The sequence below is a fragment of the Agelaius phoeniceus genome, chromosome 23 (genome assembly GCF_051311805.1).
Source record: "Agelaius phoeniceus isolate bAgePho1 chromosome 23, bAgePho1.hap1, whole genome shotgun sequence".
In the NCBI taxonomy this organism is placed as follows: Eukaryota; Metazoa; Chordata; class Aves; order Passeriformes; family Icteridae; genus Agelaius; species Agelaius phoeniceus.
This window is the reverse complement of record NC_135287.1, coordinates 548,025-796,812: the sequence shown is the minus strand read 5'-3', so window position 1 is coordinate 796,812 and position 248,788 is coordinate 548,025. Positions and strand designations below refer to the sequence as shown.

Here is a 248,788-nt window from a genome sequence, read left to right as displayed (position 1 = left end):
CAAAGAGTCCAGCAAAAGCCACTCCATCATCTCTTCCCACTAAGATTCTTCTCTATTCTTCCAACATCTCTCACTTGCCCAGACCTCTCTCACACTTGCCCATTTCCTTCTTCATCTTCCAATCTATCTCTCTTCTAGGAAAGGTCAATGTTCTGTAAAGTTCTCATTCTCCGAAAAGGTGTTAGAAGCTCCTGAAGCTCCTACAAGCGGCCGGCTGCACCCCCCGCTTCTTCTCCTTCTCAGCCATGCTGCCGGCAGGTTACAGTCTCGGGCACTGGCTCTCTCTCTCTCTCTCTGTCTCCCGGCGGGGGAGCGCTTGCCCGATGGCTCCCGGTGTCTCTCTCTCTCTCTTCCACCCTTCCAGCCCCGGGCTCAGGCCTACCTCTCCCGGCCACATGGCTTTTCCCCTCCGCCCGCCCAGCCAGCAGCTGGGCCGGGGCAGAGACCCGAACTCTTTCCCGCCGGAAACCCAAGAGAACTTCCCCCGCGAGTGCTCTGCTTTTAACCCCGTGTTCTCAGAGGCGGATCCAATGTCCCAGTGGCCACATTAGGTGCCAGTATTAAAATCTGAACACTAATTGGCCTGACCACAACATCCCAGAAAACATATTTCCTGTCAAACCAACACAAAAGGGCTGCACACAAATAAGTTTGCCTGGAGTAGGAAAAAAGGATGATATTTCTCTGTGACCTGCTCTCAATGTAAAGATCTCCCTTTAGATTTCCCTGGCCTCAGAGAATCACATAGTTTTTCCTGCCCCAAAACCCATGGATACGGGCAGGAGAGCTGCCTCTGAAAAAGGCAGTGTTATATTTGACCACCCAGAGACCTGCTCTGACCCAAGCTGGGAATTCAGTGAGATACCCTCCAGAAGTTCCTTCCAGCCTTCATTTCTGCATGAGCCTGCTCCAGCTGCAGGATTATTCCCTGCTGGAGCACCACACAGAGAAAACAATTATTCCTCACTCTGCATTCGGTGAGGCAGTAGAGAACCAGCCCCACTCTGTTCTCCACTGCAGGAAGCAGAGGTTCTGGTGAGCCCACAGGAGAACGGTCCATCCTCCCCCTTTCACACATGCACCCTGCAAACCCAGGCAGCAACACCAAAAGCCCAATCTGTAGGACCTCTATAAGGTTGCTCTAAGAACAGGTCCTCTGCCAGATGTTTGCAAACACACCCTGGGAGCACCAAGCCCAGCTCCAGGATGGCAGTCCCCAAGTCCCCATTCTAGCAGCCACCCAGGGAGCAGCTGAGGGAGCCAGTCCCTCTGCTCAGAAGCCTTTACACCACTTTCTCCCTGCAGGTGTTTTCTCTGAAGTGCCTGTGCTTTCAGCTAAAAAAATAAATCCACCCTGGCACCATCCAAGAGACCAGAGTTTCCCTCTTTCTTGAGCTTGCCATAGACAGAGTCCTTCCTCTCATAGACCTTGCAGGAGGATACACCAAACAGCTGCTATGATAGCATCCAGAAGGGATATTAAATCCCAATCAACCATCTGCATCTCCCTTACCCTTCACTGACAACTTTCTAGAGCACCAGAATGGAAGTACTCTCAGCCTCTTCAACATCAGAGCAATATGTTTTACAGGGAGAGTTTCTTCACAGCCACACACACATGGGATGGGATGAGCAGAAAGTTCAAAGCCAGGAGTGAATACATTCTCAGGGATTTCACTTCCTGCTGCACAGTCAGGCAGAGAAAAGCCCCTGGTGTGCAGGCAGGGACACAGAGGAGAGAATTGATGTTCTCCCTGACAGGGAATGTTCCCAGGGAGCAGGTGAGGAGGAGGAAGGAGATCCCTGCTCTCACAAGGAACAGGTGAGACACTCCTGAGAAGTTCCTGCCTCCAGAGTGGCCTCCAGCCCAGGTCCAGAGGACCGATGTTGCTGTGGAGACTGTAAGGATATTGAGGATGTCAGGAGGATCATTTGCAGGTAAACTGACTCCCCTTGCTCTTTCTGCTCTCACATTCAGGGCTTATATGGGGGAATCTAAGGTATGGAAACAGAACTTTGGCTAAGGCTCCTACCTTTCCACAGCACAGCCAGGCTGTGGGACCCAGAGCTCCATGAAGCTTTAACATGGGAGGATGAGGGAGCATTCAGAAAACTGTGATATCCCCAAGCTGTTTCACAGCAGACACAGCAATTCATGTATTAAGTTCCACAGACTCTGTCCCATCACCTCACCCCCTTAAGGGTCTTTACCTCCTCCCACTGACACACATCATGGCAAGGTTTTGGGGAGATGGGACCACTTCCCTCAGGCCCAGTCCCTCCCACCACCTTCAGCCCCACACTCCAAGCACCAGAGTCTGTTCAGATTCTGAACCTCCCTGATGCCATCCAGAGACTGATGGTATTAAACAACCAGCTTGTTCAGCCCACAGCCTGTTCTCAAATTGCTCTCAGGAACCCAGTGCTGCTGGAAATAAATTTTTTTATTAACTCATCCTGGCAGCACACACAGAAAGCCTCCGGTCCAGGGGTTAAGTGCTCCTGCTACAAAGCACAGTCTCCACACAGGTCACTGGTAAACATAGCAAAACGCTCCTGAGTTTAACCCACTCGCTCCTGCGGAACCACATATACACGAATTAAACCCTCACCTCTATGAGGTGCTGTGCTCAGCAGAATCTTCTCCCCACCTCTGCAGCAAAGCTACCAGTGCCTGCTGAGATCAAACTGTGAATTTATGGAGAGGCACCCAGAAGGTTAAGAATGCTCTGACTTCTGCACTGGAGAAACAGCTTTTGAGCCTGCTGCTTTCCAATTCCTTGAGACTTCCATCCCACAGTGCTGCTAAGGATCACAGCCAGGTGATCTGCATGTGGTCCCACTGAGACCTGAAAGCAGGAGCAGCTCACTCACCCTTGCTTTCCCTACCTTACTCTACTATGTCCTATAAAAACTGTCTTTTTCTGGCTCATCACTGTTGCCCCTCGCTGTGCATATCTGGCAGCCTTTTTCACCACAACAAAGCCACTGATGCCACTGACTTGAGTTGCACCCGCTCTGGAGACCACCCAAATTCCTGTGTGGTGGCACAACTTTAAGCACCACTCAGGCTGGACCAAAAGGACACCTCACCTTGAGACTTGCAGCTCTCAAACATCTACCTGACACACCCCAGGTCAAAGGATTAGGAGGGTTTATGTGCTCCATCAGATGAACGTCACCTTTTGATGGGGCAACAGGGAAAGGCTCCAGGCACTGCATCACCACCTGCTTGAGCTCATCGTGGGCACCTTTTAATCTCTTCTGTGGGCCAGGGCTGAATGATCAAAACCACACTTCACACAAGTGTTGCACTGCACATCAGAGACAAGTAAGGCTGATAAAATCAATCCACCCACGTTCCATCCGCTTGTTCCTATGCACATCACTGTCCCAATGCACTGACGTTCATCACTCTACCCTTGCAGGAATGCTACAAACAGCTTCAGGAGAAGGGAGACAAACTGACCCAGCACTTCCTCTGCTCAGCATTCCCAAAGACCCTTCTCAAACATCCTGTTTCCCCACCAGAGAGTGAGGGGGAAAAAGTGCTTCCTCTTGAAGCACTTTTTCTTTAAAATCAGTTTTTCTATTGAAATGCAGCTCTCCACATGTTACAAGTCTTCCCCCAGCCAACTGCTCCACTGTGGTCTGAATAATTTAAGCATCTCATTGCCATGAAACTGCTGATATTTTCCCAAACTACCTCATTGCCTCTTTGTTGGGATCAGCCCCTCTTCTTGCACAGCTTATACCAGGAACACTTGGGACATGCCTTAGCACCCATCTTCAAGCAGCTAAGTTTCAGCATGACTTTTCAGAAACTGTGGTCAAAATTCATCCTAAAGAATTGATCCCAAGTGCTTGGCAGTCTGTGCCAAAGCATGGAACTAACAGACTTTGATTCCAGCCTGATGTATTTATTTTGCAGGACTAATAGTATTTATCAAAGGAAAAATCTGATACCCAAATTCAATTCTGGAACTCAGTCTGCAGCCTCTGTAAATTGTTTCACTTGCAGGTCACCCTACCTGAGGGTGCAGTTCAAGAATGGCACTGGGCTGCAGATATGCTTTGGCATAATTTAAATTAAATTTAGTTTAAAATCAAAACTCTTTCCCAAGTAGTTGTGACAAGCCAACAGAAGGCATTTTCTAGGACAGCATCTGCTCTTTCCTCGGTGTCTGAATAATTTAACCAGAATATGGAAGTTTCAGTGGAACCAAGGAGCCCATGTTTAAGGAGAAACAAGACAAGCAAGTGCTTCCTGTTCAAAATTGTTAAAACTTCTTGTTTCCTCCTCTCCCTCTCTTCCTTCAGACCTATTGGCAACTGCATTGATCAATATGGAGGAAAATTAATTCTGTCTATTGACCTCTAAAATGACATTCAGGTGACAGTGACTCTTAGAACATTTCACTGAGATGAGAGAGTAAGAATATGTGCTTGAGGTCACACCTCAAAGGAGAATAGAGAGGAATGACACATGGGACCAGAAATAGCTTTGAGCTTTACAGGCTGTTAGATTTAGGTGTCCTGGAAGAGAGAATTAAATCAAACAGTTATTCCCCCTCATAAAACAGCAGCAGCAATTCAGTAAGTGCTAACCTTAATTAGCTGATTCCTGCCCTGGGCTCTATGACTTCAATTATTTCAGATCTGGCCATCCACCAGAAACAACCACACAAACAGTGTCACTGTGAGGTCTTTATCCATGCCCTCATATCTAGGAATTCTAAGGTTTCCTGCTGTCCTTCTGCCCAGTCCCATACCTGAGGCCTATGGATGTCACAGGCTTTGAGCACACAGCCAGCACAGAGTCCCTGTGGCTCTCAAGGAAGTGCAGGGGGATGGCCAGGGACAGAACAGCTTGTCACCGCAGAGAGCCTTGGCTCTGCTTGCTCCCACAGAGTGTGCCAGCAGCCACCTGCATCCTGGGAATGGGGAGAACCATCCACAGGATCTTCCAAAAGCAGCCAGAGGAAGCCCCAGCCCAGCTCTCCCCAACCTGCACTCCAGCAGCTGCTTTAACGCTACTCAGGATCCAGCTGTTTGTTTAGCAGCCTGCCTCCTCCACTCCACAAAGGTTATCAGGATCTGGAAATACCACAAAAGACTCCAGGCATGGTTATACACCAGAATCTGTACAGTCTTTCTCCCCGTCAGGGAAAGGTTTTGTGAGTTTGGCAGGACAGGGTGGGAGGACAGGGAATTAGAGCGAGCACATGAATAAAGAGAAGAAGCAATCTGGAAGTTAAAGTGTTTATTGATGTGTTTAAACTTTGTACATTCCCCACAGACCACACTAAGGAGTTTGCAGGTAAATCTGTGCATAGTGGGAAGAAACACGGGAAGGGGAAGAAAAAATAAAGTCACAAGAAAAATAGAAAAAATACACCACAGGTTACCAGAACCCCCAGATTAAAAAAAGCCGTGAGCATTAACATCAACTATACAAGCATTACAAAGACATGATGATGGTGAGTGGAACAATGCCCCTTTTGTTCTTCTTGGGGCCTATGTATCCTATTTCCCTTAAAGTAGGCAGCATCCCTTTCCCAACATGTCACTCTCTTCCATCCCCAGCTAAGAGACCTCTCTGTGTTTGTCAGCTCCCAAGGTCCCAGTTATTGCAGTGATTTGTCATTTCTGGCCCAACATCACCCAGGGAGATGCAAAGGCTCAAAAACCTGTGGCTCTTAACTACTTACCATGTTGGTGAGGCAGGAGAGCTGGGGAAATTAGAAAGTAGTAGCAAGAGGGGGCTGTTAATGCCAGGTGAGTACTGAAGGAAACTGGCTGAGAACAGAGATTTCAATTCAATACCAGAACTTCCAACTCTAGAGCAGAACTGAATCTCGAAGGAGAATGTGCAGACCCAAGTATGCACAAACCATGTTCTAACATTCTACTGGAATAACTATAAACAGAGATGCCAGAAGCCTTTTAACTCCTTGCCTCCATGGAGTCTTGATTCCTAGAGCCCAAGCTGCTAAGCAGCAGGGTGCACACCACTGGCATATGAAGATGGGGGTTTTTTCCTTTTTTTCTTTTTTTTGTCTCATTATAGGGAATTTTGTTAGTTACTGTTCCCAATTGCTTCTTTGCTTATGCTGTAATAGCTTCTATCCCTAAATTAATCTCTTTGCAAGTCCCAGTGAAATTCACTTAAAAAAAAAAAGGAAAAGAATAATGCTTTATATACAAAAGCCAAAATGACCAAAGAGCCACAACTGTCTCCTTTTTTGAAGGTGGGCTGGTACAAACGACCCTCAATATACAGGTGGTCTATCAGAAATAAAAATCAACATTTCCCATTTTTATATATATAGAGCTTGTATCAGACAACAGTACAACAGAACTGGTATTTTTCAGATTATTTAAAAAAAAAAGAAAACTACATCTCATTCGAATATCTGCAATAGATCAATTTTTCCCATTTAAGGAGATTTATATATCATATTGTTATATTATCATTTCTTCACCCATTTTAAAGAATGGAAATTGCAACTCTACAGTAGTAATTATAGTCTTAATGATCCAGGAGTTCTGAATGTAAGATGAAGTCCTCTTGAAGCAACTGTTGGTCAGTAGTTGATCCAAAACACTGGACCACTTTGGCCCTTCTCCCCGCACCTTTTCCCATCGGGGCTATTCCATCTTCATCTCTTTTATATCTGCATCTGCTCCAGGTATTTGTAAGTGGGATTCTCATAGCCATGGTTTTGCATCTTGCTCAGATGCCGCTCCTCAGGGGTGAGCATCGGGTCAACCTTTGAAAAAACACATGATACTGGTCAAGGAGACACTTCTAGGATTGATTCCACAAAACAAGAGGCAACAGACAAACACGGAGTGAATACCATGGTGAGCAGTAAATGGAAAAAAAGGTAAACTGCAAAAGGTAATTTGAATAGAATTGCTTGTTCAAGAGCTGACGCCTCCTGCCCACCCAATCCCCTGTGGGGATGTTCTCTCAAATCTGTCATTGCTCAGTCAACACTGCAAATCAGGGACCCACTTCTCTCATTGAAGAGGTTGTTACGATCTCCTGCATGGGTGGGGCAAAGGGAAAAGCAGCTTTCTCTGGGCTCCATTAAGTTGTCATAGAAATGTGCAAGGAAGAAGGAGCTGCTCTTCAACATTTCGCCAATCACAACATCTTAATTGTCAATTAGCCAGGAGGACAAATTGCTGTGGATTGACTGACTGACTACTCTGCTAAAGATATTGCCTGAAAAGCTCATTTACTGATAAATCCTACCCTGAGCCAGCCAGGAAAGCCTAAGTAAATCCTAGTGATAAGCAAATGCAACTCTGGAGTGGCAGGTGTCAGCACAGCATACCTGGGACTGGCACCTGCACACTGAGGAACGAGCAATGATGGTGTCAGCAGGGACAGAGTTAATTCCTACCCAGCCAGAAGCAGAACTCTCCATGGCTTGGCAGCTCCTGCCAATTCTCTACCCCCACACACATGTGATTCAACACTGACTATTTTCATCCTCAGTTATGGAGCTGTTTCTCACCTCCACAATTCCATGGCTGATGGTCCCATACTGCCTCTTCCTCAGCATCACCAAGCTGATGACTATAACAGTAGCTATGGCAACAGCAATCACCAACAGCCCAATAAGGGCACTGCTGCTGAAGCCAAAGTCATCACGGAGGGAGTTGTCATTATCCTGGAGGGAAGAAAACAGAGCAGATTGAGGAAGAGAAATAAGGGAGATGCACTGCTGAACACAAACCTAAACCATGGACACTAGTAAGGTCTTTGACCATCTGTGGTATCGAGATATGACTGATCATACACTAGACAGTGTATATGTATCATCCCTAAGTATTCCACCCCTACATATTTCACCTCTAAATATTCCATCAAAAGGATAACCAATGCAAAATTCTTTCCCCACTTAGTAGCTCTGGACAGACACTGGCCCACATCACTTCCCTATTCCACAAAACACTTTTGCAGTAGGAGTCAAGTTAATATCTAATGTGTGTTCATTGTTTACGTCCTTATGCAGAAGGGGTGTACTGTGTTTCACTCTGCATGAGCCCCTAGGCATCCAGGCACCAAAATCCTGAATTCAGTAAAAATGGTCATCAAAATCCAGCATTAGGAATTTGCCAATCCCTGGATTCAGCAGCCACAAACGTACCGGCTCATCCACCAGCCCTCCGACACGCTCTGCGTTGAAAATCATCTCCTTCACATCAAGGGTTTCATCAATTACCTAAAAACGGCCACAAAAGTGTTTTATGGAAGGATCCACACAAAACAAGGAGGAGAAGGAAGAGGAAGACAAACAAGAGACCTTTAATGAACACTAGCAAAGGCTCAGGACCACTTACCATCTCCCCTTTGCTCTCAACAGCATGGAATGTTCTCCAACTCTTATACAGCCACCAGAGACAGTATTGAGATAGTATTACAGCTAGTTAGCTCCAGACTATCTCAAACTAAAGCCCCAATGAAAAAAAAGCAACTTTTATTGTTTTTTTAACTTTGGACCTAGCATTTCTGTTATGTAAGATCTAACCTATGGCTTTAAAACAGTATTGAAAGGAAATTCAAAAAGGTGACTTTTAAATCTTTTTAAACCCATGGAACTGAGGCAAAGGGCTGTCACTAGAACTTAGAGAATTCTTGACACTATAGAGACAACTCCTGCTGGGTTGCTCAGCTTCAGAGGAAGGTGAGGCCTCCCTTGCCATGAAAAAAAATGGGAGACACAGATGGAACACACCAGCATTCAGTGTGTTCAGACAGTGAACCTAGTGAAAATAAAGGGACATCAAAAGGTCTCTGCTTGGGAAAAGCATTCCTAAATCAAAGAGTTCTCAGAATCAGACTGCCAAAGATCTGAAGCTCTCTCCTTCCCTTCCCCTCCCACCCTTCTGATACTAATCAGTATTAAGAGCCTACAATAGTCACCAAACTGACTCCCCTTCACCATATGGATAATGAACACACTGACATTCTGTGAGCTGGAACAAGACACTGAAACAAGCCACTGCTATTAATTAGTGTCCACAGCAGGTTTAGCTTCACAAAATAAAGGTGGAGAGCTCACCACGTTTTCATCCACCTTGTTCTTGCTATTAATCACTTTTTCTTCAGCACCAATCAGCCCATCCAGCTCAGTCATGCCAGAACCTGCAGCAAAAGAGCAAGGAGAGCCGATCAGCCCTTAGGAACATTTTGGAAGGGTCACCTACTCTGTATAGAGCTGCCTTGGATCGTGTGTTTAACTGCACAGACTGCTGAGTATTAACCTGTCCTCATGCTGCTGTGTCAGATGGCAGCTCACAAACTACAGTGACAAGTGATTAGGAGGGCTGTTAATGAGGGGAAATGAGGCGGCAATGAGAGGAGCAGACAGGACTCATCACCAAAATCAGGCTGAGGTGTCAATTCAGACAAACCGTACAGTTAAGTGCTTCTGTTAGATAGCTCCAGACAAGACATAACACACAGTAAGTGCAGTAACTGCTGCAGGTGTCACCCCAGGTCACCAACACCCCTCTGTGACCCTGAACAGGAGTGGATACACATCCATCTGCCAAGAGCCAGCACACAGGGAATGCTTTCAGCATTGCCCATTCTGCTGGAATCAGGCACATCAGCAAGTGCCTCAGGAATGGGAATTTGAATTCCAAGGTCACCCAGCATGGCTCTGTAATGAGCTGCTGTCCCATACCTGGCACAAGCCCAAAAAAATTAAATCCCAGGACAAGGAAGGAGCAGAGAACTACACCAGCCTTTGTAACAGAACACTACTACCGCATTTCCAGGCTGGAACCAGCACTGGCTCAAGAGAAGAATATCAATTAACAGAAGGCTCTGCATAAACTGTTTTGATCCAAACCATTTATAAATAGATCAGATCAGTAAGAGAGTCTGATGCAAACTGCCCTGACATAACACAGCATGTTAGAACACCAGTGTTCCAGTCGTGGTGGGGACAATGTAATGACCTGTGACGCACTAGTGCAAGAGCAGGACAGTGAAGCCTCAAACCTGCAGTGGATCTTTCCAATGACATGGGGGAAATTCTACTACAGCACTTCAGGCTTTGTTGGTGGCTGCAAACCCCCCACTCTGCACAAATTGCTGAGCTTGCAAGGTGCCCAAGACATGTCAACTGCTGCTGGAATTGGCAACATTTTCTTTGATGAGATGCAAGGACAGGCTACTTGGCTTCAAGGCAAGTTTTTACAGTGACAAGTTTGTATTGCCTGAAAATGCCACAGAAATAACATTTCACTATGAAGTTTTAGTGCATCACGTTTTTCTTTAGAGGCAGTAATCAGATTCCAAGCACGGCCAAGACTGCCAGTCTGACTTCCCTCAACTGTCAAAGCAGGTTATGTTATTATGGAATCAATGATTGGGATTTTCAGGAGAAACCAGCCACAAATAGTTTGTACAGAACTACTGTATCAGCTTTTGGCCTATGCTTGCTTTATTCCAGTTTCAGGAGCCAACCCAGCACAGTCTCCAGGGCTGAGAGTTCAGCTGCTGCAATGAGCTCTGCAATTTATCTCAGTGTGCAGTACCAAGTAACAGACCCAGTACTATGTAGCTCAAAGGCACAGTTTATATTATATACCTTACAGGGAAAAAAATCCGAAAACACACACCTGCACAAAATCCACCCCCTACCCCACCAACCCAATACTCCCTCAAAGCCCTTGAGCAATTCAGTGAAAAGGGATGGGAGAGGAGAAACAAGTGTAGGACTTTGCTGTCCCCAGGTCATCAGAGACTCTTATATTTACCCAGACAGGGAGAACTAGTACAAATATATCATCCTCAAGGCAACACAGCAATTGTCCAAAAATTTAATAAATAAAATATCTAACTAAAGTCTGTTCCAATTCCTGCCAGAGCAGTCAGCACACTGTACACTGTTCCACACCAGGGATGAAGGTGACTTACATTTGCAGAGAAATGTCAATAACGAGAAGAATTTCAAGCTATTTGGTCTTCACTGAGTTACAAAACCACATGTGCTCACATGAAATGGTTATTAGCAAAATCTTTTGCTCTCCTTTGAGATCTACACAATATATTTGGAACCAAAGGCAGATTAAAACACCGGGTTTACTCCACACAGAGCTCATGCAGCACTACTCTGCAAGAGCCTCCCTTTTCTACTAATCCTTCCCTGACTCCATATCACTAATAGAGACATTATTTAATGCTAATATTTCTATGCTGCTCTTAAACTGCTTTTTAGCCAGGCACTGAGCTACTGCAGAATTAATCCTGAGTTAAGGGAGAAATGTAAAACCACACACAGTTTGCTCGTATGGAGAGATGCTACGTGTGGGAAGGTGATGCCAAGGAAAGCACAAACATGGAGGAGGAATCTCCTGATTTATCTGTCCCATACTAGCTGCACTCCCCTAAGGACATTTAGATTGGAAACAGCCTGTGTCCTGAAGTGTTTTGTGGTGTCATGGGGCATCAAGGACAGGTTCCACAGGAGGCAGAAGAGCCTCTGGACCTATTCCCCACCAGCACAGTAGGGTTTAATCTGAGAAGTGTCACAAATGGAGGGATGCAAAGCACCACTGCAGACACTGGCTAAGGCCACCTTCCCCAAGGGCTAAGAGCCACTCCAGGCATTCTGAGACCCTTGTGAGCCCATCAGGGAGGATCACACACACAATTGGATGTTCAGACTACCTGGCTTCTTTAACACTAGGCCTAAACAAGCAAAAGTGAACATGACTGATCTAAGTGAAAGCAAGGAAATGAAAATCAAGGTGAATATGGAACTAAAATGAAGCTATCAGACACATGGAGGAGGTAGGAGAGTGATCAAAAGCACTGTGAGGGAGCAGCTTAGAACCAACCTTTTTTCATTGGATGGTACAAATCCGGCTGAGGATCTAGCATGAGGGAAAACAAAAACAAAAATAGCAGAGAAAGGAGATTAAGAGAGAAAGGAAAAAAGGTTTGTGCATGATTTCTGACTCAGACCCTGGGAAAAGCTTTTAGCCTACAGCTTTATGCTCAGGACTCTGTTCAAGCGTTTTTAAAATAAATACACGCACACACACCAGCTGTCAACATCCAATGATACAAAAAAATAGATATACATATTTAAAAAAAAGAATTCCTTCAGCCCTTCAACAGGTCACAGCACAAAGATTTAACATTACATGAGAACTCTTTTGTTAAAGACTGAAAATTAATTCCAGAGTCAAGTCAAAACGCACTGTAAAAACTTAACATTCACTGCAAAATGAAAAGAGAGGAGACAATTTTGCAAAGAGAAGAATAAGAAAATCATTAGAACAGCTCAGCAGACATGTCTCGCAGCATTGCTTGTCCAGTGAATGAGGGGTCCTGTCAGGGTGACTGCTTTACCCTACATCACCCAAAGAGGTTAGAGTTTTTTCTGTTCCAGCTGAGCCTACTGTCTAAGGAAAACCACCAGTAAACCCAGTGTTCAGTTCCACATACCTTCACTTTCAGGCAAGGCTGGGAAGGTTTTCACCTGGAATGGGTGGAAAGGTTTGCCATCCAGGGGAATTTCTTCACTCTCCTCAGAGCTCACTCTGACATCCACCTGGGACTCAGAAATGGAGGATGTGAACTGATCCATGTCTGCACGCTGCTCCTGAAGCAGCTCATCTGAAAGGAATAAAAGGAATTATTACACAGACTGCATGAAACCTGGCAGTGACAGAGAGAGGCAGATGGTTTGAAGCAGGCTGAGGCAGGACTGCAGGGGAACACTGCTCTCAGGGCTGCCAGGTTATTTTATCTTGTGCATTTCATCTGGAATTCTCAGTAAAGGCATTGGTTAGAAATGCATTCAAATAAGGGCCAAGAGGTTTGATGTGGCAAGAGGATTTGGCAAGATGAGACTAACTAACCTATAAGGGGAGAACGCATTTGGGTTTTTTTAATGGATCTTTTAAATCTCCCTTAGAGAGACAGCTTTGCTATTCTGAACATTGTTGACTTTTTCTTAAACGGACAGTGAAAATTCTTGGAACAAGCTATTCTGCCTGGCTATTTTGTAACATCCAGACAGTATCTTCCCTGAGCCTGAGCCCAAGCACTTGTTGTTGAGGGCACCCCCTCAAAGGAGAGAGCAATCTTTTGGGAGCTCATTGGATATAAAAACTTGGGAGTCTTAACACAGGAGCATAGGGGCTGGCATACACACTCACCAATCTCATCCTGGATTTCTTCAGCCACATATGGCACCTTGTAGAGCAGAGACAAGCTTTGATTCATCCGTTCCTCAATCACATGAAGATGTGTCATCACCTGCAGATGTAAAAGAATGCGTTGGAGTAAGCAAAAACTGTCAGTCACTTCACAGAACCAGTTCTTTCCTTGCTCAATAAAATATCTATTACTGGTGGATCTGCCATGGCAGGCAATAGGGGACACAGATTCATCCAGTCCAATTCTGTGACCAATGCTCTCACACTTCACTGGAACTGGCCATCTGCAGACAGTGCTCTCAGGAGTTTGGCAAATTCTGGGAGTAAGAGAGGATTCAGCTGACTCTCACTGTAACCAACTCTCCACTGCAAACACTAAAATGCCACCGAAGCTGGTATTTCTCATATGCCCAACATAGTCATAATTCATCTCCTGTAGCAGCTTTATTAAATGGATTATCATTCCTGACTGCTAGAAAAGATATAGGCAAAAGGAGCAGACAGGATATTTTATCAGCTCTTGTTTCAGAACAAAGGTGCCTTTCAAACCAACTGTGGCATTACATTTGTCCTACACCCACTCGTTGGCAGCAGTATTCTCCCTTCCTTTGAGCAATACATTCAAGCTCTGGGCAAGCTCAAATCACTCCTCCCAAGCACATTAAATCCAGCGGTGAGGTCAGGCCTGACCTGAAGAGGGTGCTGCATAATCGGGGATCAAGGAGAGCAAGGAAAACATTTATATAGATGGCCAAACATTGCAAAAAGCTAGAGTCAGATGGACCTGTTTCACAGTCTGATGTGTGCCTGACCTTTAAGAGCAAGGATGAAAATTTAATTTTGCATGTAGCAGCTTGTCAATCCAAGAAATCAACCAAGGAGCTTAAAAGTGCATGTGAAAAGTAAAGTGAATGGAAATTGAACTGTACCACCCACATCCCTCGCATGTCGATTTGTTGACACTGCAGCCTTCGGAATGAATTAAGAACTGTTTAGGGTTTAGCTTAAGAACACAGTTCACACACTCTCTCCTGGGCTGTGGCGGCAGCAGCAGAACAAAGTGCTGGGCTGGGCTGTGCTTGACATGTCTGAAAATGTGACCATGAATTCCACATGGAGAGCCAAGCACAATCATAACCACCACAGTTGCCACCACTCCTCCTGGATGTGCAGCTTAAGAAGAAACCCATAGGCAGTGGAAGACCAGGAGACACAAGGTGAATGTGCACTGCCAAGACCCAGAAAACAAGGTGGAATCCATGGAATCTGCCACCTCCCAGTGTGAGGTTTGCTTCTGGAAAATCATTCTGACACCACTCTGCCCCTCACCAGAAGTGGCAGCAACAAGCTCCAGACTTCCTCCTACCCATAACCCAGGATATTTCCACATCCTGGTTATACAGTTTTTTTATGCATTTTTTCCTCAGTGCCTACTTCTTCCTCTTGGCAGCACTAAATGTGCTCCATTGTACTGTCTCCCTGCAGCTCTCCATTCTTTCTTCTTGTTTATCTTTTGTGCACTGCAGAATTCAAAGATACTCCAAAGCAGCATACCAGCCACAAACTGAGACTAGGAAAACATTCCTAAAGCTGCAAAAGGACAGTGAGTTCTCTCTGAACCTAAGAAAGGGCACATCCTTCCAAACAGATCTTTCAGGGGTAACAGACCATTCTTGATCTGAATTTTGAACTGGCCTTCCAGCACAGCTTTCACTATTTTAAAACAAGTGAAAACAAGTATCAACATAATTCCAAAGACTTATAGAGTATCTGCAAGTATTCGTACAAATACAAAAGCCAGATTTGAAGTAACATTCACATACACTACCCAGGAGAAGGAAAAGGATTTTCTGGTTGTTCAGAAGTAAAACACAGTGCAGTGGTGTAGTGGGTCTAGTGCAGGTCAAATGCCAGCACACCCACTAGAATTATTCATTTTCTGCTTTGAAAATAGGGATTAGGAGGAGAGCAAAGCAGGCTCAGAACTTTAAAAGAAACTTTATTAACAGAATTAAAAGAAAAAATAATAGAAAAACCAAAATAAACCTTCAGAACACTTCTCTGCCCCCACAACTTTTCTTTTCCCCACTGACAACATAAAGAGGTAAGTTTGGTATTTTCAGTCAGTTTACCACTTTTAAAATCATCTTTCTTTAGTCTACTTAGGGAGAAGAGTCTCTCCTGCCATGCCATGGAGACTTTTCCACAAGAAACAGTTTTCTTGTGGTTTTAATTTTCACGATTGGCCCCTTCCCAGAAATCTGCAATTGTGAAGTCCCTACCACATTTTGGTAGTTTTCCCACAACTACCACCATGGGTCATTTCAGCTTGCTGGGGTGCAATTTTAGGCATGAGCTGTTCTAGTACAGAAACAAAAGTTCTCTTCTTTTATCTCTGGGAACAGAGGTTTTCTTCTTCCATCCCTGGGGCGAGGTTTTTCACCTCTCTCATTTCTCTCTGTTCAAGCTCCTCATTGGATCACAGCTACTTCAACATCTGCTTGCTTCAACACAGGTGCCTCTGCTCATAGTCGTGGTTAGAATGCTACCCAGAACGCCCCAGTGCATTCCATGAGTTACAGGGGGGGAAAAAACCCAAAAAACCTCTGGTGTATCAATTATATCTTCACCATAGCCTTACAAGAGAATTTTAGCCCAAGACTAAGGCATCTCCTCATTCTCCTCCCATCTGGGATTTGACTCTTTCTTCACTGATCTTGGTGTCTCCATGTTGTTTCCTTTACCTGTCTTCACCCTTTCCTTTTCTCTCACTCAAGAGAGGATTGATGTCTGCAAGTTTCACCTGTGCACTAAAAAGAGTTAATATCTCGTCCGGGCCTGTGGATGGCCATGTGATCTCTGTGGGGCAGCGGCCGCTCTGGCTGCACACCTGGTTTCTGGCCCCTACGCGGTCAATTCCAGCCACGGGGCTGCTTTCTGTGCGGGGCTGCAGGGCCGCCTCTGCTCTCAGCCGTGAGATTTTCCACAGTGCCAGCGGAATGGCTCGGCAGCCCACAGCCGGAGCCAAACGGAGCCAGCCTGGCCCGTCAGCCGTGGCTGAACTCAGCACGGCAGAATCTCAGCCGAGCCTCAGGCTGAGCCACCCAGGCTGCGCAGCAGAGCAAGCCCAGCTAGCGTCTAGTTACCTGTTCAAAAACCAGAAGCAAGTGTGTTTTTTCCAGGGTTTGTTCATTTTTAAGTGTCATTTCACAGAGGTGTGTTTAGTTTTAAACTAAACACAGGTGCCTATATTCAAAATTAGCCAGTTGATTGGTTCTGTTGGGTCTGGAGGAAGCTGTTACCTCCACACAGAGAATCACTTCAATAACTAATGGATTTCCTCTTACAAATGGTACAACATAAACCCATCAAAACCAGACTTTCTGATAAAGCTAACAACATTGATCGAATACTTGGAAAGGGTTATGATTTATGTGTTGGAAACCAGGCAATAATGCTGCAGAGGCATGAGAGAATTCCCACAAACCCTAAACACAGTGAAGATCAAGCCTAAGGAAAGAAACACAGACACTTGGAAGAAGTGAGGAAGCCTGTTCAAGAAAACCAAGTCCCCAGCAAATACATGTCAGGGGCGCTTGATAAAAGGAAATATAAAACTGATACTGACCTAGGTCTAAACCCCTCAACTTGCCACTGTGACCAACAATGTATAAAACAGAGCTTCAATTTTTAACACTATCAGGCACCAAGGAAAACCATGCAGTGAGCACATCTGGTGACAGGAAGTAAGCACAGGAGAGAGGGAGAGCTCCACAAGGATGAAGTTGCAACTCACAGCTTCCAGAGCCTCCGACAGCCCCAGGGCTGGACAATAATGGCTCCCTTGACAGAAACCCTCTCATACCTGGGATTTCATCTGCGCAGCCTTCTCCGGATCCACTGCCAGGACATGCTGGTAGTGGCGGATGGTGTGCAGCCTATCCTTGTTCTCAGCACGGACGTAGCGCTTCAGGGCCTGCAGGATGCGGTGGGGCTGCAGGACAGGAGCAGGGAATAGGTCAAACCACTGGTGTCAACTCCAAATCCACAGCTGAAAACAGCACTTCATGTGTGAGCCTACTTTGGTGCTGGACAGTCCTATCACCTGCACTCACCCCCCGGATTTTCTATTTTCATTTTAATTAAGCCGTTTTGATTCAGAACACTTAATTTTAAGTCAGTATGATTCAGAGCACCACATCTTATGAACTGTGCTTTATGGACACCAAACAAAGCAGAGGTTTTTCTCCCCAGGCAGGAAGGAGTGGAAGTCAATTACAGACCCACTGCTAAGTCTGCAGCACCAACTTCCACAATGAAGAAGCTTTCCTAGGAACCAATTCCCAGTTTCTGCAAGTCACAGGCAATCTTCTCACCAAGACATTCCCACCTGCCATCCTACCCAATGCTATCCTACTGGAAAAATATGTAGGGAAGAAACTCACACGTGGTGGGTCAGCCTGCAGGGCAGCCAGGTAGTTCTCCAGGGCGATGCGACGGCGATCGTTCAGCATGGCTTCCACACGAGCCAGGTGAGTCTCCACCAGCTGCTGCTTCTCACTCGCTGCTTCTTTCTCCAGAGATTTTACCATGGCCTGGAAGTGCTAGAACAAAGAAAATAATCTGTGTGAAATGCACTGCGTGATCAACACCATCTGAAACTCCTCAGAACTAACAAAGACAGTAAAACTCCACATCCAACCCATTTACAGTTAGGAGAGAAAGGCATGGAAAAATGCTGATGCAGATTTCATCTCTGCAAATACAGTAGTGATAATTTGCCTTCCAAACTTCCTTCACAAGCCATTTCAAAGGTCTGAAGAGTGAAAAGGACCTTGCACATAAAGATTATGCTGGGGATGGGAGATCCAGGCTGTGCTGAAGAACTGACACAATATTAATTCTTTCCCCCAACCCTGCAATACAAAAACAGGATTGATCCCTTCAGCCTGAAGCCATTAATTTGAATTTGCAAAAGTTTACAAAGGTATTGCATAGCAAACTTTCCATCAGCATGCCTTCAGATCAAATCTCTCTGTATTCTTTTAGAAAGGTCATAACCCTCATTTCCAAACCAACCAGAATAGTCCACTAAGTGTTACGTTTCAACAGAGATAATGACAAACTTCTGCATTTGCGCATAGTTCCAAATAGTGACTTATATTAAAAATGCAGAGAGAAAACTGTGTTCCAAGATAAAATCCGAAGTGGGCTTAAAAGCTGGAGTCAACCACTTCATTGCATACTGGTTTGAGACAAATTCACGGAGTTGTCACTGCGAGAAGAGCCTTGCCCTAATGATCCCACACTTCAATCTCTCATTAACTTCACAGTCCAACGGAACTCTCCTTGTAAGGCACAAGATTAGCATTTTGGCAGCAAATCAGCTTCATCTGCTGTCTAAGGTGTTTTCACTAAGTCTGGCCGAGCAGGAAATGTGTGCCCAGAGAGCCAGAGCTGATTCTGAACCAGGCTCTGAGGCCAGTGTTAGTGCAAAACAGGCCAAAGGTCTGAAATTACAATTTGGCTCCACTGATGCTACGCCTGAGGTGCGAGATCACTTTCTACTAGTGTATGTAGGAAGGGACTTGGCATAGTATCAGATCATCTCCAGTTTAACGAACAAAGCTAACAATTGAATCAAACCTCCTCTAAAAGGCAGCTGTTGATAGAGCAGGAAGGCTGTTCTTGCATCTCAGTTGTCTTTTAGCTCTGAATATTGCCCTCTCTCTCAGTAACTTTCCCCTTAGGATCCTTCCACTCTTACCTGGATCAGAGTCTGCCTTTCTGCCTTGGGGAGATTAACAGCCTGGTGCTCTGCTTCCTCCCACTCTTTTTTCACCTGGACAGGAAAAGGACAGAACACATGAACAAGACACAAATTTACATCTTATCTTTATGAGCTGCTTTGCCTTCACAGGCAGAGCTGGGTTTTGAAGGCACAAAAGAGCTGTTGTGGGGTTTAAGCCTAGCACTTAATCCCTCTGAGTAACAAGCCAAGCTTCACAGAATCCTGTGAGGGTTTAGGCTGGAAGGGACATCCAAGATGAGCTGGAAGGCTCATCTTGTTCCACCCCCTGCCATGGGCAGGGACATCTTCTACTAGACTGGATGGCTCCAAGCTCTGTCCAACCTGGCCTTAAACACTTCCAGGTATGGGGAATCCACAACCTCTCCAGACAACCTGTGCCAGGGCTTCAGCACCATCTGAATAAAGAATTTCTTCCCAGCATCAATGTAATTTCTCTCTCTCTCAACACTGGAGAAATAAAAATCTGACTCCCATGGTGTGGTCATACTGAAAGAAACACACAGAAGGCTGGAAACTGGAAAGCAAGTCACTTCACCACCAATTCTTCCAGTAAAACGGGCAGCAGCCAACACACAAAAAGCCGCACAGCACAAAGCCTGAAGGCTGACACTCACCCGGTCCATGCGGTTGTGATGCCTGACCTCCAGCTGCTCCTTGGCCTTCTGGAAGCGGGCATGCTCATTGTCATCAGCAGGGGTTTCAAAATAGACATCCACATCATCAGTTGGCACTGCATGAAGAGGGAAGGGTAAGCACGGTCAAAAACCCGCAATCCTGGATTGTGGAGTGCAAGGAAAGGACTCTCCATGCCTGCCTAATTAATAGTCTGGCAAGCTGAGCCTACTGAACCACCAACTTCTAGAGTCAGTCTTAGAATCTTTACGGTGCCAATTTTCTGTCCAACATCAGCTCAAATGGCAGTGATGACCACAGCTCCCAGCACTGCTTGGCCTGCGCAGTGCTGAGGTGAGCAGCTCTCAGCTCCAGAAACACAGTGCCTGGCATGACAGGATAAAGAACTACTTTTCCCTTCACTTCCACATTGGCCTTGGATGGTTTAAGTGACATTCTGTGCATTAGCTGTTCATTGACAAGCTGGCTCCAGATGTCATTAACATGATTAGGGAGTTTGACAATATATCTGCACAAAAACAGTATTTTACACTTCAAACCTACCTTCCCCTACCAGATGCACCATGCAGGACTTACAGGCAACGATATTAGACAAGACAGCAACAGAAGGAGACTCAGTGTGACAAAGTGACTTGTCCAATATACTGGATGGTTTGTAACTTCAAGACATCCAAATTTGACAAGGGGAAAAACAAAGTTTCCTGATAAACTTCCTGATAAAAAGAACTGATAAACTTCAAGCATCTACAGAATCCACACCAGGGGTTCTGTATTTCTTATACTGCAGTTCAGGAAGTGCTGAAAGTGCTCCTGTGCTATGGTTTTAGGAACTACACATCCCAGAGCCTTTCTGAAAGATCTATGGCAAACATGATGCACTCTGTTGTTACCCTTCACCTGAGGGAAGGCACAAAGGGACAGTTAAGGCAACCTGTCATCCATATTAGTTATTTGGGTGGAAAAACCTCCAACACGTCATTAAAGACAGCATGCTTCAGAAAAAAATTACCTGGCACTTCAGCATGAGCACTGAATAAGAGTTCAGCATGCACTGCACCCTTCCCTCTAACTAGGGGGAAATAATGACAACATACATCACAGGCACTATTGTTGCGTGCAAGGGACAATGTCATATCTGTCCCATATTCTGGCCCTGCTCCTGGCATTTCTGAACCAGGCTTGGACACAGAGAACTCTCTTCCCAGCCCCAAATCCTTCTGTAACAGGACAATCTTTTGTACTAAAAGCTCCTGACATCTGCATCTCTTCTTTCACTGCCTCAGTTAGATCAGCCCAATCTAAAGCACTTGCATGAAGCACATTTTGTAAACAGGATTATGGCTGTATAGTCAGGCTGCCAAGCCCCAGATAACACAAAAAGCCTTTCAAAAGCTTTAATGGTAGCTGAAGTGGAAGTGCTGGAGTTCAATAATAAGATTAATAAAGAGGTTAAAATGTTTTTAGTAGTTTTATCATCTGACATAAAAGCCAGTTGAAACTGGTGCCAAAAACCTTAAGCACTCAAAAACACAGGCACTGAGATGTGATTTGTATTTCATACCAAGCTGAAAATGGGAATCTGAATTCTATACTACTGGTCTGATATTTTCCAAAATTAAAGTAGCAAGAAAATGCCTACTACCAGGAGAACAGTAGCCTGCTTTTCAGGACCTACTGTCAAACATATGCACGGTAACACGACTGGGGAAAGCAAGGGCTTCCTTACATATATTTTGATTAAAAAGCCAGTTAAGCAAGAGGTCAGATACAGCACCTGGTCCCTGTTACAGATCTGGAAGAGGACAGCTGAGCCCTCAGCAAGAGCTGCAAGTCACCAGGGAGCACAGACAGCATATGGTGAGGGGCACTTTCCCAAGGAACAATCACCCTACAGACCTAGGGAAGCAGAGACAGGAGGAGACTGCTGCGAAGGGACAGACACCAGAACCAAAGGAATACGCTACAGACGGGTCCTCTATTGCCCAAGGGAAGGAGGAGACACCACACGCCAGACAGACAGTGGCCAGCTGCAAAAGGCCAGTGGGAGGCAGGACTTACTCATCTTTTTACACACAGCCATACAATACTCCTCTGACTCAAAATTGTTCCTGTTGCCTCCGCAGCCTCCATATATAAAGCGAATGCATTTTCTCTTGTTAGGATCGAAGTACCAACGAGGCATCACAGCCCGGCAGGGCCCTGTCATGGCCTCCTGGGAGCAGACAGCTGTGTGGAGATGGGTGAGAACATGAGCTAGCGAGGAGCGCAGGCCTTGCCGAGCGATTTACATGATGCAGAGGTGGCTCTACTTCACCCCTTCCTCTGAGGCACTGGCCTCAACATTGCTGCTGCACCAACCCAAGGGCTTCTGTCAGTTTTGGGGGGCTTAACATTCCAATGGATCCATTACAAGCTGGTCAGGGAGATGCCTGCACGTGGTGCTTTGGAGATAGCCAAGCAGCTCACTCTGTCCCTAAATTGAGCTCTCATCTGTGAGAGATTTCTCCAGAGCCAGGGGCTGGGACAACAGGAATCTGTTCTGCTGATGCCACAGAATTATGCCCCAGCTACCCCAGTAGGAGACCCTCCACTCTATAAGACCAGAAGCATGAAAAGCCAGTCAATTAGGGCTGCTTTAAAGCATCAAAGGATGTTCAGTTCACTGCATTCTGCCGGACAGACACTCTACATCTTACAGGGCAAGTGTAGGAGTAAGTGAAAAAGCAGGCTAAACAAAGGGATTGATCTCCATACCAGCCTCAGACACTGAGGTTTTAAGGTTTGAAACATCTATGCACCAAATATTAAAACTCCATGTAGCCATGGCATGTGGAATGCTTCATGGTGAGCCAGCAATAGCAGCTGGGCTGTTTTGAGGCAAGAGAGCAGATATAGTGTATAAATTAGCAACTGTTCATAGTACTTCAGGGAAAAAAAGACTGCATACCCCCAAAACAGACACCCCAATCATATTCCTCCAAGCCTCTTACAAAACCTGCAGATAGATCTGCCACAGCCCTGTACACATATGAGCTAAGCCTTGTTTCAGCAAGGAAAATTATCTGCAGCATGCTGGCATTTTACCAAAAAGATGCGAGATCTGCTGGCAATGATTCAGTGATCTGTAGCTAATTGAATTTCTTTCCCTCTCCGCTCCTCCCTCCTCTGCAGACACTTCTACATGCAAAGTGTAAGACATCACATAATGCTAAGGCATCACACCATGAGCCCTCTGCAAAGGCACCTACCACTCAACAAAAGCTGCCACCAGCACAGTAGATTATACTATTGCAGAAAGTCTATCTTAACATATAATAAAGTTGGGGCAGTTGTGCTGGCTTTCTTTTGTGGAAGAGAAGTGTTTTGCAAAGGCAGCACCAAGGATGCTCCTCACCCTTAAATGACCAGATGGCACATCTGCAGAGTATGGCCCATCACTTTCAGCTTCCTCATTTTAAGCTGGTATAAACCACCAGATGTTAAATTTACAGTGTACCCCAAATGTCCCTTTAAGATTTTCCAAAATTTGCAGATATGGCTTTTCTGACTCAACACTGCACCTTCACAAGGTGCTTGTTCAACATGCCACACACTGGGCTTTCTGCCAGCAGAACTGCTGTTTATCTGGAAACATATGGCCCACGCTCTAGAGAGTTAATTTCAACACTTGAAACAAGCATCATCAGCTTTCCTCTGTTTGCTAACTTATCTGGCAAATAAAACTTCCAAGTGGCACTTATCGACTTGATCAAAACCCCATCACTAACAGACAGCCAACAGGAATGATCTCAAGGGAGCAGGAGGCCTGTGGACTGGAATGTGTCTTACATTTCATGTCACTGCTCACTTCTTTTTCAGACATAGCCTTGTCACTGCTGGGCTCTGTAGGTGTCTCTTCATTGTAGTCATCAACCTTGTAGCTGTCATAGTAGTAATCACGGTCTTCCACCACATCGTCCTCCTCTTCCCCTTCATCATCCTCATCCTCATCTTCCTCCACAGCTGTTCCTGTGAAGTCTTCTACACCTGCCTCTGTAGGGAACTCACTGGAGGGACACAGATAAATTAGGGAGTAAGGTTAAGGCTAATCACTTGGAGGTACCTGAACAATGATTCTTTCCATCTGCTCTAGAAACACTGGAAATGGGAAAAATAAGTGTACTAACTATTAATTAGCCCATCACTCACAGCAAGGGGACATCCCTTATTACGGACACTCCTGCTGCTGCAAGCAGAGATTCTCCATGGCTCTGCCTTCATGTGGCCTCTTTCCATTTTTCAGTAAGTGAAAGTCTAACCTTTTTGAGTCAGGCTCCTACTATAGAATCCCAGAATGGTTTGGGTTGGGAAAGACGTTTAAGCCCATCTTGGTCCACCCTTTCCCCTGGGCAGGGACACCTTTCACTATCCCAGGTTGCTCCAAGACCCATCCAACCTGGCCTTGGACACCTCCAGGGATCCAGGGGCAGCCACAGCATCTCTAGGCAGCCTGTGCAAGGGCATCACCATCCTCACAGGGAAGAATTCCTTTCCAATATCCCATCTAACACTCCCTTCTGGCAGGGTGAACCCATGCCCCTGCAGGCCCTTGTCCAAAGACCCTCTCCAACTCTCTTGGAGATTGTTTAGGCATTGGAAGGGGCTCTAAGGTCTCCCTGGAGCCTTCTCTTCTCGAGGCTGAATGACCCCAACTCTCCGCAGGTATGAAGGGAGAGGGGGTATTTAGCTCCTCCCATAAAAGGGGGACTGCAAAGTCATTTGTCCTCTTCAGGCTTAGGACACTTCTTTTGGAAACTCAGAAGCACAGAAATTTGCTCAATCCTCACTACAAGGGAGTTGCTGTGTGAAATATTCCCAAGCAGCAGCTTCATGTGCCAAGCTTTCAATATCTACATCAGTAAGAACTCTACCTCTTGTAGAGGTCATAGTCTTCATCCTCATCCTCATCCTCTTCCTCTTTGGACAGAGCCTCATCCACAACCTTAGTCTGAGGACAGCACACATATTCTGTTCCATGGAACTGGTCCACTCCGCAGGGCAGCAGCATCCCGTAGCTGTGCAGGATCATCCCTTCTGTCAGACAGGCCTGAAAGGAGAGCCCATTCACGTCAGTCCAGCATCATGCTCTTCCTTTGGATAAAGCTCAAGTTTGCCTATCAGAGATCTCAAGAATGGTTTAAGTTTTACAGCAAAAACAACAGCAACACGTGACCTAAATCTGAACATCAAAGGAGAGTGGAAACTTGTAGCGTTAAAAAAAAAAAAAAACAACACAAATGTCCCAGATTCAGAAACACCCAGTACTTCCTGGTGCTAACATTTTACACCCTGGCCCCAACAACTGATGGTTTGTCAACCTGGCAAAGTTCAGGAAAAAAAACCTAAACATTTTGCACCAACTCAAGGGAGAACACTTGAAAGAGCCAGAAAGGGTGTTTTCTTTTCTGGGCTGGCCATTTCAGTAAACTTTATCAATTAAACTTTACATTGTAGCAAGTGAATAATTACTCAAATGGACTTTGTGTCAAGATATTTTTACCAACTGTAAGATTAAAATCAATCAGATAATTCAAGAAAAAGTCAACTGTAAAGTACACTTAGACATTATGTCTATATACTTGTCTTAAGCAAAGGAAATACTTGGCTTAGAGGTGCCCAGAAAAGAATGAAGGAAAACTTTATTATGCCCATCAGAACCCTTTTGTGCTTTGCTTTGTTACAACACTGATTTTAAATGTGCCAAGTATTGCTGGAAAAGTTCTCCAATCACATTTAAAGTAAATGATTTTTCAATTTTCTAGACATTAACAAGTTTACCCTCAATTAAAAGACATTTCCTCTAGTACAGCTATTTAGACAAATTTTTGCTCACATGATTTTAAAGAACAAGGAATTTTAAGTGGAGCATCCTTAACTGGTCTTTGTGTTGCTGTTTCTACAATTGCTGCTTCTACAAAATGGAAAACAAGCACATACTGTCATGATCTTGTTTTTATTAGCCCAGCTTCAAATGGGAGTGCAGAGTTTTTACAACAGTTTAGCTAGCCAGATAGAAAAAACACAAACCCACCCCCCCTCCAAAACCATGGGCTAGATTTATTTTGAGAATATAATCCATCCCTTATGTAAAACCTCTACTAATCAGTCCCAACAAAACTCAGATTGCTCCCAGGCAAGCCCTCCCAACCAAATCCCCAGCAGCAGAAGGTACATTAAAGCAAAATGTTCAAGAAAAATATGAACTATCCTATGCTCACTGTATCTCCCTGGGAGAAAAAAATAAAACTAAAGAGGGATGAACCATTGGTTAAAGCAGTATTGCAGAGAGCTGATTTCAATTCCTACCTCTGTGATATGGATAAGCTATTTAGGAGAGTTTTTAATGAAGAATAATTCAATTGCTAGACAGGTTTTTTAAGTCACTTGAGTACTTTTAAATTTTTATTTCCTTGCTGTCAGCCTCAGTTCATTGACTAGAACACGGGAACAGCGATACAGAGAGAAACACTGCTATGCTCCAACACTGCCAACATCCAAGTGGACAGATCCAGAATAAACACTCCTGTCCCAGTGGCTCCATTACCTCCTTTGCCACAGTGTGCCAGTGCTGGTGGCTTTCACAGACATCCATGCGCTCCTTGTGGAAGAACCGGCACTTCTCGGGCACCAACAGGACATCACTTACAAACTCACCCACTGAAAAACACAATGGTTACAGTTCACATGCGTCAGCAAATAAAGCCTCCCAGAACTCCCGCAAAGTGCACTGTGTGCATGTGTTAGCAGTTTCAGTTGAATCAGGCAGAAATACCAGTTTAAGTGAAGCCATTTTTGTTCGCCAAGCCAAGTTTCTTGGCCAATGCACCTTTTAATGGGGTCTAGTGCAGGTCAAATGCCAGTACACCCACTAGAATTATTCATTTTCTGCTTTGAAAATAGGGATTAGGAGGAGAGCAAAGCAGGCTCAGAACTTTAAAAGAAACTTTATTAACAGAATTAAAAGAAAAAATAATAGAAAAACCAAAATAAACCTTCAGAACACTTCTCTGCCCCCACAACTTTTCTTTTCCCCACTGACAACATAAAGAGGTAAGTTTGGTATTTTCAGTCAGTTTACCACTTTTAAAATCATCTTTCTTTAGTCTACTTAGGGAGAAGAGTCTCTCCTGCCATGCCATGGAGACTTTTCCACAAGAAACAGTTTTCTTGTGGTTTTAATTTTCACGATTGGCCCCTTCCCAGAAATCTGCAATTGTGAAGTCCCTACCACATTTTGGTAGTTTTCCCACAACTACCACCATGGGTCATTTCAGCTTGCTGGGGTGCAATTTTAGGCATGAGCTGTTCTAGTACAGAAACAAAAGTTCTCTTCTTTTATCTCTGGGAACAGAGGTTTTCTTCTTCCATCCCTGGGGCGAGGTTTTTCACCTCTCTCATTTCTCTCTGTTCAAGCTCCTCATTGGATCACAGCTACTTCAACATCTGCTTGCTTCAACACAGGTGCCTCTGCTCATAGTCGTGGTTAGAATGCTACCCAGAATGCCCCAGTGCATTCCATGAGTTACAGGGGGGGAAAAAACCCAAAAAACCTCTGGTGTATCAATTATATCTTCACCATAGCCTTACAAGAGAATTTTAGCCCAAGACTAAGGCATCTCCTCATTCTCCTCCCATCTGGGATTTGACTCTTTCTTCACTGATCTTGGTGTCTCCATGTTGTTTCCTTTACCTGTCTTCACCCTTTCCTTTTCTCTCACTCAAGAGAGGATTGATGTCTGCAAGTTTCACCTGTGCACTAAAAAGAGTTAATATCTCGTCCGGGCCTGTGGATGGCCATGTGATCTCTGTGGGGCAGCGGCCGCTCTGGCTGCACACCTGGTTTCTGGCCCCTACGCGGTCAATTCCAGCCACGGGGCTGCTTTCTGTGCGGGGCTGCAGGGCCGCCTCTGCTCTCAGCCGTGAGATTTTCCACAGTGCCAGCGGAATGGCTCGGCAGCCCACAGCCGGAGCCAAACGGAGCCAGCCTGGCCCGTCAGCCGTGGCTGAACTCAGCACGGCAGAATCTCAGCCGAGCCTCAGGCTGAGCCACCCAGGCTGCGCAGCAGAGCAAGCCCAGCCAGCGCTGCAGCGGAGCAGGGTCAAGCCTGGCCCCACGGCGGGGCAGGACCTGGCCTGGTGCAGGTCCAGTTACCTGTTCAAAAGCCAGAAAAAAGAGTTTTTCCCAGGGTTTTTTCATTTTTAAATGTGATTTCGCAGAGGCACGTTTAGCTCTCTTAAGTGGTTTGACAGGGTGTCAATATTCAAAACCAGCCAGCTGACTGGTTCCGTCAGGTCTGAAGGAAGCTGCCAAGGTCTTTACAGGGAATCACTTCCATAGGTCATGGATTTTCCCTTAACTACGTTAAACCACAACAGTGTGCCTTGAGGGTTTGGTATATTCTTAAAGGAGACAAGTCACACCAGCTGTAAAAATTATTTCTGAGAATTTAAAGAAAAATAAAGCCTCAGAGAATCCAATGTCAAACGATGAGCATGGGGTGATTCTGCTGACCCCGAAAGCTGAATGCAGAGTTTACAGTGCAACTTAATAAATAGTTGTTTTTCCATGAAAGGATTGACTGAAGAGATTTCACTCAAATCTTTGAGAAGACTGTGTCTGCACTAAGAAGTTTCAAACTACTGAATCACCTATTTTCAAATGAGCTGCATCATACCAAAGTTCCTTCATGCTGTCTGCTGCTGTAACAGCCTAGAAATTTTTATATGCTGAGAGTGTTATCTGTGTTTTCAGTATTTGAGCAAGTCTTGTTTGGTTTTCGTTTTTTTTTTCCAGATGGTTTAATTCAAGATCAACCGCAGCACATTCACTGCCCTAACCAAAACACAGAGAGCTGGAAAATAAAAACTATACTGCCTAAATATCAGAGTACAACCAGAGTCAGCAGATACACTGCATTCCAGTATCTAGATAACCTCAACCTCACTAGCACGAGGAAGCTTTGGTACAATCCTTGTGCCAAACCCAGAATTTTGCTTTTGGGGAAGATGGGAGAGAGAGAATCTCTCTGCTGTACAAACTGTACTTTTTGGACTTAAAAGCTATTTAGCCTAAATTTCTATCATTATTCAGCCTGGTACCAACACATATGAATTACGGATCAGAAGCAAATGAGGATCACGTCCAGTTCTTACCCAAGAAGTCCCGGCAAACACTGCCACTGGAATCCAAACATGAAATTTTCTCCAAGCTAAGATTTTTCTTTCTTGCAGATTCAAATGCTGCGTTCATTAATTTTAAAATAAGGAGAGAGCTAGATACTCTGAGAAGAACAGGAAAAGATCTTCAGCTCAAGTGTTTTAAAGCAGCATTCCCTGCACACGTGACCAGTAGCATTAGGAGCAGCAGCGTTTGTTAAAATTGGAGAAAAGCTTTTAAGTCAAAGACTTTTGCTCACAGGAAAAGACTTTTGGAGAAGACTTTTCCACAAAGCAGAATTCTTTGTCAAACCAATCTTTCACACCATCTTTTCAAAATACATTTTAAATATTGTTTGCATGACCAATTTTTTTGCAGCTTCTTACTGTTGATACTAAATGATCAGGGATACATCTACAAAGTACAGAGAAGTTGAATAGTTTAGAGTTAGATTACCTGATAATTGAAGACAGTGAAATCAAATGACCTTCACCATCCCTTTGCAATTACTTACATTTTAAACTAAAAGAGATTGTATTTTCCCCATTTTCTCACCTCAAAACAGGCCAGTTAGATTTTTTTAGTTAATAATCTTTCATCTTACTCTATCAGGAAAAGTTGAATTGCTTCTGGTAAGAAAAGTAAAACTGAGCTAACTTTAAAACCAAGGGACTCTGGTTCTGGGTTCTTCACTTTTCAAATACAAAGGAGTTTTCCTTTTTGGGGTAGGGGCAGGGAAGATTAAACAGGGTATGGTGACAGGATCCTACCTCAAGGTCCCCTGTGTATTAATGCATCAAGGAAAACACAACTAAAAGGGAACAAAATCCCACAGTTTGATTATAATTGCAGAGAAATGCATCATCCATTTACAAGAAGCAATTTGTGGAGTGCTGAAGACAGAGATTTTATAGACATATGGCCTCCAGACTTGCAACTCAGATCTGAAAACCAAGGCTGCCTCACAGGCTGGAGCCTGCAAATCATGAACACTGTGAAATATACTAATGAAAAACCTGAATAGTTTAATGCTAATCAAATTTTAGGGCAGTGTCAGTAAAATCAGCTTATTTTTTAGCTGGAGAATAGCCTAGGGGAATGATTATTTCTAAAAGAGATGACTCCTTATAAATCCAGGGATCTTGCTTTCATCCTTATTTCCATCAGAAATTATTCTCCTTATGATCAGGAGATGATCATAAGGAGATCCTCATGATCCAGTTGGGCTTGGTTGTTTCCCAAACCTGAATTTCCACATCTATAAAGGCAAGCACCTTTCTCCCAGGATGTGTCCACAATAAATTTTTTGTTTAATGAAGTGCTTTATGATTGTCTCATGGAAGGCATTACATAAAGGACAAAGCACACACATGGTTCTGCTGCTTTGCTGGTATTATCCCATGTCAAATCACATGGTAACCTGAGATACAGACACAAATGATGAAAACTGGTTCCTACTCAATGCTCCCAGCAATCAGTTGGGAGCATTCAGTAGGAGGTCTCTCCCAAGACCTCTTACAAGTCTTTTCCAGTGGATAACTGAAAAGAAAGCCAGCTGAGCTCACTCCTAAGAACACGCAGTGCAGTGGGGCAGTGCGGTGTCACCCACAACCCACAGGTCAAAAGTCACAAGTTAACCAGTTAAAGTATGCTGCCTGATTCCAGTGGGTGGGAACATTCTGGAAAGCACCATGAAATCCATCACAGTTTATCTCATATTCTTTCACAGTTCAAAATGGGGAAAGGAGATACAGCTGTAAGAAAAAGAGCCTCTTTGAAACAGCAAAGTTTAAATATAGCCATTGAAATAAAATAGAGATCTCTTGCCAAGACCAAGCAGGAAGCCTGAGCACACAGAGCATTTAAGTCTCCAAGGCAACAAAATATTAAAGCTTCACAAAAATAGGATCAAAGTATTAAATCCCAGTGTTTTTGTGGTACTCAGATACAACAGTCTTCAGGTTTTTATGGCATTTGCAGAGAGAATGGGGATTTGTTTCTCATGCCAGGCACCATTATTCTACCACAGCTGTTACCAAGCTGTCGATCTGCTCCAAAAAGGCAGAGTTCCATCTTGTGGAAAGAAAAACATGTCAAAGAAAAACAGTGAAAGTTGTCTTGTATCAGGTTGTCATTTCCACAAGTCTAACAAACTGAGCTGCTCTCTCTGTAAGAATCCAGGAGGCAACCCCTTGCTTCTCTCACAGGAACGCACAGCACACCCACAAGCACACACTCACCCAGGCACTTGTACGGCACAACGATGTGAGTATGGTCCTTGCACTGCTTCTTCCCACGCTTGCACCAGCTGTCAATGCTGACGGGCTGGTTGGCTTCTACCACGTTGGTGATCTGAAGGTCTGGGTACATCTGGGGAACAGCACAGACAGAGAGGTTTCTCTCCAGAAAGGACAGAGAATGTGCAGAGCAGCTCCCACCAGAGTAGTAAGGCTGATTCTCTACACAAGAACAACTCCAACTTAGGAACAAGTTGGAGTTTGCACGTGGACACACAACTCTGCTCTGGATCAAGCTCAGGACAGCTAGAGACATAAAAAAGCTCCAGCTGTCTGTCATACAGGGCTTCAGAAATAGATATGCCACTGCCTTGAGGCAGGAGAAAGCCAGGTCAGGGCAAGAGTCCTCACTGGCACTAAGCTGAGAAGTCTGGATTGGCACAGCAGTGGAGGAGGAGCATTTGGGTATTTGGGTTTGGAGGAGATGTAGCTGTTTAATTCTTTCTGGAGCAGTACAATACTCCCGGAACAGCAATCACCAACAAATAAGGTTTAGTACCATCTTCAGACTCTCTCATCACTTGTCAAAATATGCACCCACCTCCTCAGGTTTCCTCATGCCTGGTCCATTTATGATGTATTAATTTGATCCTTACGCCCTGGTCAAGTTCTCAAGTCCAGACACTGACTTATATATAGGCTTCTACCACATGAAAAAAAATGCAGCCCCAGTTATATCAGCCTTGTAAAACAGTTTTAAAAGTTTTCCAGTCCAGACACCGTACAGTCTGTTGCTTTCCCATTAAAAAAAAACACATTCCTTGTGGTATTTTATGTGCCTGTCACCTCAGAGGAGCAATTAAAGACACTGGACAAGACCAATATGTTACAGTATATCTGGAACACACTAGAAGATGATTACATATTTTTCAATAAAGTCTAAAGAGCTTAAAAATACTGACAAAATTTGATTAAAATATTTTTCTAACATTCTGCCTGATCTGAGCATGTCACTAAGAACAGCATAGCTGCATTCTAACTAAAATAGGTGTCGGGTTCCATTTTATGCAACAGAGAGCAGATACTGGTTAACAAGCTCAGGGGAAGAACACTAGGATAAAGCCCTGCAAACACATGAAGATACCTCTGACTGACAGACCAAGGACTTTCTGTGGCAGTAGAAGCTGATGTGAGGTAGCTTCTAAATCCCACTGCAGTGTCCTCCCTGCTCTTCCTGGACAACAACACAGCAGGACAGTGCAGAGAATTGGACTAGCCAAAAGCAAGCACATCTCCTGCAGGGTTAATTTGCTACTGAGCAGCTAAATTGGAATCCAATTCCTTCACAGCAGTGAAGACTCAGGATTATACAGAAAGTCTCACCTCCTGGCAGTATTGCAGGATCTCCTCCTTTCTTCCAAAGCAGCTCTTGGTCCCAGAAGTGTCAGGTTCCCATTTCCCAGTCTGGATGTTCACATGCATATTTAGCTTCCCACAGAACATGGCAATTTGAGGTTCTGCCACTGCAAACCCCGTCCCAGCATTGGCTGCAAGGGCCTGTGAAGACAAACCAAAACAGAACACCTTGATTGCATTATCTGATCAACAACTCAAAGAACCAGAAACCCTCTTGCATCTTCTTAGACAGTTCCTACTTGATCCAGAATATCAGTGGAGTCTTGCAAACTATTTTGTAACAACATTCCTTGAGATGGTGAGTCCATCACAAGTTTTCACAAGCAAAGCCTTTGTTTCCCCAAATCCTGTTTTTTATAATTGAAACAACAACTTACCAAAACAAAGAGTAATTCCCCCTAAAAGGCTGCAGCCACACGGACTAAAACAGATGTCTGAAAAACTTACCAAATAACTAATACTAATAACTTCTGGCAGAAGGACCTCTGTGAAGTTACACACAAGCAGGTATTACTACCATTAATGAAATAACTGCGTCTCACTGCAAGAATCTTGCTTTTTTGACTTTTTGCTCAAACATACAAATAAAGATTTTTTCTGATTCAGTAGAAATTAACAGCTGTGACAACCAGCTTCTCAAAGCCTTGTATCCCATTCAGCGCACTTTTATGGGGAGCTGTTTCACATGTGTACTCTGTGCACTTCCCAGACTGCACCAACGGACATGAACCTTACAGTCCAGGCCCACATTTGGGTCAAACTGCAGACTGATAATGAAAACAAGGTCAGACCCCTTTCTCTGAAATCCTGCTGGCTGATTGAAAGAGGAGAAGAAGAGTAAATTAAATTGCAGACTTTTTTTTTTTTTTCTGAGAAGACCAAGTGGATGCTGGGAGCTGAACATGCTCTCCTTAAATAACTACTAGCTGTTGTAAAACAGAAAGAGGCATAAGGCAAAAAAACAGATGGGAATGGAATCCATTTCAACTTCTCCAGATAGAAACAGCAATGCACAGTCTGCTGGCCTTAAGCTGCTTTTCCTGGCAGGTAACACAACCCCAGGCTACCAGTCCTGCCTTCATATTGAACTTCTTGTGAACAGAAAAATGTATGAATTACTGTGGGCACTGTTCACTCCCTACAGCCTGCAGACCTCCATCAACTCATTTTAATAGCTGTATGTTTAAAAGAAATAAAGGAGTAAAGAGTAGAATTCAACTGGACAACTTCTTTTTGAAGCTCTTAGTTACAGAATATTAGGAAAAAGAATAACTCTTTTTATAACTATTATATTTTTTCCCCCTCCCCTTATCTCTCTGCCTAGAGATAAGACAACACTCAGAAAGTCAAGGATTGTTTAGTGCTGAACAGAAGATTAGTGCTTGGGGGAGAAAACCAATCTGAGGCACAAAAGCATAAATTCAAGTATTAACTGAAGAAAAATGACCCCCTGAGTTTTAAGTACTATTCACCCATGCCTCATCTAAGAGAAACAGTCTTATACAAGTGGTTTCTACTTACTCTGACCCTTCCAACCAACAGATGCTCATGACAGCATGTTTTAGCACAGACCACAAAGTAATAAAATACCAAACTACATGTAAGAGATAGCAGCATTGATGTCTCAGTATCAAAATGCTGCCAAATTCACATATATTTTCAAGTTTACTATGGGTACGTTTGTTATACTCTCTGTCCTAAAGAAAAAAGAGTCACATAGTCCTGTACCTCCAGGTACAGGAGGAACTCTGAGGAATAGACTGAGGTTGGGAATATGGTGCAGTAACTTGGTTCTTGCAGAAATCAAGTCTTTAATAAACATCTTACAAGTGCACACACCAGAACCTGCAACAGGTCTTGCACCATCCTCCTCCCTGATGTCTTTTCAGAAGAAAGAAGCAAATGTAGAACGATCCTTCAGAACTCCCTAAACACACACAAATATTTTAAGAGGCCATTTTTATCTCTCTCCAAACAAACAACACTTTGGTACCAACAATCATTTTCCAGAGACCACAGGACCTAACATGCAGGAAACAATCCCCAAAACAATTTTGTTTGATGGCAACATCGCAAGCACATCCAAGTTCCACCCCCGGAAAAAAGTGAAAAGAAATGCAAGATCAAGAACCCAGGAAGCATTAACCCTTGTGAGAATACAGGGCATCAAAAGAGAATAAATGTATATGCTGTGATGGCACTGCTGATGCCTGAAATCTGACTCCTTCAAAGCAAACTTAACAAGTCGGCAGCAATAAAGGAACTTTGTGAGCAGGAGAGGTGCAAGATCCATTGAGGCAGAAACAGTCCATAAGTAATCCACTCATCACACTTCTTGCATGAGCAAAACTCCTGTTCAAACACATACCAACCTCCTGAAATCATGACCACCCGCTATTTACATACTGATTCGAGCCAGTGTTTGTTTTTGCTGCCTCTCCAGCTCGCTCCCTGCAAAGGTATCATTACTCCTTCTTGGATTGCTCACATAGCTTGCATATCAGTCGAGTGCTGTTGCCATAGCTACCAGAACATGCCAAGCCCCAATTCACAGCTGACCAAACTACACTAATTACTTGCTTGATTTCATCACTTTTAATCAACTGGCAGAAATCTTCTCTTGAATTGTGCTGTTGGGTGAGGTAATGAAGTTTGAAATACATGAGTTGATTTTTTAACCCCAGGACTTGCAAGGCAAGATTTTTGAGCAATGGGCTTCAATTTTTCCTCCACTGGCAATCCACTCCAGGCCTCAATCATATAAGTTTTTTAATTTAGTACTTTAATCTCATTTTAGCTGTAATGACAGAATACAGCACCTCCAAGCTTCACGGAGGCCACACCTTTAACACTGACACTTAAATAGGGAAAAAGATCACCTTTTGGAACCAAATAACTTTCTGATGTTTCCCACAATTGCCTTCAGTGTATGAAAACTGGATGCGGATCCCTCAGGTTACACTCAAGCATCACTCTGTAAAAGGAAGGCTGCAAAACATGTAAACAGGCATGGAGCTTGGGATAAAGCCATGTCCTTAGTTAAGCTCTTTAGTACTTCAGAGAATTCACCCATTCCACATTGCAAAGGGATGAACAAACCGACAGCACATTTTTCTCTGGGAATTTCCCAGCCATAAATGGAAGCAGCTGCTTCTTTTAGTGCGGGGAAGCAACTATTCAGTCCCTTAAATAAGCAGCCTGACAGAGCAGGAGGGGCAACACACACAGGATGGAAGAAAGTTCACCCAGTTGTATACGTCCTTGCTGAGCATTATTTTAGTAGCTATTATCCTATTAATACATATACGTAACATGAGAGCAAGACAAATGTTACTTGGGAAAAGACTGTTCCATAAGCCATTACTTTCCTCACTGGAACTTGCATTTACAAGATGTTTTGGGAGAAATTGGGCTCTGCCTTTTGGCATAATTCTGTAATCCAGTTTGCTTTCCAAGACCAAATACGTTTTTCATTCCATAAACACATAAATCTCTGGCCAGTTAATGTCAGTTAAATTCCTCACCCTGCCAGCCAGTGCCCAATTTATGGCCCTGAAATACTGGAATTCAAGCCACTAAATCTTCCTTTTCTCTCATGGAAGCATCTGTCTGAGTATCCTGGCTTTTATTTACTAGTGGCCTCTTCAGCTTGTGACAACAGTTTGATGCGTGAGCTTACCCACCTGGAGGCCTGGGCTCCAGGTGCTAAAAAGGGTCATATCTGCTCTTCCTGCAAGTATCCCCCATCCCAAAGGAGGGACACAAGGTTAGAGACTTTAGTAAGATAATTTTACATCTACCCCTGAAACACAAGCAGGACATGGCAGTTCTGGTTTTTAAAGACAAACATGAAAACAACATCCATGTCCCTTGCCTTTTATTGCCAGGATCTGTTAAACATCATCACAACATAACTTATTTCCTATGCTGTCCATACAGCTGCCTATGGAATACTATTCTGGAAAACCTTCTGGCATGCTGATGGGGACTTGAGGATTGAAGGGTGATTGGAACTTTTCTCGTGTGAAGAGAAGCTGATAATTATAATTCACAGAAATGAGTTCTGGAGAGCTTTCCTGAACAGCACAAAGCTATCTGCAAAATGTCATATTTAACTGAATTCTGCATTTTCAGTGGGGTCAAACATGACCGGAACCTCGTCCATCTGATCAGATTAGCCAGAATGAACCTTTATTCCAACAAAACCACAGTGGATGGGAGATTGAGAAGCATGGAGAGCCTGTGAGGAGAACCCACACCACACATGCTTTCCATCAGGCTACCTCTGCAGCAACACAAGAGTAGCTCTCTGCATAAAACTGTGGAAGATTAAGCTGTTTTAAGACTGAAATTCCAGCTGCTAGAACTTATGAGCTGCTGAAGAAAGCTCCAATAGAGAATTGCATTGACTTGGTGGGTAGAGAACAGATTACTGGCTGCTGAGGGCATACGCTGCCTTAACTGACAAGGCAGGCCCTTTGTAGGATTCTCTACAGGTCAGATCAGAATTCCTGCTCCTGAGAGTTACATGTATTCCACAACCAGTTGTTGCTACACTGACCAAAAAAAAAAAGCAGGGCAGCACTTGGAAAGATTACTTGCGCTGTTTATTTTTAATTAAGCTAAGGCCCTCAAAAGCAACACTGGTTATTAAATCATGGTCCACATGAACCACAACCTGAGGGACTTTGGAACACGAACACGGTGCTCAGCACTGTCCTTATTCAGAAAAATCACACTGCCCACCTTAAATTGAAGAAAGAGTTCTTTCTGTTGTTTTTTTTTAATTTACATTTCCTACGCTATCTGAGCAACTCTGCAAATCTCCCTATATCAGTGCAATACTCAGAGATATTGAGTATCTAAATTGAACACTTTCAAGACCACTGAGGAATTCTAACGGTTCCTTTGACACAAAAATGAGCCCTGTTACCTTACCAGCCTTCCTGTGAACAAAACCCTCCACAGCTGCTGCTTTTGAATGTGTGAGGATTCTAACGTTTTGCCTGACTGAAAAATTGGTGTGAATGTTTGTGCAGGGACTCAAACTGCTTCAATTGCTTCCCCCATATTAGTGTTGCCTCCAGCTGATGTCCATAGGCCTTTTACTTTCCACAAGAAGAGGCCAGCCCTTGAAAATGAATTAAGAAGAGCCACAGTCACAAACTGAAGCTACTGGAAGAACAGCTGGGCTGGCATTGTAAAGCCCAGCCCTCCTGGATTACAACGTGCCACAGAGCCCTTAAATCTAACATTCATTGCCATGAATCTCACCTGGGAATTAATGGTAAGTCAGTATTCAGGAAACCAACACTTCAACTAAAAAGCGAGGGAAGTTGGCAGAAGAACTTTACACACCAGAACTTCTGGACAGAATACTTAAAATTCCCCTGGTTTTGGATTCATAACTTGTAAATGCAAGCAGAGCTCTCAATTCATGCTTCAAATGGTGTTTCATGCATTGTTTTCCTCAGCTCCTCTTCCTGCTTTTATTCAGCAGATAGGTGGCTTGAACCCAGGAAGGCTAATGAATGCCTGACACAGCAGGAAGTAAATCTACAGACTAGCAGCTCATCCTAGCTTTATTGCTTTATTTTTTTTTAAATTGCTGATAATTACAATAATGCACATGGGCAGGGGTCCAAGACAGGAAGAATTACTGTCTGCAGGCAGATCTGGTGTGAGCTGATAATACCAGCCTGGGTTTGCTTTTGAATTTAAATGGCAGAAATCTCACTAAAGCAGTCTTTGGCTTGCTTTAACTTGCTGGAAAGGGTGGAGTTGTCATCTGCTTGTCCTTTATTGACACTTGGGGTGGAGGAGTCTGCACCAGCAGAGAACTGGGAGCCAAGGCAGGAGCTGCAGTGGTAGCTGGGGTGCAGTTTATATTTAGATGCCTGTGTTTAAGGCCAACATGAAGTTCAGTGACAATAATCCACGTACTTCCATGTGTGCCGACAGCAACTATAGGATTAAAAGCCTACTGCAGCCTGAAGCATTCCTTACTGCTTTGCACATTTCACTGCCTTTCCACAAGGAAAATGGGAGATTTCCAAGTACCTTTAACTCATGGGCAGCCATTTTGCCCTTGGAATTTGTGATTAGGAGGTATCAGGTTATTTCCCCCTCCCCCTCTGGTTTATCATGCTCCATAAGGGCCTACATGAGTCAAAGAGCACATAATCTGCATGTGAGACATTTGCACTGTGAACCACTGTATTCAATAGGGAGTGCCACACTGCAGGCAGTGCTAGCTGGGGAAGAGGTGACCAAATCCAGGAAAGCCACAACTCAGCACTGCCTCAGCTTCCTGAAGTTACTTGTGTAACACAGTTGCCTTTGGCATCCTCTTTTCTATCCCTGGAGAGACAAAGTTCATAACAACTGCACTGGAACATTTCCTGAACAAATGTTACTGTACCCAAATGTTACTGTACCACAGGGCCTCAAGCTTGAAAAGTACAGCTTGGGGGTAATGGCTGGGACTAGAACAGTTTAACACAAAGCCTCCTTAAAAATAAGGGCAAGAGAACAGGAAAGCACAAACACTGATAATCCTCACACTGTTCACAGGTAGGTCTAAATAGGTTTAATCAGCCTAGGTCATCTTCCACGTGTCACAAGGATGTCAGGGACAATTTCCAAGCTGTGTCAGACAGACACACTCATGGCCACTTCCCTCCCCTCACAGCAGAACACTGCCACAGCACTATTTTGAAGTCCCCTTTTTACGGCACCACCCCAAGTCCTATCCCAGCACAGAGAGCCAGGCCTATTTATCACTGGGCTAAACTGAGGCACAAAGTCAAGTGACTTGCCTAAGGTCACCCAGCAGCAGGGTCAGCTCTGTTTAATGCTGTCTCCTAGCTCCAATCTGTGTCATCACTCTGTCTTGCATGGCCCGACTAATTACTGCTTTCCCACATTAATTATTTGGGCATCTGAGGCACAGAGATTCAAGATGTCTTGTTTGTTAGTCAGTCAGCAAGCGAAAACTTGAGTGCAAGTTAATGTTTTCACATTCACTAATATTCTAGCAAAAAAATGGCCACAGGGCAGTTTTGCCTTCCTGGACTATCAGAACAGAGATCCAAACTGAAGCCTAAGGACAGCAGCTATGGCTTAATAGTGTTTGAAAAGTTTAACTCTCAGGTCTTTCATTTCTGAACTGATTATTAATATGAACCATACTGCTGATACCACAAAGGCATCACTGAGAGCAGCACATGTGGAGGAGTACTGAGAGATGCTTTTTTGTAACTTCTCCATGATTTGATAGGACAGTTTGAGCCATCTTAAGGCACTTGAGCTACGCAAGAGTTAGGGAATATAATCACTGTAGTTACCAGGATACAGATTCCATAATACACACAAAAGTACATTCAGAAAATCTTTCATCACTTCAAAGCAATTTGTTCAAGGCAAAAGTAACTCCTGGACTAAAACTCATCACAAGTCACACACCCACACGAGTTCTCCACTAACTTCCCTAGCGGCCAAATCTGGCAGAAAGGAGACAGAATAATTTGTTAACATCAGGCAGAGAAAAATCCTTTATTACTGACTCAAAGTGATTTAGCATTCCAGGAAGGAACAAACCAAAATTCCTTCCTCAAAACAGCACAAACATTTGTTTTACAGATCTTGTGAAGCTCACTGGAGTTGTGCAAAAGAGCCACTGCATGAACCTGTGGCTTCTCATTCCATCTACTTATCTAACCACTTGGCTGACTCCAGATAAAAAGGCTGCACAGATTGCATTTCTGTCTAAAACACAATGATCCAAAAGGCAAGCAGGAAACTGAAGGGTGTATTTTAACAGAGAATTTGAAGTGGCAAGGAAAAATTCCTGAGGGAAAAAAAAAAGCAAGATAAAAGAAGGATAACAAGCAGGAATGCAGTTTGCAGTGCAGTCTGAGTTTGGTTCAAGTATCCACCCCCTAACAGATGTTTTTCAGCATCACAGATTGATTATTTATGTGCATAGACTGCATGTGGTTTTGAACATGATAAAATACTTCGAATTTTCAAGTCCTGCAATTAGGCTACAAAGCAACTTCCCAACAGCACACAGGAATGATTCAACAGGCCCTGCTCTGACCACGCTGGAGCTCCGCGGGTCATGCCTATTGCTTTCCACTTCTAAATTCACAATCTTCTGTTAAAAAAACCCAGAACTCAACACAATTAATTGGTAATTCTGTCCTCCAAACAATTCAGATGAAACTTCAAATCTGTAGAGGAAACCATGAGGTTTTTAAGTCTTGGCTTTCCAAACCATGCTAATGACCATCTTTCGAAAACTGGAAACCACTAAAATATACGGCTGCTTTTATCCTTGCTGCTGCTCCTTGAGCTCTGCCAAGCTTATGCTGATCCCGAACAAAATTAAGTTAGCAAAAAATTATGGAATACCCTTGTTGTTTCCAGAATAAAAACTTAGGATACTTTAAACTTTAAGTCCACCCAAAAGCACAGGTTACTTCTACAAATTTCAAGCCTATGAAAACAGTCAGTAGTAAGTATCTGTTACTGAGAACAGGTAGCAACTCTGGCTCTTAGTAAATCTATTTAAAAATATTGGAAATCGGAATTTTAAACCAAAACCATTTTCCCATACACCTCCTCCTATTATTTATTCAGAGTTGTTATGGAGCATCTTTCAGGCAGCAGCTTACATGACTGCTCACATACAAAACAAAATATTTTAAGAACCTTTAATGTCTAGGTATGCAGAAATCAGTGCTTTAAAGAGATTCCTATATTGGTTCTGTAAGTTTGTTCAGGTCTGGTAAACAACATCTTTTTCCTTAAAGAAAACTTCAATGTGAACACTGTGCCAAGAAAGTTTAGTTTACAGTTAGCTGCTGATTAGGAACAGTTCCTAACACTCCACTAAAAAATATTAAAAAAAAAAAAGGCAAGAGAATTAATTTAGCAAAACCATCTCAAATTGTCACCAAAAGAGTCTTTCATTTTCCTCACTGCAGCTATTTCTTATCCCAGCAATAAGAGTGGTGAAAGGCTGCCAGCTGCCTTCCACTACTGCCAGCAAACTGAAGGTGAGGGAGCAAGCCCTCAAGCAAGGCTAGAATGAAGAATGGCAAGCACCACCCTGGTTAAGTATGGAAGAGGCTGGAGTGCTGGAAGAAGGCTCAGAGCAACACTTCTTACTTCCAAGTCTGAGAGGAAAAGCTTTATTTGCTCATTTTTAAGCTTACACACACAGCCAACCAGTCCTCAAAAGATCCTGTGACTATCAGCAGAATTCAGGCTTGAATCTTCCAATTCACCTTCTTCCAAAGCAGAGGATGAAAAGTAGACTTCCATCCCTTCTCTAGAACTCAGACACCTGGATTGAGCAGTCTGACAGATGAGAAGTCAAATGACGAAAAGCTTTTTGAAGTACCCCCAAAATTTGTCAGGAGCAGGGTCACAGAAAGTAAAGGACCTCAGCAATGGCTTAATGTATTTCCATTTTTTCCACTCTTTAAAAGCAATCCTTAGTAATTTAGCAGCATTTTATTTCTAAAGCATTAATTCATCAGCCGGGGTTTAACAGTCACAGCACCACCCCACAGCTAACCTTGCACATAAGCTCTAATGGACATATTAACCAGCTCCTTCACAGGAAGCAGCAGAGCTCTACTTACAACAGCTGCCTAATGCTATTAGAAAATTAAGTGGTAATTTATAGAACGGACTCAAGCTGGCTGAAATGCCCATTACTGATTTTGCTGATCCAGAAAGTAAAACTAACTCCACAGAAGCAAGCCTAGAAGCTCTAATATTTCACGGCTATCACTGCAGAATATTTACCTGGCTTTGCATGTTGAACACCTGAATTTCTTATGCTGAATTTTATACCTCTTCACCCTATTGAGCTGTATCAGATTGTATAGCATTGCATGGAAATAAACAAAATGGGAAAGGTGATTTTTATCTTTGATAAAATGAGATTTTAACTTATTAATAATCTCTCCCAGGTTTCTGTGGGAAGCATGAACTCTCTGTACACTGATAATTATTTCCTTGACGTTTCTTTATTCATTTTTTGAAAAATTTCAAGGTAGGGAAGAGAACACTATTCTTTTCTGTCGGCTTAGCTGAAATACAATTGACCATAAGATTAGTCAAAGAATTCACATGCTGCAGCTGCACCCACCTGATGGGCAGGTTCTTGATGAGTTTTAAGTAATTTGACACTTCACTGAGGGCTTCTAAGCACAAAACAATCAGGTGCTGAAAGCTTTACTCCAAAGGTGAAAGCAAAAACTGCCTGTTCTGCAACAGCAAGGGAAATCACTCCCTGAAAAAGAGCAGGCAGAACAGTTTTAGACCATCTTGTTAAAGAGGCACTATCCACCGAGAATTTCCATTACTTCAACTGATATTCCTCTGCAGGGTCTCTGAATGTACTAGTATTTTCCCAGGCTGTCCATCACAGCAGCTTTTTTTTTTTTTTTTTTTTTTGGTATAAAGACCAGCTGGAGGAACTGTAAAGAAAACTGTCAAGATATTTTATTTTGAACAGATGCATTCCAAACAATTCTTTATCTTCCTGCTTGGAAAAGGCTATTAGGCAGGGAAAGAAGTGACTATTGACTTAGAGATGCTTTTCTTTCCCCTGCTCAGATGCTCTTGGAAGACACGCTTGAATGAGAAAGAAATAAATGGTCAGCCTTCTAAACAAGTTTTGCTTTCCTTGACCCCACAAGCAGATAAGGACAGTGATGGAAATGTTGACTTAGCATGCAAATCTTATCACGGTGGTTGGAGGGTAGATTGATCTGCCTATTGATGCAATTGGCCACTCACCATTTTCCTAGCCATGGGCGGAGTCATTTCAATTGCACTTTCTCAAAGTCAAAGGATGAAAATGTTGCATACAGTTCTAACCCTGGGGAATGGTGGTTTTATGTTTCACTGGTAGACTTCAGACATGGCCCACTAAGGTGTTTTTTAAATTCAGAAACCCAACTATGCACACATCTCAGCTGCAAATATTAACTCTGCCAGAATCTGGCAAATTCCTGATGTTGATTAGCCCCACAGAATCTACTCAGATGTCTCAAATCGTAAGAGAGCAGCACACAAGAAAGCTATACTAAAATTATAGCCTGATATGCAATAGCATGAGACAGCCAGAAGCATACCTCATTCTAATATTATTACTTTGGATATCTTACAAAAAAAAAAAAAATCATTGAGAGCCCAAATGAGTTCCATGCTTTAATTATCTTGGAGGCTGCCTCTCCCTGCACAATTCCCAGCCAGCCTGGACAGCAGTGGGACCAGTACTACATTGATTTGTGTTATGAGGCTGGGAACATTCTGAGAATATTGCACTGAGAACTTTTGTATGTCACTGTAGTACCTGTTAGAGGGGGAAAACAGGTTTGGTAACCAGCACAAAATGAATTTGTGGGTGCCAAGGCTGCATTGGAAACTCTACAGCCTGGACAACAAAGGCAAATAGATCAACTATTCAGTCACAGTCATACAATTGTGTTAGAGGCTGTCTGTATTTTCAAAGTTATACCTGTCAATTAAAGGCTCTGAATATTAACCCAGAGAGGTGGAAATAAATAAGAACAGTCCTCTGCTTTGGGTTGTTCCCAAAGTTAATTCACTGCAGGAAGCATCCTAACAATAGTGCCAAGCACACCATTTTAAGTGGCACTCAGGAGTCAAGGTGGGGCAGACAGGACCAACTATCCACTTAAACACAGCAGAGAAAAATGAGAGCAAGAAAGTGTCTCTACAGAGAGCACTAGGCCAAGAGTTTCCATATGCAAACTAAGCCCTGGTTTCATCTTTCTGTGATATAAGCATTTCAAGTCTGGCTCAAGTTAAAGATGTTCCCATCCTGATGCATCCCAACAGACTGTATCACTCCAGCATGTTCACTATCTTTATTTTGTACTTAACAGGACATTTGGTGTATTCAGCAGCTTAATGACTACTTTAATCCCCTTCACCAGTGAAGGGCATCATCCTGGACATGTTGTAGGTAGAGACTGAGATGGATGCTGCTCAGAGGCCTATCTGAAGAGCGACTTCAAGGCAGAGCAGTCATTCCAAGGCAAATACTATGAACCAAAAAGAAATCTCTGCTTTGCTTGATCTGGTGTATCTAAAGCTTGCTGTTATAAACAGCAAAAATCAGCCCTCTTTTATGAACTGAGAAACAGCTTAGAGCAGGTCAGCAGCATCCTCTTAAAAAAAGACAAAGGACTTTCAGAGGCAATGCATCTCCAAGTCAACACCAGGGGAAGAGCTGCTGAAAGTTTAGCACATTAAACCTATCTTAGTTAATGTTGCTGCCAGCTGTGGCTAAATGTTTGTTATGCCCCCAGTTATAAGAAAAAAATAAATGTAAGAATCATAGCCTAATAAATAAAACAACAGAAGATTATGAGTAATGCTATCAGCCACTTAGATAATGAGGAATAATGATTCAGATTTTTTGCAAAAATCTTTAAAGACAATGGCAAAAAGTTCAAAAAGCCAAATTGAAATCAAGGACAGCAAAGCAAATGAAGTAAAATCATCTTTGCTTTTGCCTGGAGCAAAAGGCCATTTAGGGTCTTGGAAAACAGTGCTCCTCATGTCTCTGCTACACAGGAAGCATGCAGCCCAAAGTTTTCCTGGGTGTCTCCATAATATTCTTCCTTGGAGTACCAGTTTTGCAGTTTGCACACACACCACTAAAAGTATGACAGTGGCCATTTTAGAACAGCACCGCTCCTGAAATCCATCAGCATCTATTACAAAAGGACTACAATGCTGCATTCTACTCAGGGCCCTGCAGTGAAAGAGGGAATTAACATGCTGTAGATGCTCTGTGGAAAGCCTCTCATAGTTATATTTTGAAAAATATTCTCCTCATCACACTAAGTCCCATGCGAAGCAAGTTGCAAAAGCTTGCTCAGTAGAATTGAGCGCAACAAATCTATCCAAACCCAGAAATTTCAGTCTCAACTGCAAAATCCCTTTTGTCTGTACTGTGGATTTTACATTTTAGCAAATTTGAAAAAAGATTTCCTGCCATTAAAAGCCCTACTATGTGAGGAATCCAGCTCTTCTAGTTCCTCTTCCTGGCAGCCAGGATGCAAAGGGAAGGACCTGTTGTGCAGGGAGAGATCAGCTGGTTTATGTTTATTTCTTGGTCTCCTAACCTGAGAAACAAAGATATACTCTGCAGCAAGACACAAGGATTTAAAATTAAGGATAATTTAAAAACACTACACATAAAACATAGCACTATGGATTCAAACACAGGGAATAGGTTTCAGCTCTTGTGATTAGTGCAAGTTCTTATTCACAAACTCAAATGTGTATACCATGAAAAAAAGACAAAAAGTGCATAAGCACATAGGCAGGAGGAGAGGGACAGAACAGGTGACAAGCTGTGATCCAGCCCACAAAGACAAGGTGGGCATAAAGCAGTGCAAATCCTTCCACCCCATCTAGCCTTTGCTCTGGGAGGTCATCCATCTCTGCCTCAGCTATTGGAAAATTGCTTCCGAGAAAGTGGTTATACCCTTAACAGGACATCCACATACTGACTGGCTTTGTTGCAGGGCAAGTATTGATGCAATTTGAACAAGACAGCATTTATCAGGAGTGACAGGGGCAGGAACATGTTTTTGTCCCCCGTTCTTTCCCCAGTGTCTCTTGCAGTGACACAATGCTCTGTCTCAAGCCCAAACTTCGCACACTCAAAGGAGCACCACAACTTCATTTGTGACCCCCTCAAGAATTCCCTCAGCAACTCCTGGGATCTGGGTCTTGCCCAGATAAGCCACAGCATCATGTCCATCCATGCCCAAAGGCTGAGTTCTAATACATCAATACACTGCAAATGCAAAATCTCCATTTTTTTGGCAGGTTACCAAGGGAAAACCTTCTCCACTGCCTGACATTTCCAGCACTGAGGCTTTACTTAAAGCCTCTGGAAATGAAGTGGTTATTGAAACCTTGCAACTCAAACTACTTGGAGGCACTTAAATCTTATCCCAAGTCCAAATGGGAGTTGAGAGCAGCCTGCTCCATTCAAGAGTAATAACTGGTTTCCACAATAACATGCACCCTCAACAATTTCTCAGTTTCCTTTTTTCCTGGCAGGCAGCACATTTCAGTTCATGCACAAGCACTGCTGTACCCTGCGTTTCAGAATTCATCTTTGACCAAGGCTGCTAAGGCAGGCTCCGTGCTCTGCTTGGATCCTGACACCATTTCATACTTCTTTAGCCTTTCTAAACATGTTTGTGATCTTGCAGCATAAAATAAAACACCTATCAAATTCAATTTCTTCAGTGAGGGCTTTGATAAATGATGCAGGGAAAGACACATGCAAATGCCAATACACTCTCGGGGAGCACTAACCACAGGTTTGAATCAACATTCTGCATTTAATCTTTGAGAAGAATACTTATGAGATTAAAGCAAATCTGCCCCTCTCTATTTCAGGCCACAATTACTGTAAGATGACCACTGTAAGAAGTCAACCAATGCTTGGTATTAGTGAATTATCCTAATTCATGCAGATTCCTCTAGGACCATTTCTGGCAAGTTACTAGGCCTGATATGAATGACAGAAGATTAAACACTGATAAAAAAACCAACTAAACTTAGACCTGGCAATGTGTCATGTCAAATCCAAAACCATATAGAGAATTTGGTGATTAAAGGCTTTATGCTAGAGGGTACCATACGTCTAAGCAGAGACCAGCTTCTCTTGTAAATATGCAGTCCAAATCCGCTTGGAATCAAATGGGACTGCATAATATTTACTGTAACAGATGGTATGGGTTAAGATTTTTCTTTTTGTTGCTGTCATTTCACACCATGCAATGACATCATAACTAGTGGGATTCATCAACACAAAATCTAAAATAAAAGGAACAAAGCTTTTGGCAGGAAGCTGGAGCTAAAAATAATATAAGAGCCTTTAAAGAAACCCCCAAAGATCAAAAATGCAAATGTTTGGCTTTTGATTTAAGCATCTCAGTACTGAAGTTAGCATAAGGCAACTCCTGGAAAATACCAAGTAGTTTGCTAAACCTCTGTTTCATCTCTGCAACATCATCACCAGATGAAGATTTTTGAGTTCACCTCACTGGCTCCATTTAGAGGTTTGTAGTGATGGGTTCAAGAACCCAAACACAACATCTTCATGAGAAAACACAAGCTCTACTATAGTAGAGCATGAATAAAATAATAAAATTCTCACTAATGCAAGAATTGAAAGAAGCCAACCCCCTGACCCTCACCTCAGAACAGCTCACACGTTTGAAAACATAACATAACCAGAAAACATTTGTTGGAGGAAAAGAGACCTAAATGAGAACAGGAAATTTCAACGTTAAGCACTGCATTTATTTAAACATGAAGTTATCTGTAAGGAGATGACAATTAGCTACTTTTAAATGGAAATTTCATTGAATATCAACCTGCTGTTATAGTCAAGTAAAGCATGGCCTCAGCCAGCTCGGTGTGCCTGTGAGTGTCTGCCTGTCCCTGTCCTTGACCTGGATCAAAATACACTTTGCACTGCTATAATTTTGTTAGAGAGAAGCTTACTGTATGAAATTACCTAAATGCATCCCTGTCACAGAGCCAGAGCCTGGGATCTGACTGTTGAGGCACGTTTATCATCTGCTGCACCTCGGCATGGTACCACAGGTCGGTGACACTGCCAACAGCTGTAACACACCAATGACTCAGTGCCTTACCCCAAAGCTTCTCCAGCACAACTGGGAACCAAGGCACAGCTCCCACCTTCTGTGGATTTCGTTGGGGTTTTTTTCAGGCTGCATCTAAGTTATACTGACAATTTTAATACCCTTCGTACTTGATAGTTTGAAAAACTTGAGCTCAAAGACATCATTTGATAATGATCTTCCGTTAGTCTCAAAGCACAGTGAAGCCATCCAAGCCAAACAATTATTGACTTGTCTCTTCCATAAGCTTCTCTGAAGTTCACATACTGCATGGAAAAACTTCAGACCCTGCTTCATCAACTGAAGGCCTTGTCTAGCCACAGCATTCTACCCCACAGCTCACCTGTGCAGGAAATCCTAGCACTAGAAATAACTGGAGAGACTTTTGAAGGTCCAGAGGAGGAACCCCCCAAGAAAGCACTGGCAAAGAAGATTAGACTGAACTCTCTAAGCAGCCACTGATCTGCAGGTTGAGAACTAAGAATTCCCTCAAACCACTGCCAACAGATGTTACTGCATAGCCCAACAGAGTCATTTTGAGAAACAAATCATCAGGAAAAAAACAGCTCAAGCGGTTTCAAAACCACTATCCTTGCAGTAAACACTCCAACATCATGATAGTCTAGCTGCACCAGTCCTCACAGACTACTGGAGACTACTGGGCCAGTCTCGCCAAGAGAAACCTCTAAATCAGATGAAATGCACATGAACCAGGCTTGCCTATAGTCCAGAAAGCCTTTTGTTCTCTACTATGCCTCACCCAGCAGTGAGTTTCCCTCAGGAAACAGAGTGCCAACATGTGATTTGACTTACCATTATCACCAGCGAAAATGGAAAGTGAAATAAATCACCAAATGCCACAGAGATCAGCAGCATTTGACTGTGCACACTAGTTAAGAGTGACTACGAGGCTATTGAAAAAATAAACTAAAATGAAGATCTGCAATACATTCATTTGTACAAGAGCATTACCACAGCAGGCAAACATGACAACATGGAGTTAGAACTCAATTTAGTACATCTACAGGTTGATCTTTCAAGAATAAGGAGTACATCCTTTTCCCTGCTGGCTGTATACAAAACATCCCTGTAATACCTCCAAATGAAAAGCTGGTAAGCAGCTTAGCCACATGTGCTCCTGATCAGGTGGACAGCTGATTACATAAAGCCAAGCAGGCTAGGTTTGGCTGCCAGGGAGATTAATTTAACATCATTTGCAGAACATTGGTGTTTTGATCATTCATCTTAGGTTGTAACTTAAAGCTCCTACAAATGCACATAAAGACAGAATTTTGCATTTTAAACATCAATCCTTCAGAGCAAGCATTAGAACCAATGGACACTTAAAAGCCAGGCTAAAAGGTGGATTGTACTTCTGTATTCTTTGGTACGTAGGTTTTCCATGTCCTCCCATAAGATAGAATAGCTTAGAGAACACTCAATCACAAATATATATTTAACTCCAACTGAGAAACTGAGAAGACAGATGGAGGTGGAAGTAGTAAATCTAGTGCTGAACAAGTTAAAAAAAAAAAGACTGTCATTCACAAGCTAGATCTCCATGTGAAATGTGTGTGCATGCATGTATATGCTTACAGCTGCAGAAATTCATAAATTAAAAAAAGTCAAATCTCATGTTAAGAAACTAGTCTCAAAGAAAACCCCAGCCAAATTATGCGTCCCAAAATGCACTTTTCCCTGTGCACTGCCCCTCAGGAGCTAGAGCGCTGCTCCTACAGCACCAGCCACTTGCCCTATACAAGTAACAGTATTAACAGGCTAAAGTTACTTCTATCCTATTGTATCTGAGGAGGAGCCATCAACCCTTCCAAACCAGAAAAAACATGTCATTTTGGATAATTCACAATAAAAAGAACCTGACAATTTACTGACATCTTTCTTCTTACTACTTTGTAACTCACACTAGTAAGCACATAATAAGTATATATCTACATATGGAAAAATCGTAAATTTTTATGCACAATGTTGTCAACCCATTTCTCCCTACAAACCTGAGACTTATTGGCACCTATAGGAAAAATCCTTTTCCAAAAAAAGGAAAATACCCAAAAGCAAATGATAACATTAATATACTTAATGCATAGTCACAAAGCCCTAAATACTCCATTTAAGATACCCAGCAAGTAAAACCTGTGGTAGGAGATGCCATTTCACTGTGATAAACACACTGTAAGTAGAGAAAGCAGAACATGCCCATAATGGGTGCAGACAACAGTTTGGAGGGGAAAAAAAAAAAAAAAGTGGGTCAATCTTGCAATTTCAAGTACAATTCTGAATTAAGAGCCTCACCAGAAGGGTTTCTAGGCCATTGTGAATATTGAAAGGCTTCCAATTAAGAGCAAGTATCATCTTAAATTAACACCGTGTTTCAGAGGTGCTGACTGCCTGAACTTAAAAACAATGACACCAAATTTTACTGCACAGAAGAAGCACAAGAGCAAGAGCCCGAGGGATTGCATCAATTTTGAAAGCCTGAGGAGTTAAAGAGCAGAGTGCAAAATGCCAAAGTGTAAAAAAAGAAAGGGAAAAGCTTTGCCTTCTAACAAGAAATAGATGGGGATGGTGTAATTCTCTTGAATTTTCAGCTGAGGAACAAGGCTTTGGTTTAAGTACATGTGTAGAAGCAGAGGCTGCAATCAAGTGACTTATTCTTCCAAGATTGAGCCCATACACCTCCAAGACACACACAGGGAAAAGCAATGGCAGAAGTTTTACAAGGCACATCTAGAGAGAAGCACAACTGGAGCAGAGCACAGGGAACTGCACTAATCCTTCCCTGGACTCCCAGGAGCTGGAGGAGAAGCAGTGTGTAATTATAATACAGCTAAAGCCACCTACAGAACAGTTTTTGAGTTACTGGCAGGTGATGACACGACCACTTTAACAAAAAAGTCATTCAATCCCTGGTAGAGCTATTAATGCCTAAATAACATTTAATAGAGGTGATAATTATTTCACAGGTGAAACAAGGAGAGCTGAAGGCATCCTCCAAAAAGAAGCACTTATCATCATGTGCCATCCTACAATGCAGCAGAAAATCCAGAGCCTTCCCACAGTATCAGATTTGCTTTATTTCCATATCTTTGTTTCAGAGGAGCTTTTACTGAAGCTTAGAAGAAGCATTGCATATTATCACCTTCATAGGAAGCTGTATTTCCTAACACCAGGAAGCAAAGTTTTAGGAACTGAGAGCAAACTAAAGGCCACAGGCTCAAGACTGGAATTTTCCTGAGCTGTTTCTGCTCAGGACTCAAACACCGAAGTGGAAATTTCCCTAGGTGGAGTTCTTTGTTCGATGCCGCAGGCAATTAGAAGTCCCCAAGGTCTGCAGAAATGGCACAAGGCTGATATTTTTGTCAGGGAGAATTTAAGCAATACGAGACAAAAATAATAGCATGAAATTCTGCTGCAAAACACACCCTTTTTTTCCCCTCTCCCCCAAATCCTGGTGACTTGAGCAGGCAGCTAAGAGATGCAAGCATACAAGAGAGCTTTGGAAAAATATCAAACATTATTAAAAATAAAGCCGTATCAAGTCTGCATTGCCTTCAATTTGATTACACAAAAAGGTCAAGTAATAAAAAAAATCTTTGCACCTTCAAAGGTCTTGAGGGCACAGCAGAAGTAGTTTATCATTGGAATACAGATCTAATTAGCATAGATTTATTTTCTTTTTCCAGTTGGCATCAGTGTCCTGTTTGAATTTCTTGGGGACTTCACAATCAAAACAAGCAAAATTTAGACACATACGGCTATGGAAAGAAACACATTAATTGCTGGGATCCATGATTTCTCTAAACTCTTCTATTCATATTCATTTGGAAGAGAGACTGTCAGAGGTTATCAGCCATCCCCACACTGTGATCTGAAAGGGAGAACGACTGTCACCAGCACCAACCCTTGGGAACGCCCTAGTCAAGAGTTCAGATACAATAATTTAAGAGAAAAAAATAACCTGCCACTCCCCTTGCTCTGTCCTGCACAGAAAGAAAAACAGATTGTAGTTCATAAGAAGATTACTGGGTGTTCCAGGGACAGGGAATGGGAGCTAAGATAATCAAGAGACAGAAAATCCACCTAATGGGACCATGCCAATCTAGCTGAACTAATAACTGCAGACATGGTTACATGTTCTCCATAACTTTCAAATGGCATCTTGATTATTTAAAAAAACCAATTGCTTGCATATTTTTCATCACATTAGCTGGTAAAATCCAGTAATGACCTCAGTGTAAACCCAGAACAAAACCATTTACTTCCTAAAGTAGGAAGTAAATCTCCACTCTCTCTGCATCAAGAGTGGTTCTTGAGCAAATCTGACAGCAATAAAGACTTGAGAGCTGCAGTCCCCCACCGACAAGACAATGGGAAAGAATGCAGCAAAAATAAGGATTAAAATGCCACAGTTGACATTTTATGCCAGCAGACGAAGGCGGCTATCATGCCTTCAGAGGAAGCAAATTGAATTGCAGGAAGATTTTCATTTTAATCCTTCTCTAAAAGGTCAGTGACCCCCTCTCTGGGGCCGCTGGCCCCTCCTGGCGTGTCAACACGTGACACAGCCACTCTCCCTCTCTGCCAGTCCTGGGACGGGCAAAACTTGGGATCTGTTTCATCACACAGACACCACCAGGCCTTGGAATAAAGTGACAGCTAGATTTGTTTTCCAAGCAGATTTTTCATGGCACATGTCCCTAAGCAGCAGATTCCAGAAGGGATATGCATAGCAGCCAAATTTGTCTCGGATGTAAGAGAGGAAGTGACCTACAGCTGGAGGAGTTGCCAAACAGGTGCAAGAGATTGGATGTAGCATCAGACAGTCCCCTGCCACCAAGGCAATGCCAAGGAACCTGATCTGGGCATTAGCTCCATGCCCTCAGAGCAGCTCCACCATCCTTCCTGCAAGATAACCTCCCCACGAGTTGTTCCACAAATAGTTATCAACCACGTCCCATTGATTTACAGAAATTTAACAGAAAGATTGGTACAAAGTATGTGGAATAGTATTCCTCAATAGCAACCAAACAAGCAGAAATCACGGACCAGACCAATTTCATACAACATCTATTAAAAATATCCAAGTTCACTGCCAGTTAGGAATTGCCACCAGCTTAGAGCAATAGATTTTTGCATCACCCTAAGGTAGATACTCTGCTTAACCAAGCTTGCTAAAATTTACTGTACACTCTCAAATCGAGCCATTAACAAACAGCCACCAGCCTTTTCTTTATCCAGCCCTAAATAACCCAGAACCTCCACAAGACTGATGCAGCTGTTTTGCATTTCCAAACAACATTCAGGCGTAGATTATTAAACTCTGTTTACGTGCCATTTCTCAAACTCAGCACATACTTAGATCCTTGTTTTGCTCCTTCCCTCTACTAAGACAAGTTATAGTAACAAGTTTTTAAACTCACAAGATTTTCTCCTACTCATCTTGTTGTCTGGAGAGCTAGATTACACTGAGCTTTTAGATTTAGGAAAAAGCTGGAATTTCCTCTGTCCAGTTATTTTCATATATGCAAATACAATACGCGTTTCGTACATACAAAAGTAATATATACTCGTTTATGTGTGCGCACGTGTGTATTTATGTATACACACACATACAAACACAGACTCCTATGGGCATCTAAGCCATTTCTATTTGAAATGCATAGCCTTTACACTTGGCTGAAGCATCTTCCCCGAATGCCGAGGTACCAGTTCCAACGCAAAGATTTATTTTGGATCCATCATCAACCAAATGGATTCGTTCAATCGAGATTCTTCTCGAGGGAATAGCCTTCTAACAGTCTTCAATGCTTCTGGACCCATCTGAAGCTGGCCGCTCCTGTTCCCGTGCCAAGAATGCCGAGGTCACGTCCCCAAAAAAACAGCCCCAAGCATCCCGGTGAGACGGAGCTTCCCGTCCAGATGAGCGGCCTGAGGGATACGGCTTTCGCGAAAACACCGGTATAATACGAACTCACCACCCCGGGAAGGTCTCAAAGACGCTGGACCATCTCCAGGCGGCTCCACACCAGCCGAGACACCCCGAATCCCGATTACCTCCCGCCTATGCGTCGGGTACCCCGGGGGAGCCCTCCCCCGCACCCCTCACACACCTCGATGTATCCGGCGAGCGCGGCCGCGGGCCCGAGAAGCGCCAGGAGGGGCAACATCGCGGAGCCCATCGCCGCCGCCATCACCCGCCGCCGCCCGAGCGCAACTGCGGCCGCAGCGCCCCTGCGGGGACCCGCCTCGCCAGGCCACGCCTCCGCCTAGAGTGACAGCCGCACGCGCCAATCGAGAGGCGGCAGCTAGCCTCACCTCCGCAACGCTAGCAGCCAATGGGACGAGGGGCACGGCGGGTGGAGCCGCCCCCCGGCGGAAAATGGCTGCCGGGGCTGACGGGAACCGTGGGGGGACAGTCAGGGTTGGGTGTGGCGTGGTCGGGCCTTGCCACATCAGGCTGCTACAGAAGCCAGGCCCGAGGAAAAACTCCGTATAGCGAGCACCGGAAAAGGCCGTGGCTTGTATGGCCATTTGTACGCTAAACGCTTCACCTCACCACTGCGGTGAGCAGGAACATTCTGGGGTAATAAAAGCCTAATGAGGCGTTTTCCTCATCTAAAAATAAAAACAATGATGTTTCCCACTCAAAAAACCGTCTCTACATCTATCCCCAATTTCTCAAAGCTCTCGACCCATGTGCAAGCATCAAGTTCCCAGCCATTTGGGTTTCATAATAAAACTCAATACATAGGTCCTTCTTTTTATTCTTATTTATTCTTTTTATTTTTTTTTTCTTAAAATACAGCTGTTGAACGATAAGAACGATAATCTTGATGGCTTCATCCTGCTGCCAACACCAGGTGCTCACCAGACACTACCTGGAAGACATCACATGTGCTGCTACACAAGCTGCTCAGTAAACACAGCACAGCTCTCCATAAACTTTAAATAACATGCATGTGTTTAAGCAAAAAACAGACACATCACCATCACCACCTTCAGTTTGTGTTTCTTTTGAATCAGAGCACAGCAGCAGTTTCTTCCAGTGCAGATGTTCTGCCACTGCTCGTGCTGCTATTTCAGGACATATTTCTGGCTTTAAAACCAGGTTTTTGTGCCAAATTGCATCGAGGGTATTTTAATTTCACCATGTTACTTTAAAAATGCAAATTTAAAATAATTAGAATTTTCAAATAAGCAAAACCTTCAGGAAAAAAGCAGATCTACCAAGTGTAGTTGCTGATACCACAGACCTTCCATATGTGTGCAGAGCATTTATTAGTCCCTTTTTAGTACTTTCCTTGGTTTTCCCAATGGAAATGTGGGTCAGTCAGCTCAGGGATGACAAATGACCACGCTGAAGATGCAACCGCTAAAGATCCCACTTGTTTCAAGAACATGAGATCTTTAAAAATACCAATATATTTTAGACTTGATGGATTTTTTTTCACACTGATGTGCAGTCAACCCATTGGCATTAAGTTAGAAAAGCAGTATCATGGAATCACAGAATGGTTTGGGTTGGAAAAGCTCATCTCGTTCCTGGCCCCTGCCATGGGCAGGGACACCTTCCACTAGACGAGGATAGACTATCGTATAGATTCCATATATTTGCTTTCATTTTTGTGTGAAGATATGCAAGGTGTTTAAATGGGATGGAAAAAGATCTTCGCACAGAATGTCCCAGTTACAAAACATTTCCATTCTTAACTTCCATATTCTTTACTGGCTCTTACAAGTGCTGTTTTCTGAAATAGGAACATTGCTGAAATGTTGCAGATGGGGTAAATCTGTATGACAGATCAATAAGCAGTCCTGTTTTAATTAAAATTGCTGACTGTTCCACTGGTCACTTACTACAGTCTCTTTCTTACACTATTTGAAAACCCTTAAATCTCTTTTACTGCAGTCCTCTGGCATATATAATTTTCCTTTTAGTCTGGCCAAGTTCAGTTGAAAAACAGAGTAACAAGTTGCTTTTGAAAACTGATACATTTTATGTAAGTATTTTAATGTGCAATATGAATACAGAAGTAAATAACAAGACAATTCTGAGTTAGACTTTTCCCTTTACTTAAAAAGGAGGGATGGTTTTTTTCCCCAGTCTAAAATGTACAAGTTCTTTATAAATCTTTGGGATGGGACTTTCATTCAAGGTTGAATTTATATAGTATTTAAAGTGCTATATAAAATTATTTACTTTTAATATTTACATAGTGCTTGGTGAGAATTTATGTTCACAGCACTGACTCCAACAGTGTGATCCTTGTTTTTCTGAAGAACTTTAAATCTGGTGACTCTTGGAGAAGTCTCTCTGATAAGTATGAGGTACAAACTTACCTGCATCCTCACCTGCTCCTAGTCCTGAACTGTAGATACACCAGGGTGTTAGAGCTGAAGTCCTGCGGTGAGGCTGCAACACAGGATATTCCTCTTCAAGAGCCAAGGCCATCAGTGCTCAGTTCACTGCCTAAAAAGCAAGTGAGAAATGAAAGTTTGAAGAATAACACATTTCCTTTCATACAGAGAGATCAGTCTTACCAGGACAAAAAGTCCCCAGAAAAAAAGGTTTTATCTCCAAGACCTTGGTCATTCCTTGGTGATGATCAGGAGCTCTACATGCAACTAAATTCATATGACTGCAGGATGGCAGGGAGAGAGATTGAGATAAGAGCCTCCAGCGAGATGCAAATGGAATTCCATCAGTTGGAAAAAACACAAAGGCTTTTAGCATGGAAAGGATTTGGAGATGGCTTTTTTCAGCCACCTGTCCACACAGGTCACTGCAGACATAGTGACATGATGGCCGTGTTTAATTCAGTGCAGAGGTCTGTTTCACATGAGCACTGGTACTTGTCTGTTGCCTGTGACAACAGCACCAATTTGAATCAATGCTCCAAGGCTGCAGCATTCCCTAAGACACCTCTGCTGCTGTTAAACCTGTTAGGTAGGCGACAGCTTACATTTACTTCCAAGAATCCTGTTTTACCCAAGTTCTGGAGCTCTTAGTGCCTTTTCCAGGACATCTGGGCTAATGAAGCACTGAGAATCTCATCCTCACCTTTGGCTGCCAATGTTTATTCTGTAAGAAATGTTTCAAGTGATCATCTCTGCCCCTTTTCACTTGCAAGACCATGATTGTGTAAACAAAAAGAGCATATTTGTGATTGCAAAAATGTGCTCTGAAAGAGTAATGTTAAATTCATGATAAAAAGAGCAAACAGAAGTCATCAAGGAATGCACCTGGTACCATTAAATTCTCTCATTAAAGCAGCAACTTTACAAAACTTACAAATTGAGATCCTTTCAGTACCTGGAGAATGAGTTCAGGAGAAGTGAGGAAATCTTTGAAGATTCCCACCATTCTCTTGAATTCCTGAAATTAAAGTGTAATATTAGTCTAACCAGTGAATTGTAATCCTATACAGCTAAATTTGATTGAAGATTTAAAAGGGGGATCGCATCATTCGTACTAGTTCTGTGTGACAGGTATGTGCAAGGTAGAGCTTGCAGAGGTAGAATTGAGTCAATCTGCATTTTAGGAGGTAGAATGCAAACTGAAGTTAGAAACAACTTAAGAATGTGGTGGGATTAAGTAAAGAACTCCCTATTGCTTATTACTGGAGTATCATAATCATACTCCAATTGTACTACTGCTGAATACAATTCAGCAATATAAGAAATACTAAGCAGTGCTTCTAGGAAAAATATAGTGCACAAATGATGCCCACCTAACTGCCCCAACTCATCTGGAGCCATCCTGCCCTTCAGGCAAGACCTCTACCTATCATCAAGGCTGTGTAACGGGCAGAAAGCAATGCAAAACTGTTACTAGCCAACTCAAACTTGATCCAACATCCAGCTATTTAAGTGCCTGTGGGACATAAATTTTCTCCAGACTCAAAAATAACATTAGAAGGTTGCCAGCCTCGTCTGGGATTGGACATCTGTATTTGGCTCCAGCACTTCTGTATGGAAGTCCAGGGTTCTTGCAGCCTTGCAGCTCAGCCTTCCATTTGTGACTCAAAATGACACAGTGGGGACAAGATGTAGGAAGTCCAGCAGCAGTGAGATGAAGGAAACTGCTGAAGAAACTGGGCTTAAGATATACAGTGAGAACAAAGATGCTCCATAGAAAGATGGTAACAAAAAATGCAGAAACATTGAGAGGCAGACAGGAGCTTAAAAACAAAAAGGTGATTTCTAGAGGAATACAGTGAGGTTTAGAAGAGTGAAAGGATGGAGAATAACTAAGAACAGATGCATAGCAAGTGGGGTCATACCATAAAAACAGGGATAAATGGAAAAACTGCAGACGTGAGAAAACCAGCACAGAAATCTGTGAAAAGAAGTTACACAGTAAATGGTGGTGGACAGTAAGCCTTTGTTTCTGCTCAGACTTCTTTAAAAGGGATTGGCAAAGAAGGGAGAAAATCTACCCTTCATTATACCAATAAACCCTTAACTCTTGCTAGCCATTTTCCCACTGCTCTGGTCCACGCCTGAAACAGTGTCATTCATCTGGCTTCCACTGACACATCTGAAGTGGGCAGATCTGCACAGCAGTTTGTGCTGTATTCACCTCAAACAGCACAGTCCTTGCCTACAGCATATAACAGACTGTTGAGGAAACAAGCCTGGCATTAATACTCCTGTAACTGAAAACTTCAAAATAACCCTTCTGTTAGGTTTGGAGATATTACAGCTTTGCTGAAGCACCAGCACAGAAAGGTTCAATTGCATTGGAAAATGAAAAATGCTGCCCTTAAGCATTAATCCAGGATGCTTAAGGGCAGCACAAGAGAGTGGCTGCTAAGGAAAGCTGCTGCTCCTTCAACACTCTGCATATGAATCTCAGCATCCAGAAAATGTGCTAAATCTATGATCTCCTGTCATTTCTAGATGGGGGGCAAAACCATTGGTGAACTTAATCGGACAATTTGTTTTTCTGAAGACTATCCAAGGCAAAAGCAACATCTGAGCGACAGGAGGAATTCGTTTTGGAATAGATTTGCACGTATGTAGGATTCACTTCCAGGAAAAGAAATTACTTCTGATATATAATTCAATAGAGTAATGAGCCCACATTCAGACTGAGGATCCCAAAAACAGAAATAGCAGACACTAGCCACCTTTTCAGCTAATAAACAAACTGGGAATTTATGCTGCTCATTTTCTCTCTACAGATGGATCCGAGGCTTTGAGCACTGGCAGGATCTCAAGGCAGAGCAATGCCTGATGTTTCTCCAAGGAACTGAACCCAAACATCGAACGTGACACTTCAAGAGAGAACTCAAAAAATTGAGGTTCTAGAGGTCTACAAGTAAAGGCACAGAGAAGACGCGGTGGGGAGAGAGGAAGGAGAGGCTGCTTTGCAGAAAATATTTAGTGAACTCTCATCCTCTTGCTTGATGAGACATATCATCCTGCAATGGCATCCTGTCTCCTTTATCTCTTCTAGTCCACCTGTGAAGACAAGCAATGTTTAACCTCTGAAGATGGCAGAGTCAGTCGTTCATGAATCAAAGCAACCAAACCATTCCAGCCTAAATAAGCTGAGTCCCACAGCTGTGGTAGAGAAGACGTCTGAAAGAGAAAAAGCCCACAATTAAAAAGAATCTATCAACAACTGATATTGGCTCATTACGGTGCTGAGATTTCTCCTGTTGTCCTTGGATGTTTCTTCCCTCGCCCCTCCTCTGCTTTCCTGTCTCAGTCATTTCAGCAGTGTGAAAGGTTGTTCATTTTACAGAGGTCTTTAATGAAAGATGAAAATTCAAATATGTTATAATTAGCTGCAGTTCCACATAAGTCAGTATTATTGCAGCTTTTATATTAGATCCTCATTTGTCCCACAAATGATTGTGTCAAATATTACAGTAGAATGATTAATGACATCAGACATAATGGAAGGATTAAGCATTGATACAGGAGACTTGCTTGAGAAGAATAATTTTAACTTCTTTTCACTCATAATTTATTTCTGTCCTCTACTGTAAAAGAAACCTGAAATTGAAAATAAAAATGGCTTGTGTTACTGGCAAGTAACAGAAGAGATCTGATTCATGATTTAATTCTTCATTCAGTATTCATTGGTAGATTAAAAGCCAAATCATCGTAACAAATGGCACAGCAATGAACAACATGGAATATAAAAACCTCAGGACTTGTCCTGCTGAATAAATGTGGAATCATTTGCATCTTTGAAGATAAGTGTAATTCAACAGCAAAAAACTGATTCCTCCCTCTGCAATCAGGTCTGATTCAGCATCTGTTCCATCAGGCCTCATGGAATTGCCTGTGCTAACAAGCTGTTTCACGGCACACCAAAGTCACCTTTTATTTCACCCCCAATCACTTGTTTGAGCAGTTACTCAGTTTGCAAGAACAAGGTGCATGAGGAATTTATGACACAGGAACAGGCAATAAGGAATTTAAAATGTCTAGGAGACACATCATGTCTGATAATACAAATTACTGGGAACTGTAGTTTTCCATCAGCTGCATGGTACCTTTAAGTGGTTTTTTTTTCCCTGTTGCACTTAAAAGCAGAATAGCTTCAAAAATCCCCTCCTTACTTTAATTTGGTATCAGCCCAGAAGGCTGCAGTTTGAATCATTCTATTTAAACAAATATTAAGACATTTCCTGTTACAATCACTGGGGCCTCACAGTTCTCAATCACCGAGTCATCCTTCTTATTTCAACACATGAATATTGATTTTAGGTGCTCGAAATGCACACCTGGAGACACAGGACCTGCAGCTTTGCCTCCAGCACTATTACCAGACCCAACATTGGGAAGGAGCTGTAGGGTCTTTTCTGAGCAGCAGCCTGGTCTTCCACTGATAGTCGGAGGAAAATCAGTAGGATACAGGAATTCCCAGTCACAGGAATTCATATTTGCAGACCTTGCTCTACAAGTTCTTTATTTCAATGCTCCAAATACACCCAGGGCTCTACAGCACTATTGACTTACAAACTCATTCAAGAGAAATGCTTCATATTGGCTCCAGGGTTTTTATAACCTTTGAAACAGAGTTCTTTGGAGGGCCACAAGAAGTGAGATGCAGCAGTGCTTTGGCAGGTTTTAAACTCCCAAAGCAGCAAGAAGTTTGAATATAGGTTCTCTTGGTGATAAGAAATACAGAAATACATGTATTTGAAGTCAGTGTCAGTTGAATAAAGGCAAAGAGCAGGACACAGCTGAAAAGAACTAGGACATGTAAGTAGAAGTGAATCCCAGTGTCTCCAAGGGGGTGGAGAGGGCCGCCTACACCTTTCACCCCAAACACTTGGCCTGAGGGGGAAAACAGCCTCTTTCTGAATCACATTTTCACAGAAGTTGAGTCAGCTCCTGAGAGATCTTTAACTAAGTCTCTGTTCTGCAACTTTCCAATAGTCTTTTCCCATATCTTGCAAAAGGCTGAATTTGAACTTGCTCCTTTTATTTTACCATGATTTTCCCTCATAGGAAGAGAGAACAGCCTGCATCTTTCGCCACTCAAAGCTTGCCAGGGCTTGAAGATCCCTTTTCTCCCCCAAAATTAAAGACATTTTGCCCCACAATAATGAAAAACACCATTTTGAAGGAGAGCTTCACACTGATATCAGTGTATTCAGTGTTTTTGGAAGCAAATTACTAGGCTTCCTCCAACTCTAGGCATTCCTGCCTTGTCCCAGTCACTTGGTTGACTCCCCAAGATTTCCACCAAAATGTAGCTCATTGGCTAAGTTATAGAAAAGGAGTCTTAAGTAGAGCACTCTATTGAGGTTTGAGTTTTCACTTTAAAATGCAAACGGATGGTAGTTAATTCCCCTTTGGGATTTAAGAGCTTAATTTAAAATGGGAAATGATGATACAAAAATATCTATCAGAAAGCATTGCAGTGTGAGAATGAATCCTTTGCCACATGAATGCAGATTCTTAGGGTCAGCAGATATCTTCATTTACCTGTATTTTAATAGTTTCCCTCAAAACTCCTTTTGGCTAAATTCTTCCTCAGTGTACTACTTGGTACAGTCTCAGTGGACAACAATAAAGGCAAAATTTGACCATGTTTTCTATTTTCTAAAATCTTATAGATCAGCATATTTAAACACATCAATATTTTGCTGGGTATATAAATAACACCCTCATTTCTGTTAAGATGTCTAACAAGACCTTTTCCATACTTACTGAAAATACAGCTGGATGGCAAGCCCATTTGCCAATTCTTTGTCAACTGAGAAGGCTAAAAAGCAATCAAAAAAAAAAAAAGCTGCTTAGCAAAGATGTTAAATCAATGTTCGCTAATCAATTGCACAAGTCTTCCATCTCCCTTTCTTTTTCACAGCTACTATTTTACTTCTAACAGGGGAGAAAATAAGTATATATAATTATGTCTTTAGATCAATTTATGCTTAAACACATACACACACAGATACACCTCTGCAACCTTACAGGGACCTGGTGATGCAAGTACTCTAATCTGTAGTTAAAATTCAGAATGCTCCAATCCTTGCATGATCAGAACTTAAGTAACTCAACCAGATTCCTTCCATTTGTTCTGTCTTCTAGAACATATATCTGTACATAACCCTTCAAAAGAATCACTTGTATGCACACAGACACTGGCAAAAACACATCCACCAGTTTTCATAAACCTTATCCCAGCAAAGGATGGAAGTGCATCAGCATGAGATAAAAAATACAGATCACAGCAGGCAACTGCAAAGTTCCTTGTCTATATTTAGAAAGGTGTAAACCTGGGATCAGGGTGATAATTTGTAGAAATAGAATAGAAATTAGAAATAGAAATAGACTAGAATAGAATAGAAAATAGAAATAGAATAGAAATTATTTGTATTTGGATACACTTTCTTTGGCACCTGGGTGCAGAGCTCTGGCCAGGAAGCACATGTGGGGTGGTAAAATGGGAGCAGCCCCCAAGCCAGGTGTTCCCCTGGCCAGCACCATGTACTGATCCAGCATCAGCTGGATCATCTAGAAAAAGCACATGGGTAGATCTCTTGGCAGGGTCAGTAATTAAATATTTGTACCACCTCAAAACCTAAAAAACAATGACTTACACAAGACTTATTTCAAGCTTTCCCTCTGTCAGTACAAGAATGTATCAAAGAGTCAAACTTTTTGGTTTTGCCCTTCTTTTTGTTTCCATGTTTTTCTTGCATATTGCAAACTGTCCAATTTCTCCAGGCTCTGTTCTCTTTTTGTTGTTGTTGTTGTTGTTGTTGTTGTTGTTGTTGTTAGACTGACTTCAGTCAAACCCTAGATCTGAAAGTCCCCAAACAATCAACAAAGAACATATTTCAGTGTGGTAAGTTTGAGAAGTCACAATAAGGACTGTGGTATAGTACTATGATATCACTCACAGAGGACTGTTACTTCATTGTGAATGGAAACAGCATCTGGCATGGGGCAGGAAATAATTTACCAAAGGAGAATCCAAGAAGTACAGCAATGAAAAATAAGATTCAAATGAGTTTATGGCTAGGTAAGTTGTTGTCTTTGTTGGGAAGATGTTTCTTTAAAGTCAGGGAAGGAAAAATATGGCACATTATGTCTTTTTGCCACCTTCAACTCCAATGTTTGTCAATAGCTTTTTAACAATTGCATGATTCACTATTGAGTGTTCCATGCCAAGAGAAGTCAGTATTCTGTACAGCAGAGGGCTCTTTCATTCCTTTTTATTTCATATTTCTGTTATCCACCAACATGTCAGCTGTGAAATAAAACCTGGAGAAAAACTTTGAAAGGAGATAAATTCCCAGCAGGTGTCACAAAAATATTGAATTGACATTTAGTCTTCATTACACCTTCTGTGTGGTTTTGCTATGTTACAGTTGCTCTATACTAAATTAAATAAGAGTTTTTAAATACTTTTTTCTACACTAAAAGAGAAAGTGAGCAGGTAAAAATAAAACTAGGTAAGTGATGGGAAAAAAAGAGAAACAGCATCACCAGCACAGTTCCTAAAAGTTCTGCAGGGAATTAATGAGGAAAGAGCAGAAAAGGGGAGCCAGGATGTGGAATTCAGTGCAAAGAAGAATACAGGAAATCACAGAATCCCAGAATGTTTTGGATTGAAAGGGGACCTCAAAGCCCATCTCATTCCACCCCTTCCATGGGCAGGGGAGACCTTCCACTAGACCAGGTTGCTCCAACATGGAGCATCCAACATGGCCATAAACACTTCCAGGGATGGGGCAGCCACAGCTTCTCTGTGCATTTACAACCTTTTGAGGTTGAGGAGAACCACTAAGATGTGAAGCAGCTCATTCAACTTTTAGGGTATTCTTGAGTGAAACAGAACTTGCCAGAGAGATTGATTCAGCCCATACTAAACTGATCCAAGTAGTGAAAAATGACCTTGTCATCTTAGGCCTATTCCTGTTCTTTGACTTCCTGAATACCTCAGCAATTATAAGAATAACTTTCAAGATAATCTTACTACAGTGGCAACAACATTTCAGTGTAAAAATCAGCTTCTGAGGGACTGGGCCTGCAGCTGCCAAGTTTTTTGATTAAAAATACTCAACATTTGCCTTGAGAAGTGCCATTGCTATTACCATGCTCTATTATTCAGGCAAATGTACTAAGCAGCACATTTTGGAAATTAGGGATCAATGTCTGGGCTCTTTTGATAAACTTGAAGAGTCCAGATCCTACCTGAGCTCCCAGTGGGGTATACTGGCTTTAGAGACAGTCTTCCCAAGTAAACAGATTTAAGAGCCCTGTGAAATACCAGTTGTATTCTAACAGCAAAACTCTGGAAACAAGTCTCCAGGGGGATCCCTGCAAAATGAAGGCAGAGCAGGCAGAGCAAACCCAACATGATGCAGGACACACCGCGCTATCGGCTGGAACTGCAGCAAATCTTCTATTGTGAACTGCAGCCTCATGCTCAGGCAAGCAAATCTGGAATTTTTCCACTATGTGCAGGCTGGAGTTACAGGAATTCAAAGCAACAGTTTAACAATTCCATAATAACAGAGAAATGCAAAGTCCTGTCCTAACTTAACCATGTAAATCTGCTGCTTTGAAAAAAAGCACCTTTGTTTTGGGTCAGGTTTGCCAGGTGCCTGGGCACACCTGGAATACATAACATTTGGGTGCACCTGGATAACATCACCTGAACTTTGACAATGAAGATTATTTCCTGAAAAAAGACTAGCTCAAAAGGTTATGCTCTGTTCACTAAAAGATTTTGGGGAAGCAAATTTGTTATTTCTTCCCAGGCTATGATATCTGCATCCTTCCTCCAGTGTTTGACTGAAGCACAGCAGAAGCCCTGACAGCATTCCCTGCTCTGGGCAGGTCTGTGCTTTCCCCTTGAACAGCACAATCTTATGTTTTTCCTGTCTGTGTGACTACAGAAGTTTCTTATTTGTAGCCATCTTCACCGAGGCAGAGGCCGCAGCTTCAATCTTAATGGCTGTCTGGAATGATATCATTTGGTTTTTATCAGCTTCAGAGATAAGGCAGCCTTAACTCCCTGGCAAAATCCTGGCACTTGCTCCATTTGATTACTCCTGTTCTCCTAAACCAGGTGTTTTCAAAGGTATTCATATACCTGTCTACAGTGTGGGTGGAATATACTTAACTTCCAACTCAGTTAAGTTGGAAAACATTCCCTCCTTTTAAGCTAATCACTCACTAAACAAACATGTCTCTTCTACCCAGACAACTACCCTCTTGAAGGACACATCCGACTGCAAAGAACCATGCTGCAAAAATACTTTGAATGTAGTCCAAAATGACACCAGTCCTAGGGTCTGCTCAGACAGCACCTGCTGCACAGTCAGAACTCACACAGGAAACCCCAGTCCCCAAGTGGTGACAACACAACCCCACCCACAGGCCGCCCATAAGGGGGGTTTCTTAAAATCTCAGAATGCTGTAAGATAATGTCAGCAGTGTTTTTCTTTCCAAAGACCTAATTTTTAAAATGTTATGATAAAAAATTAAAGAATAACCTAAGACCATGGTAAGTAAAGGCTTGAAATTAAGGGAAAAAAAATCCAACCACAACTGTATTTTCTTTTTTGTGCACCAGTCCTATAAGCTGTTAACAAATAGGGTAATAATACAAATATTAGATTTAAGACCGACTCGATTTATACCTTTATGAAAAAAAAAGCCAAAACCAACTTCTCCAAGAACCCATGGCTAAATCAGGCCTAAGATCTACCTTTAACACCTGAGCAGCAGTACACCACTAAGTAAGACTTCAGAGGCCACTAATAAATCCTCCTGATCCTAAACAGCTTCACTTGGGACTATCCCCCCTGACCCAAGCCCAGGAGTCCTACTTAAGCCAAGTTTAGGGCCATTGCTTCTTGTCTGAGTAATTCTAGAGGAGTCTTGGGTTTTAGCTTAGTATCAACTGTAACTGGCTATGGATCTTGAATCTGTGCTATTGCTGTAGATTAGGTAAGTTACTAATGGATTTTGTCTTACTTTCATTACCAGCCTCCATCATGACATGCAAATTTGATTCTAATTTTGGACTCAGGTCTGCCTTGTCCTCTTGAACTTGCCTGCTGATCTGTATTTTTGAATGCTCTCTGGATGTCATCTCTAGATGAACCTTAGTTATCTTCTATAGGTGCTGAAGGATGGAATGGGAACTGGTGAGTATTTCCACAAGCTTGGACATCCAGACATTTAGATAAGAGCTGGAGCTATCCCAGGGGATGTTTTTTGCCCTTAAAAATCAATCACTTTCTAGAACTGCATCATCTGTAATGAAATCTTCTCTGTAAAAGCCCTGTTGCCCCACTAGAGCAGAAGGGCTCGGTAGACAGCTGGGAATGAGGAATGTGCTAGACAGCAGGAAACAAAAGAAACATGGTTTGTGTAGTCTGACAAAACAAACCTCAGTAAGGATGTGATTGCTGTCTATAAACACATCAGGAGAGTAAACACTGCGGGTAAGGATAAAGACCCTACTTAAAAGGCATGAAATAAGTAGAAATAGACTTTAGAAAAAAGAAGCAACTTGTCTTCAATGATGTTTTTAGTTTCTTGTTCAAAACTGCAAGAATAAACATCTCAGTTTCTCACCAGGGAAAGCCTGCTCAAGTTATGTACTGAGGTGTCTGTGACAGAGAGGATTTGGTAGCTTGGAAACCCTCTGCGAGCTCCTACATCCATCAGGTCAGACTTCTAATTTCTAATTTCTGCAGAAGGAGAAAGACTGACCATCTGACAGAAAAATATTTTTATCTTTATACATCCTGAAAAAGGATACAGAGTTTTCCCAGCTAGGAGACTTACTTTTAGCTCTTCTATAAAAAGCCAAGATAAACAAGAGTCTAGAGTTAGTACATGTACTAAATTAAATATCAAAATACAATTTTTTAAAAGAAAATGTGGCTGTTGTCTAAACATCTACCATAAGTTATCACTGAATGTGGTTTTATGTTGCCCCTTTTATTCATCTACCAAATGTATGCAGAAGCAGGAGGAAGATCTCTGAAGGTCCCTTCTTTCCTGACAGAGGTGGAGGAAAGCTGACTGTCATCACCACATTTTGAAAAAGGCTGTCAAAGGCTGAATCAAATCCTTTCCCAGTGCTGGAGACAAATCTTCTGGAAAAATTAAAAATCTTGTATAATGCGCTATAATTTTAATAATTTTATAATTTTAAATAGAGTAATAATTTTAATAGAGACTATTAAACCTTTATTTAGCTTTCTAGTGAACTCATAAATATCAAAAAGCATGGAGAGTTTCCTGAGTCATTCTGGCCTGATTAATGGAAAGGAAACCCAAACACCCTCTGTGTTTACTTTGCAGTTGATGCACAAATTATTTCTTACTAATGACAATGCTTCTACACAACCGGGGCTGGGTCATGGAGACATCTGAACTCCAGTGGGAAATCAGCTGGTAGTGTTGGGTGCTGGCAGTTTAGGGCTGTCAGGATCATGGTAGCTGAGATCCTTCCCAGAGAAGAAATGTGTGCACTAAATTAACGGTAATCCAGCTAAAGAAGTAGCTGACCTGGATTTGAAAGTGAACTACATCTGTCCAGCACAGATTTCTGGGAAATGCTCCAAGAATGAACAAGTCTGGCAATGCAGAGAAGAACTGGGTTGCACTGGAGTTACTGTTCTTGCCTAAACTGGACTGACTGGAACCACGACATGCTACCTGAGGACAGGCTGGGGCTCCACAGGAGCAGCTGAGCACAAGAAGGAAAAATCCCTTTCTAACCCTGCAGAATCTTGCAAAGAGACAGTTTGCAGCAAAAGCTATGATATGCCAAGCTCCCAGTTGATTTGTCTCCTTAAAACCATGGGATGTCAAGGCATCATCAGGAGCAGCAGCTGCCTTTATAAATATTGTTCTAATGGAGTCAGGGAGATGTTGGTGTGTGAGGGGCAAAATATTTTCTCTGCAGGCATTTTGGCATCAGGACTTACTTTTCCTATCCCAACACCCCAGCAGAGCTTTGCTAAATAGATTTTCAGTGAACTGAAAAGCTGCCTTTTCCTAAAACTTGCTGTATCTTTTACCAAATGACCAGTGAATATTAGGGGGATTGGGGGGCGGGGTGATTATGCAAGTTGTTTCCTGACTTATTTTTGTGCCTCTTTGGAGGCACAATTTCTCATTGGAAGAGAAATGCCACTTGGTTGGGTACAAACGAGGCAAAAAGAGAGCCAATAGTGAATGCATGAGGTGAATGCTTCAGCTATGGTATGTTTTTCATTTAAAATAAAATTTAAATTTTTGAGTTGATGTAGATACTATTACAACACCCTCAAACTTGTTTTAGTCATTTTTTTTCTTGCAGTTAAAGGGGTTAATTCAGCATGTTTAAAAAAAACAGACTAATTTTTGGGGGGAGGAGTGATCCTGAGAACCAAAATAAAATAACTTTATTGTACTTGTATGTGTTTTACATGAGGCCATTTTAATTAAATTTATTGTGGCTTACTCTAAACTAGTGAATTTATATTTTGTATTCTCTGTGCGGGATGGAAAAGTAATTACATTTCAGTTGCATTATAATTTAGCAGGTTGTAACAGACACAGGGACAGAGCTAAAGTTCTTCCATCTTCTCAATTGGAGTTTTAAATCACAGCCAGCTGCTGACTTGCATGAGGGTGGGAAGTGGGCGCCACAAAGCATAGCCCAATTCCATGTGCAGTTTAATTTAGGAATCTAGACCTAAGTACCTACTTGTCATGCACAGAATGAGACTGGGAGGTCACCAGGACCAGGAAGGCAGTGGCTGCTTCTATAACTCAAATGAGTTTAGAGCACTTGAGCATTTTTCTTTGTCATATTTCATCTATATGTTCCTCAAAATGGGATTATGTCATGGAGAAAAACCCAATAACCCAAACAAAACCTGAAATGTCCATATGGATGGGAAAAAACAGAAAATCTGTCTAGGGGTCTGAGAGAGGCTTGGGGAGCAGCTTTAGGGAGTAGGGTCCAGGTATGGGAGGCTTCTTTTTATGGCAGAGACTTAGGAGTGGTTTTTCTGGGTGAAAGGAAGGGGTGAGGAGGTCCAAGGAAAAGAGGGCAGAAAGATATTCATGAGTAAATTAAATGGGGTGGAGTTCCAGTGTGCTTTTCTACCTGGAATCTGAAAAGGGGGGAGAAGCCAGTCAGTACACTTGCTTCCATCTGGGAACTAGTGGAGAAATTAACGTTCGAGTCACCAGAGGGAAGAGGCAGAACTGGTTTCTGTCAGATGAGAGAAATTGCTGCAGCAGCAGCATCCAAATGAGATGATGCAGGGATGGAGACATGGATCTGATGGCCTGGGAGCTGAGCAGGGAAAGGAGGATTTTCAGGAGGGTTACAGCACCTTCCAGACTGGAGGTGAAGAGGGGTATTTCATGTAGTACCCTTGAACTATGCAGATTAGAAATAAATAAATTAACCTCACGTGAAGGCCTCCCTCTCTGCCAGCACAAGGCTGTGGGGGAAACAAAGCCTGTGCTGGAACATCAGAAACAACACATCAAATGTGGGAATTACAATAGGCATTACATCAGATGCCGGATACTGCAGGGTATGAATCAGACCAGCATCTGGCAGCTTTGGTGCATCCACAGCAAACTTGCACTAATTTGACTACAAAGGGAAAAAAAATTACCTGTGGAATGACTTTCAATGTGAGCCCTGTTTCAGGAAAGGGCACTGTTCTGTATTCCACCATGGGGCTACAGCTCTTGTGGTAGAGCCACCAAGTCTTCAAAAATGTTAGGGAGACTTTTGGAAAACGTAAATAAAAATACACTTTGATTTTTTAAAAAAAAGTAACGCATGCAGGTTTTAAAATTTATAAGAAATAAAGCAGTTTTGATTGCTTTTATGTGTTTCCTTGCTGTCCTGAAGTTTCAGTACAGTATAATGAAATTGAAGCTGTTTCTATGGGACAGAGAAATAAACTGGCTCCATGACTCCCACAATTTAAATTAAGATAACTGCCCAGAGATGTAAAGAAGTATAGTTAGGGGGAAAAAAATGAACAAACTTCTAAATTAAACTATTTCTGCTGACTTGAGGTTTAAAACCCATATCTAACATTTTAATATCAAGTTCATAAACACAATTTAGAAAATTTGTATCTCTGGGCTGTTTTTGAAATTTTGATTGCTCATGGAAGGGGGTCATTACAACAGGGGATGATTTCAATTTACAACAGCAGCTCTTAATTTAAAAGACTAGTCCAGGTTTTAAAAAGACAGACCTAATGGAGAGTTACATTTAATGGCACCAAGATCTGACCCTCTCACTGGTCTCCCAGCACAGAGACTGAGCAAAACCAGTTCTGTAAAAGTAATGATTAATATTTAACCCAAATTTCCCCTATCTGTCCTCCTGGGCTTTGGTCAGTTGGCCACAATGGCCCATTGAGGGATCTGTAGCTGCCCACACTGCAGTGAACAGTGGTATACACACAGTCCATGAAGCCATTTAGAATAAAACGAAAAGGCCCTAAACACAGGGATTGTCTGGCTTAAGTATCTACTGTGCTACTTGATTAAAGAGCTACCCGAGTGTGCGCTAATGGCAAATGAGTGATAAGAAATGGATGTTTTTCCTTGCCACCATAATACAAATAGATAAATACTAAACACAAATATGGCAGTAACCACACTGGAATGACCAATTAGTTACATTTTTGAACAAGAGTATTATCCTTCTTTGAGCAGACATTTAGGACTCACACACATGTACCATGAAAAAAATTGTTAGAGCACTATTTAGGGACGTTTTAGGCAGAAGGAGCCCTTTAGTGGGCATTTTCTCATGGGTTGACCTTCAACAGATATTAATAGCTCACATTTCAGCTTTAAGTAAAATTCCAGTGGAATCCACTGGTTTTGACACAATTTTAGGTAACTATGCTCCAAGGGCCTGCCAGATAGCGCTGAAGGGGCTGCAGAGCATTGCGGATGGGATTTCACGAGAAGTTTGGGAGTCACCTCCTTATCCAGAAGGGAGCGGGGAATGGGCCCGGTCCTATCTGTCCGGGAAAATTCGGAGTGTAGGACGTCGGAGGTGTCGCCGCCCTGCCCCTTCCTGCCACCAGGGGGCGCGCGGCGCCCCCCCCCGCCACCCCACAGCAGGGGGCACTGCTGGCGGCGCCCACACCCTCAGTGCGGGGGCGGAGCGCCGCGATGAAAAGCGCGCTCTGATTGGCGAAGATATCCCTGGCGGGGATGAGAGAGGGGCTCTGATTGGCGGCCAGCAGCCGAAGGTGAGAGTAAAAACCTGGGCAGAAGACATTCCCCCCCCCCCCCCCCCCCCCCGCTCCCCTCCCCTCCCCTCCCCTGCGGATCGGGGTGTGTGTCGTCCCAGCCCCCCCCCCTCCCCCCGGCGCCTCAGCCCCCTGACCTGGGCGCTCTAAGCCTTTCCTTGGGGAATTCTGTGCCCCACCGTGGCTGGCGGAGGAGTTTCAGCCAATCAGCGCGCGACGCCGCGGCCTGTTGCCAGGCAGATTATGGTAATGAGGCCTGGGCCACCACCCACACCCCCCCCCCTCCCGCTCTGCAGCTACCATTGTGAGGTGAGGACAGGTGGGGGGGTTCGGGGCCGCCGCAGGGCCGGCGGCAGCGGCCGGGGCTCGGCGCCCACACGGGACCCCCTCAGGTAACGCGATGGGACGGTCCGGGAGGGCAGCGCGGCCCGGGGACGCCGCGGGGACCCGCCGGGGGTTTTAGACTTGTTGTTTTAGTCGCATCCAAGATGGCGCCCAGAGCTGGCGGTGCAGGGCCGGGATAAACCGTTCGCTCCCGCCAGTGGGGGGGGGAAGAGGAAGTAGGGCGTACTCATTCCCTTCCCCCCACACCCCGCGGGAGAGGTACAGTCCGCTTTCCCCCCACCCTAGCCGGGATCCCCCACCCGCCCCGGACACGGGAAGAAGGGGGTGTCCCCACCCTTGTTCCCCCCTCCCTACGTAGTACGGTCCGGACCCCGGCACCTGAGCGGCGGGGGGGGGAGGGTGCCGGAGCCATGTTTTGCCTCCCCAGCGCTGCCGGGGGGAGGGGGGTCTCATCTCTCCACCATAATTCTGGGCCGCTCGCACCGCGCTCTGCCCAGCTCCCCCTCCTTCGGCGACTGGCCCGGCCCGGCCCGTCCCGTCCACTCAGCGACTGCCCTGGCGGCCCGCCCGTGTCCCTCGTCGGCGCTCAGTGGTTGGGACCGGCTGGCCGCCGGGCGCTCTCACACGAGGGGCTGATGGCACCGCTGCCCTTAGGCGGGGGAGGATGGGGGGGGCGCGGCGGCGGGAAGCGGGCGGTATGAGGGAGGGGGGGGCACTCACGCCTGCCGATTGGCCACATGCCTCGCGCCCCTGCCTCCTATTGGCCTAGTTAGGGGAGGGGGCGTCTCACCCCGTCTTCGGATTGGCTGTTGGTGGCCGTGGCGACTGTATCAGAGGGTGTGGGTGCAGGTACTCCAGTGTACCCTGTAAGGCGCAGTGGTGCGCTGTGTTCTGCGCGTTCCACCCTCATAAGGGTCCCTTGCCCCAGGGGGCCTGTTGGGCATTTGTGTGGCCCCAATAGGGCAAGGCTCCTGGCTGGGTAGCCCTGAGGCTTGGTGGCCCTGAGGCTTCGTGTTGAGGGAAGTTAGGCCCTTCCCCACTGCCCTGAGGTAGTTTCATTCATGAAGGTCCTGGTGCGAATAGCAGCAGTTGCGGCAGGTGGAAGCTGTGGAGTTCAAGGGTCTCCTGACAGTGGTCTTGGTGCCAAAAACCCTGTTCCTGTGGTCTTGGTATGGTTGTAGCAAGTGGATGCTTGATCTCGAGGCTCTCTTGCTTTGTGGGTGTTGGTGTTGAGTTGTCCTGTTTCCCCTCCTGTGCGCCAGTTCCATTAAAAGTGAGTTTATGTGAGTTTGTTAAATAGTTGAGTTGGAATGGAAGAACGAGGTCCTGATGCTGTGCATTTCAGAATTACTCATCCTAAAGGGATAATTCACATTTTTTAGGGTTATTTCCCTGTACAAGAGCTATGTGTGGTCACCTTTTACCTCTCAGCTGGACATTGCAGAGCCTCAGGAGAGCTCTTACAGGATTCCTAAATTATAATTTAAACTTGCTTTAGGCTACTGACAATAGTCATAATCCTGACAGTGAAATGAAGGTTCAGTATTTGTGATGCACTTTTTGGTACCTCAGCATCCTGTCTAGTGTATCGCTATATGGTTATATATTTATGGTTCTTACAGGCCTTTAAAGAATGATCAAGTGCAAAGCTGGGTATGTGAAATGCCTATCAATGTTTCCCCGTGAGTTTCAATGGGAATAGAGACTATACTGAACTTTTGCTTTCTTCTGTCAGATTTTTAATAATTTAGGTTTTTTTTTCTTATAGTTCAGTTAGAAGATGAGATGCTAATGAATCACCAACTGATTTTACAAGAGGATTCTTTGATCTTTTGTGGACACAATAAAATAATTGGCAGTCTTGAGCCTTCTAATGCCTTCATTTATAGGAAAACTAATACAGAAGTGTGTATTGCTCTAGTCCGTCCTTAAATGGAAAACTTCTCTCTGAAATTGTGATGGCTTTTGACATTTTGCTTCATGGATACTTCTCTTGTGCAAAAAGAGACAGCTTTATTATCTTTTTTATAAGATAAAATATCGGAGTAGTTGTTATTATTGTTATCTGATAGAATAATTGACAATTTGATTTTAGAGAGAAATGGGTCTGTAGTATTGTCTGCTTTCCTCTGGCACCCTTAGTCCTATCCTTTGCAGAAAATCTTTGGATGAGCACTTGTGGGGTGAATTGCTCTGCAGTGAGCAGCTGTTTCCAGTGTGTTCCTGGCCACCTGCAGCTGCTGGCAGCTGTGTACACTTGAATTCTAATGGACTTCTAAGTGTATCTGATTAAGTGGGTTGGTTTTGTATGCTGAATTTTGTTTGAACCTGACTGTGAGATTGGGTCTGTTTGTCACTTTTATCTCCTGCTAGTAAAACATGCGGTTGTTGTATTGTAGCCCTGAAATGGCTCTATATGTCAGTGCCCACCTGTTTGAAGGTGCAGATAGTCCATAGGTTCTCTAGGGTAGTGCAGAGCAGCAGCTATTCTGAAGGAGCTATCTCAGGTATCTGTTTTTATGTACAGAAACAAGGTAGTTTTATTTTTTTGAATTTTATGACAGGTGTTTTAAATTTAGAGGAGAGGTGCAGGGGGGCGGGAGAAGGAGAGAGGAAGCAGCACCCACTTGTAGGAAGGGAAAGAATCCCCTTCAACTGACAGCTCTTTTGGAAAGAGTTTACTGGAGGAGGAGAAGGGATGGGAGACAAAAAATTGTCAGGAAGAAGCTGGTAGGGAATGGTTCATTTTCTTTCAGTAACCCCTAATAGAGCCATCTTGAAGGTTGTGTGGGCAGAACTATAGAAGACACTGATACAGACATTTGTCTTCCTTTTGTGTCATCCTATACTTTAAATGTATGTATTCCCTGTTTCCTTGCTTTATCAGACTTCTCTCTTTGTGATTTATAATCCAAATCCTTTAGGAAGGCACAGTCATTGTCTCGAGCAGTTGGAGCCCAAAAACTGTAGTATGTGATTCAACAGCCATGATATCACAGGGACCTCAGAGGATGAAACATTGGGAAGACAAGAACATGAGGAACATGGCCAGAGATTCAGGAAGCTGAGGGTGGGAGGAAGAAATCAGTTGCTGGAGTGGCTATGTAGATGTTGAGCAAGTGGGAAGAGAGGTGACTAAAGAAGAGATTTGCATATGTAGAAGGTAATGAAGTTGAGTCTTTGCCCACTGAGAGAGAGGACAGTGTGAGAAATACTTTATTATACAAAAATTAGGACTCAGGAGAGATGTCCTTGGAGCATCTCTGAGTAGGTTTCTAAACACAGCCTAAGTAGTTCCCAGGAGGATATTAACCTGTGCTCAGACTGGATTCTCTCCTGTATTCTCTGTTAGAAATGGATCTTCAGCTACTTACCTGATAAGTTGTGAGAGAATAGTTACATCAGGCTGTTGTGCTGTCACCTTCAATGCCTGGGCACTGTCCCTTTAGGAAAAGGACTGTAACGTGTGATGTCTAGCAGAGGACTGGCCTTGGTCTAAGAGATCTTTTCCAGCTCATTGTTGCTTTGATGATGGATGTGCCATAAGGAGATAGATTCATTATGTACAATGGCAGCAAAGAGTAAGTTGGTGTTTGGCTGAGCTCTTCTATTTATTATATGACAAAATAAATTTAAGCCAGTTTTCCCTTTGTGGAGATAAATAATTCTTGCCGTCCCAGCCCTAGTATGATTTCCATTTTTAATTCACCAGTAAAACATAAATAATGTCGTTTTACGTGACCTGATTGATACCATTTACACAAAATGCACCAGGACCAGAGCTCCTTGAAACAGTATGTGCCTGTGATGGATGGGAATGCAGAAGAGGTGACAGCAGTCCTCAATGAGGTTAGAAACCTTCTTGCAGCAGTGAAAGCATGTTCCTGCTAAAGAATCTCAGGAAATGCACTGGCTCTGCCTTCTAGGCAAACTAGGATAATTAAGTGTGGTAAAGCTTTTTGCTGGCAAATGTGATGTTCCTTTTTAGCATAATAAATCATTTTCATATTAAAAGCTGGAGGAAGACTCAGAATCCTAAAGCTCCTTTTGTACCGATCTTGGTGCCCTTGCATATGGCTGGGGTGAGCTCACAGTTGTCAGTGAGCTCAGTCATGGGAGGATTAAGCCAATAGTTCCTGCTGTTATTGCTGCAGGGAACCTCAGGCTATGGCAAGGCTCTTTTACACTGGGGAGTAAATCACATTGGCTGGTTTATGCACCATTATTGTAAAGTGGATTCTCATTTGAGATACTGAGTGGCTTTATTCCTCCCTGAGCAGGGAGGTGGTCTTTTCCCCTTGCTCTGCTTTAATATTCCCCCTTTCTCATTCCAGAGAAGGGGCAAAAATGAGTGTTTGGCAGCCACTGGCTTGGATTTTTCAGTAGAATGCCCTTAGTGAACTTCACAGAGGTTGCTGCAGATGAAGTCCCCAGAAATTTTGTCTCTGTATATTCTTGTGTAGTCATAGCATTGAAAGAAATTGTCATTCTTTAATAGTAAGTTTCCCAAGAAAATACGGTTATTGTTGATTCTAATTTTTTTTGTGGTGTTTTTTTCTGGCTTTCAGAGCTTACATTTGAAGCCCTAGATGAGTTCACTGAGCTTAACTTGTGTTTAAAACACTTGGATACCAAACACAAACCAGCAGTGACTTTGGTGTTAGTGGTTTTCTGTTACAGCACTATTCACTCTTGAGTGTTTGTAGGGGGATCGTGCATGCACCTGTAAGGGGACACATGTGGGGCTGTGGTGGCTCAGGGTGTCTAATGCTGAGGCAGCAAAGCTAACAAAGACATTGCTGTTGGATAGGCAAATGAGGTGCTTTGCCCCTCTGAGCAATGCTTTCCCATCCTCTGGAACTGAATGCAGTTCACAGGGAAGCTGCTGATTTAATAATACAGTACCAGAGAAAACACCGTCCCACAGGAGCAGGAGGGAGGAGCTGGAGAGTGTTGCCAAGGTCAAAAGGAGGTTTTAAGCATGATTTCCAAAAAAAATGAAGAACTGTCAGACAATGACACCAAGATGCTTTTGAGGCATCAGGAGCAGCAGAGGAGAAATTTTGTCATTAATGACATTTTCTGGATTGGATGTAAAGTGCAACACCTAAAGAGAGATGGCTGTAGGTCTGTGACAGCAACAGGTCCCAGAAGGTGTTGAGAAAAGAAAGGTAAATGTGAATGGTGTTCTGAGACAAACCTGTGTTGTCCTGAAGGGATGGTTAATTTACTTGAACACTCAGAATGAGCTAATGTTCCACTAGAGGAGATATTTCAAAGTCACAGGAGCTGTGCTGGTTCTTCAATCGTGTTGTGTCGTGATTCACACAATATATAGTGACACAGGACTGTCACTGCCTCACCACTGCCATACTGGAGTGGTACTGGACTATATTTGTACCCTTTAGTTATGCCTGTTACTGTTTCTGCTTGTGTCATCACCTCGCACAGACAGGGTGAGGCATGCCTGTTATTTGGGGAGGAAAATGCTGCATCTGCAGTTACTGCAAACGCTTTAACAGCTCCCACTGGCATTGCTTCTTGCTCATGTTTGTGATGCTCACTGGATTGTATGAAAACATTGGGGTGCTGGTGGAATTTTGAGTGATTATTGGGTGATGTTTCATAATTGACTAATCTTTCTACTTCCAGAAAAGTAAGAACTTACAAAAAAAAAATTGAATTGTATTTGAGCCAGGCCTCTTACAGTGGAGAGAATATAGTTGTGACGTACATAACATGTAAATGTAACATGAGTTTAAGCAAGCTGTTTGGATTACTGTTTTACTAAACTTCTATATGGATTTTTATTACAAAATGTAGCCTACTTTCTGAATACTGAGAAAAAACTGAGTTTATCCTATTACAATGCCTTTTATCTTTAATTATCTTTTTTTCTTTTAGGATTTCTGCAATTGAGTTTCAATTTCTGTTACACAGATTCTTATGGTTATCCCTTTGACGCAGCAGAGCTTCCCATTGAGGTGCATGTCTTGGTGTTTATTTAGCTTGTCCGAAAATGTCTGATGTGTGAAAAATCAACAATTGCAAAAGATAATCCATGGGCGAACAGTGTGGAGAGCAAGCAGAGAGCGCTCCCTGCATACCAGTGATTTGGCAATGCTTATGTCCAAAGTTTCACATTTATTTCTGCTAAAAAACTACCAAAGCTGAGAGAAGACCACAGGGAAATGGTTAACATTTCAAGACACTGTGGGCTATCAGTGTCAGGGCTGTAATGGGTATTGAGGGAGTGTATCTAGGGTAGGAAATAAGATTGTGCAGGATTCATGAAGAGGAGCATCCTATGAAAGATCAGTGAGCAAAGTTAGTTTGGTCTCTTCTTGTCATCGGTGTCAGAAAACTTGCTCAGGTGTTGGTGTTTTGTGGCAGTTCTATTGTCAGTGACTTGGGTAAGATTTTCCCAGCTCCTGGCCTTGACTGCAGGTCTTGTTTCGCAGCTGAGTTTCAACACTTGCTCCTGCCTCCTGCCCCTCTGGGTCCCTGTGACCTCTCTGGGTCCCTGTGACCTCTCTGGGACACAGCCTGTCTCTTCCTGCATTTTCTTCTTTCTCAGCACATCCATGTTTCCAGGGAAATGTGCTTTTCAGTGTGTTTTCATGATTACAGACATACTGAGGGAACGCATACCAGAGGTCAATCCTAGGATGTATTTGGAAGTACAGAAGTTGAAAGCATCAGCAAATCCTGCAGTTCCTACTATTGTTCTTTATTGCTGCACAATTGGCTGGGCTGAGCTGTTTATTATTTTCATTTCTGTCAAGAACAGCAATAACTGGACTGTTTATAGAATCTGCAGCACTGGGGCACTGAATTTGGTTCAGCCTTGCTTTATTTTCCCCCGAGATTATAAGTTAGTGCTAACTTTCAGAACCATGAAATGACTGTCTTCTGCTTTCCTTTGCAACTTTTTGGGTACTTCTTTTTTCAGAGATGATTCTTAATTCCCAGTTTTGTCTTTTAAAGACCCTGCCTGAGCCCTTCAGTCTCCTTTGTACTCAAGTTGTAAGTTATCTGTGCCAAAATGACTCTGCAGGAGTGAGTCAGCATCTTCCTTCAGACCTTCATTGTCTGCTGGTGGGGAAGGTCAGCCAAAAATTCTGCTACAGGTTGCACCATGTGGAATTAGCCAGAACTGAGCCTTTCTCTTAATTCAATTAGTAGGTGATGCAATTGCTTTCTTTTTAACGGGATAATTATATTTGTTTTAAAAAGTCAAACTACTCCGAATTGAAACCTCTAATGTTTGTTTTTTATTTTTAGTTTTCTAAGCAGTTAGGTAATTGATTAAACTACCGACTACTGTTAGTGCAATTACCTGAATTGGCTCTTGATTAATATTGGCCGTCTAGGAAAAGAGCTGTTGTGGATAAACCAGCTGAAAAATATCAACAGCATAGGTGTTAAATTTTGCAAAGAAGTTGTTCACAGTGTGTTACTGACATAAATGCTGTCAGGTTTCGCATGGGTAGAGGCCATCATATACCTGATATATGTATATATTTATATATTCTGAATAAAGAACCTATACCTGATAAAATGAGTGAAGGAGATCAGTGAATGAGGTAGGATTAGATATGGGAAATTCCCAACTTTAATCCTTAATAACATAACAAGTAGCTAGGAGAAAGGTTCTGTGTAGGGATGGATGGTATTTATTTATAGATCAGAGCATGTGTGCACTTGGATATATAAATAAGTAATATTTATCTGTAAATTGCCCTGACCTTCCACACTTTGAAGACAAGGCTGGTCTTTATCACTCATGTTTGCTGCAGTTAATTTGTTTATACTAAGCTCAGGCATTGAATGCTGGTACGTAGATTTTATTTTAATTTTTCTCCTAAGTACTTTTTGGTGATGTTTTGTATCAAGCAATATTAATGGAGATGAAGTTTCTGTCCCTGTATTCCCATAACTGGAGATGTTCAGATATAAGAGAAAGTCAGAACATTTCCTCACTGTCTGCTTTTGTGGGGCTCACATGTGCTGGGTTGCTCAGCGTGAGACAGCAAGTGTTAACTCCAGTCACCAGTAACAGCAAGACTTGGTGTCTAGCAGTGCCCAGAAATGTCTTTCCCACTGTTTTTCTTTGTGTATATGTAAGTAATATGATTTTTTTGCTCCACCGCACAGTTCAGTGACATTAGCCTGAGATTTCCCTGCCGTGATGATTTATCCATGCTGGCCAGGCCCAGTGGAACAGTCAGTGCTCAGGTCTGTACAGCTTAATCCTTGCTGGCAGAATTAGGAGGATTTATAAAGTGCCTGCTGCTTTTTTTACCTCTCCTTATCTATTTTTCAGTTTGTCAATGACAAGCCGAATGCTAGCATTTATGGGGATAAATTATGACTAAAATAATTTGCATTTAAAATGCAAATGAATGAAAGCATCAGCAAGGAGCCTTCTGCTTCCTTCCTGGTGTACAGATGGGTACTGGCGTTGGATCAGCCCAGCGAGGCACTGGATATAAAATAAAGTTAATTGGAGTAGCTGAGAAATGAAATGGGCTCAGCCTCATGCTAATTCCTGGCCTATGATTTAATACAACATTAGAGACGAAGGATTGGGAAGGTGCTGAACCACTGACTCAAACAATCACAAGAGCTGTAAACTACCCTTCTGGGATCACAATGGCAGATTGGAAGGCCCCAGTAAAATTGCAAGAAATTAATAAAACCAAGCTTGGAAGCAGTTTGTCGGGATCTTTGAGAGTTTAAGTTTCATTGTTCCCTTTTAGTAGTTGGCTATTGTAACACTCTGCTAACCTGGGACTGGGATTTTGTCCAAGGTCAAATCTGTCTGTACATGGAAAACCAGGTGGTGATCAAACAAAACCTCATTCAGGCAAACTGAGGAACTGGTGATGCATCTCTGAACATAGTGTTTTCTTGATGGAAGCCTCAGGTCCATTTTTTGCGTTATTTATTAATTTCTAGGCCTGTAGGTGCCAGAAGGACAATGAGGAGAAGGTGGTGCGGATGGCCTGTGGCCAAGGAAAGAAATGAAGAAAGAATTCAGTGTAATCTTTCAGTGCAATTGGTGCAATGGTTGATTTGTTTCCTCCTTAATGGGATATGGAAAGCGGCAAACAGTAGGACTTGACCATGCTCAGTGAGATCAGATTTCTGTTCCTTTGTTCTCATAACTTAAGGTATTTGGGTCTTATAGGAGGTGTTTATAAAGCCAAAAATGCTTTACTCTGTGTTACTGAAGTGTGGTAGTGGATAATAATAAATCCCTCATAGTTCCATGCCATGTGTCATGCTGGTTTTAATGTCTCTGTTCTCTGGTTTTTTACAGCCATGTTGCTGAAGATCACCCTGTCTTCTGGAAGCAGAAGCACAATGAACAGATGAATCCCTTCAGCCAGATATTACTCCAGTAGGTCTCCTTCTCCTCATGGAGCACACAGCCAGGGAGGAGATGGACTTGAAAGAGGAAAGTCCTCAGGTGTGGACTGAGTCTGTAGGACAGGAACAGAACACTGCTCAGGTGATTAGCCAGAGCTCCACCTCTGCTTGGGCTGGATTGGGATTAGTGGGGAGGGTTAGTTCCCATTCAGCCCTGATTTAGAGTCTAGAAGCTCAGCTTTCATTTGAGCAGAAATACAAACATTTCTGTGGTGATTTAGGGTTAAAGCTTCAGAAACTGAACTGTGTAAACCGCAGCAGTGAAGACACAGAGCTTTGAAATGAGCTGAACAGAACTAAGCAGTGGCTATAGAAGTTTGTGTCCAAATACATTTATTACCATATGGGAGAGTAAAGGGTGTTCAGAGTAATGAGCAAAATCTGTGCTCTATGGCAGCTGCTTTTGGTGGCATCATTTGAATCAGATGGAACTGTGGGTGGACCCTGGGGAAAGTAATATGAGTAATTTTTTCCAGACAGACATCTGGGTAGTGAGGAAGGGAGAAATATTAATTGTAAGTGACTAATGCAGTTTTAATTCTGCAGTTTTAATTTTTTCAGGTTCTGCGGTATACAGCTTGTCCCTCTGCCTCTGAGACAACACAGCTGGGAATTTCTAGAATTCTGTAAATTGATTTACTCTTTTAAGTATGGTAGGAAAAGGGTGCTGCATGGTATTTGACCCACAAGCTGAGAAATTTGGCCTCTCAGTAATTTCCAGCTTTGAAATTTGCAAAGAAAGGCAGTTTTCAATGGCCTGTGTTCCCTTCTCTCTGCAATGGGATAACCATGCTGCTGTTTGCACATGGCAGTTTTAAGGCTTAATGAGTATTTGCAGAGGGCTTTCCAAATGTGAAATTACAGTGTTTGTGAGAAGATCTATTGTACACAATCCGCACTGAGCATCCACGGAAGAGTACTAGGTGTCTTCTGAAGCATAAGCTAAAAACTGAAACAAAATAAAATATGTAACTGTGGTATCATTTTATGTGAAAGAATTTTATGTGACTATTCAAACTAGATTTCCTGCTCACTGTCCTGTTTTTCCCATGCACTGAAAATGCTTTTCAGCATGTAAATGATGGCAAGAGCCTGTTTTCACTGGAATCCAGTATTCTGGCTCATTTTATATATAAATATATATATATATATATATATATATATAATTTTATATGATCATCAGTTAGGATCATAATGTTCTGGTAAAATTGACTTGTTTAGATTTAAAGTTCAGCCCCAGACATAACTTGTTCTAGTAGTCCTTGGAATCTGTGCTTAATGTTTTTAGGTATAGGTTTGTCTGTTTAAATAGTTGAATTTTCTACTGATGCTACACATACATACTACAGAGAAGCAGTTTAATATGCCCTACTGCTGACTCTGAGAATTGCAATACTATATCTTGAGGAGTATCAGAGTTAATAAATTCCGTTAGCCTCTCATCAGACAGCAAAAATTACCTCCAGCTACAGAACTAGCTGAATGAAATAATTATCATAAATCCTGAAAGGGATATGAGCATAAAGGGAAACAATAGCCCAATACATTTAATAGATACATCAGTTCAAAGATGAACTTGTTCCCTTACAAATTTCTGAAGCATCATGCAAGAACTAAGTATGGGTGGGTGCCCTTTGTAGCAGTTATGTCTTGAGTTGCAATGTAAAGTAAAACTAGACACTGATGGGAGTTGTGTCCAGATTTCTACTGATAGAATAATTGAGTGAGATTTGAAATATGTGTTTTTCACTGCATTCAGATTAGTTGGGACACAAGTTCTCTCTGCTTTCCAAGGCACCCTGTGACTCTGGTGCTGTGTCCCAGCTGGCCTGTGTTGGTGCGAGTCCAGGATCTGTTTGTTCCCCAGGTGCACTTTGTCCCCGAGGGGGGGGCAGTGGCCCAGATCATGTACAGTGACGAGCAGGAGCGCGGCCCTGCACAGCAGGTGGTTTACACGGCTGATGGCACCTCCTACACCTCTGTGGACACCTCGGAGCACACCCTCGTTTACATCCACCCCGTGGAAGCTACGCAGGCACGTGTGGTTCTGAGCCCACCCTCGTTTTGGCACCTAGAAAACACAACAATCTTGTTTGGGATGAAGGCCAGTTACCAGCCAAGTGGTATGACTGGAAAATAGCAGGCAGTCACTCCCAGCAGTTTTCTCTGCCCACTGCTGAGCAGGGACTTCATGCTGTTCATTTGTCTGATGTGCAAATCTGCTTATCAAAGGATGGTGAGGCTATGAATAATGAAATGCTTCACTGAAGGTGGATGAGATTATAATTTACTCAAAGGTGTTTTCCAGAACAGAATCTCACCAGAAGTTCTGCCTCTTGTATCCAGTAAAAAGCTAAGAGTCATCTATATTCCTTCTGGAAGAGTCTTTGTTTTGTGTAGTACAGTTGTCATAATTGATAGTTACAATAACAGTCATGTCTTTTTGCAGAGCATCTCTGTTTTTTCAACGTAATTTTGTGGTCTCTGCAGAGTTGCTGATTTTATAGACCTTTTATATTAATTTCCTTCTGCATAATCATATCAAATAGCCTTTATTCCTTGCAGCACATGTTTATATGGGGTCAATATGCTATGCATCTCTGCCTCTGTATGGACAGATTAAAAAGGAACAGGCTCGCTTTGTCCAGAGTGTTTTATAATATCTTTGCTGACAGGGCAGATTAGCTGTGCTGCAAATGCATGTCCCTGGCACCCCTGTTGTGCTGGCAGGGCCTCATGTGGCACATTGTGTCTTGTGCACCTGTCAGCTGTCCCAGAAAACCAGCTTCTGTGTGAAGGGATGTCCTGAGAGGATATCTACCAGGAAGTTACTGGCCAACTAACTCCAAAACTCTAAATACAGCCATTGTCTCAAAAGATGTGTAGTATTCAGACACTCTTCTGCATCTAAGATGAAATTATCACAATGCTAAAGGAATTTGTTTATTTTATTGCTGCTTTATTTTATTGTAGCCAGGCTGCTGCAAGCTCAGATATTTCAAGTTTTGGCTAAGTAAGGCTGGCCTCAGTCAATCCTTAGTCTTGCTTTTCCTGGGATTCTGTCAGGGCTGTTCTTGCAGAATACTGAAGTTGGCATGGCTTCTCTGAAATTAAACAGCATCCTGGCCATATCAAATTCCTATATAGGATGTGCATGATAGTTCCTCAAAAGAAAGCATGCAGCAGTCTTGTAAATTTTCAGGAAGAAAAAGCTGACAGTTACCTTCTATCCTGCTTTTAAGTGTTACACATTAAGGGCATAGATAGAGCTATTGAATTTCATCCTACGGATTTTATCAAATCAACAACTGACAAAGTGATTTTGGTAAATAAAAAAAATAAAATCCGTGAAACACTTTAGCTGTACAGATGCAAAGTGCCACATAAATATATTAACTCTTTATGGAGCATTACCTAATTTTTAATTTCCATGTATATAGGTCTACTTGGATAAGTTGAAGTAGTTTGCGGTGGTAACAGGCAGGTTAGAAGCTGTTGACAAAGGCTCAAATGTGGGTTGTTTCATAATGACAGGGTAACTTGTGTGAGTTGGGAGTAAAAACCCCCATGGCAGGTTTGATAAGCCTTTTTCACTCTGTCTAGACTCTGTTTACAGATCCGTCCCAAGTGGCTTACGTCCAACAGGATGCTACCACCCAGCAGGTAAGGAAGAGATATTATTCATTTTGGGCCTAAAATTGTGAGGGAACAGTTAGGGAAGGTAAAGGGACATTCATGTGATGCAGTAGGGTAATGAGCTGTTTTTGAAGTTGTCCAGTGGCAATCTTAGTCTTGTGCTATTATCCTAATCAAGGCCAATGACCACCTTGAGCATGAATGACAGTAAAAGTTAAGAATTATTTTGAGTTTATTCTCTTTAATTCATATTCAGCAAAAATTCTGATTTACTGCCCCAGATAGCATGAAAAAATCTTTCAGCAGTGTCCCTGCAGCAGATGTGACTGATGTCATCTGAATGAGCCATTTTGGAAAGATGGGGTTTTCAGTTGTCCTCATACAGGTTCTGATCCAAATGCCTTGGAGTCCACAGAAGGCTTTTGAGGGCTAGAAAAATTAGATTAAATTCTAGATTTACTAGAAATGTCACAGGAAATTAAGTGTGAAACCTGAAGAAGTTCAGTGACTGGCTCCCCTATCAGGTGTGCTGGGCTTGCCAGTGTCAGGTGGGCTGAGAAAAAAATAAAACTGCAGCCTGTGTTTGTAAGGTTATGATGATTTTTCTTATTCTTTTTACATCCATCATGGATGAGGAAGTTGCTATTGACTCTTACTGGTATCTTTGGGGACTGTGCTGTGATAATCAGCTGTAGACAGGTGCTTTCAGATCTCTGGTTGGAATTCTCTGCTTGTCATAGACTTAAAATCATTACTGGTTGGTGGGTCTTTAATGACGTGTGTGAATGGATGTACTAGTTCTGAATCATCACCAAAGCCATCATTAAAATGTGTGTTTATTGACAGTCTTGGGGCAGAGTGAGGGATTGAATCTGTGCTGAAAACAAATTTTCTTGCTAAAAAACCTTCTAAATGGTTGAGGCACAGATGGGAAGCAATGACTAACACAATAAAGGTGTTGCCTGTCTTCTCATTCTTCATATTCTCTGGAGTTTTGTTCTTGAATTTTTCGCTCCATCAATTTCCTTGCATTAAAAAGCCAGAAATTCTTATTTGTCTTAAAGCTCATTTAACAAATATATGATTAATTAGAGATTATTCGTACACAGTGCAGATGGGAGTTCCAACAGAGGTGATCTGCTGTTACTATTCCAGAAGCACTTGCCTTGTCCTCAGCCTGTCCTCCATTCCAACACAGTCTGATAGCAGTCCTAACATAGATATTAATTTTTTGGTGTACGGTTAATCCCTCATTATATCAACTCCTGCCTGTGCAGCTGTTTTTACATCAGCATTTCATGTGGGACATCCCTGAACTGACAACTAATGATAAAATAATAATTAAAGCTCCTCTTGTCTTTCAGAAGAAACTTTATTGTAGAAAGAAAGTGAGAGGTTTATAAAAATAATGCCCATAATCCATGCAGTGCCTGACATGGAAGTGCAAGTAAGGGTATGTTTGGTGTGATTAGTAATAGGCAATGCTAATAGGGGGTACAAATAGATCCAGATCTGTATGACCCTATCCTTGCTGGCACACTGGAGGAATAATGCCTCTTTGTTGCCACTTGGCTTCAGAAGTGTCAATACCAGACTGTCATGGTGGTTTCGTCCTCACCATTGCACCATTCCCTGAAGTCTTTTTGCTGTTGTTTTTCAGGAGTTTCATAAATTACTCTTAATACCTCTTTAAACAAAGCAACTAGTTTGGAGTACTAGGACTGAGTGCTTACATTATGGATTTTGTTGTCTGCTCCCTTGCTACTGGCCCAATGCACTGTTCTCAGTTTTATCTGATATTTATTAAGCACTCTACAGAGAGCCAAGAGCTTGGATTTTAGCAAAAAAGCTGCTTAACAGTCAGAGACACAGACTAGAAGCCACCTGATATCAGCTGTAGAGAAGGATGAAAAGTCACGTGAAATAATGGTGCAAATTCCTGTATAGATAAGCAGGAAACAAAAGGCAGGAAAAGTGATTCCTAGGGGTTCAGCAATAAAACAAAGCACAACTAAGGTGATTCCTTAGTTGTGCTTTGTTTTATTGCTGAATGGATGAGAACAATGTAATATGCATTAATTTGGTTGTTACAGCACCAAAAAAAAGTATGTAAACAAAAATATATAGTGTGACCAAATGTAAAGAAAAATAATTGTTGGGTACCTCTTTTTTGAGAGGTTGGTCTTCTCATGAGGTCAATACACCATCTTGGTTTTTATGGATCCTGGATCATAGAATCACCGAATGATTTGGATTGGAAGGGATCTTAAAGCTTATCTACTTCTAAACCCCTCAGCCATTAGCAAGGTTTGGTTGAGGAAAGAAAAAGTCAAAAAATGAGGAAATGTTTTTTAGTCCTTCTTTACCTTTTCCCTTGAAAATGAAAGTAAATTTGGGTATAGAGGAAAAGAGACCCCAAATCACTGGTTTTACCAAGAGCTAAAGAGCTCCTAACATCTGTTTTTAGTGCAGTTGAACCCAGGACCTTAAAAATATGTAATAGGTAATTCAGAATTTGCAAAGTCTATAGATTTTAAGTCTTTCCCTTTGTCCCAGGAGCTACAGGTTCTGTCCAAGCCCATTATCCCTATTTGAACCCCAAAAATCCTGGGAATGCAGCAGTTTTTGAGTAGAGTGCAGGGCTCAAGGGAGCTGTGCATGCCGGGCCCTGCCCACATGTTAAGTGACTGATGGAAATGCTGCAGTGCTAAAATGAGTGCCTGTGATTTTAGGTAACGGTGCTCTTGCCTGCTGCTGCTCAGAGCATGAATCCCACCAACCTGTCTGTGCTCGGCAGCGTTGCTGACCCCCCCCAGCCAGTGGCTCTGGAGCAGGGGCCACAAGCAGATAGAGTAAGTTGCCAGGCACCCTTTCCTTTTCATGTACGAGCGCACTGATTCCATTGCTCCATCATCTCTGGGGATGAAATGCGGCTAAGTGATAGGGGAGGAGATTTGAGAAAGGTGTAGTGCAGATTTTACTGTCTTCCCTAGTCTCACCATGGAATGCATGGGGGTTTAGGATATCATATATTTAATATACAGAGAAACCTGTTTCAATGATGGTTCTGTGAGCAGCCACTCTAAAAGTCTGTCAGTGCTGAAAAGTGAACTTAACAGAAGGTGTAGTGCTGACTGTCACAGTAACATCCACTGGGTTTCCTTGCCAGTGTTTTCAGGCAGCTCTGCTGCCTGTACTATTTCTTGTTCTCTACCTGAGAAGCCTGTGTGGGTGATGAAATATGCGCCAAACTTCAAATGTTGCAGTTCTTTTAAGGAAGGAAAGGGCTAAACTTGAAAATTAGTGGAAGTATGCAATGGCCTCAACTGTTCTTCATGTCCTGTGCTTTATATCCAGTCTCCACATTACCTCACCCTTTCTTGACCTCTACCTTTGTACTCTGGAGATTGGTTTTGTTGGATTGTCAAGAGAAGATTGTGTGCCAAAGTGCAGGATTCTCTCACTTGTACAGAAGAAATTAAAATACAGCTTTAGGCTCTAGGTAATATCCACAGAGCCTGGACTTGGTTTTAAACTTTCTGCAAGGATCAAGAACTTCTCTGAGTTCTGTTTCTTCTGAGAACTGAGTCCTTGGCAGGGTATAGCCAGGGAGTAATACAGGTGTTTTCAGTGAGGCCATCAGCAGCAGCCAGCCATGCAAAACATCCCTTGGCAGTCATTTAGCACCTTCCCTTGTCCTCCTCTCCATTGCCATAGGCAGCAGGAAGGGTAGGCTAGCAAGGACCTTCATTACTTGTCCTTGTGGTTTGTTTATTGAATCAGCTTGAATTGTTTGTGAATTCTCTCCTCAGGCATCATTACCGGTGCATAACCAAGTGTTACCTCCTATGGAGGCTGTGGATGGTTCTGATTCTTTAGCACCTCTGCAGAATCAAATGGAAAGGATAGAAACAAAAGAGGAAGATGATGAGGATGAAGATGAGGATGAAGATGGGGAAGACACTGACATGGATGAGTGGGATCCAGATCCACCTCGACCCTTTGATCCCAATGATTTGTGTAAGCATGTGCAGTCATATGTAGTGTACTTCCTGCCCCCCCCCTCTTTTCTTCCCTCTCCATTAGACCTTTAGTAAAGAGAGGCAAAAACCATTCAGATTTTAGCGGTAATGAGTAAATGTGAGTCTTGATTCACAGAGAAATGTGAATTCAAATTGGGCTGCTTGACTGAAAAGGCCAAATTCTGTCTCTAGTCAAGTCTCTGAGCTGATTTGTTCCTATTTTGCTGGACACTGGCCTGTCTAATATTTTGAAATATAGACAGATTATTGGCATAAGTGTTCCCACAGCTGAGCCAAAGAAGTTTAGAGAGAGATAAGGCTGTCTCTGAGCTGGTATGTAAGTGTCTGCCTAAAAGTCATGTCCTCTCTGCCTTTGTGTTGCAGGGTGTGAAGAGTGTAATAACGCACATCCCTCAGTGTGTCCAAAACATGGACCTTTGCATCCCATCCCAAACCGGCCTGTGCTGACCAGGGCGAGGGCGAGCCTTCCCCTGGTGCTCTACATAGACAGGTTTTTGGGAGGTGTGTTCTCCAAAAGGCGCATCCCAAAGCGTACACAGTTTGGGCCTGTGGAAGGGCCTCTGGTCAGACAGACTGAGCTCAAAGACTGCTATATCCATTTGAAGGTAAGGGTGAGAAAAGGGGAAATCAATTTGTGCCTAAGCTTTGATTTTCATTAATTTGTCACTCTACTTTCATCAATTCACTACAGATATTTTTTACTTCCATCTCTGAATGTAACTAAGAAATACCCAGATTGTTTTGGCTTCAAAATTGCTTTGTTATTCAGGGTGACACACTAATCCCTGTGAATGTTCTGGCATTATGGTGATAGGCTATATATATGTGTATATAGGGTGCATAACATGGAAGGCTGTGAATCACTCTCACGTGAGCTGAAGCAGCATCTGGACATAAAAATAGCAGCCCCTTCTGAGGAAATTCTGCAGCCATTCTTTTATGTCATGTTGTAACCTCAGTTCAAAATATGTTTCTTACCTTTCTATTCATAAGATGTAGGGGTGAGGAGATATTTTTATGCCTTTCCTCTTGCCAAGTAATTGGTATGGGGTAAAATGTATTTGAGTGACTTTTATCCATTTATCCATACTGGTTTCACTAGGAAAAATTGGTCCTTTATTTGTTGGAGTTTAGATCCACAGTCTTAGGAGGGCTCTGATGGTCAGTGTCTGACAAGCATAGTCAGATTCAGCAACCAAGAGAAGTTCAGCTAAAAAAATGCTGTTTCCTGCTTGAGGCAGTGTCATGACTCAAGAAATGAAAGGAAAAGTGGGTCTGCCAGTTCGAAACTTCTGACTGATGTTTCTGGAGCCTACTAAAGCTACAGCTACCTGTGTGTCATTTGTTATAGACACTTGATCATACTATGCCTGACCCCTTTAATGAATGATTCTTGTCCCTGAAAACCTTGGAAGGATCCATTGTGCCTCCCTAGTTAATCTTTACCTGTTGCTAAGTATGTCTCTGCTTGTTTCTGGGTCTCTGTTGGTAAAGAGAAAATGAGCTATGTCTTCATTGCTCCCCTAATGTAACAGTTGCATGGGCGCTGTAGTTTTCTTAGTCAAATTCTTTTGAATGTGCTGCTAGGCAGTTACAGTCACATGTGATTGGATTTTGCTACAGGTTTCTCTTGATAAGGGTGACAGAAAAGACAGAGACTTGCAAGAGGACTTGTGGTTTGAGCTGTCCAGTGAGGCTTTGTGTAACTGGATGATGTTTGTGCGTCCAGCTCAAAATCACCTGGAGCAGAACCTAGTGGCCTATCAGTACGGCCACCACATTTATTACACCACCATTAAAAATGTGGAACCCAAGCAGGAACTCAAGGTATGGCATTGTTGTGTGTCAGGATTCTCTTTTTCTACTGGTTAAATAGTACTTTAAAAGTTGATGCCTATTAAGTGCCAAAAACTACTACTGATGTGAATAGTTTTAGAACTTTTTTCCTCTGAAAGAAGCCTGGCCTGAATTGAATATCACTGAAGTCAGTAAGTAGTTAGTCACCAACATATGCATTTTAATGAGCTTTGGTTCATGAGGAAGTTTAAAATAAAACTAGGTAAATTATTTGTCTCTCCCTGTCATGCTTTACACAGCATATATTTTGCTCATACAATCTAATTTTTATTGCAGCAATTGTATTTTTTTAATTCTGGATGCCCTTTCAGTTAGCCCTGTGTGTTCCTGGCTTGTTTTCTGGTGCCTTAAGTGAATGTGGTCTCTCCTTCTACCTGGCTTTCCTGAAGTTTTTGAAACTTTGCATGTGAAAAATGATAAAGGATATTGTGATTTCCCAGTAGTTTGCTTTTTGTTCCCTCTGAAAATTTATTGATTATGTTGAGCTCAAAGTAGTGTAGCTGGCTGAGATGGCCTTAATTTTCAACATTTTTTGGGCACTGGGGGGGAGACCAAAAAAATTTGCTATCAGGAAATTTTGTTGTTCTTCAAATCTCTTCTTGAATGTAGAATTCAACAATTTGTGAAAAAACAATTGTTTAGTAAGTGCACTTACTGAATCAGGGCAAAAGCCTACTTATACCCTTTAAGAGCAGGACTATCTGAAATCAGTCCTTAATGTTTTAAGCTGAATTTCTAGAAATCTTACAAATCCATTTTAGGTGTATTCAAATACCATTTTCTCAACAGTTTTTTAAAACAATTTGAAATAAGACTTTAAATCTGTACAGACCTCCATGTGGGAGCATCATTTTTCTTACTTTATGTGTTAGTAGTGTCTTTTGGGGTAAAATGGCTTGCTAACTGAAAGGCTTGGTGACCTGATTTCTTCCCCAAGTGGATGTAGGGCATTCATTCACATTTTGTTCAGAGATTAAAGTAGTTGAAGCTGGGAAGTTTTGATTTGCCTGCCAGGTGTGTAGTCCAGGAGCTCCAGGTTTTTGTCTTTGTCCAGCTAGTGAGATTCCTGCAGAGTGACGCACCTGCTGGAGAGTCCTTGAAATCCTACTCACCTCTGCCTGTGGCCCACTGCAAGTTCAAACTTGTTTGAGTTTTTCCTGATGAAAATCTGTTGATGCCTTCTTTGAGAAATCTTTTCTAAAATCCACTCTTTTTCATCAAACAATTGAAATGATGGAAGAATTCTCATCTAAATGTGAGCATCTGCTTTTAGGGTTTTGTAAACTTTATCTTCCTGCCTCTTGTGGTTGCCTTTGCTGAAGGCTGAAATTCCTTGTATGACAAAAGTGGGTCCATCATGCTAGCCTGGCAGATCTTTGTTTTGGGAAGCAGGACCATATTGTTCCAATCCTTCAGAAGCTCAGAAGCATTTTAAATGAGTCTATGTGGATGTTGCTGCCTATTGTCTAAGTAAGGAGAGCAGGAAAGAAATGGGAAATCCCCCAAGTTAATAATATTTCCATTCCTCTTGGTACAAGTATCAGTACTCTGATGACATCCATCCTTTACAGTCATATAGCTGGGTTTGAAGAGATATTAATCTTACTTCCTTAAGAACAACTGGAAGCCATGTGCGAGATAAACATTCGTGTTAGGAAGCTAGACCTTAAAATTAAATGGATGTACTTCCTGAGCAAAGCTCTAACATTCCTCAGTGGGGCCACATTGATCTTACCAGACTTTATTATTGAGGGTGGAAGGAGAAAGAAGAGTTAGTGGTTGAGGCAAGTGAAGTAAATGTGTTGCTTAAAACCCATTTTAAAATAAATTTCCATTAGTTTTGGCTCCACTTCAGTGTCCTGTTACCTTGTGCTCCTGCTGCAGGTGTGGTATGCTGCCTCCTATGCCGAGTTTGTGAACCAGAAGATCCATGACATAACTCAGGAGGAAAGGAAGGGTAACTTGAGATCTTCTTCTGCTTTCAGTGTGGTGGTGGTTGAGAGTTGCACTCCTTACTTTCAAGTATATGGCCTGTATAGTGCTCCCAAATTTCTGCTAGGTTAGGAAAAGTTAAGCCAGATCTTGATTGTGTTTTTGGGGCTTGTTTCCAATAACTATTCTCATGAGAATATTACTTTAATTTAAGCCTTTGCTTCAGTTTCTGGGAAGCTTTAGGTTACTTCCTCTGAGGAAGAGGTCTGTTTCTGTACTCACTGTCTGCTGTGCAACTGCTTTAGATTTAGAAATTTCCCTTGATCTCCCTTAACTTACACCAGAGGCACAATCCTGTAGATGCTCTTCCACACAAGCATGAATTTCAGAATCCCGCTGAATATCTAACAGTGTTGATATGCCATGAGAATTGTCTCCAGTGATCTTTGTGTCTCTGTAATGAGCTATGGTCTTGGCACAGTGCAGAGGATATAAAAGCAAAGACCAGCAGAGCAGGGCTGGGTATTCTGCAGCCTGTCTAACCTTCAGGGGAGAAATCTGACCCACAGAGGATAGAGAGGCTGGGGGCAAAAATATTAGGTGATGAGTGAAATGGTGTTACTGACATTTCTGACAGTGCTCAGGGAGCAGGAAAAGAACTGGCCATGTTACGAGTGCAATCGGCGTTTCGTGAGCTCGGAGCAGCTCCAGCAGCACCTCAATTCCCACGACGAGAAGCTGGACTTCTTCAGCAGGTACTGACAGCCTTAGCTTTGCTTGTGGATCACTGTGGTGCTTCCCCAAACATGCAGAAAGGAGGAGCTTTGTCCTGCAAATCTTAGTGACCAACTCAGGAGAGATCAGCTCAGCACCAGAATGGAAAATCATGGCAGCAGGAGGCTGACTGGTCTAAGACTCGGTGAAACAAGTAGCTTGAGAGAAATAAGCTACTGTTGAAATTAGTAAAGTTTTTTTGGTTTGTTTTTCTTTTGACAATGACTTTAAATATTTGTAATGTTTCATTATCACAGTATTGAAAAACTATGTTTCTCAGAGATACAGAAATAACAGAGCTTGGAAGACAAGGCTTCTGTAGTGTCTCATTGTGCCACTGGCAAGATAGTTTATCCTGACTTATTAAAAACTGAATCTACAAACACCTGTCACAGAGCAGAAGATATTGGTGCCTTCTTTCTCCTGAAATGTAGCAAGTGACTCTGTTTTGTTTAGTTTTTTTGACGCAAAATTGTTCCCTTCTGTTTAGTGCCTGACATCAACAGCTGAGTGCTTTTTGGGGAGGAATGTTATGGCTTCAGATTTTAAATGGGTGTCCTTGTGAACTTGTTCCAGCATGCTGAAAATGCTTCTCAGCACAACATAAACTGGGGTGTTAGAAGAAGTCTGCCATGGCAGAGGGCTGGATGGAAGCAAGTAGTCCTCTTGGTCCCATGATTCCTGATAGAAATTTTAATGTGTTCTGAACATTGGCTTCTCATAAAGCACAAAAGAAATAGATACCAGGCAGAAACCCATTGTTTTTGCTGCCAGAATTTATTCTGTTTTTATTATTTACTGCATCATTGTTGCTGAGTTGAATGGGTGAGTAGGAATGCTGAAAAAGAAAGCATAAAATCAGTGGAGAATCCAAATTAGTCTTTTTTTGTATCTAACCTGGAGCACTCCTGTATTCTGCAGAACCAGAGGCCGAGGTCGTGGGCGAGGAAAGAGGAGATTCGGACCAGGCAGACGCCCTGGGCGCCCTCCCAAATTTATGCGCATAGAAGTAACCAGTGAAAATGGTGAAAAGTGTGAAGAAGGAACACAGGTATATTTTTGGAAATGGAGGGAAAAAAATAGACTAAATAGACTCTTGACTAAAAGAATTTGGGGCATCAGTGCAAACTGAAGGTGTGCTTTGGACTTACACATGAGTAATTCTTGGTTTCTAGCTGTAATTCTCTGCCAGGAGAGCCCACTACTTCCCTACTATAAAACCTGTAAAATCACTTGGATTTCTGCAGCAAGTTTCACTCCAAAGCACTCAGCAGTGAGGTTGGGTTATTGTGACAGTTTAGCAGCCTCGCAGAAGTAATTTAGACAGTAAAACTGTAATAGGAGTTTAGGCTCCTATTTGTCCTTTCTGGAATGTGAGATCAGCCTGCTCTTAAAACTGTTGCTGGTAGAATTAAATCAGTTTGAGATATGATTCTCCATGATGTTTTAATAATAACAGAAGGGCCTCCTGTAGGCAGGCTTATTGCAAAATGTTCTTTTGCTTGTAGCTGTTGGTTATATCCTGCAGAGATGTAATATGATGCATTTAAGTAAAAAACTAAATTCTCTGATGGTGACCATGCTTAGGTTACCACTAAGTCCTTTTATGAGCAGTGACAGAAGGAATCAGTGCTCTGGTTTATCACTTAGCTGAAAGCTGATATTTGGAGTGGTAATTTTCCTCTGGCTCCTCACTGGGTCATGGCTGACTCAGATGGAGGAATGTATACTCTGCCTGTGAATTCTGCTGCAATGCCCTAAATGCTGCATTAGGTGAAGGCAGTTATGAGCTCACCCTCTCTACAGGCTGACATGACACATGCCAGCCTCATTTAGACAAATAAACCTAATGCTGGTTCCAAACCCTTCGCTCTGGGGAGATGGCACTTGCTGGGCACAGTCCAGTGTGTGGGTGGCCTCTGGACTGGAGGTAGCTTGTGTCCTGCCAGCTTGGAGCATGGCGCAGAGCTGGCTCACACATGTCTGTGCAGTGGGATAGGATGATGCCCTAAGCCCTTGGAGGTCTGCTCACCTCGCTAAAGCTGGGCACGAGTTCTGCCTGGGAACTGGAGAGTCAGGATGCTGAGAACACAGCTGAGTGTCAGCAAGGTGGAAACTTGCCACCCAAGTTGGGCTGGACACTGAGATTGTGTATTGTTTACTAAGGGTCTCTTTCTGGTAAGCACTCACAGTCTTTAAGGGCCTCATTCCTTGGTTTTCTTCTCCCACACCCGCTTTTGTGTTTTGACAACACCAGCCTTCAACTGACAAAATTCAAAATTAATTCTGGTGTTCTGTTTCTTAGCTTGTGCTTTTAAGTTTCTTCAGTTGCATTATGTGGTGTCAAATAAGGATCTGTGTGGTTTTTTTTATGTAATAGAAGATAATTCCACTCCAGAAGAGTTATTGGAACTCACAGGGAAAGAATGTAGACTTTTGGCATGTGCTTCCTGCTCACAACACCTCCCTATTATGCTAATGCAAAAGGGGAGGAAAAACCGCTTTGTGTGATATATGGAAGTGATGCGTGCAGAGCTTGAAACTGGATAAAAAAATCACATAGTGCCCAGTGTGATCACCTTGTTTGTCACTCTCCAGTTTCGCACTCCAGATAGTTCTTTAGAAAGGAGAAGACACTGCAAAATGACACACCGTGTTTCAAAGTGACAACAGTTTCCATGAGACAGAAATTCTTTCCTGGGTCTGCACTAGTCGCCTTGGTTAAAGCAGAACTAGTCCTGAGTGCAGAACAGCCTTGTTGGCTATTATCCGGCTAATCAGCCAGATAATGCTGATTGGTTTTGCTGCCAGAATTTATTCTGTTTTTATTATTTATTGCATTTTATTATTTACTGCATCATTGTTGCTGAGTTGAATGGGTGAGTAGGAATGCTGAGAAAGAAAGCATAATGACCGTGGCTGGTCAGGCAGAGGGATGGCCCATGGAGAGTCACCCACCTGCAGCACTGCCTCCCTGGTGCTCTGGGTGACACTGCTGTAGGTGAAAGTGATTATGCCAAAAGCAGCAGTGGACACAGTAGGAGAACTGTAGGAGTTAGTGTAGACACTACACTATGCTGTTTTGTTTATAGTTTCTGATTAAATATGTACAAATCTTGTTGTCTGCTGAGTACTATCAAAAGTGTTTTTCAGTGGGTGGGGGGAATAATCACTGGTTGTATGATTTGCGATTTCAGGACTTGCTGCATTTTTCCAGCAAGGGACAGTTTGATGAGGCCGGACAAGCCCCACTGAATGGGCTGGAGCAGCAGGAACAGACTCCAGTGCCAACAGAGCCACAGGGAGCACTGGAGCAGCAGGAAAACCACGTGCTCCATGTACAGCCACAGCATGAGGGGAACACGGTGTCCACACAGAGCTCCGTGACAGCAGATGACATGAGGCGAGCAAAGCGCATCAGGGTAAGCACAGAGGATGAGGGATCATGTCCACTGTAACCCAGGGAATGCCAGGCCTGCCTGCCAGGGCCAGCTGGTCCTCCTTTCACTGTCAGATCCATTTCCAAATCCCAAATAAAGCATCTCATTCATAGCAGTTTTCTTTGCACTGAGAGGAAGACAAAATAAAGGACCAGTATCTCATAGGTGTTAATGAGAACTGGTCAGGAGCTGGAGCTGATTGAATTCTATCACAGTAATTCTTGCATGGAAACACAGTCCATCCAAACTGGCAGGCAGGGGTGCTTCAAACTGACAGAATCCTGGTGCTGTGGCACATACTAATGACTTGCTCACAGCACCATCTGTGTCTCTCAGAACTCTCTTGCAAATAGTTGCCGAAGAGGAACCACAACCTCAGTTTGGATCCACTTAGATGATGATGATACTTAGTGATAAACTCCTTTTTTGGGGTAGAAAACCCTGCCTTTGAGAGCAAAACCTGTGTTAAAAGCAAACACTTTGAGCCTGAGCTCTATGTCAACTGGCTGAGCTGGTTTTTCTCTACTCTGTGTGGGTGGGAAATGATTCAAGCACAAATTCAAATCCTTGAATATTTGTAACTAGGAGATCAGTTTATTTAGCTTAAAATCTTTTTCTTCCATGTGTTAGCTTTGGATTAAGGAAAGAAACAACTGCAGTGGGGCAAGGGTTCATTTTTAGGGGATGTCATTTTTAGGGGATGAGGAAGGATTAGAAAAATGTTGAGTATTCTGTGTAGGAAGATGTTGAACCAAATTTTGCTTGCAGTTTACAGTAATATATATATATGCAAGACTGATGGTGGTGTTACCCCAAAAATGTTGTGGCATGTCTTGAAGGAAGAGTTCGGCTTGGGCACATTAAGACTGCACAGTCTTTAACCACACAAAATGCTTGCAGTCTCTGAATGACAAGTTTCTACCAGTGATTTCATTTTCATATGTTAAAATCTTGTGGGATTTTTTTATTGAATGTATTTTGAAGGGTGTATAATAGAGTACAGAGAGAGATGCTGAAGTTTTGACAGAGCATGAGGATGTACTCCTTATAGTGTGCTACAGCATCCTCAAGAAAGAAAAGAAAGCATTGCCCATTTCCCTGAACTTTTGAACCCAAGATGTGAACTTAGGATCCTCTCAAATAATTAATGTAGGAAGAAAAGGACAGAAATTTTGAAGTTACTTCTTTGTCTTGTGACTTTGCTTTTGTTCTCTGTAAATTCATCACAAATGGATGAAAGCTTAGAGGAGTGCAGTGGTGGTTCAGTGATCTGTTTGTATCTCAAGTCTTCCGAACTTTCCCTTTATCTGGCAGCTCATGTTCAGCAGAGTCCTGGAGATGTTTCAAGCCAGTAGCACTGGCAGAATGGCAGATGGATGATTGCACAGATCTTTCCATATTGCATCAGACTGTGAGCAATGAGCACTTGAGATAAGACTAAACCAGCAAGTATAATAAAGCCTCGATCTTGACCTTATCATCGAGCAATGCAAGGTAGTCTGGATAGCTCAATCCCTCTGGGGACAGAGTGCCCGAATACCCAGTCAGCTCGCAGCCGCCGCAGGCTACGCTAAGCAAGCTTGGTGATTGCCAGCTCTTTAGTGATTATCAGCTCTCTTAAGATTTCAGCTCTTTGCTTGCTCACTGGGGCACCTTTGGCTGAGGCAGAAGCAGACGCGAGAGCAGAGAAGGAGAGGTCCTGGTGTTCCACAGCAATGGTTTATTGGGGAGTCTGTGAAGGGTTCCAGCGACAGCTCTTCTTCTGTCGAATGGGCTAAAACAGCCCCTTTTTATAGGGCATAGGGGGATCCAAACTTGTCCAATAGTAAGGGTCAGGGAGAATGACCTATGAGGTTATAGAGATAAGGCTATGGGGCGGAGGGTCAGAGACAGGAGCTTATTTTGCTGTGTCATCATGACTCAGCAGCTCCTACTGTTAAGTCTCAATCCTCATGGAGCTCTTGCCAGCTGCATGGGGTCTGCTACAAGCAAGCATCATGTTTTAAAAAATCATCCTTTGAACATTCACACAGCACCTGCCTACAATAACATGCACTTCATAATAAAAGCAAGCAAACATTTGGTTTTTAGATATGTGGTACATTATTCACTTCCAAAGAACAAGTAAAAAGTCCTGACTTCTGATTATGATTCTGAAACCTGTGCATCTCTTATTCTTCCTTATTAATTAGATAGGATTTAGTTTTCAAAACCAGTCATTCTTTGTGAATTACTTCAGCTTTTCTAAGGCTTAGGACAGTGGTGCTCTGAGAGTGTTTTCATGCTAGGTGGAAACACTGATTTGTCCTGCCCCAGGGTTCAAGTCCTGATAGGATCAGTTCACTTTTTAGAGTCTGCTTTAGAGTCTGTGGGGTTTCCTTGGAGATCAGACCTTAACTATGGCAGTTGGGGGGTTCCCTAGTATTGAAAAGAGATACACGCATCCTTGAAGAACTCTTGTAGAAAATTAGAAGAACACTGTAGTCCACAGTCAAAATGAATCTTTGTTTTTAGTTCAGTTCTGGGCAGTATGTAGGGTGTCTGTGTGCTAATGCCAGAAACAGGAGGGATAGGAATACGATTTGGAAAGCACAGTCACTTCCTTCATGGTGAATGAAATGCAAGTAGTTGTGTAAAATGGAGCACGGCCAGTAAAATGAGGTTAGAAAAAGTCCCTTCTCCTTAACTTTTTTACTCTCCTTCTCCCTATCCTGTTGTCATCCTGACCTAATTATTCCCTTCTGCTGAAAGCATTCTGTTCTCACTGTGGTTCTACAGTGCACATTGCATCCCTGTTAATGAGCCCTAGGAAAACAGGAAAGGTCACAAAACATCTTCAAGATTAACTGTGGTTTTTATCTTTGCCCTTTTAACTCCCCTTGAGCAGTTACTAACTACAGACTAAACCTGGAAGATCGGTTTAGTGTTCCCTGAGGCAAAAACCTCAAAGCAGTAAACTCTATTTGGAAGAGCCCTTGTAGTCACCTGCAGAAGTCAAGGCTTCTGTTTTCTCAAGTCCATTGCATAACATAAGTATTTTTTTCTCTCTCAATGCTGCCTGCTCAGCTGGAGCTGCAGGTAGGTTTGGGTTTTTGTTTCATTGGGTTTCTCCTGTATCTAATCCAATGGTACGTATCAGCACTGCCTTCCATGTTGTTTGGTCCAACTCCTGTTTAGTGTTTCCCTGATTGACCCTGCACCATAAATCGTCACATTCATTCTTCTTTAGGTAACCAGTGTCCAGAACTAAGTGTTACCTGAATAACAATTTGCATTTTTCCAGTTCTTTTCATGCCAGTTCTTTGTAGATTTAAGGTGGATTTTATAGGAGTAAATTACTTGGATGAAGAGCCATAATATCAGTGTTAAAGTTTTGGAAGATTTGTTTGCAGAATTGTTTGTGCCAGATCAATACTACAAGTTAATGAGACAACACTTAGTTCTTTGGTTCTGTTTTAATAGTTGATAGATTATCTAGGCAAAAAGCAGTAAAACACTTCACATTCTGTAGCCCTTGAGATAACAACAGGGCTATGTTGAGTCTGGCCTGCTGTATTAGCAGTCAGCTCCCTGCTAAGGTACCGGTGATTCAATAGTGCAATTCAGGACTTGAAATACATCTTTTCACCTATGTTTTATTAGCATCTCCCTGTGGTTAAGGGGACAATTATATCTTTTGAACTCCAAGCAGCACATCAGATTTTGCACAGTGCATGGCTGTCTTTCCAATTCCCAGTATGACTTAGAGCAGATCCCTGTTTCCCATTGTCTCCACTTGTAAAATGGAGAATAGTGATGATGACAACTCCTGGGAAGCCCTATTTGGAGCTCCTGTATTAAAGTGTTAATATTTTTTTTGGTAGCAAAACACTTGCTCTCTTGTTCTTTTCTGGAATGAAAGTCTAGGTTTCCCTCTGCATTTCAGATGGTGAAAAAGGATCTTTGAGGTTCATAAATTTAATTCTTAGCACAGCATTCACAGTATTCCCAAGTTGTTCCCTCATTCCAGCAGAAGACCTGATACCTTTACTTAATCAGTGTCAGCTGTTGGTGTGTACTTAAGAGACACAGCAAATGTCAGTTGTGTCACCTGCCACATTCCCACAAGCAAAGGAGACAGGAAACCAAGGAAATTTGTTTGCAGAAGTCATGAATGGGTCTCATGGAGAAGTGGGTCATATGGAACACCTGTGTGCAGAAGTGTCAGCAATATTCTAGTGGAATCTGAGTGGTTTGGGCTGGGAGGAACCTTAAAACTCATCCAGTCCCACCCCCCTGCTATAGGGAGGACACCTTCCACTATGACAGGTTGCTCCAAGCCCCATCCAATCTGGCCTTGTTTGCTTCCAGGGATGGGGCATCCACAGCTCCTCTGGGCAGCCAGTGAGAGGGCCTCGACACCCTCACAGCTGAAAATTTCTTCCTAATATGCAACTTAAACTTATGCTCTTCCACATTATTTCTCTAACTATCATGATGTAGATTCTGTGTTTAATGTGAAAAAAGACATCAATAAATAATGGTTTATAGAAGTATTTGAGAGAAGAGTGGATATTGCTTAGACTTCTTGCAGAGGAATGGAGCATTGCAGTATACTTGGAGTGCAGTATGGGTGACAATGTGCTGGGGGATTTCATAGGACTCAATTCCAGCTTTGCAACTATCCAACATGAAAGTTCTCATCCAATATTGAAATGCAGGTGCAGGACCTCCTTCCCTCTTTCTATAGGCAGTGCATCCAGCAGCATCTGTTCCTCCAGCAGAGAGTACTGGGTCAGGACTGGGATGGCTCTATAACATTTATCTGAAGGGTAAGGAGAGAAAACAGAGAACAATCATGAAATGTTACAGAAAAGGCAGAGTGAAGGCAAACACACACCAAAAAAATAGGGGCTGAGAAGAGACATTGTGCACAGTAGAAGCGGAGAATTGCTCACAAGGTCTTATGTGCTGCTGATAAGGCTGCCATTCTGCCTTTGTCATCATATTTTGAAACTCTGTTCTTCTTTGTGGCAATAGTAAAAAAGTTCAGACCAGCATTTCTTGAATGTATGTTCCACTGGAAGTTCTCCAGACAATGCTAAACCACTGCTGCACATCTCTGTGGTGATCTTTGATGCAAAAGGTGATCTTGTAAAGGGCTGTGGAATTTCATAAGCCCTGCTTCTGAGGGAAACACACAGTGCTGGCTCACCATTCCTTTGTGTGGTGGCTGAACTTATGATGTGATGCCAAATAATCAGCTGGAATTGCAGCTTTTCTCAGGCTCGGGTCTGTGCTTCAGAGAGGACTTAGTTTTATTTTACAGAAAAATTGCATGCTTAAAGAAAGTCAGCTAAATCAGAAGAAATCAGGGATGTAGAGGAAACTCCTGTACTGTGTTCCACTAACTCAGGGTGTAGCTGCAGATGTTTCCCCTGACTTCTGCCTGTCACAGCCTCCCCTGCTGTAAATTGGAGGCCAAATATGATGGAAAATAATTTCTTGAAGTTTAGGTTCACTAATTATCTGGTATATTTAATCCTGAATATATATGGATGTGGAATCTATACATGGTAATGAAAGCTAATGGTCTCTTGGATGCTTCTTTCAGAATGCAGCTCTGCAACACCTGTTCATCCGGAAATCATTCCGCCCGTTCAAATGCCTGCAGTGTGGGAAGGCCTTCCGGGAGAAGGACAAGCTGGACCAGCACTTGCGGTTCCATGGGCGGGAAGGGAACTGCCCTTTGACCTGTGACATCTGCAACAAGGGCTTCATCAACAGCGGTGCCCTCGAGAGCCACATGAAGTTCCACATGGACCAGAAAACATACTCCTGCATTTTCTGCCCTGAGTCCTTTGACCGCTTGGATCTCCTTAAGGATCACGTGGCCATCCATGTCAATGATGGCTATTTCACCTGCCCCACCTGCAAGAAACGCTTCCCAGATTTTATCCAGGTGAGATGCTGTACTGATCTGAAGCACTACTTTGGGGGTCTCTCAGAAAGGCTGTGGGTTTCTCAGTGCTCTCCATGTGTAACTGCACAGCAGTTCATTCTCACAAGGTGCAGGGGTCCACCTCAGAAATTGACAAGGAAGAGTGACACACCACTGCTAGACACTGTCTTATGACACTGAAGTGCTCTGTCCACTAAGTCATCAGATGTGACGCTTCAATCTGTCATTAGAAGGCACTGTAGTGCAGAAGGGTGGGTGCCTTATTCCTAAGAAATTCCTGAAGCAGAGGTCCTGACTACTACATCTCCGTGGCACAAAAAGGAATTGTCTTTTGTTGTATTCAGCTTGTACTTGAACAGACCTTGCCCTTCTTCATTAAAACTCTGAACAAAAAATTGAGGGGTTTTACATCTTTAATCCCTTGCCTGCTTTCTGTCAGGATAATTCATTTGAACAGCTCGAAGAAAGGCCAGAACACATCAGGATACTCTGCTTCCTGACTTCCCCCCTGAGCTTCAGCTGGGCACTTTATTCTCCTTCTCTGCACACTGCACTGGAGCAGTGAGTAATGCAGCTACTCTGCACTATGCTGAGCACTTGGACAAGGTCATTAGTAGAATTTAAAGATTCTATTTCCATGTTCAGTAAGAAAAAACTGAGATGGACCGTGCACATATTCATTATCCTTCCTAGGGACAAAGAAATTGATGTGTCTTACTGAGCTGCCTGAGTGAAACTGAAATGTAGATATCCAGTTTAGATCAGGAATAAGAACAGATAGACTACCCACTAGACTAAAGAGGAAAGGATGGGGGAAAGTGATTTCACTAATATAATTCCATCCTGGAAGAAGTCCTTTATCTTCTGTAAATCTTCAGCAAGGAAGAATGTCGATGATTCAGAAATGCTGTACTGCAACTTAATTCCCTGTAAACTTTCCCAATGCAAATGACTGAAAGTCCCATGGCTTTTTTTTCCAGCTATTCGGTTGTATTTTTGACATTTAACAATAATTTTTTTCTCTTCTTGCTGTGTGGATAATTAAGACTAGTCAGCTGCTGCCTACTGAAATCCTTCTATGTGGAACAGGTAGAGATGCCAAGTTGTTCTGTGTATGATCAGTATTAGAAGATGATAAGGATTTAATTAATGATCCATTTCTTGAACAGTGCTTTCATTTCAGATGTCAAACTTCATTAGTTCCTTTATTGGGGGGAGGAAAAAAATACCCCTCTAGATGTCTGAAGAGGTGAAGGATAGTCCCAGAGTATGGAGAAGTAATTGCCATTCAGTAATGGTGTGCAAATGCTGTTCTGAATATTTTTTTTTTCTTTGCCAATTATAATTACAAGCTCATTGTGTCTGATTGAAAGGAATTATTCCCTATGTTTTGGTTTCTTATAAATAAAAGGAAGATAATGAACCTCAGATGATTTTATTTACTCAAGGGCGATTCTGTGCAAATGGTACATTTTGGACTTTCACTGCCCATTAAGTTCAACTGTGCAATAGCTGATGCCTTCAAGATTCAGTCTTGAGGAAATCAAATCACTCACCCAGATGAGTAATAAAGATGTTACAGCTTCATAGAAACTATTGCTGAGATATCAACTGTTCTGATCAAATACTTTTTAAACCAAAGTATATTACATACCTTCAAAACCTTTTCCTTCTCTTTCATATTGCGAAGAGTTTCCTAGTGTGTTACAACTCGCTTCTCTCTTGAGTAAACTTCATTTTTCTGTGATCTGCCATTTTAGGTCAAGAAACATGTGCGCAGTTTCCATTCTGAGAAGATTTACCAGTGTACAGAGTGTGACAAGGCTTTCTGCCGCCCCGACAAGCTGCGACTCCACATGCTGCGGCACTCAGACCGCAAAGACTTCCTGTGCTCCACCTGTGGCAAGCAGTTTAAGGTGAGGTGGCTCTTGGCTGGATCATTACTAGTATAAAAAAAATTATTGCTTATCCTCCTTCAAGGGAATAAGTTCACGTTCTCAAAGGTGAAAGAAAATAGCACGTGTAAACACACTAGACTTGCCTGTGAGTTGCATGCATTGCTTGGTGTCCTGTGTGAGCTATGACATCCATTTCTGAAGGTCAAGGGGCAAAGTCACCTCAGCATCTTATTTCAAACAGATCTTATTCCTAATAATTTAATAGCAAAGGAACTTTCTATCTGCTCATTAAGAACTGGGACATCATACATCTCCATTGACAGGTGTTTGGGTAACATTGTTTATAACAGTTGAGTTAACTTGCTGGTGCCAGTGGATTAATAATGTTCCTGGCCAAGATGCCTGTGTCTATGGCATCCATCTTGTCAGCACATGTCATCCAGATGCCTTTTCAAATCCCATTGGAACAGATAGAGCAGACTGTGAGCCAGGTAAACTGTGGTGGCAGCAGCCTGCTTCCTGTCACTGAGTTTGTGATGGGACACTGAGAGACTAGATACTTCCGGGTGAAGGAACACATTTTTCTGAGAGGAAAATTTTCCTCTCTGGAGAGAGATCCCTGAACAGCTCAAACTGTGGCTCTTATGCATAACAGGCAGTATGGCAGTTTCTGTGATGTTGCTGACATTTTTCTCCTCAATTTCACCTTCCCAGAGGAAGGACAAGCTGCGAGAGCACATGCAGAGGATGCACAACCCAGAGAGGGAGGCCAAGAAGGCTGATCGGATCAGCCGCTCCAAAACCTTCAAGCCCCGGATCGCGTCCACTGACTATGAGAGCTTCATGTTCAAGTGCCGCCTCTGTATGATGGGCTTCCGCCGCAGGGGCATGTTGGTGAGTGCCTGGGTGCTGTTACAGCCTCTCTACTCTATTCTGATGAATAGGTAAGGAATAAAGATGGAATTCCAGTGTTGGAACACAAGAATCATAAAATGGTTTGGGCTGGAAGGGACCTTAAATCTCATCTCATTCCACCTACCGGCCATGGGCACGGACACTTTCCACTAGACCAGCATGCTCCAAGCCCCATCCAATCTGGTCTTATCCAGCCAGGATGCTATGAAACAAATTTTGGCAAATTTTGTAGCTGAGTTGAGGTGATCAATCTTTTTTTAAACCTGTGTGTTTTACCTCTTCAGCAAATTTGCACATGTTTACTGCCTGCAGTGTACATCAGGTTGTCAGTACCATATTTCAACACTAAGTAATGCTGTCTGATGTGTACTGTATTTAACAGGACATGAGCTGAAAATACTGCCTTGTTCAGCCTTACTGCCTCTGTTTTCCTGGCGGTCTTTCTTGTTTTTTGTTTCTCCCCCTTCTCCAGGTCCTCTTCTGGCCATGTCTTGGCACTGCCTCTGGATAAAGGCTGTTCTGCAGCAAGAGATTGTTTGCTAAGGTTTCATGAGGGTTCTGATTTGGGCAGAGGCCCTTCACACTACCTCACTCTCAGATATCACCTACAAGACAGTTCTGGCAAACTATTTCACCCCTTCCTATTTAATTTTGGTTAGAGAAACTGTAAATGAGACCTAGCAAGACCGCATTTACCTTCAGCAGTTAAATATGAGTGCACAATAACCCTTGCAGCAGCAAATGCTTCCAGTGCTGCTGGCTTGCATCGTTCAGTTTTGGTTTGGCTGTTACCCATGTCTGGAAGAAGCACCAATCGTTTGGCTTTCAGCTGTAATATGTTCTTGTCCTCTGTTTCTCCTAAGGTGAATCATTTATCAAAGAGACATCCAGACATGAAAATAGAAGAGGTGCCAGAGCTCACGTTGCCCATCATAAAACCCAACAGAGATTACTTCTGTCAATACTGCGATAAGGTGTGTGGGAAGTCACCCGTCGGAGGATAGCTCAGTCCCAGTCCTGGATGCAACCAATTTGTCTCTGCGTAGAAATCTCTGGCGGGGTTTGTAGCTTTTCTGAGGTGCTTGCCAGCAACATTCCTGCAGTACTGTAAAAAGAAAAAGACAATAAAATGCACTTAGGTCAAGGCAGTGGAATGCTAATTGAAAGCTGTAGTTTTCCCCTTTCTGCTGTGCTTGGCATTGGAAAACTTGAGTACTGTTATCCAGTAGACAGTCACTGACTCTTAGGCTTGTGTTAGCACAGGACTAAGTATGCTTCTGTGTATAATTCCTGGCCAGTAAGTACTCTTGCATTTCTAAAAGTTAGTCTTTAGCATCTTTTATTGTAGCTGCTTACTAGGTCATGTTCCAGTGGTCAGTGGAGCCTGAAGCTGCTTCTGCAGTACCTTTGGGTTCTTGCTCTTATTCTCCTTTGCCTTTTATGCCTGGGGACCTTTATTTACTAGGGAGTGTATTTTTGACTGTCTTTATCCTCAGTATGTCTTTCTGTGATGCCTCTTTTCCTTTTGTTTGAGGGGAGAAAAAATAGTTTTAATTATTAGATAGTATTTGTTTGTTGATGTGCCTAAAAAGAACTAAATCAAAAAAAGAACTATATCAACTATGTTGATCACTAAACTAAAACAGTTTGATGCTCTGTGTCAAGTAGAGATATCAACTGTCATAACAAATTAACATTGGGCATATGATCTTCAAATATGGCAAGAAGAATTTTCTCTTACCTCCTTGTCCTGCTTTGGTGTTTGGTTATGGCATACAATACGTTCTCAAAAGGCTTCTCTGCTACACAAGGAGTCAGTTGCTTTTACAGGTTGGTGAAACACTGGAAGGTGTATGTTCATGCCTTTTTTTGTAATTGTTTGGGAATTTAACTAAATGTATTTTCTAAAGCAACATGCAGACCTTCCAGATCAAGATAACTGGGATCTGTTTCCTGTGCAGACACCAGGGTTGCACCATTTTAATCCAAATCTTTGCCCTGCAGGTGTACAAGAGTGCCAGCAAACGCAAAGCACACATCCTGAAAAACCATCCTGGTGCTGAGCTACCTCCAAGCATCCGGAAACTGCGTCCTGCAGGACCGGGAGAGCCAGATCCTATGCTAAGCACCCACACACAGCTGACAGGCACAATTGCCACCCCTCCAGTGTGCTGCCCTCACTGTTCCAAGCAATACAGCAGTAAGGTATGGGGGTTTCCGGCCTCAGACAGCCTCTCCCTGGGGATGCTGTTTCACCATGGTCTCCGTCACCTGTCTGTCCGCAAGCAGACCTCTCTTCTTCTCAGTCAAGGTGCTGTTTTGTCTGTGTGCTGACAGTGCAGGCACAGTCTGGTTGTTTTAGGGCCAAAAGATTCCATGAATAGAGGGTTTGTGCTGAAAAGCTACCAGAGCATGAGCATGAATGGAAAGGCTTGAAAACTGCTCTCTGATAGTTACAGGGGAGATGAGCAGGGAAACAAAACACAGAAAAGATGACGTTTGGAAAAAGTCATAAAACATTTGGCAATATTGGGGTAAAAACCTGCTGAGGACAATACTTCAGTGTCACCTCTAATCAGCAGTAGGTTTGTGTTCCTTGTTTTCAACTTTGTTGACCAGAGGATCTCATAGTATGAATCTTGAGGCTGTTTTGCTGAGAGAAACATAAAAGCTATGTTTGGCCAGGCTGTTGTATTTCACGTGGCCCTGAGCAGAGTTACTGACTGTCCTTCCAACGCTCCTTTGCTTCTCTCTGCAGACAAAGATGGTGCAGCACATCCGCAAGAAGCACCCAGAGTTTGCTCAGCTCCCAAACACGATCCATGCGCCACTGGCGACGGCTGTCATCAGTTCCACGCCAGCTGTTCTCACCGCTGACAACACAACTGGAGAAACTGTTGTGGTAAGGACTGGAGGCACACAAGGGTAGTGCAGGGAAACGCACAGAACAGGAGCCTTCTGGTATTAGTAACCCTGGTTTATTTGGCAGACACCACTTTTAAACCTGTATTAGGACATTATTTGAGATCACTTCTGGTTTTAAGCCTGTGTGGTCCAGTTTTGCACTGTCAGGAGCTGTTCATTTCATTCTGGAGCTTTAGGGATTTGTCTTTTATCCCCAAATCCATTTTCTTCTTTCATTCAGACTTACAAACACCACATAATGAACTCAGGGATACACATCTCCTGGATTTTCACTGGGAATTTTCTCCTGAAGTGAGAGATGCAGTTCCTGGCGTCAAGAGGACAAGCTTAACAGTGACTGAGGACTGGATCAAACTGTGTTCAGGGAGTCAGATCTTTTTGTAATCCTTTGGATAGCACAGCTCTGAGCATGATGAATCTCCAGTGGCTGATCTCTCCACTGTTAATACATCAGCTGCCACTGAAGTGAAGCTGAGACTAGAAAAAGTGCCCTTCAGTGCTGTGGGATACTATGTAGTTTTAAAAGTCCTATTGATCACGGTTTAAAACTGCTTATCTAAAGACTGACTGGGTAAAAGACTGTTTTGCTTGAAAATTGAGAGATTTAATCAGGATGCTGTTGGCTTCATAAACCTGATTAAGTTATGTACTAAATGACTTTCACATTAGAAATACAGTTGTGACTCTGACAGGGGAGGAAGAAAGGTGGAATATATCAGCAAATTACTTTTTGACTTGGAAACCAAGTCAGCTCTTCACAAATACAGGACTTCCATTGTTTAACAGACCACTGGTATGTCACAAGATGAAAAGAATTATTTTTATTATGACATGTTAAGTTAGCCATTACTGGTCCGGAGTAGGATTTAGACAGAAGACAGCAATTCTAGTTGATGATCCCTGGTGACTACTTATGACCCCAACCTCTGGACATGAAGCTCTTGTGAAAAAATGACCAGATCCACCATAAGTGTAGATAAAAGAGCTACAGCCCTGAAGAAGTACATCAGTATGATGATGATCTGTATCTCTCTCTCCCTGCTCAGACAACAGATTTACTGACTCAAGCAATGACAGAGATATCGCAGACCCTCACTACGGATTACCGGACTCCCCAGGGAGATTACCAGCGCATCCAGTATATCCCTGTGTCTCAATCCACAACTGGCTTGCAGCAGCCTCAGCACATACAGCTGCAGGTTGTTCAAGTGGCCCAGGTGAGTAACCTGGTGGGGATCTTGCTGTGCTTTTGATCTCTTCTCTTTTGATCTCTTCCCAAGCCTGTGTGTTCCTGGGGCTCTAGCACACAAAAGTGTGGTAAGGAGTAGTTACAAAAAGTGCTGTAGCTACTTTTTACAGATAAATCCACTGATAAGGCATAGAGTTCCCTTCATAAGCACTTGCAATGGGCATAAATAGTCCTGCCAGCCTTGGTCAGCTTGCTGGAGACACATCAACACTGTCCAGACATAGTTCTACCTATCTGAGCAGCTTTGCTCAAGTCTGCTCTAGGAATGTTTTCCAGCTACTGGAAATGTGGGTCAGTGGGTGACCCATTTTCTGCAGTTCAAGAGTGATTTGTACTTCCTTGTCCTCAGTGAGTCAGAGCCAAAATTTGGGAGTACAGAGAGTGGTTGCTTGTTCCCTTCATAGCATCTATTAGCATATTCATTCTGTTAATGCTCATCAACCTCCTAAAAATGAAACCAGAGTGTAACTAGAGTAACTGGTGTCCTGGTTTAGGGCAAATTTGGTAGAGAATCTCCAAACCCACATGGCCCCTCCCCCCAACCGGTTCGGGAAGGATTCCTCAGAGAGAAGTGGAAAGAACCTGTTTATTTAACAGGCACAGCACCACCCAGCACACAGAATGAACAACACCAGATGACACCACTCTGAAAAAGATGACAAATTCAGAAAGTCTCTCTCAGGGGTGGTCGTTCTGTTATCAGTCCCTCCAGTGCTGGGGCAGCTGCTGAAGGCCACAAGGTGCAAACTCTCAGTGTTCCAAGGTCCCAGTCTGGAGCAGGTTCGAGTTGGTCGAAAAAAAGGAAAGGAGAAACAGTCCAGGAAGAAATTTGGACTGTTTAGCTAAACTAACTAATGAGCAGAAGCAAAAGCAAGCAGAAGCAAGAGCCAGAGAGCAAAGTGAAAAGCAAAAGCAAAAGCCGCACTAGCTATGCCCTGTCTCTGTGTCTTGCCAGGCTGATAAGAAAACCCAAACAAAACTTTCACTCTTCAGAGCCAGTCTTAAAGGCACAGAACATAATATCCAGCATAAACCGAACACATGAATGGGGATACAAGCATCATAACGTCACCTTAGGACAACTGGTCTGAGGAACATATCTCAGGCAGTTGTAAGAAATCTGTTACCCACTGGAGGAAGCTGAAACTACCATGTGTTTATATTTTAATCTGAAATTCCATATTATCAAATCAGATTATGAATTTGGTTAATAAAGGCCTAAACAATGGCCCCAGTTGATAGTGACTGTGGCTGTTGTAACAATACAAGAGCATGACCACTGATTCCTGCAGGTAATATTAGCAAGATCTTAATTTTATAAATATCCAAAATTTGTAATTCAATTACTGCAATTGGTATCATTAGCAAGTGCTGTTCAGAAAAACCTTTAAAAACCTCTGAGCACTTGTCTTGATGCAGAGCTGTGTGGAACTACAGAATTGGATATGCAAATCTCGAGTAGGTATACGTTGTACAGAGAGGTGATTACAGAGAAGGGGTTAATACTAATCCTGGCTTTTGAGCCCTTTGGTTTGGTCCAGCCACTGCCACAAACAGCTTGAATGATGTTAGGCAAGTCTTTTCCATTAGTATCACTGAGATAGAACATCTCTGTGCCATTACATCTATTAAATGTACCTTATCTCCCGGGGTGCAAAGAAACTCAACAAGGCTCAACAGGTGTGCTCCACTAAGGCTCCTACTTCATTATTCCAGACTTTGTGCCCCAGAAGAGGTTTACGTGGCTGCTTTTGTAAAGAATTTGAGGTAAAGAACTCTGCTTAATTTTTTCCCCAGGCTACCTCACCTCACCAGTCCCACCACTCCACAGTGGATGTTGGGCAGCTCCATGACCCCCAGACATACACCCAACATGCCATCCAGGTGCAGCACATCCAGGTCACAGAGCCATCACCAGCAACTCAGTCATCATCACAGGTATTTCCCTCTTCTCATCAGAAAATGCTTTCCCTACCAGCCTACTCAGCTGGCATTTTGCATGTGCTGATGCAGGGCATAGTGTTTTCTTTTTCATTTAAAGGACCACACATGAAATTACTCTTGCATTGAGATCATCAAGCAGTGCCCAGATGTCTCAAGGTGTATGGGGGTGTTTTGCTGTGGGTTTGTTTTGGTATTTGTTGTATGGGTTTTTTGGTGTGGGGTGTTTTTTCCTCTCAACAATATGTACAAAGGAGAGATAAATGATTGGAAACAGACATATTTGCAGCTAAATGAAGTTTGTCAGTTGGAAGATGTAAGTGGAAACTGGCATTCCTCAAAGATTTGAAGTGCAGCTCTTCATGCTCTTGGGTAGAATTTAGCCTCTAATCTCAGGTCTCTGCCACAGACTCACTTTGGCAAGCAACAATATCACTATTTCAGTTTCCTGGTCTGGGCTTATTTACCATAGAGTGAAGAAAGTTGGAGGAGAGAGAGTTCAGTTCTTGTGTTTGATATGCTCTGGAACCCATCCTGTGTTTTCCTTTAATGAGAAGGCCGTGTTTGTGACAGCATAGAGCTGTGCAATCCTCACTACAGCAAGAACACTTGCACTTTTTTTTCCCTGTAGGCTGGGGGTCAGCCTTTGAGTCCCTCCTCGCAACAACCTCAGCAGGAGCTCAGCCCCTCACAGATACAGACAACTACATCGACACCAAACCAAGCCCTCCAGCAGCAGCAAGGCTCCTCAGTCCAGCACACATATCTTCCCAGCAACTGGAACTCATTTCGGAGCTACTGTAAGTGTCAGCAGTCGCTCTAACTACTTGTCTGGCAAGTGTGTCTGACTAACAAGTGCCCCATGTCTCCAGCTACCAAATGGGACAGTGTTTTCAGAGTTCATTCAGCTTTGTGGTAAATATTCATAGATATCAAGAAGATGATAATGCTTCAGACAAATGTAAATGGTTGTACCAGCTCTTCCACTATCATCCATACTGATCCAGTACATACTTTGGGCAGGCACACTGGGTTCCTTTATTCCAAGAAACTTGCATACAGCAAGAATCCATGTGTTGGATAGCTACTTGTTCAAATTTGGACGCATGCTTGAAAGAATTGTGTGGAAAAGGAGTGTGACATGAAGATGATTTCTCATGCTCATGCAGTTCTGGATGGTAATTCTGTGATGATTTGAGTGAGAACAGGATGTGTTTTCTCTGCATGAATTGCCAAATCTCTATCTGGTATTAACTGGCAAAATTCTGCTGAGGCCCATCACCTGAATTCTATTCAATACCCACAGACTTTAAATCTTTCTGACATAAGACATGATCTTTGAAGGTTGTCTTTGAGTTTGACTAAAGGTCTTGATTATCCAATTTGCAACTTTTTAGCATCAGAGATTCAGATGATGACCATCCCCCAAGGGCAGTATGTGATCACAGAGACTGCTGTGGGTACCCCAGTCACCACTGTCAACACAGGGCAAGTAAAAGCAGTTACTCAGGTAAGGAAAATCATCATGGCCTTTTTTTCATCCAGAATATTACCAAGCATAAAGCTCTTCAGCTTGAAGGTTTAAAGAATGCCAAAATCATGACTGGGACACAGAGTGGAGGTACCTAAAGAGATGCAGACCGCACAGTATAGTCTGCATTGTAACCATTTACAAGGCTCATGCTATCTGGTTCTTGTATGTGTGACTCCTTTCAGTTTAACATCTTTACTTAATCACATTTGCAGAACAAAATTATTTAGTGGTACTGCTTAGTCTTAAAATTATTTATGATTAAGCTGTATCCATTAAACCAAATTTGAGAACAGCTTCTGGAAACACTTCAGTAGCTTTCTGTTATATGTAAGATTAGAAAATAAGAAGAGTTCCTGCTATTCCTTGTAAGCAATCCAGCATAAGGAGACAGGTCATTGGCTTGTGTTGATCTTAGTCACTGGGAATGCAACCTCTGCTAGAACATGTGGAATACAGGAAAAAAACCTTTCAGAATAGTGCAATTGAAAATTGCTATTATATTCTATAGTGACTGTCTAATTGGTAATGAGTTTAACCATTTGTAAATTACCCAAAAGCCAAGTAAGTCCAATGTCCTTAGAATCAAAAGACAGGCGTTATGTTGCTGTCAAATACATTTAAATGAAATAGAGCTTATTAAGTAAGTTCCTTGCTCACACCAAAATGTCTGGCAGCAGACCATTAGAGAAGTTACAAAAGATACGGTGTTTATTAGTTATTTTCTGTATTCCCCATGCAGACTCACTACGTGATATCTGAAGGTCAGCCTGATCTGGATGGTAAACAAAGCTCTTCACTCTCCAGTGAGGTTCAGGTGGGCATTTCCCAGCCCACAGCCCATACAGATCCCTTGGAATCCCAGACGAGCAACCAGCAGCAAACCACCCAGTACATCATCACAACCACCACCAACGGGAGTGGCGGGAGTGAAGTGCACATCTCCAAACCCAGGACTTTCTCAGCAGAGCATGAGTGAAAGAGCCTCATGGTGCCATTTGCTTGTCCTTGTCACCTCCCTGACAGCCCAGATGTGGGGGTACCCTGGGGCTCTATATGTTTTAATGTATATGCTCACTTACCTTCTACTAAAATCTTGGAGCTCTTGTTAATGCTTTAAGAGGGTTTACTTCACAGTGACCACGAAATACCCTCAGAATCCTTCTGGGATGCTTTTGATGCAGCTTTTAAGAAAAAGGACAAGAGAAGTGAAACCTCTGCTGCCCCTGGACTTTATTTTTGGCATGTCTGCTGACCCTTATTTTTCCTTTTTGGAAGTGTGTCCAGCAAACAATATTATTTCCGCTGTATGGCAAAAAGCCTGCCTAACTGAAGGCTTCCTGGCAGATTGTTGTATGTATATTTTAACAGGAGCCATTAAACAGGAGAGCATCATGTAAGTTGTTAGAATATGGCAGAACTGCTTCCTGTGGCTTCTAGCAGCCAAGGTGATGGGGAATGTCCCTGGGCCACATGAGCAGACTGCCTGCAGAAAGGAGCAGCAGCAGCCAAGCAGTGGTTCGTGGTGTCCCTTTATGGGGACGGATTGAACAATGAAGCTGTGAAGATGTGCCGAAGCAGTCCATTAAATTATTATTTTTCCAGCCCTCCCAGAACTGTTCACGTGCTGTCTGCCCTGCCCTGTTTTACCCAGCAGTTTCAGAAAGCAAGAAAAGCACAGTCTTAAACCCATGTTGTTTGGAACAAACTGACTGAAGTCCTAGGAGCACCTAAGGGTAGTACAGAGCCACTGTTACTTCTTTTCCCTCCAGTGTTTGCAGGGAAAATTGCTTTTTTGCCTATAAACAAAACAAAACAAAACAAAAAAAGCAGCTCAGCTAAACCTGCACAGTAGCTTCTGCTGTGATCTAAGATAGTTGTACAAGGAGAAAATGAGGATACAGAGCACTCCTCAGAAGGCACAGGGTTGCTATCTCTGTGGCCACCTCAAAGTAAATATATTTCTCCTCTTCAAGACTGGATGGAGAGTTGGTTTCTTTTTTTTTTTTTTTTTCCAAATAACCTTGTTAACAATGTACTGTAATTCCTTTCGACAGTTCCAAAATACAACCAACCATGGACTCGGGAAACATACAAGAAACATGCTAGTGGACCACTATTTATGGGACATGGAAAGCCATCCATGAGGGTTGCCAGATGTGATGCGCCTGGTCTACATACAGAATTCATGTTGCATTTAGGGACCAGGAGAAAGGGAAAGAGGTTTATCTTTAAGGCCATGTAATGTGTTTTTCCTTACCTAGTTCTTCACAGGTTGTCTTGGTTGTTTAAGGCATTCTGGTGGTTGCAAAAACATGACTAGAACTCCATTGACTCCTGGTGGGATATGCTGTGTATGTCTGAATTTCCATTCAATGCTGGAAAACTCATCTGTGCATATCAGGATACATTTATTTATAAAACAGACACAAAGAAGGATGCTGTGTCTTAGAGGTCCTTGAGACAGAAGAACTTGAGAAGTTTTTTTGATTTGTTTTCTCTTGTACTGCACTGAGTGTGATTATGGGACTCTTCCATAGATATTCCCATGGATTCAGATGTGCATTACCCATGTCAGTAAGCACTACACATTGTGGTATCAGGTTTTATGGAGGTAAAGCTCTTTGACATGAGGGAACTCCACACTCAGGCTGCACAAGAGCAAATCTGGTTCCTTGTAGGCAAAGCCTTGTAGCAGGCATGGCTTTGGTAATTAATATATCTGTTAATGTGGCATGGAAATAGTATTGAGATAAATCAGTTGGCCAATACTGGCCAGCTGAGAAGTGTTCTGAGGTAACTCTGAAGTGACCAAAATGTGGATTACTTTTTTTCCTAGGATTTATCTTCTCTTGCTGTACCACCATACTGAGGCACTAATGAGCCGGGTAGAATTAACATGAACCAGAGCTCCCATTTGGTCAAGTGCAGTGATGAGTGAGTGACCTTACGTTCTGTGGATTTGGCAGCCCAGCCACTGTGGCAATGTGGAGAAACAACCACAATGCCCAGTAACTTGAATTCGTGTTGCTGAGGACTTTGGAATTACAATGTTGAGCCTTGCAATGTTGTTTATGTGGGAAGAGAGTAGGGAGAATTTCAGGCTGCTGCTAAATTAATAACAAGCCAGAAATGCTACAAGTAGTAGGAAAATAGCAGACTTGGAAATGGAAGACTGGGATACTAGAGGATTGCAGGAGCAATTTTAAGAATCTTAAAAGTTTGACAATAGATGAACATCAGGTATGTTCCCATTATTGATCTTGCACATGTGGGGTTTAAAAACTACTTTGCTCTATTCACCTTTGTTGGAACGGTCCATGAATGAGGACAGTTTTACCAGTTATTTAAAAGTGAAAACTATTTAAAACAGAAAACCATTTTAAAACAGCCTTTTTGAACTCAAATCTTTCCTCATCAAAGTTTCTCTGCCCTGCAGCAGCAGCAGCACCCTCGGGCTATTGGCCTGACTCCAGGTGAAGTAATTCCTAGTGTCACAAGTTGAATGAATTGCCTGTGAAAGAAGCAAGTCTGAAAATGGAAGTACCACAGAATTTCCTTCCAAAATAAGGAACTGCAGTGATTGCACAGATGGCAAAGGTTGCACGGATTTTTTTCTCCATTTCTGCAGTGCAGAAGGAATGGGATGTATTATTATTGTTTGTAAACCAGAGCAACCCAAAGATCTCTCTAAGTTGTATCCCACAGAAGTGTAAATCCAGAGTCCTCTCAGTTGCCTGGAAGGGTCTGTGTTTTGTTTGGAGATGCTGTCCCTTGGAGGCATTCTGGGTCAGATTCTATATTTTCCTGGAGGAAAAAGAAAACAATCCCAGCCTGCGCACCCTGATCTTGCACCTCTTGGACTGCTCAGGCCCCATCTCTTATTTAACTGTGTATGTTTATTGTACATTTGGTGACTGTTGTTGTGTTCAGAGTCTTGTGCAGCCTGGCAGGTGTAAAAAAAAAAAAAAACCAAACCAACCTGAAAATAATAAATCTGTTTGTTTCTCTTTTTTTTTTTTTAATTACTCACGATGGCTAATCTGTTCATTGGGCTAAAGTGTTCAGTGGAGGGTGAGTGAGGTGGAATGTGGATAGATGGGATGATAACAGTATAGCGGTTACAGGGAAAAATACATTTGCTGCTCTCTGGATGGATCACAGAATTTCTGACCTCCCACAACACAGTCCAAGGGAGGATAAGTGGAGAGTGGACTGGAGTGGAGCCCCTGTGTCTCCACTGAAACCCTTGCAAAGTATGGAATTTTAAAAACTATTTTTAAATTTAAAAGGTAAAGTTTAAAAGTTCTTTCTAGCTGATCAGCTGCATAGCCTTTGAAAACTGAGGGAGTTGAGAATGATGTCCATTGAATCAGCAAACCATGACAAAATCCCTCTAGGAGCAACTCCTGTCCCCATCCCAGGGTGATTTCAGGTACTATCCTGATATACTCCAATCACTCACTAAGATGTGACTCGAGTGACTCAAGCTCCACCTAAATGTAAAGAAAGAACAAGTTAAAAACAGGGAGAAGTTAGGGAAGAGTCCATTGTAACTTCTGCACTGAATCTGTCTTTTGCTCATTGGGTAAGACCTGCACTCTGATTTCTCGTGTGCCAAGTTGTGGCACAGATTAGAGCTTGTCAGCACATTGCCTTACTGTCACGTGCAATCCTGCGCCTTAATCAGTCGAGATTTTATTAAATGAGTGTTATTCTGGAAACTGTTAATGTGCGTCCTTGGAGGGGGCTGGCAGTGGGTAAAGGCGCGGAGAGACAGGAAGAACCTCCGTTTGCTGTATGAAAATTGGCATTAAAATTCAAAATATTCAGCCTTTCAACACTTCATTGTAATATTACCACAGCATCTCAATGACTAATCCACTGCACAGGACTGCAGCCAAGCCGTATAACTCTGCCACTGATAGGTGGCTTCAGCATTCCACCGTATTTTTAGGGGAACTTACACATTTGTCCTCTTGTAGGCCACTGCACTATCGCCGCCTGTCGTGACTCCGCGGCCGTGCGCATGCGCACTTCGGCAGGGCGGGGCGTTTGCGCAGGCGCGGCAGCGCCGCCGCCTTCCGCCTTCAGCCGGGCCGCGTGAGGGGTATGAAATAAACCTGTTTTCCTGTTTTCTTCGCTGTCCCACCCGGTTTATTGCGTGTTTTTATTGCCCTTTTCTTTATTTCGCGTGTTTTATGCGTTTCTTCGCAGCTCAGAGCGGTCCGGCTGTGTCGCGCCGGAGGGGACGGGGCTCCTGGCCCTGTCACACCTTCAACCTGAGACAAACCCCACCTTAGACCTGACCTTCGCTTCTGCACCCTAAAACCGCCTTTTGGATTTAAATGTAGTCTGTCCTGGTGTTTAACAGTGTTGAAAAGAGTTCCTGCAGGTGGGAAGGAAAGTGTGATGGGTCAGCTGTACTTCCCAACCTACCTGTCTAAAAGCACTTCTCCATTGGCATGGCCATGCTTCTCCATGTGTATTTTTTATATATATATGTGTGTGTATGTATGGGTTTGATATGTATACATATATATGTGTGTGTATACATAATACACACACATATATATATACACATACAGATATTGAAGGCCCACTCCATAGCTACCATTTAAACAACCACCCATCAAAGGTGGGTCCTCCATCATTCCTCACATCAGGATGGATGTATCTGGGTTTGGGATTTTTGTTTTTTGAGGGTTTTGCTGTCGTTTTCCAGGAGCAGGAGGGCTTGAGGATGGATTCCCTGGATCACATGCTCACAGACCCCCTGGAGCTGGAGGGCAGTTGCACACGGATTATGGAGGACTGCATGCTGGGCACCACCCGGGTCAGTCTGCCTGAGGACCTCCTGGAGGATGTGAGTAGTGCTGAGACACTTCACCTTATCATAGTCTCTATATAAACAATGTGTTTAACTCCCTCTTTGGGGCTTACAGAGCAAACTGGAAAGGGAAGGTGTTTTTGACTGCCTTGGGAAAAGTGTCAAGTGTTTGATTAATCTCAGGACAATATCTTTTAAATCAATTCTGTTATGTTCTTATTATTTTAAAATTGCCTTTAAGAAGATTGTTGCAAGCTTTGAATTTGTTTTTTTCTTGTTAGTAGTATCAATTTCTTGACCTTTCATTTTTATGCTCTATTGTTTCCTGTGTCTTATAAAACAGTGTCTCATGACTGGTGTTACTTGAAAAGCATCAAGGGCTAGAAAATTGTCAAAAACACGGCTGCATTTTCTTCACTGTTGTTTCTTGCTTTCTTTAGCCTGAGATCTTCTTTGAGGTTGTCAGCTTGTCAACATGGCAGGAGGTCCTGACAGATGAGCAGCAAGAGCACCTAAAAAAATTCCTGCCTCACTTCCCTGAGAACAACCGAGAGCATCAGAACAAACTCATCTCAGCGCTGTTCAGTGGGGAGAACTTTCGGTTTGGGAATCCACTGCACATCGCCCAGAAACTCTTCCGGGGTCAGTCAGCCTCGTGAGCTTCCCTGCAGGTTTGGGGCAAGATCTCAGCTAGCAGTTGAAAACCCAGTTTGTGTTTTGTCTTTGTTACAGATGGACACTTCAATCCCGAGGTGGTGAAGTACCGGCAGCTCTGTTACAAGTCGCAGTACAAGCGCTACTTGAGTGCCCAGCAGCAGTACTTCTACAGGCTGCTCAAGCAGATCCTCGCTTCCCGCAATGTGAGTGTGTTCTGGGATGAATAACTTGTCTTTATTAAAAGTGTCTTGGTGCAGTCACAGTTCTCTGAGGCCTTTCCTCTGATGAACTGAATGAGTAATGCTCCTGGATTTTCCAGTGGGCCAGATAGACCCGTTGCTATATTTCAGGCTGTGTAACTCTCATAGCTCTCACCTTGTTCCCACTTCCTGCATTTGCACCTTTGCAACTTATTATTTTCTTAGCAAGTCATTCTACCTTTGTTTGTTTACCATTTCTGAAGCAACTACAGTTAGAAAATATGTGGATCTAAACCTCTGATTCTCATTCCTCCAAATCCCTGGTAAAGTCTTCCTCTGTGGATACTTCTGTGAGCAAATTTTTACCAACTGAAATGTGTTTATTGCTCATTTATTTTCATTACACTTAGACATTGAAACATTTGGTATGTAGGGATGAAGAAGAAAATCTGTCTTTGTAAAATGGCCTACAATGTTGTGAGAAATAGAGAATCCCAGAATGATTTGGGTTGGAAGAAACCTTAAAGCTCATCTCATTCCTATCCCCTGCCATGGGCAAGGACACCTTTCATTAGACCAGGTTGCTCCTGGCCTTGAACACTTCCAGGGATGGGGCATCCACAACTTAATTGGGCAACAATATAGAATACATGGGAAGTTATTTCCTCTGTAGCCATGAGAAGTAAAATGTTTTTTTCAAAGGACACGTTACATATTTGTGTGGAAACAACACCTCACACCAATGATTTTAGTTCTTCTCAACAGTTCACATAAAATGGCACATAGTGTTACGTGTGGAGAAGAAGGTGCAGAAATTTCACCTGTTTTTTTCCTCCCCTTTAAACGATGGTCTAAAATGCTAGGTTTAAAATCCTGTGTGTGGCAGATACTGAGTCTTCCTAAGGTTCCCCTTGTACAGATCTGAGACGCTGATGGCACCTCATGGTAACCTTGCTGGAAGTTATCTGAGCTGGGCTTACCTGTCCTGGCTTACAGCACTGTAGCTGCCATAGCTAATGTCACATGAATCTCTCCTTTCAGCACTTGCTGGAATTAGCTAGGAAAGGAGGCCCTGACATGACCGTAAGGAGAAAGCACTTCCCACCAACATACGACTCAGAAGAACGAGACAGACGGACACATCGGCGCTACTTGAAGATCCTGAGGGAAGTGAAAGAAGAGTGTGGAGACACTGCCTTGTCTTCTGATGAAGAAGGTAATGCCCTGTGCTGAACTGAAGACTCCATGTGTGAATGGAAAAAGACACATTTTTGATTCTGGGCTCTACTTCCACTGGCTGGGATCTAATGAACACATGGTAATAGTTAAGCAGATTGGTGATGGGTCTTGCAGAAGTAAATCTATACCTCTGTTTTAGATCTAATCTCTTGGCCTCCACGTTCTCCAGCACGTTGTTCAAGTCCACCAGTTCCCCTGAGAGTGATCCCCACGTTGTCAACCTTGGACATGAAAACTGCAGGTGAGAACCAAACAAAGGGTCAGTATGGCTAGAGGGGGGAGAACTCCCTTGAGACCTTGCAGGAAATCATCTGTAATATCTATTGCTTGATGGGAAATCATGTGATGCTTCATTTTTGCAGTCTTCAAAATAGTTGACTCTTTTCCCAGTTTAATCTTTTTCTTCTTGCAATGCCAGTATTTGAACACAAGAATCATAGTTCTGTAATATTACTGATTCCTCTGTTATATTTTAGTGGTTGAAGCATTAGCATAGTCCAGGTTCAAAATACTTGAGAATTCCTCCTATGGTGACTGTAATAAATTTTGCAAACTCTTTAAGCTGGTTCTGGCTTCTTTTCCATGCTTGCATCAGCAGTGAAGTCTGATGACTGAATGAAGCACTGAAATGAATGGATGAATGAATGAAGGAAATTCATATATGGAGAAATTTGTTACTGAAATTTGGAGATTGCTGGAAGTGTAAATGGATAGAAAATGGCATTCTAAGAAGTGTGGAAGGTAACAATAGAGGAAAAATCTGCAAATAATTATTTTCATTGCAGACAAGATAGAACTTGGAGAAAGTGATTTAAAGATGATGTTGAAGAAGCACCACGAGAAACGAAAACGTCAGCCTGTAAGATGTCAAAAAGTCTTGGGGGGTGGGACCACATTTTAACTTTGATGTTTTTATCTCTTAGCCATAAAGATCAGGGTACTTCTGTGTGACTAAATGATTGCTATTTTTTGTGTGCACTTACCCATTAGCTCATTATTGTAAGTTGGGTTCAATTGTCAGTGTATAGATGCAGCTTCTGGCCATGTTCATCTCGATAGAAGGATTTTATAATTTTAGTTATGTGTTTTGGAGGGACAAAATTTTGGCTTTCAGGGTTAGAAGACTTCCCAACTTTTATTGCAGTAAATAATTTAATAAGCTGATCCTGGCTGAGTTTGGTGCATTATAGTACTTGGGTACTTCTTCACTTTGTGGCTGTCTTAAAACCTTGTCCTTTCTCAGTTTAATTTCTCTACTATTTTCCTGTGTAGGATCACCCAGATCTAGTCACGACAGACCTGACCCTTGAGGACATCATGACTCGAGTGAATGCTGGCAGGAAAGGTTCCTTAGCAAGTCAGTGGATCCTTTGCTTTTTTATTTCATATATGTTGATTTAAAAACTAGAGGTTTTCTGTTGAGGGGAAAAGTGAAGATTTATGACAGCAGCTGGAAAGGTGGAATGGTTGATGTGTGAACGAGTGCACACAACATACATTTCTAGATACAGACTTAAATAGTTTATGACTTTCATTAAGGTATAGTAAGAAGCTAAGTATTCTTTTTAACTTTTTATCATATCTGAAGCCTTATTTGACCTCGCAACCCTCAAGAAAAAGGTGAAGGACAAGGAAGATAGGAAAAAAAAGAAGCCAAAGATTATTAAATCTGAGGTGGAAGATTTGGCTGACTCTCTTGGCAATGCAGATGGACTCCCGTCAATGTCTCAGGATTTTTCCCCCCTCCCTCTGTCATCTGTCAAAGAGGAGTAAGTGTTCCAGAGGGCCCTGAACACCTAACATGGATGGAAAAAGCAACATGTTTCAGCTCACGTTTTTGTGGGACTGTTGCAGGCTGCGTTTTCATGCAGTTTGGGATGTGTGAAATACGTGATGTTCATCTTTGAATATGGAGGTGATATTTACTCAGTGGATTTACTCTGCATTCTCTTTCTTTTGAAGACCTCTTGAAGATATGAAGCCATGCCTTGAAGTAAATGAAATATCATCCAGCTTCTTTTTCCTTCTTTTGGAGATACTGTTTCTGGAAGGACCTGCTATTCTCTCTGTGGTAAGGAACCACCCACTTACTAGGAAGCAAAGAATACAGGAGCCTACAGCTTTGTATAGTGACTTTTCTCCAGACTTACTTTGCTGTAAATTATAATAAGATTTAGATTACATATTAAAGAAATTAAACCTTGTGGGAGTGCTACCACATTCTGGTTTTAACGTGTTTCATGAGTTTAGTCAATTGAATCTGGGAGTTTTTCTATACCCATGCTATAGAACATGGTTAGATATATTTTCTATATTAAGGGCAGAGATCGGGAAGTGTTTTCCCCTTCTTTGGTGCTGTGTTACTTGAAAAAGTCAGGTGATTATTTCACGTACATAAAAACCTTTTTGTCCCCTGCATATGTTCAGCTGGTTTGTTTTCTGTGAAGACAGTCATAGTTTAAACTTGTGAGATCATTACTAAAATAATTATCTTTCCTTTTCAGCTTGAAGATAAAGTTCTCGATTGGCAATCTTCTCATGCCAGTGCACTAAATAACTGGTTCTCCTTTGCCCCTAATTGGTCTGAATTGGTTTTACCTGCCTTGCAGTATTTGGCAGGTGATAGCAGAGGTAAGAAGAGATGTTAAAAATACTAATTGTGCTTGCTCCTCTGTTCTAGTCAGTCCTGGTTTGCATTATAGCTCTAATCAACTTCTCATTCACCACTACTGCTTGCAGTATTTCTGTGATAGGCTGTTTGGTTGACATGCCTTGGTTGTGGTCGACTTATTTTGCATGTGGATAGTAGATAAGACCCAGCATGATTCCCAAGTATGTGAAAATGTCTGTGAAATTGCCTCTAGACAGACAGTTTCTCATGTTCTGATCGTGGCTTCAGGCAGGGTATTTGAAGCAGGAAGGAATTAGTCTCTTCCCCCACAGTGTGAAGTTGTAGTTGTGTTTGGAGATAATAAAAATTAAACTAGATGATGCCCTGAGCAATCCACTGAAACATGAGGTTGGCCTATCTTGGGCTTGGGCCAGTTGAGTTTCAGCCATTCCTTTCAAACTGAATTATTCTGTGGTTCTGATTTGCTTAGTGAGAAGTTTTAAAGGCAGAGACAGAGTAGATTGTGGTGGCATTGCAGCGTATTGTCCATAATGCTGGTGAATACTGTAAATCTCAAGTTCTCTTCCCATGAGCCCATGAATTTTCACTGTACAATAACAGTCCCTGGGGCCTCATATTTCTTTTTCCTCTTCAGCTTGAAGATAAAGTTCTCAGCTGGCATTTTCTCATCCCAGTGCACTAAATAACTGGTCTGAACATGGTGAACAGCAGGAAGAGGCTCTTAGCTGACAGCCTGTTGTTGGAAGGCTCATTATCCTGTTCTGTTCTTTCCTTGTGCTTGCCCTTATACTCTTGAGATGCTCACCTTCCCAAGGTGATAAAGGGATCCTATACCTTTCCCAAGGGCAAGGATGAATTTAGAGATGCACTTACATAATCATTTAAAATGCTCTGTCTGTCAGTGTGAGTCTTTAACTTGACAGTTTGCATAACCACAGTATGATTTTGAGGTTGGATAATGGTATAATGTCCCTGACATGTACATTTGTCATTGTAGATGCTCCTTCCAGCTTCTCACCTTTTGTTGAATTCAAGGAGAAAACTCAGCAGTGGAAATTGGTTGGTGAGTACCTTGTGTTCTTCTATGATATGTACTATAGTAAAGGTTTGTTGTTTTCCCCCGGACTTTACTTTTCATCTTTCTGCAGCCTGGAGAGAAACACAAACAGAGCTGTTAATTTCATGGTTAGGCATTTTCTTTTCTTTTAGCTGAGCTAATACATGTTTTGGTTTTGAGGTGTTCACAAGACGTCAGTATCAGCAGCAGACAGAGCATAAATGAACAAAGGCACTGGGCTGTATTTCTTTCTGTTGCTGACTTAACCATGTTTGTCAGCCTTCAAATTTGTCTGAACACCTTCCTATTTTCCCTTCTGTAGAGCATGCCTTCTGATGATTCAGAGTAATTAGTAATTATCACAACTGCAAAGGAATTAAGCTTCTCTGTAGAGCAAACTGATACTATTCTCATTTTTAAAATTTGGAACCAAAGAGCAACTTAATGATCAGTGTGCTCAGGCTCATACTGATTGAATTACAGATGTTCTGTGTTTATGTTCATTCCTTTAGTTACTACACAGAATTTTTCATTCTTAACTATGGTGATTCTAGTGATCACATTTGCAGGCTTAAACTGGCAGAGATTTGGAGTCAGGAAGCTTTTCCTCTGATCCCTTTCGCAGTTTTTGGTGGAGGTTATGTAGGCCAGTGTTTCTGCTCATGGATTCAGTAACTGGGATTACTTTGGAGAGTGGGAACAGGGGACTGTGTCCCAAACAGCATCTTGCCTTCTGTGCTAGGAGTTGAAGCACCATCTTTTTTTGTACCAGCAGAATCACTGGGGACTTAGCATTTCCTGGGAATCACTGGGATTTAGCATTTCCTAAGCCTGGAGGTGTTCAAATATTGCACTTTGAACATCTGTGACTGGTGATGCATTGAGGAGAGAAGGGAACAGGAGAGGACTGGGAATTACAAGCATCTGGCTTCCTAACAATTACAAGAGTTCTATTTTTACATTTTCATTATTTCTTACTAGGCAGTTACCAAGATCATGAGAAGGAACTGGCAGCACTGTTTCATCTCTGGTTGGAGACCAAAGACCAGACTTTTTTCAAAGTGAGTGAGACAAAAGTCACCTTCTAGGAGCATAAAACCTGACTGTGTTCTACCCAACACTGACATTTCTTTCTCAATAGGAAAATGAAGAAAGCTCAGATGCCATGCCACTGCCCAGAGTGTAAGTGTGCAATACTGCTTGAAAGCCTTTGTAGTGCTGCTGAATCTGTGAGATTTGGGCCTTGTGCCTCTGGATCTTAAAATAAAACAATTTTACATCATGGGGCAGGAGAAAATTTGATAGTTTGATTTTATAATTGCAGTAACTGGACTTCATGAAATCAACTGATTTTATCCAAGTTCACATATATTATCAGAGCAAAGCTGCAGTCTAGCTTAGGTTCTGCTAATGAGATAATTTATAGTCCTTGCTTGCCTTCAGGTACTGCACATAGGATACTTTAAGATTTCTGCAGGGCTTGCTTTTGTTACCATAAATATTTTCAGGATTTGTTCAGAAGAATTTGCAGAAGGATGAGGGAATTCGTCGTTTGGGACTGTTGTGGGCTTCTTGTGCTCAGAACTGATGGTGCCCTTTGTTTCAGAAGGACTGACTATGTAGTCCGGCCTAGCACTGGAGAGGAGAAACGGGTGTTTCAAGAGCAAGTAAGAAGAGACTCTTTATTTTAAAGGCACTTGTTAAAACAGTTGGCCACTACATCAGGAGAATTTGTGTAGGACCGCAGTTTTATACTCTACACAAATGTAGTTAATGTGAAGAATTGATATGTTGCTTCTGCCTTGAAGTCAGTATCTTGGCCTTGCATAAAACTTGCTAATGACATAGCCTTGTTTCAAAACCATCAGTATTTCCAGTGGAAAAAATTAATTTTGTAAAAACTAATTGGATAAAATTAACGGAATTGATAGTGTCAGTTGGTTGTGCCAACCCTGCTGTCTCCTTTGCCATCCCCCACCATCCCCCACTTACCTCTTTATTTTTTGGCCATGTATGTGTGCAAGCAAAAAATAAGTGTCAGTGAGGGCAACCATCCACTTAGTTATCTTATCTGTAGTAGATGCAAGTGGGAATTAGAGGGCAAACACATTATAGGGATTCTTCTCCCTTCTCTCCATGTGCTGTCTACAGGATAGAATTTATAAGTTAAATTTTGGAAATCTCTCTTTAGCCAGATAAAGGAAGGAAGGGGAAGGGGACAGAAGGTGTATCTCTTGTATTTCTGGCACCTCTCTAGTCTGTGCAGCTGCTTGACAGTGAATGCGTTGCACCTGCACACCTTGCTGAGGTGGAGCATTGTAGTTTGCATGGAATAGTTTGTGATTTTCTTGATCCAAAATATGTCTATATAGCAGTATTTGAGCCTTTCGTTTAAAAAGGCTTTCTCTAGAGAATGATAACAACTCACTTGGTAATATGACGTGAGGCTTTGCTGTATATTTCCTGGTAAAGTCAGTGCTCTTGTGTTCACCTCCAGGAGCGTTACCGTTACAGCCAGCCCCACAAAGCCTTCACCTTCCGGATGCATGGCTTTGAGTCGGTTGTTGGTCCTGTGAAGGGAGTGTTTGACAAGGAAACTTCCTTAAACAAAGCCCGGGAACATTCTCTCCTGCGCTCAGACAGACCAGCATATGTCACCATTTTATCTCTTGGTAAGGTCATGGCCAGAAAAACTTCTGTAAAGAAGAAAAACATTCCTCTAACCCCTAAAACAATGATTTCAGGAACCTACATTAGGGTTGAATGCTGGTACCCAAGTTCATCGCTATTAGCACAAAGTTGGCACAGTTGATGTACTTTAAAATGATCCTTTATAATCTCTCCTTGTATTTTTGAGGGATTTTTGGGGCTAGATTTTAGTAAGCAAGTAGACACTGTGAGAGCAGTCCCAAAATTTATCTCATGGAGTACCTGAGTACTGCTGTCCAGTTACAGCTGGAAGTTTAAGCTCTGGTTTTTTGTTTCAGTTCGTGATGCTGCTGCTCGCCTTCCTAATGGAGAGGGAACTCGAGCTGAAATCTGTGAGCTGCTCAAAGATTCCCAGTTCCTAGCCCCAGATGTTACAAGTGCTCAGGTAAGTTGGATGTCTTGTCTGGCCTCAGATTCTCATAAAAATACACTGCATGTTGCCAGGCAGTATTCAGTGGCAAAGGCCCAATAGTTTTTATGCTGCTGTGATGAGCAAAAGGGAGCTGTGTACTACTATGATGAGCTGCTGCAAATCTGCACCAACTTTGGATGATGAAAAACCAGCTAGAAAAGCCATAGAGTTAACACTGTGATGGAGCTGGTCACATTTTAGATTGAGGAACAGTCAATTTTCAGAGCTTTGGTGGAAGCTCCATGTAACCCAAGGTGGCAAATACCATCCTGTGATGCCATATCTGCCCTCAGTCACTTCTCCCTCAGATGGAGATTGCTCGCAGCTAACTCAGGTTTTATACCAAATAGTATCATATTGCTATTAATCAGTTTTGGCTAGTCCAGCAAAGGATATCTTGTAATCTCTGAATTCTGAACTTCAGGTTAACACGGTTGTTAGTGGTGCTCTGGACCGACTGCATTATGAGAAAGATCCCTGTGTGAAATACGATATTGGGCGGAAGTTGTGGATCTACCTGCACCGGGACAGGACTGAGGAAGAGTTTGGTAAGCCTGAGTTGGTGATCTTAAGAATTAAAAATGTTTATAAAGATGGATAATGAACATTGATTTGTCAGTCTAGCTTTTTTCCCTAGTCAAATTGCTTATGTTAGTCCTTCAGCACTTAATCCCAGTCTTAGAGAGCAGTGTGTCACTTTGAAGCATTTGTTTGAAAAATACCATCCCATGTGCAATAACTGCAGATACATGTTTTTGTGTGTCTTATTTTTAACCTTTTTGGCTAATTTTCTAGATGTTTTTCTTTGCACCGTTACATGACTGTGTGTTAAATTCCTTGTCTGAAGAAGAATCTGCACCTTTTACTTAGCCCCTTCCTTAAATCAGTCTGCTTGTGTTCAGGAGCTCTAACCATTAATTTGTCCTTGCAGAACGGATCCATCATGCTCAAGCTGCTGCAGCAAAGGCCAAGAAAGCTCTTCAGAAGCCAAAACCTCCAGCTAAAATGGTAGATTTCTTTGCTCAGGGTTGCACAGCTGCTTTTGGGATTGAGAAGGAGATTAGTCTTAATTTAATCCATAAATTCTGCATCCATAGCAGGTGATGAAAATTACCATGTTTGAGTTAGTAATTCATGATGTATATGAATGTCAGTGCACAAAATGAACAGGGAGAGAGGGAATTTTTCCTCCACACAGCTTCCACTGTTATCCTCTCATTTGTGCTCCCTATCAAAGGGATGGTCTTTCAGATCTAGTTTTGAGGTTAATTTTTAACAGAGTGCGTGGAACATGTCTGTTCTCCCCCTTGCTCTGCTGAAGCCCTCAGGGTTTGGATGTCTGATATTAAATATTTCTGAAGTACTTGTCTATTGGCACATTAACCAAGGTGGAAATCTGCATGTTCTGAACGTTTGTCACAACTGAGGTGCACTTTTCCTTGAGAGCAGGAGCAGCCAAACACACCAATTCATCCAAGGTTACAGCTGGGGAAAGGCAGACAGTCAGTCACGTTGGATTTCAGGATTTAACAGCAGAGTGTCATTCACCACCATATAGAAATCAGGTTGAAGTGCTCAGCCTACTGTAAGGTGCAGCAATTAACCCTAGATTTTGTGATGCTGAATGTGGTTTCTTTGTAGAAGTCGAGTAGTAAGGAGGGTACTGTGAAAGCCCTCCCCACCAGCACAGCAGATCCTAGTCAGCTGAGCCTCAGTGACTCCAGCATGCCACCAACTCCTGTGACTCCCGTGACACCAACTGCCCCTGCATTGCCAGCAACACCCATCTCGCCCCCACCGGTGTCTGCAGTCAGCAAGAGTGTATCTGGTGCTGGGTCAGAGCCAGCAAAACCCAGCCAGAGGTACTGCTTCTGTCCCCTATGTCACTTGGGAATGCTGCTGGCTGTTTTTCAATAATTTGTATAACTCAGTAGTGAGGGAGTTGGGGTTATTTAGCCTGGAGAAGAGGAGGCTCAGGGGTGACCTTACCACTCTCTGCAACTCCCTGAAAGGGGGTTGGAGGCTGGTGAGAGTTGGACTCTTCACCCAGGAAACAGCAGCATGGCAAGAGGGCATAGTCTCAAGCTGTGCCAGGGGAAGTTCAGGTTGGGCATCAGGAGGAATTTCTTCACAAAGCATAATTAGACATTGAAAGAGGTTGCTCAGGGAGGTGGTAGAGGTAGAGGTAGAGGTCTCCATCTCTGGAGGAGACCAAGGAACAAGTGGACATGGCACTCAGTGTTCTGGCCTTGGTGACAAGGTGGGGATCAGTCACAGGTTGGACTCGATGATCTCAAAGGTCTTTTCCAACCTCAGTGATTCTGTGATTGTGTGAATTTCCTACATCTTTGCTGACCTATTGGCTCTGTCTTTCTGTAGTGTTCTCCTGGTGTCTTCTCCCACCACGCCCCAGCTGGGGACGTTGCTGTCCCCAGCTCAGAGCTCACAGGCACAGCCAGGGCCAGCGCCCACCCCACGTGTGGTCAGTCACAGCAGCTCCTCAGGCCTGCCACAGGTCCGTGTGGTCACTGCCCAATCCAGCCTCCCAGCTATGTCCCAGCAAGCCCCAGTGGTCACCCAGCAGCAGCAGCAGCCCACGTCAGTGCCTCAAATCCGTGTTCCAGCTACAGCCACGCAAACCAAAGTGCTCCCTCAGGTGAGTTGGAAGGGGTAGAGTATCTGACATCTGATCTGACTTCCAGTGTTTTTGTGTGATGCACAGGCATTCTGTGCTCATTTGAAGCATGCGCTAACTGCAGTCAAGAGCACAGAAACAGTTTTACGTATGCAATACTGTTCAGTGCTCTGTTTTTCACATATTTACCTGGCATCATTAAATTGTGCATTACATAAAAAGTCCATAGAACTTAGAATCACAGAATCATTAAGCTTAGAAAACGCTGTCAAGATCATCAATTCCAGCCAAGAACACAGCAGCAACACTGCCATGTTCACTACTAAACCATATCCTTAAGTGCATCATCCACACATTTTTTTGAATGCTTCCAGGGATGTTGACTCCACCACTGCCCTGGGCAGTCCATTCTCATGCTTTACAACCCTTTCTGGGAAAAGAAATTTCCTAATATTCAACTTAACCTCCCTGGTGCAACTCTGGGCCAATTCCTCTTGTCCTGTCATTTCTTACCTGGAAAAAGAGACCGACACCCATGTCACTACAATTCCAAGCAGTTGGAATCCTTGCAAGGGAATTCTTGTGAACTTCCCTGAACTCGCAAGCTAACACAATACAAAGAAGAATCACTAGACCGTTCCTACTGTGGTAGTCTGCTCATAGTCTTCCTCCTCTCTTCTGTAGGCTGTGATGACTCTGCCTGTAAAAGCTCAGAGTAGCCCTGTGCAGGTGCCAAGAGCAGGAAGCTCCATGGCCAGCCAGGCAGGTATCACTGTGACAGGGCTGCCTGCAGTGCCCAGCCCTGCTGTGAAGCCAGTGACCAGCTCTCCAGGCAGTTCTGCTGCCAGCACCTCCTCCACCACTATCATTCAGAACGTGGCTGGCCAGAACATCATCAAGCAGGTGAGAGGGAGGGAGAGACTTGGAACTGGGCTCCACAACCTGATTGTTCCCTGTTGTGCAGATGTAAACATCTGAGAGCTGTAATGCTGTGTAAGATGATGGACTGTGCAGGCTGACACAGTTGCTAGTTTTGTGTGTTTGAGCCCTGTTTTCATGTACAGGTGAAAGATGTGTTTGTGCAGGTTCTTTAGTGATCTCTCCTTCATTTTGTTTGGAAAAGAAACTAACCCCACAAGTATTTCCTATTTCAGATGGGATTGGGAATGCCATCTGATAAACAACCAGAACTATTTCAGTAGTGTACTGAGTGCTAGTCTTATTCCACTTGCATTCTAGTGGGAGCAAACATCATCCTGTTGGGAAGTTCTGCTTTGAGTGTGCTTTGGACCTTGTCCCAGTTTGACAGAACCATTTCTCTGATCTCTCCCAGGTGGCTATTACAGGACAGCTCGGCGTGAAGACCCAGGCTGGAAGTGGCATTCCACTCACAGCAACCAATTTTCGGATCCAAGGGAAGGATGTGTTGCGCCTGCCCCCATCCTCCATCACCACAGACGCGAAGGGACAAACAGTGCTGCGCATCACTCCAGATATGATGGCCACCCTGGCCAAGTCTCAAGTCACTACTGTCAAACTGACTCAGGACCTCTTCACAGCAGCTGCGGGAAGCAGTGCTGGTGGGAAAGGCATCTCTGCAACTTTGCACGTGACATCCAACCCTGTCCAGACTGCTGAGTCTCCAGCCAAGACAAGCACGGTGTCTCCTGCCTCTTCCAGCCCAGCCGGAGGCACCGTGGTTAAAGTGACTCCTGACTTAAAGACTGCAGAGCCAACAAGTTCTGCTTTCCGCCTGATGCCTGCTCTGGGCATGACTGTGGCAGATCAGAAGAGCAAAGCCATAACCACAGTGGCATCCACGGAGGCCAAGCCAGCTGCCACTATCAGAATTGTGCAGGGGCTGGGGATGATACCCCCCAAAGCTGGGCAGACCATAACGGTAGCCACTCATGCTAAGCAGGTGCCCTCGTCCTCGGCGGTGAGCATTGCTGGCACAGGCCACACCTCCCTACCCACCATGAGTGCCACAGTGTCCAAAGCAGTTGCCGTGGCCTCAGGAACTGCAGGAACCCCCATAACCATTGGTACAGGAGCCACAGCTGTGCGGCAGGTGCCCGTCAGCACCACAGTGGTATCAACATCCCAGGCAGTGAGTAATGCTGAGCTCTCACTGGGGGTGGGGAAAGAAGGGGGGTGCCAAATACACTGATGTTTTATGGCTGAAAACTGCTCTTTGCATCCACAGAGACTCAAATTACTGTGGCAGTCATGCAATGGTTGTATTTAGGTTCTAAATTTTAGGTTGTAAAGGACATTAAAGTTCATTCAGTCCCATCCCCTGCCATGGGCAGGGACACCTTCCACTAGATCAGGTTGCTCCAAGCCTCATCCAACCTGGCCTTAAACAGTTCCAAGGATGAGGAAGCCACAATGTATGCTGGGTATGGGTCTGCAACTCATTTCATGGTGTTCCAATTGCAGATAAATGCCCCCAAAAAGTCAGATACTTCCCTTATGTCCTTTTGCAAGTGAATGAAATAAACTTTGCATATCTGAAGTCCTGCCTTATGCAGCTCTGTGTCTTGCCCCACACCTTGGCAATAATTTCCCTTGGAATGGTGTCATAGAACATTCAGAACTAGAAGTGCTTATTACTTGTACTAACTTTTTTACTGATTTCATCCTTGAATGCTATTTTAATGCCCTCATCTGAAGGCACCATAAACTGTATTGTGGTTACGTAAGCTAAATGACACTATGGTTGTTTCCTAAGGATAAAAATCATGGATCCTGTGGTGCAAAGATGATGTGGATTTTCAGGGTTCAGACAGTTGTGTAGTGAATGAGAAGGATGTGAATTTTAAGGAGCCTGAACTGGAGCACAAATTTCATCAGCAAAGCTGCTGCTGGTTTCTGCTCACAGGACTCTCACAAAGCAGATGTTGTCAACCAGTTTCTCTGCTGAGCTCCCCATGGCTCCTCATGTGTTCTTCCCATTCCCCAGGGCAAACTTCCAGCACGGATCACAGTACCCCTGTCAGTGATCAGCCAGCCAGTGAAGGGCAAGAGCGTGGTCAGTGCCCCCATCATCAAGGGCAACATTGGCGCCAAGTGAGTGCTTTGCATCTCATAGTTCTGCTTTAGAAATTGGCTGAGGAAGGTCTGTGTTCAGTGGGTTTCTGGGGAGCAAGCAGACAGAGACTGGAATAGGATTGCAGTCTGTTAACAGGTCCATCAGCTGCAAGAAACTGAGTGGATATGGTGTCTGCAATGAGATTGTAACTTTTAGTTATTTATTTTGAGATGCAGGTTCTAGCAAATACACCAAAGAAAAAACATTCTGTGCCTTGAAACCAGCTGTTCAATTAGTTCTGTGTGTTTGAGCAAGAATTAACACACTGAAAAAATATCTGTAATCTGAGGCTATCTCTCCATTCAAGAGAAGATAACTCCCTTAGTGAGAATTCTTCTGGCATTCAGATATTGAAGGCTTTTTGTTTATTCTTCCATAAATTCTGATAGTGTCTCCCTTAGTTAATATTTCAAGTGCTCAGCTATTTTCTGCATTGTGAAGTGTTCAGGTCTGATCAGGCTAACCCAGTGTGTGCATGGTCCAGAGTTAATGGTGTGATTTGTGTGTTAAATTAATTCTCTGTCATATTTATAAATACTGGCATAAACTTGTCACTAGTATATTTGCCTGTTCTATGGAGGGGAAAAAACCCCACTACTTAAAAAGGTTAGTCCATGTGGTAGAACTATTGTCTACTAGCAATTGAAGAATGGTTTGGAGTTGGAAAGCTTGAACCTGCTGTGCTGTTTACTAACCTTTCAACAATTATTATTCCTTAGCATCAGTGGATTAGGCAGAAATATCATTCTGACTACAATGCCAGCAGGGACTAAACTAATTGCTGGGAACAAGCCTGTGAGTTTTCTGACTGCACAGCAACTACAGCAGCTGCAGCAGCAAGGCCAAGCCACACAGGTGAGGGCACCTGGAATGATCATTCTATTTGCTTTTTAATGACTTAACATCTCCATTAGGACATTACACTGGATACATGGGATTGCGGAAAAAAACCCAGGCACACAGCTTGGTTGTAGTGTCTGCATTAAGCACATGGAATCCATCATCACCTTTATGTTCTCTCCATCCAAATAAAGTTTTTAAATGTTTTTGAAGCACTGCCAGTGTAATGAATGTAAAACCAAAGGTCCTGTCAGGATTTTTCTATACATGCAGCAGTCTTTGTAGTGCTTTGTACTTCAGCTTTTGTGGGTCATTTTTTCCTGAAGAAATCACATAACTGATTTGCATATCCATCTTTCTGTCTGGAAATTTAGTGTTCCATAATTCCAAATCATTAATCTGCATCGACAGCTGATGTTAACAAGTCTGTAGAAGTGAGGTATCCAATGGATCCAAGTCCTTCTTCTGAAAATGTGTAAAAGCAGCTGACATACAGGTTTTTATTCAAACTAGTTTTCAGGCCTTCTTCTCTCATCTGGAAATCTCCTGTCACCATCTCTCATGGGCAGTAGATGGAATGATCTTCTTATGACATATTCTGTTCTGGCAGTGTTTTTGGTGCTTGGTGTTGTTCTAATCACTGAGTTTTTGTTGGCAGCAGAAGCAGGTACTTCACCAGAGCACAGTGCAGGTGCAGTCATTGTGTCACCAGGTTGTTCTTGAGATGAGTTTTATTTCTTTCCATTTCACACAGGTGCGAATTCAAACAGTTCCAGCCTCCCATCTCCAGCAGGGAACAGTCTCTGGCTCAACTAAAGCAGTGTCCACTGTGGTTGTGACAACAGCTCCATCTCCAAAGCAGACTCAGGATCAGCTGTGACCACTGGTTTTAACATGGATCACTTTCTGAGAACTTCCCTGAGCCTGTTGTCATCCTCCATCCAACCAAACACCTGAGGCTGCCTAACGCCAGCCATGGCTTGGAATTGGACTGGGTTCTGCCCTTGTTTTTCCAGGGTCAGCACTGCCATGTCTGGGTAGAAATTCCACAGAAAAAAACCATGCTGTACTGCAAAACAAAATGTTTCAATTCAGACGTGAAAATCCGGGTTCTGTGAAATTGTTGTTTTAAGAAACGTCTTGCTGTTTTTTGTTCTTTTTTCATCCTAAGGACTTTTTGCAAATACAGTTCCTGTGCATTTTCAGTTGTAGACAAAGCAGTTATCCTGGATCTTCATTAAGCAGGGAAGGTTGCTTGGAAAGGGTTATTGAGTGGCTTTTCAAAGTCATGGAGAAGATGTCTGCTTTTACTGGAGTCTGGCTGTCACTACTGTTACCTAGTGACTCAGGATGGTGTCTTTGGCACCAGAGTTACTGTAACTTACATCCATGTCATGTTACTGTCAAAGACAGGGTGAGAGTCAAAGTGGTTTTTTTTGCTGTAACAGAGTGAGCATGGGGGAGAGGGAGATGAGATACAGAGATACTTGTTCACTGTGTGAACAAGTCTGTCAGCAAATTGGACTGTAGTGGAAAGGAAAAAGTTGGTGTTCACAAGAACAATCCTCTTTTAGTTTTCTTCAACATAGAAACCTTTTTATCAGTGGAAACAAACTGTACCTTGATTTAAAAGGTTGGAATATGTTTTCAACTACACCCAAACTGTTGTCTCTTGGGTTCTGAAGAAATACTTTAACCCGTGACCCTGGCCATTAGTTTTGGTTTTACTTTTGTAGTTTTATCTGTCTATGTAAATATTTTTGAATTTTGCACATACTGGAGATGAATTTGTGACTGTTCTGACATGACCTTGAAGCTGAATGAGGTCAAAAGATGTGCTGGACCAGGAGAAGAATAAAAGTGTAGAAAGCCTTATAGATCTCTGCCATATCCTTTTGGTTCTCTACAGTGTGTTTTGTGTACAGTCATTGTCCAGAGCTAATATCCTGGTCTTCTTGATAGGATGGATGGTTCTTTTTAACCTGGTCTTTTTTTGTAGGCTTTTTTTTTAAGATGTGGTCTGCTCCAAGTTATATATTATAGAATATAATATGCTTAAAGAACCAAATTGTACAGTTCAGGACTGTTGTGGTTGGAGCTCTGTGTGTGTTACTGTTTTGCTGGGCTTCAGGCTGGGGCTGTGGATCTTTCACAACATCTGCTTTGTGAGAGTCCTGTAAGCAGAAACCAGTTAGTGCATCTAACCCACTTCCCACTTTGAAGGAAAACAGCTATTTCAGTAAGAAAAGAAGTAACTGGATATAAATGCTGAGTTAGCAGGACACATCAGTTCAGCATTTTAAAGCAAGTGCTTTAATTACAGTCTATATGCTTCACAGTTTGGAGTGATAAAGGTTTTCTGTCCTGCTTTGCCATGTTTGGTACATGTTTTGCACATTTATCAATCAGGAGCATGTTTTGCACATTTATCAATCAGGAGCCAGCAGAAAGACTGTGGTGTGGGAGGGAGGTGAGACATTCCAAAGTCCTTTTAGTTGTGAAGTTAAAAGACTAAGCAGGCAACAAGCAAGTTCCTGCTATTGCTTATGTGAAAGAGCCTTTAAATTCAAAACATAATCAAGATAATCCTGCTATGTTCTGTTCATAATTAATAAATTATTAAATAACCTACAATCAAGTGCTGAAAGACGGTTACATTGTGAAGACCTTTTAATTTCTGTCAGTCCTCATGACTTTCTTGCTGGACATAGGAAGCTTTGGCAGTATTAAGCTTAAGAAAACAAGAAACCTTCATCTAATCCCAGAAGTTTAGTGTGTCTCAGGTGGTTGCTGCTGGTTTTAAGTGTCTTGCTGTTAAACACCATCCTACTTTTGAGCAACCTTTGCATCCCTGTTGCTTCTCTCAGATTCGTGCTCTTTTATTTTGAAGTCTGGTTTTGGGGGAAAAGAGCATCAGACACTGGATGAGCTTCTGATTTTGAATGGCCATGTGCTGGCTTGGGTAGGAAGTGTTTATCCTAGCTTTCACAAACAAAGTACAGCCTGTTGTGATTCAGCTACCACCTGTCTGATGAGTTGCTCCACTCTGGTTGAAAATTAACCCCTAAGCTACTGCAAGTCAAGAGCCCTTGTTTTTAATAAATAACTTTGAACTAGATGAGGCAGAAGGGCTCCTGTGGTTTTGTGGGGCATGCTGGGACTGGGGGAGGGTATCTATAAACTAGACTGTGTTCCAGGTGGTGTATGCTCCCACATCCTCTTGCTCTGCAGCCTGAAAGCTGTTCTGGGTGAGTCCTGCAGTAAGAGCTGCAAGGGCAGCATGTAGGGGAAGAGGGCCTAGAGAAAGTATTTATACTGACATTACCCATTTTCCACCTGTCCTGCCTGGAACTAAAGGGCCATTCAGCCTGATGAATCTTTATCAATACCTTTTCTAGTTTAAAAACTAAGTTCAGCCTGTTTTTGTCACAGTGAGATGCTCACTAGTTATCAAAGAGCCTTGTTTATCTCCTAAAAGCTGTGGATTAGGAGTTTATTTCCACAAAGAGAATATTGTGTAAAACCTGCTTTAAAAAACTGAGCAGGCTACACAAACAGCCACTAGCCATTTAAAACCTTTCTAAACTTTATTTTAATGACTGTTTTGTTTTATTTAAATCATGGGGGAAATCTGTATTTATATAACTCGGTAGGATGCCCTCATAACCCTGTGAGCTCACCTCAGGTGTTCCTTTCAAAAGAGTCATTAACTGGACATGTTTTAACAGTTGATCTTCATTTTGCCAATACCTTGGAAATCCTAGCATTGTTTTTAGTAAATGCAAAAACCTTGTTACTTGTTTGTCACATGGCAAACCTGAACCACCTCACAATAGACCCAATTCTTGTGCGTGCCACAAGTTGGGGACGTGGTGCCCGAACTCAGGACCTTTCTGACTGGGTGCTGTTCATCCTGTAGGACGGCATTCTGGAATTCAGACTTTGCCCCATAGCCTAAACACTAAACACAGCAGTTTCAGAGCTGTGGGGAAGGGAGAATGTGCTTGCTGGGTCCATGCTGGAAACATGCTTTGAGAGAAAAATTGTTTAATCCTGTACTTAACCCCTTTGCAACTGACTCATCTCAATCTGAGATTTATTGGACCCTAGTTATGTGGATAGACCAGATGTGTGTAGATCCAGAGGTGGAAGGCTGGAATCATCTTTCTTATGCTTTGAATTTCTCAATAAATAAATCTGAATTTCTCACCACAAGACTGCATTTGCAGCTGCTGATCCCTCCAGAGGGACAATTTATTTGACCTCTCTCCTGTTCCTGTACAGTGAATTACCCTCTGGATAGAGCCATTTGGTTTTGTGGGCTATTAAAGAAATTCTGCATGAGTAGTGCAAATTTGAGCTATTGAGGATTTAATTTAGGGATGACACAAGTGATGACACAGGTTATGCCAAGTGACCCATTCAATGTGGATTAGTTCATTCGGGCCTGGATTAATCTTGTACACGGCATCCTGCGTTGAGGCCTGAATACTGAAACTCAATCAGAGGTCTGTATTTTAAGAAGCAATTTGTTTCTTTATGTCTGGAAGCGTTCACCAAGCCAATTTGGTGAGCCTTGCACCCATACCTCCTAAGGTTACTTTTTCTCACTGTCCTCCAGTTTGCACCTGGAGCAGAATAAGTCACCTGCCAAATGCAAGATCCTTGAAGCAGAAACAGGCTGGTCCTTCAGAGCTCCAGAACCACGTGGTTTTGCAATGACACTTACAGAAGGTGCCAACCAAATCCCAGAGGAGCATCAGTAAGTGGTTGTGCTGACCCACAGCAAGGCCGTCAGGGCCTGGAAAGTAGAGAGCAAAGAAAGAAAAGAAGAGCAAACCTGCTGCAGGTCAGGGTGCTCTCCCTGCACGCTGACACTGCTTGAAGAGTTAACAGGGACCTGCAAGGTGCTGGCATTTTTTGGAATGTGGTAAGTGGCTTTAATGTTTCTATTTGTTATTCTGAAGCAATTTATGGAAACAATGGAAAATTTTTTGGTTTGTGCTTGGGGAAGCAATGGCTGCTTGATATTTACAAGACATGCATACAAAAATATGCTTATATATATACAAAAATATGCTTTATTACTCAAAAAAAAACCCCAAAAACCAAAACAAAACCAAAAAGGAATTTGCACTGAGGGCTTTTAAAATGCCTAAGCAAAGTGCTTGTAAGTCAGCCTGTGGTGAGAATTATTCTTGTGTACTCAGTTACACAGTGAAATTATGGATATGAGACAGTCACAAGCCTTCTAGTCACTGCGGCTTTATGAATGACTGACCTCCCTTTGCACTCCCTTTGTTTGTGTAAGGAAGTAAGTTCTGTTTCACTGGCTAGGAATGTCCTGAGTACCTTAATGACAATCAGTAACTTGGTAAGCTGAGCTTTTGGGTCTGTCAGTGCTCCTGTACTGAGAGTGTCTTCAAGTGGCTTCCAACTGAGGATGGCCCCTGAAATGGCTGTGAAGGTGCTGGTGCAAAGGTTGTTATCTGTCCTGTCACTTTTATAATTGCAATGTCATATGCAGCCTCTGTACTTTACCAAAAATCCTAAACGTAGCTGGTCTGTTGTTCCAGCCTCTGCTAGGACAGCTGAGAGTAGGGAACGTGTTAATGTGCAAAGCTGAGTATTTCCCAAAAAGCCCCAAGTACTTTTTTGGCAGAAAATTAGCACCCTGTTCCTTTGAAGGGCAAGGGGAAAGTTGAGTCTGTTTTCAGGCAGTTGTGACCAGGAGAGCCCCCAGTCAGAGGGATGAGTCCTTTGTAATTATAATTACAAAGCTGAATTAGGCTGGTTGACAGGATTTATTGTATTCTTATTTTTTCAACTTGTGTTGAGGTGAGTCAAAGAGATCTGGGGAGGGTGAAAGGGCACCTCTCTGCTTTAAGCTAAGTCGTCAAGGCCTCAGTTTACACATTTGCAGCTCGTTAGAAGACAAACTTTACCTGACTTGGAGCCTTGGGCGTGCCCAGTGGTTTCAAAACACACGGTGCCAGAAACCAGGCGGTCAGGCCTGTCCACTCTTGCATTTACAGTTTGGCTGGCAAATACTGCTGCTGCTGATTCAGAGCTCACAAAAGAGGTTCTCTGCTTTCTAGCGTTGAAGAGCTCAAGAAGGAGACCTGGCTCTCTTTATGGTCCCGGCAGCAAGGTTACATCCTAGTGTTTCCTAGTGCTTTGTATTCCTTTGGGAGCCCCATGATTGACAGGTGGCTGGCACCAGAAGCAGAGGCACGGGATCCTCCAGGATCCTCCTGGATTTTGGAAGCGATTCTAGGAGCTGTCTGGGGTGTGTTGGAGGCTGCCCTTATGCCCATGACATCCCTGAGATGGAGCAGGGCACTAGACCCCTTAGTTCTGGCCAGCTTTCACGATCTCAGGAGGACAAAGCTACTTCTGATCTCTGCCAAAATCATGTTTTGGGAGCAGGGCTCTCATTCCCGAGCTCGTGAGAGAAGCATTTGAGATCAAAGGAGAAGTTCCCATCCTAATGACACAGTAATCCTTGAACAGCTTTGGGAAGGGGAGTGCCACCTCCCTGTTCTGCCCCAGAGCAGTATGTAGCTAGTTGAGGGCAACTCACTACACTTTTCCAGCTCCCATTCTCCACAGTCAGTAATTATTCTCTTGCGTTGCAGATAGAGAGGCTGGATTAGCCCAAGGTGGCTGTGCCCATCCCCAGCGGTCCCCAGCCTTTGCTCTGGGGGCTGCCTGTTCAGCCGGAAAGCACAGCGCTGCTGGATGACGTTCTCCTCTCCTCCCACTGAATCAGCCTTTTATTTACTCTTTGGAATGCAAAGTAACAGGACACCCTGTGAGTTTTATCTCTCTCCCAGTCTTTTGTAATGCTTTAGAAGTTGCCGGACCGGATTGAGCTGTGAGATGGGGTGGTTTCAGGGTTGCCTGGCAGGAATCTGGGTGGGAGGGCACTGTCGCTGAAATTTGAATTTTGGAGTCGCGCTGAGAGTACAATCCTAGAGCCATACTACGGGAAGGAAAAGCCTTTGTCCCTGACTGAATCCGGCCCGTCGCTGGTGTGGATGGATGGTGCTCCTTTGCTAGAATTCCTGGCAACTGCCTTCACCAGAAGACTCCTCCCCCGCAGGCAGCCGGCCTTCATTCCTTCTGTAAGCAGTTCTTCCCTTCTTTCACGTGCATGGTGTTCCCAGGGCTGGGAGCTGATGCAGAAGGATCCTGCCTGCCCCGACAGTGTTTGCTGCTCCTGCAGCTGATCCTTATCTGGGGTTCGAGCTCAGGGTGATTTAGCTCCTGCAACTCGCACAGATTCTGACCAAGCCGGACTTGGTTCTCAGATTTCAGGGCTCGCCTTCCTCCCAAAACTCGGCTCTGTTCTCAAGATGCTGTTGTGGCTACACTGAGACAACGCGAGGAGGAGGAGGTGACAGCTTTTATTGGATAAACTGGTTCTAGCGGGAGCAAACAGAAGCTTTGCGGGTGGCTGCTGCCACTGCATGCAGGTGAGTGCCTTGAACTTTATGCTTTATTGCGTTTTCACCGTGCTTCGGCTGGGCTCAGCATCTTTCAGTCCTACATGGAAGTCTCTCACCAAAAAAAGCACGTGGCAGACAGGTTGGGAATTGTTATTGTATGTTTGGGGCTGTACACTGCCCAGGAGGGGACCTGCTCCCTCCACGGTGACTCGGTAATGGCTGCAGCATAGCCACGACGGAAATCCCTGTGCTCCAGCAACAGAAAAACGGGAATCCTGGTATTGAGGCCTCGAACTAGCCACCTCCCAGCTATATAATATTTACATTTTGCACATATATTGCTTGCTGGCTTTCCCCACGGTGACTGTGTCCCCTTGTTCAAAGAGGGCTCGTGAATTAGTTTGTAAAATGTCAGTGGCTTGAATGGCAGGAAACAGTGAGCATTCACAGCTCTGTGTCGAACCAGGGATTGCGGATCTCCACATTTTGCCCTCATCATCTACATCCCTGATGCACGGGTGTTTGCCTGCCATCAGCCTGGAGGAGATCAGTGGATGCGCCAAACAGGAAGAATGTGTAGAATGTAGGAGCAGTAGTTCAGCTGGGAGCAGCTGCTTTGTACCCAAAATATGCTGTTTCACGGGGGTGTTAAGACAGGCTGCAGCCAGGCAGGTAAGGGAGTGGCTGTAAAAACAGGGCTGGGCAGGGCTGGGCATCAGCGGGAGCGCTGAGAGCTCCTGACATCAGCAGCCTGACTAACACGGCACCTTTTCAAAAGGAGTACCTTAAATTCGGGGATGCTGCCTCCTGTGCCGTGTTCTGCGGTGGGTGGAATTCTGGCAGCTGCTGAGGGGGCAGGGAAGGCAGTGGTTTATGTGTTTCTACATCATAGCAGGCTCGGAGACCTCACTCCGTCTCTATTTTTTCCCAAAAAAAAAAAAACATCTGCAAAAAGCCTGCAAAACTTCTCCTCCGCAGGTGACCATGTAGAGCAAGGGGAAACAAAGGAGACTCAGCAAGGTATTTTCTGCGTGTGATCAGCAACTCTTGTTGTACCAGAACAAGAGTTCTGGGCAGTTTTAAGTGTTCAAGTGTTTAAAAAATTCAGTTTCAGGGCAGGATGCAATTGGTGTAAAAAGGTGTGGCTCAGCGGTGGGGTGGCCAGTTCAACTTCGAATGGGCATATTGCATATTCATACGGATTGGCACACGTAAGATGGAGAAAGGAAGAACTTTTATGTGAAAGAGTGAGTTTGATCTAGCTGTTTTAATCCTGACTTGCTCTTGAATGTGAGAAACCTAAATATTGGAATGTGTGTGTATGAATCATCGTTTCAAGAAAGGGTAAATGGTGAAGTAAGACTGAATGCAGCTTTCAGTGTTACAAATTCTTTTAAACCTGCATTAGAGTGTTCTCAGAACCCCAGTTCCTCCCTTCTCTCTCTGTTTAATATTAAACCACACAGGCCCCAAGGGCTGTTGCTATGTGAGCATCCCCTGAGTACCACATTTGGGTGCACACGCAGTTTCTGCAGCACTGCTGTGTTGTTCCTGTTGCATCTGGTCTCTGTTAGCCAAGAGAAAGCTCATTCCTACAGTGATGTAGTCTTGCTGAGGGCAGATTTCAGGCTGAGGAAAGGTAATATTTTGCTTATGAGTGTACCAAATGTTTTTGGGAGCATGAGGCTTGTCCCTGGGGTAAACTGTCTGTTCGTGCTGAGTGCCCTCTTTGCAGCAGGGTTTCATAGCATGATAATGTTGTCACCTGAGGAGGGATGAGACCCTGGATACACAAAGCTTTTCTTTAGAAACTGTGCATCTCTGCATGCCAGCCAGCCCTCCTACCGAGTGCAGGGCAGCTTCTCTTAGAAGACAAGATTTTTCTGGTTTCATTTGCTAAAGCAAAGCTTGTAGCTGAAGGATCTCTTGGATGTTGCAGAGCTGATGGGGCTTTTGGGCACGGTGTTTTCCCGTATTTCTGTGGAGAGGAGAGGCGGGAGCGGCACAGCACCTGCGGGGTGTTTCCGGCTGCCCGCACCTGCCAGGAGCGCAGGGAGGAGGAGCTGGGCGCGGTGCCCAGGCCGGAGCCACCGCGCCGTGGCGGCCTGAGCCGCGCGGCACTGCCCTGGCCATGGAGCGAGGCCCCCCGGCCAACGGTGCCGGCGTGCGGTACAGCACCCAGCTGCAGGTGAGGGCACACCTGGGCAGGGGAGCTCCCAGAACACCTGCCAGCCTTTGGCCGAGATGGCTCGTCCTCTGCTCGTCTGGTTCCTTCGAGCCTGGTGGGTTCAGGGCTGCTCTGGATCCCTCAGGAAGGGGGGATTCCAGCTCACCCTTGGGTAAGGTCAGGAGAATTTGTTTGGGGAACGTTGCTGAGCTCAGCTGAGCAGAAAAAAACCAGCTTTGGGGGAGTGGAGATCACCTGTCAGTGCCGGCTTTGGATCTCCTCGGTGTTGGTGCTGCCGTTGCTCCAGGGGTTTTGGTTTCAGCTTAAGCTAAGGGCAGTGGGGTTGTGAGTAAAGGTAAAGTCCATGCTAGCAAGCTATGTGCAGAGCCTGGCTCTGGGTTGTTTAGCAACAGATCCAACTAAACCTGTTCAAGCGTCGTAAAGGGAGGGCTGTGGGGCTTCATTAATTAACCACTGCATAATCCGCGTGTTCTGAGACCTGAGTGAGCTTCTTTTGTAGATCTTCCTGGCTGAGGGTCGGGCAGGGATGGCTGAGTTTGGGTTGCACCTCCAGAGCCTGTTCTGTGCCACAGAGCTGTTCCAAACCCAGGGCTTCGGGTTAAAGCAGGACAGCAGCATTTCCCACCCTACCTGCAGGCTGTGTGGTGTCTGTCTCTGAGGCCTGGTTTTAGTAGTTATTATCTCACAGCAACATAGGAGCTGCTGGTTCTGGCACTGATCAAAAAGCTGGCCTGCAGCAAGAAATTTTCCCTTGCCTCCTATCCCACTGTCCGGTTGTGTGCCATGACTGGGAGTGGGAAGGAGATGCTCTCACTGAAGCAGTTCAGCTCAAGCTCCTTGTCCCTGGCCAGGCTGGGGTGGCACCTGTGGGACACGATCTTCCCTGCCTGTCTTGTTCTCCTGGCAGAAGGTAGCTTTGTGCTCTGATTTGTCTTTATGCAGGACTGAGGGCTCAAGCGGGTCCCTTCCCTGGTTCTGGATCAGTTTTCCCCCTGTGTCAGTTTAAGAGGGACTGATCTGATCCAGAGCAGCTTCCCTGAAGACAGTACTTGCCCTCCTGGCAGGAAACAACCCAAGGATTTTGTCACACATGGACTGTTGTTGGACTTGGCCCCTTATAAACATGAGAGTGGAGGAAATTAGTGGTTTTGCAACATCTTGTGTCTCCTCCTGTGCTGGTAAAGGAGCTGCTGTAGTTCTTGGGCTGAGGAGAAGCTGCTGCTCTTCCTTGGAAAGGTGCAGAGTGTTTCCTTGGGGTAGTGGCTGGCAGGTGAGCTGCTGCTTGGGCCAGTTTGGCTGCTGTTGGTGCCAAAAGCAAACAGGGATAAGGAAGACACAGTGAGAAAAGGGCTGAGGCCAGACCTTTGCTCAGCAAACGAAAGATCACTCTGTAAAACCCTTGAGGGAGCAGCGAGAGTGTTTTTAGGGCCTGGCTGTGGGGAAGGTATCAGGACAAAGGTTCTCCCCTTGCCCAGGGTAGAATGTATCATTTCCATCCAAAGGCCGCTGGGGACAGACTGGGAAATAATATGCCCTGCAATATCTGGGTCATGGGCTGGGATGGGGAGGGAGCAGCCAACAGGGATGGGTTTGGCAGACAGAGGATTTCCTGGTTGGAGGTGCTCATGTTTTCCTTGCTGTTGGCTTCAAACATCGGAGACCCATGATCCTGATCCACCTCAGAACTTCAGGAATGAGTAAAGTGTCACAAGGATTGTGGAGGTTGAGGTCTGGGGCTCGGCTGCTTTGGTTAAGCTGCTGGAGGCAGTTCTGTTTTCCAGACAGTTCTGTCTGTACCAGGAAAGACATACAAGTGATTTAAATGAGCTGTTTGCATCTGTGGCATGTTTCTCTGCTGCTCTTGGGACATCAGTGTGTTGCAAGGAGGAATTTCATGGCCCCTAGGTACACAGATCAGGGCTGTAGAGTACCTTTATTCCCAGCTTCTCCCCAAGAGTTGCTAAGATTTAAGCGTAAAACCACAGAAAAACAGAAGCATGGTAGCTTTTTCTGAGCTGCTGTGATGCAGGACAGAGCTGCACCGATCAGCCTGGATGGCACAGCAAGCCAAGCCTTTGCTATCTCTGCAAACATTAACATTAGTTTCTTCTATAATAAACCTAAAGGAATTTGTTTTCTCATATGACTCAGGGTGGTGACAGGACAATCTGCTGTAGAGGGTTAAGCTCAAACTTGGTATGTGAAATAGGTGTGTGTGACTTGTATCTTTCACTATTGCACCTGCCCTCTGCGCCTGGAAGGTGCACAGTCTGGAGGACTCTGTCCTTGAGCTCTTGCCCCATATTCCCTTTCTAGTTTTGATGTCATAATTTTATAGCTTCATTGCCCTTAATACAGAACTGAAGACAAAAACTAATGCACTGGCAAAGTTTCTTCAGTGCTTTGCTGCCTGTGGTGGGGCAGCACAGCATGAATACACCTTATGTAAACTTCACTTCCCATGTGTGCTGTTTCTATATATTTCTTATCAAGAGTGAGAAGTGAGAAGATGATTCTTATCAGATCTTTTTCCAGAGGAGTTATTTGGGTTTGCAGCAAGAGTTGGTGCAGGAGTTGATTTAAGGATGGTGTAGCTGTACTTGAGCTACTTGGGAGAAGTGAGTTGCACATGCTGTTTACATTTGTTTTACTTTTTCCGATGGGTAACAGACTGTTTTCCCTCATACCAGCCCCACAAAGCTGGTGTGAGCTTTCAACATGATCCAGGAATTTTCAGCTTTTGAAAATACAACTTTTCTGGCTCTTTTTGCTGCACAAGCCCACCGTGTTGGTCTCCTGAGCTCTGAACTGGCTTGCTGGCTATGTCCTGAGACTGTGGCCCAGTCGACAGGTTTCATTCCTCTGGTTTCTCATGTGGTATTTGTTTTAGTTTTTATTGAACACCACCCGAGGCAGGTGTGGCTAAAAAAGGGGAGGTGGGAATTGCCTCTTGGATACACAGGCTGGGATCTGCAAGTTGTAATTACCCTCAAGAGTCTAACCATGCTGTCCAATGACTCTGCTTCATCTCTGACCTCCCTATGCCTCCTCCAGCCTGGCATTTTATGGGTTCCTTTTCTTGGTTGTGTACATGGTGTCAGACAGTGATCTTTTTTTGCTGTGAGATTTTATTTGGTTGCACACCTGCTCTTCTTACCTTCTATGATCTGGGCAGATTTGGCCCTGAGCAGTCCTGTGGCAGACCTGCAGAGTCTGGAGTTGGGAAAGTTGAGAGAAGTAGGTAAATCTCATGTCTGGTGCTGGATGAACAAAATTATCTGGTGTTCATAAAGGACGGGTGAAACTAATGGCCAGGAGCCCAGTCCTTCTGTGGGTCAGAATCCTGTAAACAGATGCAGAAACTCAGGGAGAGATTGAACAGCTGTTTATGAGGAGAGAGGAACAGTAAGGGGTTTGGTGCCTGGGACACATCACCATCTGGGAGTGCCAAAAAGGCAGAAACCAGCCTCTACGGGGGATGCTGATTCCAGTGGGACCCCTGCTTTGCACACATCATGCTGGAGAGCCATATTCCATAGCATATCCCAGCCTTTCCATGATCCCCCACTGCAGGAGAATCTCTCTGCTTTCCCGTAAGATCTCCAGTGCAGAGCTGGTTCCCACCACCCCCTTGTGCCTGCTGAATTTCCTGCTGACAGAATTAGTCACTTCTGCATCTGGTTTGTCCAGTTGGACAGAGCACAGTCACTGTCTAAAAATACATTGTGTGGCTTAGAGAAGGAGGAGTGGGAGGTCTGCTCTCCCCAGGACTGAGCTCAAATGCTGTGCAGAGGAGCAGGAGCCCTCCAAGTGCTCTATAAATTCATCTATGTGCACTTCTTTTCGAAGTTTCTTCATGGAGTTGGTACTCCAGGGGAAACTGAGTCATGAGAGAGCTGGGGCAGTGCCTGTCTGAACTTTTCCCTGGATTGGTTTTGCTGCCACAGCTGATGCTGTGACCAGTGTGGGTCACACTCCCTGTGTGGGGAGCCTGGCCATACTGGCAAGGACTGAGTGAGGAGGAGCAGAAGGAAGTAACTGCTGCAGTGACTAAGGCAGAGAGAATATCAAGGGAGGTTTTCTGTTAATAATGTTTATTGGAGCAGTTTCCTTGAGAAGGGTGAGACAGTGAGACAGTCAGACCTTGAGTCACTTGGGGCTAGAGATGGTTTCTGGAGGGACCATGGACAAGGTGAGGCCAGTACGTGTTCAGCTCCTCTCTACCCTCCTATCTGCTTGTAGTCGCGGCATAACTTCTGGCAAGTAACAGTGTCAGTGGCTGCTTGTGCACCTTGTACTGGAGGAAAAACAAAAGTAACCTTCCCAGAAGTCCCTGCACTCCTATCACTTCTCCTGTGTTGCTGCTGGCTCAGCTTTGGCGCAAGAAAAAACGGACGAGGGCACACTGTAAACTCACATGTTTAGCTTTTTCATACTATTTTTTTTTCCAAGGAAAGCAGAGAAATTGCCTAAAGAAAGAGCGCATGGTGAGTTTTCCTGTCTAATTTCCTTGCTCCCAGGAGCAGTGCATTTGCCTGTATGTGCTGGAGGCAGAGGAGGGCTCTGTTTGCCTTCTGATTTAATCACAGCAATGATTTTCTCACTGAGAGAGTTTTCTGTCTGCAAGGACACAATCTTTAGCTTAAAGGGGATGTTAAAATGCATCAGCCACATTGTTGTGCAGTGTCATACAGCAGGAGCTTCTGCTTGCTGCTGATTCTTATTTTTTCCCGGCAGTTTGGTGAAACGGAAGTGTATGAATTCTGCAGAGGGCTGAAGTCCCCGCAGCTGAAGAGTTTTCTTGTGGAAAATTGGTTTTCTTTGCAGTTCTTCCTCGCTGGCTCCAGGAAGTCTGCGGAAACTGATAGATCATTTAAGTGCCTGAGAATGTCTTCTTGCCATAGACTCCTGCAGATGTTAATAAAGAGTGAAATGCTTTGTTTCCTGCCAACAGCAGCAATGTTTTGAAGTCCTGAGAAGGCTCTGCATCGTGAGCAGCCCTGTGGAGGGAGAGAGGATGTGTTTGCATGTTTTGTGGCCAGTTTCTTCTCTTTACCAGGTTTTGGGGGGATTTATTTCATGATTGGAAAACTGGTAGGAGCTAGTTTGGAAGACAGTGTGTCAAATTCCAGGCAGTCTTGACTTTGAAGAATTTCTTGATTTAGGATGTCTCTGTGTGTTTAAGCTTTATTTTGTGTGCCATCTGTTTCAAAGTTTCCTTGGGTTATATTTTCAAGCTTTTCCTGTATGATCAGAAGCCAAACAGAATTCAGAGCATTCCCCATGGGATTGTCCTCTGCAGCCCTGCTAGGGCTCTTTATTTTGGAGGTGGGTGGATTTTGGGGATGGAAACAGTTCTTTCTGTCTAGCCTTAGGCAGTAAAACTCAAAAATGAACAAAGGCTCCTTCCCTGAACCGCCAAATGATAAACTGAGAGGATTCTGAGAGCAGGTGATATAAAAACTGGTGAGTTGCTCTGGTCTTGGTGGTCTTCTGGTGTTTGCAGAGGATTAAACTTACAGAGTCCTTGACAAAAACTCGGAGTAAGGTGCCTGCCACTTCCCTTTCTGTTCTGAAGGGCCCTGGGCAAATACCGCAAGGAGGAGAGGCTGTAGTGGGGTGTGGAGGGTGGGAGGAGAGCACAGGCATTGGGTGAAGAAAAGGGCAAAAGAAGTGGGGGAATGGGAGCTGGGCTTTCCTGTCAGGCAAGGCTGAGGAAAGATAAGATGAAGTACCTACTGGAAGTTCAGTGAGGAAATGCAGTAAAGATGGCTTTTTCCTTTTGTCTGTACAGCAGGCTCAGAGATCCCTATGTTAGCAGGATCCCCTTTGCTAGTTGTTTTTCATAGAATCCCAGAGTGGTTTGGATTGGAAGGGACCTTAAAGCCCATCCAGACCCACCCCCCTGCCATGGGCAGGGACACCTTCCACTAGACCAGGCTGCTCCAAGCCCTGTCCAGTCTGGCCTTGGACATTGCCAGGGATGAGGCAGCCACAGGTTCTCTGGGCAACCTATGCCAAGGCCTCACCACCCTCAGAGGGAAGAATTTTTTTTTCAGTATCCTGTCAAACCCTGCTATCTTTTCATTTCAAAGCCATTCCCTTGTGTTCTATCAAGCTATATCCCCCTTGTACATATTTTTCCTTAATTTAGGGGCTTGTGACATTTGCTTCATATTAACCCAAGCTGTTGGAGTGGGTTTGTGTGAGCCCTGGGCTGAGAGAGGACAGGCAGAGTCTGACCCTGTGTTTGTGGAGACAGCTTTACCCTTCTGGAGCACGGGGCACGTGGAAATGCCGCGGATTTGTGTGAGTCGGCACTTTGTGCTGTGGTGTCCATGCTGAGGTTCCAGAGCCCAGGAAGCTGCTGAATGCCTACTAAGGAGAAAATGGGAAGGTGGTGAGCAGAAAGGTGAAGGATCCTCCTGTTTTGGGCCATTGCAGCACGTGCAGAGCCCTTCCTTCCCAAGGGAGGCACAGATCGGAAGCAGATGTGGTGAGCTCTGGCCACACCACTGCCAGTACTGGCAGGAGAGGAGGTGCCAGGGTAGGCGTGGATCTGGGTCCCCATGATGTCCAACAGTACCAAGGATGCTGTGTGGGATCCTTGGAAAACATCTGAGTCTGCAGCTGTCCAAACCTTCCCCCCCCCCCTCCCCCCCACGTGAGAGGTACAGAAGCAGGGCAAGGATGGAGGAACAGAACAGAAGGTGTGAGAAACTGAAACCTTAGGATACCAATGGTTTTACAGCTGATATAGAGCTTGATGCTTCAACACATCTTCCACTTCCTCACTCAGCCCATTATGATGACAGCAAGAGCTGTGTCATTCCTCGTTCCTCTCTTCCACGTCTTGTCCCAGGAGCATGGCTGCTTGTGGGTTGTGGGGATGTTTTGTGTGTTCTTTTAATTTTTTGGTTTATTTCTTTTAACAAGTATTTGTGCTGGATGAGAGATTCTAAGCAGAAACACAGGAGTGCTGCTGGCTCAGGAGGCATGACAGAGAGCTGTGAAAAAGCTGTAAAGGAAGGAAGCAGCTTGATTTCTTCTATTAGGGAAATGCTATTTATAGCATGCTGTGCCCCATGAGCTCTGGGTGACACACCTGCACACAGCGAGCACTTTGTGGGGGTGAATTTTTCTCTGCAGTTTCATCTGCTGAGGCAGATCTTGGAGCTTGTGGGCTTGTGACCTGCCATGGTCACAGGAGGGTGTGTGGACTTGCCCCTAAGTGTGCTTGAAGTCATGACCTTATATTAGGCGCAGAAAGGAATTAGGTGTGTGCAGAAAAGCAAAGAAAAAACCTTCAGGGTTTGTCCTGCCATGGCTGTGGAGCTGCCAGCACTGAGGTTTGCCCTCAGTGCTGCTGCATTCCTTGTCTCCAAACCTGCTTCAGGCTGCTCTGTGGCTGAACCTCCCCAAGCCAGGCTTTGAGAACAGCTTTCTCACTGTCCTGCCTTCCCTCCTCTCCCAGGACATGAACAACCTGGATGAAGGGGTGGAGTTCCTCCCTGCCATGAACTCCAAGAAGATGGAAAAGCGCGGCCCAAGGCGGCAGGTGGTCATCACTGTCCTGATCATTGTTTTTCTGCTTGTCTCCCTCACCACTGGCCTCCTGTTTTGGCACTTCAAATGTGAGTGTGACGTCTGGTGGGTGGTGACATGTAGGGTAACACCCTGGGAGCGTATCCGTCCGCATGGAAAAGCTTTGTTACCTGGTGTTGCTCACATGTGCCCTCTCAAGCTCTGGAGACACCATTTCCACCTCCCTGCCCCAATTGCTGTCACTGGGGATCTGCTGTGACACCAGTCCCAGCTCTGACTGCCCTTCCTGACCCTGAGCTGTTCTCTTCCAGATAGGAACACACCTGTCCAGAAGGTTTTCAATGGCCACTTGCGGGTTCTGAACTGGGAATTCCTGGATGCCTATGAGAACTCCAGCTCTCCAGAGTTCAGTATGCTGGCCAAGAAGGTGAAGAGCACGGTAAGAGATTTCTTGCCTCCCTCCTTCTACAAGCAAGGAATTTTCCTCTTGCCCCATGGCCATGGGGATATGCCATGTAAGATTCCTTGGAGCTTTACCTGCTCACTGTGTCACACTGGCTGGGAGCGGGGACCTTCTTTGGAGCTGGATCTTGACATCCCAGCTCCAGCCCAGTGCCATGGCATCTCCCAGTGCCATAGGAGCTGCCAGGGCACGTCCCAGAATCACTGGATGAGTCAGGGCCAGGACCTGAGGTAAAAGGGTGTCTAAAAGAGGCTGAAGCTGTGCCTCTTCCCTCAGACTTGGGGATTCATTTTCCCCAGGGAAGAGTGGGTGAGCTGAGTCAGAACAGGCTGTGATGGGCATCTCTGTGCTCTTCTGGGGCTCTCAACTCTCCTTCTTTCTTTCTTTGGCTCTGCAGATTCCTGCACACAGGGATGCCAGGTATGTGCCCTGGTTTTCCTTTGCAGGCTTGAAGCTCTGTCTATCTTCAGCCTTTCCCTTTTCCTCACTTCTAGACACGCTGAACACCTCTTTTTAACCCTTTCAGGTGGAGGAGATCTACAAGAATCATGCTGATATTGGTCCTTACCACAAGGAGACAGTAATCACTGCCTTCAGGTGAGTGTTAGGCACTGCCTGAGCCCCATCTAGGATGCCAGGATATCACATCAGCCATTTACCGTCCTTCCCAGGATGCTGGGATAGAAGTACCCCAGTAATCACCCTGAATGACACAGGAAAGGGTGAGCAGTAAAAAGTGACCTGAAAATGCATTTTGTTTTCTGCCAGATGTCTTGGGAAAAATCAAGGTGTGGTGCAGTGAACTGTAGTGGGTGGTGCCTGGCAGCATTGAGAGAGACTGCTCAGGCTGGCAGGAGCCTTTGCTGTTTGCTTAACTTGTCATAAAACTCTCCCTTCCCTGTGGCCAGGCTCCAAAACTGGCTAATCAAGTAGTCTGGCCCCTTCTTCTAGTGGTATTTGAGTCCTCCTATGTCTGTCCTTGCCCTTATCCCACAATTACCCTTTCCACAGTGAAGGCAGTGTCATTGCCTACTACTGGTCAGAATTCCTTGTGCCCAAATACCGGGAAGAGAGCCTGGACAGGGCGATGGCTGACAAGCAGAGCCTGGTGCAGAGGTGGAACCCCCGCCTGAGAAACCCCATGCTGAAGGTGGAGTCAGTCATTGCTTTCCGTGAGTATTGGTCTCGCTGTCCCTGGGCCTCTGCATGGGATCAGGTGGGATATTTCTCTGGAAGGAGAAGGTGCTGGTCACAGCCCTCTCATGAGAAAGCCAGCCCTGAGGGTGGTGTAAGGACCTGGATGTCACAGCACAGCTTAACGGGATGTACAGCCTAAAGGGGGCTGCACAGACCTGTATCCCCTTTGCTGAAATGCTCTGTGTTCTCCTCTGAGCCCAGGGAAGAGAGACAAGGATGAGTTCTCCCTCTGCAGAGGGAAAGTTTGCTCCCTCAGCTCCCAGAGGCCAGGAAAGAGCTCTCCTGCCAGTTTGCAGGGAGAAGTTCCACAAGTGAGGCCAGATCAATGACAGTCTGAGGAACAACCTCGGCTTTGTGACCAGGGATTTCCCATAGCCCAAAGGGTGATGTCAGCTCTGTTTTTTCCTGCAGCTGTGGACCCCAGCATAGCTCACTCTGCCCGAGACAGTAAGTACAGTTCTTCCATCTAAGTGGTCTCTTTAGGGTGGTGTTTCTCTTGCAGGATGGGGAAGGGTCTGGAGAGAGGTTCTCTGCATGCAAGGCAGACCCCAGTGTGATTCTTAGAGCTGGTTTGGGGTTGGACAGACTGTGGCATAGGCCTTGCTGTTATCCAGGAAGAGCCATCTGCCCTGGGATAGCCTGCCGGAATTATTCTGTGCATCCCAGGGAAAGGCAGGGCAAGGCTTCTTTGCCTTGTTAACTGTTCTCTACTCTCTGGGCAGACAGCTGCATGTTCTCCCTTCATGCCAAGGAAGGGGAGGTCACCAGTTTCACCACGCCAGGCTTCCCCAACAGCCCATACCCTAACAATGCCCTCTGCTACTGGGCATTGAGGGCAGATGCCAGTTCCAGCATCAGTCTCACCTTCAAGACCTTGGAGCTGGAGCCATGTAGAGATGACAGTGACTACATCAAGGTGTACGACTCTCTGAGCCCCGTGGAGCCCCACGCCTTGGTCAGGTGGGTGTTCCTGTATGGCACCAAGTCCAGGGTGATCCTGAGATCTCCTGCTCCTGCTCAGAGCTGAGATGTGCTGCTTGAGGCTCCCTGTGCAGTAGTGCCTTACGAATTCTGTCCTTTGCTTCCTAGGCTTTGTGGGAATTATGCCCCATCCTACAACCTGACCTTCCTCTCCTCCCAGAACGTCATGCTAGTCACATTGGTTACCAACAAGGAGGGACGATTCCCTGGCTTTAAGGCTGAGTTCTTCCAGCTCCCAAAGATGAAAGGTGAGCAGAGGCCTTGGCCTGTTTCCCCATGTCTCCCTGCCATGGGCAGCTGAACAGGGAGGTGGCTGTGGCTGGGGTCAGTTTGTCAGGGATGTTTCCAGGGCTGGAGCACCTGGAAGCAGGTGCTTGCCTTGCCTACGGTGTTCTTGACTGCAGTAAGGATGTTCCCCAAGGAGGCAAAAATGAGAATTATATTGGATTAGATGTGCAGATTGATGGAAGCACCTAATTGATCTCCTGGGTTCTCTCAAGCCTTGGAGCAAAGCTGCTCTCTCCAGAGAGTGACTTAACCATGTTAGAGACTGTTGCCACTGCCTCCAATGACAGCCTGCTGAGGCTTGGAAAAGCCACATCTAAATCTCTAATTTGTTATTACCTTCCTGTTTGTTTTTAGCCTGTGGTGAGACCCTGAAGGGAGACAGTGGCACCTTCACAACTCCCTATTACCCAGCACACTACCCCCCAGACATGGACTGTGTCTGGAACATTGAGGTGAGATGGGCCCTCTCTTTCCCTTAACAAGTCTGTCAAATGACCCTGGTCATACAGGACACGGTGCAAGGGAGCTCACAGCATCTGGGGCCCAGAGGCTCCAAGTCTGGCATGACTGAGGGAGCCTTTAGGAACTGGAGGCAAAGGCAGAAGAAGGTTGCAAGAGGCCTGAACCCCACAGAAGACCATGAAAAATCCTGTAACTTCACACAAGAAGTATGAGAATGTGGGCTTTGGGACATGCCAGTTACTGGCTGTTGACCACCCCTCTGTATGCCTGTTCCACTGGGGATTCTGGAGCCAGGGTGACTCTGACTTTTATGAAGCTGTTTCTTATCCTGCTGGAAAACTGATTTCCCCTTTTTAGTTATCTTCTGTCCTCCCCCAAGCACAACCTTCTTCCTGTGAAACTATTCCTTTTTTCTTGCTCTAGAAAGGAACAGCCCAGTGATGTGCATACTTTTGTAGGTTCCCTCTATAAAGAATGTGAAGGTGCGTTTCAACATGTTCTTTGTGCTGGAGCCTGGGATCCCAGTCACCTCCTGCACCAAAGACTATGTGCAGATCAACGGCACAAGGTGGGTGTTGGGTGGCTGAACCCATGGAGTGGCTTCATTTAGTTACACACTAGCTTGTGCTTTCCTTAATCTGCTGTGGAAACAAGTGTGCTGGTGCTCTGAGGGCTGGGAGGAGGCAGGAGGGTGCCCAGTGTAGCAGGCACAGGACCTGCAAGGCCTCCCTGGCGGTCAGCAGCCTAAGATAGGAAATGCTTAGTCATGATGACTGGACCAAAAGAAGCCCCTCTTCCTCCTTCAGACCCTTGTTATCTCTCTGTAAGACTATAGGTCACTTTTGCCTCAACCCTTACTATTGGACTGTTTCCTAAAACTCCTGTACCCTATATAAACCCCTACTTTTGCCCAATTCGGCAGAAGAGCTGTCACTGAGACCCTTTGCAGAAGATGCCAACAAAGACATCTCTGTGGAATCTCACACAGAGCTTCTTCTCTCTCTCCCTGCATCTGCCAAAGGCACTTAGCAAGCAAAAGAGCTGAAAATCACTAAAGAGCTGATCTCACTTAAGAGCTGAGCTTGCTAAGATTGCCTGCAGCCCTGGAGCCTGCCTGAGGGGCCCGGACAGGTTGTGCTTAACTGGACTTCTCTGTTTGGGACACCCACGGCAGTCATTTTCGGAGGAAACCCTGAAAACCCCACAGCTGCGTCAGCCCAGGACTGCCCCATGATGAGTGGGGAGTCCCACACTTGGTTCTGTGGTGTGCTGCAGCTGAACCACCCCTCAGATGCTGTGGAGCATCACAGCACATAGCTCATGTGTGGGAAGGCAGGAACATCTGGGGTGGGTTTGCTTGAACGAGCAGCTCTCCATTCTCAGGGCACTCATATCCTGTGATGCATTTCTAGATGCATTCCCCAGCCTGATATAAGCTGGGCCAGAGAGAAAACTTAGGATCTCAGAGGCAGGTGATTAATCTTGTTTCACAGTGTTTTGGACAAGAGAGCTGACCCTGCCTCGGAGAGAGGGTTTCAAAGTCAGCACTTGCCTCTGCAGTGCTGTTCACGTACGTGATCCATGGTGAGATGGGATCCTGCATGAGTCCAGTGTATTGAGATCAGACACATCATGGGGCAGGCAAGGATGTGGAAGAACTTGTTCCCAGTCATTCCTAAAGTCATAAGTTGGTGTTTACAACTGGCCCAAAACTTCTGCCAGCAGCAGCAGAATTTGGATCCTGAGTCCCAGCAGTCTGTGCTGGGATCAGACCTGCTCCCTGCTCTCCTGCCCTCTCAGCTTCCCGAGTGTGGAGGGAGACCAGGCATAGAAGAAGGTTTCCTTGGTGCTGACCTCCACCCCTTTGACTCCTCTTTGCTCTCTCCCCGCAGATACTGTGGGGAGCGCTCCCAGTTCGTGGTGGCCAGTACCACCAACAAAATCGAGCTCCGGTTCCACTCAGACCAATCCTACACAGACACAGGCTTCTCTGCAGAGTTCCTGTCCTACGACTCCAATGACCGTGAGTTGAAACCCTGGGGCTCGGGGGGGGAAGTGATTTGCCTGAGATGCAGAGCTGTCCCTCCTCTGTGTTTACACTGCCCTGTAAACTGGGAAGCAGCCTTTTCCAGGGGCATAGCAGCATGCCTTGCTTTCCTGAAAATCTCCTGGTCTTCCTGTTGTGTTCTGCAGGCATAGGAAACTCTGCAGAAGGGATGTAGAGGGGACACCAAGAGGGCTCATGTGTGGTTTTGTCCCTTTCTCCCTCTCAGCCTGCCCTGGCAAGTTCACTTGCAATACTGGCCGCTGCATCGACAGGAGCATGCGCTGCGATGGGTGGCTCGACTGCGTGGATGGCAGTGATGAGAGGTCCTGCAGTAAGTCCAGCCTTTGGTTTCTCTTTGGCACAGCAAGGAAAGGCCATGGTGCCCTGGGGTGGTTAGGCTTGTTCTGGGTAATGTGACTCAGTGCTGGCTGGAACCAGCACTGCCGCCCTCCTCCAGACTGGTGCACAATTTGGGATCCCTTCTCAGCCTAAGAGCTGTGGGCTCCTGCTTAATTCAGCCCTCTCCCAGTGGCATCGCCCTCTCTTTCCAGTTCCTTCCAGCTGGGAATGTGTTTTTCTCTGTAATCCTGCTGGTTGTGGGTTTGGCTGAGCTGAGTGGAGGGACACATTTCATTACCCAACCGTGCAGGCTTTGCAGAGCTCATCTGGAAAACCCATGGGACACACAGGAGTTGCTTTATGTAACAGGTTTTCCTCTTGGATTAGCAGAGCTGTCCTATAGTTAATGTTATTGTCCTGGGTCTGCAGTATATTAGAGAGGATGGGGTGCCCTGGTTTGGGAGGGGCAGTTTTGTGGGGAAGGATGTGCTGCTGGCCCATGATCCTGGTTTCTCAGGTGCTTTCCCACTGCTTGCAGCAATTGCTTTCCTTCAGTATTGCCTCTGGCTGTCCTGCTGTTGTGATGTCAGCTTCAGCCTCCACTACCTCAGACGCAACAGCTCCAAATGGCTTTGTTCTTCAGAGAAGTGGAAATACTGTGATGTACTGAGTGTATAGTGTATTTATGTACACATGCACGGTCCCGAGCTGGTTTCTGGGGTTCCCAAGTGCTTGCACACCCACTGGGAGAGCTGCCACGGTGGGTGGGTTGCTGGTGACTCCGCAGGTGCCTTTGCAGGCCTCTCCCCTAATTTCTAGCATTAGAACAGCCTTCCCAGGGGAGTCCCCATCCCTAGAGGTGTCCAGGGAATGACTGAACATGGCACTCAGTGCTCTGGTCTGGTTGACAAAGGTGGTGATTGGTCTCAGGTAGGACTTGATGGTCTTGGAGGTCTTTTCCAACCTAAATGATCATGTGATTCTTACTCTGCTCTTTCAGCCTGTACCGAGCAGCAGTTCAAGTGCCAGAATGGCTGGTGCAAGCCCAGGTTCTGGGTCTGTGACAATGTGAACGACTGTGGCGACAACAGCGATGAGCTACAGTGCAGTGAGTGACTCACCCTGCAGGCTGTTCCTGCGGGCACAAAGGGCTGAGGGCTGAAGCAGGCACAAAGGGGGTGACTAGGGTAATGGAGGCTCGTGGGGTGGAGGGAAGTGCCGTGCTGGAAATTAGCAGGCAAAAAAGCCCAGGCATGATGAGTGCTCACCTGATAAAGATGAATGAGAGCTCAGAGGAAAGAAGGATGAGCAGAGGTGTAGGAATAGAAAGGGCTGAATAACTGAGTAGTGGTGTGCAGTTTGGAGAAGAGATTGGAGACACAGTATTTTGGAGCTGCAGAGGCTTTACTTGTCTCGGGGAGGGGAGCTGGGCACAGCCGTGTGCTGAGGTGCTGCAGGATTCATGCCCAGCCCTCAGGAGCTGCTCTCTGTCCCCAGGCTGTTCAGCTGACAGCTTCAAGTGCGACAACGGGAAGTGTGTCCCCAGCACACAGAAATGTGATGGCAAGGACAACTGTGGGGACGGGAGCGATGAGGGCAGCTGCAGCACAGGTGAGGGTCGGCTGGAGGGTGACTGCCAGCAAACGCAGCCTCTGATGGAATTCCTTGGGGCTGGACACCCTCATGTGTGTGTTTGCATAGGGTGTAAATGCTCTGGGGTTGATCAGAAGAGGTGGACTTGATGTGACCTCCCCAGAACTGGGGCTAACCCCTGTGCCTCCATCCTGCCTGCAGCAGGCCAGACCACTGTCCCCTGCAAGGAGTACACGTACAAGTGCCGCAGTGGACACTGCATCAGCAAACAGAACCCCGAGTGCGACGGGGAGCAGGACTGTGAGGACCATTCTGATGAGGACAACTGCAGTGAGTGCCTCAGGAATGGGGGAGACATGGGACTCTGGGCTGGCTCTCTCAGAGAAACACCCCAGTGTGGCAGAGAGAGCCCCTGTGTATTTCTGTGCAGGAGCTTGATCTGGAAATATCCAAGCCACATTCTTTAATGGCCTGTGGGGTGTCTGTGTTATTCAGGAAGGCTTAGATGGGTAATACAGGGGCTTATCTCCCCTTTACATAGTTAGCCAGTAAAGGTTGTAGCTAATTTAGCATCTGTGCAGAGAACATCAGCCCTTCCTGACATGTGTAAACAGGGTATTTGTGCTGTCAGATGTCCTGGAGGGAACAGAGGGGAAGCGTTGGATGGGAACAGGAGAAACCAAGAACCCGTTCTCCTTCTCTGCCCTAGACTGTGGTCTCCGCTCCTATGTCAGGAAGTCGCGGATCGTTGGTGGGCAGAACTCGGACGTGGGAGAGTGGCCGTGGCAGGTCAGCCTGCACGTCAAGAGCCAGGGCCACATCTGTGGGGCCTCGCTGGTGTCAGCAAGCTGGCTGGTGTCAGCAGCACACTGCTTCCTGCCACTGCAAGGCATCAGGTATCGGCCTTATATCCCTGTGCTTCCAGGTATTTCACAGAATCACAGAATAAGCTGAGTTAGAAGAAACCCTCAAGGATCACCGAGTCCAGCTCCTGTCCCTGCACAGCACCATCCCCAAGAGTCACACCATGTGCCCGAGAGTATCATCCAAATGCTTCTTGAGCTCAGTCAGTCTTCATGCTGTGGCCACTGCTCTGGGGAGTCTGTTCCAGTACCTGACCACTCTCTAGAGAAAAGAGCCTTTTCCTGATACCCAACTTAAACCTCCCCTGACACAGTTTCAGGCTGTTCCCTCTGGTACTGTCACTAGGCACCACAGAACAGATATCAGAGTTTACCCCTCTTCTCTCCCTCACACAGGAAGTTTTAACTGCAATGACATCTCCCCTCAGTCTCCAGGCTGAACAGACCAAGTGCTCTCAGCTGCTCCTTATACGGCTTCCCCTCAAGGCCCTTCACCATCTTCGTTGCCCTTCTTTGGAAACTCTCTAATAGTTTAATATTCTTATATTGTGGCGACCAAAATCACAATATTCCAACACTGGCTCTGAGAGGCATTCCTCAAGGAAATTGTTTAAGGTAGTGAGCAGTGCTGTCTCCAAGATGAGGTCTCACCCTGTGTTTCATGGCCCCCATGCAGGTATTCAGACCCCAGCCTATGGACAGCCTACCTGGGGCTGACTGACCAAGGTGACCGGAGTGGCCCCAATGTGCAAACCCGCAAAATCAAGCGCATCATCTCCCACCCCTTCTTCAATGACTACACCTATGACTATGACATTGCTGTGCTGGAGCTGCAGAGCCCTGTCACCTTCACGGCTGTCGTCCAGCCCATTTGCCTGCCCGATGCCACCCACAACTTCCCTGTGGGCAAGGACCTGTGGGTGACTGGATGGGGAGCAACTGCAGAAGGAGGTGAGCACTGGCATGTGATTTGGTGCTGCACTGATGTATTTTAAACAGGTTGCCAGGAGAAGCTGTGGCTGCCACATCCCTGGAAGCATTCCGGGCCATATTGGACAGGGCTTGGAGCAACCTGGTGTAGTGGAAAGTGTCCCTACCTGTGGCACAGGATGGAACAAGACAGGCTTTAGTTCTCTTCAAATTCAAACCATTCTGAGATTCTACAAGTCTATGATTTCTGTGTTTCTTGAGGGAAAAACGGGGAGCTGTTTAAAAATGTGTATTTTTACTTAGGATGCTCTTCCATCTTGGCAGGCACAGGAGCCTCCATCCTGCAGAAGGCAGAGATCCGGCTCATCAACCAGACTGTGTGTAACCAGCTCCTGACAGACCAGCTGACGCCACGCATGATGTGCGTAGGGATCCTGACCGGTGGTGTGGATGCCTGCCAGGTAAGGCAGCACCTGGATTTAGTGCTGGTTATTGGTTATTAGGCAGGGAGACAGTCCTTTGCTCAGCCTTGCTCATCTGCTTCCACTTGTATTTACATTTTTAACATAAAACAAATCTGTGGGAATTCTCCTGGATTCAGAAAATGAACAGATTACAATGGGCACCAGCAGCAAGTTATGTCGATGCATGACTTACAACTCAAAAACTACAGCCCAAAACCACAGGATTTAGACTTCTTCTCACCAGATACGATATACAGCCATACTCCAACTTCTGGCTTTTATTCAGAGTCTTAGTTAGCAAGCCAGGCTGCTTGACTGGTATTTTATAGCTCTTTGTTCTGGCACTGTGGCTCTTACTGCCATGCTTAAATATTTGTTTCAGGGAATGGCCAATAAGTTGTAATGACAGCTGACTTAGACAGGGATTTACTGATCATTTCTTGCTCAGTTTTTGTGAGTGACTTTACCACTGTGCACGAGAGTGATCTATGGGGTTGGTGCTTATGGGACTGTGTGGTTCTGTGCAGGGAGACTCTGGGGGGCCCCTGGTCAGTGTGGAGCCCAGTAGTCGGATGTTCCTGGCTGGCGTGGTGAGCTGGGGCGACGGCTGTGCCCAGAGGAACAAACCTGGGGTGTACAGCCGGCTCACGAGCCTGCGAGACTGGATCCAGGAGCACACAGGCCTCTAAGGATGGATCCATGCCTGGACACCTCTTGGACAGCGCTGGCTGAAGACACTTGGCAGTGCCAGCCATGCACAGCCTCTACTGTGAACTTCAACCCTCCCTCTACCTCGCTGTGAGCGCCTGGGACTCCATGTGCAACCAGAGCTGATGGTTGGGTTTAGCCCTTAGTCTGAGAAATCTGTGTTTGGAGAAGTTTCCCTTGAGGGGGTAAGCTAGTTCAGCTCCCATGAACAATCTGAATGAGCCATCATTCAAGATTGCATATAGTAATAAATTTTTAAAAAATCTAATTAAAAAAAGACAAACAGTTTGTGTTTAGAGGCAAACTTTATTGGACAAGTTCAAAAACAAGGTTTCAGCATATATTCTAAGTCGTGCATTTGTTTTCAAACAGCCATCCATATCCTTTCTCTGGTGTTCAGCCGTAATGGATGTCTTACCATAGTTTTGGGGAGATTCCCTTTGGAATCCCTCCCTTGTCCCACACCATGGTCTCCTCCTTCTGTCCTCTGTCCAGCTCTGCTTCTGGCTTGGCCAAGTCCAGGATTGGGGGCCTGAAAGACAGATGTTGGGCTGAAACACCACTGCTCACCCTGAGGGAAGCCACAGGCAGAGCTCAAAGCCATCACTCATCCCAAAGAAATCCATGGGCAGGGCTCAAACACTATCACTTGCTATGAGAGAAGCCACAGGCAGAGCTGCTGGCACATGTGGAGACCCAGAGTGATTGGCATCACTGCATTGTGCCTTAACGTCATACTGAGCTGAGCTGATACAGCTTCTGCTGAGCCCCAGGTGCCTCTGGAATCACTGTGAAGAGCACAAGGGCTGCACTGAATTCTTCTTGGAGTGCTCCCTACAAGGACAACACCAGTCAGCTGTGCACACCAGCCTTACACCTATCTTATTTTTGTAAAGAAAAATGTGACTCGTGAATGTGCTGATTTTCTTTCTTTTTCCTCTGTAGTCTGTTCCTGCCCCAGCAAAGCACACTCCAGCTAAGTTAGTCCCTTCCTTACCTGTAAATACATTATTTTGTAAAACTCTCAGAACTGAGATGCTGCAATAAACTGGGATATTTTCTAATACTGTGGCTGTGTGGTTCTTCCTGAGCTTCTGTGCAAGTGTTCCTGAAACAGAAACCTACAGCACAGACCCCTAGCACTAAGGGGGAAGCTGAGCCTCTCCCAGTAAAACACTTCACTACTGTTCTGCACAGCAGCGCCACTGTGTGGAGAGAGATGCGGAGTCTGGGGAGAAATCTTAAGAAACAGCTGTGAGGGCTCATAGGAGGATGGTTTGTGCCTCAGCCCTCCCTGCAGAGTTAAGGAACATTCTGAGATCTGTGCTTACACAATGCTACAGCAACACAAAAGGAAGCATTTATTGTGGTCATTCTCTTGCCCAGGGAGCATCAGCAGCACTTTTGCAGCACTGAGCAAATAAAAGTACAAATGTTTGCATTCCAGTGTCCCACAGTTTGCAGTTAAGCTCCCCAGACACATGGCCCACTAAAAGCTTCCCTAAACAGGAGTTGTTATGGATGATGGTCCCCAGAAGATGCCTGGAATTACAGGATGCTAAAGGATGAAACAGTTAATGAGAAGAGCCCAGCAGCTGGGCCCCAGCACCTGCACCCACAGGAACTGCAGTGGGCTGTTCCATCACTTGAACACCAGATCCAGTGTCTACTCTCTCTCCCTTGTGCCCACATGCAGTCTGGGGCTCCTGCCACAACCAGCAGGATCATGGCCAAGCAAGAAGAGAGCAGAAGATGATTTTCCAAGTCAAAGTTGGAACCTTGTGCAACCAAATCCACCGAGAAGTGTGTTCAGACAGGTTTTGTTTTACTGAGCACAGTGACACCTACCACAGCACCTTTCTTCCCATAAAAGCCCCATTCCACAGTCACTTCCCTATGTGCAAGTAAGAAGAGAGAAACAGCCCATGAACTGGCCACCAAAGGTCCACCTTGCCAGCATGCCACCAGGACCATGTAAAACCTCAGTTCCTGCTCCTTCATAATGATTACAAATTAATAAATAAAAATGCAAGAAATATTGACAAACCCCAGGTCCCTGAGCTCCAACCCCACTAGATGTCCCTCTTGGCTAAAGCACAAGGACTCCTGAAACAGCACTGCCAGGAAGGAGGTATGGGAAGTGGGAAGGGACAGGCTGCAAATCCCAGATCCCTCTGCTGAAGTCCAGAGGAAATGGAGCCAACGGGAGAAAGCAAGAATGAGAGGGAAGGGAAACAAGTGTAGGCAAGATGGAGAACTTACCCAGGCAGCTCAGAGCAACTGGCCTTGCCTGCGAGGTGCCCAAGAGGGGTTCTGTGGGGGAAGAGCAGTTTTGAATCACCCTGAAAACTTCTATCCCTTAGGAAAAGGTTCACGAGTTTGCTGAGAGCCACCAGTCCACTTGAGTTTTATTCCCTCATCAGTCTATCAGCAACTCCCTGGATTTCCCCCCTGTGCCTCAACATTCAGGCATCAGAGAAAACTTCTTGTTTCATGTGAAAAAAAAAACCCTTAGACTCCAAAAACTGCATTTCATGTTGATGCAGCACATTTCTGACAGTTCAGGATTCTGGAAAAACAAACCAGCCCCAATTTGTGCTCAGTTCTGGTCAGGGCAAAATACCACTGAACTGGGAATGGGAAACTCAAGAGTCCCATCAAATGATGGCAATGCCAGAGGTTTGTGTAGTCCAGCAACAGCTCAGGCTTATCCCCCTGCACAAAATACAAGGGGTTGACATTTTCGTCTCATTGTACCCATCTCCTTAGAAACTGTGAGAAAAGTAAAGAGATCAGGGAGCCAAATAAATTCATCAGGGGAAACCTCAGCCTGGGAACACAAAGAACAGGGTCAGGGAAGAGAGAGACCAGAGTGTTATGTGCACTGGAATACTTGGGTGAAAGGAAAGGCTGCATTCCTTGAAAAGGAACCCAGGCAAGGCTGCCCAGAGTTCAGCTCCTGAGTGGGAACAGCTGACTTACAGGAGGCAAGCCATGAGAAAAGCATGTCTCCAGGAGGAATTACAGATGATGAATCAAAGGAAAACATTTCACATGATTGCTTGGAGAGCCCTTCACAACCCCTAGCTGGGGCAGCCCAGATGCTTCCATGGGTGTGGGCAGTGACAAGTCCAGGCTGGGGGGTTGCCCCTGCACCCTGAGCTGCACAGACTGTCCTGCTTCACCCTTCTCTTTTGGATGTCACAGGCTACTCCTGGCAGCTCCACACCCACAGCAATCTTGGGTGCTTAAAAGGTCCTCTTGGCATCAAAGAGGATTGGCTCTCTTCCTGCTTGTTTAATTCCCATTTCCCTGCCTCCTGGCATTTTTGGCTGACCCCAAGCATTGATTCTCACTGTGAGTCCCTAGTTCCTCCATTCTCTTGCGGCCCTTACACCAGCAGATCTCCTTAGTGCTCCCAAGACCAGCACTCACTCACTACCATCCTGGATTGTGTTATCCTCACATCCATCAGCAGGTCTTGCTCACTCATGCAGCTGAGCACAGCAAGGTTTAGGGGAGCTTTCACTTCCTTATCCAGCACAGGCCTCCAGCCAGTCCAGTGGGGATGGGGAGCCTCCATGTTGCCTGAGAAATGCTAAAGAGGGGGGAAAACCTCTACAGGCATTTTGGGACCTGTATTATCTGGGAGACCAGAGCCTTTTACACAGACACCTGTGCCTGCTCACGAGTACAGCAGCAGGTCACACCAGTAACAGCAGCCTGTCCCCTCTACTCATGAGTTCTGAAGAAATCAAGTACATAAAACCCAAACCAGCTGTACAGTATCCAACATCCCTCACAAACCAGCTGGCTCAGGTTCTCACCTCCTTCCTCCAAACCGTTTTAGGGCTTGCAAGCAAGAAAGCAACACATTACCTTTGGACTTTAAATCACCACAGGTGTTATTGCCCACAGTCCCACTCATGCCAGCAGAAGAATCACTTCACATGCTACTATCTGCTGCTGATTTGTTTTCCATGCATATTCCCCAGCTTGTTGGTGGGGAGATGAGCAGGGGAAAAAAAAGGAAATGTTAAACCCAGAACAGCAGCCAGAACTCCAGAACTGTAAGTAAGTGGACTGTCTCCATGACATCCTTCAATAGCAATCACTAGGCAGACTCTGCCTCTCAGTTACTCAGATTCTTACCAGGGCTAAAGGCTCACTAATTGCTAAATGACTCAGCCCCGCTTCATTTTTCTGCCCAATGACTCCAGTCTGCTTCTAAACTGGGGCTACACGGCCTGCAAGGGCAGGTCCCCCTAGGCCCAGATCCTGGAGTCACAGGGCAAACCTGCTGCCACCTCTCAAGTGCTACAGCATCACCCCAATAGTCAGTGGGAAACACATTTTCTCCCCTGCAGCCCTTGGGAAACATCAGCTAGCCACTATTTACAGCCATGGCAGCTACCAGAGTTCCTGTAAAGCACCTGATCCAATACATGCCAGCAATTATCTGGTGCAGTTGACAGATAACTTGGCAGAAACCCAAGCCAGAGGGAGCAGAGGGGAGAGTCTACCCAGGTTTGGGAGCACAGACAAAATTGCAGCAAGAGAACTCCAGGGGAGCAAGTTTGCAGAAGCTTCCACTCAATGTGGAGCAGACAAACAAACCATTTCCATGATGAAGCTGAGTTTGCACCTAATACAGCACTTTCCCTCACAGGGCTCACAGCAAGGGATAGGTGCGACTGTAGCAACTCCTATAAATCAGCAGCACACTGTTACCCACAGGGTGTTGTGTTGTGAGGTTCCCAGGATGAAGTGAGAGATGAGAATTTGACTCCAAGTTCTCAGAAGGCTGATTTATTATATTATGATATTATACTAAAAGAAAATGATATACTAAAACTCTATTAAAGAAAGAGAAAGGATACAGACAAAAGGCTGGAAAAAGAATGAATAATAAAACCCTGTGACTGACCAGAGTCCTGACACAGCTGGACTGGGATTGGTCATTAATTAAAAACAATTCACATGGAACCAATCAAAGATGCACCTGTTGGTAAGCAACCTCCAGACCACATTCCAAGCAATCAGATAATTATTGTTTACATTTCTTTTCTGAGGCTTCTCAGGAGAAAAATCCTGGTGAAGGGATTTTTCAGAAAATATCATGGCGGCAACAGGGAACATTAAATGCTTGGGCTGAGACAGCTCTTACTATCACTCCAGCTGTCAGATGGCTCAGCTGTGCCAGAAGAGCAATTCTGGCTTTCTTCCAGGTGATGGGAGTCCCTCACTGTACATCAGTGACCCCACAATCACGAATGTTCAGTAAATTCCTGTTTTCAAGCACACTTGTGTTCAAGTACACAAACCCTGTTAGGTTTTACCTGGTCTTAGGTCCAGGTAAAACCTAACGGGGGATTCTTCTACATAAACAGCATAAAGAGTTTTCCTCTGACATTGCCCCAAAATACAACCACATTAGCAAGAAAATGCCAACTGCTCAAGAGAAGCCCACAGAAACATCTCTGGGGCACTGCTAAATTGTTTGCTTACTGTGAGCATTTTAGTGCTACAAAGTGCTTCAGGGCTGGCAAGTACCTCCTCTGGAATTAATTCTTCCTGAATACCTCACCTCAGCAGAGATCTCCAGTGATCCCCCTGGCAGAACAGCTGGCTACAGACACGGCACACAGGGATAGGAACAAGCAGGAGACGCTTTGTGACATGAGGAATGGACTGGCAGCATATCTTCAGCAGGAAATCCAAGGAGCAGGCAGCACTGCTCCTTGGAGCAGCAGCCACCCAATCTAGAGCTCGTTAGCACAGATAAAGCCTTTCACACCTGCTGCATTTACATCAAGAAGGACGACAGCTTCTTTAGGAACACACAGAGCTTCCAAAGAGCAAGGAGAAATTGTTGCCTTGGAGACTATAAGTGGGCGCAATGGTGCCAGATGTCTGGTCTCACACCACAGCAGACACTTGCCAGAAGGGTGATCTCAGCTGCGTGTGCTGCATTATTAAACATTCTTGGAAGACAGAGGGAAGCTGTGCAGGGATGGCGTGAGTCAGGCTGCAGAGGCTGGTTCTCTGTTACCCTTTGTTGCGCTCTTGGGCTTTTCTCGCCCCCTGCCACAGCCAGTCAGAGCACTGAAAACTTCTCCCCAAGGAAGCAGCAGTTCCTCCTTGTGCACACAGCAGTTGGCAGAACAGGTGTGTGGTGTGAGGTTGTGAGGAAGCATCAAGTAACCTCCCTCCACTCCCCTGGCAGAGGTGCAAGGGCAACACCCTTCCCTGTGCCTGCTCAGTCCTTGTTCTCTACCCAAGTTTGAAGAGCCCACTGCTCATTTCATATAGTCCATGAACCAGCTTACCAAGCAATTAAAAAAAAACACCAGAGCTTCCCATCCCACGATGTATCACTGTTGGGGGTTGAGTTTTTTGGTTTTTTTTTCCTTTTCTTTCCTTGTTGTATTTTTTTTCCCTCTGAGTTGCTAAGTGCTGATGGCTGGGTGCTGAGAGGGAGGGCGAACTCCTCTGGTTTTTTGGGAGTTTCTCTCGGGGGAGGACAGAGATACCATGAGAATGGGAGGCAGGTAAAAAAGACGGGGCTGGGGGGGCAGCCTCGCTCTCTCTTGCTCTTTGGCATTGGAGGAGGACAGCCAGGCTGTCACATACTGTGAAGAGATTTCATCAGCACTGCTGGAGCTCAGCCCTGAGGGACTGATCACCATCTGCTCATGTGCCCTGGGAATCCTGAACTTTGCCTCTCCCTGCCCTGCTCAGAGCCAGGCCCCCGCTGCCCCACCCCTGCTGTTTTGTTTGGTACTGCTCTGGCTTTCTCCATGCTGTAACCCGCAGCCGGCTGCTTTGCTGGCATGTCCCCACAGTTCCAGCTACCGTGAAACTTCTGATACACCTTGCCCATGAGCCCGGGATTTTTGTTTATTCCTGCCAGCTGTGATGGTAACTGCACCAAAGGGGGAAGTGCCTGCAATCAAGAAGACTGTTACCGGGTCCCTGGTTCTGTTTGTTGTTAATGCCATAGTTGTTGTTGTTTCGTTTGCCTTGTTATACATACTAGTAAAGAACTGTAATTCCTATTCCATATCTTTGTCTGAGAGCCCCTTAATTTCAAACTTACAGTAATTTGGAGGGAGGGGATTTACATTCTCCATTCCAAGGGAGTCTTCTACCTTCCTTAGCAGACACCTGTCTTTCAAATTGAGACAATTACCCTACCACATACTTCTTAACCTCTACCACCTTTCCATCCTGTCGTAAATATTTCCAGAATTCTCAGTGGTGTACATTGGATTTGCTTCTAGTTTTGTCCCCTGCATGGACACACTTTGGAATTTAATTCTCCCTTCTTGTCTTGAGTCATTAAAGCCAAAGATCATGGACAAAGATTATCTAACTAGTCTAAGTTAGAAAGTTTATTAACACTGGTGGGTGGCAGGGGAGTCATCCCAAAAGGCGTGACCACACTGTACAAGGTTCTTTGTCCTCTATTTATTTCCCAAGATCTTACATACAATACATACGCTTAACCCCAGCACCTCCCATCCTCTGTATTAAAATGATGTTATTAGTCCTTCACGCATGTGCAATTCTTCTCTTGAATTGGGTCAGTGGTCTTGAATTGGGTTAGTGGTCCCAGGGATGAAGTCAACAACATCTTCGTCAGATCTCTGTGAGCCTCTGGCATGATCCAAGGTCCCCTGAAATTGAGGTTTTGGGGGTTCACTTAAGTTAGCAATATGAATTAAGCATTTAAATTTTAGCTTGTAGAATTGTGTGTTGAATTTTAACCTTTTACTTAAGAAACCTCTGCCATGGTACAAAGGGCATAGGAAAATGCAAATTTCTGAAGCTTCCTGTGATAAAGAACAATACCGGGAGAAGACCAAGGAATGCAAGAAACCCAGATAAAGGGGCTCCTCTGGCTCCAAGCTGATCAAAATCGACAGACATACTCAGATAAGCACCAAGGGACCAAAGCATATGCACAAAGGAGAAGAGTTCAAAAGTTCAGTCGTGAGGAAGACCACAGCCTTCAGCCTCAGAGACCACTGAAAGACCCCCGTGCGACCACCACAGCACACAATGCATGTTCGGAAGGGCATGGATCTAATTACCATGCGAGGTGAGGACAGGAGGGGCCAGGGGTTGAATATGCATGGAAAGGTTGTGCTATGTAATGTATATGGAACACCTTTGTGAATAAAGATGTGGCTCAGACCAGGGCTGTCGGGTCCGGCTGTCTGTCTCTGCCCCGACACGGGTAGAGTGGTTCTTGGGTGGCACGCGATTCAAAGGACGAGTCTGGACTCTTCAGCTTTTCGGTCTTCAGATTGTTTATTATTTCTTATCTACAAAATTTTCTGTCTGCCCAACAGAGGTCTGATCTGCAAGCAGTCACAGGCACTCTCTGACCACCCACGGGGCGGTCATGTCTTTTTATACTAAAATCTACGTACATAATATTTACCTTTATTTCCCAATACTTTTCATCCATGGTGGCAAGTGCACCTTCACCATAAACCAATCCCCAAGTGCCAACATCACCACAGGAGATGGAGGACAAGAAGAAGAAAGAAGAAGGATGAGACACGCCCTGATCCCTCCATCTTGTCTCCATAACCCCCCTGTACCAAAAACCTTAAAGTCTATATTTCACCCTCTAAATGTGTCTCTTTTACACCTCTCACTCTAAAGTGATTCTCATGTCCTCAAACTCTTGTTACTTCTGTGGATGGGTCAAAATCAAGCCACCAAACACTCTTGGCAACATTCCAGGATTTCCGAGACCCCCAAGGGTTCTCCTGGCATCTCTGGACATCGGGAACGATGTGCTGAGATCCCACACAGGGCTCAGGGCACAAGTTTTCATGAGAGCTATCCGCTTGTGCTGGGCGCTGACATACATACCCACTTCATAACTACATCAAGTTGTGGAGTCCATTTATTCTGCATATCACTTCACTGCTTCATGATTGATTGACATCAAGCCCAGGTGCTAACTATTGTTCTCCTGGTTTCAATATGTTCTTATAACAGTTCGCTTACTCCACTTCCTTCTACAAAGAAGTTCATAATAGCAAACAATATAACAATCAGCTCTAGCTTAAGCATCTAATAATCATTAACCTATCGTCTACCTATCTAATTTACATCCTGATCAGTATGAATTGCTTCTAACCCTCAGCTGAAATCTTAACTTTTTGAAATCATGCTTCAGTGCGGGATACATTTGAGAGTATCCAGGGTCTGATCCCACTCATCTTTCATGGAAAATGGCTTTATCCTGTCATGACTGATCTATTTTTCAGATGATATTTTAATAATTACTTCAGCATTACAGTCAAGCTACTGGTTATGCAGCATTGGCAGCACAGACAGGATAACAGAGAAAGCAATCCTTGGGAAAATCTTCAGCTTTTTAAGAAAAATCAAGCTTCTTGACTCAGTTCTAGGCACAAGCAAAACCTAAAATAAAACCAGCAATTGCCACATCTAGTTGCCCATGTAGTTCAGCATTTCAGCTGAAAAGGTCATCACTGAAGGAATGTTTATATTCTACAGGTTAAAACCTTCCCCTGTCCTTTAAGTCCTAGGACCTCAGTGCTCACACTTGTCAGCCTTCAAGTGACTATGACATTCTCCTTTCAAGCCTTTTTATTCAGAACATGAACCAAAGTAACCCAGAAAGGGTTAACCAGTACTCAAGTACTTCATTTGATTAGCATTAACCCCCTGCAGCTTTTTGCTGACCATTCTTCCAGGTCTGTCTCTGTCTCTCTGGGAGCCCCTCAGGAACCCCAGCCAGTTCTGACTCGGCAGACAGTGTGGAGACAGTCTCCCATGCCCCGAGGGTACTGAGGGCACCTAGGCTGGTCGCCTTTGCAGCAGAAGAGACACCAGAGACGTCGGTAGAGGATAAAGGGCCGACTCTTAGCAGGGGTTAATCCAAGGTTTTATTCAGGGGCTCTGGGGAGCTCCTGCACCTTAGGGGGCATCCTGCTGGAGCAGAACACATCAGGCAGAGGCTTAGGAAAGCATCTCATGGTGAGCAGTCTGACAGTCTCCCAAGAGAAACAATGAAAACCCTGTGCTTGAGTCACTGAATACTGGAGCCAGTATAGGAAAATTTAGTGAAGGGAGCAAGCTTTCCCCCAAAAGAGGGAAATGGAGAATTGGAAAGAGCTGAGGTCATCCCATCTCCAAATTTTGTTGTTCCAGAAGTTTGCAGAGCTGATGGCTTACGCAGCACAGAACAGGTAAGACAGACAACTAACAGTTGCTATCAAACATGCCAGAGTGAGTCAACCCCACCAACACAGCTCATATAACAGCCTTTGGGCCCTGGGCTGCTAGGTCTGCACTGAGGTGAGGTGAGAAACAGCTTCCAACAAGAAAAGCATTATGAGTATCTTCAGGAAAACTCACAGCCCATGGAGCAGCCAGGACAGCACAGGACCACAAGGTTGCAACAGCCACCTTGGTGGCCTTTAGCCTTGGCTTGTTAAATCTCCAAGCTCAAACACTTCAGACAGAAGTAATATGACAAGAAATTTACACTTCACATAATGAAAGTGTGATGTTTATGTGTTCTCAGGCAAGCTCTTCCAGTTATTTACTAAGTCTGAAACCTCAAAACCTCCTAATAGTATAGGAAACTGCCCCAGTACCTCTGTACTGGTGGTCTGGTTGTTGTTTGGGAGCCACTTTCTTTAGAAACACCCTTACCTGAGCTGGGATGAGGAAGAAAAGTTACAAAAAGTCATTCCTTGAGTAATGTCAGCCTTGGTGCTTTCTTTAGGAGACAACCGCTGCTAATGCCTGTAAAAAGTCAGACAGATCATTAGTTTCCTCACAAATCCCAGTACACACAAGATAACTTGAACACACGGTTCATCCATTAGAGACCCACCCTGGCTGCTGCATTCTCCAGCATGCTGGAAGATAAATACAAAGCAAAACCAACCTTCTGAGCCCTTCTGGATGTCTGGAAGGCAGCAACTGTCCATGCATGGACACCTAGCCTGAATAGAGGCTTGGTAGATAAGACAGGAGGTCTGTTACTCTTGTCAGAAGAGAAGAGAGCCCACTTGCCTGTTAAAACAAGCTATTGGCATAATGAAGAATTCTCATTTCAAGAAAATTTACATCCTTTCTGGGGGTTTAAGATGTGGTTTAGGGGTGTGTATTCTATTTCCCATCTATTAGAGGTGGGGCATTTATCTTCTTTTAATTGGGCAGTTTACCTCTTCCACAACCAATTCTCCCTCTGGGGAGATATCTTCTTTTAGTGGGCCATTGAGTCTCACTGCATGACTGATAAAATTACAGCATCATATTGTGAAATGCTTCGCCCAGGGGGAGGAGCCAAGTATTCCTACCTGGATACACTCTGAGATTTGGAACACCAGAAGCAGCCTTTTCCCACTGGATTCCCAGAGGAAGACCAGGCCCATCTACACCACCACTGGATCTCCAGAGGAAAACTACACCCTTTTACAGGATCAACGCTTCAACAGAACCACATCTGTCACTCCAGAAGGACTGCAGCCACCATTTAATGGGACTGCTACCAACACCCTGACTCACAGGGTGTCAGGTCATATTCTGACTCTGTCGGTCTTTTGTATTACTGCATTTTTAAAATATTTTTATTTTCTTCCCTAATAAGGAACTGCTATCCCTACTCCCATACCTTTGCCTGAAAGCCCCTTAATTTCAAAATTATAATAATATGTAGGGACGGAGTTTACATTTCCCATTTCAGGGGACACTTCTGCCTTCCCTAACAGACACCTGTCTTTTCAAACCAAGACACTGCCTTAGTAAATAAACAGGCTTAGGGCTGTTTGAACAGTCAAATATGACAGCTCTGTGTGGGAATCCATAAAATCAGAGGGTTTTGGGAAAGCTGCAAAAGGCTGGCCCTAGAGACAGCAGAACTGTGATTAGAGCTAAGCACTAGCCATAAAATAAGTCAGCAGAAAAATTATCTAAGAAGTAGAAAAGTAAGGACAACTAGAACAATGGTCTGTGTATTAATGCTTGGCTAGAATAACTCCCTAAGCTGCAGAAAAGTTTATCTAGCAAGATATTAGTAAGTTTTAAGCTTAATAATGGAGCTCTGTGCATTGTGTTTTAAGGCTTACAAGCAGATATTGTATTCAAAATAAGGAAGCATTGTTTAAACTGAAGGTACATGTGCTTATAGTGACTGGATGCAACTACTGTCAATGTGCTTTTGCTTTGTGTGATTGGTCAAAAAACTTATAAAGTAAGGTGTAACATTAAGTTCTTGGTCTGCTGCCTGGGATGTGAGCTGATGGCATCTTCCCATCGTTGTAACCATGTAATGAGACTGATGCTGGAAAATAAAACAGCTCAAGGCACATTCCTAGCAGTCCTGTCCCGTTTGTTATTTGTACAGAGACCCCAGACCCCCCTGGGCAAGCACATCCAATCCCACAGAGGAGTGGGAACAGATAGCAGAAGACATCAAATACAATTCAAAAAACTTTCCATCAGTAATGGAGAAGTTCTTCTATGGGAAGAGATAGGATGGAGTTGAGCTGCAGGCTATGGCATGACCAGAACGACCTTTTCCCACCTGCTTAGTGGGGGTACCCTTGAATGGCACACAAAGTATACACAAAGAAACACAAAATGTTGTCAAAATGCAACACTCTTCCCAGAACAATTGTAATACCACAGCCCGTATGGAACCATGGGATCTTTGAAATGATAATTTACCTGTTGCTTCCTTTGAACCCCAAGACAGAGATTTTAGGGACATTATCAGCAGAAGGATGCGTCTTTTTTAATTATACACTGGGACATGATATGTGGGGCTGAATTGGAACAGGAAAGCAAAATGTTACCCCCTGATAGTTTCTGAATTAAATAGATTGGCTTGCTTTGTAGTAAAAAGAGTAAATAACATTTCCCTAATTTTGAGTGCTTTAGCTATAGTTGTAGATAGTGTGCGGCATGCTACCTTGCAAAATCCTGCTGCCATTGATTTTCTTTTGTTAGCTCATGGACATCTTTGTGAAGAGTTTGATGGCATGTGTTGTATGGTGGATTTTCTGGGATAGATCACTGGCTGGAAGGGTTAGGTTTATCAAGCTGGGAGAAGAGCCTCATTCAAACTGGGCTTATTATTTTTTGTATTATAATTATTTCACTCATTGTACCATGTTTTTTATCCTATCTGCAAGGGGCCCTGCAGAGGAGGATAAAGATTGCCTTTGTAGTTGAAAAACAAAAAGGTGCATCTGTGACGGCTAACAGCTGACCTGAAGGCATCACAGACACAAGTAACTTTGACCTTGACTTAATCAGCCTGTACCCATGAGGAAAGGAAGTAAACATCTTTAAGGAAGAAAGCTTTGAGGAGCGGAAAGGCTTAACTGCAAGGAACAGATGCTGGCCAATTTTTGGCAAACATGTACATAGGCAGCTATTGGACAGTGAACTGGGTGGCAACAAGTTACTAGCCAATTGGGATCAAACATGTGACTTTTGAAAACCACATAAATATGAGCTGTGAACAATAAAGATTGCTATTACACCTCATTCCAATCCCCCAAACAAAGCTCTCATTCACCCTTCTACCCACGTATCCATGCCAGAAATCCAGGACTTTGATATGAAAGGGTTATCACATCACCTTTCACCTCTCAATCCAACTTTCTGCAGATGAGTTCACTCCAATTTCACACCAATCTCACCCCAACTGTTAAAGTAAAAACTAATCGAGCCAGCTCTGGACCCAGAAGGACAGGAGAACAAACAGCAAATCCACTGCAGGTAAAGCTGCAATGGAACCAGAGAGTCTAAAATGAGGGGCACTAAATGGCTTATTTGTATGCATTTTCAGAACAATGTTTCCAGTATTGCAACATGGTTATTTGTGCCTAGATTTGTCAACCAGCACAGCAAGACCTTGCTACTAAGAGTCATAACAAGTATAGCTACAAGCGCCCAAGGGGTGAGTGGGCAAGAAGGGAAAGAGAGTGATGTCCTAACTGCCAGTGAGATGACACCCTTTGATACTAAACAGATAGCGAAGCTGCTTTGTACCCCAGTTCAATATATGATGTTCGAGTCCACCTGGTTGCAATATGCAGATGATCAAGGGCTACGCCACCTAGAAGTACTGCGGCAAGATCCATGCTTTGGGGCTGGGGTTTTTCATCTTATGGGACTGCATCCCACTGACAACCCACAGTTGCAGGCACATTTGCATCCTTTAATTTTAAGGCAAGCAAGACACTTGGGAATGCAGGCCCTCCTTAAAGTGGCAGACATGGTAACACCAACCCAGAGATATTCCACAATCAAACAGGGTCCCAATGAGCCGTACCTCCAGTTTATAGAACGATTATGAGATGCCATGGAAAAACAAATAGTAAACAATGATCCAAGAAATCAATATTGCAATTAGCTTGAGATAATACAAATGAGGACTGCAAAAGGGCTATAGATTTGTTACCAAAAGAAAATCCATCCTTAAATGAACTAATTGATGCGTGTGCTAAAGTTAGGACCGAATCATATAGTATAGCTTTGTTAGCTGATTCTTTTAAGTTAATGCTCTGGTGTTATTGCTGTGGGCAACAAGGTCATGTGAAAGCAAACTGTCCCCATATGTCTAACCACAGAGGACATATCAAAAGCAGAGAATTGGAACTATAATGGGAAGCTGTAACCAATGTGGGAAGCCTGGTCATCTGGCCAAGCAATGCAGGTCCAAGTTTCATCTTCATGGACAGCTTCTTGATGAGCAGGGAAACGGGAGCAGGAGAGCAGTGCAAGCCTATGCAGCCAGTTCACAGGAAGAACGAGAAAGGCAGCAGGTACGGATGTTTCCATCACCATCACAATAATCATAAGCTCATTGCAGGTGCATAAAGTTCCTCTCGAGACCTGTGGACCTATAGGGAGGGGATTAAGTACTCTGTTATTAGGACAATCAAGTGCAACATTATAAGGTGTTTTTGTTCACCTCTGTGTTATAGACACTGATTACACGGGACAGATATGTGCTATGGTAATAACCTCTCATTATGGCGTTATTATAAAGCAGAGCAATAGGACTCAGGAGCTCAGTCCCTGGGCAGGGACCGGGTGCCCGAAGCTAGCTCGCTCATGCCAAGGCCGCAGGGCTACCATCTAGCAAGCATGGTGATTATCAGCTCTGTAGTGATTAGCAAGCTCTCAGGATTTCAGCTCTGCTTGCTTGGTAGTGGTGCCCCAGGCTTGAGGCCGCAGCAGACGGAGAGAGAGGAGAAGGAGAAGGCGCAGGCTGTTCCACGGAGATGGCTTTATTTGGGGAGGTCCGTGAAGGGTCTCTGCTCTTCTTCTTTCTCCCCTAATGGGGTACAGTATGCTTCTTTTATAGGGTTGGAAAGGATCCAAGCTTGACCAATGGGTAAGGGGTTAACATGACATTGCCTTATAGGGTTACAGAGATAGGTTAAGGGGTGGAGGACAGGAAAACAGGAATTTTCTTTTGCTGTTTCAGCATTCCTGTTGTTCATATCCTCCATGGTGCTTTTCCTAAATCTATGGGGTTTACTACACAGTGTGACACTGCAGGGCCTTGTGGGACCAAGGAAACATGGAACAGGTCTGGCTGGCTTTACCTCCTGGGGGCCACCTCTCATCTGCCTTTGAAACCCTGGGGCTCTGTGCTTTTCTTCCTATGGAAAAAACTGTCTTTCACATCCAGGCACCCATAGCTGAAATTGAGAGTCTGTCTCTGGAACTCCCTATGTCCAAGGATACTCCCAGAGAGAAGCTGCCATGACTGCAAAGCTTTGGCTGCTCTTGGCTTCCCAAGGGCTGGCTCTCATCTGCCTTTGAAACACTGGGGCTCCATGCTTTTCTGACTATGGAACTATTGTTCTTGTTCAGATACCCATGGCAGAAATTGGGATTCCAGTGCCAAAATTCCATCTATCCAAGGGTTGCTTCCAGACAAAAGCTGCCAGGATAGGCAGGTTGGGCTGGCTGTGGCCTCATGGCAATCTCTCTTCTTCCCCTTAAACACTAGGATGTTTTGCTTTTCTTTCCCATGGAAAAGAACTGTCATTCTCCTCCCGGTGTCCATGGCCAAAACTGGGATTCTAGATCCAAAGTTTTGTATATCCGAAGATTGCTTCCTGATGAATGCTGACATAAAGACAAGTCTGGCTGGCTTTGGTCCTTTGAGGGCCAGCACTCATCTGCCCCTGAAACACTGGGGCTCTGTGCTTTCCTTCCTGTGGACAAGACTTGTCCTTCTCATCCAGGCATCCTTGGCTGTAATTGGAACCCCACTTTCAAAATTCCATACATGCAAGGGTTCTTCCAAGATGAATGCTGCCAGGATGGATGGGTCCTGCTGTCCTTGGTCACCTGTGATTCAGTGACATAAATCTTTAAAAATGAGGAAACCTGCTAGAGTGGGGCAGGAGGACTAAGCCAGGGCCTCTCTGATGCTCACAGTGAGTCCACCATGGTCCCTTCTTTCCCATAACCTATGTTATGAGCACCCTGCTGGGACTGCCAAAACCATTTCAGGCCTCCGTACCCAGAATCATTCTACAGCAGTTCTCTTGCCACCCATAAAACTGAATGAACTCCAGAAGGACAAAACAGGGCTACAGGAATGATCGGATGGTGGAACACATCTTCTATGAGGGACAGTTGAGGGAGCTGGGCTTGTTCAGTGTGAGAAGGCTCCAGGGAGAGCTTATTGCAATCTGTAAACACTTCAAGGGGGCTTCTCAGAAACTTGGGCACAAAGCTTTTGTAACAGGTCCTGTTGCAATGGGACAAGGGGAAATGGCTTTAAACTCAAAAAGGGGAGATTCACACTGGGTCTAAGGAAGAGACTGTTTACAAGGGGACTGGGGAAATATGGGTACTTCCCCAAGACATGGTGAATGCCCCATCCCTGGACACATCTGAACTCAGGTCGGAAGAAGCTCGGAGTAACCAGATCTACTTGAAGATTTTCCTGCTCACTGTGGGGCTGTTGGTCTAGATGACCTTTAGAGGTCCCTTCCTGTTCCTGTTCTAGGAATTCTACTTAGTGTTTATCTGAAAAGAACCAGGACTGGAGATTCATAAGAGGGGGGCACCCAATGAATTCAACTGAGAAGACACTCAGGTGCATTAATCACAGCCCCATCATCCTGCAAACATCCTACAAACTGCCAGGCAAGAAATGGGATGTTTGGATTGCTGAAAGCTCAAGCTTGGTGACATGGAGAAAGTGGCTTGAACTAGGAAAGAAATGTGTTTGACCACGTGGACTTTAGAAAATAATTTTCATGATTTGGACAAGTTTCCCAATTAGAAGAATTGGGAGGTTCATGACACCTGTTTTCAAAACTCTTTCAGAAATGTTGTTGGGTTTGGGTGTTGATTTAGGGGTTGGGTTTTTTGCAAGATTGGATTAGATCTGATATGCTGGCTTCATGTTTTCAGGTTGTCCCCACAGACAGAAGAGCTGCAACAACTTAAAACCCAAAGCAAATGGTTGCTGGAGAATGGGAAGTATTAATCTGTGTCAAGGCCTGAGTCTTTGGGGATTCCCTTCAATGATGTGCATAAACATCCAGCTGCTCGTCTCAAGGCACAATCCCTCTGTGCACTCGGGCCTATGCAAGCACTCTGAAATTTTCTTCTTGTTGTGGCCCGAGTTCCCTTAAAGTAAGGAGGTTCTCCTCTAGCTTCTATACTGCCACCATCCCAAGTGACCAGATGTCCACCTTGGGGCTATGAGTACCACTCCTCCCAGCTGGGGCCATCCTGTGAGCAGTCCCCACCATCGAGTTCTGTTCATCCTGCTCAGGGCTGAGCTGGGCACAGAGGCCAAAATCAGCTGAGGAGAAAATCAAATCCTGCTAAAGGCAGCTGGAATGAGGAAACCAAGCACAAGAATTCCTCACTCTCAGGCTGACAATGTGCTGTGGAATGCTGCTGGAAAAGTGGCTGTGCTCTCTTTCCTCACAGCTGTAGCCAAGGAAAGATGGAAGTGGGAAGTGGCCCCTTAAAGAAACCCTCAAGTTTCATGCAGTGGCTTTCATTTATTCACTGGAAGTTTTCAATTAGAGCTCTGTCCCCCTGGAAGGGACACACACAAACCAAAGTCCCTCCTGACATCCTGTTCCTCTCTGGCCCTCTCAACATGGGGCAAATGCTCTCAGCCCTCAGCAGGGCTCCGTGCACTCCCACAAGCACCACTCCTCGGGAACTGGCACCACGCAGCAGCAGCCCCAGACCCCAGAGCCCAGGAAAGCTGCCCCCAACCAAAACCACCCACCCAACCTGACAGATCCATCCATGCCCAGAAGGATGCTGGAGCTTTTGACATCCCTGCGGATGACCTGGGAAGTCCAGGGCCTGCAGGCTCTAATAGAGGAACAAGAAATATGAGGGTGAAAACTAAGGATCTGAATTCATCACACAAAGAAAGGAAATGGCTCCAAGAGATTTCCTGTCTTGGGGAATGGTAAGTATAACAGAACATGGTGTGGCCAAGAGGAAGAGGTGCTAATCCAAAACAATTAGAGCAGCATCTTTCTACATGTTAAGGCAGATTAGGTTTTTGGGTTTTTTTTTTGTTCTTATCACGTGTTTAACAGGACCACTTTGTCCAGGGCATGGGAAGCACCAGAGGGATCCCTCACCACCCGACTGACAGCTGCCATCTCTCCTTCATCCACAACATTCTCTAAAAGTGCCTCCGTCCATGTGTTCCATAACCAGCTACAGTTCCTCAAGGACAAGGTAGCTCAAAGAAGAAAACAATGGCATGGAGATCAATGTGCACAGCTAAATCACCTCATTGAAAAGACTACAGCTGAGTCTTGCTCCCAGGTTACTTGTAAATGAAAACAGAATCAAATGGAGAGACATTCCTTCGAGGTCAAACAGTCCTTGGAATCTACACAGTTTGAACAAGAAATGCACATCGCTGAAAAAGGAGATGTCTTATATGGAAAGCAAGGGAAAAAGGCAGTTTAGCAACAGCAGAGATAAATCTGGAAGCAGGACACAGCCCATCAGCTGATTCACCATTCTAACTCATCAATCCCATGTGGGAACTCCAGGAACAAGGCACCACAACTTTCACAGTTATCCATGGGAGGGAGTGAGGGGCAGGCAAGGCCAAGGCAAGGCATGGTGAGGGAGGGGCAGGCAAGGCATGGTGAGGGAGGGGCAGGCAAGGCAAGGAAAAGTGAGCAAGGGGCAGGCAGGGCCAGGCAAAGAAATCAAGGCAAGGGAGGTGTGTACAAAGCACAACAAGGCAGGGGAGAGGAAGGCAAGGCCAGGCCAAGTATGGGTAGACCAGGCAAGGAGAGAAAGGGGTAGGCTGTTGGCAATGGAGAGAGACGGGGATACTGACTCGGTGATCAGAATCTGATTTCATTGTGGGATACAAACACTTATATACTATTTCAGGGAGACTAGTAATGTGTACTACAATGATTAGGTTAAAATCACATACACAACTTTGTGCATATAACAACATCTCTTGCTTGCAGAGATTATTGAGATTTTCTTTTTCCGGTAAACCTGTCTGATTTAATCTTCTTGCAATCTAGGTCTAATTTTCAAAGTTCTTTTTGCTTTTGCCAAGGCATCCTGTTATCAAATTTCTTATGTTAACCAGGTCCAAAGTCCATAGTCTGTCTTGAATCTCCCAACATCCTAAAAATAGGCAAGACGAGAAAGTCAGTGGGGATAAAGCAAGTGAGGTAGGCATGGCAGGGGAGGGGAGTGGAAGGGATAGGCAAGGCAATGGATTGGTCTGCAAGGTGAAGTAAGGGGGAGGGGAGGTGGGCAGTGAAAGGCAACGCAGAGCAAGGTGGGTGTAACATCTCAAGGGATAGGATGGGATGGGATGGGATGGGATGGGATGGGATGGGATGGGATGGGATGGGATGGGATGGGATGACAAGGAAATGCAGGGGTTGCAGTACATGGTGCAGGGGAGGAGCTCTGGGAATTCCCACTGACACACCAGCTATCCTGGGTGACATGAAAATTCCTGGAACCACAAAGGAGCTCCAGCTTGCTTTAGGATTATTGGTGTTTTGAAGGAGGCACACTACTGATTTTTCCATCATAGCCCAACCCTTATATGGCTTAACCAAGAAAAGAGCTTCTTGGGACTAGACATTGGTCCCTGAAGAGGCCCTAAATCTGTTGGGTTTTGAGGCAGGAGTGTATCAAGCTCTTGGTCCCATTCATCCACAGGACCCTGTCACAGTGAATAGAGTTTTGCTATCCATGGACTGTCAATTCATGGGTGGCACTGGGACCAGAAGACCCCACTCATCCAACCCAAATTCACTCACCCAGCTTTAAGGATGCTGAAAAGCCATATGCTGTATGGAAAAGGGTTTGTTCATGCTGTGTTCAAAAGCTCTTAAACAGAAAAGGAGAAAACAGCCAGGGATCCCTTTGCTTCTACTGCTGCAATGACACTGACGGAACTTTCTCTCAGCCTCTCAGGCAGGCCCTCTGCTGCAACAGGCCAAGCTCAAAACTTGCTGCACAACTCTGAACACCAAAGGTTCCTTTCCTGCTCACTGAAGAAGGAGCTTCTCAGTATCCATGAGGGAGGTGGCCTGCAACAAGAGAGGGAACATGAATCAGATGCTGTTAGGAAAAAAACTTGCCTGTGGTGGAAAATCCGATAGAACAAGTCAACATGAAGAGAGAGCATTTTGCTTTCACAATATCCCTCCTGGAGCCACAGTCCTTTTTGATCACACCACAAGCAAGAGAACAGCACAAAACACTAGGCTGTGTCCAGTTTTTGGTTGGACCAGCAAACGGAGGGAGTTTCAGGCTCCACTACCACTCGCTGCTTGGGGAACAGAACCTCTCCAGGCTACATTCCAAATGCTGCGCACACCCTGCTGGCTAGAAACAACCCCTTGTTTAAGAAGCTGTTGGCAGGAGCTCTACCAAAAGAGCGGCATCTTAATGGCAACTTTGTTTCAAAATCAACTTCATTCCAAAGGAAGAACAGAAAGCACCCAGCAACTCCAAACCCAGGTATGGTGCACCTGGGGAAAACTTCGACTTAGGTGCCAAGTGGGTTAAAAAATACCCATAAGAAGCCACAGAGTGCAGAGTGCAAACTGCAGCAACCACTTGCTGTATAATTTTGGCTGTGCTGCACATGTCTTCAGACTGTACCCTTGCAAGGACACCCATCAGGGCTGGGCTGGCTGCTGAAAATGCCTCGGGCAGGTGGATCCTCTGGCAATGAGCAGGTGCCCCAGAGCCACTCTGGATACTGAGGCTTCTGTGCCCCACAGCCATGGGAACCCAACAAGGACACGCCAATGTTCCCATGACATCACAGCAGCAGCTCACCCAAAAACTGCCTGGAAGCTTCCCCTGTCTCACCAAGGAGAACAAAGAATCCTCAGAGGGCATAATCTATTGCTCAAAAGCTCCAAGAGGAACTCAGAAAATGCAGCAAACGAGGACACCCCACAACCCAGCCTGAACACTGAGAAGAAAAAAAGATGTGACCAAACCAAGGGAAACATTACCTTTGGTCATTGATGTTTCTGACTAAAACCAGCAAGACTTGTTCCATCTGGGATCTTTGTTCTAGTTCTAAAATCAAGCAAGGTTCTCTACTGTAAATGTACAGAAAGCAGGAACTTGGGGAAAAGTAGGCTAAGAGTGCCAAAGCCAATGGACTCACAAGGGGATCCCTGCCCTCCTGACACTCAACTGCCATCTCTCATTTAGCCCCACAACCTCCTGCGAAGGGCCTCCATCCACACATTCCATCACCAGACAGAGCTCCTCATTGACTAGGTTATCCAGCATCACTAAGGCTACAGCAGGGAGTGCTGCCGGGATATGGTAGAGCACTGTGGGTTTCCTGGGGTCCTTTTAGTATCTGGCTGAGAGGAATGGCATGGATGGAATCAGGACAGTACACAGATCACCAGCCCCGCTCTGAGCAATGCTTTCTCCTGCTGTGTGGGAACCATGTGATGACTGATACTGGGACTCCTCTGGGTTTGGCTCCCACAGTGAGTTAGACACTGGGCTGAGGGAAGGGGTCCCATGTAACCCAGCACAGGCATTTCTCTTTGAAGAGGGGGTTCTGGAGGGAGAAAGGAGAAGAAGAGACTTTCCTGTCTCCCAAGATTCCCCCTCCTCATTCAGCAGGCATACCCCAATCAATCAGTACAAGAGTTCATATGATCGCTTACATGCCAGGGAGCACAAGCCACTGAAAACTGAACCCTCCCAGAGCCCAGCCCTACCTGCCCATTTTGAAGGTGTGGGGTAATGGAATTTCAGTAGGAGTTGACCCAGAATGATACTTTGCCCCTTCTGGATTTCTCACAGCCTTAGAATTTGTGTGAGATCTCTGTCCCCAACACCCACTCACCCTTCAAATGCACACACATGCCTGGCAACAATTGAGGTTCACTGGAGTGGTAGCTGTTACCCTTTGAAACAGGAGCTGTTGCCTTTTGCTGAGTGCTTAACTCCCTTCTAACTATTAGAAAGTGAGTGAGTAAAGGAAATTACCCTGGAGGAAGAGGACCAGAACCTTGGAAAAGGATGAAATACATCTGGATTACAAATGAAATCTATTTAATTTATTTATTTATTTAGTACTAATCTATTATTATAAACAAAAACATGTTTCTGAACTGAAGCTGCTCACAATACTGGAAAGATTTTTCAGTTGCTGTATTATTTAAAGGATGTCCACAGCCTGTGGAGCAGCTCAGCTCTCTGCCCACAGGGGTGCAGCACTCCGAGCTCCCCCAGAAGCCACAAGAGGACTAGGGAGAAGGGCAGACATCCTCAGTAGTGACACCATCACTCCACTATTCTCCCTCCTCTGCTCCTGTGGAGACTTGGGATGGCCAAATTCCCCCCGGTTGTGTGTTTCTTAGCAGGGCCACAATTCCCCTCCGGAGCAACCTACGCCCAGTTTGGCTGGGGGATGGGGTGATGAGTCCTGTCCCAGGAAGAAGCACCAAGGCCGGGCTGCCACTTCTTGCTCCAAGTGCCTCCTTTCTGCCAGGCTCTGTGGGTGTTGAGGCTGCTCTGGGCTCTGCCAGGGCTCTGTTGGGGCTCAGCTCTCAGCCAGGCTGGGACCGCTCCCCCTCACATTGCTCCAGGCATCAGAATCACACCAGGAGAAAAGGGAAACTTGCAAGGGAGTTGAGGTTTAATAGAGTTTTTATTCAAAAAGTCCTAACTAGCACAACAAAAAGCTGTCCTCAAGTGCTGCATCTCCTCTGCACCCATGTGTCCTGCCTCCTCCATGCCAGCTCTTGCTCTTCAGTTGCTGCTTGCAGGCTACGAGGAGCTGGCAAAGACCCATGGCAGGCACCATGGACAGGTTTTAAATGCCAAGTTCAATATATCTTCAACTACTTAATTTGGTAGTAGAATTAACCTTTCTTCTGTGGATACTGACAGCCTGGTCAGAGAGAGAAAGCCAGATAAACTTTCCCAGGAATTGTTCTGGGGAGTTTTGAGAAGGCTGAGAGTAAGGATTGAAACAATCTTGCAGCTGGTGTTTTAAACAACAGTTGTTTCTCATAAAATGGTTTACCAAAGGGTGGTTCCGAATTAACCAATGGGTGACAGGTATTATTAAGAACCAATCAGGTTCTGGGTGAATGATGATGGTTATAAATATAGGGAGGTTGTAATAAAGTAAGCTTTTATGCCTTCTGAAAATGCATGGAGTGTGTCACTTATTTTTCCGTTCCTGACTCAAGTGACATTCCTCAAAAAATAACCCCTGCTTGCCATTTTTAAAACACTAACATAGTGTGAATTTGCCATATCTTATACATGTTATGTTTACCTGAAAAATATTTTCAAGAGAAAAACACATTTACTATTTATTATGTCTTTCAGTTTTCATAAGGAAAACTGGTTGGCTTTGTTTTGTTCTGTTACTGCAGGCTTCAGACCCACTACTTGCAGATGTGTTCCATTGCACAGAATAGAAGAATCTACCGCAGAGAATGAAGGGTAACAGTTTAAAATTAATCCTATTTGTATTATTACTTGTGTCCCTTATTAAAACCCTTTCAAAGGGCTGGGTTTGCAAGCTGGAGGATGTTGAGAGTTTTTTGCAGATTGAGGAGTTCTTGCTAGACAATGGCCATATTCAGATGATGCACAATCCAGCCTGCTTGTAATAATGGACATACTCAGAAATGCGGTCGGTATATCCTTGAAAAAGATACAAGAAGAAGAGTCATCAGGACTCAGCAAGTTTGTCAGCAAGCTTGGGAAAGTAAGAAAAAAGTGAGTCATGGGTGGGCCAGACGACCACAGCAGGACACGTGAAAAATTAGGTGATCCAATCAGCTAGGATTAAGCTAGCTAGAGGTATTAGCTAGAGACGTGTGGACAGTAGAGATTTATTATAAATACAGTCTTTTTAGGGATAATAGATTTGGCTTCACTGGATCATATTGGTCATGGTGTGATGCCCCTGAACCTCCGCACCCCGCATTTCTGGTGGAGAACACAGGCAGGCCCAATGTCGTAGCACTAAAGGGACTTGAGGTCAGCAATTTGGCTGCTGTGCAGAGGATCGGAGCAAACCCTCGAGGAGCACAGAAGCCGGTCGAAAGTATCCTCACTGCCCCAGGGAGAGGAAAAGGTTACTGGAGCTCCAGTTGTAGATGACTTGAATCTCGGCCTGATCAAGGTGAGCAGCCAGGGAGGAGATGAGGTCTGAACATGAAAGGGAATGTGTTCAGAAACTCCTCCAACATGTCCTCTATAAGAGAGAACAAAAGTATAATGCTTCCAATTCGAAGGGACTATTACACTGGGTTTGGGACCATAATCTCATAGCAGGAGCACAGGTTGCTTTTGAGATTTCGACATGGGAAGCTGTGGGGCGGATGTTGTGGGCCTGTATTGCATCTGGCAGGAGTGAGGCAAAAGAGGCATCTAAATATGCTACTTTGTGGAAAACTGTCATAGAGGTGTTGCAAGCCTTAAAGGCAGAGAGGAAAGCTGCTGCTGCAGCTTGTGCAGCCATTGCCTCTGAATCAGAACAGCCTCAGGCACTTCTGGCAACTTCAGTTCAGCAACTGTTTTCTATCACCTTAGATATTCCCACACGCAGCCCACAACCCCTCAGCTCAGAACTGAGCATTACACTGACTCCTCCTCCAGCTCAGAGTGAGAATGAGGAAGCCGCTGCTTCTTCGGGGGGGGGGGTTAGTCTGCAGAGCAAAGGACAGTTGTACTCGGAGTGAAGAAACTGTTGATAACAGTAACTTAGAAACTAAACATGATGTAAGTGAAAAGGATAAGGAAAGAGATGTTATTATGAATAATACTTCTATTGAAGAGGGTTTAAAATCTTTAGTGGACAATTTGCAAAAGTTGGTAATTCAACAAAAGGATTCAGTTGTCCCCAAAAGAGACTATTCTTTTGAGAAAATGGACTTGCCAATGATAGTAGGTTCAGACAGACAACCCGGAAAGCAGTTACCACCCTCTCAGTTTGTCTCTGAGCCAGCATTCAAGCCGGTTAAATGAAATCCTCCCTCTCATGCTGTAAAAAATGTGGAATTAGAGTTGGAATGTGACCCTGAAATAGAAGCAGCTCAGAAACGAAAGTGGAAGGCAGTTATTACAGAAGCTATTGTAGAAGGGACTTTTCTCTCAAATGATGTAGAGGCTTTTCCTGTAGTAACTAAAGCTGCAGGTAGAGTTTCGGAGCCTGCGGCTGCGCGGCTAGAGAGGAGGAGGGTCGACCTCCTCAAACGCCCAGGCTAGCAGGCCAGCACCACCAGCAGATCAGGGGGCACTACCCCTTGAAGCTGTGCTTCAGGGCAGCACCTAAGGAGAGCACCCTGTGCCGTAGCAGCTGTGCCTCCTTGTGATTGGACGTGGCCGCTTCTAGCTGTGTCCGGCAGGAAATAAAGAGAGGACTCTTCAGTTGGGTAAGTCCGGGTTTAATGTGGATCGCAGTGAATCCAGCAACAGAAGAGCCCCGAGGTCGGGGCAACAGTAACTTATAAAGGGAAGGGGGTGTGGAGGAGGAGCAAGTCCTTGGACAAATGGGGTTACAACAGGGAGTGGGATGGTACAGACTGACATAAGAAACAAACCTATAGGAACAAGTCAACGGAGGGGCCCTGGCCCCAAGGCCAGTGACCCTGCGCCCTGACTAGAAGGTTCTGGAGAAAGAGGTGGGGGCGCAGAGTGACTGGCAGGGCACCAAGGAGAAGTTCAAAGAAAAGATACATTGGTTGTTGCGGCAACCGGGGAGGGAACTAGAAAGAGATACAATGGTTACTAAGCAACTAGGGATAATGGACAGCATGAGGGAGGGGAGAAGAACCAGGGCAGAACCATTAAAACATAGGGGGAACAGAGCAAACACCTTTCGATTGGAAGATTTTAGAAAGGTTAAGAGCTGCAATTTCACAATTTGGTTTAAAATCCCAACTTGCACAGTCACTTCTACAGTATATTTTTACATCTAACACATTTATTCCAGCTGATGTGTATACCCCAGTAAGACTTATAATGCCACTCCATCAGCAGGTGATGTTTCATAAAATCTGGGAGAAAAAGTGTGCTCAGGAAGCAGCAAGACCTAGAGTTCAGGGTGATCCTCTGTATGGTTTAACAGCACAACAGCTACTTGGCCAAGGGCCCTGGGCTACTGCCACTGCCCAGGCTAGGAGCATTGATCAAGTCTTACAGATGAGCCAACAACTAGCATATAATGCTATCCTTGCACTTCCAGATGGGTTATGTACTGAGTCTTTTACACAGATTTGCCAAGGAATTAATGAGGACTTTGATAAATTTGTAGACAGATCGCATGAAGCTATCTATGATCATCCTGATTTGGATTCAGACACAAAGATAAAATTGTTTAATATGTTTGTTTTTGACAATGCTAATGATAAAACTTGGCAGATTTTGGGAACATTAAGGAAGGGAGCTGCTGTTACAGAAATGCTGGAACTAATGGCTAGAACTACAGAGAGAGAAAAAGCAGCCTATGGAGCTGCTGCAGTACAGGATGCAGTAAAACCATTACTTTCTAAACTGCAAAAGAGCGCCAAAGGAAAGAACATTAAGTGCTTTGGATGTGGTAAAATCGGACATGTTAGGAGTCAGTGTCACTCTGCAACTATGAAAAAAAAATTGTTCTATCTGCAAAAAAGATAACCACAATACTAAAGAATGTCAGTTCCAGGGAAACGGGTCTCAGAAAGCCTTCTCTCCAGGCGTCACAAAAAATGTATGGAGAGCTGCTTGGATAGCTCAGCCTCCCATGGAGGAGGAGGAGGACTTTACTCACTCAGATTGTCAACTACTGGAAGCATCAGAGTGGATGTGGAAACTGCAGTAGATGTCACCATCACAGACTCTGCTGTACACCTGATAGATACTAATGTAAAAGGACTCTTGGGGGATGGGCTTAGTGCCTTTCTGTTAGGGAGATCATCTGCCAGTAAAAAGGGATTGGATGTAATTCCTGGGGTAATTGATGCAGACTATCAAGGGGTCGTTAAAATTATGGTTTGAACATTTTTCCATCCTGTATCTATTCCCAAAGGTTCACAAATTGCTCAGATTGTTCCTTTTAAGTCTTGTGTCCCCTGTACAGGCTACAAGGAACAGAGAACAGGAAGCTTTGGTTCCACAGGTAAACCAGAAGTATATTGGGCCATGGACATCACAAGAGGTAAACCAGACAAACAGTTAACCCTGACACATCCTAATGGTGATTCTATTACTAAGAAACTCATAATTGACACTGGAGCAGATGCAACCATCATTTCAAACACAATATGGCCAAAAAATTGCGCATTTGTAGATCCTAATTTAGGCATTGCAGGTATTGGAGGGACTCAGGCAACTCAGATGAGCAGGGAAGTAATTGCTTTTACTTTCCCAGATGGAGTGAATGTGTCTACAAGGCCTTATGTCATGCAAACTCCTGGTACTTTACTAGGTTTGCTTGGTAGGGATCTGTTAAGTCTACTAAAAGCTACCATTGTTATGCAGCCTTTTTAGCAGCAGCCACTGAGGGGCAGCTGATCCTCAAAATTAGCTGGACCACTGATACACCTGTGTGGATTGATCAATGGCCGCTGTCAAAGGAAAAGCTGCTCATAATCCAACAATTAGTGCAAGAACAGCTTGAGGAAGGGCACATAAAGCCATCCACTAGCCCTCGGAACACTCCAATTTTTGCCATCCCGAAAAAGAGTGGGAAATAGAGGTTACTACATGACTTACATGCTGTTAATGCAGTAATGCTAAGTATGGGTGCCTTGCAACCTGGTCTTCCATCTCCTACTATGATACCTGAGTCATGGAATCTATTGATCTCAAAGATTGTTGTTTCACCATTCCCTTGCATCCACATGACATGAGTCATTTTGCCTTTTCTGTTCCATCTATCAATAAGGCAGAACTCTACAGAAGGTACGAAGGGGTTTGTTTGCCACAAGGCAAGAAAAACTCCCCTATGATGTGTCAAATTTATGTCGCTTGGGCATGAGAACCTGTTCAGCAGCAATTTCCTGAGTATATCATCTATCACTACATGGATGATATATTAGTTGCTGAAAAACAATTAGACTCTGTAACTGTTCTAAAAACCATGACAGTTTTGCTAGAGGAAAGGGGTTTGAAAATTGCTCCTGATAAGGTGCAATCTTCTGCTCCTTGGAAATATCTTGGGTGGCAGATCAGTCTGTAGTGAAACCACAGAAACTCACCATTACCACTGAGATTAAAACTGTACATGATGTCCAGAAGTTAGTGGGGGATATTCAATGGATTAGAACTATTTGTGGGATAACTAACGAAGAACTTGAACCATTAATACAGTTACTAGGTACCTCAACTCGGGCAGATGAATGCCGGACCCTGGATAAAAAACAACAGCAGGCCTTGGATCACATTGCCACAAAGGTTGCACATTGTCTGATCAAGGATGTTCCAGTTCAATTGATGATCATCAATCAGAGCAAGGAGGATGACAATTATGCCAAGCATCCTCTCGCCTTGATTTGTCAATGGGTTAAAACTTGGGCTAATCCTTTCGTTATTTTGGAATGGGTATTTTTACCTGTAAAACAATTTAGAACTATTACCACTCGACTGGAACTTTTTGCTCATTTGATTATGAAAGGCAGAGGGAGAATATTGGAAATCTGGGGACATGAACCATATGCAATTGTAGTACCATTGGCTAACTGGTATCTTGAATGGGGAATTAGGCATTCTGTTTCTTTACAGACAGCTTTGGCTGGATATGATGGTAAAGTTCACAATACTTATCCACGGCACCGGGTGTTATCTTTATTGGAGCATCAGCGTCTGGAGGACAGACCCTGGAGATCTGTCCGATGTCTGGGCAGACAGTATTTACAGATGCAAGTAAAAAGTCAAAAAAGGCTGCCTGCGCTTGGCAGCAAGACAAAGTGTGGAAAAAGCATGCCATTTTTGGAGAGGTAAAAGATACGTTGCAGACACTAGAATTGAAAGCTGTGATTTGGGCTTTTGAAAATTGGAATAATGAGGCCATTAACATTGTTTCTGATTCACTTTATGTAGTTAGCTGTGTCCAACGCCTTGAAAGAGCAGTACTTAAAGGAGGTGAGTAATGAGCATTTGTATTCCCTTTTAAGCCAATTGCTTAAAAACCTAAATCAATGAGGGCAGGAATACTTTATTACTCATGTTCGTAGTCATCAAGCTCTCCCTGGTCTGTCTGAAAGTAACACTCAAGCTGATCAGTTAGTAGCCACTGTCTGGCCAATGTCAAACTGATAAATTTCAGCAAGCTAAAACTTCCCATGCATTTATTTATCAATCTGCAAAAATGTTGGTTAAACAATTTGGTATTCCCCTTACTGATGCTTCTGGTATTGTGCGATCTTGTCCTGATTGTCAATGAGATGGCATTGGTTTAGGCACTGGTGTTAACCCTAGGGGTACTCAACCCTTGCAATTATGGCAAATGGATGGAACTCCTGTAGCAGAATTTGGTCAGAAAAAGTTTGTACATGTTTGTATTGATACCTATTTCCCTTAGCAATTAATACTGATAATGGTCCTGCTTACTGTTCCTTAAGATTCAAATGTTTCTGTAATTTATGGGGCATTCGACATGACACTGGGATTCCTCACAATCCTACTGGTCAGGCAATTATTAAGTGTGCCCATCAGACGTTCAAGGGCATGCTGCAAAAACAAAAAGGGAGAACTACAGGGTTATCCCCTGAGGAAAAAACAGCTAAAGCCATTTTTGTGCTTAATTACCTTAGAACAGGAGATAGGGAAGATGCACCTATTCTTGTGCATCATGCCCTCACACGTAATCCAAGTGAGGAATTGCCTGATGGTATTCAGGTCATGTTCAAAAGTCCAGAAACAGAGGTATGGGAAGGACCAGCTACAGTAAAATTAATAGGAAGAGGTTATATGTGCTTACTTACAGATAAAGGCATTCATTGGATTCCAGCCAAGTGGGTGAAGCCCTATCTGAAACCACCATCATCAACCCATGCCGTGTCCAGAGGCGGAGAATCGGCAAAAGCACTGATTCCAGACAGCCCTGAATCCGATTCTTCAGCACCTAACAGCTGAACAACAGTCGGAATATCTATCAAGTTTGCTGTATGCTGAGGGAGTACCAGCAACTCCACATAGGCTTAATACACATGGGTTAGATATACACAGACTTCTTTTACCTTCATTTTCATCACAAGTTGTAAATCAGATAGAAAATGCTTGTTATCTGCATGGTTGTGCATGTAAACTGTGGCTTAAGGCTCATTGTATAAAGTGTAACTTAAAAACCTGGTGACAAGTTCATCAAGAACATAATTTAGCAGTAGTTCGAGGGAAAAAGCAAAAATTTAGGCCTATTAACCTAATATGCAGTAACTGCTTTCACATACTTAACATTATTACCCCAAAAGTAGCATTAGCTAAATTTTTAGGGCATAACTCAGGAGGATATCAGAGTTTTCTCCAGGATGTACCTTTGATAGAAGTATATGAGCAAAGATTGTTACTGTGGGTGCAGTTTAACCTTGCTTTAATTGCTATAGTAAACCAAATTGTACTAGAGAGCAAGATAATTGCTACTGAATATGGAGCAGGAATAGCAATACCACAAATACATCACTTTAGAGATTTTGAGTGGGAACAGGCTAAAGCAATTTGGGCAAAGCACAGGCGTGATGGACAACAGCAACAATGGCAGCAGTCTGGCAAATATTGACAATGTTGCTCAGTGTAGTGATTAAGGAAATGCAGGGAGTATACAATATAGATCAGTGAGCTAACATGTGGGTTACATGGGCTAACAGAACAGGGCAAGAATCTTTCTGCTTATCACTAGCTATGCTAGCTTCCATTTCACACCTGTTTAATTGGAATTCTCTTAGACTCAATGGAAGAATTCAGAAATTGGACCAGAGCTCAAATTTATGGCAACTTAAGTAAGGCCTGGTCAAATTCGCGTACTAATCAAAATAAGATGATCACAGAAAATTGGTGTGAAAAACAAAAAATCCCTAGAAATCCTTTAGGAGCTCAGGCATTTACAATCACTCAAGGTTTAAATACTGCAAGTCAGGAACGACAGGAACTGGATATTCTGGGATCAGTGCCAGGAAATTATTGTTTGTTCTTTGAGTACTACAAAGGTAAAGGGCTGATAAGGGAGAAGTCAGGAAAACCTGGAGATGATAGCACTTGGATATCTCCTGTTTCTTTGTGGTATTACAATACCACGGCATACTGTGCCAATTGGGCATGGTCTGTATCCTTAAAACAAAAATCAGCAAGCATGTTACCTCCTGGAATTTTTCTCCTTTGTGGAGATAGAGCTTGGCCTGCAATTCCTCAGAAAGCATTAGGAAGACTGTGCTATTTTGGGAAATTGACACTGTTTGCCTCTAGCATTCAACAGATGCTTGATATCAGGCACAAATTCCAACATCCAAAACGTAGTGTGCATTTATTAGGCTCAGACTGTAAGGATAATGTAGAATTGTGGAATAGGCCTTCGGTTATACTCGCATCACTTTTTACACCAGGAATAGCTTCATCACAGGCCCTTACACAATTAAAACAATTGGCTTGTTGGAGAGGAAAACAAATTAACATTACATCTGAAATGAATACTGAATGAGCTTACTACTGATGTAGGTAGCATACGCCAGGCTGTGTTACAGGATAGGGCTGCTATAGATTTTTTGTTGCTAGCACAAGGACATGGGTGTGAAGATTTTGAAGGGATGTGTTGCATGAATCTCTCTGACCAGTCTGAATCTATTCACAAAAAACTGTCATTGCTTAAGGAGAATATGAAAAAGCTCACAGTTGTTGAGAATTCTTTTGATGAGTGGCTAAAATCCTGGGGAATAACAGGCTGGCTGAAGGACTTAGTACGCTTTGGCATTATGATACTTCATATTCTTTTTTCAGTTCTGCTTATAGTGCCTTGCTTACTACGCTGTGTGCAAAAAATAATTGACCGTGCTTTTAAATCAGTCTGGCTTGTGCAAAAACAAAACCGGGGATTTGTTGAAAGTTTTTTGCAGATTGAGGAGTTCTTGCTAGACAATGGCCATAGTCAGACGATGCACAGTCCAGCCTGCTTGTAATAATGGACAATGGACATGTTCAAAACAATGAATAATGGACATATTCAGAAATGGGGTCAGTATATCCTTGAAAAAGATACAAGAAGAAGAGTCATCAGGACTCAGCAAGTTTGTCAGCAAGCTTGGGAAAGTAAGAAAAAAGTGAGTCATGGGTGGGCCAGACGACCACAGCAAGACGCGTGAAAAATTAGGTGATCCAATCAGCTAGGATTAACCTAGCTAGAGGTATTAGCTAGAGACGTGTGGACAGTAGAGATTTATTATAAATACAGTCTTTTTAGGGATAATAAATTTGGCTTCACTGGATCATATTGGTCATGGTGTGATGTCCCTGAACCTCCGCACCCTGCAGGAGGATGAAGTACAGTGAATTTCTCTGTACTTCAATGCTGTAGCCCCATCTCACCAGATGCAGAAAGAGGCCAGAATCCAGCATTTTGCCTGTGAATTTGGGGTCCTGGCCTTGCCCCAAAGGAAAGACAGGATGTTTCCTGCAATGTCTGCATGGAACGGGCAAAACAGATAGGGAAGTGTTTGCAGGGCGGGAATATTGGGGTTTCTGTCAGCAGGATCCTTGTTTAGCTTCAGGCTGGGCTGGGCAGCAGTTCCATCTGCAGCTTCCATGTGCTGTTCTAGCAGCTGCTGCTGGGGACTCTGAGGGAAGAGGCCATGGGAGGGATGGAAATGCTGCATGGACAGCACCAGTCCACGCGGCCAGGAATAAGGAATAAGCTTTGCCTTCCTGGCTGGTGAAATGAGGCTCCTTTAGTGCAAGAGGAGGCAAAGAAAAAGTTCAACAGTTCAACGAAAAATGTAGAAAATTGGAAGCCTCTCGAAATGCCACACACATTAATCTGTTAGCTCTTCACTGTCAGTCCTTGTAAAAAGCCTTTCCAGTTTTCCGTTGAATTCCAGGGCCCACAGCTGGGCTTCAGAGTTCAATTGATTTTTATTTTCCAGGTTTTTAAACACAGCTCTGGATTGGGTATCTCTTGTCCTTTGTTCTGCTCTCCTGAGATTGAAAAAGGTTCTGTGCTCCTTTGAGCCACATCTTGAGGGGTGGTTAGCAACCATGGAATCCTCTGGGAAAACACTTGATTGATTTCAGGGCCTGGCTGAAAAGCTCAGCCTGAAGAAAGAACTGTTCCAGATGCCTCTGTCCATGTCCAGCTCCTCACAGCTGAGTCCCTAAACACACAGGGTGGTTTATAGGGATTTATTTTCCCCTCCTGTTCACTTGGAGGTGTATTGGCGCTACGATGCCCAACGTCTGGGAAGAATGATGTGCAGAACTCCATGATATCAGAAGGCTAATTAATTACTTTATTACACTATATTATACTATAACTATATTACACTAATGAGAACTATCACAAACTAACTAACTGGAAAACCCGGGACTCCTGCACAAGAGTCCTGCCCGAGAGTCCCAATACACACATGTGGATCCAATTGGTCAATGAATCCAAAACACCATCACCAGAATCTAATCAAGCAATCACCTCGGGTAAACAATCTCCAGAACACATTCCACATGGGCACAAATACAGGAGCAGCAAATGAGATAAGAATTGTTTTGATCATTCTTTTCTCTGCTTCTCTCAGGAGAATCCTGAGAAGCTAAGTCTCTCTTAGGGCATGTGAATACCACAGAGGTGATTTTGTGATCCTTTAAAGAAACATCTGACCAGCCCCTGCCCCCATTTCATTTTATTCTCTGTACTTTGGAGTTGGCCTGCTGGGTTTGACATAGAAATTGGTAGTGTCTACCCTTTCTTTCCCCCAGCCCTCAATTGCAACTTGTATTAAATACTGCAAATGGCCTTATTTATCTGGAAGGGAAGATGTGAGGTGGAGAAAGTTAACAGGATTTGTTTTCATGAACCTTGTGATAGCAAAGAAAAATTATGATTTTGGTGTGGTGCTGCATGTTGGAATTTGGGGGTTGTTTCTTCTTATTATTATTTATGAGTATTACTTTTCATTGTTAAGACTTTTAAATCTTAGACATTATTAACAATGGCTGGACGTAACTCATTAGGAAAATTCCCTTGCTTTTCCCACCGGAATTAAACTGTACAGTCAACTCCAAATTGCCAGTGGATTCTAAAGATGGAAAATCCTGTTAATGGTGGGTTTGGTGTGGTTTGGAGCTGGAGAAGGATCTCATCCCCTCCCAGAGGTGTCCCAAGCCTGCTCTGCTACTATATCTGCGCTCACAGCCCCTCATGGCTGCCTTGCCCGGGGGACATGGTGGGACCCCTCTCCTGCCAGGCCTGCCTCATGGCCCCATAGAATCTCTCATGGCCCTTCATGGCTCTTCATTTCCCCTCACATCTCCTCATGGCTTATCACAGCCCTCATGGCCCCTCACTTTCCCTCACAACCCCCACACTCCCTCATGGTCCCTCAGCTCATGGCTTCTCATAGCCCCTCCCAACTTCCACAGTCCCTCATGGCCCTTCATGGCCTCTCACAGCCCCTCACAGCCTGTCAGGGCCTTCACAGGACCTCAGGGCCCCTCACAGCCCCTCATGGCCTTCATAGCAGCTCAGGGCCACTCACAGCCCCTTATGGCCTTCAGAGCACCTCAGAGCCACTTACAGCCCCTCATGACCCCTCACGGCCCTGATCACCCCTCACAACACCTCATGGCCCCTTCACAGCCCCTCACGGCCCCTCACAGCCCCTCGCAGCCCCAGGCACAGGGCTCCTCCCAAAGGGAGAGGAATTGGGCCCTGCTTGTTCTTCTTTAATTTCACAGCGACAAGTAAAGAAAGGCTGAAATGGAACCTTTCCCCAGCATTAATTGCAGGCTGAAGCTCTGTGCTGGCGCTGGCCTGAATGCCACCATCCCTGCAGCCACCAGGCCTTTGCTGTCCCCCCGTGTCCGTTCCCTGTCCCTGAGTAGTCCCGCCCGGCTCTGGCAGCAGCAGCAGCCGCAGCGCAGGGGGCGCAGCCGGGGCTCCCGGCCAGGAGCAGCAGCAGCGCCAGCCCCTTTCCACCTGCTTCTGCCTCGGCTCCCAGGGGCTTTTTCCAGCTGAATTCTGGAGTACAGCAACAAGCGCCCACACACAGCCCTGACTCCTCAGGGCCCACCTGTGCTGCCCTGACCCAGCCCTCAGAGAAAGAAAGGATCAGGTTCCAGCACTGTTTTCAGCACTGTTTTACTCACCCCGAGGTGACAGCAGAAGGCTGTTGTTGTCTTTGCCTTGAGAATAGTAGATCATGGCTGCTCTTGTCCTTCTTCTGGTTGCCACCTGAATTTTATCAGCACAACTGCAATTGCCTCTTTCAATCCATGCTACCCACTGTGCTTTTGTGATGGTGAACTTGGTGTTTTTGTCACAGGCATCATGATTAGCAGATCTTGAAATGCTCACAAGTCTCTGAGCACTAAGTCGAGGGAATTAAAGCCACACCAGCCACATTCAGAGTGCTCAAACACAGCCCTGTCACTGGTGCTGTTGAAATAGAATCAATGTACAGAGGCCATCACAGAACCTGAGCCCAGCCCAGGATGATCCCAGTGTCCTGGAGATCCTTTCTCTGCATTCAGTCAGGGTTGCATTACCCAGCAAGTCCTGGTACCATCTCCTATTTTCTTGTGTTAGAACAGTTATAATGAAAACTTCACCAATAGCACAACTGCCCAGCCCACAAGGAAAAGAAAGGAAAAGTTGTCAAGTAATCCAGACATTTGTCCTGCTTTGCTGCAGAAGTTGTGCTGCACTCACAGTGTGGAAAGCCAAGAGGAGCTGCAGTTGGTGGCACATCTTGTGACAGAAGCTCAACTTTGTTCTCCAGGAAAGGTTTTTGAAAAGAGCAGACAGGACTGTGGAGAAGAAACTGGGAAACTGAAACAGCTTTCCAGAAGTGAAATGAAAATGGAAAGAAACAAACTGAGATGTTTTCCTCTATTTATTTATATGCTCCCCTTTTCCATGTTACACTACTTCTCCATCCCATTAATTACAAATGGATCTCACCTATAAGATCTATGACTTAGCAAGTTTTAGACACACTAAAATACCATGAGCTACACACAGTTTTCCTTCCCCTGTTTTTCTTGGAAAGCAATGCTGGATACGCAAGTGCAGTGCTTGGGTTGGGCACAAATCCTACAGCCAGGGAATGTGCCCCGACAGTGTCTGAGCCTCAGCAGGGACAATGCACAGCAGTGTTGCTATGCTCAGTTTCCATGGAACCCCAGGAATCCCAGGAGCAGTTGCTGAGGTCAGAAGCAATCCCAGCCACCACCCTGCTACAAAGCCCCTTGGGCAGGAGCCAGCCCTGGCTCTGTGTGCCAGGAGCCGTCAGCACTGGCTGCAGGGAGCCCAGGGAGGGCACAGAAATGCTGGGTGAGAAATGCTGGGGGGGACAGCAAGATGGGCGTGGGCAGCTGACCAGGGCAGAGTAGCAGCACGCACAGGGTGGCACAGACTGCAGGACAGATGGCCATGTGCTGGGCAGGGCGGGCAGGGCTGGAGGGCCAGAGGCACCCAGGGCCTTTGTCCCCTGAGCTCAGGCAGTGCCTCTGGAGGTCCCACAGAAGGAACTTTCTTTTGAGGGGCTGCACTTTTGTCCTTCCCCACCCCTCTCTGAGGAGGCTGGCAGGGGTTGCAGTTTTTGGACATTTGTCCTTCCTGCCCCTCACATTTCACTGCCCCACAAACAGCCTCGAGCCACTCATGAGGGACAGGCCCCGCTGTCCCAGGCCTGGGCTCAAGGCTTGTCCTTTCTGCTTCCTCCAATCAAGCCAGGGCTCAGCATTGCAGTTCCCTGCTCAGAGCCTTTGGCTCCCTGCAACCCTGGCCTCAAGCACCTGCTCTCACCACTCCCTGGGGAGGCTTTGGCAGTCCTTGCCCTCAGTGGGGCTCATTGATGCTCCACAGGACTTGGAGTTTTGCTGCTGACTCGTTGAGCAGCTTCTTCAACCTTCTCTCAGTGCCTGAGGATCCTGGACTCAGCCCCTAATCCACCACGGGGCTTATGAAAATACAGAAAGCCCTTGGGGGCTCTTTGTCTTCCTTCAATTGTCTTCAAGTCTCCAGGGCTTGTGCAGCTGATTGGAGTCAGTTTGGAGTTCTTGTAAGGAGGAAGATTTCAAATTGCACATCATTACTTTTTTCTTTAATCAAGTGAGTATTTCTTTACTTTCCAGTTCAGAGAAGAGGGGATAGGAGCATTCCCCAGGTGATCTTGATGCTGAAGAGTTCTTGGCATGTAGAAGAATGAGCCCCTTGTGGGCTGACCCTGTTTGGACGGTAACCTGCTCCTCACCTCCAGCCTCACCATGACATTGTCCACCTGGGACTGACATCCCAGTGGGGAGCTCTGCAGCTCTGTGTCCCAGCCCACTGCTCTCCTCAGGGCTGTGTCTGCACACAGTCCTGGGAGAAGTTTTCCTGTTTGTAAGGAAGGAATGGAAAAGCCTGAGCAAGTTTCCTAAACCACAAACCCCACTCAGGAACCACATGCTCAGTACAAGGTGCCTGGAATGATGTCACCTCTCTACAAGCGACAGTGTGACCAGAAATGATCTCTGTAAGCAGAATTCTCTGAGTCTTTCAGCTGAATTCTCTGTCCCTGTCCTTTTCCCTGGATCTCTGTTGCAGATGGGAGCTGCTGGTGCCATCCTCACCTTTAACCTCTCTTTTGAATGCAAACAGATGTTCCCAGGTGTGTTAAGCAGGTATTGCTCAATGTTTCTACAAAACTTTTGTGTTCCTCATGGAATGAAGAGGCCATTTTGGCACTGAGAGGGCCACGTGGAAGCAAGGAGTCAGTTGTGATACTGGGGTTCCATGGAACCAAGGGGCCATTTGTAACACATCAGGGCCATGTGGATTCAGTGGTCCATTGTGACACTGTGGATCCAAGGAGACCATGGTGACACCACTGGAACCTCATGGAGCTCAGAAGTCCATTGTGACACAGTGGGTCTGCATGAAGCCAATGGTCCATTGTGACACTGCCCATCCAAGGAGTCCATTTTGACACTGTGGAAGCTCATGGAGCGAGGTAGGCTATTGTGACACTGAAGAACTTCATGACACTAAATATCCATGGTGACACAGCAGGGCATCGTTGGAACCAAGGAACCAAGTATAGAAAGTCATGGAACCAGGGGCTATTGAGGCACCGCAGAACCGACAGAGCTGGTGGACCTTGTCCCTGGCCCCTGCACAGTTTCCTTGGGAGGCACGGCAGGACCACAATTGATTCCCTGGGAGCCTTGGGAATACCCCTCTGGGATCTGTGACACACTCCCGCAGAGTCTGGAATTCCAATTCCCAGCAAGGAAAAGATGTTCCTGCCCTTGAAGGCAAAGCTCTTAAGAAGGAGCCAAAAGCCAAGTGGAGCAAGATCTTACAATGACATTTCACTGCCAGCCTTCATAACTCCACCCATGGTGTTTTTAGCATGGATTAGGAATTAAATCAGGGGAGGGTGTTTGGTAGGAGCTGCCCTGGGTCAAGAAAGACTCTGTGAGAGAAACAGAGTGGCAAAGAAAGGCAGGAAAGAAAGGAGGACACAAACAAAATCATCTGAGAAGGTGGCACTCTGAAAAACAAACTGTAAGTGATAGAAAATTATTGGGACAGAAATCAATAATTCTGAAAGTTTTCTATACTATCAAAATACATCCCACCCACCCAGACCCACACAATCCTGATTCCACATCCTCAAATTTGGATACCACTTCTCCCAATCTCCTTCCAACCCCATCTCACCCAGGCGGCTATGGAATTGAGTAATTTTGGGAGGGGACTGAGATTTTTTGAGGTGGGAACAAGGCATTTTGAGGTGGGATTGAGCCCTTTTGGGGTAAGATTGAGTTGTTTTCAGTGGGATTGAGTAGTTTTTAGGTGACAGATCAATCCATCTTGGCTTTTGGAATGCAAAGAGATGAAGACCACCACCTGAAATCCCCCAAGAACCCACAAATCCTCCAGAATAGGTCCCAAACCCCTAAATTCCCCCTCAAATACCTGTGAAATGGTGGGACGTTAGACTGCTTTGATGAATTATTTTTAGTCCTGTTTCAGGTGTTTTTAAGGAATGAAGATAAATCAGAAGAAAATTAGGGCCAAACCAAAAGGATAACCAGACAGGTATCTTCCCGACAGGGAATGTGGCTCACCAGGGCTCTGACCAACATGGGTCCTCCTATGGGGAATGAAGTTGCAGCAGTCCATGAAGCTATTCCCACAGTCAGGGAACTTGCAGGGCTTCCCTTACCAGTGGATCCGTTGGTGTCTGGTCAAGTGAGAACTCCTGGAGAAGCTATTCCCACACCGGGGATACTTGTAGGCCTGTTCCCTGGTGTGGATCCTCTGGTGGTGGATCAGGTTGGATCTCCAGCTGAAGCTCATCCTACATTCTTCACACTCATAGGGCCTCTCCGTGGTGTGGATGCGCCAGTGGGTGATGACTTGGGAGTTGTGCTTGAAGCCCTTCCCACAGTCAGGGCAGCGGAAAGACTTCTCCTATATATGAATCCTCTGCTGCAGGAGGAGATGGGAGCTGCTCCAAAACCTCTTCCCACACTGAGGACACTCACAGGACCTTTCCCCAGTATGGAACTGCTAGTGACGGATGAGGTGGGAACTGCAGCTGAAGCCCTTCTCACATTCCCTGTCTCTGTCCCCCAGTATCCCCCCAGTCCACCTGGAGCTACAGCCTCTACCAAAGGATGTTACACAAGATCAACCCCATAACCTCTCACAGGGAAAAGGGGCCAGGGCTGTCACCAGTGATGCCTGAAAAGTAGGCAAGAAAACAGTAGTCCATAGTATAAGGCCTATAAAGCAGGTATTAGTTTATTCAGCGCCAGGAGTGAGAGGGATAGCTCCACCACAAGCTCACTCAGCCATTCTTCACACAGTGTAGAGTTAGCATTAATCAAATTATATTAAACAGCTCCATGTTATATATCTATAATATATATTATAATAAGCAGCTCCATGAACCAGCCTCTGGGCTGACTGACAGAAGCTCACAGCCAATGGGAACTCTCCTAAAATCCAAGCATTTGACTGGTTAAGAGTCTGTGGGGCATAGAGTTTAGACCAAGGTCCGTGAAGCACCAGGAGTTTTGAATATAAAAGGGTGTTGGAGACAATAAATGAGGCTGTTTGTCTGAGGAAACACAAGTGAGTCTGTCTTATGTTATGTCTCAAGCATAGGAAGACCATGTCACAGGTGGTGCCACAATGTGAGGATTTAACAGTCCAAGGACCCCGTGGAATTGTGAAGAGAGACAGAGCGAAAAGCTGAAAGAGGCTGGAAAGAGCTCAAAATTAGGCAGCAAAGGCTGCAGGTGCTAATTTTGCAACAAAGGTTGTGTAAAATCACAGTCAAAGGGTTGTGTAGAAAGGAAACTGGAGAAGTTGAAAATAGGAGAAAAACCCCATGGGAGACATGGGAAACCTTATCTTAAAGCAGGAAAATCCCATCTTAAAGGTATGGAAGGCTTCCTTTGTGGCATGGGATATAGATTGTGCACTAATTAACTGGTTGGAATGCTACAGACTTAAATTAACTAAAAAGACTGCTTTTGACTCTAATATCTGGTAACATACGGGTATAATTATCCTGCAAGGAGCATCCAAAGGTGATGAAAACGCAGTAATAGTTATAAAACCATGGAGGCAGGTTTTAGATTTAATAAGACTAATAAATATTGAAAAATATGGAGAAGAAAACACACCGGAGGAGTTTTCAGGGGGAATGCGGACCTTTCAAAGCCCGAAGAGCACGTGGCGTAATACAATGGCCGGCCATGCTGCCTCACATGCCGGGCTGCACTGAATAACCCCCCCACATCGGCATTGCTCCTGGGAGAACCGTCCTCCGCAGCCCCCCTGCACAGATGGGCACCGCCGCGCAGAGAGATGGAGAGGGCGTCCCGAGCAGCAGCGGGGATATGCCCAGGCTAAAGTGCCATGTGGAGCTGGGGCGTCCCACACCAGTCCCTCGAAAATATTTCCCGACCCCCAGAGCTGCTGCAGGGGCTCAGACTTCGCCGCCGCCTCAGGGACGCAGCCTGTGACCATGACTCAGCCTGAGAGGGTATCTCCCACCGAGTAGACGTGCAAGGCCAGCCCACACTGGGACGTGCTGCCGGCGGGGCACCCTCCCCGTGACTGTAGAACACGGCACGACCCTGGGGGGTGGGGAAATCCCAAGAAGCAGAGATCATCCCGAGCCTGTCTGCGCCGTGACTGCTGGCAATGCTCAGGAAGGCGTCGGGATGACGATCACCATGGTTCCAGCGGGCTGTGCAGCCCCAACAGCCCTGAAATATCATCCGGTCACCGGGACCGCCCCCCCACCATCCTCGCTGGGGCTGCCTGCACCCCCCATCCAGCCTGCGTCAGGGGGCGGGGGCCCGCACCCAAGCCGAACCCCAGAGAACACAGCCGTGCCTCCAGCAGGCGAAGTCCTACCTACCCCAGTCCTGCCTCCATGGGCGGGTCTGATAATGTCACCACTAAGGACTGCAAACGTAGAACCCGGAAGTAGCGCATGGGAAAAACCTTTGCGAGGACGTTGCCAACCTAAAAGCAGTGGAAAAACGCGTGCAAAGATTTGGAGCTGTGGGAGCAGAAACAGTCGAGTCTGCCCGCAGAAATGGGTCGGACATATGGGATAACCGTCTCAAAGCAACTAAAACCAACACACTCTTTCATCCAGCCCGGTGAGGGAAAGCCAGCTTTCCTCTATAAATGGATGATGAACAAAATAGACACAAAGTTTCCACCTCTCAAGAGCCTCACAACCACTTTAACCCCTGATAAATCAGAGTTGTCATGTTCCAAAACCTAATGGAAGAACTGAGGGGTTACCATACAAAACTTACAAAAATGTGCAACTGTTTGTGAGATATGCCTTGGAGCTCATAGTACAATATTCATTGTGGATTTTTGGGATTGTTAGGACCAAAATCAATAACCCTATAGTTAGTAAAGTGTTGCATTTCTGTCTCAGACAATTATTGCTGTTCATCGAGGAATAATTTAGTGTGTTATTATGTATCTTTTTAATACTCCAAGTAATTATTATTATGTGTTATTATGTATCTTTTTAATACTCCTAGTAATTATTATTGCATTGTTTCAAGAAGGGTGGGTAAGATCCAGGGGATATCCGCTACGATACTCATAACAAAATCAATTTATCATAGGCAAATTTCAGTTACAAAGTTCTTTAACTGAATTTCTACCACTTTTCATAATTTTAAAAGTTAAAATTCATCTATTCTGGGTGTTGGGCTTTTCTTTAAGTGATAAATGGGTTGCACTATTATTCTTGTTAAAATTCTTCTTGAATTAGATATTAATAAAGGTTTGTTTAAAAAAAGGGGGGGGGGAAGGGGGTTGGGGTGAGGGTACATCCCCTTCTTTGAGTCTTAGGTAAATAATATAATAGTAAATAACCCTATGATATTCAGCTACCAAAACCAACAGACATTACAAAGCCATGTAACCATAGCAATAAGTAACTACCTCATAGAAATCTGGGACTCTGGAAATAACAGTTCATATAAGGACTCTGCTCATTTAGTAATTGCCTTATTTGTTAAGCTTGTACCAAAGTTGAATGTTTCTAGGTTTTCTAATTCCAGTTCAGAATTAAGGTATAACTTACAGCCTTGTTTACAAACTATTTTTCATGTTTACTGACTGTTTTCTGTTTACAAATTGTTTTCTCTAGTAGTTAGACTTTCTTCAACAGTTTTAGGAGTTAAGTGGCTTCTTGTTGTTGTTAAAATAAGCTATAATTTGTTACCTAAACATTAAGAAATTCTTACCTATGGACTCTAAACCAGTATACTGCACCTTCACTAATATGTAAGTCACAAAAATGAAAACCCTGCTGTTTCTGTCACCCTGTTTGCTAGGGACTCCTACAAATAGATGACAGAGAACAGATCACAATTTTTAGTAAAGAAACAGGGTGAGATGTAGCATTAGCATTAATCAAGTTATAATAAGCAGCCCAGCTCAGCTCCATGAACCAGCCTCTGGGCTGACTGACAGAAGCTCACAGCCAATGGGAACTCTCCTAAAATCCAAGCATTTGACTGGTTAAGAGTCTGTGGGGCATAGAGTTTAGACCAATGTCTGTGAAGCACCAGGAGTTTTGAATATAAAAGGGTGTTGGAGACAATAAATGAGGCTGTTTGTCTGAGGAAACACAAGTGAGTCTGTCTTATATTATGTCTCAAGCATAGGAAGACCATGTCACAGCACAGTATTAGCTTTTTTACTTAATGTGCACATTATATTCTCCTAACCTTCATATTGTAACATGTTTTCTGATTACATGATTATGTAAGCACATGCATGGTTTCTGCACAAGATGGTCGTCTGCTTCCTGGTGGTCGTTTTGATGAGGGTTCATAAATCTTCCTCGGGCTTGAACTTTTCACCTCTATTTTCTGTACATGCTCAATAAGATTATCTGCTCAAATAGTTTGTTCTGCTAAATTTGCTGATTTCTAAAGAGGCTTCATTCACATACCCTGTTAACAAATAACTACTTCTTTAGCATAGCTTTTTGCATAGCTCAAGCATTATCTCGTTGCCTAGGCATCAAAAGGAAGGAGGGAGGAGGGGGGCTGAACCGAAAGATGATGGGACAACATTATCTTGTTGCCTCAGCATCATTTGTAGAATCACGTGCCCACATAAGGGTAGGAGTTACCCCCAGTTGGACCTCAGGCCTGAATAAATTATGTGCTCTTTAACACAGAATTAGTGTTAAGGAGTCTCATTCTGATAATTCGGAGATTTACTGGCAGTGGGGCCTCATGGAACAAAGAAGTCAACTGTGACACTGTGGAACCTCATGGACAAAGGCTCCATTGTGATGCAGCAGAACCTCATGGAACCAGGGACATCATTGTGACACAATGGAGCATCATGGAACCACGAGCCATTGTGACATAGTGGGGCTACATGCAGCCATGGGGCCATTGTGACACTGCAGATCCAAGGAGACCGTTGTGACACTGAGATAGCTCATGGAACCAAAAGTACATTGTGATGCAGAATGGCTTCATGGAACTAAGGGTCCGTTGTGACACAGCAAGGCCTCGTGGAACCAAAGAGACCATTGTGTCACAATGGAGCCTCATGGAAGGAGGGGTCCATTGTGACAATGTGGATCCAAGGAGACCATGGTGAAACTGTGGAACCTCATGGAATCAAAGGACCATTGCGAGACTGCGGGGCCTCATGAAGCCAAGGAGACCATTGTGACACAACCAATGGTCTATTGTTATACTGCAGATCCAAGGAGACCATGGTGACACTATGGAACTTCCTGGAACCAAGGAGTCCATTGTTACATGGCAGAACCTCATGGAATCAATGTGACCATGTTATGCAATGGAGCCTCATGAAACAAAGGGTCCATGGTGACACTGCAGAACCAAAGGGACTGTTTTGACAGTATGAAACTTCATAGAACCAGAAGTCCATTGTGGACCAGCAAGGCCTGAGGCGACCAAGGGACCATTGTGACACTGTGCAGCCTGATGGAACCACATTCCACTGAGCTCCAGTGGGGCCACATGGAGCCAAGAGGCCATTGTGACACTGAAAATCCAAGGAGATCATTGTGACATTGTGGGACCTCATGGAACAACAGAAACTATTATGACACAGAATCACCGAATTAATGAGGTTGGAAAAGACCTTTGAGATCATCAAGTCCAACCTATGACCTAACATCACCTCATCAACTAAACCATGACACTGAGTGGCATGTCCAGTCTTTTTTTATATGCCGCCTGGGACGGTGACTCCACCACCTCCCTGGGCAGAACATTTCAGTGCCCAATCACTCTTTGGGTGAAGAATTTTTTCCTGAAGTCTAACCTAAACTCCCCCTGGTGCAGCTTAAGACTGTGTCCTCTAGTTCTGTTGGCGGCTGCCTGGGAGAAGAGACCAACCCCCACCTGACTACAACCTCCTTTCAGGTAGCTATAGAGAGTGATAAGGTCTCTTATCACTGGAGTAATAACCTCACAATGGCGTTATTATAAAGCAGAGCAATAGGGCTCAGGAGCTCAGTCCCTGGGTAGGGACTGGGTGCCCGAAGCTAGCTCGCTCATGCCAACACTGTGGAGCTACCATCTAGCAAGCATGATGATTATCAGCTCTATGGTGATTATCAGCTCTATAGTGATTGCAAGCTCTTAGGATTTCAGCTCTGCTTGCTTGGTAGTGGTGCCCTGGGCTGGAGGCCGCAGCAGACGGAGAGAGAGGAGAAGGAGAAGGCACAGGCTGTTCCACGGAGATGGATTTATTTGGGGAGGTCCGTGAAGGGTCTCTGCTCTTCTTCTTTCTCCCCTAATGGGGTACAGTATGCTTCTTTTATAGGGTTGGAAAGGATCCAAGCTTGACCAATGGGTAAGGGGTTAACATGACATTGCCTTATAGGGTTACAGAGATGGGTTAAGGGTGGAGGACAGGAAAACAGGAATTTCCTTTTGCTGTTTCAGCATTCCTGTTGTTCATATCCTCCATGGTGCTTTTCCTAAATCTATGGGGTTTACTACACAGTGTGACACTGCAGGGCCTTGTGGGGCCATTGTAGCATGGCAAGGCCTCATGGAATCAAGGGGGCCACATTGACAGTGTGGGACTCTGTGGGACAAAGGGGCCATTCTGACACCATGCGACCAAGGAGACCTTTGTTACACTACAGGACATCATGGAACCATGGAGGCCATTGTGACACAGCAGGGCTTCATGGAACCATGGAGACTGAGGCCTTGTGGAACCAAAGGACTGTTGTGCCACTGCAGGGCCTCATAGAACCAAGGGCATAATAGTGACACTGTGACATTCCAAGGGACCAAGGGGGCATTCTTACACTGCAGAACCAAGGAGACCATTGTTACCCTATGGGGCATCATGGAGCTGAGGATCCATTGTGACACAGCATGGCTTCATGAAACAATGGAGGCCATTTTACAGTTCGAGGCTTTGTGAAACCAAAGGGCCATTGTGGCATTTCAGGGCATTTTGGAACCAAAGGGAACCTAGTAACACCATGGGGCTCAGTGGAACCAAGGGGCCATTGTGACACTGTGGGGTCTCATGGAATCAGTGGTCTATTTTGACACTGCATGGCCTTATGGAATCATGGAGACTATTCTGACACTACAGGTAGTAGTCTCCATTGCGAGGCCTGTTGGAATCCTGGAGGCCATTATGACAGTTTGTTGAAGGGGCTCTGCAGGAACTCATGGAAGCAAGGAGACTCTTCTGACATTGTGAGTCCCTATGGAACCAAGGGTCCATTCTGATACTGTGGTACCAAGGAGACCCCTGTGACACTGCTGGGCTCCATGGATTCAAGGGAACAGGTAACAGGTCTGGTTGGTTTGGCCTGACTGGTCCAACTGCCCTTGGCATTTCAAGGGTTTCTTCTCATGTGCCCCTGAAACAACGGGGCTCTGGGCTTTCCTTCAAATGGAAAAGAACTGCCCTTCTCATTCAAGCATCCATGGATGAAACCGGATTCTGCCTCCAAAATTCCCTATATCCAAAGATTGCTCCCTGACAAAAGCCGCCAGTACCAACAAGCCTGGCTGCCCTTGGCTTTCTGAGAGCTGGGTGTCACCTGCCTTCAAAAACTGGTGCTCAGTGCTTTCCTTCCTATGGAAAAGAGCCGTCCCTCCTGCCCAGGTACCCGTGGCCAAAATTGGTACTTCTCCAAAATTCCGTATATGCAAGGGTTTTTTCCAGACAAAAGCTGCCAGGACAAATAGATCTAACGGGCATTGGCCTCTGGTGATCACTTCTAACTTGCTCTGAGACATTGGGGCTCCATGTTTTCCTTCCTATATGAAAGAACCATCCTTCTCCAGGTGCTCATGGCTGAAATTGGGGTTCTGCCTCCAAAATTCCATATAACCAAGGATTGCTTCCAGGCAAAAGTTACCTGGACAGATGGGTCTGGCTGGTCTTGGCCTCTGGTAGCTACTGCTCATCTGCCCCTGAAATACTGGGCCTCTATTCTTTCCTTCCAGTGGAAAAGAACCATCCTTCTTCTCCAGGTGCCCATGGCCAAAATTGGAATTCCACATTCAAAAGCCCTTTACCCAATGATTGCTCCAGGGTGAAAGCTGCCATTACAGACAGGTCTGGCTGACCTTGGCCTCCTGAGGGCCAGCTCTCACCTTCCTTCCAAACACTGGGGCTCTGTGCTTTCCTTTCTATGGAAAGAACTATCCTTCTCCTCCAGGCACAAATGGCTGAAATTGAGATTCAACATTCAAAATTCCGTAGATTCAAGGGTTGCTCCCAGACAAACCTGCCAGGACAGACAGGTCTGGCTGGCCTTGGCCTCTGGTGGCTGCCTTTCATCAGTCCCTGAAACACTGGAGCTCTGCAGTTTCTTTCCCATGAAAACCGCTGTGACACTAGCCTTGTGAAATGAAGGAGCAATTGTGGCACTTGTGGGGCCTTGTGGAACCATGGAGACCATTGTGACACTTAGTTGCCTTGTGAAATAAAGGGACTATTGTGACACTGCAGGGTACCATGAATCCAAGGGACCATTGGGACACTGTGAGGCCTTGTGGAACCAAGGGGATCTGTTGGGGTGCATGGTACCAAAGGACCAATGTGAAGCAGCAGGGCTTTGTGGAACCAAGAGGCCATTGTTGGTCATTGTGGAACCAAGAGGCCATTACAAGGCCTCATGGAGCCAAAGGGCCATTGTGATCCTGTGGGGCACTGTGGATCCACAGAGACCATTGTGGCATTGCAAGGCCCCATGAAATCCTGGAGACCATTGTGACACTGTGGGGCCCCACAGAACCAAAGGGCCATTGTGACCCTGCAGGGCCTCTTGGAAGCAAGAGGTCATTGTGACAATTGAGAAGCAAGGAAAACAGTGCGACACTGTAGGGCCTCACGGAACCAAGGGGATGTGGAACAGGTCTGGCTGGCTTAGCCTCCTAGGGGCCACCTGAAAGGTCTGGCTGGTCCTGGCATGTCAAGGGCTGATGCTCATCAGCCTCTGGAGCACTGGGGCTCTATGCTTTCCTTCCTATAGAAAAGAACTGTTATACTCCTCCTGGTGCACATGGTAAAAATTGGTACTCCCCCTACAAAAAATGCCTATATGCAAGGGTTTCCCCCAGGCAAAAGCTGCCAGCACAGAGAGGCCTGGCTGGCCGTGGCCTCTGGTGGCCACCTCTCATCTAACCCTGAAACACTAGGGCTCTGTTCCTTCCTTCATATGAAAAACAACAGGCCTTCTCATCCAGGGGCTGTGGCAAGAATTGGGATTTGGTGCCCAGAAATCCATATAACCAAGGATTACTCCCAGCCAAAAGCTGCCAGGGGAGACAAGTCTGGCTGGCTTGGCCTTCTGAGGGCTGTCTCTCATCTATCACCAAGCACTGAGGTGTGACGGTGTTCACAGGGGTTCTTGGATGAGGGAAGAGATGAGAATGTTGACTCCATGTTTCAGAAGGCTTGATTTATTATTTTATTATATCTATTACATTAAAACTATACTAAAAGAATAGAAGAAAAGGTTTCATCTCAGAAGGCTAGCTAAGAATAGAAAGCAAAGAATGATAACAAAGCTTCTCTCTCGGACAGAGAGTCCGAGCCAGCTGACTGTGTTTGGCCATTAACTACAAACAAACCAACATGAGCCAATCACAGATCCACCTGTTGCATTCCACAGCAGCAGATAACCATTGTTTAAATTTTGTTCCTGAGGCCTCTCAGCTTCTCAGGAGGAAAAATCCTAAGGAAAGGATTTTTCATGAAAAGATGTCTGTGACACTGAGGCTACATGTTTGCCTTCCCATGAAAAAGAACTCCTGGTCTTGTCCATGGATCCTTGGACAATCCTAAAATTAGGATTTACCTCCCAAATTGTCTCTCCAAGTGTTGCTCCCAGGTAAAAGCCATCAGGACAGACCAGTCTTCCAGGCCTTCACGTCCAGTGGCTGTTGCTTATGTGCCTCTGAATCACTGGGGCTCTGCTTTTCCTCAGATGGAAAAGAACTTCCATTCTTTTAAAGGCATCCATAGCCAAATTTGGAATTTGACCTCCCAAATTCCATCTATCCAAGGATAACTCCCAGACAACAGTAGCCAGGACAGACAGGTCTGTCTGCCTTGGCCTCTGGTGATTTTCTTAAACTATGAGCACAATGTTTTCATCTGCCAACACCTTGGAGATGGCCCAGAGATCTCCCAAGGTGAGGTTTTGAGGCCTCAAGCACATGACCCCTATATAGGGACAAAGGAGCTCTGTGCTCAGTGAAGTGGAGACCGAGGACAGCAGAAGAGAGTCCTGGGAGTACTTGAAGGGTGTTTTCAGAGATGGTGGATCCCTTTGATATAGTAGAGAACAGGCAGAGAAAGAAATGATTAATGCCAAGTGCAGCTGGGGGAGGTCCAGACTAGACACAAGGAGAAGGGAATTTCTCTCCCAGGGCAGTGATGTGGAGCAACACATTCCTCAGAAGGGGCCTGGAGCAGCCCAAAGGCAGAGCCAGACAGGATGCAGAGCTGTCAGCAAAGGAAGGGGTCAGCAAGGTGGGGCAGCCAGGGGATGACAACAGTCTGCAGGGACAGAGGCGCAGGGCAAGGGACACCGTAGGACAGCCTGGGCTGCACAGGGCACAGGGATGGGCAGCAGCTGCAAGGCCCTGACAGAGCCAACTTGGGCAGCACTTTGGCCATGGCTGCTGGCCCTGGGCCTGAGCCAGGAGCAGGAGACAAGTGACCCTTGCAGCCCTGGGGCCTCATTGGCTCCTTGTCCGTGTTCAGCAGCCTGGCAGGGGCCACCCCATGGTCCTGCCCTTGGCATTGCACATCCCCACATCCCAGTGCCCCGGTTAGAGCCCCAAGCAAGAAGAGAGGGACAGGATCTGCCTTCCCATGGCCTGGGGCTGAAGCCTGGGCCGTTGGATTAATGAAACACATCCAGGTTTGCTCAGCATCAGAGATACTTTTCCCTTGTTTGTCCCCACCTGTCATCACTGCCTCTAGTGTTCTGCTTCAACTGGGGAAATCTCTCTCAGTCGTGTCCCTCAGTGGGACCCATTAAAACTTTGAGAAACTTTAGCGTTCCAATCTCACTTTGAGTTCTTGAAGTTTTTTAAACACTCTCAGGGACTAAGACCACTGTAAATAATGCTAAATCCCAGAGAGGGTCATTAAAGTCCTGGTGCTGTGTCTGTGCTGCTGAGCTGGCCGGGCTCCTGGCACAGAAGGGGCTCTCGGCAACCAAGAAGAGTTTCAAAAAGAAATTTTCCCTGATGAGCATCTTTTCTCCCAGCCCAGCTGGGATGAGGACACTGCCTGCAGGTACCTGAGAGGAGTGAAGCAGAGAGAGGCTTAAAGTAACTGGAAAGACAATTCTGAGATTATTCATGGAGAAATCTTCACAGCTTCTGACACAGTAAGTGTCTGGCTGCAGGGATCTTCTAAAGCTGACCCATGGCAAGACTGACATGACTGTAAGGATGGCTCTCCTGCCATTTCTGGTTTGGGGAAGGATGTGCTGCAGAGTGGGGCTGCCCTGGGCACTGTCAGAGGGATAGGGCAGGACGTCTCCTGCTGCCAGGGACAGCTTCAGGGGGTGAAGGTGAGGGTGCAGCCAGGGCTGCCCAAGGCTGTCCTGCAGAGCAGGTCCTGCAGCCCTGAGGGCTCTTTGCCAGGCCACGGGATCTGCTACCTACCAGGGAGGCTCTCAGGTAGGGATCTGCTACCTACCAGGCAGGCTCTCAGCCTGCCTGGGAGCTCCCAATGGACTGTGGGGAGAAGTTGGAGGTGGAAGGAGTGAGCCCCATCAGGGCAGATTCCTCCTGCTGTGGAGATGGTGCTGCATGGCCAGGGCTGCTCTCAGGTTTCTCCTAAAGGGAAGGGAAAGGGGCTGTCAGATTTGTCTGTGTCACTGAGACTCCTGTACTGTCACCCTGGGGATCAGCAGATCTGCCTCAGATCTCCCTCAGAAAGTGCCTCCTCACACTCCTCTACCTACAGACAGCACCAGCAGCACCTTGGCTTGTAGCATCTCTGTTGGTCTGATCTACCCTTAAGTCCCTGCTGCCAGGGAGATGGCCCTGGGCAGTGCCCTGTGCTGGGAGGGGTCTGCAGGGCAGAGCCAAGCTGCCAGGGCTGGGCTCTGGGAGCACTGGCAGAGAAAAGCCATAGATACAGAGGAACAGCTCCCAATAGGAAGACCTCCAGGCAGCAGAGAGCCAGACCAGTCCTTGGTAACCCTCCCTATTCAGCTGCATAGCAAAAGAGAGAAGGGTTTGGAGAAAATTATTTTTAAACTGGAGTCTTCAAGAATGTGCATTTTCAAGCACATTTTAAGTGTGATCACTCTGAAACAGAGGGAGGTGTAATGAACAAAGGGCACCTGTGTGGGACCAGCAGGCCTGACTGCACTGGGTCACAGGGAGCCCTGTTTTTCCCTCTTGGCTCCCCAGTGTCTAGGCTGAGAGCAATGCTGAAGATGGATGTGGCAGTAACTCAGCAGCACAAACCAAACTCAAAAATAAAAGAAAAGTGAAGTGAAATTGCCCCAAAGAAAGAGAAGTAATTTTCAGTGAATGTGTAAGAAAATAGCATCGTATTGATTCAAGGAAATCTGTCCCTGCTTGTCAATGTCTTCTTTCAACAGTCAACGACATCCAGAGAGAAGAAATGTCCAGACGCAGCAATTCCATGATCTAGTTCCTCCTCCTGGCACTGGCAGACACTCAGCAGCTGCAGCTCCTGCACTTTTGCCTTTTCCTGAGCATCTCCCTGGCTGCCCTCCTGGCCAACGGCCTCATCATCTGCGCCGTTGCCTGTGGCCACCACCTGCACACGCCCATGTTCTTCTTCCTGCTCAACCTGGCCCTCAGCAACCTGGGCTCTATCTGCACCACTGTCCCCAAAGCCATGCACAACTCCCTCTGGGACACCAGGCACATCTCCTACACAAGTATTTCTGTTTGTATTTTTCATTTCAGCAGAGTATTACCTCCTCGCTGTCATGTGCTACGACTGGTACGTGTCCATCTGCAAACCCCTGCACTACAGAACCTTCCTGGGCAGCAGAGCTTGTGCCCACATGGCAGTAGCTGGTGGGCCAGTGGCTTCCTTGCTGCTTTGCTGCACACAGCCAATACATTTTCTCTGCCCCTGTGCCAAGGCAATGTCCTGGGCCAGTTCTTCTGTGAAATCCCACAGATCTTCAAGTTCTCCTGCTCACACTCCTACCACAGAAAAAACAGAATTTCTGTGGTTGGTGTCTGTTTATCTTTTGGGTGTTTTGTTTTCATTGTTTTCTCCTATGTGCCGATCTTCAGGGCAGTGCTGAGGATCCCTGCTGAGCAGGGACAGCAAAAAGCCTTTTTCACGTGCCTCCCTCACCTGGCCATTGTTTCCCTGTTCCTCAGCACTGCAGCATTTGCCTACCTGAAGCCCCAGTCCAACTCCTTCCCATCCCTGGATCTGGTGGTGTCAATTCTGTACTCAGCAGTGCCTCCAGCACTGAAGCCCCTCATTTACAGCCTGAGGAACCAGGAGCTCAAGGATGCCCTGGAAAAACTGATGAATGTATCTTCAGAAGCAATAAACTCTCTTTTCTGCTAGAAAGCCTTCAGAATGTAACTCTTTACAACCTCAGCCTTTCCCCCACTATTTGTCCATTTTTTTCTATTGTAACTTTTTCTACTTTTTTAATGTTTCTTACAAAATACTGTAGTATTACTCTTTGCATTTCTACATGGATATCTACCTTTCTTTTGAAATACAAAGACTTTTAGGAGGCTTGTTCCCTGTGCATTTAAATTAAAAAGTGCCTGCCCTAACCTGTGTGTCCAGGATTCTTCTTCAGCCCTTCTCTGTCTTTGCAGGGGCAGCAACTGTGTGGAGAGGTGAAGGGAAGAGACTCCCAGCACAGCAGCACAGCCAGGGACAATGACCCTGGTTTTTACCACAGCTGCTCTTCCCAACTCCACTCTCTCCTTCTCAGCCCTTCTGCGGGTTTAAGGCCAGAGTGCTCTGGCAGCTTGGTCACTGTCCTATGCATGACCATGCTGTGACTACAGGCAGAGACAGGCCATAGGCACTGCTGGGACACTGCTAGGCTCCACCCCAGCAGTTCCATCAGCAAAGGGCATCTCCTGAGCACAGGGCAGGAAGGCTTTGCTCTCCCTCCAGAGCGGCTGGCAGGAATGTGCTTCAGGAATGCCCTGGCAAAGCAAAGCCCAGTGCCTGGGGCAGGGGGGGAGTGTGCAGAGGGGGCTCACAGCAGTGTCCTGGCACAGCCAGAGCTCCTGGGACGGACCTGAGGGAGCAGCAGAGCAGGGTCTGGGCTGTGTCTTTGTTCTGGGGACAGCCTGGGAAGGTGCCCCAGGGTAATTGTCCCATACCAGTCCCTGCAAACACCATTCCCAGCACTGGCATCTCCCCCCACCTGCAGGAGGTTGTTTGTCCCTGCATGGAGGGACACCAAGTGATCAGGCCAGCAAGCCATGTTTGCTTTGTACTGAGGAGGTTTCAGCATTGCATCGGGGTGTGTGTGTGTGTGTGTGTGTGTGTGTTTGTGGGGAGATGAACCTGAGTGAGCACAAACACCATCATCAGCACTAGGGGGTGGCACATTTCTAGTGGCACAAACTGTCTTGAGGCTGCTTCACTCTGAGAGTAATGTCCTCTGGGAAACCACCTTCATTCTTTGCTGGGCTGTGCTAAGGACTGCATGAAGAGAAGCATTCAGGGAAGGGTGGCTCCAGAGAAAGTGCTGAGGTTTCCTGGGGTGCCTTTATAATGCTGAATTGTATTCCCATGGATCTGTTTAGCCCAGAAATAAGTTCTGCACCTTTAAGACTGGTTCCGAGAGTGAGGCATAGGAAGGCACAGCATGCAGTTTGTGCGTGCAGAAGCTTCATTTTCACTCCCCCAGTATTCTTTCACTCTCTTGGTGCATGTTGTTCTGCATCACAGACAGCGATCGGGAGAGCTCTCCTTTGCTTTCAGTTGTGGTTTTTTTTAGCTAACTGAGGCAGAGAAATTCCCTGGACTGTGGCTTTTCCTTTCCTTGGAACTGTTCAGCCCTTCTCTGGACCAGAAACCCAGAAGAACACCGAGAACTCGCACCTGTGGCCCGCTGGGGTCCAAGATGTGGCATTCCAGTGCCAGAAGAACTGATAGAGATTGACTGACCCAAGCCACACCCCACAAAAGGACTGTCTGCGAACCACAGAAGGACTTTCGGAATTTGACATCTTTTCAGAGCAGAGGTTTCATTGTTTAATATTACTAATTTTCTCATGTTTGTGAATACTTTGCTTGTTAAATAAACAGGTTTTTCCACTTTTCTCAAAGGAGATTTTTGTCTCCTGAACAGGTGGGGAGAGGGGCCACTTGAATTTTCTTTCTAGAGGGACCCCTTCAGAGATTTCCTTCATAAATTTGCCCTAAACCAGGACATCAAGGCAGCCAAGGACTGCGCAGAGAGACCATTGGAGTGGGGGTCTGTGGGGAGAAATCAGAGCTGCCTCCCTTCTTAACCACCCCCGGGACCTGGACAGAGCTGTGTTGTGTTCTGGGCACTGACCTGGAACTGAGGGATGTGGAAAAGGCTTTTGGTGTCAGGGATGTTGAGAAGCCTGGGCAGTGTCAGTAATTTTGATACCTCTCTCAAACCCCTTGGAAAGGCCAGAGATATCCCAGAGGTCTGGGATACCTCCTGGGTGCATGGGAGGGGCAGACATGGAACCAGCCTGCAAACAGGGCAGGGAGGAAGACTGGAAGAATCACAGACTGGTCAGGTTCAGCAGAGAAGGTGATGTGGAAAATCCTCCTGCAGCCATTCCAGGCACTGGCAGGACAAGGCAGGGATTGCAGAACCCTTGTGGGAAGGACAAGAAGGGGATGTTTGTAAGTCCAGACTTTAGCCAGGCCTGTGACATTGTCTGCGGTGGTCTCCTCAGAGCCAGATTGGAAAGAGCTGGGCTGAAAAAGTGTAACATTGTGGTGGTAACAACTGGCCTGAAGGCCTCACGGTTATAAATAATCCTAAGTTTATTACTGAAATATAACTAATTTTATTACTGCCTTAATTATATAATATAACTACCTTAATTACATAACCAGTCTGGACAGCTGGGGAGCAGTCTAGGCCGTTGGGGATGTGGGCAGCTATTGTCTGGATGGCCAGGTGGCAGCTGGTTCAGCCAATAAGCTGGACTAACCACGCAGACCTTCAAAATTATATAAGGAGAATAGCACTCAATGAAATTGGCTGTTGTTGCATGAACCTCAGTGTGTTCTGTCATGTGCCTGTCTCCAACATCAGTGACAAGCCAACATAATGAAACAAGCTGCCACAGGTATGGCAGGGTGACAGAGTGCAGCAGGGATTGCTTCCTGCAGCCTGTAGGGCTGTGGAGAGCAGTGGGGAAAGCTGTGGTAGTCCTGGCGGAGGAGCGGATATAAATGCAAGCAGCAGAGAGAGCTCCAGAAGGTGGCAGAGAGAGCCACATTGGTCTGGTCTTTTTGTGAATAGCAGACACTATTGGGAAATATGAGAGTGGGGGCTTCTGTGCAGGAAGACCCTGTTGTCAAGTTATGGACTCTTTTTTTGAAGAAATGGGGGATAAAATATGATGAGTGGGCTTTGCTAGCCTTGCTAATGTGGTTGGAGAACCACAGATTGGACGTGACTGAAGGAGATGCTCTTGACATAAGAACATGGAAGTGGCCTGGAAGATTTATAATTGAGGCAGCCTCCATAGGTGATGAGACTGCCATGAATGTAATGAAGCCCTGGAGACTTATTGTGGACTAATTAAGGCAATTAAAGACCGACTTTGATGTGAGGACGGTGGAGGGGATGCTGCAGGTGCCGCCCGCCAAGGCAAGCGGTGAAAACAGGACACAGGGGGTCATGGATCCTGCACCAGGCATGCAGGAGAGGAGGATGGGCAATACAGTTGCATCAAGCTGCAAAGCCGCACAGAGCCACACTGCTGGCCCATGCTGGGATGTCTCACCTAAGGAATGTCCTGCAGCTATGTGGAGCCATGCTGCTGGCCTGTGCTGGGATGTGTGGCCAGCAGAGCATGCTGATCGCACTGCAGCTGAGTCAATCTGCTGCCATGTCATGCCTCATTGCTGCAAAGCTGTGTCAAGCTGTGGAGCCACAGATGATGCTGAGCCATGCCATGCTGCTGTGTCAGGTGAGCACTTTTGAAACGTGGTAGATCATGCTAGCCCTGCAGCTGCACAGCAGCACATGGATCTTTTAGAAGTGGAGCACCCTTTAGCTGCACTGAGTGTGCCTACATGGCCATTTGAACTGCACGCGCCAGAGCTGCACATGCCCCTTGTCTCCATGGACATGCTCAGACTGCCTCCTCCCAGAGCTGATTACATTGGCTCCAAGATGTGCCTACTACACAGATGCCGTTGGGCATGCCCACTCACTGCTGCAATTAGTGGGCAGACCCTGGAGACATGTGATCACAAATGCCTGGATGCCAAGCCAACATCATACCTGGAAGTAGTGGCAGGATGGAAGACCCCCAAGTTGCAGTGACACAAGCGTTGTCACCACCACTACTGGAGTCAGAGCAGCCCCTGGGATATATACCAATTAGGGATTTGAAAGACACCCATGGAGAGAACCAGAACCATTGCCCTTCTGTGGAACCCCGAAAGAGCTCTGCTGTTGCTGTGCTGTCGATGGCTACACCTGACCCGACCAGCATCTGGCAACAGGTAAAGCAAGCTGCAGTCAGAAGTAGGGATTTCACAGGAACAGACAAAATTGACATGCCCCTATCGGGTGACTGAGAGCCTGGAGCCGAGACACTTGAAGTACACCCAGTACTAAGAGGCAGTGGACCTGTGCTTGATAAATATACACCAATCCAGTGGCCAGTTCTTTCCAAACTACAACAGCTTGTTGCCAAACATGGTCTGGGGTCTCCTGTCATTGCTAACGTGCTGCAATTTTTAACCACTGAGGAAGTAATACCTTTTGATATCAAGCAGCTGGCAAAATTGATCTATACCCCAGTTCAATATACATTTTTTGAATCAACATGGCAATGCAGTGCTGAACAGCAGGAGCTAAAAAACCTAAAGGTCTTACCACAAGACCCATTGTTGTATTGCACAAAATAGTTTATTTAGTTGTTGTTTTGCACTGGGTTTTGTATTTTGTACTGAGTAGTATGTTTGTATCCTCTCTTATCACATGGTCTTCTCCCCCCCTGCCCTAAGCCCCAGTGGTAGTGGTTTGTCCCAGGTTGACTCCTCCCCTTGTCCCCCTCCTCACTTGTATGCCATTGGCTGTGGTTCTTTTCCTCCACCCCCATCCCCTGGGTTTAAAATCTCCCATTATCACACAGTCTATTTTTCCTCTGTTCCTCTTGGCCTCACTTGCACCCCCTGGTTTGACTTACTGATTCCACAATAAAGCTGTGGGATTTTTGGTCCCGAAGAGAAGAGCACCTCGAGTCTTTTACTTTTGTTCTTGTAAGGCTGTGAGGGGCCAAGAGTCCAAAGCTAGCCAGATCGGGCTTGAACAGCCTCAGAGATCAGCCTTTACAACCCATGCTTTGGGGTAGGGGCTCCTCAACTCCTAGGACTACGACCATTGGGGGACCACAACTTCAAGCCTGGTTACACTCATTAGTGCCAGAACAGGTAAAAGATTTGGGGATGCAGACATTATTTAAGGTAGCAAACATGGCTAACCCAACCCAAAGATATTCAAAGATCAGACAGGGGTTTGAAGAACTATACCTGCAATTCATAGAGAGACTGCAGGATGCCAGGAAAAGGAAATTGTGAATATTGAGGCCAGATACCAATTAATTTTACACTTGGCGAAGGACAATGCAAATGAAGATTGCAGGGAAATCATAGAACTGCTCCCAAATGAAAATCTGATCATCATTAGACAAGATGACAAATGCCTGTGCCAAGGTTGGATCTGATTCCCACAACATGTCCTTATTAGCAGATTCCATTGCAGCTGCTGCAAAATTGATGTCCCAATGTTACAGATGTGGACAACAAGGCCACCTGAGAGTGAACTGTCCCCGCAAGCCTACTCTAATAGGGACATTTCAAGGACAGAGGAATGTAAACATTAACTGGTGTGGGAAACCCAGTCATAGAACCAGATAATGCAAATATGAAGTCTATACTAACAGACAATCTTTTAAGGACTAGGGAAACAGAGGACCGAGCACAAGGGGGAGATGCACAATGACACAATCATCTTCTCACCTTCCTGTGCAAGCCTATGTGACCAGTTCACAGAAGGACTGGAGGATCAGCTGGAATAGACGTTTCCACCTCCATCTCTATGGGGAAGCAACTAGGCAGTGGAGCAGAGAGTACTGGGGAGATGACAGGTGTGGACAGGTATGTTTCTGGTAGGTCAGAAACCATGGGAAATTCAAACAGAAATCTGAGGGAGGTAGGAAAAGCAATCTTGTGCTTTGTTTTAAGCTAGCCATGGAAGACTGTACCTGCCAGACAGTCATCAGCAAATATGGTCAAGAAAATGGATAATGTGGTTATTGCTTGGCAGTGGAAAATTCTATTTCAAAGCTGTAAGACTATATAAACTAAGCTCTGTAATCAAATCAAATTTGGCATCAGCATCCTCTGGAGCTCCATCTCTCAATTGCCAACAATTGGTGTCCTGTGTGAAGACAGAGGATCTGCCTAGCTGAGCAACTGTTGGTGAGTCCTGCAGAACCTGAAGCACTGCTATGAGGCAGCAGGAAGCCGGCTGGCAACCATTCCCTCTGAGATAAAAGGAAGTGAGCTGCAGGGAACATGTGTCAGGGTATGTCTGGCCAGGAGAGAGACGTTTTTGAACTAATGACTAGCTGCCACAACAGCCTGGCACATCCTTGCCTTCACATGACTTCAAAATCATATTGAAATGGACAGCTGCCGGGAGTTACTGAGTCCACAATCTTTATGAAAGATTTGTGCGAAGATCTGAGAGTTAAACTGTGGCATTGTGTGATGAAGGGAGATAAAGTGGCTGCAGAAATGCTTCCCTCTTGGAGGGTGATTTTTGAGGTCCTAAAGGCCCAAGAAAAATCCCATGCTAAAGGGGATGCCTCTTGCCCTCCCTCTGTGGCACAGCCTCAGTCTGAAGAGATTGTGTTCCCATTGTGTGGGAAGTGGATTTGTAGAGTTCTCAGGGTCTGACAGAAGGCCCACACAGTATGCATCCATATGCAAACTTTGAGACAAGAAATGCTGACTTAGAAATGCCATGGAATAGGACAGATATTATTGAGAGAGAAATGGATCTAGAAAAAAGTTTCAAAAGATGGCCCTGCAAATAAGACTAGATACTTTGGAGAAATCGAACTATGAAAGATGCATTGTATTGGGACCCACAAGGGGTGGTTTTAGATGATGGGCCTTAACACATTTACAGCATGGCATGGCAAAAAGCTGATAGGCCAAGAAACGCTTATTATTGTAATTAAGAAATAGTTGGCTTCTGATTGTGATGGTGTGAATTATAACATCTGTATTGTCTCACCCTTCTCGTGAGACTGAAAATGGAATAAAAGTTTTTAAAACACCTCTCAGTTGCCCAATTTCTGGGTCAGGAAAAGGGGATTGTCCCACACTCTTGGAACGGCCCATGGCTTCCCCCCTCTTATGAGCAAGAGGGAGAGCGACCTCTTGCAATCCATAGGGGACATTTGCTGCTGGCTACTGCCTGGATGACAGCAAGGATGATAGAGGGGACCCCTTTGACCCTGCACCTGCCAACCCTGAAAAAGAACCACATCTTTACTCCCCTGACCCTAATGATAATTGGGTTTGCCTGAAACAGCAAGCATTAGGGGAAGGAGAATTGGACATTGCCAAAAGAATTGTGGCACCTGTAATTTACTCAGGTCAGCTAAAGTGAACTGCCCAATGGGAATCATTGCCCTTTCCAGTGATTAAAGAGCTCCGATGGACAGTGACAGAGCATGGTATAGGCTCCCCATACTTTGCGACCTTGTTGTCTTCCATTTTTGCTGCTTACATTATGATACTGAATTATTTAAAATCGCTTGCCCAGTTGTTAACTCCCACTCAATACGCTCTATGGGAAGTCAAGTGGCGAAAAGGACTTCAAGCTATCTTGATTACTTATGTAGGTCATGCTAATCAGGTAGTGGTGACCCTGACACTTAATCATCTCACGGGAACAGGGCCCCGCATAGACCATGCTGCCTAAGTCCCAGACTGCCTGGGGGAAGCCCTTGATTCTGTCCATGAGGCAGCACAGCTAGCCTTTCTTAAGGTCCCCGATGCACAGGAGTCACAAAAGGCATTTATAACTATCGTGCAGCAGCCTCGAGAACCATACATGCATTTTATTGACCACCTTAAGCAAGCGCTAGAACCTCAAACTGATCATCCTCAGACTTACAAAATTTTGATTTTAAAACTTTGCCTAACCAGGACTCAAACTTTGTGGGATCTCAGCACATCGTTCCCGATGTCCAGAGATGCCAGGAGAACCCTTGGGGGGTCTCGAAAACCCTGGAATGTTGCCAAGAGTGTTTGGTGGCTTGATTTTGATCCATCCACAGAAGTAACAAGAGTCTGAGGACAAGAGAATCACTTTAGAGTACAAGGTGTAAAAGAGACACATTTAGAGGGTGAGATATAGACTTTAAGGTTTTTGGTACAGGGGGGTTATGGAGACAAGATGGAGGGATCAGGGCGTGTCTTGTCCTTCTTCTTTCTTCTTCTTGTCCTCCATCTCCTGTGATGATGTTGGCACTTAGAGATTGGTTTATGGTGAAGGTGCACTTGCTAACATGGGCGAAAAGCATTGGGAAATAAAGGTAAATATTGTATACGTAGGTTTTAGTATAAAAAGACATGACCGCCCCGTGGGTGGTCAGAGAGTGCCTGTGACTGCTTGCAGATCAGACCTCTGTTGGGCAGACAGAAAAATTTTGTAGATAAGAAATAATAAACAACCTGAAGACCGAAAAACTGAAGAGTCCAGACTCGTCCTTTGCATCGTGCCACCAAAGAACCACTCTACCCGTGTCGGGGCAGAGACAGACAGCCGGACCCGACAAAACTTAACTGAAATGATTGAAGTGTGCAGCTGCATTGGCACAGTGGAGCATGAATATGAGGCTATAGCTGCAGATTTTGCAGCCCTTGGGGGCCCCTCTGGAACTTCAGGAGTTTGTTTTGGCTGTGGTAAACCTGGCCACCTTAGAAAAGACTGCTTTGCTCAGAAAGGAGCTAAGTCTAAAGCCCCTGATATATGCCCACAGTCCTGTAAAGGTCATCACTCTGCTAACCAGCATCACTCTAAGTATGATTCTGAAGGTTGCCTGATCCAGGGAAACTGGACTCAAACTGCGGGATGGCACCACACTTAGACACAAATGCTTCAGCTGCACCCACAGATGCTGCCCCCACAGATGCTCAAGGCAGGGTCTCCTTAAGTCTGCCCAGCAACTTAAGGAAGTAGTGCAGGACTGGGCTTGGCAACTTCGATCATAGTAACATTGCTAGACTCTTCTGCTTATTTACTTCCTACAAGAATTTTTGGCCCACCAGGATTCCAGAAAAGTGCTTTGCTGTTAGGGAGATGTTCAACCATCCTTTTAGGACTTTTTGTTCTCCCTGGGCTCATAGACTCTAATGATGAAATTAGGATTATGGCTTGGAGCCCTTTTCCATTCTGTACTGTACCTAAAGGGACCCATATTACTCAGTTAATTCCTTTCCCACACTATTCTCTATCCCCTGTAAAAGAATGCAAAACAAGGGTGGGAGGATTTGGCTCTACAGGAACCCCACAAATATTATGGGTCCAGGCAATTTCGGATAAATGCCCTACCTGCAAATGAACCCTTTTGTTGCAGGAGCTACAGATAATACTTACTGGTATTTTAGATACTAGAGCTATTGTCACTGTAATTTCTCAGGGCCTCCCACTTGTGCCCTTATGGAGGTACCCCAAGCCCTCACTGGGACTGGGGCAAGCAGCTGCAGTTATCAAAGTCACCATCTAATTCAGGTGACAGGACCAGAGGGTCACACAGCTTCCTTCAGGCCATTTGTTTTACCTGTACCCATGGTGTTGTGAGGACTTTCTCAATGGGATTTCAAAATTCAGTCTGATTTTTGATGGGGCCCATGGTAGTGCATGACACCCTAAAATTGACCTGGAAGACTGATACATCTCTCTGGGTGGATCAATGGCCCCTGCCAATTCCTAAATTGCACACACTCACTGAACTTGTCCAAGAACAACTTCAAAAGGGGCATTTAGTCACCTCCACAAGTCCTTGGAATTCACCTGTGTTTGTTATTAAAAAAACTGGCAAGTCGCACTTGCTCCAAGACCTCCACAAAATTAATTCTGTAATGGAGGACATGGGAGCCCTGCAACCTGGTCTCCAGTCTCCTGCCATGATCCCTCAAGATTGGCATTTGACAGTCATTGACCAAAAGGACTGCTTTTTCAACATTCCTTTGCATCCTGATGATGCTCCTAAATTTGGTCTCCAGTCTCCTGCCATGATCCCTCAAGATTGGCATTTGACAGTCATTGACCAAAAGGACTGCTTTTTCAACATTCCTTTGCATCCTGATGATGCTCCTAAATTTGCCTTTTCTGTCCCAAGCACCAATATGCAAGCACCCTTGCAAAGATATCATTGGGTTGTTTTGCTGCAGAGAATGAAAAATAGCCCTACTATTTGCCAGTGGTTTGTTGCAAGGGTCCTCAGCCCCATTCGTCAGAACGTGATGCTGTGATGCTTTCCTATATTACTACATGGATGACATTCTTGTTGCTGCGAAAAAACCAAGAGGTTATGGAGGAAGTCCTAGCCCTTATCATCCCTGATGTAACCCAGGTGGGACTTTGTGTTGCTCCTGAAAAAATCCAGAGTCAACTCCCTCGGAAATACCTTGGCTGGCGTGAAGCAAAGTAGAAATTTTCCAAAGTAGAAATCCATTTTGATTTAAGTGAAATGCACATCTTTGAGTTAAGTCTGTAGTTTGCTGTTTAGTCTGACTGCCTGTTCTCTCGAAAAGCCTGTGCTTAGAAAAACTGCTTCAGCTGACGGACAAGAGATAAGGGGGGAAGAGGGAGGCAGACAGAGAAAGGCAACCTGACCTAGGAGTTCTTTCTAAAGAATTAGTAGCAAGTGTCATACGAAATCAGTAGAATGATTATGTGTGGAAGAATGGCTACGTGACAGGGGCCACGTTCTGGACCAAGAATTGGGAGGATGCAGCTAATCTGGGTCCCTGCACCCTGCAAAACACTGTGTCCTTGAGCATAGCTGTGGTACAATAACAAGTAGTGAGAGAGACATGAGAAAAGAAAGATGTAACCCCTAAGGTATGAGGAAGAGCTGATACTGTAGTATAGCCAATAGATTGCTTAGCTTGCAGAATATGTATGAGCTTATTACTTGTTGTGCATAAAAGTCTGATGCTCTCTTCAATAAATGAAGCTTGCTAAACACTCATATTGAGCATCCAAGTTTCCCTCACCGCAACAATTATGTATGAATCTATTGTGAAATTGCATGCATATGTATTTGAAAAAGAGATAAAAAGATATCTGGAGTTCCCAGAGGTACGCGTGTCATTTTAGGGGAATGATTCCCACATGCGTCCAGCACTATAATAAAAATACCAGCTTTACAACTTTCACAAAAGTTATGGAGTTTTGTTTCTCTCTGCAAAACAGGTGCATTAAGATCCAATCTATTTCTCCTCAGCCTTTACAAATTCAATCAGACATATTGTTTTTTCTTTCTTTTTTCTTTTTCTGCTGATGAATGCTTTGCCTGTTAAATAAACATTTTTTCCCACTTTTCTCCAAGGATATATTTTCCTGAACCAGTTGAGGGAGGGGGCCGCTTGAATCTGCTTTTTAGAGGAACCCTTTTAACCCAAATTTGCCCTAAACCAGGACGCTGGCAGACACTTTCTCTGGATGGCTGGAAGCTTTCCCATGCAGAACAAATAAATCTAGAGAAGTTACTAAAGTACTTTTACATTAAATTATACCTCACTTTTGGGTATCAGCTCCTGTGACAGTGGTGCACATTTCTGTGCACAAATAGTCCAACAAGTCAGTAAGGCCCTAGGATAGACTAGCAACTACATACCTGATCATCCAATGGCAGTAGACAAGTAGAGAAAATGAATAATTTAATTAAACAGCAATTAGCACAGATCTGTCAAGAAACAAATTTGCATTGGTATCAGGCACTTCCACTTGCCCTACTCAGAATTAGTGTCAAACCACAGCTTAAGGAAGGCCTAAGCCCATTTGAAATGTTATATAAGAGGCCTTATCAGACTCAATATAACAGAGAAGACATCAGCCAAATAGGAGAAGAATACTGGCAATGGCATATAATAACTCTGGAAAAACAAATGAACGAAATTAATGAGAGGGTTTTTGAAACCAGGGCTTGGATCAAGCAATTAATTGCTTTAAACCTGGAGACTGGGTATTTGTTAAGGCTTTTTCAGGTCAGTGTCTGGAAAACAAGTGGAATGGATCCCACCAGGTGCTTCTGACAACCTTCATGCCAATCAAGATCAAAGAAAAACCTGCCTGGATTCACTATTCATGAGTGAAGAAGGCATCCAAAGGAGCATAGACATCAGAGCCAGTAGGACAAATGATCTTCAAGTTCTCCTGATGCTGACCCTTACGGTTCTGATAAGTATCACAATTCTGACTCAAGTATTTACTTTAGATTGGCCATAGTCTCCACACTCACATTAGATATTCCAGTATGGCTACAGAAAATCTCTCAAATTTTAATTTGGCCACTGTGGTTGTGCACAGAAATGAAACCTCCTGGAAACATAATGGGAAGAACAAAAAATGGGACTAGTAGTCTAATTGAATAATTGGGGAAGAAATACAAATAAGGTGTAGAGGAATCAGTACATCCACCCATGGAAAAGTAATTCCTTTAACTCAAATTACTGTAAGGGATTTTACAGAACACAATAAAGGGAAAATACTTGGTCAATCTGTTTGTGCATCCGATCAATGCTGGCACAACTTTACCTTCAATAAACCAGTTTAATTGTATGTCTTTGGGCTACAGTGCCTTTGTGACACTGTGGGGCCTATGGAACCAAGGGGCCAGTGTGACATTGTGAGGTGTCATGGAACCATGGAGACCATTCTGAAACTCTGGGGACTTGTAAAACCAAGGGGCAATGGTTTTCCTCTCCTTGGCACTGTCCTGTTCAGCCTCTCCCTGCCCCACCCCAGCAGAGTCAGGTCTGACCCTGCAGCAGTGTTGTCAGCTGATTGCAAAGCTCCTATACCTTCTTGGTGATTTCTCATGGGCATCTCCTCACAGCACTGACTCCTCCACCTCCTTCTTCACAGCACAGCCAACAAACTCCAGCTCCCTTCTCAACTAGCTAACCCACTCTTTTATAGCACTCATATTCATTGGACACAGCTGTGGCTGTTAAGGGCAGGCCTGTTCCTAATCTTTGGTAATTAGTACAGCTGCAACTCCTCAGGGGTGAGATTACCTTCTGCATTATCTTTATTTTCTTACATTCTATCCCCCACACAGGAGGCCCTGGAGGTCAGGGACAGTGACTCTGTGTCTGGAATGCTCAGGACATCCTCAGTTTGGCCAGCTCCTGCAGCCCTGAGGCCAGCCCCACTGCCCAGTGCAGCAGCAAAGATTTGGCCCTGGGGCTCCTCAGGGCAGCTCCTGCTGGCCCAGGGACAGGGAAGCCTCTTGCTAGCGCTCCTTTCCACACCCACGGGCTCCTGCTCTTCTCCTGGCACAGGCTAGCTGCCCACAAAACCTTTCCCAGGGGAACATGTTTTTGCTGGCTGGAGCAGCCCCCCCCCCCCCCCCCCCCCCCCAAGCTGGGGCTGCTGCTCTGCAGAGCATGGGGGCTGTGCTCTGCTGGGCTCTGCTGCTCAAGGTGGGTGACAGAGGCTGCTAATGGTGCTCTCTGCATTGACCTCCTCCCACACAGGGTCTGTGGGGCCATGGAGGGTGCTCAGAGGTGCCTGCCTTGTTCTAGGGCTGCCAGATGGGCTTGGGGCTGCCCTGGATCCTCCTGGGGAAGTTCCCTGAGAGTCAGAGGAGTCAGTGCCCAGACTCCTTTCCCTGTGCCTCCTGTGACCCTGGGGCTGCAGAGCTCTCCTGGCTCACAGCAGACATTCAGTCCTTGATCTCTGGATGACCCAACCCTGGACAGGCCTGTGCCCAGTGAGCTCCACTCCCTGCTGATCTCTGGCACACACAGTTCCTGCAGGTCCCCTGTTTTCTCCTGGCAGCTCCCAAGACCTTCCAGACGAACATTCCCCTGCCATCAGCCCTGGCACAAGCTGCACGGCCCCAGGAAGGTTCAGCACAGACCATTCACCATGTGATGGGCACTGGCCCCCAACAACCAAAAGCTGACCCAGACCTGAGTCCCATGAAGGCCACCCTGGGACCCTGATCTCATTCTACTGAGCCCTGGGAGAACAAGGAACACAAGGAGTCTTTTCAGAGTCTGCTTCTTCGGTCTGTTCCTGAGAGTGACTCTGGAGGAGAGCAAAGCCTTCCTGCCCTGCCCTCAAGAGATGCCCTTTGCTGATGGAACTGCTGTACTGGAGCCCAGCAGTGCTCATGGCCTGTCCCTGCCTGTGGTCACAGCATGGACAAGGAGGAGCACAGTGACCAAGCTGCCAGAGCACTCCGGCCTTACAACCACAGCAGGGCTGGGAAGAAGGGAGTGGAGTGGGGAAGCGCCAGGGCAATTGTCCCTGGCCATGCTGCTGTGCTGGGAATCTCTTCCCTCCATCTCTACACAAAAATAATTATTTTATTCAGGTGAACAGGGAACAATCTTTTTCAAAGTTATTGAGATACAGAATAATAGCAGATATTCATGTGGAAATACTGTGAGTAATATCCCTTTCTGGAAAACATTACAGTAGGAATATATTCAGACAATGCAAACATGGGAAAAAAGAACAAAAAGGCTGAGATGGTAATGAGTGACAAAGGGTTAGGGCTATGATTAGGGCTATGGACAGGGTAGGGGTTTGGTTTAGGGTTCTGTAGAAGAAGAGAGGCAGTTCATGGCTTCTGAAATCCACCACTTTCCTCATGAACTCCATGAGTTCCTGGTTCCTCAGGCTGTAGAAAAGGGGGCTCAGGTCTGGAAGCACCACTGAGTACAGAACTGACACCAGCAGATCAAGGGATGGGGCTTCAGATAGAACAATGTGCCAGTGCTGATAAACAGAAAGACCATGGCCAGGTGAGCAGGACACATGGAAATGGCTTTGTGCTGCCCTTGATCAGAGGGGATCCTCAGCATGGCCATGAAGATCTGCACATAGGAGAAAAATATAAACACAAAATAACCAAATGATAAACAGGAACTAATGACAAGAATCCCAATTTTCCTTGGGTGGGAGTGTGAGCAGGAGAGCTTGAGGATGTGTAGGATTTTTCAGAAGAACTGGCCCAGGGCATTGCCCTGCACAGAGGCAGGGAAAATGTATTGGCTATGAGCAGCAGAGCAGTGAAAAAGCCACCAGCCCAGGCTCTGATGTCCATGAGGGCCCCATAGTGCAGGGATTTGCAGATAGACACATAGCAGTCATAGCACATGATGATCAGGAGATATAACTCTGCTGACATAAAGAAGAGAAAGAAAATTTCCTGTGCAGGATATCTGTGTAGGAGATGGTCCTGGTGTCCCAGAGGGAATTGTGCATGGCTTTGGGGACAGTGGTGCAGATGGAGCCCAGGTTGCTGAGGGCCAGGTTGAGCAGGAAGAAGAACATGGGCGTGTGCAGGTGGTGGCCACAGGCAACGGTGCAGATGATGAGGCCGTTGGCCAGGAGGGCAGCCAGGGAGATGCCCAGCAAGAGGGAGAAGTGCAGGAGCTGCAGCTGCTGAGTGTCTGCCAGTGCCAGGAGGAGGAAGTGGCTGATGGAGCTGCTGTTGGACATTTGCTGCGTCTGGCCATGGGGAGCTGTTTGTGGAGAAAAAAGAGTGGCAGGTTAGGGAAAATTTCCCTCAGCAAAATCAAAGCCTTTTCTGTTAGACTCTTCTCCTGTAACACAGGGACACCCTTTTGATTTTCTAAAAGATTTTCCTTCATGTCCAAGGCACCTGGTTGGTGCTTGCTGAGTGGGACTTCTGGTTCAGGGCAACTATACACAGGGTTTTATAATTCAGCCTTGCTTTGCAGAAGAGGGAGGGGACAGGGACCTGTCCTTGTGTTCCACTTTGAAACCCCAGCTAACACAGAAGGCCTTGTCAGCACTCCGAGTGTAAATAATAGCAATGTTAAAGGCTCTTCAAAGTGTTCTGGAGTTTTTACAGCTCCTCTTCCACTTCTCCTGCTGACTATTTTGGATGTCAGAAGCTCTCAGCATTTCTGCTGCTCTCAGGGACAAAGCGAGTTCTGTGACGCAAGGTGGTGAAGGAGAGTGAAGGCAGGTAGTCTGTCACTCTGTCCTGTTTCAAGATTCTGTGGACTTTCGCCTTTCTCAAACAGAGGATCATCTTCTCACTCCCGTGTTTCCCTTAAAAACCATCCCAACACTGCTGAGAGCAGATGGATCCACCACAGTCCACCAAATGTCCATCCCCTTCTCAAGGTCTCAGCCCCACATTTGTACCCAAGGTCACACAAGGCTCATTTCACCAACCCAACAGGATTTTCTCCATCATAGAACTTCTGTGTCTCACTGAGGGGCTTTCAGATAACACAAGGATGCTATGAACAGGTTTGCATCCTGGATTGAAACTCCAGCTTGGACTGAAATCTCAGAGGAACTTCCAAGTTTCCTAATGATGGCATTGGATGTAGGAAGATACAGCTCCTTCCCTGGCTGCCCTGACAGCATTGCCCAGAGCCGGGCACTGGGGACAGCGTCACCCTGAGCCAGCTGTGCCCCCTGCCAGAGCCCCCAGGGCCGGGCAGCTGCTCCCAGCCCTGTGCTCTGCAGAGGGAACTGGGCCCTGGGCTGCAGAGCTGCCCCACGGCTCTGCTGCAGCTCTGCCTGCACAGGAGGGGCTGCACGCCTTGGAGTCCCGGCCCTGAGAGCAGAGGCTTGGCTGGGAGACAGGAGGGAGGGTGTAGAGAGCTTTTTGGATAATTGGTTAGATGAGAAAGGACATTTCGATGTGATACCGATGGATAAGGATAGGGGAAACAAGCTGGGAACCGAGCAACCAGTGTCCAATCACTGACAAAGGTCACAGTGACCTTCTCTGAAACGGGAAGACGGGGGAGAAAATCGCTTGCCAGAAAATGTAGATATCGCAGGTAGAGAAGTTAGAAGAATGTAAACGTAGAAGCAAAATAATTGTTAGAAGATAGAAGTAGGTGTGGTTGATCTAAGTGTGCTTTAACCAATAATGAGCTCAGCTTTTGCAATATGTATAAGCTTCATTAACACCAATATAAATATGTGTGGGGCTTCAATAAACTTCGGGATTTGCTATTCACGCATATGGTGTGTTGCATTTCTCCCGCCGTTCACGACAAATGGTGACCCCGGACGTTTTTCTTCAGGACTAGCCACGGTCGGCGGCGTGAGCGGGGTCGGGTCCTATCGCGGCTGAGGACGGCAAAAGCACCGCTGAAAAAGGGAAGGTGCCGTGCCCTGGGCGACCCCAGAGGGGGGCCCGGCCGAGACGTGCTGCTGGAGCCTGAAAAGAGCTGCAAGAAGCGCGCTGTTATCGCTTAACATGGATAAGGAAAGGCAAGCAGCATATGATTTATTTACTGACTTTTTACGAGGCCGTCAGGTTAAGGGGATAGATTTACAGAAAGAGCTTCCTGGGTTGTTAGCTTATGGGTGTGCACAGGGGCTTTTTCGTAATCCGCACACAGTGCATGAATTGTCAGAGTGGCGTATATTCGGGGATAAGCTCTGGCAGGCAGTCATAGATGATGATAAGACCGCGAGAAAGTGGGGGAAGTTATGGCGAGTCGTTCATGATGAATTGCTAAAATACCAGGCAGAGGAAAGAGCTGCCCGGCAGGCCAGCGCAGCTCATGAAAGGAACAGGAGTTATGGGGACTGGTTTGGGTCCCCGCTGCCTCCTGTTACGCCCACTGTAAATCTGCCGCTGGCATCGCCTTCTACTTTAAACGACAGTTCCCCACCCCCATCGGCGCCTGCTCTAAGCAGCACGGCCCCGCCAGCTTCGGCGCCTGTTTTAAGTAGCACCCCCTCACCGATTTCGGTTCCTGCCCCATATGGCGGTCCACCGCCGGCACCAGCATCTGCAATAAGCGGCGGCTCCCCGCCAACCCCAGCCCCTGCTCCAGATAACGGCTCCCCGCCGCTATCAGTTCCTGCTTCGGGCAGCAACCCTCCCACACTGCGTGTCCTCCGGCCGTGCCGTCCGCGCTGCCTGTCCCGGTGTCAAGCCCTACACCTCCTCCGCTTAATGGTTCGCTCGTCCCCGGGTCAGAGAGTGACCTTGCAAGGGCCGTTGCTCAGCAGCGAAGGGAGGCTTGGGCGGCGGTAGCTAAAGAATTTATGGACACGGGGGATGAGGAGGCGAGATCGGCTGCTATGGAAATGGCTTGCCCGGTGGTTTATTCTCCCATGGCGGGGGGAGGGTTTCAAGCCACAATAACTGCCTTGGATTGGAAACTGTTATCGCAGTTACGATCCACGGTTAGTCAATTTGGAGTAACTAGTGAACCCACAAAACAAATGCTGGATTACATCTGGGGCACTCAGGTTTTGCTGCTGGCAGATTGCAAGATGGTAATACGGCTCATTTTTACTCAACACCAACAGCTTTTGTTGAATGCCCATTGGCATGCGATTTGTCAGCAATGTGTCGCAGTGGTACGGCAACCAGGGGATCCGTTATATGGGGTGACCCTGGAGGAGTTAATGGGGTTCGGGCCTTTTCTTAGAACGGAGGCACAAGCATTGATTGGTCCCAAGAAGTGCAGAGAGGCTATGCGGTTAGCACGTTTAGCTATCGATAGAATTAAAGATCCGGGAGGAATTCCTTCTTACATGGGGATGAAGCAAGGTACGGAAGAGTCATTCGGAGCTTTTATAGATAGGGTAGCCAGCGCTATTGAACGGGCAGGAGTCCCTGAATTCATGAAAGGGACCTTGTTAAAGCAGTGCGCACTTCAAAACGGCAATCAGCTTACCAAGAATGTGATAAATACCCTGGGAGCTAATTGGTCTATAGAGGAAGCTTTAGAACGATTAGCTAATGTCCCGCTGGGATCACAGGCAATGTTAGTAGATGCTATTAAAGAGCTAGGGGTTGGGTTACAGAAGCAGGCAGAGTCTTCTCAAAACCAAGTGCTGGCGGCCCTCGCCCCGCTCCAGGCAGCAGCAATCAATGCTCCACGAGCTCCATCGACTAGCCGATTCAGATGCTACCGATGTGGAGGAATGGGGCACACGTGACGGGACTGTCCCGCCGTTAGTGTTTGGTGTAAAGATTGCCGCCTGGACACCCACAACACCGGAGTCTGCAGACGCCGCTCGGGAAACGGCAGAGCCAGCGCGCCCACCAGCTGCCACGCCCGGACACAAGTAGCAGCTGTCACAACTTCGGCTCAACCTGCCTCCAGCCCGCCACCGCCGGGAGCCTTGGATTAGACCTCGAAGCAGCAGCAACCGTGACTTTGATGACTACTCACCCAGAAAAGGTTCCAACTGGGGTAAAAGGACCACTTATTATTGATGGATTACCTATGGGAGCTCTGCTTTTAGGGCGTTCCTCGGCTACAATGATGGGACTATTTGTTTTATCTGGAGTAATAGATGCTGATTATACAGGGGAGATTTCCATTATGGATTCCATATGCGGATTGAAAAAGGACAAAGGATAGCTCAATTAATTCCTTTGCAACAGTCGGCTAAAACTGTGCCCCCTCGTCAGGCACAGTCCAGAGGAGAGCATGGATTCGGATCCACGGGAGGCCTTGCTCTTTTGACAATGAACTTAAATGAACGGCCAAAGAGCACTGTAATTTTGGATTATCAGGGTGAAAAGCAAACCTTGGTAGGACTGTTAGATACTGGCGCAGACTCCAGCATTGTGAGTCCGGATTTCTGGCCCCACAATTGGCCATTGCAGTCAACCACGATGCCAGTAACCGGAGTCGGAGGCCTGACACTTGCAAGGAAAACACCCATGCTATCTGTGACTATTGAGGATAAAACTGTACGGGGTGTTTTGTCAGTGGTACCTTTGCCTCCTACTGTGCAGTGCCTTATTGGTCGGGACATTTTGGCTCAGATGGGTGTAGTACTGACAAATGAACACCCTTTAGGCTAAAGGCCATTGCATGGACTTTCCCAATCCCATTAACCTGGACCACGGACATTCCGGTATGGGTTAAGCAGTGGCCTTTAAAAAGGGAAAGTCTCGAACAGGTTCACATGCTGGTATACGAACAATATAAACAATGACATTTCAGCTGTCAACAAGTCCATGGAACACGCCCATCTTTGTGATTAAAAAGAAATCGAGAAAGTATCGCTTAATACATGATTTGCGAGCTGTGAATGAACAGATGGAGCCAATGGGAGCCTTACAACCTGGTTTACCTAACCCGGCTATGCTACCAAGGGACTGGCCACTTTTCATTATTGATCTGAAGGACTGCTTCTTTACTATTGCTCTGCATCCTCGAGACACTCGGAGGTTTGCATTCACTCTGCCGGCTTTAAACAGGGGAGAGCTGGACAAGAGGTTTGAATGGGTATCTCTTCCCCAGGGCATGTGCAACAGCGCATGTCGATGCAGCTTTACAACCCTTACGACATGCCTGGCCTGGCACAATCATTTACCATTATATGGATGACATTTTATTTGCACAACCAGAACCTTTTGCACGTCAACAAATTCAGGCAATACACGATGCTTTGAAGCTCCATGGACTGACTGTAGCTTCTGAGAAAATTCAGTTATCTGCACCATGGAAATATTTGGGGTGGACACTTACTGATCAAATTGTTACCCCTCAGAAATTGCAATTAAACATTAAATTACGTACATTGCATGATGTTCAGAAATTACTGGGGGACCTACAGTGGCTACGCCCCATTGTTGGTATCCCTAATGAACTCTTAGATGAGCTTCGACCTTTACTGAAGGGGACTGATCTGGCACAGCCTGTTCGTATAACCCCTGAACAGGTTAAGACACTGCAGCAGATATTGGACTGTGTCACACAAGGCAGTGTTCGGAGACGTGATCTCGATCTTCCTATACAGCTGACGGTTTAGTGTGGACCAAAATTTTTGCTGGGTGCACTTACTCAGCATAACAGAAAAATGGGGGAGACATGGGCCTTGGAATGGATATCTCCTCCACTTCAACAACATAAAACCCTTCTTCAGAAAATTGAAAGTTTAGCTGATCTGCTCAAAAAGGGTCGGGAACGGACAATACAGATTATGGGAAAGGAACCTGATCAGATACAGATACCAATGAAAAAGGATACATGGTATCTGGCAAACAGTATGGAGTTACAAGAGGCCCTGTTGGGAGCCGGTAGCGTGACCGCCACTGATGTTATTCCCAATGGACCATTGAATTGGGTAGGACAGTGGGGTTGGATTCAGTGCCCAAAAAGATCAGTAAAGCCCTTATCGGATGCTATAACTGTCTACACAGATGCAGGAAGAAAATCCAAAACTGCTGCAGTGACCTGGCGAGAAAAGGGACAATGGCATCATCCCATACTCTGAGCTACTGAGGTGGACACTTTACAAACGATGGAGCTATTGGCTGTTGTATGGGCCATGATGCATTTCTCTGGACCTCTTAACATTGTAACAGATTCTTTGTATGTTGCAGGCCTGTGTGAGCGGATAGAGGATGCCTCTATAAAAGAGGTTCAGAACAGGAGGTTACATGAGCTGTTTATGCAACTGCAGAGAGCAATTAAGCTAAGAAAGCATTCCTTTTGTGTTATCCATATCAGAAGTCACAAATGGGATATTGGTCTGGGAGAAGGTAACATGCGAGCAGATAAATTAGTCTCAATCACACAAGCAACTCCGATTCCCAAACAAACCATAGCCAGAGAGGCACACTCCATGTTCCACCAGAATGCAAAAGGCCTTCACAGAGAATTTCGGGTATCTATGGAGGAGGCACGGGCAATAGTCAAAGCCTGTCCTATATGTAGTCACCATAATGGAGGCTGTGGTTTAGGACTGGGAGTTAACCCGAGAGGGCTGAGCACAAATGAGACCTGGCAGATGGATGTCACACATGTGGCAGAGTTTGGGAGGTTGAAGTATGTACATGTTACCATAGACATTACAGTCATTTTATATGGGCCACAGCACAGACTGGTGAAAAAGCAGGGCAGGTAGAGAGACATCTCAGCAGTTGTTTTGCAGTAATGGGAGTGCCACAGCGCATCAAGACAGATAACGGGCCTGCTTACTGTAGCAAAAGAATAAAGCAGTTTCTGCAAATGTGGGGGATAGAGCACATAACAGGCATCCCCAATTCTCCTACAGGACAAGCGATTGTTGAGAGAGCAAATGGTACCTTGAAAAGATATCTGAGTAAATATATGGATACCAGAGAGCCACAAGAGAGATTGTAAAGTGCTTGTTTGTCTTGAACCACCTGTGTGTTTTTAGGGAAAATAAGGTTCCTGCTGTGATTCGTCACTATGTACATGAAACAGATGGTGTAAAGAAAGATGTATGGGTGAGATACAGGGATCCCAAAACAGGACAATGGCAAGGTCCTGCTAAGGTGTTATATTGGGGCCGCGGATATCTTTGTGTTTCTACTCCTACAGGACCTTTGTGGGTACCTGCTAAATGGACCCGAGCAGCTGTGTTTGATGGAACACCTCGACTGGCTGAGCGAAGGCGATCGTCAGCGGGTGGAGACGAAGCTGTTGATCATCCTTCGACCAATACTTCTCAAACTGAAAGGACAGTGTGATGCCACCATCGATCGAGCAGTTGATCGGTGCAAATCTCTTGATAACATATTAAGCTTGTATTCGATGCTTTCTGAGTTTGAATCAGAAGGGCCTTGGAATTTAGCTTGTATTAAGTGTCAAGATAGACGTTGTACTGCATGGGTACTGCTTTTTTGTGGAGGTTGTCAGGAGACTAAGTGGGTACACCAAACTCGATTACCTGAGTTGTGGTGTGAAAGGTGTGGTTTCTATTGGCGGTTTAACTCTTGGCAGAGAGATCTTACATCGTTCACAGGACTACCTGGCCGCCAAGGGTTACAATTGTATGAGTCCCCAGAACAGAAAATCCTTGCGTGGTTTAGGTGGGAAATACAACATTTAGTCAGATGTGTTCTGGGGATATCTCGGTCCTGTATTTTGCAGACTAAGTGTGGTAGAAATATTCCTCTGGCACAGGCGAACGTGATAGGTCCTATTTTGGGAGGTCAGGATCCCAACCAAGTGTGGGAGGATTGTCTGAAGAACTTAAAGAAGCTGAAGCTGAGGAGAAAGAGACGTTCTTAAGAGCTTGTGACAGACGTGATGGCCGAGTGGCCCAAAAGGGTGCCTGGGAAAATCAAGATGGGATGGAAACTTTATGTTGTTGCTTTATTAATTTTTGCTTCTTTTGGGGACAGTGTAGACCATCAGGCATGGGCCCCACCGCAGCCCAAAACTAACATATGGGTCACCCTGGCAAACTTAACCAAACAAGAGACTATTTGCCTGTCACTGTCTTCTCCTGGCAATCCTTTCACAACTTGTTTGGTTGGATTACCAGCAGATCCCTGGTCGTGCCCTTTACATGTGCCAACTTGTAAGGTCAGCAATGCTAGGATGAGTGTGGACAATTGGGATCAGTGGATTTCCCGCTTTCCTATAGCACCACAGGAGCCCCAAGAGTTAGAGTTGTTAGGGTCAGTGATGGCAGATGCATGCATTCATTTTAACCATAGAAGCCTGCTGTCAGTCAAGAACCATTCTAATGTTGTAACTTCCAGCATGACTGTCTACCGAAATGCATCGGCCTGGTGCAATTATACAACAAAGAGAGTGTCAGTCTCATCAAATGACCCTATTCAATTGCCAGCGGGATATTTCCTGTTATGTGGAGACCGTGCGTGGGCCGGTATCCCATCAATGCTGCACGGGGGACCATGTACACTTGGACGGCTGTCTCTACTTACACCTAACATGTCCATGATACTGAACATGAGCCGTCGCCATCGTAGAGGCAGACGAATGGCTCATGCTTTTGCAGCTGACTGCCGGGACGATGTAAAGTTTTGGTCCCCAGCGGCCATAGTTGCAGCATCTTTCTTAACTCCAGGGGTATCAGCCGCAGGTGCTCATGCTATTTTAAATAAGTTAGGGTGTTGGCTTGCTAAACAAACAAATGCAACTTTAGCAATTTCCAGTCTTTTGCTTGATGTAGATTCTATTCGCCATGCGACACTTCAAAATAGAGCTGCAATTGATTTTCTCTTACTTGCACAAGGCCATGGCTGTGATGAATTTGAGGGCATGTGTTGCATGAATCTCTCTGATCATGCATGATCTGTACACTCACAGCTCTCTGAGTTACGGAGGTTAACTGGGAACTTACAGGTAGAATCAGGCCTTGGTATTGATGGATGGCTCAAGTCTTTAAACTTAGGATCATGGTTATGTTCTATTGTTAAGGTTAGCATTGTAGTGGCTATTGTAGCTTTGTTGTTAGTATTAGTTTTGCCTTGTTTTTGTATATGCTTACAGAATATGGTGCGAAAGATGATAACTACCGCATTTAATCAAACCATGCTTGTTCAACAGAAAAACGGGGGAAATGTAGAGAGCTTTTTGGATAATTGGTTAGCTGAGAAAGGACATTTCGATGTGATACCGATGGATAAGGATAGGGGAAACAAGCTGGGAACCGAGCAACCAGTGTCCAATCACTGACAAAGGTCACAGTGACCTTCTCTGAAACGGGAAGACGGGGGAGAAAATCGCTTGCCAGAAAATGTAGATATCGCAGGTAGAGAAGTTAGAAGAATGTAAACATAGAAGCAAAATAATTGTTAGAAGATAGAAGTAGGTGTGGTTGATCTAAGTGTGCTTTAACCAATAATGAGTCAGCTTTTGCAATATGTATAAGCTTCATTAACACCAATATAAATATGTGTGGGGCTTCAATAAACTTCGGGATTTGCTATTCACGCATATGGTGTGTCGCATTTCTCCCGCTGTTCACGACAGGAGGGGACTTGTTCAGAGGGAGGGGCTGCACTGGAGGTGCTCCTGTGTGGATCTCTAAACTCTCCCTGCCACAGCATTGCTGGAGTTTGTTTTCTCTCCTTCCCTGATCTTCTCTCTGCTTCCTGGAGATTTTCCTCCTGCAGGTGTTTCCCTGTGCCTGATCTCTCCTGGCCAGCACTCACAGACCCCAAATCTCTGTGCACTCTCCTTGGGCCTACAGAACCCTGCCTGTTTGCAGGGCACTGGCTGGGGCAGGTTCTGTTTGCAGTTTGGAAAAAGGACAGCTCAGACTAAGGTTGATGGGTCCAGCAAAGGAGATGCTGATGCTGCCCATGGACAGTGGAACATCTGAAAGCACTTTAAGAAACTCCTGTAGATTTACAGAGCACTCAAAACTACAATTCAGGTCTCTCAGATACTTGTCAAAATCAATAATTTTATAATAATTTATCCTTTCCATTGCACAAGAGAAGGAAGTTGGAAACAATCTCAGGAAATTTCCTTGTCTTTATAAAAATCTTTATCTGGGAAATATTCTGGAAGTGAGCTGAAGCTCTCAACTTTTCCTCCTCTACACCAGAGATATTCTGATTTGTACTTACAGAATATGTAGTCAGTGGGATGTTCCAGCTTCTGGAGATCACTGCAGGAGCTGCAGCTGCATTGTCCTGCAGCCAGAGGTTCCTGTGTCAAGGGCTGGCAGTGATTCTCCCCCAGTCACTTCTCAGCACCTTCCTAGCTCTGTCTGATTGAAGCTCTCTGTGCCTCTGTGCTGTGCCTGGGCTGGCTGCAGGCAGTGCCCCAGCCCTGCCAGGAGCTGCCTCTGGGCCAGGAGCCCAGCCCAGCTCAGCAGCACAGACACAGCACAAGGACTTTAATCACCCTCCTAGGGTTTGTGCTGAGGCCCTGAACATCAGTCCCTGACAGGGAGTTGAAGAAATCTCTCAAGAATTCAAAGTCAGATTCAAACTCCAAAGTTTCTCAAAGTTTTAATGGGTCCCACTGAGGGACACAACTCATGAGAAAGTGTCCCCACATTCCAGTTAGAGCAGAACACTAGAGGCAGTGATGACAGGTGGGGACAAACAAGGGAAAGATATCTCTGATGTTGAGCAAACCTGGATGTGTTTCATTAATCTAATGGGCCAAGGCTTCAGCCCCAGGCCATGGGAAGGCAGATCCTGTCCCTCTCTTCTTGCTTGGGGCTCTAACCGGGGCACTGGGATGTGGGGATGTGCAATGCCAAGGGCAGGACCATGGGGTGGCCCCTGCCAGGCTGCTGAACACGGACAAGGAGCCAATGAGGCCCCAGGGCTGCAAGGGTCACTTGTCTCCTGCTCCTGGCTCAGGCCCAGGGCCAGCAGCCATGGCCAAAGTGCTGCCCAAGTTGGCTCTGTCAGGGCCTTGCAGCTGCTGCCCATCCCTGTGCCCTGTGCAGCCCAGGCTGTCCTACGGTGTCCCTTGCCCTGCGCCTCTGTCCCTGCAGACTGTTGTCATCCCCTGGCTGCCCCACCTTGCTGACCCCTTCCTTTGCTGACAGCTCTGCATCCTGTCTGGCTCTGCCTGGGCAAACAAAGCTTTGGGCTGCCCCAAGCCCCTTCTGAGGAATGTGTTGCTCCACATCACTGCCCTGGGAGAGAAATTCCCTTCTCCTTGTGTCTAGTCTGGACCTCCCCCATGGCCTTTGGTGGCATTTCTTTCTCTGGCTGTTTTATACAATAAAGATGAGCTCCATCATCTCTGAAACCACCCTTCAAGCCTCCTCAGGCTACTCCTATTCTGTCCTCAGTCTTCACTCCACTGAGCCCAGGGCCCTCAGTCTCTATGGGTCATGTGCTTGAGGCCTCCAAATCCCATCTTGAGAGATTTTTGTGTCCTTTCAAGGTCTTTTCAGATTAAAATATTGTGGTCATACATATATATTAAAAAAAAAGCTTGTGATTATTTTTCAGGCCTTTAGTGGCAAAGGAAGGGGCAATGTCTTTAAATTGCTCAAGGGTAAATTTAGATTGGATAATACGTAAGAAATATTTTATGATGAAGGTGACAAGACAGAGAAACGGGTTGTCTTTAGAAGTAGATGTAAAAAAGTGTTCAATATCAGGAGCTAAAAAGTGTTCTACATCAGGAGCTTTGACCATCTGTTCCAGTGGTAGTTGTGCCTTCCCCCAGCAAGAGGGAGAAGTAGATGATATTTTAGGGCCATTCCAATTTAAAAAACCAAAATTAAAAAATTGATTCCAGGAAAGTTCTTACACTTCTGCATTTAAGACTCACTAAGGGGCTCAATGACAGAGCTTTCCAGCATGACCTTGCCAGCTGAGCATGGGGAGTTCTACATCAAGGTCTGAGACTCATGATGGAAATCCACAAAGGACATTTGGGGAATGGCAAGATTTCCAATAGGATGTCTAAGAAAGGAGTCCAGGAAGTGAAAGGATGGAGGATCAAGGCCATTTGCTGAGGAAAAGGCATGAGAAAACAGAGAGAAATAAGGATGAGAGGAGATAATGTTTGACCAGGGTTTACACTGAGAGGAATGACAGATTTCTCTTTACAAATAAGCTGTGAGTCTGTTGTAGATACAATTAGCTCTGAGAGATAAAAGAAACAATGGGAAGGATTCCACTGATTGATGAATGGACAAAGATATTTGCTTTTACAAATACACTATAGGTTTGCTGATAAATTAAATTGGACATTGAAAGATGAAAGAAACAATGGGGAAAACCCCTAAATTCCATAAGAATTGAAAATTAAAAGGGAGGGTTATACATTACAGGGAAATCTTTGGTATCAGGTATATCAGGAAGTCTGTATCTCTCAAGTACCTCAGGCAATGGGGAAAGAGAGATGGAAAATGTGGCTGTGAAATTAGGATAAAAAGGAGGCTGCATCCTCCAAAAATTGGACAGACCCTAGGGGAATGCCCCATGGCCTTTCCCTTTATTGGAATAAAGTAAAAGGACTCTTCTGTCTCCTTTTTGGACATAAACCTCTGATGTTTGTGGATAAATTTTCCTAACAGTGTTTGCTGGTGAGGACACTGCTTTGGCAGTGCCCGACAGTTGATCCCCACAGCCTGTGGCATTTTCCTGAACCCTCCATTGCCAAGAACTTTCTGAGACAAGGCAGCTCTGTCTGCACTGGGTACAGAGGGATGTCTGAATGCCAGATACTGCAGTGAGGACCACAAATCATCAGGTCTTGTGTCCTTTGGGGGCCCAGGCACTGGTGAGACTGGTGTGTGTGCACACAGCACTGGTGTGTGTGGGGCTGGGTAATAACCACCAGGGAACATCACCCAGTGCAACCAGCGAGCAGCAAAGGCCTGGGAGCCACTGTGTGAGATCAGCTCCTGCAGGGATCCTGCAGGGTGTCTCTGCAGGAGAGAGACACATTTCATTCTGCCATGGTAGAGCTCAAAACAGCGCATCCCTGTGTCCCTGGGTTGGTCTGGAAACCGCCCGCAGTCCCTCCCAGGAGGAGTCCCTGTGCATTTCCCTCCCCCATGGCTCTGCCCTTCCTGATCCAGCAGCTCTGGGGCAGCAGAGCTGGGGCAATGCAAGGACAGAGCTGGCTCTGACAGGGACCATGAAGCCACTGCCAGGAAGTGACAGCAAGGACACTTTGCAAAGGGGAAATTGAGCTATGGCGACTGAAATAAACACAGGCCAGAGACTTTCCTCCTCTTTAATGCCTTTATTAAAAGTGATCAGTTCTGGCAGGAGAACTGATGGGTCAGCGCTCACACCACTGCTGCTCCCAGTTGTGATTCAGAGGAGGAGAAAGAGTGCAGCTTTGTCCACTGGTTTGTGTGCAGAGCTGGGAATTCCGTCCTCACGAGAGTATTGGGAAAAATCCTTTGCTCCTCTTTCTGGTTTGACTCCCAGGGTCCTGCCTCTAGCCGAGGTCCTTCCTTGGCTAGGGCGAGGGGCAAAAAAGGGTCTCAGCATCTCTGCAGGCTCTGGACTTGGTTCCTCATGTCCAGACATCACTTTGATTCGTCAATTTTGTGCTGGCTCGTTGTTTTAGGGGTTTTTGGCTCGGTTTGGTGAGGGGTCTCTCCTGCTGCATGCTGTATCTGATGTCATTTGCATGTTGACTCGATGTCCCTTCCCCTCCACATTCTTGGTGTCATCTTCTAGGAAGCAGCAGGGTGTCACTCTTACAAAAGGCGGAATTCTTAACTATCAACAACAGGTCGTTAAAGAAAATGACTGGTGATTACAATAACAAATGGAACTCCACCCTGCAGCAACTGGTCCAACCTGTTCACTCTGCAACCTTTTAAAAAAATGGGTAACTTTTTTTACTCATAACAGTGACTTTGTTGTATTTAGGAAGTGAAAGCTTTGCTGGAGCATGTGAGAAAGATGAAATACAAGGGGTGTTGGGTGAAACAGGAGGTGTTCAGCCTGGAGATAAGAAAGGATTTTTCCCCAGTGACAAGGCTGGTGCAGAGCAGGGTCCCCATGAGCCTGGCAGGGCTCCCTGTGTGCCAGCACTGGTTGGGTTGTGTAAGAGAGGTGCCCCCAGAATTAGAGCCCAGGAGGGGCCTCTCCCTCCTGCCTCACTCCTTCATCTCCCTAAGGATAGAATTCCTGTTGTGTGGATTCTCTGATGTGCTGGGTGACCTTGTCGGCGATGGAGAGAGACGGGGAGACTGACTCGGTATCAGAATCCGATTTTATTGTGGGATACAAACACTTATATACTATTTCAGGGAGACTAGTAATGTGTACTACAATGATTAGGTTAAAATCACATACACAAACTTATGCAAATAACAACATCTCTCGTCTGCAGAGTTTAATGGGATTTTCTTTTTCTGGTAAACCTGTCTGATTTAATCTTGCAATCTAGGTCTAATTTTCAAAGTTCTTTTTGATTTTGGCAAGGCATCCTGTTATCAAATCTCTTATGTTAACCAGTTCCAAAGTCCATAGTCTGTCTTGTGTCCCCCAGCATTCCAACATGACCTTACAATACCTTCCTGGCCAGAATGTCTGCTGAGGGCCAGCCAAGCTGCTGCAGTGGCAGTAACCTCACAGCCATCACCATTGCAGCCTTGTCCCCTGGGCCTGACTCTCCCCTTTCCTCTGTCTCTGGCTTGACTCTGCTGGGCTGAGCGGTTCTGTGATTAATATCTTGTCCCCAGGTTATGCGGCCAATTGCTTCCCAACCAGGCTCCTTTAGCAGAAATGGTGTCACAATCAACATGTGAACACTGAGAGAAGAAGAGCAAATGGGAAGTTAGAGCAGGATGTGGTCGGAAAGGGGTTGTGTGGACATAGGGCAGCACTTTCCAGTGGCCATTGTGGGACACAACAAGTTGGATAACAACAGATCTGCCCTGAGCAGGTTGGGAATGAATTTGATATGAGCATTTGCTGTATTAGGGACAGAGCCACTGGGCACAATGTTGTTTGGTCTGCTCATGTGGGTGTGGGAGCTCACTGTGTACATATTCCTGTCTGTGCTTCTCTCAGGCATCTTTTTCAGAGCAAGGAGAGGGATCAGGATTGCTTTGTTGATGTACTGTCGGATATCAGTTTATGATGCGAGAACATCAAGGGCAGTGAGGGTCATTTGGGATGTGTATTTAACGCTGCTTTCTTGTCCTTGCCTTGGGTGCTACCTCTGGGACTCCATTAATAATCATGCCCAGCCTGTGGGGGGAATGGGAGAGGATGATTTTCCCCTGCCTTTCACCCACTTTTCCTCCTTCAGGCCTGTTTCAATGGCTTTTGAGAAGTTTTAATTCCCTTTGGGTGTTAAGGAAAGCCTGTTCTTGTTTCTGAGTCTGCCAGCTCTCCCCAGTGTGGTCCACACCATGTTTAGAGTCATAACAGAGGTTTCTAGGAGGGTCATTCAGAGATCTGTCCCGAGAGTGGATAGTCATGAGTGGCATGGAATGTGGGAGCAAATGGCCCAGTATCTGGAGGACTCCTCTCCTTCAATGGTTTAGAAGTTCACCCCTGAACAGCTACAGGACCCTTTTAAAGTGATAAAATATGTGAAGGAAAAATGCTGCAGCAGCTCCAGAGAGGTACAAAGTGATGGAATCTGCAGGGCCCTGGCTACTGTTTCCAGGACACTGCTGGTCACTGGACAGCACCCTCAGGGGGAGGAGGATGAAAGCACAGCAACAGGCACTGTGGGCATTCCTGAGCCAGGGGAAAAGCCCCTGCTGGGAGCAGTTGCTGCTGTACAGAAGAAATCCAAGACCAAATCAGCACCAATCTCTTAGTGAGGGAGGAAGAGGAAGCAGGGCCCTCACAGCTTTTCCTCACAGGAGGAAAAGTCAGGGCCAGACACAATCACCTGATCCTTATCCTCAGGTGAGCTGTGAGATGTGTGAAAAGATTTCAGCTGCCAGTTGGGAGAGCTCCTGGTGACCCTGCTGCCATCTGCTGGGATATCGCGACTCCAGTGTGGAACTGGATGGTAGAGAAGCCAAGCAACTGCAATTCCTGTCTCAGGATTTGGGCATTGACCAGGTGTTAAGGACCTGATAATAAGAAAAATGCCTCAAAAATTGCTTTGTCATTGTGTCTGCTTATTGTAATATCTTTGAACACCTGAAGACTATGTCCCCCAAGTCTCCTTTGTCCCCAGTTCTGTGCTCCCCATCCAACATCCTCTAAGTCCCCACTCCATGTCCCCCATCCCCCACAACCCCATGTCTCTCATCCCATTTCCCCATATATCCCCCATGTTTCCCATTCCATGTCCCCATTCTGTGGCCCCCATTCTATGTCCCATCCTCTATGTCCCTCTTGCCCCCCATCCCACATCCCCCCTTCCATGTCCTCCATCCCCCATCCCCCACATCCCTCCTGTCCCCATTCCATGTGTTCCATTTCACATCCCCCACATCCCTCATCTCATGTCCTCAATTCTATGTCCCATCACACTGGTTCCACACCCTCTATGTCCCCCATTCCATGTTCCCCATGCCATATTCCATCCCTCCTCCCTGCCCAAGCCCCGTATCCCCACCCCTCTCCCCACAGTGTCATCACAATGTCACAGAGGCCCCACCAAAGTCACAGTGCCACCAGCAGCATCACCGAGCATCCTGAGGGCCACAGCGGGAGCTAGTCTGGTGGTGGAACATCCCAGACCCCACATCCAGATCCCACATCCTGATCCCAAATCCTGAGGGAGTGCAGAATGAGCTCCTGCCCTCCCACTGCCAGGAGGACTAAGGTGGAGCTCTGGGGGAGGACAGAAGTGGCTTCAGCCACCACCTCTGAAGGTACCAACAGCCCCTGGACCCCTGGGAATGTCAGGATCTGTCAGGATCCTGACTCAGTTCTACTCAATTCCCAGAATGGAAAAAAATCTGGGATGCAGTGGCCGACTTCGTCCTGGAACACCTCCTGCTGCAGAACAAGGTCACTCCAATTCCCCTGCCATGTCCCCTCCTGGGGGTCAAGGTCATGTCTGATTCATTCCAAAATCCCAAAATTCCTCTTCCAGAGGGTTCAGATCCCAAAATTCTGAAACTCCTCTTGCAGGGGGGTGCAGACCCCAAAATCCCAAACTTCTACTTCAAAATCCAAAAATTCTACTTCTGGGGGGAAGCAGATCCCAAAATCCCCAAAATTCCGGTTGCAGGGGGTGCGGATCCCAACCCTTGGTGCCCTGCATGTGGTGCCCTGCCAGGTGCAGGTTGGTGACATGGAGGTGACAACACGGAGGCCGATTTTTTGCCTGGCCAGGAATTTGGTCCAGAGCCACAATTTGATGGATGACTGGGAATTCTGTGCTGGTAGGACTATGAGGATTCTGAGGTGGACATGGATGAAGGGGAGGGTTGAGGGAAGGGGTGGAAAATGGGGAGTTGAAAGATGTGATAAGAAACCAAAAAGATGTGAGGAGACCATAAAGCCCCATGAGCAGAACCCAAAAATCACAAGGAGCCCCCAAAAAACTGGGATGAGACCCAAAAATAAATTACATGACCCCTTAAAAGCACATGACAAGAACCCAAAAATAAAACAAAGGAAAATCCATAAAACTATGGGAAAACCCCAAAAAAAGCATGAGAACACCACATAAAACCATGAGAAGACAGCAAAACACATGAGAAGACCCTAAAAAATGAAGAGAAGACGCCAAAACCCATGAGAAGACCCCTCAGAAACATAAGAAAACCTCAAAAACCC

General features: G+C 45.1%; 5 protein-coding genes and 3 long non-coding RNA genes across 34 annotated transcripts; 4 read left to right on the top strand and 4 right to left on the bottom strand.

Moving 5' to 3' along the window:
• Positions 1–5,248: 5,248 nt before the first annotated feature.
• Positions 5,249–54,508, bottom strand: APLP2 (amyloid beta precursor like protein 2). Of its 7 annotated transcripts, none has more exons than XM_054647327.2 (18): positions 54,351–54,508; positions 32,462–32,635; positions 31,082–31,211; positions 26,229–26,341; positions 24,556–24,731; positions 23,474–23,691; positions 21,704–21,871; positions 19,627–19,742; positions 18,968–19,042; positions 17,646–17,804; positions 17,066–17,194; positions 13,201–13,300; positions 12,485–12,655; positions 11,872–11,907; positions 9,081–9,163; positions 8,166–8,240; positions 7,530–7,685; positions 5,249–6,773 (listed from the first exon to the last, which is right to left on the bottom strand). In XM_054647327.2, exons 1-18 carry the CDS (start codon positions 54,429–54,431, stop codon positions 6,672–6,674), a joined length of 2,262 nt encoding a protein of 753 aa, XP_054503302.1. In that variant the 5' UTR covers positions 54,432–54,508; the 3' UTR covers positions 5,249–6,671. The 7 variants fall into 7 exon arrangements, with proteins under 7 accessions (XP_054503302.1, XP_054503303.1, XP_077046175.1 ...); XM_054647328.2 differs by having other exon boundaries at positions 9,084–9,163; XM_077190060.1 differs by lacking the exon at positions 8,166–8,240.
• A 487-nt stretch (positions 54,509–54,995) lies between these two features.
• Positions 54,996–72,238, bottom strand: LOC129129629 (uncharacterized). The gene is made up of 4 exons (XR_008535458.2): positions 72,113–72,238; positions 62,419–62,473; positions 56,581–56,710; positions 54,996–55,118 (listed from the first exon to the last, which is right to left on the bottom strand). It is a non-coding gene; the product is annotated as an uncharacterized LOC129129629 (long non-coding RNA).
• PRDM10 (PR/SET domain 10) lies at positions 71,875–117,847 on the top strand. 10 transcript variants are annotated; one of them, XM_077189842.1, is made up of 25 exons: positions 73,057–76,169; positions 78,225–78,304; positions 80,478–80,558; positions 81,646–81,837; positions 83,623–83,790; positions 85,359–85,418; positions 88,124–88,243; positions 89,204–89,411; positions 89,798–90,039; positions 91,058–91,261; positions 93,176–93,248; positions 93,861–93,978; positions 94,919–95,048; positions 97,195–97,419; positions 103,031–103,378; positions 105,139–105,294; positions 105,991–106,170; positions 107,055–107,165; positions 108,196–108,396; positions 108,950–109,093; positions 110,163–110,333; positions 112,163–112,303; positions 112,938–113,106; positions 113,704–113,816; positions 114,580–117,847. In XM_077189842.1, the coding sequence occupies exons 4-25, from the start codon at positions 81,745–81,747 to the stop codon at positions 114,814–114,816; spliced, it is 3,612 nt and encodes a 1,203-aa protein (XP_077045957.1). In that variant the 5' UTR covers positions 73,057–76,169; positions 78,225–78,304; positions 80,478–80,558; positions 81,646–81,744; the 3' UTR covers positions 114,817–117,847. The 10 variants fall into 10 exon arrangements, with proteins under 10 accessions (XP_054503552.1, XP_077045960.1, XP_077045958.1 ...); XM_077189841.1 differs by lacking the exon at positions 80,478–80,558; XM_054647577.2 differs by lacking the exons at positions 73,057–76,169; positions 78,225–78,304; positions 80,478–80,558 and adding an exon at positions 71,875–71,975.
• Positions 117,848–117,989: 142 nt separating this feature from the next.
• Positions 117,990–137,019, top strand: NFRKB (nuclear factor related to kappaB binding protein). 5 transcript variants are annotated; one of them, XM_054647344.2, is made up of 28 exons: positions 117,990–118,947; positions 119,055–119,232; positions 119,426–119,475; positions 119,563–119,703; positions 120,108–120,309; positions 120,400–120,527; positions 121,566–121,740; positions 121,903–122,004; positions 122,549–122,622; positions 123,036–123,120; positions 123,352–123,532; positions 123,726–123,834; positions 124,268–124,394; positions 125,393–125,458; positions 126,434–126,513; positions 126,594–126,634; positions 127,059–127,119; positions 127,950–128,124; positions 128,440–128,546; positions 128,998–129,121; positions 129,505–129,581; positions 130,215–130,435; positions 130,953–131,229; positions 131,893–132,111; positions 132,542–133,318; positions 134,174–134,280; positions 135,022–135,157; positions 135,897–137,019. In XM_054647344.2, exons 4-28 carry the CDS (start codon positions 119,581–119,583, stop codon positions 136,020–136,022), a joined length of 3,900 nt encoding a protein of 1,299 aa, XP_054503319.2. In that variant the 5' UTR covers positions 117,990–118,947; positions 119,055–119,232; positions 119,426–119,475; positions 119,563–119,580; the 3' UTR covers positions 136,023–137,019. The 5 variants fall into 5 exon arrangements, with proteins under 5 accessions (XP_054503319.2, XP_054503317.2, XP_054503320.2 ...); XM_054647342.2 differs by lacking the exon at positions 119,426–119,475; XM_054647345.2 differs by lacking the exons at positions 119,055–119,232; positions 119,426–119,475.
• Positions 137,020–141,915: 4,896 nt separating this feature from the next.
• Positions 141,916–163,725, top strand: ST14 (ST14 transmembrane serine protease matriptase). Of its 7 annotated transcripts, XM_077189944.1 has the most exons (20): positions 141,916–141,956; positions 142,456–142,620; positions 152,256–152,415; positions 152,638–152,765; positions 153,316–153,386; positions 153,801–153,961; positions 154,398–154,433; positions 154,709–154,946; positions 155,076–155,215; positions 155,610–155,707; positions 156,176–156,285; positions 157,610–157,740; positions 157,991–158,095; positions 159,104–159,211; positions 159,601–159,714; positions 159,898–160,026; positions 160,406–160,592; positions 161,236–161,510; positions 161,814–161,950; positions 162,481–163,725. In XM_077189944.1, exons 2-20 carry the CDS (start codon positions 142,615–142,617, stop codon positions 162,640–162,642), a joined length of 2,496 nt encoding a protein of 831 aa, XP_077046059.1. In that variant the 5' UTR covers positions 141,916–141,956; positions 142,456–142,614; the 3' UTR covers positions 162,643–163,725. The 7 variants fall into 7 exon arrangements, with proteins under 7 accessions (XP_077046059.1, XP_077046061.1, XP_054503352.1 ...); XM_077189946.1 differs by lacking the exon at positions 141,916–141,956 and having other exon boundaries at positions 142,279–142,620; positions 152,256–152,339; XM_054647377.2 differs by lacking the exon at positions 141,916–141,956 and having other exon boundaries at positions 142,279–142,620.
• LOC143695639 (uncharacterized) lies at positions 162,948–199,144 on the bottom strand. 2 transcript variants are annotated; one of them, XR_013185036.1, is made up of 4 exons: positions 198,509–199,144; positions 182,998–183,270; positions 173,369–173,461; positions 162,948–163,193 (listed from the first exon to the last, which is right to left on the bottom strand). It is a non-coding gene; the product is annotated as an uncharacterized LOC143695639 (long non-coding RNA). The 2 variants fall into 2 exon arrangements; XR_013185037.1 differs by lacking the exon at positions 162,948–163,193 and adding an exon at positions 170,134–170,340.
• Positions 188,305–195,639, top strand: LOC143695643 (uncharacterized). Its single transcript, XR_013185061.1, has 4 exons — positions 188,305–188,622; positions 190,308–190,385; positions 192,269–192,310; positions 193,155–195,639. It is a non-coding gene; the product is annotated as an uncharacterized LOC143695643 (long non-coding RNA).
• Positions 199,145–229,879: 30,735 nt separating the features above from the next.
• On the bottom strand, positions 229,880–231,070 carry LOC143695620 (olfactory receptor 5H17-like). Its single transcript, XM_077189830.1, has 3 exons — positions 230,969–231,070; positions 230,521–230,658; positions 229,880–229,894 (listed from the first exon to the last, which is right to left on the bottom strand). Exons 1-3 carry the CDS (start codon positions 231,068–231,070, stop codon positions 229,880–229,882), a joined length of 255 nt encoding a protein of 84 aa, XP_077045945.1.
• Between the last annotated feature and the right edge of the window lie 17,718 nt (positions 231,071–248,788).

What these genes read in the sequence shown, in the direction of transcription:
- APLP2 (XM_054647327.2), bottom strand. Translation starts at nt 54,431, where the DNA reads ATGGCGGCGGCGATGGGCTCCGCGATGTTGCCCCTCCTGGCGCTTCTC. An exon ending in TCCTGCAATACTGCCAGGAG is followed by an intron (nt 31,212 to 32,461) that starts GTGAGACTTTCT and finishes GCTGTTCCCCAG; the next exon opens with ATGTACCCAGACCTTCAGAT. An exon ending in TGCAGGCTGACCCACCACGT is followed by an intron (nt 17,195 to 17,645) that starts GTGAGTTTCTTC and finishes CCTGTCCTGCAG; the next exon opens with CCCCACCGCATCCTGCAGGC.
- PRDM10 (XM_054647577.2), top strand. Translation starts at nt 81,745, where the DNA reads ATGGAGCACACAGCCAGGGAGGAGATGGACTTGAAAGAGGAAAGTCCT. An exon ending in AGGGGCCACAAGCAGATAGA is followed by an intron (nt 88,244 to 89,203) that starts GTAAGTTGCCAG and finishes TTCTCTCCTCAG; the next exon opens with GCATCATTACCGGTGCATAA. An exon ending in CTTTGATCCCAATGATTTGT is followed by an intron (nt 89,412 to 89,797) that starts GTAAGCATGTGC and finishes TTTGTGTTGCAG; the next exon opens with GGTGTGAAGAGTGTAATAAC.
- NFRKB (XM_054647339.2), top strand. Translation starts at nt 119,350, where the DNA reads ATGTATGGGTTTGATATGTATACATATATATGTGTGTGTATACATAAT. An exon ending in TTTGGCAGGTGATAGCAGAG is followed by an intron (nt 124,395 to 125,392) that starts GTAAGAAGAGAT and finishes TTGTCATTGTAG; the next exon opens with ATGCTCCTTCCAGCTTCTCA. An exon ending in GCCATGCCACTGCCCAGAGT is followed by an intron (nt 126,635 to 127,058) that starts GTAAGTGTGCAA and finishes CCTTTGTTTCAG; the next exon opens with AAGGACTGACTATGTAGTCC.
- ST14 (XM_077189942.1), top strand. Translation starts at nt 144,725, where the DNA reads ATGGAGCGAGGCCCCCCGGCCAACGGTGCCGGCGTGCGGTACAGCACC. An exon ending in GAGCCCCACGCCTTGGTCAG is followed by an intron (nt 154,947 to 155,075) that starts GTGGGTGTTCCT and finishes TTTGCTTCCTAG; the next exon opens with GCTTTGTGGGAATTATGCCC. An exon ending in CTGCCACTGCAAGGCATCAG is followed by an intron (nt 160,593 to 161,235) that starts GTATCGGCCTTA and finishes GCCCCCATGCAG; the next exon opens with GTATTCAGACCCCAGCCTAT.
- LOC143695620 (XM_077189830.1), bottom strand. Translation starts at nt 231,070, where the DNA reads ATGTCAGCAGAGTTATATCTCCTGATCATCATGTGCTATGACTGCTAT. An exon ending in TCATGGACATCAGAGCCTGG is followed by an intron (nt 230,659 to 230,968) that starts GCTGGTGGCTTT and finishes TCTGTTTATCAG; the next exon opens with CACTGGCACATTGTTCTATC.